The sequence below is a fragment of the Rhinolophus sinicus genome, chromosome 2, assembly GCF_057876585.1.
Source record: "Rhinolophus sinicus isolate RSI-liver-muscle chromosome 2, RSI-T2T, whole genome shotgun sequence".
Classification (NCBI taxonomy): Eukaryota; Metazoa; Chordata; class Mammalia; order Chiroptera; family Rhinolophidae; genus Rhinolophus; species Rhinolophus sinicus.
In genome coordinates this window covers 178,818,396-179,106,753 of record NC_142502.1, presented here as the reverse complement: position 1 = coordinate 179,106,753, position 288,358 = coordinate 178,818,396, and the positions used below count along the sequence as shown (strand labels likewise).

Here is a 288,358-nt window from a genome sequence, read left to right as displayed (position 1 = left end):
TACCTAGGCACCAAGCCTCAGACCTCATTGTGGAAAAAGTGACTAGAATGTAATGAGGGTGCCTGACCATCAAAGGCAGTCAGTCGTCTGAACCCTCTCCTATTGGGGTTTTATGGAGGCTACATTATATAGGCTTCTTTTTAAATCCTTAGCCATTGGTGATTGATCCAACCTCCAGCCCCTCTCCCCTCCCTCCCCCTGTCCATTCTCTCTCTCTCTCTCTCTCTCTCTCTCTCTCTCTCTCTCTCTCTCTCTATATATATATATATATATATATATATATATATATATATATATACCCCCTGCTTTGTTCAGTGTCCAAGGCCCCCCCCACAAGATCCTGATAAGACTGCATGATAGGCTAAGGTCCACTGGCCTGAAGATTGAAATGGTTGAAACCTACGTCATGAGCAGGACTGATTGGGGTCCTGAGTACTCGTAAACCCCCTGGAGGTTCAGAGGATTGAGGCCTAATAATCTGAAGAAGGAAGCAAACTGAAGGGTGAAAGATTTCCTGAATCAGCATTCTGGAGAGTCATCAATCCCAGATCTTTTCCATGGAGGATCTCCCAGAAAGAGAATGACATTCTGCAAGCAGAAGGTGAGCAAAACACAGCCTGTGAAGGAGCTAGTATGAAAGGAACTACATGAGGCCACCTGCCAACTGGAATGAGAGGATCAGTCTCAGCTACAGTGCACTGTTTCCCCAAAAATAAGACCTAGCCGGACAATCAGCTCTGATGTGTTTTTTGGAGCAAAAATTAATATAAGACCCGGTATTATATTGTATTGTATTATATTATATTATATTATATTATATTATATTATATTATATTATATTATATTATATTATATTATAAAGACTGGGTCTTATATTATAGTAAAATAAGACCAGGTCTTGCATTAATTTTCGCTCCAAAAGACGCATTAGAGCTGATTGTCCGGCTAGGTCTTGTTTTTGGGGACACGTGGTAGGTGGTCAGGTGGGACCAGTCGGCTCCTCATCAGAAAGGATCTAGATTGTCCACAGGTTTTGACAGTCTGAGTCCAAACAACCTCCCTACACACTACACTGAAGCATGTCCCTGAAAGTGACCCCAGAAACAACCCCAGAAAACTCCTCCCGTCCTACATTAAGGGAAAGCCACAGTGGTTCTTTCTTGTGTTTCCTCCTTCAACCTGCTCCAACCACTTTGCTCTCCCCAGTAACTCTCAAATCAGAACCTATAGGTTTTCACCTCGGGCTTTTACCCAAAGCCTTCTCTTTATTGAAATGCCCTCTCTCCTCTCTAGTCACTATACTCCTGTCGGGACTGTGAACTAATGCCCACCTATCTCCCTATCGTGACTATTTTAGCTTGCAGTGAGTTTTTCCTGGCTCTAGTATTTGAATGATGAAGTAATCATTATTTAGTAGAGCTTCCTAGATAAAGCCCATGAATAAAAGTCGTATTCACATTAAACTACAGATTAAAGAGTAGAAAGAGCCCCTATAAACCACAATTTCTCCATTTGGATGAGCAGCCAGAGGCTCAGGAGGGAGAAGCGATTTCCTCAGTCACAGGAGAATCAAGAGCAGAGGAAGGAAAACTGCGTATCTCCTGACTCCCAACCCAGGATGTCTTCCATGACTTTTTCTTGATGAAGCTGTTCAACGGGAGATCCAAACCCAGCAAAAAACTTTGCAGAGAGTGTGTAAGGGCTGGGTCGGGGCTCTCTCCTGATGTTCTGGCAGCTACGAGTCTTGCTGAAGGTCCCTGATTGTGCAGCTCTGGATGAATCATAAGGTTTCTGAAGAAGCAGGAATAAGCCAGGGCTGGGTGAAGCTACCTCTAAGGCACTCCAAGCCTTCCCAGAGGGATGAGAAGGAGATGCATTACGTTAACCTTGACATTTCCTCCATGTTCCCTTTCTGGCCTCCGTCACTTCATGTGAGTTCTGGGATGTGAACGTGCTCAGGGGTAGGGAAGGCTGCAATCCCCAGGGCCTTACCCTAGAAACTTCATTTCCTCCCTTTATTGCAGTTAACTGCCCATGAACTCTATTAATATTTTGCAAATTGAGATCCCTAAAACACATGTTACAGTTAATTTTAACCTCATGCTAACTAGGATGTGGTCAAATTTTCACAACAAATTCCAAGGATATTTTGATATGCCTTGGAAAAATGCATTTAAAGGTGGCTCTGGGATATATGTATTTTTTTCTAAATCCACACATTTCCTTTCAACTCCTGTTGTTAAGTAGCAGGCAGAAGTAGACGGTTTTAGGAGAAGAGGAGCCAACACACAACGTGACTCAGTTATGCTGCAGAAGCAGCAAAAGGAAGCATCTACCAGACCGAGAGAGAGAGCATTCCATATTTCTGAACTTGTCATAGTGAAAACCTGAGGTCCTCTTGATCAACAAAACAAGTGCTTGCTTTTGCACATGGGGTCATTTTTCTTAGAAACATCACCATTCCATAAACACAGTTCTTCCCTTAAGGTAAATGCCTTGGGTTTTATAAGTTTAGTGGAAAAATAGTTTTTTTTTTCTATCTCCAGTTAAGCCAAATGCATTTTCATGAAATAGCATAAGTGTAACCTCTAAGGCTGATCAGCCAGAAAGAAGAAACTCCATTCCTTCTTTCCTTCCTTCCTTCCTTCCTTCCTTTTTTCCTTCCCTCCCTTCTTCCTTCTTTCCTCCTTTCTTTCCTTCTTTTCACTCAATAAGTATTTTCTTAGTAACTACATGTATCAGGAATTACTCTAGGCTTTGCAGATATAGTAGTGTGTATATATATATATATATATATATATATATATATATATATATATCACATGATCCCACATTTAATCATTTATTAATAATTATAAGTATGCAATCACTGAGGTGGGTACTCTTCCCCAAAACATCAATATATTCAAGGTATTCATCTCAACAAAAAGATCTGAGAAAATGTTCAGCTATAGAAAATAAGACAGATTTTTTGGGTAGATACCCAGGAGAGGGATTGCTGGGTCATATGGTAATTCTATTCGTAATTTTTTGAGGAACCTCCACACTGCCTTCCATAGTGGCTGCACCAATCTGCATTGCCACCAACAGTGTATGAGGGTTCCTTTTTCTCCACAGCCTCTCCAACACTTGTTACTATTTGTCTTGTTGATGATAGCCATTCTGACTGGGGTGAGGTGATATCTCATTGTGGTTTTTATTTGCATTTCTCTGATGATTAGTGATGTTGGGCATTTTTTCATATGTCTATTTGCCATTTGTATGTCCTCTTTGGAGAAATGTCTCTGCAGGTCCTCTGCCCATTTTTCAATTGGGTTGTTTGTTTGTTTGTTGTTGTTGAGTTTCATGAGTTCCTTGTATATTTTGGATATTAGCCCCTTATCGGAGGCACTGTTTGCAAAAATCTTCTCCCATTCAGTTGGTTGCCTCTTTATTTTGTCGATAGTTTCTTTTGCTGTGCAGAAGCTTTTAAGTTTCATATAGTCCCATTCGTTTATTTTAGCTTTTACTTCCATTGCCTTTGGAGTCAAATTCATAAAATGCTCTTTGAACCCAAGGTCCATAAGTTTAGTACCTATGTTTTCTTCTATGCAGTTTATTGTGTCAGGTCTTATGCTTAAGTCTTTGATCCATTTTGAATGAATTTTGGTACATGGTGACAGATAGCAGTCCAGTTTCATTCTTTTGCATGTGGCTATCCAATTCTCCCAGCACCATTTATTGAAGAGGCTGTCTTTCCTCCATTGTATGTTTTTAGCTTCTTTGTCAAAAACTATCTGTCCATATTTATGTGTTTTTATTTCTGGGTTCTCAATTCCATTTCACTGGTCTACGTGTCTGTTTTTCTGCCAATTCCATGCTGTTTTGATTATTGTAGCCTTGTAGTACAAGTTAAAGTCAGGGAGTGTGATACCTCCATTATTGTTCTTTTTTCTTAGGAGTGCTTTGGCTATTCGGGGTCTTTTGTGGTTCCAAACAAATCTGATGATTTTTTGTTCTATTTCTTTAAAAAATGCCATTGGGGTTTTGATAGGGATTGTGTTACATCTGTATATTGCTTTGGGTAATATGGCCATTTTAACTATGTTGATTCTTCTAATCCATGAGCACGGAATGTCTTTCCATTTCTTTGTGTCTTCTTCAATTTCCTTCAAAAATGTCTTATAGTTTTCAGCATATAGGTCCTTCACATCCTTGGTTAAGTATCTACCCAAAAAATCTGAAAACATTTATCCATAAAGACATGTGTGCTCCAATGTTCATTGCAGCTTTGTTTACGGTGGCCAAGACATAGAAACAACCAAAATGTCCTTCGATAGATGAATGGATGAAGAAGTTGTGGTATATATACACAATGGAATACTATTCGGTGGTAAGAAAAGATGATATAGGAACATTTGTGACAACATGGATGGATCTTGAGAGTATAATGCTAAGGGAAATAAGTCAGACAGAAAAAGCAGAGAACCATGTGATATCACTGATATGTGGTATATAAACCAAAAACAACAAAAGAACAAGACAAACAAATGAGAAACAAAAACTCATAGACACAGACAATAGTTTAGTGGTTACCAGAGGGTAAGGGGGGTGGGGGGTGGGAGGTGAGGGTAAGGGGGATCAAATATATGGTGATGGAAGGAGAACTGACTCTGAGTGGTGAACAAACAATGGGATTTATAGAGGATGTAATACAGAATTGTACACCTGAAATCTATGTAATTTTACTAACAATTGTCACCCCAATAAATTAAATAAATAAATAAATAAAATAGGGAAAAAAAAGAAAATAAGACAAAATCCCTTCTATCGTGTTTCCCTGAAAATAAGACTGGGTTTTATATTAATTTTTGCTTCAAAAGACACATTAAGGCTTATGTTCAGGGGATGTCATCCTGAAAAACCATGCTAGGGCTGATACTTGGGGAAACACAGTATTAATCTTTCACTCACATCACTTTTTTGTTTTTAAGGGTTTTTGTTTCCCCAAATGAGTCCCCATTGTCTCTCGATCATGACCTTGAGTTGAGATTCACCTAAATCTTGGTTACTCCAAATGAGGAGACATTGTGCTGTAGTTACAGCATTTTTTTCTCTCTCACAACCAATTCTAAGGGGAGCAGGGTCATTCAAGAGAAGAATGTCCAACTGTCCTTGCTTCCGGCCCTTCCACTGTGGCCAAGGTGACACCTGGGCCTCGAGGAGGGGCCCTCATCTCTCCTACGTGTCCTGTGGAACTCATTCTCCCTCCTGCACTATTCTCACTCCTACTTCCCTGACCCACTAGTTCCAGTACACAGGGAGGTAGCATCCTCAATATGTAAGCGCCAGCTTCTTGCAATAGCTTCAATAAGTATCTAGTTATTTAGGGAGGATGGCATCTCCATGGGGGAAAGAAAATATTCTTCCTGAAGGATCAGTGGCAAGCGAGCTAATTAATAATCAGGACAAAACTGGATACATTTGATCAGGTTACCGGAGAACATGCCACAGGTTTTATTTATCAAATTGTGTTTTGCCAAGACGAGAGGGTGGGTGGTATTCTAGATTAAAGGATAGAATAAATTAAGGGTTCTCAAACTTCTTGGTTTCAGAGCCCCTTTACAGTTAGAAATTATAGAGGACCTCCAAGTTTTATGTAGCTCGTATGTGTCAGTATTTAACATATCAGAAAGTAAAACTGAGAACAATTTTTAAATGTTTATTTATTAGGTTATTTTAAAATGATAGTAAACTTATGACATTTTCACATAAGTGACATATTAATATGTTTTATGAAAATAAGCATAATATTTTTAAAAGCATTTAATGAGAAAAAATGCAGTGTTCCTTTTAATAGAAGAAGGCTGATGCTTATATCTTCTTCTGCATTCAGTCTGTTGTGATATCACACATCACATAGCCTCTGTAAAACTCTATATTCATGAACGACCATTCGCCAAACCTATCTGTGCCTCAGTATCTTCATTGTTAAAATGGATATAATAATAGTATCTACTTACCTGATAGTCTTAAGAATTGAATGAGTCAGTAACATAAACTGCTTGGGAAGTAACTGGTACACAGTAAGAACTGTTATTATCACCCAACTGTTCTTAGCGTTTCCTCTGCTGAACCACTCCCTGAATGAGGAAGGGCCACCGTGGCCCTCCACATCTAGATGGAGGAAAACGTGACACCTGCGTTGTACTCAAGGTGAGGTCAGCATCCCTCCCTCCATGCCTGTGATGATTTCCATCTGAAACAGCCTTTCTTTTGTAAATGTTGGCCTAGGTTGGAGCCAGTGGTTCTGTAGTTACTCAGACTCAAGGCTGTCAGAGTCACCCATATGTGATTAAGCAATATAGACACAGGCATAGAATCCTCCTCATGATCTTCTAGGTATTGGGTTGGATGGGACTTCACGGGTCATTTTGTTTCACTTCCTCCAGCTGTGGGAATTTTCCATGCTCCATCTCTGGTGTTTATTTTCCAGCCTTGGTTTGGGTGCTTTTGGGGATTAGGATGTTACCTAATTAAGATGTTCTCTTAATTGATACCATGTCATGGGTTTATAGACTGTAGTCTTGCCTCTTGAGCCTCTCCAGAGCTTTTCCTTTTCTAAATCTTCTCAATTTCCTTTTCCAGACTATTTCCTCAGTAATAGGGTTTATTACTATTTCTATAGTAGTATACGAGTACTATACTTACTAGTCCTGTTTCTTCTGCTAGAATGAATAAGGGTGAATGTCAGGGGCTTTGGAGATGGATGGACTCAGACTTGAATATGAGCTGTGCAACCTTGAGCAAGATAGTTAACTACTCTGAGCCTTTGTTTCTCAGCTTACTAATAAAGATCAACGGGACTATTATCTCACAGTTTAACTGAAGATCATGTGAAATAATACACATAAAGGGCCTCACATGAGCCTAGCTTGGCAAGTTTGGGCTTGACTTAAGGCTGGTGCCTAAAAATAAAGCATGGAAAGGGGATTAGAGAGCTTTTAGGAGAAAAGGAATGAGGGGGAGAGGATTTGACAGGAGAGGAGCTAAGCAAGGCTGTGGTCTCAACTGGTGTCTACCTTCATCCTAATCCCACAGTTAACTCTGCAGCCTGAATCCCACCACTGGTCCCACCTTAAGACATGTGGCTTGATGCTTTTGTAATTCTGAACCCGTGAGTCATTGGCTGAGGTATGAGTAATGCAGGAGGCAGGTGGTGGTGAATAAAGGAGGTGCCTAACCTCCTTGCTGGCATGGCTCCCAGGCAACAGCACATAATTCTCTAGAGACGAAAGAAGCTGTGAGAAATGGGTGCGCTGGCCTATGAAAGAGGTCCCTGGTGGATAGGAACAGCTTCTGTCACCTTCACCCTGTAGCTTCCTCAGAGCCCCTGGATTCTCACATTAAGGTCAGTTCATCCAGACACAGCTTCTTGGAGACTCTAGTTGATCACAGCTCCTGAGAACAAACTAGAGCAGATGGGTGGGACGAAGCCCCATTCTTGTCATGCAATTGGCTTGGACAGGAATTGAGACTCGTCATCTCACTGGCCCACCAGGCTCACAGGCCCAGCCCCTCCCCTCCCTTCGTAGCACTTCCGCCTATCGGGGTGGCTTGCCTGGTGTGTGAACACAGCTCTGAGAGTCTGCCTCCTGGGTCACCATGCCTTTCAGCTTGTACGTTCCAGACGTGCTGGGTGCGGCAGAACCAAGAGTGGCTGACAGGTGACCTCACTTCCCCTTTGTGAAACAGCAGCCATTATTCCTTAAGAGCAGAGTTGATTACAACAGACAGTGTGGTAACTTTTTTCTTTGCCTGATGGTCTAGTGGTACAGTGAGCCCAAAGTGACCCGGCAGCAGCCATAACTTTAAGTTAACAGGATGGAGTCCACTGTTTCCCAGTAGAAACAGTGCCTAGAATCTCGTCTCCAGGACAAGAAGCATAAATTCCAGATGTAGGTCACTCAGAATCATAGTGAGTGGGCACCCAAATAATTTACCACGAGGCTTAATAATAATAGTTCCTTTCTCTTCTGAGAGAGCCAAGAGCCCACCTTGCACCCGCAGTCCAGTGATTTCCCAGGGCGTGCAGAAGCCCTGGGGAAGGGCTGCTCCAAGGGCCAGCCCCAAGGTACAGGGGGCTCTACTCCCAGTTAAGAGAGCTTCTTGATAGCCCGCTGCTATGCAGGGATCTGGACCCCAGGCCCCCTCAGATGAAGTCAGCAACCCCCAGAGTGTCTCAAAGCTGCTGCTGGCCTCAAAGCTCAACTTGCTTGGCCCAGGCCCCACATCACTGTAGGACACCCAGGGCTTCAAAGGAGGGCCCCTCAGAGCAGCCTCCTCCTCCCAAACATTCTGCCAAAGCACAGCTGAGGCAGGCTTGAAGCTAAATATTTGGATTGAATGGGAGGGAGTGTCCAGTCCCTCTGAGGGGTATGTTACCCAGGCCATCGGGAGAGAACCGCACTTAGTGCAGGCCTGCTGGGCCCCATGGCAAAGGGTTGCTGTGCAGTCAGTCAGCTGGACGATGTGCCTGCGAACGTGGCAGAAGGAGCAGCCCTGCCATGAGCACAGCACTTCCCAGCCTGCCCCGCTCACCTCATTTCTGCTCCTTCACAAGCTGAACCTGCAGGGTACACTGGCTCTCCCCTGGTGCACGCAGAATTGAGCACCTCTGGACAGGAAATGGCCTGGTCCTGATTTGCACACCAGAGAGGGGCTTGAGACTGGACTCTAGCTCAGGCCTCCTGCAGGGGGTTTCTGTCCCTTTCCTTAGCAATTAGGGTTTCTGTTTCATAATGATAGTGTCCAGTGAGCACACAGGGCTGTCTGGAGGTAGTAAAGGACATGGGTTTTGCCCACAAAAGAGTTCACCCATTGTCAGTTCTGTGACCCCAGCCTCAGTGTCGTCTGGAAAATGCAGGCACTAACGGCATCCCTCCCCACCCCCACACTGGGCTGCACTGACCACTGACTGAGTCAGTGTGCATTTAAAAGCCCTGTCCACACTACACACATGTACCCTATTCCAGGCAAAGATGGTGATGGTGGTTATGCTGAAGAAAATGACCATCATGGCCGGAAAGAAATGGGAGATGGAAGTTATCGTAGATAGCACTTTGTAAACGTAAAATCTATTGTAGTTTGCTTAAGTCGACCTGGTAAAATAGTAGCAAAGCCAAGCGTAGATCTCCCAGGCCTAGGCTGTTCCATTACCGTTCTCTTTCTCTTCATGTTCCCAAACACTTAAAAAACACATTTGCTCTCTGTGAAGCAGATAGCACAGAAGATATGTCCCAAGTTCATGGGTGTGAAAATGTGACCAGGGGAACAAGAATTACCTCGCATGGCATGGTGAGTAAGCAATGATCTGGGGTCTCACTATTCATTTGCCCAAAGTAATTTCATTTTTAAATTTAAAGAAAAAAAAAATGTGCACCCAATATTTGTCCTCCAAACGTTAGAATGTCTCTCTTTGTACTAATCTCCCATTGCATGGCTTCCCCTTTATAACATCCCTGTCTGGGGGGTAGCCCTCCTCTGCCTAATGAACTCCTTTGTAACCCTCCTCAGGCATGTAGTTCCACTGTCAAACATTCCTGGCTTCAGCTAATCTTTGCAAACAGCCTACTGTGTGTGGGGGCCTATATGTACTGCTTGTTAGAGAGTTCCCCTGTATATTGGAGCGCAATCTGCCTCCTGTGGCTGGCAGCCATCTTGCAGGCAGACTTAATAACAGGCCAGTGTGGCTTTTCGCTGTGCAACGGGCAGAGTTAACTACACGCTTCTTCTTCTCTGTCTTCCTCATCTCCTGGTACTCAGGCTCCAGGTTCTCCTACGCCGCTTCGGGCTGATACTTTTCAGTCTCTCTCACTGGCTCCTCTTCTTCTCTCCGACCCCTACAATACGAGTGTTCAGTATACTGCCAATTCACAACCTCAGAGGCATGACCCCCAAATGTAAATCACCCAGGCCTCTCCACTGAGCTTCAGACCCGTACATCAAACAGCTCAGGACATCTCCAGTTGGACGTCCCACCGGCATCTCAAATTTGGCGTTTGTAGAGCTGAACCTCTTTCCTCTCATCCCGTGGAAACCTCCTCTCTATCCTCTATACTTTGTTATATCCCATCCAGGCCATAAACTTGAGCATCATCTTTACCCCGTCCTTTCCTTTGTATATTTTCTAACTCCTCGGTTGTACACTCACACAGCCTCTTGAACCTGCCCTTCCCTCCATCCCCACGCCCACTGGTTTCGTTCTGACCCCATTTTAGTTCCTGTAAGGTACTTAACAGCCTTCCAGCTTCCACCCTGGCCTGCCCGTAATTAACTCAACACTGTACCACAGGAACGGTCTTTCTATAATGTGATATGCTTGGTCAGTCTTTCCTTGCTAAAAACCAGTCAATGATTTGCCATCATCAAAGAGTAGGTCCAAATTTGGTATCATGAGCTAGGGAGCCCTGTGACCTGGTCCCAGTTCTCTTTCCAGACTCATTGCCATGTGCTCCTGCCAACTCCTCTGAGGTCCTTTCACGCTAACATCTGGTCATTTCTTAGACATGCTATGCTTCCTCTGGCCTCTGGTCCTTATCAAAGACCATTTTGCTCCCTGGGATGTTCTTCCTTGCAAAGGATACGTTTGATTATCTCCTGCTTCCTGAACAAACATGTCCTATGTGGAGATGTTCCCATCTTCTCTAGCTAGAGCTCGTTTCCTCCATGACATACCTCAGCCACGCCCCATCTTATGTAACATGGCTGGTCACCATGTATCTCCTCTAGCTCATGGTGACATCCTCCTGGCCTGTGGTGTTTTTTATTTCTCTCTCTGCATTCTGTTGCGTCACACAGACCTGGAACAGTTTAGATGCTCAAACATTATTTGCTAAATGAATTAGGAAATGAATAAATGAATGATTGTGTCTCGTGTCTCTATAGAGTTCAGCCTCCCCAGGCGTACCCCAAAATGCTTAGCCATGGTATTGTTCATGGCTACCCAGCCAACAAAACCAGCTCTTTACCATTTAAATCTAACTCGAATCATCTTTGCATTTATGTCAAGACATGAGTGACATGGAGAAAAGTAAACATGACAAAATTTTAAAATAGAGTTGCATCTCCTCTTCACTGATCCCCCAACTCCCCAACATGCCATGTGCAAAAGGGGTTGCTGCCCCTGCTCTTTCCATCCATGCTGCAAACCTAATGTTGGTGGCAGCATTTTTGCCATTTCTTCCTTTCGGCCTCCTGATAGTTCCTTTTCTTTGTGTTGCCTAATTCATCATTAGCGGATACGCAGGCTTGCTTGAGCTGTTTTTGTCCTTTATTGGTATTCAGAGCTTCAGATTTAGTCCTAAACTAGACAGGGATCACCTTGACATTGAGAGAAGGTGCCTTTCTATATCATTCTGGCCACCAGCAATTTTCAGAAGGCACACGAAGGAAAGAAAAAGAAAAAGTTTGAATTAGAGTTGATTTTGTTTTGACTGATTTTCTATATGTATTGTTTTTCTGTTGCCTCTGTTGCACCTGCTGACCTACTGTGTGGTTTAGTTTCATAATGTAAGGTAGTCACCAACATGTTTTTTCTCTTCCAATCCCCTCCCCCACCCAGGGTGGACATTTGCCACAATTAAGGCCGTTTGCCACAGAGATGATCTGTGAGAGTAGTTTCAGAGAATAGAGCAGCTAATCCAATGAAATTTAACAATCTTGTTGTTATAGGTAAGAGAAAGGTATAGAAAGCAAATGTTTATAAGGATTGAGACCTCCTGTCTTCTCTACCTAACCTCAAACAATCTAGGAACCCACCAAGTGGGAGTGGACAGGAGAATTATGGGAAGTCATTAGTTCAGATATTGGTGTGTGATGGAGTCCTGTCCACTCCCTATCCTGGGTCAGCTCCGAAGGGAGGGGGAATTAGGGAAACCAGGACTCGTCACTCGAGTCTCAGCATTGAGAGGCATCTTCACCTTCCTCCCAGAGCAAACAGCACATAACTGAGAAGAAAGCAAGGCTCAGCTAGAAGAAGCTGTGGACAGCATGTGGTGTCTGCATGGGGGGCACAAGAACCCCCTGAGTCTCCCCTCAGATGGAACAAACAGGCCTGTGAAGGCAGCATGAGAAGAGGTAGGGACTGGATCTCCTGTGCTCCAAGAGGGAGAGAAAGCATGGGGCCAAAGGTCCAGGACTCTAGGGAGGGAGTGTCACACAGGAGAGACATGGCTGGGCCTTGCTGCCAGACGGGGGCCCAGGCCACCTCTCAGTGGGCCTCCAGTGGGAAAGTCATGCCCTTTGTACCAGTAATGCTTTTATACATTGGAAAAAATCCTGGGGATATTTATTGTTTTAAGTAATCCATGAAAAAGTAAAGGAGAGAAATTTTTGAGAAATAGATAGAGAGGAAGGGAGAGAGACAGAGAAATAACTAAGAAACGGAAGAGCTGGAAAGACAGAAAGAGACATGGGGGCAAGAGGAGGAAAAGTCTCCTGAATTCAATTTCAACAGACACATCGTGAGCAGGATTCCTGGGTGAGTGATTTAATAAGGACGTGCTCCTAGGGGGAAGAGGAAAAAAGAAGGGGGAGGTTTTTATATTTACAAAAAAATGGTGTAAAGGACATCTGAAGGGATCTACATGTAGAGTTTCCAGATTTAGCAACTAAAATACAGAACACCCAGCTAAATCTGATTTTTGGATAAACAAGGAATATTTTTTTAATGTGTCTCCTGTAATATTTGTTGTTTCTCTAAACTTTGAATTTAACTGGGTGTCCTGTATTTTATCTGACAACCCTAAATGGGTGGAGCCCTGACACTGTCTACTACAAGACTGAAGGAGATGGAATACAGAGGGGACAGGCCACAGCTGCCACAGCTGCTCTGATTCCCTGGCCTCTAAGTTCTGAAATGCATCTGGAAGTTCAAAGCAATCTGGGGCCAAAATATTGCGATATACGTGGATGGTAGAAGCACTCCGTTTCAATGCTATTTGCCCATCTCCCCAATCTTCAAGTCTAACTTCAGTTAGAGGTGAGAACTGGACATATTTGATCTTTAAACACACACACACGCACACACACACACACACACACACACGCAAACATACACACACACAATGAGAATACATTCGCTCTGATTTCAAAAGTAATGAATGCCTACTTTAGAAAATTTGAAAAATATACAGGGTATTTAGAAGAACACATATAAGATAATCCATTATTAGTAGAATGGTACATTTCTTTCTGTTCTTTTTCTAGGTATATGTGTTTGTGAGGATTTTTTTCTTTTTAATTTTTTTCAAAATTGAGACAATATCCTAAACATTGTTTTAAATCCCACTTTTAAAAATGAATACTATGACAAGAACTTCCTGTTCTTAGTTATTATTTGAAAACATCAATATTTTACATTAAATGTATTGGTCTAACATTACTTAATAACATTATATAAGTTTCAGGTGTACAATTCAATAATGCATCGTCTGTATATCGCATTGTGTGTGCACCACCCAGAATCTAGTCTCCTTCTGTCACCATGTGTTTGACCCCCTTTATCCTCTTCATCTTCCCCCAGCCCTTATCCCCTCTGGTAACCACCATACTGTTGCCTGTGTCCATGTTTGTTCATTTATTGTTTTCTGTTTTATATTCCACGTATGAGTGAAATCATATGGTTCTTATCTTTTTCCATCTGACTTATTTCACTTAGCATGCTACTCTCAAGATCCAACCCTGTTGTCACAAATGGCAATATTTCATCCTTTTTTATGGCTGAGTAACATGCCATTGTATATATGTACCACTTTTTCTTTATCCAATCATCCATTGAAGGATATTTAGGTTCTTTCCATGTCTTGGCTATTGTGAATAACATTACACTGAACATAGGGGTATATATACCTTTACAAATAAGCATTTTCAATTTTTTCAGGTAGATATCCAGAAGAGGAATTGCTGGGTCATATGGTAGCTCTATTCTTAATTTTTTGAGGAACCTCCATACTGTTTTCCACAGTGCCTGCACCAATTTATATTCCCACCAGCATTATTCAAGGGTTTTTTGAAAACATTCGTTTTAATGAGTGCATTTTATGTTACATGGTTAGATTATGCTTTATTAATTGTATTATTTTGGACACTTCACATTATTTCTAATTTGTGGATAATATAAATGATACTATGAATAACTACATAAATATTTATCAGCATATGTTACTGTTTCATTGAGATCATTCCTGATGTGCTTTATAGCCAACTTTAGACTTAATCATATGCTGCCAACCGGAGTCCACCTAGAGAGGTGGAGAGTTGTTTAATTATTCAGTGCTACAGTTTTTCTTTTACCAGTAACCACAAGGGTAATGTTCAGGTGCAATTGATAGGATCAGTTGACATCTTCAAATCTCTGCAGGCTGTTTAACAGGAAAGAAAGAAAGCAAACCATGTTCTGGATGGCTCCGGAGGTAGAATGAAGACTAAGGTAGGAACTGGCAGATTTAGCTCAACGTGAAGAAAAGTATCCTGAATGTTCTGTGAGGCAACAGAAATAGCTCCGTTGAATAGCAGGGAACCCTGAATTGCTGAAGACATTTATGGGGAGCAGGAGGGTAGCCTGTCCTGGGAGAAGTGGCAGAGCACAGCGACTAAAAGCAGGAGCTATAGAGACAGAGAGTTGGGGTCTTAATCCCAGCTTTGTCATTTTCTGGTTACATGATCAGGGGCAAGTGGTACAACCTCTCTGTGCTTCAGTATCCTCGTGTGTAGACTAGGATACCTACGTCCTAATGGTTATGGTGAGAGTTGGATTCCTAATTCACGTAGAGTTCACCCTTGAACAATACGAGTCCACTTATATGCTGATTGTTTTCCATGAATACTATAATGTATTTTCTCTTCCTTATGATTTTCTCAACATCATCTTTTCTGTAACTTACTTTAGTATAAGAATACAGTATATAATACATGTAACATACAAGATCGGCATTAATCGGCTGTGTATGTTATCGATGAGGCTTCCAGTTGACAGCAGGCTACAAGTAGTTCAGTTTGGGTGGAGTCAGAAGTTATAAACAGATTTTCAACTGTGTGAGATGATCGGCGCCCCAACCCCTGCATTGTTCACGAGTCAACCATATAGCACTAGAACTGTATGAAACACCTACTAAATGCTCGATGGATACATGTCAGTACTTGTTTCAGGTGTTTGGTATAGACAGGCTTGAGTGGGCAGTACCATTGTCTGACGTCGCTCAGAAACTAGAAGTGTCTCCTGGGTCTCCCAGTGTCAGCGTTCCACCACAGTGACACCAGGCCAGGGGACCCTACCAGCATTCTACAGGGTATACTTTGGTTCTATTTGTTTTCAGATCTGTGTGTCACTGTTTACCTTTTTGTGAGCCAAACCAACTTTAGGTCTCTGTCGCTTTGCAGCCGTGACAGAGGCCAACTGTAGCTCTCTTATCCATTTGGAATCAAATAGCTGCCTTGTAAAAGCAGTGTTGCAATCTTTAAATGCCCATAAATAAGGATTTGAACATTTATCTCCCATCATGTGATCTGGTGAAAGTAAACAGAAAGTCTCTCAGTTGAAGAGTGGAAGTGACGACTGAATGAAATGATATAAAACAGGAGAGTGAGGTTGAGAATGTATGTGACCTGTGAATATATGAAGGAGCAAAGTCAGAGTTTTGTGTGGCAGGCAAGGCCACTTCCCGGGGCTGGGGACAAGTAGATGCTGCCAGCAGAGGACGGCCCCTCTCCCTCCCACCCCCCCACCCCCCCACCCACCCCCACCACCGGCAGAGTCTTAGGACCCTTTTCCCTATTTTTGTCCCTCCTGGAAACCTCATTTCTTGTCTGTGGCCTCCCTCCCATAATAGCCAGGAGGATATACTAAAACAAGCAGGTATCTTGTACTTGGAAAACCAAAACTTCATCGGAGCCAGGATTCAAGTCTGTGAAACACTAGATTGCCTGCTAACTTACTAAGCCAGGGCTGGGGAACGCCAAACACGAGAAACAGTCACTCCCTTAAACCTGCCCAAGATGAAAGGCAAATGGAGGACCCGCTTCATATAGTAGAAAGGGAATACTATGAGGAAGCCATTTTAAAAAGCTAATTATTAGAAATGAAAATGAGATTAAAAGCTGAGAGAATGCGTTGAAAAGTAAATTACACTGTGGGGGGAGGGAAGATGGGAAGTGAGAGACTAAGGTGTGGTAGAGACAGATGGAAGACACAGTGGTGTGACCCGTGAACCTCTGAGAACTCTCTTGCTCCATCTCTGTGTACCATGTACCCCGATAGTGCTTAGAATCAAGAAAACGGGGTCTAACTTGTTTCCAATGATCCACAAACCTACCCATGCTTCTGAAATTCAGACCCCTTTTGTCCAAAATCCTAGAAACATCCAATCCTATAATATGACATGTTCACAAGGAAACTGTGGTCTCTCACTTTATTAGTGTTTTAAATGTTGAAGTCGCTAACGATATACAACTGATTTTTTTCCCCCTAAATGTGCACCATGGGAAATTTGGCATGACAGCTGGAGAGGGGATGCCAGAACTGGCCACTTAGACTATCAGCTCCCCGGACCGGGCACCAAGTCCTGATAAAGACTCTAAAACTTGATTTCATCCTGTATTTTGGTCACAGATATTTTATTATTTGAAAAAGCTTATAAATTTTTAAAAACGTGAGTTCTGGAACATCATGTGAATTTCAAGTTTAAAATCCAAGCCGCACTGAGAGAATGTCTCCTGGAGGAGACCTAAAGGCTCGACCATGGAAACTAACGTACCTTCAGTTAAGGAGTCCTCAGTTCCCAGGGGGTGTGGGGGAGGGTAGGAAGCCAAGTGAGCACAGATGCGCGTGGCAGGACTGAGAGGTGACAAGAGGTGACCACGCAGCGTTGGTCATGGGGGAGTAGACCAGATCAATGGAGTGGGTTTTCCTGGGGTTGGTATAAACCTAGGGAAGATGCAGGTGGTGTTGTGGGTGATCTGTGAATGATCCGAGGGAAAAGGAGGAAAAGATGGCTGGAGTAGGCGGTGTTTGTTGGTAGTGGTAGCGGTTCGTTTCCGTAGCGGTTCATTTCCGATCCCCAGCCTGCTGAGCCACGTTTGTCTAAACCATGTCGATACTGCAGTCACTCTTTCCTCTTGTTGAGGCTGATTTTACACCACTGACAGGCTCTAGGTAGCCTCCCTCTTACCCTCAAAACTACCAGGGAGATTTTTAGTGGATTCCCTCCTGCAGAAGTGACTCTGGGAACTTCACCCGCCAGCTGGAGGTTGCTGGAAATACATTTTAGAGGGGACAGAGAAGGTTCCTAAATAAATTGTGGGTGGTGATATTAGGCTTAGACTGTGGCCCGGGTATAAACTCCATTCAATTTAATTCCACCCACCCTCGGTGCAGACCTGCCAGTATCCCCAGACCGGGCCAGCCTTAAGATGAGCCTGACATGAATAACGAGAGCAACAATTATTTCAGGGCCTCCACGCTCTGAAAGTTCCTGGGTCATCTGTCCTTCGAAGTAGCCTCTCTTTTGAGAGGCAGGAAGGCCCTGGGCTTCAGAGGCAAATCCAGATTCTGCGGCTACTTAGCAGCAGGCCTGAAAGCAAGTCACCGCACCACTCTGAGACTCCGTGTTCTCGTTCGCACAATGAGGGTTGTATCTATTTCAGGTCCTACTTGTGAAGGTTAACTATGATGCTTATAAAGCACCTGGCGACTTGCCAGGTTCGGAGTGGGTGCTCAATCAATGGCAGCTATTATAGTGGTGAGGTTCCCCGTGGGCCCCTCGCCCAGCAGCTGCTGTTGTGCTGCTTTACCATGATTCTTATTGCTTTTGCCACCACTCCAAGGTCCCCCCATTATAGCAATAGATTCCTCGGTAATTACAGTTTGTTCACTAGACTTTTTTTAAAGTTAATCTGGACTTTAGAGTCTTGTCATCCTGCAGCAGAAAAATTTGAAACGCGTTACTAGGAAGCAACTTCATGGCTAGTCAAGTAAAATTGCTTTGTTTCATCTCAAGCCCCTTCCTTCTCTAAAACACCAATGTCCCAAAAGACGATCCTGAACCTTAACTCGCTTCTGGTTCAAACCCCACTTATCAATTACTCAGAATTTTCCTAGACACCAAAGCAGACTATCTCTTTTTTGTTTCAAGGTTGCAAACCCAGTGACCTGGGGTCCCAACCTTCAATTCTCAGATCTTTCCATTTCTTCCAGAGGGCTTAAATCTTAATAAAGACTCCAGTGGTGCACGTTGTGCCCCAGTGTCCCTCAGGTTTAAACACAGAACGTTCCCTATTCCCTGCCACTGTGCCCCTCGGTACCTGTGTGAGGTTCTAAAGATAGGAACACACTCACACTGGATCTCTGTCCCTCAGCTCGCTATTCAGTGGGTGCATCAAATACTCACCAAATTATACCACAGGTAGTTACAGGTACCAGGAAGGGAAAGGAAAATCATATATCAGAAAAGACCTTGTAGAATAGGAGCCTTGAGGTGAGATTTTGATTGGCCAATGAGGTCTGAAGATACTTTCAGGCTTAGGGATCAGCGTGTGCAGAGCCGTGATGTGGAATCGCATGGTATATTCTAGAAAATGGCAAGTGGTCCTATAATAAAGAACACATGTCTGTAGAGGAGTTATTGGGATGAGCCTATCACAATGGTTGAAAACAGACTGAAGAGGTCTTAACTGTCTTTAATGCTGTAATGTGAGGTCAAAGCTTTTTCTTCTAGGCAGTAGGGACTTAGTGAAGAGGTTCCAAGCAAGACAGTGGACATAAGGAATATATAGTTTAGAAGGTCACTTTATAGAATAGCAATGGTTGTCAAGAATGAAGTGAGAGAGCAATTGGGTGGGACAAATAGGAGAAAACTTAGACAATGCAGTTTTGAGCTTGAAGGAAGATATAACTTTGAATTCAAGAAAGGGTGGGGATTGGGGCAGGAAAAGCTTTCTGTGGCAGGAATAATAATCACAGCTAGCATTTTTAACTGCCTTCTCTGTGCCAGCACTCTGCAATCTCTATATATGCCCTGTGCAAGCCTAGGGAATGGGAGTGACCACTCTCTCTTTCCAGTTCTCAGTTTTCATAATTGGCTTTTGGAGAAGGATGATAAACATTATTGACTGGGACGAGGAAACTGTTATTTCTTTATGGGAAATAATGTGAGCTCTGAAGCTCTGTGAGGGTGGATGGGAGCCCAGAGGATTCAATGTGGCCAAGACTTTGAGACAATGAGAGCGTCGGCTTGGGGGAAGCTGGAGAAAGGGAGTGAAGCTAAAGGCCAATAGGAGCAAAACTCTGTGTCTGCATGGAAGCCGAAAGAAAAGAAAGCAGGTTCTACAAGAATGGTACTTCCTACTGTGAGCCCCTTTAGAGTAGGGACTCTTTCTGGTTTATCCAAGAGCCCCTGTGTCTGCCCCTCAGGCACAAGAGCCAATAATTATTACTCCAAAAATAAATTAAAACGGTGAGGAACAACTATTAGCTTTATCTTAAACAAACAGACACTAAAATAGTGGCAGGAGTTCAGTCTAACTTGTAACTATAGGAGGCTGTATAATTATCACTAGAAAGTTACCAAAGCAAAACTCTTCCAGAATTGTAGGAGAAATCATCTCTAAAACCATCTTAGGAACCACCCAAGAGAGCCCACAGCCGTCACTCCTGGCTTTTGAACACAACAGGGTATCTTTCTGTATCTTGACTGTGGTGATAGATACACAAATCTAAGCATGTGATAAAATTGCAGAGAACTAAACACACACACACACACACACACACACACAAGTAAAACTGAGAAGTAGTAATACGCCCAGTGGATTTACACCAATGTCGATATCCCACTTGTGGCATTGTACTTGTACTATGCTTCTGTAAGACACTGACACGGGGGGGAAACTGAGTTAAGGGTGCACGAGATCTCTGTGTCCTTTCTTACACCTGAATGTGAGTCTACAGTGACCTCAAAATAAGTTTAATTTTAAGAAAAATGGGTCATGATTGAAAAATGTTTAAATGCTATCTTTCTGATATGCTTTCTTGTATTGCAGGGACTGGAGAATTAACAACATATTCCTTTAAGACGAGGCCATCAAATATGATTGATGTTTTAGATGTACTCCCAGGATGTTGAGAAGGTAGAAAGCAGTGAACATGCTCATGGAGGCACAGGGTCATGCCCTCTGACCCCAGCCCACCACCCCAGCCCTAATTTGAGCAGGCACACCGCTGTCCAGTCACTAGCTTTGTGGGTATCAAGAGGTAGTTCATGGCATCCACTTGGTTTTGTTGTTTGTTTGTTTTTTGTCGGTGCAGATGTAGCAGACATGATATAGCTCTAAATTTCTTAACGCAGTTTCTAGATTCCAGGATTATGGTTAAGACAGTGTGTTCCAAGGGCGGTGTTTCAGTGGTATTTTGCCAAGTCTCCATTTTCCTAATGGGGGCAGAGGTGGCAGCTACCCTGAAGGACCAGTTCAGTGGCATTGCTTTGGAAGTCATTCATAGAGGCCAACCTAAAGCCTTTCAGCGTTCTTCTAAGCATGTAATTCTCTGTGTTCTGTCTCTTTTGTTTACAAGAGCTGAAGTGGTATTGTTGTAGTTAACTTCAACTGAACTCTGCTGCTGATGCCCTGGGACTTTACGGGCCCATCATTTACCACTGGATTTCCTCTCATATGACATGTCCTCAGTCCAATAGTCTAAACAGGTCCAGAGATAGTTACCTAAAGTCATAGGATGGTCAGTGTGGCTCTCTATCGGCTAGAATTCTCTGGGTGGAATCTGAAAGTGAAAAGAAAGAGGAGGAAACAATGCAGTTTTGATTATGGGGAATTGTTGCTGTCTTCACCTGTATAGATAGTGGATTATTGTTGATTACAGCACAGGTAAAAAGTCCCGTAGAGACAGTGGAATACTATTTCAACAAAGTTGCGGTTGTGTAGGATGAATTTGTCTGGAGATCTACTGTACAGCCTGGTGACTATGGTTAATAAAACTATACCGTATACTGGACATTTGCGAAGAAAGTAGTTTTCAGGTGTGCTCACCACAAAACCAAAATGTGAAGATGAGTTTAACTATAGTAATTATTTCACTACATATATGTATATCAAAACATTATGTTTTACTCTTTATATAATTGTTATTAAAAAACATAAATTTATGTTTTTCTGATACATCTAAATTCTTCAGTTTACATAGATTCGCTTGTTCTTAGTGAAAAATCTTGGTGAGCTTGTGCTGTGCATCCCACAGGAAATTAAAAGCAGCGGAGAGATTTTTTTTTTTCTAAGCTCCTAGCTATGCCGCTTGTGATATTCCTTCTCTCCATCCCTGAAAATTTTAAGAATCTCACCTTCACAGTTAATAAAACAAAATGGAAGTGTCCTTGAAGCCAGGGTGACTAGATCGGCGGGATTGACATGGCCCTGCGCTAGAATAGGGCAACCGTGGCTTTCAGGTTTAGGAAGGGGAGGCTGTGTGTGCCTGCGCCCTGGAGGAGCGCCCCCTTCTCTGTGGCCTTAGTTACCCCGTGTTCTGCCTCCTTTGCCCTTTCTCCCACCTACCTTTCATCGTCCTCAGAGGCCCATGTGTGTGAAAAGCAACAGAGGAATGTGGGTGGGTTGACTTGTATAATTAAATCCATGTTGCATCGTGTTCTTTAGAATTAATAAGGAATTCATCCCATTGAAACTCACCATGACATCTTCCCTCTGACTCAGATTTCTTTTGCTTTTCTCTCCTTTCCTTGGCTAAAAGCATTAGACATGGGGCTATGGTTCAAATTAGTATCCTACATTTTTCCTCTTTTTTTTTTCAATTGAACTTTTCTGTTCAGTGAAGGATTTAGTTTGTTTATATTTCATTTTTCTTCTATTCCATTTATCCTCCATTGTCTTTTTCCTAACTTCTCCTTGAAAACTTAGTACAGGAGAAAGCCAGAGAGCTCTTCATCTTGCTTATGACTGCAGAGTTAGAGAAAGTACACTGCTGACCGATCCTTGACAAGCCATACATTGTTCTTTGAGGCTCTTCTGTGTCTGGATCTTCATATGCTGCCGCCATGCAAACCGTGCTCTCACACATGTCCACTGAGGCCAGAGGAAGCTGTGTACGTGAGACTGTGAGACAGGGAGAACCAGTGAACAAATGGTGCTTCTAGATTCCTGGGTCATGTTGCGAAACACCTTTTTATTGGGGGCAATAATTTGACTTCATTTCCTTATAAAAGTGGATTTATGTGATGGATATGTAATATATATTTTTCTGCCACTGTTCTTATGGGAGAGTGGTTGTATCAGTTCTGATTAGATTCAACTGTGAGTAACATAAACCCGAAATAACAACGGCTTAAACATGATAAAAATTTTTCCTTACTCGTGTTCAAGACCAGCTGTAGCAGTCCCGGCTGCTGTGAAGTCTCCCTCAGAAATCCAGTCCTGGTACACAGCTTGGGGTGTGGCCCTCCGCTTCAAGGTCCACGTAGATAGTTACATTGTCATTTTAAGGAACTTCTTATGAACAATCCAAAAGAATCCATCTCCTTCCTTCATGCTCCTGACGTCACCAAACAGGGTGCGTCAGATTAGCTTCACCCAGGAGATTTGGGGATGAGGAGTGAGACCAACACAGGCTTGATTCTGAAGTATGCTGCTTTATCAGGTGTGCAGATCCGAGTGAATCCCTTAACCTCTACCAGGCTATATTTATCTCACATGTAAATTGGAAATTATATAATCTCTTGCAGCAATATAAGAATAAAAGGCTATGGCATATGAAAAAGAATTGACCTATTGATTCGCACGATAGCACATACCAGTTTACTCTTGCTGAGTGGTTTTTCTATTTTCAAAGCAAACCAAGCCCGTTTAGAGACTGGTGATTTTCTCTGAGAACCATCCTGAAAGTGGGCTGTAAGTTCTTTACAAGCCCTTTTCCCAATTAGAAAAAGAAACAAACAAACAAAAAAAAAAACTAATGTGAAGAGGGCAACCTCATGGTTGTTCCACCTGCGATGAAGCAGGTTTCACTCTTCTATTGTTGCTCTCATCTGTCGGGATACAGTCGATTGATGGCAAATATCCACTTCCTACTCCCTTCTATTCCAGTGGTTTTTAAACTGCAAGTTGAGAGACCCATTGGTGAGTTGTGAAATCAGTTTACTAGGTCATGATCAGAACTTTATAATGAAAGAATAGAATAGGTTAGAAAAAAATCAGGTGTATCACAAATAATCAGTATATCTTTTTTCATTAAATAGGTTTCATATGTGTTTGTGTCATGTATGTGTATTCTGTGTTATAAAGTAAAATATATGTCTTAAAATAGGTCATGAATCTTGAAAAAACTAAAGTGGGAGGAATCACTCTAGCTGACATTAAAGCTTACTATGTAGGTATAGTAATTAATACAATGTGGCATTTGCAGAAAGCTATTCTGTTCCATTCAGGTGCATAGATCAATGGAACAGAATCGAAAACCCATAAACAGACCTCCACAAATGTGTCCAACTGATTTTTGACGAGAGTGGAAAAGCAATTCAAATGGAGGGAAATTCAATTGGTCTTTTCAATTCAAATGGCCTTTTAAAAAAAAATGGCCCAAGGAGACTGTCATTCTAAGTAGCAGGAAGAAGACAAGAGAAGCCACCAGGTGTGCCATCTGTCTTATAAGAAAAATATCTAGGCGCCACCTCTGGGTCTTTAGCTGTGTCCCATTGGCAGGAAATTAGCCACACGGCCGTGCTAACTGTAAGGAAACCTGAGATGTGTCATCTTTATTCTGAGCAGTCACATGCCCCGTTAAAATTTCTATTATTACATTTAAGTAGAGAAAAATAGGTATTGGGTGACAATTGACTCTGTGCGACACAGAGATCTTGGGAAAGTGCAGAAGTCTCTCTCTCCTGGACATCAAAATGATATTTCTGCAGCACCTATTTGACCCCGGATTAAAAACCTCTGTCCCCTAAATGCACGTAAGGTGAAGTCCAAACTCCTTCATAAGGTTATTTACGTTCTTGCACATCTGGCCGAAGCCTAGAATACTAGACGTCCCCAGCCCATTGCATGCTGTGAATGCTAAGACTTCCCACCTGCTCACGGCCCTCCTTCCCCAGGATTGCTCTCCCACACCCGCCCCACTCCAGTGTCCAACAAATGATGCCTCATCCTTACAGGCTTAGAGAAATTGTCGCTTTTTCTCTCTGGTGCCCTTCCTGACTTCATAAACCCAGCAGAAATATCCCTTCTCTAGGCTTGCATTAATTCGTATGGATATTGATTATGGCACTTACCTCATGTTTTACTGTGACTTATTTATCCAGGTTTTGTTGTTGTTGTTGTTTTGGTTTGGTTTTGTTTTTGCTGGGGACTAAATGCTCCTTCAATACAGGGACAATCTTCCTGAATCCTATTTCCACACATCTTTGACTCTCTCCGTACCCTTATATTTATTTGTTGAATTATTTAGAGGTGTCTCAGGGTCAAAAATTAGAAAGAAAAAAAAAGAAAAAGTATCTATTTACAACAGGTGTGCTTTGAATGGACAAAGCTGTTATTTCACAGGTTTAGTGGTGAGGAAATAATCTGTGTTTAGAGCCGCTTATAAAAGCTGAGGTGAAAAGGATGATTCTTTGACATCTTGAGAGTCCTATTTCACTGTCGTGAGCAAGTTGGATTCAAAGCAAAGCACAAGAAAGTCCCCTTGGACCTCATGTTCCCGTAGTGAAACATGTGGGAGTCTGCTTGAGGGAAGGAGAAATCTTCCGATTCCAGCATATAAAGACAGAGAACCAAGGGCAGCTTCAAAAATATCATTCCTCTAGTTATATATTTGGAAGAAAATCTTCCCCTCTCTAAGGAAAAACATAAGTTTTATTCTTGGAAGCCATGATTTTTTTTTTTACATAAAGAGTATTTATATTTTATTATTTGTAAGTTTGTGCTTGGCATCATGTACATCAATAAATTATTTTATTGGGGGGGTTAAATGGGTAAACTTTATACCTGTTGAATAACACCTCCCAATTTCTTCCACCCGAATTCCAGGCAATTACCATTCTACTCGATTCTTCTAGGAGTTTGCTATTTCAGATTCCTCATATAAGTGGAATCACGCAGTATTTGTCCTTCTGTAACTGGCTGGTTTCACTCATCATGTTCTCCAGTTTCCTCCATGTAGTCGTATATGGCAAGGTTTTCTTACAATATCCACTGTACGTATATACCACATTTTCTTTATTTATTCGTCCATTGATGGACATTTAGGTCGTTTCCACATCTTGGCTATTGTGAATAAGGCATGACTCCTTGTCTGCATGACAGACCAGGTGACATTTTCGTTAGTGACATTCTTCATGTGCCATTATTCTGTTCATTGGCCTTCGTAAGCCTCAGTTTCTTAAAGCTGTAAAATGTAGATCCCCTACGAGGGCAGAAACAGCTTTGTTTATTAGATCTGCATTTGCCCCTTTTTATTTCCTAGTCTTCCAGTTCGATCAGGGCCATGTGGCATATTTTAAGCAATAGGCTGTGAAGACAAGTGCCATGAGTCACTTCCCATTGTATGTAAGATCCAATGTCCCCTATCTTTGTCTTCCCATGAAAGACACATGTTCCAGATGGCATAGTTACAAGATGAAAGAAGATTTTACATGAGTGAAACGCAAGATATCAGTGTGTAAAAGCCACTGAGATTGAGGAGTTTGTTGTCGCAGGTAGGATTAATAATTATGACTAACATGCTGACAGTGCATGGTTCTTAGGAGGATGAAGCAGGTCATTTACATACAAGCTTGGGCACCGTGTCTAAGAGACATACACATCAGCTATATGGTGAAGTAAGGCTGCCATTACGTAATACATTGAAAGAAAAATGTCTAGAGGACCAGAAAGCTTCTTTCTAGAGGTGTACAACTTTAGACCTAGACTTTGAAGTTATTTAATCCAGTGTTTTCCAAACTCGTCTCGTGAAAAAACTCGGGTTCTGAGCAGAAAATACAGATTTCTCGGCTTTGGTCCAATGATAATGAATCCGAATCCCTAGGGAAGGGTTTGATCCCAATTGATGTGTTGGTTTTTATGTGGAAGGGAAGTGAGTCACAAGAGGTTAAAGACTTTCCTAAGGCCATCGAGCTGTTTATTGAGCATGTTGTGACTAGAACCCAGCTTCCACGAAGTCTAACAGTTTGCTTCTGGGCTCACATAATACGTTCTCATAGAGTGAGGCCAAGACTGACCCTTTGTCCCCCTTTCTCTGATAAATCATGTCAAGACCTGCAAATGATTTTACCCCTTAACAATGAAAAGAAGATGTAATTTTAAAATTACCTTGGATGTACAGTAAAAGCAGCATTCCCATAATCAATCATCCAAAATCATGGGGTTATTTGGAGCTATTTGAAGGAAAGTAAATTGAAAACATGTTGTTAAACAATGCACCAAAGAGTTATCAAATCATAAACATCTAGATTACTTTAACATGTTGATTATTCCACATTTAGGGTCTCCTTACAAAGTAACTCTGGCCATGAAGAGACCTGGGAAATTCAATGAATCCCTTCCTAAGTTGTTAACTGTATTGGGTTCAATCACTTGGCCACGTGGGAGCATATGTTAAAGTTAAAAAAATCATATATATATATATATATATATATATATATATATATATATATATACACACACACATATATGCACATATATATGTATATATATACATATATATATACATATATTCTCCTTTTTGGAGCTATTATTCACACTTTTCGCTAAGCAGAAGACATGGAGGCCTGTTATTAGGGCATGTCTCTAAGGATATAGAAGTAGCTTGGGGAATGTAGTGGTATAACATTGAACACATTAAACTCTATCTGGAGCTTTGGAAATCAAATATACAGACATTCCATAATGACCCTTGGGTTTTAACATAATTCCTGAACCTGAAAATTCATAACTAAATAATGGCAGCACATTTATGACATAAAATGCCTTTAAACCATTTGTTTATTATTATATGTGGATTTTAAGTTTTATGGTAAAGAAAATTGAAAGCCTACCCTTTCCCCCCCTTGGAGAGGTGATATACCAATTACCTTGGAGAGTCTTTGTTTTTCTCACTCGAAGAAAGCTAAACCAGGACCGAAATTTACATTAAGGCATCTATTTGGTTATTAAATCTATGATCATACACTTGTTAAACTAAACCAAATTAAATTAATCTTTGTTGAAAAATAAATGATGTAATTCCTGGAGGATCCTGTTTTACTCCAGGATAGTGGCCTGGCTCTTCTAAGTAGCTTGTAAGCAGGCAAAGTCTGAAATAGTTCTTGAAGCTGGAAAGAGGAAATTGCCTTGAGTGTGGCAGGTGTCTAGAAGGAACCACTACCCATGAGTGATCTGTGATCTAAGGGGTCATCATTATAAGACTAAATTATATATGCATTCTTCCTGAGACCGGATTCAAAGACTGAACTCTAAAATTAATCTAGATGTTATTTCTTCTTTGAGTTCTAAAACGAGCCCAGGCAAGATTAGAAGTCATTCATCTGACTGAGAATCACAGTGCATCCTCTGACTTTTCTTGGAATCGATTCCTTATGTGGACATGATGTGATTTGAATTGCATCTGGTTATTGTTTTTAGAGAATCTTGCTGAAATTCAAACTGAGCCTGTTACCGTGGGCTGATTTATCAGTGCCTGCTCATGTGAGAACCAGAATGGAACTGGGAGGTGTGACAACTAAGGGGTTGCCCTCCGGGCCTCTGTCCAGGTACATATTAATGTGCTGTGGCCCAGGGGCCAGGAGAAGCACATGCAATGTCCTCCTGGACCGAGAAGCCTTTCTTAGGACTCTAATAATAGTCAAGAGAGACAAGGAATGACAGCAGCGTGGTGGAAAGAAGGTAGAATTTGAAATCAGATAGAGCCGAATCTTAAGCCTGGCTCCACCATGTAGGAGATACATGATTTTTGAGGAAGTGCTATACGCTCCCTGAGCCTGTTTCACATTGGTAAAATAGTACTAATAGTGAATGCCTTATGGAGTTGTGAGAATTAACGGGAGACTTTATGCATTGTGCCTGGCATTTGGTAGGTCTCAAAATGTGGAAAAATGGAAATCCGTCAATAAAATTATTGATGAATAATCAGTAACTCCCATAGGTTGAACGTGTATTATGCGTCAAGCACTTTACCTCCTAATGATGTCTAGCACGCACCTAGTGTTAGTGGGTACTCAATAAGTCAGTCATGGAATGACAAAATGATGCTGAATCTCTTTTGATATTGACTGTCTTTGGCCATTAAAGGAGAGACTAGCAAAACCAGAGGGAAAATGCCCATGTGCCAGTGCTGTGGGTCCCCGGTGCACACAGCGCTGTGGGTTTTAGGAAGAAGGTTCTCTCATTGCCTCAGTGCCCTGCTCTCCTGTGGATGCTTGTACCCCCTCCGCAGGTGTGGTAGGCCTCATTGAGTGTTTTGTGGTATTGCTTCTTCTGAGTCCACAGGGTAAAAACTGAAACACAAACTAAAAATGTCAAGTTCTATTCTGCTCCAAGAGCTCCCGAGGGCTGGGCAGAGGTTTTGCAGTTTCACCACAAACATTTACAAGGGCCGCACACTTTGGCAGGACTGAGTCTCCAGATAGCCTAACCTCTGCAGACCCGGAATGCAGCTGAATTTCAGGGGTCATGAAAGGGGGAGGTTCTGGGGGGTCCTGGAAAAGACTAATTCAACCTTGGTTCATCACCATGCTATGCTCAAACCCCCATGTAGCCAGGGCTTGCTCGGTTTCTGGTTTCAAAATGAAATTTTCACACGGCCCAAATCCCAACCCACCCTATTTTAAAGAAACAGGCACTTGGCATGTGATCCAGACAGATCAGCAGTTGCTCACATACAGCTGTGCACATCTGGCACACAGGTATGTGATTTTGCATGAAGATAAATTGTGTGGGGACCAAATGCACAGTTGTGAAACTAAAAATGAATAGCTTCTTGGAAACAATCTTCCTGCACAGCGGGGCCTCCGCATGAGCTTGATCTTTTTCATTAGGCCTTTTGCAGAAAGCACAGCTTTCTCCAGAAGGTCTGTGGGTGAAGGAAGGGGCATGCCCACACCTGCAGTGGGCTCTCTGCTGCGCCCTTCAGATCAGAATTAGGACACCATTTCTGACAGCCAGCGTCAGGCAGCCTTCCCAGGGGAGTTACTCGGAGCCCAGGGTCAAGAAAGAAGCCAGGTCCTTCCTTGGTATTGTTTCAATTTCCGTAAATTATGTTTCATCCAGGGGCTTATTCTCCAGGGAGAGTCCTTCTGTGGGCAGCTGCTAAATGGTTAGGGCCCTTCCCCAATCCTGGTGGACCAAGAAGTCCACCTCCCTTGGGAGCCTCGTGGAGTCAATGTTGCCCACCTTGTGGGAGCTCCTTTCCCATAGTTCATGCGCTTGAACTCAGCCAAGAACCTCACGCTCATACGCTCTTCAGATCAGAGGGTTCCACTTCAGGATGCCTGACTGGTTAGGGGAAAACAAAAACAAGGATCCTGAGCTAGGCCGTCTCCTGGATTCCAGGAAGAACTGTTCAGTGGGCTCAATGGCAAGGCTTGATATAGAATGTTCCATTCCAGGCTCAATTTCACAATGTCAGCAATACGAAGTTACTAGGTATTGGCACAGATGAATCGATAATTTTGAAGGATATTCTATCTACCTTTTTGCTATGTGATTATAATACAAGCAGTGGTCTATCAAACTGATCTTCATTCTCTCTCTCTCTCTCTCTCTCTCTCTCTCTCTCTCTCTCTCTCTCTCTCTCTCTCTCTCCCCTTCATATCTATCTATGTATCTCTCAAAACAAACAAATCCAAAGTGAAAGGGGAATTGCAGTGATTTTAGAGGGAAATAAAATCTACATCTAGTCCTTCTTGAATTAGAGTAGTAGAGTAGCCATAATACTAATTTCCGCCATGTTGTATGTGCTGTTTTTTGTCTGAAGTTTTTACCCCTTCCCCAGCTTGATGAAACTGGGGTCATTCTTTATAGTCCAGTTCAGGTCTCACCTGCTTTATTACTCCTTCTCATACAAGAGATGACTTTATTCTCTATCCTAGCATTAAACTTCATGCATACCTGTCTGTCTATTAACACCACACCAATTTTGTGATTATCTGTGTACATGTCTGTTTTCCCACCATACTGTAGGCCTCTTCACAGCAAGGACTATCTAGTTCTTTTTTATTTCCAACACCTATCCCTACGTCAATTTAAAAAAAAAAGTTGGTGAACGAATATTGATACTGTTCCTTCATCTCTTGACATAACTGTTAGGACCCAGGTATTCCCAGTTTGTGAACTCCACGATAGCCCAGTGTGAGAATGCAAAAGGTGACCTGGACGTGACCCAGAAAACAGTCATATTCTGAGGTAACCTGCAATTGCCAGAATTATCTGGGGGTCCTGGCAAGGGATGCTATAAGTAGCGTGTGAGTGAGAACAGGACAGATTTTCTTTGTTCTTATGTAAGAGACTCCTAGAAAATGCAAGTATTTTTAGGCTTTGCTGCTGGGACCAGGGTGAGTGCAGAAATACAAGTCACAGTGGGAATCACTGAAGATGTTGAAGACCAGACACTGCAAAAGCTCCCTGAAGGACTTCCAATCCAAGAACCATTAACAGCAGCGTCTCCCAATGGATTGTCCCTATTAACAAGCTCCATTTTGTCCATTTGTCCAACCTTTGTCTTGCATGGGTAGTTTTTAACTCTTTAAAACTCATAGTGAACCAAAGCCTTGAGAGGGAAGTGTCTGTCTTTTGCAGAACCCAACATAAATTTTATACTCATGTGGGAACAGAAAGTTGAGAACTGACAACATATATAAGTCTGCTGATAAATATATTCATATGTGTCTATAACTATATACATATACATACACCTACACATATACAAATACATACACAAACACATATACATATAAATACGAGATCTAGCAATTACATTCACAAACTCATCCTAGAAAAAGTGCTACATACCTCATTGCTGACTATCACTATGGTCACCTGTGAAGTACTCCCCTAGGGAAGCTATGCACTGATGCCAGCACCTAGTCCACCCTTCAAAGTAATTTTGGAACTCTTTTCTTAGAATGGCTATCAGAGCTGTTGTCGTATTATCCTTGATGTCCTGAATGTCATCAAAATGTCTTCCTTTCAGTATTTCCTTTGTCTTCAGGTAAAGAAAGTAGTCATTGGGGGCCAGATCAGGTGAGTAGGGACGGTATTCAAATACAGTTATTTGTTTACTGGCTAAAAACTCCCTCACAAACAGTGCCATGTGAGCTGGTGCATTGCTGTGAGGCAAGTACCATGAATTATTGGCAAAAAGTTCTGGTCGTTTTTGTCTAACTTTTTCATGAAGGCCTTTTCAGCACTTCCAAATAGTAAACTTGGTTAACTGTTTTTCCAGTTGGTACAAATTCATAATGAATAATCCCTCTGATAGCAAACAAGGTTAGCAACTTTGTTTTGACTCTTGATTTGGACTGACGGAAATTTTTTGGTTGTGGAGAATTGGCTGACTTCCATTGTGCACTTTGACGCTTTCTTTCAGGGTCATATTGGTACACCCGTGTTTCATCCCCAGTGATAACATGGTCCAAAACGTTGTCTTGCCTCTCCAAAAAGTATTGGCAAACTTTAACTCTCCTTTGTATTTTTGTTCATTGGTGAGCTTCTTCAGGACCCTTTTTGCACACACCTTTCTCATGCCAAGATTTTCAGTTACGATTTTCTTTTCTGTTTTTCTATCGATGTTTACTTGGTTTGCTATACTTCTCACAGTCAGCCAATGACTTTGATGCACAATTCAATGAATTTCTGCAATGTTTTCATCAGTTCTGCTCGTTACTGGCCACCCTGACCTCTCTTCATCAGTGACGTGTTCTCTCCCCTCAGAAAAACGTTTAATCCATTTGTACACTGCCGTTTTCTTCACGGCATTATCCCCATAAACTTGGACTAACATTTCCCTGATTTCACTTCCACTCTTGCCAAGTTTAACGAGAAATTTAATGTTTGTTTATTGCTCTAATTCAAGCTCAGACATTCTCACAATGGCATACAAAAACACGCAACAACAATAATGAATGCCACTCAACAAGACACCGCCACCCGTCGACACGAACACAGCTGTGAGACACTGATATATCAAGGTTATGAAACCTCACCGAGCTGTTTGTACAGTGCTGCCAATGTAAGCATATGATGGCAAGTTCATGAAATTAATTGTCAGACCCCATATACGTGTGTGTGTGTGTTGTGTGTGTGTGTAGGAGCCCACCTACAGCTGTTTTTCCACTCAATTTTTAGGAATAAAATGCAAAAGTACTCACTAAAATTAACGACTGATAAAATTGTCACTCCCTCTCTTCCTGGTAGAAGAGTTTTAGCTCGGGGTCCAATGTGATAATATCCCATGACTGTGATAGCTCAATAAAAGAGGGTTTCTACCAGGGGTTTCCTATGATTTCTTACCTCGACATTGAAAACCCTGGCACTGACCCAGGCTGCTCTTTTATCCCTGACCTTCACCTTAGACTTCCTGTTCTCTCCTGCTGAGCCACTATCCCAGAGTTCCCTAAAGCAGCATGGCTTCTCTCTCCATGTGGTCCACACGGGGGCCAGGTACCAGCACGTCAGAGGGACTGCCCTGTTCCTTACAATGTAGGGGAAGAGACAAGGCCACCTGGAGTGGAGGGAGGAGAAGATCAATCCACAGCTCTATTAGTGTTTTTAGGGAAAAATACATGTTAAAAACGTAAACCTCTGGGGAGGTAACCAGATTTGACTAAAAATTTTTAGTCTTCTAGAAACTTTCTGTGCTTGCTGTCATAGCATGCCCCCCAATCAAAAACAGCTCACGTCTCTAAGGGGGGGAGTAAGAAGCCCAGTTGCCCATGTGCAGCCAAGTGATGACTTCCTGTATACTTTATCCTGGTCTCTTCAGATCAACTAAAAGCTGTTACGGGAATCTCAGGAAGGCAATAGGAAGAAAGTAAAGGTTGGAGGGGAGCAGAGAAGGGAAGCAGCTCTGGAATTGCAATTAAGAAGTCAGGGTCTCACCTACTTCTTTACTCTGCTACTTTAGAAAAGGCCCTTTGCCTTCTCTGAGCCTAGTTTCTTTCATTACAAAATCAGGCAAGTCAACCATACAAATTCACTTTGTTTTATTTTTTAAATTTTCTCACCTCCTATGATCTTCACAAAAACTATCTCTTTATAGAACCGAAAACTTTTGTTTCCATTGCTATTATTCTGGCTTATTTTCTTTCTTTTCAGGGATCTTGTTCAGAAAGATACTTGTTGTGCCCAATTTCCTTTCAATCCAATTACCACTTTGCTCTCTAAAAGTCTTCTGAGTCTGGGTGGGCCTAGCCCACAAAGCTGAGTCTGTTTTCATATTTGGGTTACTGGTTCATTTAGAGAAGGTATTCATTAAGTACTTGCTAACTAAAATAATCACCCATTTTTGAAAGGCAACATTAATAGACGTTCTCTCTAAAAATTCAGTCTATACTGAAAAATCCTCCACATCCTGTGGTTAAAAGCAACTGGTCCACTATGAACTGTTTTCTGAATTAGTTCCAGGAAGACCTCTCCCGTAGATAAGGAGACACCAGTTATCAACCAGCTATGCTGAGCTAGGAGAGCTTTAGGACATCTGTAAAACTCTCATCTCCCAGATTTTCCTGATGTTTATGACATTCTTCAATCATATCTTTTCATTCAAGCTACATCATTCCAAGCCTCCAAAACCAGTCTCTTTCTTAGGAAATTAGTAAAGTGTGAAAGCTTCTTCCCTCAGTTTCTAGAAATGTAACAATCCCAAGAGCATATCACGTACACAGCATATTTGAAATCAAGGTATTATGAAATCTTGCCTTAGATGGGAGTGGAGTCAGCTGTTGTTTGTTCCCTAATGCCTTTGATTAGCAGCTAAAAGAGCAAGACATCTTAACAGAAATCCCCGAGATGTGAAGTGCCATTGATGTAATGCCAGTTGAACCATAACTTTCACACGTGGAACTCAACGCCCAACAAGCAGACAGGGACTTCTTCCTGCAAACTTTAAAGTCGGCTGATGCAGAGAGATTTCTTCTGCATTTTCCATTGTTTTCCCTCATTTTGGTTGTATAATCTTCTCTACCTTCTCATCTGCACTCAAGAAACCCATGATTATAATCAAAATACCCATGATTATGCCCCACACATCACTGTCAAAACTATTTTCTTGGGGGAAAAAAGTGTAAACCAATTTATACCAAGGGATGGATAATCTGAAAGAATCGTAAATTGAGATACGAAGGTGTATGGCGTCATAACAGAGGGGGAAAGCTTTAAACGAAAGGGACAGTGAAGTTACAGATGACGGCCATTGGTAGAGGGCAGGGCAGAGAACACTGGAACCTACAGTAACTCTGGGAGGATGTGAAACATTGGGGAGTCAGGCCCTGCCAAGCGTGGGTGACGGGAAAGTCTGCAGTGTTTGAGTCACTCAGTTCTGTTAATGAACCCTCACAAGACCTGAATGTATTTCTCTAGTAACTACTTCCTTATAACAGAGAGCACCAAAGAGTTACTCGCTGGCCCTTTGGTCCCTGCTGGCACTCACTTTCCAAAGGGCACACATCCTTTCAGCAACCCCACAGCCTTCATGGGGAGATGTAGTTGTGCCTCCTAGAGAAGGACCAGGGCCACTGATCCGTCTGCTCCTGAGATACTCAGGCAGAAGGAGGTCTCTGAGCTCTGAATGGGGTCCCTGCCGGTAGATGTCTAAACCAGCAACAATGAGTGGAAATAGGGGGTGGGGAGTGGGGCAGAGGAGTTTCTTTAAAAATCTGGCAACTGTGAAGGCACAATCTATCTCCTAAAGCACAGTTTAAAGTAGAGTCTGTGATCCTATCCTTTTGGGACTTTCTTGGTCTAGAATATAATTAAGGTCTTTAGGGGGAACACTAGGCTGTGAAACAACTGGTGTGTCCCAAAGAATATGCTTTAAATGTTCATGACTGTACATTCCACAAGTTAGTTTTTATTTATGAAGAGCCTCAATGGGAATAAACTAAGCAGAGAACATAATAAATAGCATTTTCATTAGAAGTAAACGAGGCAGATTGCATCGGCCATTTGTTTCCTTCTGGGGCCTTGGATGAGGACAGTATGTCTGTCACTCAGTTGGCAGTGAATGACCCAGTTGACCCACGCCACCTTCCTATCAGAGTGTGTAGCTGTACCAATTATTCCCCACTTTCCATGAAGATACTCTAACCCTAATTGATCTGCCCAATAATGAGGCCAATATCCCTAGAAATGATAGTTACTAGAACCTATCATCCTAAAAGTCAGAAACCCACATGCTTCTTCTACATGGCAGCAGCCTCAGTGACCTTGAAGATACCTGGCAGAATCGGGGACCCCCATTGTAGGATGGGCTGCCTTTACTTGAGAAATATCAATATCTGACCTTGATTTGGGGAATAGAGAAAGCACTTGAAATAATAGTTTTATTAAGAACATATCAATTTGAACTTAGTGAATTTCTCAGGATTCCCAAACCAGGGTAATATAATAGACACACTTCAATGATTCATATTTCTGCAAGTGTGTGGGCTCCTTATGGCATCAAAATATTTCAAAGCTTATATCCCCAATTATAGTTGTTTTACTTTTTGTGCTTTGTTTTGAATAAATTAATTTTAAAATCACTTGTCATTTTAGCATGCTCATACATGTATGGAAAACATATAACTTATTTGGTCCACAGATAGTATTTTGTTGTTGTAAGTATATGCAGATCCTTTGGGTTAATTCTACAATTCCCAGTGGCCACTGGGAATCATGAAGATCTGACGTTAGTTAGCTCTGGCATCCAACTAGACATAATAGAGTTTCTCATGATATATTGTGAAGACTGGAGAAATATAGGTGGATGTTGCCATAAGTGAAAATTAGGTGAAGCAATTTCCAAAGGTGCTGGTAATTGGGGCAAATGGGACAGGGTCTCCAGTGAGTAACTATGAGCTCCATCCTTGGTTCCCTTCTGTTTCATCCTTGATCTGCCACATGACTCTGTGCATGATCTGGGAAATGTCATTTTTGCTCTCTGAGCCTCAGGTTCTTCATATGGAACGTGGTAGGTGGGATATGAAATAGAACAGCAGTTCTGAATCCTTTTTGAGTTACAAATGTCATCGAAATTTTTATGAATGCTAAGAGCCATCTTTCTGGAAAATACTTATATGCACAACATTTACCTACATCGCAGGGGTCTCATGGATCTTCTGAAGCCATGGTAAGAGCCCTTCTGGGCGATGACCAATGAGGTTCTTCCCAGCACGGACATTGTGGTTCTGGAGAGTCACAGTTACGTGGCCATGGAGTTGTGGTGATTTCACTGTTGTTTCAAGTACCTCCTTTGCAGAGATATAATAGGAACCGGTTCCAGGGAGGCATCTGGAAAGCATGTAGCGTGACCTCCAGCTGTGTTCGGTTTCAGTTTGTTCCAACTGGTGACCCTGCAGTGCTCTTTTTCTTCCCCGACCCAGACATGCTCCTTCTCCCCTGCTGCCCTGTACCTTCCCGGGCCTTATGGAAATAATTGTGCCAAAGACAAGATGATTCCACCCAGGAAAGAGGCCTTGGGACATTGTCTCGTACTAGAATGGCTTCTTCAGCCAATTCTAAGCAGTTCATTCTCTCCTCCTAATTTGATCTCCTTCCCAAAGACCACTTCATACTTTAGAGAGAGGATTTGGTTTACAGGCACCCACCACACAGAATGTGTTACCACTCAGAAGTGGAGGCAAGTCAGAGAGAGAATGCATAGCTTATGGATGCTGGTCTCTTCAAGCTTCCAAGCTGGCTGTGGGACCACAGGACCAACATTGTGTAAGAAAATGCAACGATTGGTCAAGATGTACTTCCTCATTCCAAATCTCACTCTTTCGGATTGATAGCAGTCCTCTGGTCATGGCTCCTGAGTACCGTTTCTTTAGAATCACTTTTGGTCATTCTCCCATTATTATGTATATTTGTCCTATTCAATGTGGCAGCCATTAGTCACATTACCTACTTAAATCAATTGCAATAAAAAATAAAGTTCCCCAGCTGAACTAGCCACATTTCAAGTGCTCAATTGCTACATATGGTCTGTAGCTATTGGATTGGACAACACAGATACAGAACATTCCCATCATCACATACGTTCTATTGGACACCAATGATCTCTCCATACATTCAGTAAATACCTACTTTGTACCCGCACCTGATGGAGTTTTGAAAATATGGAAACGAGCGAGACAAGTTGCTGCTCTCAAGAGGCTTATGGGTGGTGGAGGAGGCAGGTATAGGATTATACCCTCACAATACTCACCTCCTGAGGTAGAGACAGGAGGAGGGTGCTAACCCAAGCAGAGACAACAGCGTGTAAAAATGTACAAAGGCCCCCCCAAAAAATTGCATGTTCAGAGAAGGGAGACATTCCAAGTTCAAATGCAGAGTAAATGTGTCTAGTGGGTAAAAGTGACGGAATGACTGGTAAACTAAGGTGAGATGACAGGCCAGTTGTAGGTTTAATGGAATCTTGCATGCCAGGCATTGTTCTATAAAGGATAATTCTTCTGTAGCTTGATCTTTAACTGGTTTGGATTTCCTCAAATTTGGTTTCTTGAAATCAAATACCATTTGCCCCATCTCTGTCAGAACCTTATTAATAGAGCCTTTTTACAGAATTTAGAATCCTGAGCTCCAGTCTTCTCTGTAGCTCAGCTTCTCATTCTTCCAGGCGCTTCCCCTTGGGTTAACCACTCCCATTGTCATGTTGTGTGATTGCTGGAAGATAATGGTGTATGTTTGTGCTTAAACACTTGGAAGTTCAGAGATGTATCTTACATTGACAATGCGGATGATGATTACAAGGAAAAGGAAACATGTCAGTGTCCAAAGAGAAACCCTTAGCTGGTCACAGTGAAAACATCAAGGAAAGCCAGTGGAAACAAGACAAGGATAGGGCCCTATAGGAGGTATTCAAGCAACTCTTCATCTCAAAGACTAGGCATTTCCTTTCAAACTCCACAAATTCCCCCATCTGTGGTTGACATTCATTTCTGTGTGCCTGTCCTAAATGCATCATGATGACCATTTAAAGATGCACACCATGAAATCATGGCTGTATTCCAGGAAATATTTATTAAGCATCTCGTAAGAGATGCATTCAACGGAGACCAACCTCATGGACTGGTGGTGAGAAGACTCATGTTGTTATCGTGATCCTGACCTCTGGAATATTCATTACAGATTCCAAAACCCTTCCACTGCTGTCATCTCCTATGGTCTCAAAATATCCCTGCTAGGTAGATAAGATCAGGTTTGTTATCCCAGTTTTACAGATGACAAAACTAAGATCCAGAGATATGAAGTCACTTCCTAATATCACATTAAACTAGGGAGCTAAAGCCAGGCCTCTTATTTTCAAATCTTAGCCTTGAAATGTGTTCTCAGAAGGCAAGTTATGTAATTACAGCAAATTCCCCTAAAATCAAATTTTCCTTGCACATTGGGATGAAACATCCAAGCTGAGGGGAAAAAAAACAACAAAAAAACTCAAAAACATGAGATCCTTGATGATTGCATGTAGTTAAAAACAGACACAATATTCCCAGCAGCTCAAAGCCCTGAACACTCCTCTTAATGATCACCAGAAACTGGAAACTGATTACTTCTGAAAGTCACCAAGGTCAAAATGTTCAGGTGGCCAAAGCCGTCAATGACCTTCCTGTTACCCAAGAATAAGGAAGAGCTTGATGAGTTTAAATTTTTTGTTTAAAAGGATGGAAATAAAAGTGTGTCTGTATATTTTCTCACATTTCAGTGGACACAAAAAGTTTGTGACAAAAATCTGCATGGCCCACCTTGAGCTGGTACTGCAGAGCAAACACTAAGACGTCTGTTTTGAGCCTTCATCGAATCGCAACTGCGTAATTGCAAATAAATCCCAGCACATGTTGTTTTAATTAATGGAAAATAATAAGATAACAGTCATAATCATGAGGCTTAACCAACCAACCAGTTAAGCCTACATTTGTTTTCAATTATAGTTAAAATGTATTCAACTGAATACAGTTTAAGTGGTAATTACATTCTTTACAAGTTGCTAATAATCTCTGGAATGGCCAGTCTAATAAAAATTTGCCTCTAATGGGTACATGTCCTGCTTCCTCACATGTCAAGGCCAGTGAAGTCACTAAGGACACCAGCAGTCCCATAGGCCATCTGAAGATTTGGACTTCTGTTCAAAGCCCACACATGAGCCACTCGCTGTGTACTTAACGTGGGAAGAAGTGTGGTCATTTGATTGTGGTTTTATGCTCTTTCCCAGGAATGCTTCCCAGGGGCGATTCTGCTATTGGAGACTGGCTATTTATCATTTCCTATCATATGATGCCTTCTATGGACTCTACAATAGGATATTCTGCCATCCTGGCTACAGGGACTTACCTTCATTTTGAGAATCACTGATTTCCACCCAAATTTCCAAGGCATCCATCTCCGTATAAAGGGTGGGTGGCTGTTGGACTGGACTGGCCACAGCATTCCAGCCCAAGAAAATATGTCTGGATGTGCACACAGTGTGATAAACTGCTTTTAATGTTCAGAGTCAGGGAAAAAATTTTAGGCCTGTCATTATATGCTCCCTTTCTTTCTCATCTCCCAACACTCTTATTTGCTGTGTTTCTTTTCCTCAATTTCTCCTTTGTGGTCCTGCTCTTTTTTTTTTTTTTTTCCTCCTTTTCTCTCTGTCATCCCTATGGAAGAATTTCAGGGCAAATACCAGACAGACCTTGTCTTAGAAGTAGAGTGCCTATGTGGGGTGGCTCTGAGCTGTGCCATTTCCTCAACTGCCATCGCAACTGTTTGTCACTCTAGTGATTCAGCTCTGCCTCTCTGGGCCTGGAAAGCTATTAGAATTCAAGTGCTTAGAAGATTATTATTTCCAACATCCACTTAAAACTGAGAGGAAGACCAAGGGAGATTTGCCCATAGAGAGGAAAGTAGGCTTGATAGAGGAGGAGGGACGGCACCTCCCAATTTTAACCGAGTCCAACCCTAGAAGGAAATTTGAGCCTGTTGCTTTTCTAAATGGAAAGGTACAAAGTTATGCAATGAACACATATTAAACAAACAAATGGGAGTGGAAGTAGTCAAGAAGAACAGATGGCAGAGAGATGACTGTACTCACAACAAATGAGGTACTCTGTAGTAGCCATGGCAATGCTTGGGCAATTACTGAGTTTGTACATAAATTCAGAAGGCGAACTCAGCCACTTTTCATTCCGAATAGTCAACATCTTTAAAGGCATCCTTCCTCCTCTATTTGTCAGTCCCCTACCTGAGATGCTGGTGGTAGAAGAGGTGCAGGTTATACCTGGTCTATCCTGGTGTGACTCAGGGAGCTTGAGCAATTACCTTCCCCTTTTGGGGTCTTCATGTTCTCATCTTTTAAACTGATCATTGTAAAGGTACTTTCTTTTATCTCTGACAATTGTGATTCCATGAAATTATAGCTCAAATTAAGAACATCTTCTTATAATTGATGAGAACTAACAATCCGGTCTCTCCATAGTAGTGAATGACCTGTTAGTAGAATTACTCAAGAGAACATTTATTAGAAATGTTGTGGAGAAGAGTCACGCATTAAAGAGAGGGTTAGGAGAGATGCGTTAAGGCATCTACCCACCTCCTACTTTTAAGATTCCATGACATTTTTGCCTAGCCACAATTCACTCTTTCTTTCTGCCTTCTACTAGCACTTACATGGGCTTTAATAACGTCAGAGGGAGTGAAGTAGCCCCATATAAAATCATCCCAATGGGTGCAAACTGGTAGTTCCCATGCCAGGCAATGGTAGGTAGTGTGGGGCTGATTGACACATACTTCTGTATACTTACTCCTCCATTTACTCCCCAAATCACACCACTGTCATTAGCACAGAACATGGCAGCTCACAGCCTGTACCTCAACATTGTCCCTCCCACTGGAATTTCATTTCGTTCTAATTTGAACGGGATACCATTCATTACATAGATGCTAATTGGACAAAACTAAATTGTCTCCTCCCAAATCATATTTTCAGCCTTATCTCCCAGGGACCCCCAATATGTACTCAGAGCTTCAGCCAGACATGATAGCTTGCAGCTTTCATTTTCTATTACTGTGTAACAAATTACCACAAACTTAGTGGCTTAAAAAACATCGCTTTATTATCTTGCTGTTTCTGTCAGTCTGGAGTTCAGGCACACCTTAGCTAGATCTCTGCCCAGGGTCTCATCAGACTACGATCTGGGTTTTCCCTGTGCTGATTTCCTTTTTGGAGGTTAGGGTCCTTTTCCAAGCTCACCTGCTTAGTGGTAGAATGCAGTCCTTTTGCAGTTGTAAGACAGAGGCCCTCCTTTCTAGTTGGATGTTGGCTGGGACATGCCCTGCGTAACCAGAAGCCCCATCGTTCCTTGCCAAGTGGAACTCGCACAAATAGTAACACACTTCCTTAAAGCCAGCAGGAGAATCTCTCTTCAGTGTGCTAAGGTGGAGTCTTATAAAAGGGAACACAATCACAGTCATAAGTATCACCCTACCTTTGCCATATAACGCAATCTAATCATGGGAGTGGCATCGACCACCTCTGATGTAGTCTAAGGCTAGAAGCAAGTCACAAGTCCCACCTGCACTCAGGAGAGGAAGTTAGACAAGTGTTTGATTCATGGAGAATTAGCTTAGAATTCTGCCTGTCGTGCTTATCATTCCCAGAGCATTTTTCTTAGACATGAGATTTTCTCTGCCTAGTAATTGCCTTCACCTTTCTCTCCCTGTCCCTAAAACCATTGCCTTCATACATGACTTTAAGTTTGCCCACTCTACCTTCTGGGCTTCCATTGTATGTATAATACTCTAAAATCACTTATTCATTCTGGGTTGTTTTATAATTTGCAAGGTCTTCTCCACAGTATACACAGATCTTCTTCAGAGTAGGGAACTAGAATGCATTCGATCTCATATCCCCTTCCCACTCCCCAGCCTCCCTGCATAGTGTTTTCTGCATAGGTGGTAGTTGGCAAATAAATACTAATGAAATTCAATAATATGAACCAACGAGTAGAGTTACCGAATCTGCAAAGTTGGAACAGAGCTTTGAGGTCGTCTACACCAAACTCTTTCCCTTATTGCTCTTGGCTAGAGGCTATTGGCATCTCTTCATGTTTCTAGGTCCCATCTGCTATCAAACATTTTTATGACATTTATTTCCTCATTATAGTCTTTATTGTGCTTTATTTTTATATCTGTGAGGCACACAAAAGTTGGAAAGTCTCCCTTTCCTTGCAATCTTTTCTTCCCCAAAGCCCCAGCCAACCCAGACTCCCTATGCCCGTGATGGGTCTCCAGGGCTCCTGTGACAACACTACTCCCCACTTCCTATGTCTCCTCTGTCTCCTCCGTTCTGCCATCGTCAATTTCAAACTTCCTGCCTTGACATTCAAGGCCTCCTTACACTTTGAGTCTGTCTTTATCACCTCCCTTATTTTCTCTGTGTCTCCCTCCCTAGCTCCCACTCCAAATTCTGGGCATTCCTCCAAGTTTCTCAATATTCCTGGAACCGTCACCCCCTACTCTCCCCTCCCCCATTTTCCCCATCATCTGTCAAGCTTTCTCCCATTACTCTTATCTTCTCTAACCCTAAAAAAAAAAAAAAAGGAGCTCTCCTTTGACATAATAAATAGATGTATATTTAATGTTCTATTAGCAAACGTTGGCCCGTGGCTCTTTGTCCATATGCACAGGACAGATGTGATAATTCCGTGATCTTTGCCACAACAAAAATTATAGGTGGCTTCCAATATAGGACATGGTGATGTGGGAAGGAAGCCTACAATGGAACAAGTGTTTTTGATTTGCCCATGTGACTGACTAACTCTAAAAGGGTAAGAATTATTTGGGGCTAAATATATCACCCTAATAGGTCTTCCATCATTTCAGGTAAAGGGCAGGCTAGGCAATAGAGATATGCTTAAGGTGAGGTCTCATAGTTACCAGCTGGTATGATTTGAAATAATTAATATAAACCCTCTGCCATTGTTTCTTTACTTTCACAGAGATGACCTAATGATTATATCTAATAATGTCAGTTAAATAAGCGAACATATAAGACAATGCAACAAATTATGAAATGCATGTAAACGACACAGCCCTTCATAGCAGCAGTTCTGACTGTGGCTTGTGTCAGATCGGCACTTGTGATTAACTATGGGAGAGCCGCTTGGTTCCCTCAGGATCTTGATGTCTTCATCTGTAAAACTGGGGTAAATGAATTCCTGCCTTGTATATCTCAGCAAGCTGTTTTGAAGATACCGTAAGAGATACGAACATTTAACTGTGAAATGTGTGAAACTATAAGGTCTCATTTCCATTGTACTTGGCACTTTGCCATCCCAGAACAAAGGGATGGGTGGTGTCTCCATTTTATCTGTGTTCTCTACCTGGAATGGCTTTTTCCTTTCCACTTCTCCATCTCACCTGACTCACTACTGTTTGTATTTCGGGTCCCAGGTAGTCTTCTTATCACCTCCCTGAGCCACCAGCCCATGTCAGCAATCTCCTGAACTCCGAGGTATACCCCAGTGAACTGACACGGGACTGCCACGGCCCTCACCTGGGGACATCCAATCAGAGATTTATTTTAGGCCGCGTTTAGAAACAGTTACAACTTGACTTTGCCCAATAATAGCAGGGACATTGGGGAAATTGCTTGACACAATCATTAATGTCTTTCACAAGAGATTTTCAGGTCCCTGGTTTCATAGATGGCTTCTACTATTCTTTATGCTTGCTATGCATGAGCCACAAATGTTGCAAGATTGGTACATTATTAAATGGTTACTTCTATAAAAGTACATTTGTTTACGTAATGACAGTTTTTGATATGCAAGTGATATGCCATTCTAAGCTGGATCTATAGAAATGAAAACACTAAAGTAAAAATCTATAAATTGGTAAGTTTAAGACCTGCATTCTTTAGACTTATTTTTCTTTAGACTTCTTTTTCACTAAAGATACATCCGGAATTGAATACTTCCAACTTTATTCATAAACAAGGCAATTTTATCAATTTTATTGATTTTTTGCATTTTTTATTAATCTTTATTAAATTTGTTGGGGTGACATTGGTTAGTAAAATTATATAGGTTTCAAGTGTACATTTCTATAATACATCATCAATATATATCATTGTGTGTTCACCACCCAGAGTCTGTTCTCCTTCCATCACCATATATATTTGATCCCCTTTGCCCTTGTGTTGATTTTTAAGGTCAAAATTTTTTTGAGAGTTTCAAAGGTTCAGAGCAATTTGACGTGGAAAACTTTTACAGAAAACTTTCTTTTATATTTAATCTTGTTCTTCTGTTAATGTGTGTTTAATATTCACAGGTTCAAATTATCAGAGTAAAAATACAATTTATCTCTTCAGTTTTCTAGTTTTTTCTTCACTTTGTGGTGGGGCAGAAAGAAAAGATATAACATTGTATGTTGCCTAAAATCTGCCTAAATGTGTAGATATTTTTTTTCTCTCTCTCCAATCTAATCTTCTTTACCTCTAAAGGTAGTGGCTATTTTGTAAGTAGTTTGAATCAAATTCTCAAAATTTATCCATCAACTTGTTTATTTCTGATTCCATTTTAGTCTAGTCCCTTTTTAGCCTGGTAAATTGTTCTTACTCTTCATTTACTTTTAAAATTGCATTAAAAGAGAAATTTTTTTTTCATATAATTGGTCCAACATTATTCACACCCACTTTCCAGACACACCTCCATCCTCCAATAAATGAGTTTAGGGCATAATTTGCTAGTTTGAAGATTTCAGCTACTGGTAACTGAGTAGGGGAAACTGTGCCAGGCTATCCCTAGTTCTCTTCAAATAAAGCAATATTGCAATTCTAAATTAGAATTATTTAAAAGGTTAATTGGAAGCTTCTCCTAACCTCAGTATTTGGAAGATCGTGTGAGTGGAAAGGACTTTAGCTCAATGAACCCAAAGATTCCACTTCTATAGGTTCAGAGGTAGGAAAACAAAATCACCAAAGCAGCACACTAGCTGCGAATATTAGCTTTCTATTGTTGTGTAACAAATTACCACACACTTACCAGCTTAAAACAACACTAATGTATCATATCAGTTTCAGTAGGTCAGACGCCTGGCCACAGTGTATTGGGGTGCCCTGCTTAGGGTCCCACAGAACAAGCTCAAGGTGGGGCCAGGTGGGGCTGTCGTTTGCAGGCTCTCTGCTTCCAAACTCATTCAGTCATTGGCCAGATTTAGTCACTTGTGATTGGTGGTCATTGGACAAAGGTCCCCATTTCCTTATTGGCTGTTGCCCAGGGGTTGCTTTCTGCTCCTGTGGCCACACACAGTCTTCCTCTTGCTTCCCACGTAGCCCTTGCATCGTCATCGCACCAAAGGCACAGCTAGTCTTCATACTTCAAATCTCTTGGACTCCCCGTCTGCTTTTAAGGACATGTGTTACTGTATCAAGTCCACCTGGGTTAGCTCCCTATTTTAAAGGCAATGGCACCATATGCCATGATACAGAATCACAGCCATGATATATCATCATATTCACAAATTTGGAGAATTAGGTCAGGATATCTTGGGGAAGAGGAGGTCATTTTAGAAGTTCTGCCTTCCTACCACCCTGGGTGTGTCTCATTCCAGGTTACAAGGAAGCTTCAGAAATCAAAAAGTTTTTTTTTTTTTTTTTTTTAAATTTTATTAAATTTATTGAGGTGACAATTGTTAGTAAAATTACATAGATTTCAGGTGTACAATTCTGTATTACATCATCTATAAATCCCATTGTGTGTTCATCACCCAGAGTCAGTTCTTCCATCACCATATGTTCGATCCCCCTTACCCTCATCTCCCACCCCCCACCCCCCACCCCCCTTACCCTCTGGCAACCACCAAACCATTGTCTGTGTCTATGAGTTTCTGTTTCTCATTTGTTTGTCTTGTTCTTTTGTTGTTTTGGTTTATATACCACATATCAGTGAAATCACATGGTTCTCTGCTTTTTCTGTCTGACTTATTTCGCTCAGCATTACACTCTCAAGATCCATCCATGTTGTCACAAATGTTCCTATATCATCTTTTCTTACCGCCGAATAGTATTCTACTGTGTATATATACCACAACTTCTTAAAAAAAAAAAAAGTTTCACACAGATGACACCTCCTGAGGATAAGAAGACCGTGAGTGAGAAGGAAGTTTCCCATAAACAAACAGAAAGATTTTAAACTGCAATGATCAATTCTCTGCAGTGTCGCTGGAATGGAACTGCAAGAAAGGCACAGATGATCGAACAAGGAGAGAAAGAAGAAAGGAAAAAATAAAGTTTCATTAGAAAATGTCCAGAAATACCAGGCCTGCTATTAAATATACTGACATGAACAACATGAAACAAACGAAGGACATCAGCCTTGAAGGGAAACCATGTAAGTGAGTAATCAGCTCAGAGGCCAAGTGCACAGCGACCAGGGAGCCGATGAACACAGAACACAGAGTCCCGAAGGAGAATTCCCAGATGATGGAAAACACCAAGTAAACAAATACCCAGCTCAGAGCCAACAAGCTGCTGCAGGACAGAAAAGTTCCAAGATTTAGAAAATGGGGGTGGGGGTAGTAGGGTGGACCAAGGACATTTCGCTGTAGGTCTGTCTAGAAAATTGTGAGGAGAAAACCATATATTAGCTACGACTACAGCACACAATCCCATTAAAAGGAGATATAGGCGGCAAGGCTGGAAATTAGACAGCCTATACTAGGGATCTTTCACTGTCCAGCGTCTCCTCGACCGTTACTACAAGTCTATGTCTTTGCCTTCTACCCAATTCTAGGAGAATGAATTATAAAACATTGAAGATGATATGAATCCTTAGTGATTCTCTAGTCTAATCTCTGCATAACCTGGTCAATCAAGGACCAGAGAAGGAAACGAAAATGTCTGGGTCAAGCAAGGAAGCTCAAGAATAGTCAGTCAGTTGTAAGGATAGCAGTGTTCTACTTCCCAGCCCAGTGATCTTCCCGGGGGCGCTGTGTTCTTCTCTTTTAACACAGAAGCTGGCCATCAGAGGTAAATCTTGTGCTATTTAGTAAACAGCAATTAAAAAGCAGGTTTTGCCCAAGGTTGGATACTCTGTAAAACATCATTGTAAGTCTTCTTTTAGGATTTTTTGAAAAGCCTAGACTACTATGTTTCATGCTAGCCTCACTTTTCCTTAGAAATAGCATTTATTTTTTCATGCAAAAGATTTTGGAATAAAATTTTTATTTTACTTCAACCATCAATGGTTTTTACATTATAAAGCTTTCTGTGTTGGTCAGGGTAGGTCTTATTTTATAAAATAGAAAACATTTTTAAATAATGTTATACATTAAATAAAAGTTTATCTCCCATCAAATGCTATTAACATGAAATGTGGATAATAGTGAGGAGACATGGGGTCTATGCTGACCTGTGGATATCTACTTGATAAATAGCTGGCTGTATGAAAATGCATAAGCCACTCGCTTACTGGGCCTCAGTTCCGCATATGTGAAAAGTAGAAATGGGAATGGATCATATGTATTCTCCCTTTTAGTGCTGATCAACAACGTGTCTAAGACTATAAGTGCCACATGGATGGCTGTTGAGCTGTGCACCGCAAACTTGAGGCAGTGCCATTCTCATTGCCATTTATATGAATGGGCACCCTTGTGGAGTAAGAAACCTGCGATGATATATATGCTGTTATACAAGAAAAATGCATCACAAAAGGGAACATTTTTAAAAATGAAAGATGGTATTAAATCATCCATCCCAATAAAGAATCATATCACGTTTGGCTATAATTTTCCAGAAATCTCCCTTGTTGGCTGAGGAGAATAAAACATGCTCCGTTCATTCTGGCTGAAAAGAACCCTTTTGCTATTGAGATACCATCTTGATTTAGTGATAATCCTGCTGAGTAACTGTCCAGCTTGCAGTCAGGGGTATGGGAAAGGGCCCAACAACAGTTGGAGAATGAAGAGTGTAGTGATGAGCTCAGATGTCTAAACATAGATAGAAGAGAAGCCAAAAATTGAGGAGATTACACAGGGAGCAGCCCAGTGCAAAGGCTGTATATCCTGTAGGCATGGTGACAGAAAACAGAAATTAAAAATGCTCAAAATTAATCCAGCCAATTTTATGTAGACTAACATGGTCGAACAGAAAAGAACTCATGTTAAAGGCATATCCCCACATGTGTGTGCCCTTCAGTATTGATTCTTATAATGACTAACACTGTTTTGAGTTATATCTCTGAGGAAGATTCTTTTCAGATTTTGAACTTCCCTTGGGCAATCAAAGTACTGGTGACAGATATTTGAGGCCCCTACTCCAAGGCAGACAGGAGCATTAACAGAGAGAGTTATGGATTAAGAGAGAGAAAGAGGGAAAGACAGTAAGAGAGATCTAGAACAAACTTTTCAAGAATCTTTTTGCAGATTTATTTTTTTTTAATATTATTTGGTTTTAGAAAAAAATAATCAAATAGGAAAGTCCAATGATTTTAAATTTAGGGAATCAGCTTTAACTTGCCTTACACCCCAAGATGATTCATACGCTTCAGCCCCTATAGCTCCACAAATGCCAAATAGCTCCTCAGACAGATCTAGCCTGGGCCCCTGGAAGGGCAGGTGTCATTTGCTAATCTAGAACAAATGATCACAGCAACAAAAATGGCCGCCTTTGCACTCTGGTACCTGGGAGTAAAGGAGCAACAGAGTAGGGCATCCACATCTAAAAAGGAGGGCCTTGCTTGATTTGGGGAAAGCATCTTTTCTATGGCTCATTGACGGAGACCATAGAACAATTATCAGAAATTGAAGTGAATGCATACATTTTTCTTTTATGTTTCTCAGAATCAAGCTTTAGAGAGAGTGAGCCCTTCATTCATTATTATGTCTTTATTCATTCAAAAGTGTATGTCATTAAAAATGTACATATGATGAACTGGGTGCTGGCAATGGACGTAACATTAGAAACTAGAGCCTCTCTGCTCATAGAAATATTGAAGCAAAGGATGAAATTTAATGAATCCTCAGGAAGCTTTGAGAATGAGAAATGATACAAGATCTTGGAACCTATGCATGCCTGCCTACTGCAATGGGAGTGATGTGTTTGAATGTTCTTCCGATAGCTGACATGTAGCCACATGAGGATTGAATGAAATGAGATAAGAGCTGTAAGACGCATAGCATGGTGGCTCCCGTTATCAAATGGACGTGCTTTGGCATAGCACAAGGGCTCAATAATGTTAGTTCACTAATTCATGGACTTACATATTTTCAGTTGCCCAATTCCTTTCATTTATGTTAAGTCCCCCTTTCTTACATGAATCATATTTGTTCATGAAGATGCTAAGCTGTATATTTTAGGTACATACATGAAACAGATCCATTTCTGTGGGGCTACCCACTCCCTGTTTCAACCATCAGGATCTAAATCCAGAAGATGATGCCTGAAGTCCCAACGCAGGGACTGGACAAACAGCATTAGCATCCAAGGAGAAAATGTCTGCTGTCGTTAGTGTCTGCTGTTGTTTTCCCATCCAGTTATCTTGCCTGTGCCACCCCATACAAATCCTCCCCCAACGCACCTACCCTGTTGAAAATGTCAGTGTTTGGGGGCATATTTACTTAGCCATCTACTTCCTGGCTCTGGGATTCTGTTTTGTTAGATCCTGTCGTCACCACCAGGCTGGAAGCCAATGTTTGTACTGGGTGGGAGTTAGAGGCAGGCATAAACAGAATCAACCCTCTTGTGCTTTAAAAAAATCAGGCTGGAATTATATACATATTTCATGTCAGAAAAATAAAATGTGTCTTGGCGGTGGATGGGAAGTTGGAGCGGTTGGAGGGGGAGTGGAGAATTGGCAGAATTGCTCCCCTTTTCCTTGGCCCCCCGCCTGACAATCATTCAACCCTTTACTCTTGGACTCAGCATCTTCCCCCTCTTCTGAGGCTTCCAAGTGCTACAACTTCCTTGCCGTCAGCCGGGGCATCTTGTTAGAACCCAAAATGGCTTGAAAATGCCATTTACAAAATGGCGTACGTTCCTAAAGTTATGTAAGGCTTGTATTTAAGTCACTGGAGTAAATCTTAACTTTGCTTTGAGGGGAAAGCAAGATGGCAAGACCAATTCACAGGATTAGAGGATCTAAATGAGGACATATTTAGGAATCTACCTCTTGCCTAGAATGGAAATCCCATTTCCCATGTCTGTAGATTACTAAGATTATCATTTGCTAAAAAACAAAAAATAAAATCTGTTTGCTAAATTTGCTCAATTTCTCTAAACTCCATTGTTTCCCTCCAGCTTGAGTGGTTCAGTTTCTCTAATTGCTGGTGGTTTCTAGGACCACACAGAGTTACAGTCTTTCTGAATTGTTATCTGCACAAGACTTGGCCCTTATCCTAGCCTTTTAGACCCACCCTTTCACTAATCAGCTCCAAAGCTTCCCATTGTGTTCCCAAGATGGGCCTCTCGGTTTTTACTGTGCTCCCCCTCCATCCTCACAAAGTGCTCTTCCTACCCCCCAGGTTCTTGCAAACCCTGAAGACCTCAGGTGATGAGGCCGCTTGTGTTCATGTGACCCCTAGATACTGGTTCGAGGAGGTAGAAATAAATTTTTACAGACCTGCATGACAGCTTCTAGACCGTGGCTTTCCCAGACTCCTTGAGAAAACCCTCCGCACTTGAGACTCCAGACAGCAGCATACTCTCCTCATCTGTGTGTCTGTCATCTGCCAGCCTCTCTGTAGATAATTTCCTCATATTGAGCACATCTTTGTAACCTGGAAGGATGTCTTACTCTCCACTTTAATCCTAAAATGCAGTGGTGACCTCACCAACCACAATCCTACGGTAGAACCTTGCTAATATGAATGCTTTCAGACTGTCCTCCCCTTGTAAGCAATTCACTCCAAACACCACAATCCAGATCCTGGAGCTCTTCATCTCTTAAAGTGCCCTGACCTCCACCAATATATCCCCTTTGGAACCTCACCCTTTTAGCTTTGTTTAAACAGTGCAACAATATAATTTAATAGAGAACGAGATCTTCCAAATTCAGGTGGCGCATCCAAGTATCCAAATGGAAACAAACACTGCAATTAGCTCCCAAACAAAATGTTTTGTTTGGAAAGAAGGAAAAGAAGGGAAGAACAGGGGATTTACAAAATAATTATATATATATATATATATATATATATATATATATATATATATATATATATATATATATATATATATATATATATCTGAGTGTTGATGACCTTTCTTCCTGTAAGAAATGCCTACACCCTCTGCACTGGAAAACAAATTTTGTACTTAAAAGTAAATAAATTGGATGCATTTCATTTCTTTTCAGGAGAAGACAGCATTTGTGCTGAGTCTCTCTAAAACTGGGCTCTTCCTATGTCATGATTTCTTGGGTTGCTTGTGGTGAAGAACTTACCTTTTGCCAGACAGAGTGCCAGTGACTGGTCCACTCGGCCCCTGCTCCATGGCCAGTCCACTGAAGGAAACTAAAGGTCAGGTGTTCCATCCCATGAAAAGTGTGTGTGCACTGCTCCAGATTGCTGCGCTTTCCTTCTGACGTGACTAAACTAGGAGGCTGGGAAACTTGCCTTATCTAGAGTTGAATCCCAGATCTTGGCATTGTCCAAAGCAATCCAGGAATTCAAGTTACACTCATGTAATCTTCCTTCCTGTGCCAAAAACAACTTTTGATGGGTCTTCTACACTTACTTTGTAGGTCATACATTCTCCCCCAAATGTGAGTGTTGATGAGCTAGGATAGACTAATTTCCGAGAATTTTCAGGACAAGGGAATAGCCCCAAACACTTCTGAATTTTGCTGCCTTTTTGTTGAATGCCTATGCCTCCCTCAGCTGTGTGTTGTCAGCGCAATTAACTAGTCTGTATCATTTTTTATAGATTGTGAACAGGGCGGACCTCACGTCTGACCCCCGTCGGGCCCCAGTAAATCTCACAGCACACAATTAAAGACACTCTTCTGGGCTTTGTTTTTCTACCAGTCCATCATCTGCTCCTATGCACTTTGGATACTAGCAAAACTTCTTTTCGTCTGAGGTTCACAGTAGGATTTTTTTTTTTTTAACATCTGCTGAAGATCCAAATAGGTTATTACATAGGATCCAATTTGTCATGTGACCTCCAGGAATACATCACTGCATTAAAAGAGGGTTCTTCTCTTTCTCGAAAGATACTGCATTTCCTTCCTGCAGACACCCGATGGCGTCTTCCTATGGGACTGCTTCTCCTAGGCTACTCTTTTCTATTTAAAGTGTGCACACTTCACTTTTTCTTTTACTTTATTTGGGAATAAAGTTGTTCAAGGTAGGAAATAAAACAATTGTCAGCCCTACCTCAATGTATCTGAAGACCACTGCATTTTGTTAGCAGTTGGGTTGAGAGACTCTCGAAATATTAACTTGGAAATCTCTTCAGATCTTTGTTTCTTAGAATGGATTTCTCCCAGGGTGCACACACAGTATTATTCTTATATTAAGACCAATACTTTATTGTATAGACTAGAATGAGAAGGAAATCCACATGCTTTGCAGATAGACCCAGATTTTCAAGATAATTTCCTATATGTAGCGGCCTACCTGAGCCTGGAGCTCTATGTTCTGTCTTCTCCTCTGGAGGGAAAGCAGACGTGTACCTTTCAAAGTCCCTCACAGCAAAGATGGAGAAGACAGTGAGGCAGAAGGGGCCTTGCCAATAACCGTCAGCTCGCTGGGGACCCCGTGGCCTTGAGCTCTTCTTTTAGTCCTTCTCTGTAGAACACAAAACAAAGTGGGAAATGTTGGAAAATATAAAGAAAAGGATAATGGTAAGTCACAATCCACAGCCATGGATAACCATTGTTCATGTTTTGGTGAATGGCATGTTTTATTACAAAACAATTATTTTATATAATTTGGATTATAGCTATATATGATTTGCTATTGGCTTCTTGTTTACACATAGTAATATAACACAAGTATTTTCCAACATAAATAAAATCTCTAACATATTTTGATGATTATCTAGTGCTTTATTAACAAATGCATCGCAATTCAACTCATTACCTTGATTTTCTCAAGTTTTTACTATTTTAAACATAAATATCATTGACATAATAGTAGCCGTGAGTAATACTGCTATAATATTATCTATCACGTGGTACTATATTCAGATTGTCCTGATACTATTCTTTCTGTTTTCTGATATAGAGTCCAACCCAGGATGATGTATTGAGTTTCATTGTCATGTTTGTTTTTAGTCTCTAATCTGGAACAGTTCCTCAGTCTTTATTTTTCACGACATTGACATAGTTGAAGAGTGCAGGCAGGTTGTTTTGTAAGATGTCCCTCCATCTGGGTGTTGTTTGTTTTTTTCTGAGTTTCCTCATAGTTAGATTCAGGTTATGCATTTGGGGCAAGAATGCCACCGAGGTGATGCTGCGTCCTTCCCAGGGCATCACATCATGATGCCTGTTTGTCCTACTGGGGTGATGTTGCCTTTAATCACTTGGTTAAAGTGATTCTGCTGTAAAGGTAGCTTTTCCCTTTTCTCATAATAAATAATCTATGGGGAGATAGTTGAGACTGCAAATACCCTGTCCCTCAGCCAGCTCATCTATGGGGTTCAGCATCCATTTTGATGTGTCTGAAATAATTATTACTCTAATTATTGTAAAATAATGATTTTTCTAACTCTAGAATTCCTTGTGCATTTATTACTCGCCATTGTACTGTAACAGAAAGCTTTCATTCTTTCTTGCCATTTTGTATGTAGTCAGTCATCCATTTGTTTGTTTATTTTTTTTAGCATCAGGATGGGTACATGGATTCTTTTTCTATTCAATATGTTATAATCCACTACAATCATTATTCATTTTGCTACTGAAATTGTCCCTGGTTTGGTTAATAGAAGCCCTTGAAGTCTTATTTCTAAGTTCGTTCGACAAATCCTCATCATTATTACTTTTTTAGCCTTTATTTCCTGGCCTCCCTGCCAAAAAACATTCCAAACTTCTTCTCATAGTTGCCCTGCTGTCATTCTGGGATTGACTGTTTCTCTAAGGAGCCCTGATATCTTTCAGTGGGAAATAGAATTAAAAATTCATTCTAACTTTTTGAAATGAAAAATGTTTTTAATTTCTTTAGTTATTAATGAAGTTAATTTTTTCTAATATTTATTCCTAGCTTACACTTCCTTTATTAGTCTTTTTAATTTGCATAGTGTTTCCTTTAGAATACACACTTAAGATTGACATGTATTTTTACATTTAGATTAAAACATCTGTCTCTAAGGGAAAAATAAGTCTGTAATTTCATTGCTCTAAGTGGTGGTTAAATCCCCTAAAACACTTTTCATAAAACTATGATACACATGTTACAGAACTCAGTCACATTTTCAAATGCCATCTCGATAGTCAAATTCAGAAATTCAGCCTATGGGAGCTGAAACCATTCCCCTGTGCTTTCTGCATTACCGTGGCCAGAGCAAGTTTTCTTATAAGGTGAGATATGTAAAATCTTTAGGGGTGCAAACAGCAATGGAGTTTGGGGGGAGGAAAAGATACATTTGAGACAAAGGAATCTGTGAGAGAGCCATCTAGGGAAGGAAAAGGGAAGGGTTATTTCAGAAGCAGTTGTATGCAGAAAGAAAGTGTTCTTTCTCCAGAAGTACCAGTTTAAAAAGAAATCACAACATAGAGTGGCAATTTATAAAGAACTTTACTTCTATGAAGAACTACCATGCGTTGAAACATTCTATAAACACATATGGATGGGAGAGATTATCCCTCTGCTTGCCTAGAAATATCTAAATTACACAGTAATCATTGTTAAAATGAAATTACAGTGAGAACATTAAATAGCAGATTCTATTTTAGGGCATGTATATCAACCGTAAACTCACATGTTGAACTTCAGATGTCATATCTGAGATGTTTTTGGTGTCAGAAGTGCTTTCATCTCACCCACAAGCATTGATGACCTCGGAGGATGCCACTGCTTGCCCCGAGATGCAGCAGTGACTAAGGAAACTCTACACCCACCTCAGTTGCCCTGTCATCTGGGCTCCACACCACCACTGATCCTTCAGTAGCAGCTCGACTTTCCATTTCCTGTGAAATCACAGAATTTATTGTCCACTCAGGAGACTCTTAGCCAGAGACACACATGCCATCAAAACACTCACCAAAGTTTTCAGAGGGGAAGGAAATGAATTGATTTTGTCCCTGTCACTACCTTGCTTCTCTTCTTGTCTCCATTGCTTTTCCTTTCTTCACTCAAGTCACTTCCCATTGCTCACGGGATCCCATGATGGCCTTTCTTCTCACCAAATCATCACAGCCCTCCCCCTCCTTCACATTTCCATGCTACTGACTCTTTTTAAAAAATAATAAAACTATTTTGTTTATTTTTTAGAATACAGTTGTTTTAGAAAATCTGGAAATGCCATATATATATATATATATATACACACACAAACACTCACACACACACACACACACACACACACACACACGAGGTCTGACAATTAAGTTCATTAACTTGTCCTAGAAAAGGGACTATATATCTCATTGCTGAATATCACCACGGTCACCTTTAAAGTACTCCCCTTGAAGCTATGCACCAACTCCAGCACCTAGTCCACCCTTCAAAGCAATTTTGGAACTCTTTCTGGAATGGCCATCAGAGCTGTCATCATATTACCCTTGATGTCCTGAATGTCATCAGAATGTCTTCCTTTCAATATTTCCTTTATTTTCTGGTAAACAAAGAAGTCATTGGGGGCCAGATCAGGTGAGTAGGGAGGGTGTTCCAATACAGTTATTTGTTTACTGGCTAAAAACTCCCTCACAGACAGTGCCGTGTGAGCTGATGCATTGTCCTGATGCAAGAGCCATGAGTTGTTGGTAAAAATTTCAGGTTGTCTAACTTTCTCACACAGCCTTTTCAGCACTTCCAAATAGTAAACTTGGTTAACTTTTTCTCCAGTTGGTACAAATTCATAATGAATAATCCCTCTGATACCAAAAAAGGTTAGCAACTTCATTGCGACAAGTTCGCGAATGTAATTGTTAGAACTCGTGTGTGTGTGCGTAAGAAAATAAAAACTACCTATAATTCTAGCATCCAGAATTAACCTTTTAATGTGTATCATTCAATTCACTCTCTCTCATTTATGAGTCTGCTCTATGTGTCTTTATATAATTCTGTCTCTCTATTTCTTTCGCTGTCTATATGTACTCGTATATATGTACACAGGGAGAGAGACAGACGGAGATAGTATACACACACACGCACACACAGGTGAGAAATAAACTTCTGATTTGTTAAGGCACTGAGATTCCAGATTTATTTGTAACAACAGATAGAGATACCCTAAACCAATGCAGTTCTTCTAGATAAGGTAGTTGACAGACAGGCGCATGCAACCAGAAATGGAGGGATAGGGGGTGAAGGAGAAAACAAAAGATGTAATTAAATAAGAAGGGGATATGAACATACCTGTGATAATTAGGCAACCCATTTATGCGTGCTTCAGATCCAAATATATTTTAAATAATTAAGCGAGGATTGAGAAATCAATAAGTCATTTCATTCGCATATTCTTTCAAAAAGCATTTGTTAATTGCCTGAAAAGTGTTAAACCATAGAATAGGCACCAGAGATATATTAAGGATTAATGTGGTCCTTTCAGTATGCTTATGGATTGTCAGGAGAAAGATCAGCTTCTTTATAACTCAGCAAAAACCGCTGTTTTCTACATACACCCCCGAGGAGAAAGAAGAATTAAATGATGAACTTTAATAGTCTCACATTTCATTAAAGCCTGTTCTGGTTGTTTCTATCTTTCCCTCATAAACTACTAAGATTTAAAATGGATTGTCCTTAAACTTTTGCCATCTTTTTGCTCCTAACTTCTAAGAAAATTCTAAAATCTGTAAAAATGATCAAAGTTATCAGAGAGGTAGAGAAAAAAAGTCAAAGTTAAGAGCCCAGACACAAAACAGTGGTCGGAAAATCCACACCCTTTTTCAACTCATCTTGGCTAACTGTATTTAATTAGACAATATTCTTTAGAATTTGGAGGAAATTGGAATTTTAATCTCAGAAGCTCCGTATCTTTGACTGTTTGACTTGCCTCAGTTTGCCTCCTTGAGCTGCTGTGCCAGGCTGGTGTATGTGGCACAAAGAAAGACGGACCTCTCCCAAGGGAGCACACTGTCTAGTGAGAGCCAAGACTGAAGACGCTTGTTCCCTGTGCTGAGTCAGAGGGACCCCTTTCAGGCCCACCTGCATACACGAGAGGAGCCATGTTTACTGCACAGTTTACCAACAGAATAGTGTTTTACCGATAAGGCTTTCTCTCCACGTTTTCTGGAAATGTCTCTTCTATATGATGGAGATGACTTTTCTGCATGAATTCAAGCATCTGGAACCAGAAAGCTGCACGTGCCATTCCAGAAGGCCCAATGGACACATCCCTGACAATATCATCACCCAGAAAGCCTGACACTGATGTCACTTTTTGCAGCTTGTACCTCTTTGCCCTGGAAACTCCTATTGCAAAGGAGAGCTTCCTAACTGTATCTGTGTCATCTTACGACTCAGCTTTGTTCAATATTGGGAAGTAAGGGAAGAAAAGGGTCAGAAAAGCATTGTGTATATGATTCAAATCTAGGAAACATTTAGATGGCCGTATCCTCAAAGGGTGATATTTTAGAAAGAGGCTGAAATTCTGGTCATATTAGATGGTGTTCTCTTGGTGGCAGGGGACCAGGGACATTTGAGTCCTTCCCTGATCTCACAGCTCCTTCTTATGAAGTCTCTAAAGGCTTTATAAAAACAAAGGACTATAGCAAATGGGAAATTAAAGTACACTTTATTATTAGTCTGGTTAGTGCCAACCAAACAAATACAGAACTTTCTGGTAATGCATCTAGGAGACATGGCAAACACTCAGATCCCCAGACTCTAAATGGAATATCTTATCTTAGAATCTTAATATCCTTGGGCCGCTCGCACGGAACAGGAAAAGCAAGGTATCGGTAAAGGATGGACTGCATGGAAAAAGAGATAAAATCAACCTGGAGAAATTTCAGAGACAGACAGAATTTGTTATTAACCCAAACAACTGACAAGTACCATAAAAAACAGCTCTGTCATAAAAAGTAATCTCTCCTCATCAGGCCTAATTCCTAAGTGATACATGCAGAGGGATTGTGGGTTCCAACATCAACCCTGAGAACAAGAAAAAGAGATCAGTGACCTCAGGGCCTTTCACTGATCTGCCCATATGACTGGAGCAGAAAGAAATTTTAACATGCTAGGAACTGCCCACTGGTGAATATGGCCCAAACAGCAGCCGGCCCTCTGGCACAGCTAGTTTAGTACCTTATTCTCTTAGAAAGAAGTGAAAAGTGGGACAAGAGGTTGAAGCCACTTTGCCGAGCCCACACACATCGGGCGTTGGTTGGGGAAGAAAACAAGGCATTTGTTTATTTTGAGGTGGCTGTTTTGTTGCCATGGTCAGTACTGCGATAGTGACCCTCTTGCACGTTGCAGAGGTATTTTGTAGGAACTTCTGCAAGCATCACAATCACCTACTGAGTTAGAGCTTCCAATCCTCACTGCGTAGATCAGGAAAAATGCATCCCCCAAAAGTTATTTTGACCAAGATCTCATAGCTATGAAATGTTACCTTGAGTTATCTGAATCCAGAGCCTATTCCATTTTGTTTGTTTGTTTTTAAATCTGAGGTTATTATACTGGAATTGCACTATTAATTAAAACAGGTTTTGGAAATCACTTGATTTTTTTTTTCTTATGAGTCATTGCAATTTGGTCTGTATGGAAATATTCAGGTACTGAGTTACATTTTCTGTACACAAGTGACACAAAGCAAGCATTGTTCGCCATGCCCTTTGCAGAATTCTCTAAAAGCCGGCCTGATACTGTCAAGAACAGAAGCTTCTTCACACGAGAACTCCTACATCCTTCCAAAGAAAACATTCTTTGCTATAAGTGTTCATAATCACCTTTATTCATATGCTCATTCACCCAAGTATCTTAGTATCTGAGTTAAAACAAGTATTAGTATTCAATGGAAACAATTGTAGGAATATGTACATATATTTTGCATTAAATATATAATATATTTACTTCCCATTAAGGAAGGCATAATTGACCTCATTAACAGGTTCCAGAGAAATGAGGTTTTCCTGATTCATGCATAAATGTACATAAATGTGCTTTCTAGATTTTACATAATTTCACCGTCTAAATATTTATATATATATATGCATATACATACATCCACATTCATATACCACCTACTATACGAATATTACTTATTATTATTGAGAAACAGGTAGATAACTGGTTTCTGCTTGGGATGAAAAGAGCTGGAAGGAGTCACTGCCTGACAGCAACAAAAAAAGCCAGAGGAACTGCAAATTCACAATTTTTCTGGACTGTATCAGAGAGCTGAGGTTGCAGAGAGAGATGGGACAGGAACCATGGCTTACTTGGGACAGACACGGTCAAACATGAGTTAGGAAGTGGCATCTAGCATAGTCGAGGGATTAGTGGCCGTCAACTGTGAGCTGGAAAGAGTGTGGTGCTCCTTAGCTCTGCAGATACAGGGGGAGTTTGAACCTTCTTGCTCCACAGACCCTTCTTGGTACTGGCAAAAGTGGTTGGTCAACAGCTTGAGACAGTGTCCCTCATGGTGTAGGTCTGGACCTTTTTATCTTCCCGTGACAAAGGAACACAGTCCTTAATCTGTGAGGGCCGGGGGACAGATGTGGAACAAACACTGTCCCATCAAGGCATTGGTGAAACCCCACTGCATCTGGGCAAAAGCAATAAGAAGAAAACTGCTGTTCCTAGGCAGGAGCAGAAACACTTTCAGGGCGCAGAGCTACGGCTGAGGGAGAGGTGGGGGCACTCACATACAAAGTTTGACTGAAAGAATTTGAGGCTGTGGTGCATTAGGGCAACCAAAGCAATAATAAAGCTCGGACCCAGCTGCACTTTTGACCAGATTAACTCAAATCCCACATTAAAAACACCCCTGAAACTAAATATATATACATACATACACATATGTGTATACACATATATATAAACATACATATATATACATAAATATATATAAACATATATATAAACATAAATATATATATTAACATATATATAAACATATATATATAAACATATATATACATAAATATATATACATAAATACACATATGTATATACACATATATATGTGTGTATGTATGTGTGTGTATATATGTGTGTGTGTGTATATATATATATGTGTGTGTGTGTGTGTGTGTGTGTGTATATATATATATCATATATGTGTGTATATATATATATATGTGTGTATATATATATATGTGTGTGTGTGTGTGTGTATATATATATATATATATATATATATATATATCAGAAAGAAATGTATGTTCATTCCTGTGCATAAAGAAATGATTTACCTCAGGCTCTACTGTGCTATACATGATGTTTGGCTTTAAACAAAAGTTTCAAAGTATTTGAAAATGTAAGGAAAAACAACATAATGCCAAGAGATAAATCAATCAATAGAAGCAGACTCTGATATGACACCAATGTTGAGACTATCCAAAAGGGAATTTAAGAAATAGTTAGTGGTCACTACTGATGATTTCCAAGCTGCCAAGTGTGATGTGTGTATGGGATATGGCAGTCAGTAAAACTAGGAAAGTCCAAGTCAAACAAAAGCATCCTTTACTCAATACATTTGGTTCCTAAAGACTCTGTTATGGGTCTTCCAAGAACAGGGCTATCCATTCATTGCACACATATTTACTCACTATTTATCGAATATGGAACCCAATCCCAGGTTGTTTTTCTTAAATGGAGGGATTGTCCTCTTAAAATGAGCACAATTATATGTTAGACCCCACCCACACTCCAAATCCTTTTGAACCTCAGAATTATACTGGTTTATTTCATAGCTCTTCTTGGCTTCATAGCATCATCTGACGGCTATTCTTGGCCATCTGCTCATGCACCTTGGTTCCATTTAGTTATGTGCAGTAGGACATTCTCTCACCATAGCTTCATTTGCACACTTAGGAATGTGCAACTGAATCCACAGATGTCTCCTAATGAAACAACTCCCTTATCTGAGACCAGTACAAGGTGAAAACTATCGTTGTCTGCTGACATTTAATTTGGCCTAGAGTTTAGTTGCTGAGTTATCCTCTGTTCTGCTCATAATTCTGGTTAAGCAAGATTTGGGTCCTTCACACATTCATTCAATAAACCAGTCACCAGAGCAATAAATGAATGATGCCCATGTGATCAAATGAGCAAACAGTGCTTTGCCAACATCCAATATTATCAGGAACTGCTCCATGCATTTTTCCCAGGGATTCTGTGTTTCTCACAACAATGCTTTGATGTAAGTATTATTAAACTCATTTTACATTCTCGGAAACTAGACATAGAGAGTTTGAATAGCATTGCCCAAGGATACACACTTAATGACAGAGCTGCCTTTTTTAATAGTCTGTTCAAGTTGGTGTCCCATGGGCCACAGCTGAGTTTATGCTGTTTGTCAACAGATCTCCATGGAGAGACTTTTCATATGGGATGACTTATGTGGATGGTAATCTTACTCCTTTTGTCTCTTCTGTTGTACTTTTAGAGAACTGAAATGGATCATAAGACAGTGCTAAAAAAAAAAAAAAAAAAAATAGGACGTTTAGGATATCTAGTCTCACCAGCAGCTTCCATCTGTGACAAGTTTTTGAACTTTAGAAAGCTCCTGAATTTGAGACACTTTAGTTTTTAGGTTATCATTATAGGCAGGCATCCTGGCTCATGGAACACTATCTTGTCTATTAAATGAGCACAAAAATCTCATGAGAGACTGTGTAAGGCCAGTGGGAACACGTTGGTGCAGAATCACAGCTTCACAACCTATGAAATGAAACAATGGACAGAAACTCTCCCTCCTTGACACCCTCACTGGTACCTTCCTAATGATACTTACATCATTTCACTGTGTACTATTATCATCTTGTTAATTCAGGAAATGTTATACATCTCTCTCCTTCCTTTCAAGTGCTTTCCCTTACTCCTTTACCCTTACACGTCAACCGTTCATTTTCTTCACAGCACTAATCACATTCCCTGATGTGTTTACTTTGTTTCCTCATGGTTTTCCTTCCCCCATAAAACATAAGCTCCACAAGAGCAGAAAGTTTGTCTATCTTGTCCATTGTTGACAGCATCCAATAAATATTAGATGAGTGACTGAATTATATCTAATATGTGGTTCAGTATTCTTACTGCAATGCTTGTCAGTCATGTTCTGCAGCACAGGACCTTCTGGAGCACCATTCCTCTGGGCTGCTCCGTGTATATCTTCCATCTATCTTAAATTTTCTCCCCATCAGCCAGACATCTCATTCTCACACACTTTCCCTTCTCCTCACCTGTCCCAGGCTGTTTCAAAGCTGATTTCACAATGTGGGGCAGTATTCGTTCTCTGGGACTGCTGTAATCAAGTACTACAAACTGGGTGGCTTAAGCAACAGAAATTTACTGTCTCACAGTTATGGAGGCTGGAAGTCTGAAATAAAGATGTCAGCACATTTGGTCCCTTTTGAGGGCTCTAAGATTCTGTCCCTTGCCTCTCCACTAGCTTCTGGTGATTGCTAGAAATCTTTGGCATTCCTTAGTTTGTAGACGCATCACCCCATCTCTGCCTTCATGTCCACATGGCATTCTTCCTGTGTGCATATCTCTGTTTCCAGTTCTTTCCTTTTTAGGACGCAGTCATGTTAGATTAGGGCCCAACCTAATGACTTCATTTTGATCATCTGCAAAGACTCTATTTCCCAACACAGTCACATCCACAGGTACTGGAGGTTAGAACTAATATATCTTTTGGAGGGGTACAACTCAGTCCATGACAGGTGGGGTGAGGGGAACGAGGGGGTTGGGCAGAAGGTTATGCCTGAAGGTGCTTCTCCCCCTTTCCACCACACTTATAATGGTTTTCCAAGTGAATTTCCCAGGCTACTGGTCATGTCTGAGACTTGATCTTTCCTTTTCAAACTTCAAAACCCAGAATTCTAACCCTGTTGATAAAACACCCCAGATAATCTAAGTTTGAGTTTTCTCTGAAAGAGAAATCAATCTTCTTTCAATAAAGATTTCACCATTAGAAAATCTGGGTGAGTTTACCTCTGTCAAAAAAAATATCAAAGCAAGGCAGTGTTAAAGCACAGATGAAATAATAAGATGGGAAGACATTTTGTTTTCCATGCTGTTGCTTTGTTTTTCCTTTTACCAATTATTCCCATCTTTATAAGATTTATAATCAATTGTCTCATTCACCTTCAACCACCATCCTTGTAAATCCTGCCCCAGCCACAAAGAGCTACTAAGCAATTCTCCAGCCAGGGTGTGATTCTGGTTGTCTTTTCACCAGCTATTTCTTCTCTCTGGAGTAACAGCCTCACTTATTCATCTGGGAAGCTCCACCCAACCTCCAACACGTAAATTAAATGTCATCGTCCCTACCTGCCTCAGGGATTTGAACTCTACTTGCCTCTCCTCTTCTCCATGAATTATACAAGCTTCTATCATCATAGTGGCTACCGGCCATTTTTCACTGCAATTTGTCAACAACACCGTCCTTCCTCCTCATACCTAGTATGAGGAGGTATCCACTTTCCATTGGACCTGGACCCTGGCTGGCACTTCATAAATGTTTGAGAGACATGTAGAGAGAAGGGACATACAAGTCACAGAAGAGTTCTTTCCAGCTCTCCGTCGGCCTTGTGTGCAAGGACAACGTGTTGATTCTCTGCAACTTGCCACTGATACATTCAGTCTTGATAGGAATGACCTCTAGGACAAAGGATGACAGGACAGTTCAATAAAGTAAATGCTGAAGACTCACAAAAGCTAATGTTTTAATGTGTTTGAATTCAGAGAGGAGTCGGGGAAAACTGTTGAGGATATTGGCTAACCTCAAAAGATTCTGGCCTTTTGTTCACACGATCCAAGCTCTAAGCAGCAATTCAATAGTCAACACCCAAACAAAGTTACGTTAGACAAGAAAAGCACTCAGAAAAGCAAGGACTCCAGCTTGTTTATTCATTTGGCCCTTTGCTATAATGCTCTATTGTTGCTTGTCATGTGACAAAAGTGCAGGAAGCCTCAGCTGATCTATCGTCTGAGACTTGAAACAGAATAGGAGTCAGTGGTGCCCATTCACTGGGCTCAGATTCGCCTAGAATGGCTGGATAAGGGCTTCGTGCTTTCCCCATACCCAGTCTGGGTGGCTGCTACCTCTTGCCTCAAACACTGACATCTAAACAATCAGCAACTTCTACCAATAACACTTTAATAAACTCCTTCACATTCTAAATGTAGCATCTGAAACTCCATAAACAGGAGTGAACTAGTAGCAGTCTGAAGTTGTCATCATTGACAGCTTATGATTTATCTTAACTCTCCCTCGCCATTTGGCCACGACTTTAAGTAAACACTTTCCGTCTTCCTCATGTTCTCGTTACTGCCACCTCCCACTAATAAGAGAGACTGCCAAGAAAAGCATCCAGACAGTTCATTTACCTCCCAAACTTGCCTGAGAGTAGCCGCCCCAGTTTAGACAAGGGGCGAAGCAACTACTGCACATTTTCACCAGATGGAACAATGCTTCCCAAATTATTTACATTAACATTATTTGCTTTCAGGACATGTGTAACGAATGGGTAGTTGAATGAAGTATTATGGTGCAGATTGAAGACACCAGCCGTTCAGGCAGGCCATTTATGGTGACAGATGGAGATGGGCCATTTTGCTTTCTAAGAAGCTGAGGAGTTTAGGGCAGTCTGTCCTTGCTAAGTTCTTGGTACCACCTTGTTCTGTCAGGTGGTTGAGGCTTGGTCCAAATTCATAGGGAGGTTCCTCACTTTAAAGTCTTGTAGCCAAAGGACCCCAATACTATCTCCTTCTCACCCATCAGCCAGTGGATAAGATTGGTCAACACAATTGATTGCTGTGCTATGTAGCTGACCACACGAATGACAGGTGTTCCTGGATTTCCTGTGAGTATCATGAAGCCATCCTGACAGAAGGTAACAAACCTCCTCTCATGATTCAGCCTTCCTGATATTTTTAATGGCCTGCCCACACAAATCCAAGATGGCGCTGGGTATCATAGAGCAGAATGTCATGAGGACCAGTTGTAGTCCAGTCTAGTTGTAATCCTTCTGTACCTTTTAACCCCAAGCAGGAGTAGAGTGGAATGATCCCTAGCAGATGACCGGCTACATTACGGGAAAAGGGTGAGCAGAGTCTTGCTGTTTCTTCAAGTGCCCATTCCTTTCACACATAACCTGAGGTTTACACCATGTGCATCGGGAAGAGTCAGAAGGATGCCAGGGTGAGCCCCATCAAGGCCAAAGTCAGTCTCGTGGCAGGAGTTTCTAAATTCTATTTGGGGATTCACGTGACAATTCCCCATGTGGAATGACTTAAATGGTCATGTATTCATTAAGTGTTTATTGAGTACATTCAATATCCAAGGCTCTGTGTCTATCTGGTTCCATGGGGAAATGCCTTAAAAATGCCTCTCCAGAAGTTCCCTCTGCAGTGGAGAGATAAAACGCCATCAAAATGCTAAGTGGTAGACCTAGAGGGCATTTCTCAAATATCCTTGAAGTAGCAGCTAAACTACATAGATACTCACCTTGTCCTTGGTGTTGGTCAGAGTCCAACAGAGCGTGCACTGGGGGTGGGGCTGACGTTGCTCCGTGACTGCATCCACCATTACCAAGCTGGGTGTTGTGTAGAGGGGTGGGACGCCACAGGCTGTGAGCAGAGTTTGTTAAGTAGCCTACAACGCAATGTGGGGAGTGGGAGGTAGCTCCAAGCATTGTCTACAGATTTGTCATCAGAATATTATCTGGTGTTTTGTTCTGTCTCCCTCCCTCTTCCCTCTCTCTCTATCCTTCCCTTTCTTTCCCTCTTTTTCTCTTTAAGGAGTCCTCACAAGCATCTCATTTTGTCCTCTAACCTTCTGTTAAATCCCCAAACACTCCCAGACTCAGAGTTCTGAGTGTCTCATTCACTGGTGAGTTGCTTCCTCTTCGATGGTATCCCCCCTTTTGCAGAGCAGTGATGGTTGAGCCCAAATGGAAGGGCTCCCTCCTGTCACTCTCCTGCATGATTCTATTGTACCTTAGTCTAAGCAGCCCAATCAGACACCAGCAGGCATCACCACGTGGGATGGAGGAGACCCCAGGGTGGGCCATGATGACCAAATGCCGGACTTCCATCCCTGGGCTGGCAGTCTGTATAGTTTTGTTTTGTTTCATTTTTATGGTGGGATGGGGGGGTGACATTTTGCCCTTATCACTTGACACATTTTTCAAATATTTTGAGTTTTGATATAATGAAAGGATGACACAAAGTTTCTATATTTACAAAGGGTTTAATGCTTAAAGAAGACAGCAAAACCTTGCCACTCAACTGCCCCATCTGACTGCCTACCTGCCCCAGGCCGACTGCCCAGGCCACCAGACTGCAGTCACCACCTCTCCTGTATGTCTCATCCTGGACCCTGCACAAACACCCTTGGGCAGTAAGAGTTCTGTTCTCATAGGAAAATATGTGACCCACGCCGACTTTCCACTCCCTGAGTTTAAAGGCTGGTTCTTTTCGGTGTCCTACATCCCTCGGCCCATAGCACAAGGCCCCTGACACATAGAAGTTCTTAAACTCCCAAGGACTTCTGCTCTTTGACCAACCCAATTTTACAACAAAGTCAATTATGTTTTTATTTTCCAGGGAACACATACCCAGACACATGAGTCGACCATACATACCAGTATGAACACGGACATGTACCTAGATGCCCAGAACATGCATGGAGACACAGGGACACACACAGAAGGGCAGCGGGTCACACTCAGAGGTGGGAGCACATGCGTCCTGGGCTGTGCACACTCTCAGCTCCACCATCACTGACATCACGGCCCTTGCTCAGAGCTCCTGGCTCTGCAGTTTGGGCTTAATTCCTTTGGGCTGGGATCCAGCAAGGCCTGGCCTGGCCTGGCTGGGGTGAGCTGTGCTGGCCAAGGCAGGGCAGGACCAGCCAGGGCAAAACCGCAGATGGGTTCAGGTGTCAGTCTCCACCCGAGCGGGAGCTCCCCAAATCCAGAGTGACTCAGGCCCTGCTGTACTCGGGTTACTCCAGCTTAACTGCCCTGAAATGGCCTTGCGCCCCCACTGACCACATCAGCCCTCCCATCTCCTCACCAGCCAGATGTGTGGTATTCATTTCAGCCTCAGCTCAAACATACCGGCCTGCCCCCACCAGAAGGAGCAGAATCTGTGCTTCCCTCAGTGTTTCAGAGAAGGGGCCTCAATGCCCCTGCCTTGGCCAGAGGCTCCTAGGAAGACGCATTAAGGTTCTGTCAGGCCTGACCCTGCAGGCTGGGCCCCATCGGCTTAACTTTCAGGAACCCAGGAGCTGGGGCTGCTCCTGAGTGGGTGCTCAGAGGACAATTGTAGGTGAGGGTTATTCTAGAACCTTTAGTCTCCTCAGCTTCTGCCTCTGTAAATGCAGTAAAGCCCTCAGGCATCCACGTTTTGGCCCAGGCAGGTAATATTCATCGATGGTGTAAGCTGTTTCCATGAGTTCATGTGAAAGCACGTATAGGCCACTTGCCATGTGGCTGACTCTGTACTGGGTGCTGGTGACAAGAGAAGACGCAAACCGGGCCTTATTCCTGGGAATTAAAGCTCTGCTTGGGGAGTCTACAGGTCACAACAGTAAAGCGGCAAAAATAACAATGCCTGAACTTCAAACAGCCTAGAAATTAACTCCTGTCTCCATTTCTGACCTCACTCGTGACTTTGGAAAGTTACCCTATGGCTCACTGAGCCTCTATGTTTTTCTCAGCTATAAAATAGGAAAATTTATTCACAGGTACTTTGAGGACTACATAAGATTCTGTATAACATAATAATAGTAATACCGTGTTTCCCTGAAAATAATACCTCGCCAGGCAATCAGCTCTAATGCGTCTTTTGGAGCAAAAATTAATAAGACCCCATATTATATTGTATTGTATCGTATCGTATCGTATCGTATCGTATCGTATCGTATCGTATCGTATCGTATCATATCATATCATATCATATTATATTATATTATATTATATTATATTATATTATAGACCAGGTCTTATATTATAGTAAAATAAGACCGGGTCTTATATAAATTTTTGCTCCAAAAGACGCAGTAGAGCTGATTGTCCGGCTAGGTCTTATTTTCGGGTAAACAACAGTAATGACAAAAATAATTGTTATTTATTAAGTGCTTTCCAATGTAAAGAAACTGAATCAAGCTTTAATCTCATTTTGTCCTCACAATAGCTAAATTATAAAATTGGACAATAAAGTGTGGGAAGATAAAGACAGAACCCCCATGAGGTATTTAAATTTTAACAGGGACTCTTAAATGTGAAAATGTTTATAAACCCCAAGGACTGAATCTCAAATGGTAGAATTTTACAACATGGCAGGCAGCAGGGTAGACAATTTTTGATAAGAGATCTTCCTGGTTCCCGTTACAGCGTGGAGGCAAACACTTTCCTCTAATACTTTAACTCAGTCCAAGACCAAAGGATTAGACAATGTGATGGTTAATTTTACGTGTGTGACTTAGGGGTTTCATAACCATTACTGCACGGCTAACATCACCTCCTCTGTCACCTTCATGATCACCATCAACAACTCCACCACCCCCACCATCACTACCACGTCGTCCATCTCTACCATTGCCACCACTACCAGAACCACCAGCACCACCCACTCTATTACCTATAACATCTCCATCTCCACCTCCACCCTACCCCCATTATTTTCTCCACCATCTCCACCATCACCAGTAGCACCACTTACACCAACAACTCCACCATAACCACTACAGCCGGAACTATAGCAGCGCCTACAATAAGCAAGGCACCTGACACAACCCTTCACCTTCATTAGAACAATGAAGAAGACATTTTATTGTGTTTTGCTTGTGGGGAACAAAAACTTCAGAAAAGTTAACCTCTCCAAAGTCTCACAGCTTCTAAATAGTCGAACAAGCATTTGACACCAAAATTTCTTGGATTGGAAAACTGTTATCTTTTCACTTTCGTAGTCTTTCCTTCTCCCATGTGTTTGTCTCTGTTCTAGAAGGTCAGACTCTATTTTCTTCTCTGGACTACAAATGGGATTTCCTTTGTCAGCCTTTGTTAACTGCAGACATGGTGAAGTAATCTTGCCTGGGAGCGATTGTCTTAATTACTGAAACGATAACAGGAAGTGAGAATCGCTACCGAAAGGTAGAGAAGAGAAACTTGAAAGCAGGGTTAGTAAATGTGTAAGAATCTCATGCGAGATTTAAAATGTCACAACCATAGGCCCTGACTATTTTCTGAAAGACAACAAAGTCTTTCCAGCTGGTGGGGAAAGTCCAGCTGAGGTGGGGGAGGAAGAGAGGCCTGGCACTGAGGCCATCTTCCTGTCAAGATGGGGGTGTAGGATTGCTGTCACATCGGAAATGAGGGCAGCCTAAAGGCTGGGGTTAGCATTCAATGGGAGGATTGAAAGGATACTTTGAAGTTTAGATAACATTTCTGAAGAATGCCTGACAAGAATTCCAGACTTTTATAGAGGGATATGGAGATTGGATATGTTTTGCTTTTGAACACTTTTTATTTGCAACTTTATAGTTCTTTCTGCCATAAATTTGAACCGAAATGGATATTAAATTGCAAAAACAACACCATCCATGCCTATTTTTCACACACACAGAAAAGACTCTTAGCGTAAACTTGGTCTTGCCTAGCACATAGAATGGAACTTGGATAATGCCTTTACCCAGGTTTTACTGCTCCATCAGAACTAGTGTCTCCTGTGTCCCACTAAAGAGAACATTGGTTTATTAACTATTGATGTTTGCACTTGGGAATACATCAGGCCCCTTGATCATTAGAACTAGGAATCCTGAACAGTGCTTCTGTAATACAAGGAGAGAAGTTACCAATACGTTGCAGGTGATATAGTTAAGTAAGAGGGTTTCTGTGCTTGAAATGTTAACACATTTACCTTGCTTGTACGTCATGGATAGTGTCTTATTTTCAAAGCTCAATCTCCAAAACCACTAAGGACTATAAGCCATATATTGCCACTTTTGTTGTGGCTCCTATAGGATTGTTTTGCAAATGCCCTGCAAACTTACCACCGGGAAGAGACATGCTGCACAGGCAAATTTGACTTCCTGTCCTTACATGATCCACCATAGAAAGGGACTCATATTCTCTGTCACGTCCAAGTTCTGCATGAGGACTCCTGATTAGCTGCCTCATTTTATCCACTATGATAAATTCTGGGAATGATGCGATTTGCACACATTTTAAACTCTTCCAAGCATTTTGTTCTTCTTTATATTTATTAAAGTAAGTAAATAGAGAGCCTCATCAGAGAGCTCATAGGTGTCTTCGAACCTGTCATACAAATGTATCCTCTACAAGAGCTTACGTATGACTATATTTAACATTTAACGTTTATATAGCGAGATAGAGCTCACAAACTAATCCCCATGAAATAGCCCTCAGGGCACCCATAGCTGCTAAGATTGATGTTTTAGGAACCACATTCTGTTGGTGAACGAGATAAATTGTCTTCTGCGAATACTGGGAATGCCACACAGTGCTGAGAGGACGCCTCCCGGCTGGGTCAGGACTGCTGTGAAGGGAGGAGGCGGGCCCTTCCTCCAAGGAGCTCAAGCCCCCACTGCAGCCTGAGCTACACAGTCGGCACTTGTGGCTGTATTGGCTGCCTTTTGAATCCTTCTGTGTAATAATCTGAAGGTTGCATTCATAGTATTACTGACCAGTAAGTCCAGTGCCCATGGTTGGCACTAAAAATGGCCTGGCGATAATTACCTTTGGTCTTACAGGATAAGTAGCACAGGATGCCTGTATCCCACTCTACATGAGGCCTCCTCTCCCCTGCAGAGCACACTGGCATCTTTCTTTGGCTTCTTTTTTAGAGAATGATTTCCAAGCCAGGCATGAGCAGTCTCTGGAGCGTTTTCTGAGCCAGCTTCTGGTGGGGTATTGGGCTCTGGTGTATTCTGAAGAGAGCAGTTGGCATACTTAAAGAATGAGTATATTTGTAAACCATAATCACATAAATGTGAAGGAAAGCACAATGTCTGCCAGCAATGTCTCCAGCCTATATGTGGAATAGACTAGCAAGGAGTGGAGTAGACTAGCGCCATGGGTGTCAAGGCTGAAGGGGACTTCAGCATTATGAGGGCCAAGTCCACACTGGTGACAGAGAGTAAGCAACTTTCCCAAGGCCACTCAACTACTGAGTGGCAGATCTGGGAATAGGGACCTGGTCTACTAGCTCCAGCCCGGGGTCCACTATTGCACCTAGGCCCCCGGGTTCTCTCATTTATAAAAGAGGAACAACAATACTTGTCTGGCAGGATACCTGTAATGACTAAATGGGTTAACATCCAGGTGTGTTCCTCACACAGAGATTGGCCCCCAATAAATGTTTAATCGTTTTTTTATCACTATGTGATTAGCCCTTGGAGCCCCCGTCTCTAATTATTATCCATTGTAGCCATGCTCAGTGCTAATGGTACATGTATTCCCATACACGTGTAACCTGCTGTGATGCTGGGGCATCGGGGCACACCAGGTATGAGTTTCTGCCACAAAACTCACCTCTGGGCAAATCAAAAGATGAATTAACCCAGATAGAAAATGGTCTCTTTAAAAAAAATAACTATACAGACTCTTCCATTTCGACAATATACCAGCATGAAGGACAACCCAGGCAGGGCAAGCCAAGGGCTTTTTTATTTAAGGGTTCCTTCAGATTTAGAGCCTGTCTTCTCAGATCAAACACACATACATTCCTATTCTTAGGAGTACACTGGTGTTGTTTCTTTAGTTTAAAAGAAAAACAACTTCCACACTCAAGGATTTCATTTCAGCACCCAGGACAAGAAATCATTAATAGCATTGGTAACTATAATAAAGTAGCCAAAGCTTTATCATGCAGATTTAGTTCTTAAGCTGTCCCCTAGAGTTTATCATTACAACTGTGAGAAAGTAACATTTGCCTGTGACAGTTCTATGTTCTGTGTCCTCATAAGAGTCTACAGGTAATTTAAGTAATAATAGCACACCAGTGATGGTGTATGGAATATGCAGGCAATTTTCTTGAACCTAGTTTCCTCTGATTCTATGTTTTAGGCTTGGGTAGACTATTGCCATTAATTATTTAGTATTTTGCTCCAAAAGAGAAAAATCTCTGTTGGTAACAGGGTATTCGTTGACGTAAATCAGCCATAGACGTCTATCATAGAATCCCTATCACACAGAAATCCCAAACCACGCATTACAGTATTTCATATTTTCAGCATTTAAATTTCGTCTCAGAAAGTTACAAAAACGTTGAAAGATCAAACTCCAAAACCAAATTCCCAACTGCTTTGCAAAGAGCTCTATACTGAGCCCATTCTGGTAGTCTGGCTGGGCTATGGAAGGCCATGATTAAAAGTATTAAAATAAGAGCTACTGATTAGAGAGGTGAGAGTAGGACAGGGAGAAGTTGTAAATTTGAAATCCCCTATATTAGAAAATATCCTACTGAGAAGAAGAAATCTCATCCTTCTGAAGCAAAATCACTGAAAGAACCAATGCACAGAAACTGTCTTTTGTGTGCTCAGTGAGATGGGAGATAACATTGCTTCTGAAATGAGACACTACTCTGATGGCGAGAGTATGACATGACGAGACAGAGACAAGAAGAAATGGCCTGCACGGGTTTTCTGTTTGGGGCTTTTTTTTTTAATGTGATGACCATATTAAACACAACAACACATTGTAAGCAAAATTGATTTAATGGCGTGAAAGATAGAAATGAAAAGCAACATCACGTGGAAGAGAAGAGGAAGGAATGTAAATAATAAGCATGATGACAGGTATGGAGAAAAGAGACTAAAATAGCAATGTATGAATTCAAGTTCAGAAAAGCAGTGAAGAGAACTACCATTGAGTGTCTACCATGTGTTGATCTGTCTGCTAGGCTTTCTGCTTTTGTTTAAGAAGTCAAAAGCTGATAGAATTTAGGGCAAGAAAATATTTGAAATACAAACAGCAAGGACGCTTTTAAGAATTTGCCTGTCATGCTTTTTTTTCTGTTGCATTATTAATGCAGACTTATGATTTATTAATGCGGCACAAAGCTAGACTCCTTGCATAGTTTGTCATGAGTAATTCTCAGAACAATCCTGCGAGATAAGTATGTTTCCCATTTGATAGATGAGAAAACAGGCTTACAGAAATTAAGAGGGAAATACAGCAAATGGGCGGTGTCTTAGTCAGCTCAGGTTGCTATCACAAATTATCATAGGCTGGGTGATATAAACAAAGATTTATTTCTCACAGTTCTGTAGGCCGGGAAGTCCAAGATCAAGGAGCTGGCAGATCCTGAGTGTGGTGAGGACCCACTTCCTGGTTTGAAGATGGTCGCCTTGTCTTCGCCTGGTGTCCTCACAAGGCAGAGAGTAGAGAGGAAGCCAGCTCTCTCATGTCTTTTCTTATAAAGGCTCTAGTCCCATCCACAAGCGCTCCATCATCATGCTTGAATCACCTCCATTTCCAGATACCATCACACTGGGGATTAGATTTCAAGATATGAATTTTGGGGATAGGGAACACACACATTCTGTCCAAAGCAGACAGACGTGATAGTCAAAGGTATAACAAAAAGAAAACTTTCCTTTTTTGAAAAGGACCTAAGACAAGAGAATATGAAATGTGAATAAGGAAAATTTGTGACAAGAAATCCTTACCTAGACATATCCTTTTATTGGGACAAGGAAAGTATTCTATAAGTATTGAAAAAATAGTAAATAAACACAAAAAAAAGTTATGTGACCTCCCAAAGAATAAAAATCACCCATTTTAAAAGCTGACAGGAAATAATGCAAAGGTTTCTGAAGAGAATAAGGGGACTGGTGTGAGCCGCCAAATCTGTACCCACTCTAATTTTTGTCCTATGCAGTGGAAAATCAGTATAATTTATCACACCCAAAGTATCTGAGAAGTGGTTTACAGATATTAATGTTTTCATCATGACAACACCTCCTTCTGGAAGAATCATCTCTCTTTTACAAATGAGCAAACTGAGGCACACAGAGGGTAATGACTTATCCATGCTTTCATAGCCCTTAAACAGAAATCGGGATTTCATCCAGGCAATCCGAAATCTGCGTCCCTGTTCTTCACCAACACCTAAGAGGAATTCACCTGACAAAACAAGTGGGGTAGTCACACCCAAATGGACTTTTTGAAATCATGATGTTTGTAATTCTAGAAAAGATAAAACAAGAAATAGAATGCCTGAGAGAAAAACTGGATGTTTTTTGGGGGGGTAAATCGGCAGGATTGAAAATGAACCAATATAAATTCAAATTTAAAAATTATACTCAGTCACTGTATTAAAAAAAAAATCCCTCAATTAACAGGTGTAATGGTGTACTAGAAAAAAAAACTAATTTTACACTGCATTTGAATTTAAACCTTGAATGTAGATCTGAAAAAATCTCCCAGAATGAAGCAAAGAGAGATTAAAAAGATGGAGGAAAACAAAGGGAAAGCGAATGGATAATACAAAATAAATGCCAATATACAACTAATGACTATTCAAGAAGTAAAGAAGAAACAAATGAAATGAAGCAAAAATGTTAGATGTAATTTTGACATTTGTACTTTCATTGTCATTTAGTTTCTGCACTTAATTTCCTTTGCGGTTTGTACTCAAATTCAAAAGATGATTGCAGTCGACTTTTTCAGACATAGGAGTTTTGAAAGTCATCTATTTATTATCAATTAATTTTTGATTGCTAAATTTGCCACATTTTGTTACTTGTTTGCTATTCGTGATAAAAACATTTTGTTCTGTTATTGGTTTAATTTGTTTTTCCCCAAAAAGTCCTGAGATGAGCCCTCAGAATAAAAATCATATTGCATCTCAACATGGTTAAAAAACAAATCTAAATTACACAATGCCAAAGATTAAAACTCAAAAACTTACAAGGGATGAAAAAAGAGGTTACTTACAAATGAATGACAACCCAACTAGCAGCAGACCGACCACGTCAGTGGCAATGGGTGTCAAAAGACAATGAAAAAATGACCTCAAAGTGCTGAAGGAATAAAACTCAACCTGGAATTCTAAACCTGCTAAACCGTCATTCAAGAGGAACAGCAAAATAAAGACATGTTCAGAGCATTGCCCATGGATCGTGGCTAAAAGACATCTACTACAATTTATATTTCATCAAGAAAGTTGAGCCTACAGCCAAGCAGTGAGACGCTAGAAGCGAAGGTGAGAGAAAAAAAATTAGAAAAATGGTTCTCTCAACACTGTGTAGCCAGAATTACATTAATGATCAATGGATAGCATTAGTGCATTCATTATCTAAAATAAATAAATTCAAGAGTTTAAAAACAATGACAAACTGTTCTAAGAATGGTAGGATGAACAACAAAGTTAACCATAAGATAGTACACACTAGAAACAAAAAAGAATTAATAATTCAATAAAGGGCTATTTGAAAATATCCAATAAATTGGATAAACTTTTAGACTATTAGGCAAATGTGAGAACACTAGAACAAAGATGGGAAAACAAAAGACTAAGTTATAAAGAATATTAACTATATATGTGAGATCTTGATGAAATCAACTAAAACCGCTATTCATTAACAAAATAAACTCAACTTGGAATAGAAAGCCTAAATAGAAAATAACCAAGGAGAAAAAAAACTAACCTGCCCCAAAGCATACACATGAACAATAACAACAAACTCTTTAGTTTGAATGATTTTATCAGGAAAGTATTTCACATATTTATAGAGAAAGATTCTTTCTTGTGCCACATAAGCTGCTCGTATTACAACAACACACACCCTGGCTTTATTATAAAATAATATTTTCCCTCCATCATACTTCATATACTAGGAAAAGACCCTGAGGTCCTCAACTTGTGGGGAAATGTATGTGTATCTTACAGGAGCCATGTGCCCAGGACCTGGGCGGGAGGACACCTCTCCTTTTCCAAGCAGATTCGGGAAAACTAAACAGACTTTCTTTGCTGCAGCTTCAATATTGGTTTGTCCTTGAAAGATCTTTTCCTGGTGTGACCCCATTCCTCCGGCCCTATCAGTGCGCCAGTCCAACCCGACTCTGCGAACACCTTTTCCCTCCTTCCACATGGGATAATCTATGTTCTTATGAGCTGTGTGACCACAAGTGGGAGATAATGGAAGTTTCACCAGAATGATCATTCAAAACAAAATCTGGGCTTCTGGTTCAAATGAAAAAACAAATTCACATCTGACCCTGTTCCGTCTTCCCAACACACCCTTCCTCCCCACCGTTCCCCAGACCTTCTGTCTGACAGACACCTTTGCTAAAATTACAGCAAAGCATAGTAGGCAAAATAACTACAGCACACTTAATTCAGCAGGGAGAAGGATGTACATCTAGAAGAGACAATTTCTATTGATACTACCTAGATGAAAGAGTTTGGAGAGAACTTTTTAAAAACGAATACTATAAACGTCAGTCAGAGACCAATAAAAGGCTTTTTGGAGCTGGAAAAGATACGATTTCAAAATTTTAGTAGATGCACTAAAAAGGGTATAGGCACAGCTTTGTGCGCATTTAGATCTGAAAGATTCGATGGAAGAATTAGTTCACAATACAGAGCAAAACACACAGAGATTGAAGTTCCTAACTCAATGTGCCAATCCTCTTTTTTATTGTTGCTTGTAAAAGCGAAGCAACTATGACTGAAACTCACAACCCCAGTTTATGGCTCAAAGGATGTGAAAGCCCAATCAAATTCCTGAGGTACATCCCAGCTTCAGATATCTAGTGAGGCATTCACAAATAAAATGTTTTAGTCAGATATTTTATTTTAAAACCCCTTATTGAGATACAAACGGATCGAAAATGAACACTAAATTTGAGTTAGTAGTTTGTTGGTGGTGAGAGTGTGTGTGTGTGTGTGTGTGTGTGTGTGTGTGTGTGTGTGTTCCCCTATTTTGGAGTCCTCCTCTTTCACAGAAATGACAACTGTCTTCCCTAAAGGCTTTTCAAGCACAGAGAGGACTTTCTGCCACTTCTCTGTTGTTTGTCATAGAACAGAGATGCTTTGGGGTTTTATACAATTGGATTTTTAAGGCTGAATGTCCTTTTAAATAAAAATCTGACTCATGCAAGTGAACAGCTCCATGCCGTAAGCAGGTTGAACAACTGTTTACAAAATTTCTGGCCAGCAGAGAAGGGAAGCTTCGAGGTGAGTCTAAAGAGATGATGTAGGAATGCTCAGGGCCGACCCCACTGAGAAGAACATGGCGGACGATGGCAGATGAGGCAGCAGTGACACTGGGAGTCAGTCTTTTTTGCTACATCAGAGTGCATCCCACTTCTCTCCAGAATGGCTGTGATGCAAGCTGGTCAGAGGCCCAAGAAGACCACGTGAAGAAAGTAGAGAAACAGAAACAGAAAACTGCATCCAAACAAAGAAGGAGAAACAAATGAGGGAACCACGACTAGTATCTATTGCATTTGGCTCAGCGATGTTTGGCAACCCAAGTGAAAAGTGAAACGTGATGAATGACGTGATTCTCATTATCAGAAAGGAGGATGTGGATCTATGTTTTTCTTGGTATTTAACTAAATTTCTCAGATGAGTCCGTATACAGGGGGCAATGAACAACAAACATATCAGCCTACAGAAATAAATTATTTAAGTGATACCTTTGAAGAGCTGGAATTGCGGTCCTCACCCGGGCTTTGCAGATTCTTTCTTTCTTGGGTTTTTAAAGAAAATTGAATTTACAGTAGCTACTTTGCCTCCTGGTTTGGAAATCAGGTTGTTACTTGTTGAATTGTGCCTCCACCCCCAAATTCATATATTGACGTGCTAATCCTCAGGGCCTCAGAATGACTTTATTTGGAGACAAAGTTTTTACAGAGTTAATCAAATTACAATAAAGTCATTAGTGTTGGTCTTAATCCAATATGTTGGTGTCTTTCTAAGAAGGAGAAATTTGGACATAGACCTGCATAGGGAGAATCAATTTGTGTTGTCTAAGCCAGTCAGGTATGGTACTTTGGAAAATTAATACACATGCCATTATGTGATTTTAGGCCAAGAGGCCCTCCAGTTCAGATTTGCCCAGGAGTGAACATTTCCGATCAGGGCTAAATAGAAGGTCCTAGTGATTCAATTAAGAACAAAATAATTGCGAGAAGAACACAGTCAGGATAATTCCAAGAACAGTCCAGGACTAGGAGCATTTTCCCAGTCTCCTACTGGGAATGATGTGGTCACATCAGACCTGATTCTACCATAAATAGTTCACGTTTGTACCATAAAAAGCTCACATGTTTTCTTTGGTCTTGTCCTACTTTATATTGGTTCCTCTTTATGACAAGAGTCCAGAGACCAGAAAGAACTGGCCCAGGACCAAACGTCCATAAGCCCTGAAATCTCTGTCACTTACCTGACCCCTAATTAGGAGTGGAGGAACCCTGCACCCAAGCTCGTGCCAACACAGGTAATGCGGCTGCATGGTCCCAGTAACTCCTTTTATGACTTGGCTGAATTTTGCCAACTATTTGCTTGGTGTCATATTTATGAGCTTACTTAAGAATCTTTTGTGCAAACTTTTTGAAGGCTTACTTTATGGACTGGCTCCAGAACTAGATTCCTGGGGCCCATTGCACACTATTTTAACGAGGCCAAAAGGTAAGCTTTGCCTTCTGGTTATTTTCTCCTCTCTTCTTTCCTGCCCCTCCTCCTCCTGCTGAGATGTCTCCTTTCCTCCAGGGGTTCCTGCTCTTCTAACAAAAAAGTCAGCTACTTACCTCCAGGCAAAATTCTCTTGAGAAGCCAGCAGTGAACTGCACGGCCAAGGGGCAGGGATCTTCAGAGAGACCTGCGGGGAGGTTGGTAGTTTTAGAACACCTATGACTGAATGCTCCTGTGTGTGATGGTGCATGTGTGTTCTTCAGAGAGAGTAACTTCGTTGGCCACTATTTATAGCATCCAAATATCTCAGCATTGCAAGCAGCCATCTAAAATGTATGATCCATCCTCTACCCCACCAACCTCTATCCCAATGAAACCTTGCTCTAACACCTTTGTTAGCCAGTCACATAGTTCAGATAGACCTCTTCCAGTATTAAAGTGATCCCCACCTTTCACTGTTGGAAGTTCTTTAACCTATCAAGATAAACCTTCTTTCTTGTGTCCGTCGCACTGTATCTCCTCCTCTTCTGGACGCTGTCGCTCACATGGGCATGCACTAAAAACAAAGCGAAATGGAGGGCCGACAAACTCTTAGTAATTAGACATAAAACACTCCTGATTCTTTTCTCAGTAGCAAAGGGCCATCTTGAGCAAAGGACCCTAAAATATCTGTATAAGTTTTGGCAGGATTCCATCTCCTCCTTTACTCTCCAGATGTTGAAATCCCCTCTTGCTGACTTCCCATACGGGCAGCACAGGGTTGGGTTGGGCAGGGCAGCTTCTCCCAAGTCATATGGTTGTGAATGGCAAAGACAGAGGGAACAAGAGTCTTATCATCTTCATGATGCAAGTTACAAACATGGCATGTGGATCCCTGAAGTTCTAGAGCTGGTGCCCACTGGGGAGGCTTTCCAAGGCAGGAGTCAGGATCAGCAGGAATGAAGGCATGCCAGCCACGCGGGAAGAGGGATAACCTATGCAAGGAGACTGACTCCTGTGTCAGCCCTGGAATCGGGAAACGGGCCCTCAGAGACGGGCGTTTTCGTGCATCAGGGACATGTCTGCGACCTAGTGTGATCTGTTGACTATAAAATTATTATATTTTGTTTTCTGTTATTTAAACGTATGCTCCTAGATTATTCTGAGACAATTCCTGGTGAGAGGTTGTCTGTTGCTTAAACATGTCAGATGTGGCATGGATGCCTGGGAGAGGAGCTAGGGGTGGGGTTATGACAGCAAAGGTAGTTCTTTGTGATGCCAACTCCGGAGGAATTGCTGGACAGCTCTGCTGACCCAGAGAGACATTATATAGACATCTGGGCTGTAGTCTGAGGATGTGCTGCCAAGCCCTGGCCAGTACCAAGTACTTCATTGTTTTACATATTCCCGTGACTTTGCAAAGTGTTTCATTGCGTCCTTACACTTTATAGAATCCTTTTATGTGAACAACTCAGAAGAAATTAATATGAGGGGGTCCTCAGCTTTTTGATAAATGAGAGAATTGAGAAGTGAAACGATTTCTTCCACCCAAGCCACAAATGGAACTAATAGTAGAAGAATTTCACCCTTGGACCCTTGATCTTTCTGTTCTTGCTTATACAGGTGAAGAAGGAGAGGTATTTTAACCTCCTGAGTTATCCTGGCAATTGTCCCACTTACTTCCTTAGCTCAGTATCGTGTGGCTGTGACCAAGGAGACCACATCCAGGAGGAGGTGACCTGCCGCCCTCGTCCACGGTGCTTTAATTTCCCCAACTTCACCCTAGGCCTTTTGAAAAATTAAACTAGAGTTCCATTCATTGAATAATTTGGTTCGGATATTATTGTATTCTCCTCCTAAGAGTGAATATAGACTTTCGGTGGCAGAGCAGAAAATAAATCAAACTTTAGACATTAGAAAATAGCATCAAGTACTCATGCAAGGGGAAAGGCAGTGTCCAGAATGAGAGCTGAATCTTCCTTGTTCTATTTATACGTGTAAATTACTTAACCACACAGGTTACATTACCAGTTGGGAATGTCTCCACCTGACTAAATATATATTAGTACGCGTTGGCATCCATCTCCATTAACATAATATTCACCATTATGGGAACATTACAACATCATCCTACTCACCAATGTGACACAGAGCAGAGTGTCACAGACACCTCAATGCTCCGGGCCCTTAAGTCAAAATGGAAAGTTAAAAACACCTTCTGCAGGCAGCCACCGGCATTACTTCATATTTACATTGGTTTTGCTAATCTAGTTGAGTGAACGTTTTCCCTGAGAAAATGTAATGGGAATATTTTATTTGAAAATTTTATGTGGTAAGCAGCTGTCTAAATTCTTAATTCCTGTTTTCAGTAGGGTAAGTGGCAAATGCAACCAGAAAGAAAAAAACAGCAGTTTTCCAAGTGCCGGTGAGGGCAGCAGGCAGTGGAAAATGTGTGCAAAGTCTTTCCAGGAACACGTTCCTACAGATCCCTGTGTAAGTGCTTCAATGTTGGTGTAGAAAAATATGTCCACACATTTCTTAATGAGATTGAGCAAAAGTGCCGGAAAACCCCCTGGCAACCAGAAAACAGAGGCAAAGAGTGGGAAAGCTGCTTGAGAAAGTCACACGGCGGGACAGCGGTCAAGCTGGAGGAGCCGAGCCCTGGTCCAGGCGGCTCTCCGCATCCATCTCTGGGGGCCGATGCAAGGACAAGGACAGCAGGGATGGTCCATCGCACCCCTGCCATTGCTCTGGCCCAGACAGGAGGGACATCCTGCCGCAGACTGGTTTTGTGTTTTGCAGGACGGCTTTTGTGTTCATTTTTAAATATAAGCATACGTTGATCTCTTGGGAGGAGAAACATATGCTCTCGGAAGGAGAGAAGTAAGAGATGTCTGATATTTGGGGGTGTTTTGCGTTCTTTTGGAGACGGTCGGTCAGGTACAGCCACAAGAGGTGACACAGGAGAGGTGCAGGATAACAAATCTTATTATACTCACAGGTCCTGGAGAGGAGCCACAGGAGGGGAGCCTCAAGGGAGGGGGCTCAACCAAGCAGGTGGGGAGGGAGGGAGGGAGGGAGGGAGGGAGAGAGAGAGAGAGAGAGAGAGAGAGAGATAGAGAGAGAGAGAGAGAACCTGTGGGCAAGTACGTTTATTGGGAGTTGGAGTGCAGCACACAGGGAAAGGCATGAGGGGGATTCACTGGTGTGTATGATTGTCACTATGTCACTGTCAGGGGAGGGCAAGAATGGGAACCAGTGTTAGGGACCAGCCTTGTCATACTGGTGCAGCTGGTCACCTGGCTGGGCTGGGCACAGCCGGTTTGTGGAGATGTTAAGGCAGCAGGGAAATAAGACATTTTAACACTTACAACATGGACGATTACTTGTTTCATCTATGATGATTCCAGTAGCAAAAAACAGTGTGCATATCCTCTGTTGATAGATACATCCAAGTTAATAGACAGAAGAGGTGAGCCTGACAGTAAAAGCCATTCCCAGGTTAAAATGCGTAGAGGACAGATTATGGGAATGTGGTAGAGAAATTGGGGACCAAAGATATCCTTAGGAAATGTTTTTCCCTTACATCTTTAGTCCAAGAAGCATCAAAACTGAGAATTTCTGTGTTTGAATTACAGTAATGATATAGTTCATACAGACCCCTCCATACACGTGTGCTCATACACACTCCCAAAACGCACATCACATCCCACATACCCAACACTGGGTCATTGGTTTACTGATGATGAGTCCCCAAGGGACTGCTTGCTGCTGCCTTGCTACAGAATATGTGCTCAATAAATACTTATGGAATGCTTGTGGAATAAGTTAGTGATGAATGAATGAATGAATGAACGACAAAGAGGGAAAGACAGAAATGTTAATCACTGACTCCAGAACGAGGATTCAGGAGCCAAGCTTCCCATTCAAGGGGCCTTTAGTACAGCTCAAGGGGAAACTCTTCAATTCTTTGGGAAAAGGGTGGTGTGTGTATGTGAAAGAGCAACCTAGAGTCAGCACAACCTTAAACGAGCAAGTCCAAGTAAAATGAAAGGACTGCAGAGCAAAAATGTCTGCAGTATCTATGTGATGCATTCAATTTTCCTAAAAAAAAAAAAGACTCCCTTTTGCAAAACCTACATGTAACAAATGTTCCCAAAAATCTGCCTGTGGAGCAATGGAATGTTGCTTGCGGTTTTAAGCAGGTCATTTTATGTCCCTCTGACACAATTTAGCCATCTGTAAAATAAAATAAAATCATCCGCACGTATGCCTTACACTTGAAATGTTGAAATGCAAATGCTAACTTACCCTTGCGATATTGAGAAGCACAGGCAGTAGCTCTGAAGATAATGTGCGTTGGTCAGGAGAAACCTAAAGGACTGTCACGAGGCCACTACAGTGATCCCCTGGGGACACAAGGGACTTTCTAAATAGTCCAGCTATTCCAATGGGTGGGCTGAGCCCATCCCTCCTTGCAGGAATATTTTAATGAGATAAATACAAAATATTTAGCCCGTCATTAGATCAGGGGCCCCACTCATTACCCTACATGAAGTAATTGCCTGTTTATTGAGGGGAGTGGACCATGGCCCATGTAGCTCGTTGAAAAAGCCTGTGAGTGTGTGTCCAAAGGATCGGGCTGAAGTCCAGGTCGTGTCACTTAGAGCTGTATGATCCTGGTCAGGTGACTTCATCTCCACTCCCAATTAATATTGCAAGCCGAGGGCCTACCCAGCATGGGCCGTTAATGAGTGAGAGAATGGAGGGTGCTGTGCAGACCGCACAGGATACAGCACATGCCTGTTCTCTGTGACACGTGAAGCACTACACAAATGTACAAATACTGTTATTATGAATGATAGGTATTCTATAACTCGTGCTGAATCCTTGAAAATAGGTTGAGAATTTTCATAGCTCCGTGTGGGCAGAGTGTGTACTGTTAACTTGGGGTGCCAGTTAGGTTTTCCTCTTAGGCAGATTTGCACAGCTAGGGGCTCCAGCAATGGAAGCCAAAGAGACAGTGTCTTGGAACCCTTGTGTTGTATATGTATGTGGATGCCTGTAGGTATGTGATGAATGGGATGGGGGCTTATCAATAGGACCGTAAGGTTAGCACAACTTCTCGCATTGCTCCAGTCCATTAAAAAATGAAAACTTTTTTCTTATTCCCTGTTCAGTTTTAATATTTTCCCCCAACCAACTCACTTGAGCCAAAAGAAAGGCAAGAATTTTCCACCTTGATGCTTAATTGGCAGTCTGACATTTGGCCTCTTGCACATCTCAGAAGTCTGGCCTCAGTGACTAGCGTTCTTCACGCCAACCGGCATTTATCGCTCTGTTAACGCTAGACAGCAGCGCAAGCAAGAAGTTTCCTTGTGGTTACAATGTGCCTTCATTTAGCTGACTTCTGAGCAGACAAAGCACCAAAGACGTCTGGGCAGTGACTTTACGAGCAAACAGGAAGCAGAAAGAAAGCTATGGCATGGTCTAGTTTGAGAAGGACTTGGTGAATCACAGTGGATGCCTTGCTGATAGAATTTGCAGAGACAAAGGGATGTACACAAGTTTAAATATCAGCAGAGCAAGTCTCAGAGGGGACCTGGGTTCTTGGTTGATGGGGGAAGGAATGCACCACTCCCAGTATATTGCACAGTGTTGCTTCCCCCAGCTTTCTGATATCTTTTTAGGATAGCCTTATAAACAATTGTCATGTCAAGCCCTTGTTGAAAACCTTTGACTACGCTCCACTTTGGCAGAATTTGCCTGGGGAAATGGCTGCTCTCCGTGCGTGCCCATTGTTACTACCTGAGAGCTGGAATCTGTCTGTCATCCACAAACCCAGAAGGCGAGGGTCCAGCTACTTCCTGTGGGTTAGGAATTTCACGCACCAGTGACTGGGTAATACTGATAATCACGTTTGCCATGAGGACAGAAAACCCAATTACTTGGGGGAAGCAGTTTAGGATGCCCATTTTCCTCCATGGAAACTGCCCGAGTCCCACTGGGGCTGCTGCAAGCTCTTCACCTGGGTCTTGCCTTCTATATTCTCCAGGGGAACCACCTCTTTCCATGCTCCTCTTTTCACCAACCTGAAAAAGGTCTGGGGATGTTCTATTTTGTTTCATTTCATTCTCTCTGAGGTTCTAACACAAAAAAATTTTTAAATCATGAACCCATGCTTTTCCAGCATAGACGCAAGGCTAACCCTCCGCAAAATGAGAAGGTGTTTTTCACTGTGTCCCTCTCTGCAATTATGGCTTCCTCATTGGTCACACGAGGCCAGATGTCCCATGCTGCTTCTATTGTCCGCCTATGGTCAGCCTCTCAGATCTCTTGTTTACACCAAGAACAGGTGTCTCCACCTCGCACTGCTGACATCAGCTGGGTAATTCTTTGTCATGGGGAGGCTGTCCTGTGCATGCAGGACACTGAGCAGTATTCTTGGCCTCCGCTCATTACACGCTAATAGCACCTTCTCTCTCCAACTGTAACAACTGAAATTATCTTCAGACCTTGATCATTTTCCCCTCGGGGACACCATCAGCCCAGGTTGATAACTACTGCAGTAAGAGACAGCAGCAATGGTTCCTCCCCCAGGGAATTGGCAGTGCACTATGGAGACTGTCTTAGCATGATAGAATTTCCAGCCTCTGCCAGCTTATGACCTTCTTGGGGACACTGAAGTCACTTAATGAAGGCAGCCCCTTCCTCGGGTTAAGGAAGCTCAGACAGTCATTAGCTGGTTTATCAGAACTATAGAATTGATATTTGTAATAAGCCAATCGCAGGCGTTTGGCCCACTGCAGTAGCAATTTCAGGTGTAAAAACCCCCTCTTCCCTGGACCTCGGGGCCAGTCCACTCCCTTAAGATCCTAGAATGACTCTGAGCTCGGCAGAAGGGAAGCTGTCCCATTCCTCAAGTGATGACTTTTCAAGCTCAGAGTATCCAGCTCTAAGATCCAGCACTTAGGAACCAGTGTCTGTATGCCTGGCCTCACACAATTTACAGCCCTAACCAGAAGGTGATGTCATCAAACGAGGCACATATTCCACACCTCGTTTTCCCGTGGTAGGATTTACACTTTCTTGGAGAATGTTGAGTTGGCAAAGAGTGTTGAAAGTGAGCAACAAAGACCGAGGGCAGGCACAAGCTACGCTTTAAGAGTAAAGCCCTATTCCTGTGTGGTTTGTAATCAGCCACACTGTGAATGCTTCAGCACATTTTGTGCAGTGTAAAATCATTCACCACAGTATGAGGGAGGCTTGCTTTAAATAGAACGAGAGAAAATGACTATTGCAGTAAGGAAGCTGGCTAATGAGCACTAACTTGTGGCAGGGTCCTTTCAGGGATGTGGCAAACACGGGCAACCAACTGAAACTCAATAGTAGGCCTACTAGTTGGCTTGGACGATACCAGTCACAGAAAACAAGAAATCTGGGTGGAGATCTGAGTCTAGGAACTCTTGCGAAATTAAGACAAAGATTTTACCTTTGTCGTTTCTCCCTGAAAATCGTCTTCTAAGGAAAATGAAAAGGCCTTTACCCCCGAAATTTTAAAGAGAGTTAAATTTATATATTTGACCAATTAGTTGTGTTGCTAAAACATTTAAAATCTATTCATATGGGCTGTTTAAGTTTTCAAGTCTGTTGAACTTATATAGCAAATCAGATACCATATTGATTCCATTGCTATGGATGAAATTTAAAATGTTGCGTAATATATCCTAAATCTTCAGAGGTTATTAATTTCCAATACAAATTTAATTTGTATTGTTGAATTTAATTCAATTGCAATAATATTCACCACTTATTAATACCTGTAAAAACTGATTATTTTTTTCTGCCACTTTGAGGACAGCTCATCCAATTACAAAGCTTAGACCTGGCACTTTGACAACTCTAACGCACTTCATTCTTCTGGCAATATGATCTTCCTGCTAAAAAAACAATTAACTTGTGGTATGATTTCTGCAAACCTATGGCTTTGGGAGCCTGTGCAACTGAGTTGGAGGCGGCGCATTCTTTCTTGGCCATGAAAGCTGCATATTAATCATGCAGACTGGGGTTTATGCAAGACCAAAACATGAAACCAAAACCCAACACTTCCTACCAAGAAGGAGAGAAGTGCATCATGGAAGACGTAACATCATATGCTGTTGCTTGAATTAAAAAAAAAATAAAAAGTGTTATGTCTGAGCGGAAATGGGCAGTCGGCTCAAGTCTTTGAGGCATGGCCATCAGACAGTCCTGCGTGTACCCAGCATATGGCACCGTGGCTCCAGCCCATTCCTTCTTCTTTCAACTCCCCCATCAGTGTTAATGAATGCAAATGAAAGGTTTAGTCCATCAGACCCCCTCTCGAAATTTAAAAAAGTCATGTGTTTAGGGCATTTTTTTCTTTCAGAGTGTAATAACTAGTCTTGGCTTCTTAACTGGTTTGTCAATGAGGTAATCTAATCAACGGTTCTCTACCCCTCAAATGTTCTCTGTTGTCCAAACACATCTTCCACTCTCATTCACAGCTATGCCATTAGTATGCTCTTCTCTCTATCAATAATCTCTTTCCATCCTCAACTCCTTGAGAGATTTATGTCAGGACTGGACTCGAACATCAAGTCCACTGAAATCCATGCCATCAGCCTCCTAGACAGTGATCATGGTTTTTACCTTCCCTTTTCCCACCGTTTTGGACGTGTCTCTGTGACATTGCTTCCCGTGTTGTGCTGTGATTATCCGTGGGCATTTCTGTCTCCTCTTTTGATTCATAAGCACAGTGTTTTATCCTTCTCTGTGTCTGCAGGGCCAGGAACACAGTGATATCCTGTACGTGTCTAATGAAAGGACAGATGAATGAGTGACAAAATGAATGGGAGTAAGAATCTCACCGGTTACTTTCTGTCTGACGGTCACATGAATTCCAGGAACAGTCATACGATTTTCCACCTGTTAGACCGAAGAAGATAACGGAAAACACCCTGGTCTTATGGAGAAAGAAGCACAGTAAGAAGAAGGCGCTCAATCAGGTAAGACATGTAAGGTCTTGGGTAGGACCTTGTGTTCACAACCCCTCTAGTTTTAAGAGGTGATTTATGTCTGCTGATTTTCCAGGGAAAAGTTGAATCAAGTATCACGTATCAGCGAAACTATTAGTATTTAACTAGGGACACAGAGCAAAGTTACCAAACAGCTCAAAGCAGTTGCTGAACATAACTCCTCTTGGTTTAAGCAACCTGTGGAATGACACTTTGAAACTCATAATTGTCCTTGACCATTTAATAGATGTCATAGAAAGAGTACTAATTAAATTACAGTGGTTTTTGGTTTTTTTTCGTGTTTTTTTTTTTGGTTTTTTTTGCTGTTGTTTGGTTTCTTTGTTTGTTTGTTTGTTTGTTTTTTGGAGGGTGTCTCAGGAAGATGATTTTGTATCAGACATGCTTTTGATTTATTTTTCTTGAAGTCACAGTGAATCACATAACCAGCCAACTTTTCTTCTGCCACTGGCTCCTGGCTGGTCTACAATCCAACAAATGACTCATCTGGAGCAAGTGTTTCAGACTTACGATTTACACTTTTGTGTTGGTCTCTTTCCTGCCCAAATTCATCTTTCTATCCTTGTATTTCTTCCTTCTTTTTGACCCACTTAATAGATGTGATCTTATTAGTGTGCGGTATTTTTTATAAAGTGCCATAAATCCTTTCTGAAGTAAAGTAATGTAGTAGAAAAATTAAATATTTATGTAAAAACAGAAGCAACAATCACAATATTTAATAACTATGATGGCATGGTCATTGACCAGTCAGAACAAAATTGTCAAACTGGTGCACACTGGCAGACCACCATCCTTGCTGATAAATCAATGACCTAGTCTCAGGGAGCATGGACAGCACTCAACTCGGATTCAGGGGACAAGGCAAAGCATTATCAACAAGGATAAGAAGTACTGACCCAAGAGTCAAAAATATCCAAGTTAGAAAGCTAGGCTCTGCCTCTTACTTACTTTCTGAGTTTCAGATTTCTCATATGCAAAAAAAGAAAAGAAATACTTGCCTCCTTCACAGGCAAATATAAAGAAAAGAAGGTCTATGAGTTTTTTTACAAAAAAAAAAAAAAATACATTACTGTACTGATGTAGAAATGCCATCCCCCATATGATTATTTGGGTCTTTCTGTGAAATTTCTCAGTGAGTCACACAGTTTTCTCTCATTTTTTTTTTTCATAACAGGGAAACGTGGTCACACATTATACATGGCTCTACCTTGGTGTCCTTGGATAATCTTGCAGATTGCTACTGAAATTGGTGAGTTCCTCCAATGAGCAGAGTAGATGCACAGGGCTGCCAGCAGCTACCACCCGTTGCACAGAAGCCTACTCTGCAGCAGCCTTGGGACTGGGCCACATGGCCCCAGGAGCAGCCAGAAAGGAGGGAAGGGCAGGTGAAGCCAAAATGCAAGCCAGGCATTTCAACTTCAGCCCTTAGCCAGTGAGCTCATTTTCCATGTAGTCTCTGTTTCCACTAGATTCAATGTCTCTTTAATGTTGAACATACAAAATGTGAATTCATATGATGAGCCATCCAGGTCAAGGCAATGGCGCTTGCCATGGTGGGGCTGTCACCTGGAGCTGGAATTATTGTGAGTCCAAGAATCGAGCCTGAACGGGAGGCTATACTTTGTTCTCTACACCCATGGGCTGCGTGCGTGTCCTCAGAGAGAATGGCCCCAGTCTCTGAGGTCTCTCCATCCTATCTCTGAGCCGCAGACGGTTATGGTAATTCAGAGACCGGGCTAGAATCCCAGCTCTGACATGGACTATCTGCATTGCTTTGGGCTTCCATTTTCTCATATATCAGATGGAAATAATAAGAGTACCTAACTCATAGTGGTAGAAAGATTTAATGAGATCATTCATGTAAAGAACTTAGTTAGTGCTCCTAGAAGCATTCTGTACATGTAAAGTAAAATTATTATCCATGCCTCCACATGGAATAATACAATTTCAAACTTGTCAACATTTCAAGGCTGCTACTGATTGTCCAGGCTTATTCCCACCCCCTCACAAAAATTGTTTGTTATGGCCACACCTACCACCTACAACCTGCTCTGCTTTAGTTGTTCTGTTCCCTCTGCATGGAATGCTGTGATTTTGTGATATCATGAAAACAATATGTATCTGGCCTTCCTTCCCAGTTCCTGGCACAGAGCTCCGAAAACCCTTGGAATTTGCTGAGTAACAGGGGTGAGAGGAGCGTCTTTTGTTATTGCTAAGTCCCTGTCAACCATACCTGAACTTACACAAAAGAGGTGACTTTTGGAAAGCCACTAAGGATGGGAACCAGCCCCACCTGCCTCAACCTCCTTGGGGAGGGGAGAGGGGCTAGAAATTGAGTTCTGTCACCAATGGCCAATGACTTAATCAATTATGACTAGGTAGTAAAGTAATAAAACCCCTAACCAGTGGGGCTTGGAGGACTCTGGGTTGGTGAACACATCAAGGTGCTGGGAGGCTGGGAGGAGCAGAGAGGCCACGGAAGCTTCCTGCCCCTTCCTACCTTGCTCTGTGCATCTGTTCCTGAGTTGTATCCTTCTGTAATAAACTGATAATCTAGTAAGTAAACTCTTTTCCTTAGTTCTGTGAGCTGTTCTAGCAAATTATTTAACCTGAAGAGGGTTTGTGGGAACCCTCCATTTATAGCCAGTCAGTCAGAAGGTTAGGTGACAACCTAGGAATCGCAGTAGGTATCTGAAGGGAGGGACAGACTTGTGGGACTGAACCCTTCATCTGTGGGGTCTGTGCTAACTCTAGGTTGCTGGTGTCAGAACTGAGCAAAATTGTAGGACACTTAATAGGTGTCTGCTAAGAACTGGAGAATGGTTTCATGTGGAAAAACTCACACATCTGGTATAAGAAGTGCTGGTATGAATGTACAAAAAAAAAAAAAAGAGTGTTGTTTTTTTTAATGTCTTTACCAACTTTTACTTCTTGCTGCATCCTTCAAGTAGCAATTCAAGGCCATCTCATCTAGGCAGTCTTTTCATATATACCTCTCCGGATGAGATAGGTGTCCACTCCTTTCTGCCTTGTTTCATGCATGAAAATGAAGTCTGTCTCCCACCTAGATCGCGAGCATTTTGCAGACAGGGCCTGAGTTCCTTCATTTTGCTATCGCTCCCTGTATCACCCAACAGAGAGTTGATGCTCAGTAAATGATGACTTAGATTATAAATGAACAAATACATTCAACATATTGAGATACTGGCATTGTGCACAGACTTATGAGGTGTCTGCTGACATAGATTTCACAGATTTCATAGCTTCAAGGAAAAAAATGTCTGGCGTCCTCAAATGTTCTTCCGCCGGTGGATGAATTTCTCACATCTCCATTCATTCATTTGTCCATGCATGGGCCCAACACTACACTGGGTGCCAGGATTACAAAACATAATCAGACCTGGCCCCCACACTGAGGCTGACGGTTTTGAGGCCCTGTTGATTTCAGACAGCATGTACACAGGGGGTCATTCTCCAAATGTCCTTTACACCTTCATAACATGAATGAAGGATCGCAAACACATTTTGGCTGGGGTGCTGAGGGAGAAAAGAGAAGCACCGGAGGTCCCTGGGCATCCTGGGGGGCGGGAGGGAGGGCAGTTAGGGAAAGGATGAGCGTCACCAAGAAGTTAAGGAAACAGCTAGAGGAGGTGAAGTCAGAATAAGTCTTCCCAAGACACAGCTCGCAAAGAGCTGACCAAAGGATAAGGCTTATGAATAATTGGCCTTAGTGGGAAATAGACCTGAAAATAAGCATGCTCTACAAGAAAGAGTCTATCTTAGAGTTAAATTGACCTGGGTTTGAATCTCATCTCTCCACTTAGTAGCTGTAAAAATGTATGCGAATCCTCAAAATCTCTCTTCTTCAGTTTCTTCCATCTGTACAACGGAGACAGATGGCCTTATAGTATTTTCCTGATAGTTAAATAAAACACAGTAGCAGATAACCAGTTAAATTGTATGTGCTTGAAAAACTTTGTCACTCTTTTCTGCTCTCCCACTAGGCACAAAGCACTCCCTGTGTGTGGATGCATTTGCAATCCATGTGGCCCCGTAGGTGTCAGAGAACCCACCAGTCATTGTCCAGAAAGCTGCTCACATATGAGTCAGAAGAGCATGAGCTGCGGGCGAAGCAGAGTCAGTCTGGGCAGGATGTGGCTGGAGTGCTTGAGTCTACACCAGGTAAGATGGCGTCTCCCATGGATACCCTTTCTAGAACCAGGCTGAGGAGGAGACTAGGATGGATTCTCTACAACAGGAGCCCAGGCCCTCCTGCATTGTCCTTGGCAGCTCCCAGCAGCAGGAGGAATTGAATGGTCGGGCAGTGCTGGCCCCCTGACTCCAGCTCCTAGCCCTTGGCAGCCAGCAGCTGGTCCCACTGCTCCCCGAGAGCCCAGACTGACACTATGGGCTGGCATGTAGGGTGAGAGGTGTCGGTGGGACCGTGCTTCCTTCAAACGTGCAATTTCAAAGTCTATGAGGATGTCGTTGGCATGGAAGAGAGTCAGGGGCAACTGGAACTGTGGAATTTCCAATTATAAAAGGTCCCATTCAGCGCTGCATGCCCTGTTGCACAACAAGGGAACAAGGAGATATTTGATGGCATTTAAAAGCCTTGAGCTCAAAACAAAGGGACACAACTTTCTCTGCTTTGTCTTCTGAGCTTTCAGGCCTGTCCTGGGTGATGGTAGGTCATGAAAACAAGCGACAGCTTATCCCACCTGCCTTGGCAGAAAGCTTGCTTGTCAGCATGGACCTGGAGGCAGTGCTCTGTGACATGGGTTTCAAAGCTCCAGCATCCATTTCATCTGGATAGGAAGGATCTGGATTAAAGACCCAGTCGTCCAATGCAGTAATATTAGCTCTCTGAGACTCATCTCTTTCCCTGATTCCAGTATCCAATCCATTGCCAAATCCTAATGAGTTCTTGTACCACTCCCATCTCCAACCCCACTGCGCTGTCAGTGTATCCCATGGATGCTGAAGTGACCCGAGAAGCACAATCACTGAGACCATGTCTGGAAAAATTTCAGAACAGTCAAAAATCGCAGTGTCACCCTGACCTGAACTTACGTTTAACAAGTTATTCCAATAAGCTGGATGAGCAAAAGCGTGTTCAATACACATTTTTTTATTTATTTCTCAGAGCAAACTTACCCAGATGAGGGAACAGAAACTCGGAAAGTTTGTCTAAGATCTAGCACCATTAAGAGGCAGAGTTAATTTTCACCCGTCAGCACTCTCCTGCTGCTCTGCCCCTACGGCCCCTCACATACATTGTTCGCCTCTGTAATAGGTTTTCCACCTTACCCTCCCCCCACGCACCGTGTTATCATGTGGAGGGCAGGAAGCATGGCGGTATTGGTAGTTACTGCTGGAATCCCTGGAGTGCCTTCAAAGCTCTTAGCACAGAGCTTTTGAAAAACTGACTCTAAAAATAATTCAGTTATTTCTACCAAATATATACATATCGATCCGTATCTGAATTTGTTAGTCTCTCCACGTAGCAGTTGCTCATATCCCATTTCTAATTGAGAAGTTTCATACAGCACAGTAAATGTGCACCTTCACAAGTATAATTGTCTATTTGGAAGCGTGACACCTTTCTGTTTCACCAACGTAGTATTCTGTGCAGAGAGAAAAGGTAATAACTTACATGCCAACTCACCACTGGAAAAACGAGGACGCCCAAGAAAACTTTACAATGGAAATCTTGTGTTTCTGGTGCACATGTTCAGTCAGAGACATGAGATGTGAAAGAATCTTCGTCTGCAGGAACGATGCCAGCTCCTCTCTCCTGCATATCCTCTCTGTGGATTAATCACCAGGCCCTGGAACCACCATGTGACCACTGTGTGGGGCGCCTTCTTCCCTGAAACAATGAAGTTCTGTCTGATTGTCTTTGGGAGGCATTTACAGCTCCGGGACATCGCTCTGTTTTATTGAAAGTACTCAACCCTGGCTTCTTGGGACATGGCTGGAAGGGCTGTGGGGCTGGATTGGGCAATAACAAATGTTCCAGTAGGACACTGAGACATTCTTAGCGTGGGGGGCGCCCAGCAGGGACACAGCTGGAAAGGTGAGGAAGGCGAGAGGGTATCCACAAAACCCAGTGTGAGCGTGCTGTCCCATCACGCAGATAAAGCCTCGAGTGGCCTGAGCTCAAGTCCTGAGTGGGGTCTTCCCCACTTAAAGGTGACGTGATGGGGAGGAGGAAAACAACTGCTGGAGCCTCCCCTCTTTTACTCAGAAAGGGATGAGATGAAATCCTTGCTATTCATCTGGCTGGGGAGAGCTCTGGAATGCGGTAGCTCTGCCCGAGGGGCTTTGTGGAGTATACACAGCAACACTGTCATTCCCAGAAGGACGTGGCAGCCGCCTTGCACAGTAGGCTGGCCCCCTCCACCCCCATGTCTAAGAGCAGCAACCGAGAGTTCTTAAAACAATAAACAGCTGGCTGTGGGCTCCCTACGCAAACCCCAGAATTCTAGTAAAATTCTACTTGACTAAAGAGGTTTTAGTCCACAGCACAGGAAACTTCAGAGGCCTCCCACCCCCACCCACTGTGCCTGGGCACCCATTACAATATTGTCCCAAAGCTTCGTGTCTGGGAGACTATCTCCTATGAAGCAGCCAAGTGCAGGGGGATTAAAAGGTCTTCAGTTAAGCAATCTTGTTCTCCATCTTTGCAATACACAAACACAAAGGTGACAGGGACTCTGAGTCACGTGTGGACATGACTTCACACCAACCTCACTACCTCAGAGCTGGCAGCAGGGAGGGCATGGGGTGAAAGATGGGGAAGGGCAAGACTCTCGTTTAGGTTCGTAACAAATATTTCTTCAGCAACTCTGCTCTGAATGTCCAGAGCGATGTTGGGGCGAGGATGACAATAGTAACTTGATAGTATCTGGATAAATGACTTAACTTTTCTGGGCCTCAGTTTTCCTATCTATAAAATGGGGATAATAGCCCTAACATGAAAGTCTGAGACTTTAGGTACAAGAGTCCATTTGGCCCCTTCATTACAGATCGCTGAGAGTGAGGCCCTCTCTTTTCATGCTCCTGGTTCTTCTTCAGTAAAAAACAGAGGTATTAGGTTGGGGCCCTTTGAGCTCAGCATTCCAGAACCAGGGCAGGGCTGAGGGAGAATATGTCTCCTAACAGTGATTTTGAGATAAGTTTTGCTTTCTGTTTTTGTAGGTCAGAAGGAAACCAAGGAGATTAACTCTCTGGCTAACTCCTGAGAAAAAAGTGTCTCCATCCACACAGGTCTAAGATGCTATCAGTATAGAACGTTCCACCTTTACTAACATTTCTTATCTTCTGTCATCTGCATGGTGACTGTGAAAAATGCTCTCCGTGGGTGTTTCTGATTCATTTTTGTGATGGTCCCATGATGTCTGAAGAAGTTAAAGTTTAAACTCTCTCCCTTCCCCTTGGCCTTTCCAGCTCTGTGGATCCTGCCAGTGACAGGCTGATTCCTAAGGCCTGAGTTTTCTAAAAATGCTGATGGCCTGACCAGGGCAAGTGGCTCTCTGTTTGCCGAGGAGAACACTGTCCTGCTTTTAAATGGGTCTCTTATGCAGCAGCAATAAATGCGACCCAGCCCTCAGTGCCGCCGTTTTCGTTTTTCAGTGGTGTTATGAAGATCTCTATCTAGGAATAAACTTCCTCAGAGATAAAACAACAAGCTTGAGCTCTGCATACAATAGTAACATTGTCTTGGGAGTTGAGACACTGCTCCTACGGGCTCTCACAGAACTCAGTGTCCTCTTCCCATTGGTGCTGGCAATTTGTGTATTGTTCGGGAACCAGCCCTGAGCAGTGAGAGAAGCGTCAGTCTTGGGGGTCCTCGAAAACATTAAAGTTGACCTGCAGTCTCCAGGGAACAGGGAGAAATTTTTTTTCATGTGATGTGTTGTGACTGCCACACAGGCCGGGATGCAGTCTGCTGCCTGTCCCTCCGTTTCAGCCTCGAGTGCATGCAGGTCAGGTGTGCGAGTGTATGCAGCCCACACGTGTACAGGTGCTGGCCTGTAGTGGTTCACGTGTGTTTACGCCGGTGTGTGTCTGTGTGAAGAGTGTGTCTGGCTGTGAGCACGGATGTGGGGGAGGGTTGCCCGTTTGGGGTGCAGAGGAGGTGAATGTCAGCACTCGAGGGCACACTCATGCCCAGGGATGAGTGTGCAGGTGCATATGTGCACACTCACCCGTGTCAAGTGTGTTTTGTGATTGGGGAAATGGGGTTTTATAGTGACGTGTGACTGTGGACAGGCCCGAAGGACGATCGGTCGTCACCCTTGGTTCAGTGAAGACACCACTGGCCCAGCCCAACCCCAGTGATCAGACTTGTCCATTGATTGCAGAGGTTTCTCCCAAATACCTACTATGTTCAAAGTCCTACGTCAGACACTGTCAAAAAAGTAGGGAAAAAAGGGAAGAGGCAAAGTTTGCGTTTTCAAAGTGGCCAGCACATAGTTTGAACACTGCGGTCTATGTACTTGGAAGGTGGAACGTACCCCAGCAGCCAGGAGCCGGTGAAGGCGGCCGTCGTGATGCTAAGATACCCACCTGCGACCTCACTTGAGGATGTCTCTAACTATAAAATGTACGGCAGCAACAAAAAGGAACATTTCCAACATTCTGAGTGAATTCTCTGAAATGTAAGTGATGTTCTTTCTGTCTATAATTAATTTAGCCTTTGTCTTGTAAGACCAGCTTATGTAATTAAATGACTAGTTGTAAGTGTGAGACTGGCTTTTGGTTTCTCCTCATTAAGGAACCGGCAAGGACGGTGCAAGGACAAACTAAGATGATGATGATGATGATCATAGTACTAGATCAGTAATAGATTTGTACGTATTAAATCCTTAAATATTTGGGCTCTGAAGGAAGTGATTTACATAGTATTGCATAATGAGTTTGGATTGCGTCTCCGTGCAGTGGGGAACTCTAAAAAGAGACCTGATGAAGGAGAGATCTGAAGGGAGACCCGGGGGAGAATTGGCAGAGAACGCCATGGGCATGGGCACCTGGCTCATTTCCCACAGGTCTTTGCTTTCCAAGAAGGCCTCCCTCCAGAGACTCTAGGCTTTGCCGTTCGCCCCAGCAGTCTGTTCATCATTGTGGGAGACTGAAGAGGAGGTCACTCCTTAGGGACGGCTTGTGCATGAGTGATGGTCGTCCCTGTAGTTGAGACAGTTATTCAACCCCCAGCCCATTCTACCTCCAGATAGTCTACTCCCAGCTTACTGCTTTAGAAAAACCTGTCCTGAAATACAGACCCCGCTATATGTTATGCTTCCACAGGGGGTAGGCTTTCACAGTAAGCGCGGATTTTACGTTGGTCCCAGCAGCTCCATAAGTATCCATAGAAATAACCATATCTCCTCAAATTTGTAGAGTTCTCTGTTATTTATTTATGTGAAGCACTTTCACATTGACGATTTGATGAATCAAAACAACAGTTGCCCTTTGAGGTAGGTAGAATTTGGTCAGCCCAAGAATATTCCAAGGTAGATCAACCAATGCGAAAAGAGTAACAGACTATTAATTGCCAAAAACATCTACCCATTAGAAGGCATCTACTGTTTGCAACTGTGCAATAATCAATACATTATAACACATTCTACTGCGTTATGGGGAAGCCCAGTCAGTCCCGTGATGGCAGAACGTGTGGCCCCTGGAGGAAACCATCACGCGGAACTGCCTTGCTCAGGTGGACAAGAATCAAAGCCAAGGGTGGGCCTCTTCTAATATTCAAGCAAGGCTGAGATTACTAAGGACCAAACGGTAATAACAGTAACATCAGTGACTTTCATCCAGGAATTTACATGCTGTCAATATTCCAAAATTACTATGCTTATTTTTATGTCACTTCCGGTTAAAATGAACCCAAAAGAGTTTTTGTAAAAAAAAACAAAACAAAAAACCAACATCACAATTCAAGTTTTTCCTGTATGCTAGGGACATGTTTCTGAGTATGAGTGTGAATGCTCCCTGACCTCAACTTTTGACCTAGAAAGGAATGCAAGATGAATCCACAGTGTCTCAGGTAAATTAAGCTGCTTTTATGAGGTTGTTGGCAATGCTGTGTGAGCCTCTGCACTGAAAGTGTTGCCAGTGAGGATTGGAAACAATGTCTAGTTGGTTTCTTGTTAATTAAAAGTGTGCTATACAAATAAATTAAATCAAGTCGATGCTCATTTCGTTGACTAGATACTTTCTTTTTAAATGTAATCCTGGATGATTCCTTAGGGGAATTTCATATAGGGAAAGATAATTTGTAAGCAATTTTTATTTCCACCCACTAAATATTAATATATTTCCCTTCCTCCAGGGGTCATAGCTGGATCTAGTTCTATGATTTTCTTGCCATTTTCTTGGCACAAGGCCAAAATCACCCTGAGCTTCAAAATCTAAATTTCTATAGTAGTTTAACCTTGATCTCCTCTGCAGTGGAAGGCCATGGGTCTTCCTGAGCAAGGGCATGGCACATAGGAAGAGATATTTAACTCCATTACTCCTTGCATGGAAAGAATATTATCGATAGAAAAGACCTCTAAATAATAGCTGTGTGGGAGGGAGAGTGGTATGTAGAAAGAACTTTGGCTAGGAGTCAGCAGATGAAGAAAATCTGATCTTCTAATAATTTCTCTGGCACTGATTCACTGTGTTACTTTGGGCAGGTTACAACCTCTCTCTGGGCCTCTAATTTTTCCTCTATAAAATAAAGCTTTCTAAATATCCATCCAGGCTTGGCATACTATGGGGTTTCCATTCTAGTCCCAATGTGTAGCTTATGATAAAATGACTTTTCTTTCTCCTAGTTTTTTCAACTGTCTAGTGTCAAAGAAGAGACAAGGTGTTGTGAGAGGCCCCACAAAGCTTGCGGGAACTCCTTGCTAAAGAAGAAGCAACACCTGGCACAAAGAGAGACCTGCGTCTTCGGATCTTTCACAGTAAAGGGGATGAGAGAACCTGACCAAAGTAGGATGGGAAATCACTGAGCCCACGGCCAGAAGGAAAACCCTGAAGCAGCTACAAACACATCCATTCTCTACCCCAAATCAATCACTGAACTAAAGCAATATACATGCGACTTTTAAAACTTAGATGTCATAAATGATGCCCCTAACGTAAAAAGATATATATTCCATTGGGGACACTGGAAAATGTTAAGATAAATGTTCTCTTTATTTTGTAGGGTTTTGAATATCCTTCAGGGAAGCGTTTCTGTTTGCCTTGATGAAACACGGCTGGGGCTTATTCACGGCTCAGAGATGAGGAAGGATGTCTCCATCTCACCCAGTGATTTATGAGGCTGACTTGAACATTTCCAAATGAGATTTTTTTTTTTTTAAGAAATTTTGCCAGCTTATTTTTTTTCATCTCCTTCTTGGTAGCAATTGAGATTTTGAATTCAGTGAATATATGTTAGACACTGTTTACTTGAACTTTCTAAAACAAACTGATCATCTTGGGTGTAACAGAAATGCTCTCTTTTTACGTTACTGTTCCCATGCCTCTCTGCAGAGACTCGCCAACACAAACACCTACTTACAGGCCTGCACTCCACCACTGGAAGCTCTTTGGTGACTCTGCCATTGGATTTCAGTCGATAAATTTGCATTTAGCGCTTAATTTGTTCAGTATGCCTTACTAATTTGGCAATATTTATTTTGGCCCAGAAAGCATAAGGCAGCTAAGTTCTTTTGTTTGGTTTGGTGTATTTTTTTTTTCATTTTCATAAAAGGATTTGAGATATGAAAACGTTACAATGTCATGGACAGGACTGGTTTCCTGTTTATGAGTCACCATAAATATGAAAGGTGCTGGGTGACATTTCTCAGCTGAGAGAGTCCATACAGCCCTGTGTGGAGAGCAAATCCTCAAGCAGGGTGGTCTTGAGGTGACATGCTGACCTTGTATAATGTCAAGAGGAATTATTGTTAAAGTACAGTAGCCAGATACCGCACACACACACACACACACTCACACACAACTGTAACGTTTTCTCTCATCCTCACTATTATAGAGATGAGAGTTTTACTGTCATATCTTTGTGTTCTTAAAATCAACCTTCGTCTTCATCTTTCAGGAAAAAATGGGGCAAAATTGATTCATGTCCGTCGCTTTTTTGTTTGGTTGGTTTGTGTTTCCTTTCACAAGACTCCTCCACAGAAACAAATCCTCCCCACAACACAGTACCCAGAAAGTTCTCTCATTAGATATGGGGTTGCAGCCCTGTGGCCCCTTTTCTTTCCCTACAAGGAACGCTGCAGCTCGCTGGGCCCAGCACAGGCCGTAAAGAATCAGTATTAATTGCTGAGAACACAGTCGTTACCAGACTCAGCTTTGTGTGTTCAGGGAAGAGTGGCCCCCAGTTTCTGAGTTTTACACTGTTTGCTGGAACATAGTGGGCAAATAGAATGCTCCCTCGAGAGGAGGCTGTTCTCGCTCACAGACAAGTGGCTTTGATGCCTGACATCTTGTGAAAGTCTCAGAAGAATTGAGCTTATGGCATCAGACTACATCCATCCGTCTTAGCTCTGGTCTCTTCCAACTCCCAACCCACCAGCACTCAGAAGTTGGTCTGACATATGAAGACCGCATTTTGTTTTCTTTTTTCTTTTTTTGCAAAATGAATCATGAACAGCAGTGCTATCGAGGCTGTTATTTCTCCTCACACAAGTAGAACTCGGCCCATGAAATTCTGAAGGCCCTTTTCAGATCACTAAACTCCTACCCACTCCTGAACATGCCATGGCTTTTGTTTTTAGTCCAGCTCCATAAAATTGCCAACTATTCCATCTGCCCACAATGCCCTTCTCCAGGCTTCTCCACTGAGCAAACTCGTACGGGCCCTCCAGTAGCCACTTCAATGTAACCACTTCTGTGAGGCGTTTGCCAACTTCCCAGCCAGAGAAGTCCTTTCCCTTGATCTTTCTACTTTCATTTGTCCTTTTTCCCATGCATGCCTCATTTCATTTATTCAAAGGGTACATATTTTAATACCATCTGTGTGCCAAACATCATGCAGGCCACTTTTCTGAGACTACTGCCATGTTTATCTATGAATATTGTCGTTTATACCAAACAGTAGGTCTTAGGAAGTCAGGAGCTTTATCATTTATATGTTAAAATCCCAGGTTTGCACAGCAAGGTTCATGGTGCTCAGAAATTGTATTTACAGTAAACAAAATAATGCCGTGCACTCTGTTGGTTCAATCCAAACTAATCATTGTTTATCTGATAATCGTTCACCTACCACTAGATGACAAGCCATATTTAAGCCTAAGTAGTTATGCTTCCAAGTACTAGCCTTGAACACAGGAAGCACTAGATGTTTCATGATTTATACTTGGGAAAAGTAAGGTCTCAATTTCTTTGTCTGTAAATACAGAAAAAAAATGCTTACATTTTTAATGTGAGAATAAAATAAAATAACATGTAAAATGCATTCTGCACTTATACCAATGTTCTATGAGTGACGGCCTTTCGTCTTAATGATCAATATGTTTGGGAATCTTGTCAAAAATAACAACATGAAGTTTTAAAATGACACGTAGTGGAAATTAGAAGACCATCACCAGGGCTGGACTGAATGGCTCAAATGCAATGAATGCTGTCCACCTTTTGTGTTAGCAAGACTACTCTGGGGTCATGTCAAACAATCAAGACGCTGTCATTATCATTCAGTTACTTAGATAAAGTCTCTTGCAGATGTAAGTTTGAAAAATGACCAAGATACGCAAAAGGAGTTCTAGAGCATGCAACTAATCGACAGGAATTCACTCCCATCGGTAACAAGCCCCTGTGCAATGGCCAAGGCCTTGCAGTCTTTAAGCCACTGTTTCAGAAGAGCTTCGAGGACTGTACATTTTCCCCAAGGGCGTGAACTGGCACCTCGGCAGAAAGGGTGCGATTTGCGCTGGGACAATAGGCATAAGTAGAACCATCCTAGGCCCATTGGGCTGTGTGATTGCCCTCTTATTAATTCATTTAAAGAATACAGATTTTATTTCTTAAAAAGGTTTTAGGTGTCATCATGAAATGATGTGATTCATGCTTCTAAGAGCTTACTCTGACGGGTGTATGGAGCAAGCCTGGGAGGTGAATGAACCAGGATGCAGGCAGGTAAGTAGGGAAGCTGTGGCAGTAGATGAGGCCAGAAATGGTGATGTAGACTAGGATGAGGGCATCAGGTGAGAGAGTCTACAGACTAGCGGGGAAAACGGAGATGGAAGCTGACACTTTAATTTAAGGAAAGCTTTGCCTCATAGCAGACATTTTATACATGTTTGTCCATTCATCCATTGCCATATTCAACCAATACTGGAGCAGCACTCTAGACTGGCAACTGAATACTAAAACACACGTTCTTCCCCAATCTTCATACCCAACCATGGGCACTATAGCATAATACAGATCAGTTCTCTGTAAATTAACCGATTGATTCAATACAGTTTCTTTAACACATTGCGTACAGATCATGAGAATCTTCACGAGGGATTTAAACCCCGCCATACGCAACGTGTTAATACTTTCAACAAGATTTTTGTGAAAAAAGCAATTTGGCCCTAATAGTCTTACAACTAATGGAATGCAAATTAAAAGTTACAAGATGCAATCTATCAATTTAGCCAACAAGGAAAATGTTTCAAAATATCCACTTGGAAAATATATGGAGAAATATATTCATAAAAATCTGATGAGCAATTTTAATAACTACTGTAATTTAAAGTGGCATAATTTTTAATACAGCAGGTCAACTTCTAGAAATGTATATTATTTAATATGTGAGAAATTTTTCCATGATGTTACCCTCATTTTCTATATTTTCATAGTCTTTTTTGCCTGCTTATTCTTTTAGGTAACTTAAAAAAACATTTTCTCCTAATTTACTTAGAATTATTTTATTTTATTATCCTATATTTGAATTCTTCAATTCACATTTAAATTATCATTTTTATTAATAATAAAAATTAAACCTATGTATTTGTCTTTGAGTATAGATTTTGATATACAATATTCTAAAATGTTTGTTTTCCAGTAGTATTTTAGAATAAATTATTACCTAAGAAGAGTTTTATTTTTGTTTTAATTGAAAAAATTATTTTTTTATTAAAGAATTGTAGAAAAATACATTTTTATTGCACAGTCTTAGAATTGCCCCAATAAAATTACTTTTGTATGTTTTGGAATTTATTGAGATTTTCTTTGTGATCTAGCTTATGATTACTTAAGTGTCCATTGGACATTCCCATTTTTCTTTGTATCTCTAGTTGATTTTCCTTTATATATCTAACATGATATTAAATAAAGATTGATATCTGTTACTACATATATTATGGATTTAGGGTTTGATTTTTTTTTTAAGGATAATGTTGTATTAGTTATGTTTTGTTTGTTTTTTCCTGTATATTATGGTATTTTAACATCTTAAAAAATCTTTCTGGCTGGATCAGACTGCCGCTCCCAGGGACTGACCAATGCTTAGTGATAGCAGAGGACTCAGCACGAAACACGCCTTTTTAAAATTATTTTTTCATTTTAGCTTTATTGAGGTATAATTAACATAAAATGTAAGGTATTTAAAGTGTGCGTCGTGATGATTTCATGTACCTGTACATTGAGAAAGGATTCCCACCATCTAGTTAAGTAACACATTCATCACCTCACATTTAACTTTTTTTGGGGGGGGCTGAGAACGTTTAAATCCTACTCTCTTAGCAAATTTCACTTATTCAGCACAGTGTTATCAAGCATAGTCACCATGCTTTACATTAGATTCTCAGAACTTATTGATCTTATAGCTGAAAGTTTGTACACTTTTACCAACCTCTCCCTATTTCTTCACCTCCAGCCCCTGGGTGCTAATTTCACTTAGTATAATGTCTTCCAGGTTCATCCATATTGTTGCAAGTGGCAGGATTTCCTTCTTTATCAAAGCTGAATAATATTTCAGTACACACACACACACACACACACACACGCACACCACATCTTCAGGAATATGCCTTTGATATACAAACTGACAAATCCAGAGAGAACCAAATAGGAGTACCCTCTATTTGGCCCCTTCACCCCAGGAAGCATTATTTCTCTGCTTTACTCATCCCAGGGCTAAGTACCAGGCAACTAGCAATTACCCCTGTAGTTTAAAGCTACCAAAATTATTCAAACTAGCCAATCCTAAACTGTTTACCCTTCCCTGTCCCATCATTAAGGTTTTGACCTAAACGTATCACTTACTTCTATGACCTGTTGTCCGTACTGTGGCCCTGTGTGTCAAGCCAAGCCTTTCACTTCTAAGGGGAACTGTAACATTAAACTTTTCTTTCAATGGCATTGACCTCTCTATGTCGTCACTGAGTCACCTTTATACATTAAGTCCCAGGCACAGACCACATATCTGCCCAGTCAACACTTTTGCTGAAATTACTCTTTGCCTAAAATTGATTATTCCTATCTATATATTTTTCAGGGTTCAATCAGGAAACAGAACCTCTCTAAGTATCACAGAGTCAAGAGTTCGTGACAGGAATAAGCCTTTACCTCATTATGGAAGAACCTGGGAAAGTAAAGTTCTGGATAGAGGAATAGAGGAGCAGAGAAAACCCACTCACCAACTCACCAGAAGCACTGCCTCGGGTGGAAAAGTTGCAGTTCGCAGGGAAATCCAGGAACGTGGAGCTGCCAGAGTGGGACCATGAAGGGAAGCGCGTGGAAAAGTGTATGGAAAATTAAATCCTCTGCTTAACTAGTATTTATTCTGTAAATCTACCGCCGAGCTTCCGGTGATGGGCCTAGAGAGGCTATTGGTCCACTGGGCCAGGAAAAACAGATGGCTGGAGGGATGAGAACAAGCCGGAACCTCTAATGCCTCTCCGTCTTCCTGCTTGCCCATGTAACCACAACGACCTTCAGAGAGCAGCAGCTCAGTTCTGCCCGGCAAATGTCCAGTGAATTCCTGTTTTGTCCTACTCTCACTTGGGAACAGAGAGAAGGGGATTCTCAGAAACAATTCTAGAGTAACCAAAACACAGCACCAACCTCTAAATCTCTCTGCTTTCATTATATTTGCATTTATCAAACCAATCTTTGCCCATCTTACTATTCTGATCTTGTCTCTGTTATTTTGGTCCAAGCTTGTCCCTTCTAAAAAGCAGACATTTGTTCTAAAAATGTTATTTTTGTTGCCCAAAGAAAGTAGAATCTTTTAATAAGAATGTTAAAACCATTTGCCTTTATTTTCAAAATGAATTAGTGTTATTTTTTTCCTGTCACCTTTTTTGTGCTTTGTATTTGTCATTTATATTTTATATTTCTTGTGTTTTTCAACTTTGAGGTCTTTGCTTTTATCTCTTCTTGCACTTTAATTGGTTCACATCTGGTTTTTATTATTTTAATGATTAGTTTTAAGATTTTAAAAAATATTCTTAAACATATATCTATCAGTCTAACAAGATCAAGACAAAAGATGGAGGTATAATTGAAAGAGCATTAACTAGGAGAATAATCAGATGCCAATTTAAATCCAGCCCCTGCTGCAGGTAGCCATGTAAAGTCTCCATGTCTATTTCTTCTGCTGACCTTGAAGGATTGTTTGTGGTCCAGTAGTGAGTGATGCAAGAATAGGGCCTCAAATATTATTATTACCGCTACCAATTTTAAATGCCCACTATGTGCTAGGCTGTGCATACTCCTTGTGTTACCTCATTTAATTCTCACAACATCCCTCCAAAATAGTCATTACCATTCTCATTTTACATTAGGTTGGTACAAAAGTAATTGTGGTTTAAAGGTTAAAAAAAAAAAATTTGCAAAAACCACGATTACTTTTGCACCAACCTTAATAGTTCAGTAAACTGCGATTCATGAAAGGTAAATGACTTGTCAAGGTTGCAATGCTAGCAAGGATCAGAATAAGATTCAAATCCAATTCTCTCTTACCTCAAACAAATCCTCTTAACCACTAATAAAAATATAGATGTACTCTTTTCCTAAGTTTTCTAAGCTCTGAGTCATACCAACTTAACGAGCATATTTTAGGAAAGGAATCATTTTGCATGTATACTCAATACTGAGGGTGCCAAAAAATGTATACAAGTGGACACTTTGGTCAACGTTGCTCAAGTAGTAGTTCACCGTAATCAGAAGTGTCTGGACGCTAATGGTAACCACTTTGAGCACCTCTTGTAACTGCAGAAGTCAAACGTGACTTGTATTCATCTTTTGTTATCAGTGTATATTATTACAATTTTAATACTGTTTTCCTTTCTTAAAATGTGTATACATTTTTTTTGGCACCCTCTGTATATTGCAATTATTGTATAACTGTCATCTTCGATTCTCCCCACATGTAAAATGTTTAACGTACTTTTACTTACCCCTCCTACTCCCCCACCTTGCCCTCCTTCATCACCTCATCCATTCTCATCCAGGCCACAGCCCCACCCACAGTACCCTGTCACCTCAGACACTAACCCCTGTAAAGCAGAGGGGCCTTGAGTCCTGCTAAAGATTGGATAATTCTGAATTGATTGGCAGATAGTGGAAGAAGGAAATCATCTTTCTTCTTGCTTTAGTGGAAGCAGGTTTTCACTGTTCTCTGCAACATCACATGAGCAGGCCTTAGATGATGTTTTTCCATACCGACTCCAGGTCCTGCAGTTATAGATGTAACTCCAGGTTCTGGATAAAGTGTAGGTGTTACTCCTAAGTGTTAGTGGAGGTGTGAGTTTTCATCTTCTCCTGGGTCTCCATGGGAATTTTAGAGGGACTTTGAAAGTTCCAATTGGATCTTGAGTTTCAGATGCTTGTCATTAAAATAATAATAACAATAAAATTCTAACCAAACCCATTGAGTCAAATCTAGGCTCTTCAGCCTCAGAACTGAAAAGGTTAAAATTGTGTGGGTCGCTTTTTTAGAGACAGAATGTTGGTAGAGTAATAACAAGAGCAAGGCTATTGGCATCAAACATACTTGGAGTTTGAATGCTGGCTTCAACTACTGTTAGGTGGGAGGCCTTGGGCAAATCACTGAACCTTTCTGTACCTCACTTAACTCATCTGTAAAATGCCTAGCTGGCCAAGTATAATAAGGACAATAAAAAGTTACTAGCACAAAGAAAATATTCAATGGATGGTAGTTGCTACTGGGGTGAGGTATGGTTTCTGTTATCACTCTCACATGAATTGTTTTTTTTTATTCTGGGTAATTTTGTGGTGATTGCCCAGCAAAAGCAAAGTCCTATCAAGTCCCGTGGCATTGGTCCACATGAGCTTTCTTAACTGTATACATAGATTACAAACTACTTAGTTGATTTACACATTTCTGCAGCTGAAGAAAAATATTTACTGGACAGATTAAATTGAATTAAAACAAACAGATTAAAAGGAGTCTGTAGGCTGCCCCTCAACTCAACAAGGGACAAGTTGCCTTGTTCCGAGTAGCAAGCTCATGCCAACAGCTTGACTAATTTAGCAGTAACATGAGGAGGTGTGACTAGAACTGCAAAAGGGACTGAAATGCTTGAGGAGGGTTTTTCTCTTCACATTGTATTCACATCACAACTCTGGGGATAGGCTTACCTCACTAATTCAGACCACCATAGACAAGGGAAGCAAAGTTTGCATGAGAAAACCTTGCCTTAAACACCTATGATGTAGGACAGCTAAGTTTCCATTACAGGTGGTACCATCTTATAAATAAGTTATTTTATTTCAAAGGTGAAATGTTAAGTTAGCCCTTTATAATTCAGACCAGATTTTCTTATAAATGGAAATTTATATTTGGCGATCAGGTGATCAGCTCCCAGGTTGGCCACACAAGTATTTCTAATCCAAAGAGCACGATGGGATAAGTGCCACACCCAGACATTTAGCCCAATGAAGCAGTGTTCAGTAACCAGATTGTTTGTTTGCTCTCTTGCTTTTTTTAAACAGTCCATATAAAGTTTAATTCTCTTCAGGTACTGTTTACTGTTGTTAAAACAGTACTTAATGGCCATGAAGAATATTGTTAAAATAACACAGATGCTTCTATGGGTTTTCTAGCAACTTCTAGTCTAAATTATATTCTCTGCATTAGCTTAGTTATGTCACAGGAAGTACTGCTTAACCCCAAATTTACCAAACGGCATTCCCTAGCTCAGTATTCCAGGAGATGTGACTACTTCTAGGGGGGAGAAAAAGTTAGTTTGTAAAATGAAGTTGAGAAATGCAACACGCAAAACCCCGTCTAGGAGATTCACAATGCACACTCAGTTATTAAAGACTCCTAGGTAAAGAAAACTTTCAAACTTCCCCTGAGCAGCTGTCATTAAAATTAATTTTAATCCATAACAAGTTTTTGTTTCCTATAACCCTAATTAAAATTCTGAGAATAATGCTCAGGGAGACACTAGATTGGAAAGTGACAGTCTACTTATTTCCACCCAGTATGTGTATGTTGCCTAATAGCCACAGTAGAACAACAGCCCAATGCATAACCTTTCAGCTGCATTCAGTACTATAATACAGAAACAATTTTCTATAGCTGTGTCACAGGTAACTTGAATTTTTACAGACTGTCCTGAGAAGGTAATGATTGTGTCTTCCATAGAATTCAGGGGAAAATGAAATGTAAATTCTGTGGGAAGGTACAATAATTTCTCTTACTTCTATCTCTGGAGTTTCATCCATGACTTTGGAACAGCATCTTCCCCAAGAGAATTTGTTCAGAGAAGCTTGGTTCAGTGTTCGCTCATAAGCAGGGGACTATCAATATATACTGGCACTCCTACTGCTGAAAATACTCTTTGCAAGATAGATAGGTGCTAGATAGATAGATGATAGATAGATAGATGATAGATAGATAGATAGATGATAGATAGACAGATAGATATACAGATAGATATACAGATATATTGGCTGCTTCTAGTGTTTTCAATATTATTTTCATTCTTCTTTTCTCAAGGAAATAGCCTACTCTTCCTGCAGTCATTATTATTCTGAAAATGTATGTAAAAACCCTGTCCCCAAATGGTAGTGGAAAAGTAAACTTGAGTTAGGGTCTCAAGCTCCGAAGGAGAGGGTCATAAATTAAAGAGAATTTATGCTGTGCTGATGGTCCAACAGTTAGGCAGTGACGAGTCCTATCTCTTCTTGTACGGGAAGTATGCATGCTGGCTAGGCAAGGCCAGGAACTTTGGGGGCGGGGGCGGGATTCTCTATGCAACCTGGATTCTCAGCGTGCACTAGTGATCTGACCCAGAAAGGCCCAGGCCCAGCGTTCATCTGTGGTTCTGGCAGGCCTGCTGGAGACCAGCAGCTTGGCTTATTTAATTACGTCCCTAGCTGGTGGAGTTCTTGCTGCTTTCCATGGCACTTGAGAACTGCCGACACCAAAGGGTTTGGTTTCATGTACTTGAACTTGGGTGACACAAATATTTCAGTGGTGAATCAGTTCTGGAAAGGGGAGATGGGTAAGGTAGGGAGTGTTTATAGAAGACATTTCATCACCACTAGTCAAACACGTCTCATTGTTGGTTCAGGAGGCGCTGGTATTTTCCTCTTTGAAGGGGATGCTCAGGGAGCTGAGAGCTTCCAGGCTGGAGCTCAGCTCCAGGGAAGGCAATGGTCATTTGCACACAGGAAACCCGCAGGACTAGTTGCTTTGGAATGTGGACAATCTTAGGGAAATAGTTTCGTGTCTTTCCTCAGGGGAGAAAAAAAACGTTGGTAGATCTATGTAAAGAAAGCCTGAGGCTGTCTTCGGGTTATTGTGGAAAACTTGTCCTTCTGCCTGGCTTCCTTTTAAAAGACTTCCCTAGTTACCGAAGCCCAAAGATGAGGTCAAGAAACGTGTAATTTCAGAAAATCAGCACTGCTGATATCAATGGTTAAAAAGCTTGGTTGGAACATGAGAATATGGGATTTCTTTGGCTTGGGTAGAACACTTGGACCATGAATGAGGGAGACCCAGACCTCACAGAGCAGTGTCCCCCAAAAGCCTTCATCCTTCAGGTGAAGAGGAAGCAGCACCATGGTTCCGAGTGCCCTCCAAAGCCTCGGGAAGTGGAAGTCTTCTAAATGGCTTGCCCTCACCAGGAGGTGTGGCCTTATGAATGGCAAGGGGGTCCGAAGAAGATTGCATTTAGAAAAACCATAGCTGGGGCATGCCAAGAAACACAAACCAAAAGGAAATATTTTAAGAAAATAAACAAAGCTACTGAGTCAAACATACAAAGCAGGAAAGCGGAACAAAGGATTATTTGAGGCCTGAGGTTTGAACATTTTGAAGCCACACATGTGATGGGCCGGCCCAGGAACACGAGGAGCTTTACAGCTGTGTAAGCGTTGCGGCAGCCGGCTCCCACCAGGCGCCCCAGCCTACAAGGCTCTGAGCAAGCCCACTGAGCTGGCTGGGGGCTGGCTTGAGCTCAGCCTTGAGCTATGCAGCAATCGGGCTCCTCCATTGGTTGGCCACACAAATAGGGCTGAGAGGACTGCTCCCACCAACTGAGTAGCTCCTATTGTATGCATTTAAGTATCCTCCCGTCCAAAGTTTGTCCTTCAGGAACCCAGAAGGATATCAGTGTTATATAACGGTGTTAGAATTGTGTATGTTTATTGGGTTTTACAAGTATGGCTATCAAAACTTCCAATCAAGAACCTGTCACATCAATATTATGCTGTCTTCAGAATCCCAGAATTTTGGAACTGACTTTGTTGGGCTGAATCACTTAAGTTTCCAGAAGTTTAAACTCTAGGAAATCGGATACGAGTTGGATACACTTCAGGGTCAAGCAAATGTTCCAGTAAATAGAGTGAGGTTCCAGTGCCCAACCGCTTTTATCAGAGAGTCACATCTCAGTAGTACTGAATTCTGAATCCATTTTCACCTTGTTTGGTGTAAGCAGAGGGATTTTGGAGCTAATTACCTAGGCTGCAACGGAGTCCTTTTCACCAAGACGTTCTACTATGAAGCCATGCCTTTGGCTTCTATGAGGGGTCAGTAGAGCACATGAGGATGAACGCAGCTCTAAATTTGTTGTAAAACTATCGTCAAAAATATGACCATATCCGATTTTGTTTATGTAATATACGGCCAGAAAATGTGGGTCTCTTGAGGAATGAGTATATTTCCTCTGTTCTGGTGATGAAGCTCATTAGGATTTCCTTGCTGTGACTGCCAGGAAACTCATCTCTAAGTGTCATAATCATAACTTCTCATGATTGGTACAGTTTTAGACTCTTCCTTTCTTTAGTTCTGCTTTTCTTTCATGTGTGTGTGTGTGTGTGTGTGTGTACACACATATACACACCAGGATGCCAAAAAAATGTATATACATTTTAAGAGACGTTACCACTTTGATCAACGTTGCTCAAGCAGTAGTTCGCGGTAATCAGAAATGTCTGGACGTTGATGGTAACCACTTTGAGCACCTCTTGTAATTGCAGAAGTCAAATGTGACTCATATTCATCTTTTGTTATCAGTATATATTGAGTATTACACTTTTAATACAGTTTTCCTTTCTTAAAATGTGTGTACATTTTTCTTGGCATGCTCTGTATGTGTATTTTCTTGAAATTAAGACATAAAGATCAGAGTGTTACTCTAATTAGTGAAACAAGAACTCTCATAAATATTAATATATGGTCCTGGTCTGCAGATACTATTCCAAAAGGAAAATCCACTATGCACTCATCTCCCAGTTTGGGAGAAATAACTTCTTTGTGTGAAGGAGGGGAGGCATAATTCATATCATGGAGGTAATAATCCTTTGCCCTGGTCCTTGCTCCTGGGAGACGTGGGTTGGGGAGGGAGAAAAAGTATAACTCTCACTGTTGTTTAGCTGAGTACATGAATGTGTTTTGGGATAAGCCCAGAGAGCTCAGGAACCTAGTCTACGTCTGGGGCAGGACAATACTGAATGGGCTCTTCATGATAAAGTGGGAAGTGTTGTGGAGAAGTTGCTACTGTTGTGATGTTGAAAAGGGACAGAAAAATGTAGCAGGGAGTGTACGTCTTAGCTGGCAAAAATGACCAAGGGAATTTTGGGGGATTAGAACTTTTATATTGAAATTATCTAAACAGCCGAGCTGTAAAGTAATCTGGTTCATCATTATAGATAGATAGAAAGAAAGAAAGAAAGAAAGAAAGAAAGAAAGAAAGAAAGAAAGAAAGAAAGAAAGAAAGAAAGAAAGAAAGAAAGATAGATGACAGATAGATAGATAGATAGATAGATAGATAGATAGATAGATAGATAGATAGATGACAGATAGATAGATAGATAGATAGATAGATAGATAGATAGATCACAAATTGAATCTTTTGATTTGTATTTCGGGGAGAGGGCAGAGAGGTAATAGGACGTAGGGAATGTTATCAGGGAGAAAGGATTGTGTGGGTCTCCAATTTAGTTGAATATTAAAATGAAAAGAAAAAAACAGGGACAAGGTAAAGTGTGGGAAAAGAGAATTCAGTATAAGCAAGTAATTAGAGTGAGATCTCACTGGTAGAAATGTGAGGCCTTAAGAATCTTCAGACCCATGTGGAGAGGCCACTGTAGCCCATGGCACTTGGATTGTGGAGAAGGGGTGATAGCGTCTGAAGCTCAGGGACAGGAGGGAAACATTGCTAGTCTACATTTGCAAATATATTTCTATTGCAGGTCTCTCAAGGAGGCATCAGCCTAAAATGCTCAAGCTTTCTTTTCAGATCTAGGTGGATCACAGCACAATCACATGGAAATTGCCTAATAACACAGGTGAGGGCTTAAGACAGGTGTGCTCAGTGACAAGGAGACAGTTCAGGGATTCAAAATAGAGATTGCTATAAGCTAGAATGAGCAGAACAGGCTTCCTGTAGGATGTAGATTAGGGGCAGACCTGATGGATAACAATTTCTCTACCTTTATTTTGTTGACCAGTGAACGGATGAGTGCGTGAATAGTTAGACTGATAGTACTCTAAAAATGTACTTTTTATATATTCTAATAGAAGCTATGACACCGTGAGAAATATAATCTGAAGTACTAAATAACTTGGGCCCAGATGTAGAAACAGAGTAGAATAAATAGAAAGATTTTTAATTTTACTCTACATATGTGATTTATTTTTTTAGTTACTGTCATGGAAACAAATTACATGTATATTACTATTTTGGAAATGGTAATATCTAAACTACGCAGGCATAAGTACACGTCTCACTTTGGAGAGGATGACTTCTAAGCATCAAAAGGGACTGATTAGCTATCATAATTTTGATCACCCGTATGAGAGGAGTTCAGTTTTAAGACACTTTATCACTAGAACATTGAATTTAAAAAGCAAAGATAATAGTTTTATGTCAGTAAATTTGAAAATAATGTTAGAGAAAATTATCAATACTGATCAAAGGAGAAATAGATAAACTGGATATCTATTAAACAAATTAAATTGAGAGTTTTAAAAAAAAAATCTGTTTCACTACCCCCTCCTTTTGCCTTCCCACATATCAATACCACCAGGCAGTTTTATAGACAACTTTTACTGAAACTTCAAGGAACACAAAAGACCTGTCTTACACAAACTGTTCCAGAAAATAATAAAAAAAGGAATTCTCCCAAACTTGTTTTATGAGGCTAGGATGACCTTGATTCCAATACATGACAACCAAGGAAAATTATAGACAGATTTCACTTATTAACAGAGATGCTAATATCCCCCACCTAGAAGAAAAAAAATCTTTCCACCTTCTTCATCTTACAATTGTCAGAGACCAAGAAGAGATCCCCATGTAAACCAGACTTTCCAGTCATTCTTTATCATCACTCACAAATGTGGAGTCCTGGCTACTCTCCCCCAAAGACATCAAGTGGGCTTCTCTCACTGGGACTATAGCCATGCCCTCCATCCCCAGGCCTTCAACTTCTTCTTTCATGATCGGAAATCAAGAGAGGGCTTACCAGCACTGAAGAAGGACTCCAAGCAAAACTAAGTCTAAGCTCCTCGGACCTCCTGGCCTCTTTTTACAGGGTCAAAATAGAGCCCACAGGGTTCTACATGTAATGAGCTCAGAAGTCACCACACATCGTAACAACAAGTAAAAAGCTGAACAGACTGAAAAATCAACAATGCTTGTTGGGTCCATAAGAGAGGAGAGGACAAAGGGCAAACCACAGCTTCCAAGATTGGAGAGACTGAAGGAAAATGAAGGGAGTCGTTTCTTACCAGAATAGTGACTCATGAGTAGAAACTGCAGTGGGAACCAATGCCGGGGTAGGGAAACTTGAACTGTAATTGATGAACTGCTGGAGGAGCAACGTTGACAACTATGAGAGTTAAGAACTTAAGGAAGATCCAGTCATAGGGGTCACCACAGTTTTTTGATGTTTACATCCAGAAGCTCAACCGGGTTTTCAAGTAAATATCAAAGAAAAAACCCCACATGCTTCTGGCAGGAGAAGAGAAAAGAAACCATTTTGAAATATACCAGATCACTCTGTTCTTAACAAAACCTGTCCTCAAGAGAAGCTAGTTAACTGGAGACTAAACTGCTGGGGTATTCTCTCAGAGCCTCACTAACCTGGGGGAAGGGTAATACCCAGCTCCATCCCACTCTAGCCATCCCACTCTGTCTCATTCAAAGGAGAGGGGAAAACCTGAGAAATACTTGCAAAGTTAACAATTCAGAGGCACAGGCTCACTGAAAGACTGAGACCTAATCATAGGACTACAAAACACGTCCCCTTGCCCCACACCTACCACCACATTACAGCAGTTTCTTTTATCCTGCACATCATGTCCAGCTATCAGAAAAAGAAAAAAAAAAGACATCATACCAAAAGGCAAAAAAACACCATTTGAAGACACAGAATAAATATCAGAAACGCACATGGTAGGAATGTTGGAATTAGACTGGGAATTTAAAATGACTGTGATTAATATGCTAATGCTCTAATGGATAAACTAGACAACTCACAGAAGCAGATGTGTAACGTAAACAGAGAGATGGAAATTCTAATAAAGAAACAAACAAGCAAAAAGACATGGTAGAGATCAAAAGCATTGTATCAGAAATGAATAATGACTTCGATGGACATTGGTAGACAGGACCAGGCTGAGGAAGAAATTTCTAAACTAGTGGATATAATCAACAGAAACCTCCTACCGAAAATGCAAAGAAAACGAAGACGTAAGAACAGCAAAGAATATCTAAGGACTGTGGGACCACTACAAAGGGGTAATATACACATAACAAGAATACCAAAAAAAGGAAAGAAAGAGAGAGAGGAATAGAGGATATGTTGGAAATAATAAAGACTAGGAATTTCTCCCAAATTAATATCAGACACCAAATCACATATCCAGGAATCTCAGAGAGCACCAAACAGAATAAATGCTGAAATAAATACAAAAAAAAAAAAAAATTCCCTACACCTAGGCATAACATTTTCAAACAACAAAAAAGCAAAGATAAAGAAAAAACGCTGAAAGAAGCCAGAGGAGACAAACATCTTACCTATAAAGGTACAAAGAATTACATCTGACCTCTGCTCAGAAACCATGCCAGCAAGAAGATAGTGGAGTGACATATTTAGAGTGCTGGGGGGGGGGGGGGGGGAACACAAAAAAAACCACCAACCTAGAATTCTGTGCCCTGAGGAATTATCTTTTAAAAGTGAGAAGAAATAAAGACTTTCTCAGACAAGCAAGAATTGAGGGAATTTGTTGTCAGTAGACTTGCCTTGCAAGAAATGTTAAAAGAAGTTATTTAGAGAGAATAAAAATAATATAGATAAAATATTCAGATCTACATAAAGAAAGGAAAAGCATCAAAGGAGGAATAAGTGAAGATAAAATGAAAATGTTTATTTTTCCTATTATTAATTGATCTAATATATGACAAATACTATTTGTTCCGAATAATAATAGCAAAAATATATTCAATGATGTATGCTTATGCACATATACATACAAGTATATGTATGTATGCAAATATAACATATATGTGCTTAAGTATGCATATATATGTGTATAGATATAGATATCAGATATAGACATGTAAAATAAATGACAGCAATGATATAAGGAATAGGAGAGAAGAATTAAGATTAGTTTTTTATTATAAGGCACTCACACTGCCCATGAAATAATATACTGAAAATGGAGGTGGACTTGGATTCATTGTAAATGTAATCTGTAAACACTAAGGCAACCACTAAAATAAGTAATAAAAGAAATAAAACTTATTGCTAAGAAAGGAGAGAAAATGAAATCATGCAAAATGGTAAAATAAAGCCGCAAAAGACAAAAAAAGTATGGAAGACAAAAATAAGTACATAAAACAATGGCAACAAAAAGAAAACACTAACAAATATAGTAGATATTACTACAACTCCATTAATAATCACTTTAAATGTCAATCTTCTAAATGCACCAATTAAAAGACAGAGATTGTCAGAGTAGATTGAAAAATAAGACCCAAATGTAGGTTGTTAACAAGAAAACCATTTCATATTAAACAGAAAAAACATACAGATTAAAAGTAATGAATAGGGAAAAGTATACCATGCTAACACTAATGAAAATAAAGCAGAAGTAGCTATGTTAATTTCAGACAGAGCATACTTCACAGCAAGGAAGGTAGGGATGAAGAAGGGCATTACATGATGATAAAGGGGTCAATTCTCCAAGAAGACATAAGAATCTTTAACATGTATGCATCTAACAACAGAGTATAAAATGATGTGAGGTGAAAATTAATAGAATGACAAGGAGAAGTAGATGAATCCACTATCACAGTTATAGACTTGAACACCTCTCTATCAGAAGTAGACAGGTAAAGCAAGGAGAAAATCAGTGAGCACATGGTTGGACTCAAGAACACCATCAATTGGGTGTAATTGACATCTATAGACTACTTTACCCAACAACAGCAGAATAGACATTCTTCTCAAGCTCACATAAATCACTTCCAAGATAGATTACACTCTCGGCCATAAAACACACCTTAACACATTTCAAAGAATAGAAATCACACAACGTCTAATCTTAAACTACAACAGAATTAAACTAGAAATCAATAACAGAAAGCTAAGTAGAAAGTCCCAAAATAAGTGGCGACTAAACAACACACTGCTAAAGAACACATGAGGCAGAGAAGAAATATTAAGAGATATTTAAAATATTTTAAATGAAAATGAAAACACAAATCACAATGTGTAGGATATAGCAAACGTAGTATTTAGAAGATAGTTTATAACACTGAGTGCATATATTAGAAAAGAAGAAAAATTTAAAGTCAATAATCTAAGTTGTTGACTTGGGAAACTAGAAAAAGAAGAACAAATTGAATCCAAAGTAAGTAGGTAGAGAAAAAAAAGAAATAAGAATTAGAGCAGAAATTAATAAAGTTGAAAACGGGAAATCAATGGAGAAAATTAAAGAAATCAAAAGACGTGTCTTTGAAAAGATCGGTAAAATGGCTAAGCCTCTAAATAGGCTAAATAAGAAAACAAGACTAGGACACAAATTACTAATATCATAAATAAAGGGACACATCACAGATACCAAGCACATTGAAATAATAATAAACACTATGAACAACTCTACGTCCAAAAATTTGGAAACCAAGATGAAATGGACCAATTCCTTGAAAGACACAATTTCCCAAAACTCACGGAGAAATGTGAATAGGCCTATGTCTATTAAAAAAATTGAATCAATAGCTAATAACCTTTCAAAACAGAAAGTCCCAGGCCCAGATGGGTTCACTGGTGAATTCTACCTATCATTTAAGAAAGAAATTATAATAAATTTCTACATGTCTTCCAGAGGACATAAACAGAAAGAATATTTCTTATTATATGAAGTCAGTATTACCATTATACCAAAACCAGGCAAAGATATTACCAAAAAGTACAGGCCGCTATCTCTCATGAACATAGATAGAAAAATTCTCAACAAAGTATTAGCAAATCCAATCTAACAATGTATAAAAATAATTATATACCATGATCAAGTGGGATTTTATCCCAGGTGTGTAAGGCTGGTTCAACACTTGAAAACCAATTATTGTAAATCATCACATCAACAAGCTAAAAAAAAGAATCCACATGATTATATTAATACACAGAGAAAAGTACATTTGACAAAATCCAACACCCATTCATGATAAAAGCTCTCAGTAAACTAAGAATTGAGGGGACTCATCAACTTGATAAAGAATATCTACAAAAAAACTACAGCTAACGTCCTACATTATGTTGAGAAACTGGAAGCTTTTTCAGTAAAATCAGACACAGGGCAAGGATGTCCCTCCCCTCTTGCGACTCCTTTTTAACATCATACTGGAATTACTAGCTAATGTAAGATAAGAGAAGGAAGTAAAAGATATACAAATTGGAAAGGAAGAAATAAAAGTGTCTACTCACAGATGACAAGATTGTCCAATGTATAAAATCTGAAAGAAATGACAGAAAAACTCCTGGAACTAATATGCAATTATAGCATGGTTGTAGGATATCAGGTTAATACACAAAAACTAGTTGCTTTCCTACATTTCAGCAATGAACAAGGGGGATTTGACATTAAAAATATAGTACCATTTACATTAGTACCCTCAGAAATGAAATACTTAGATGTAAACCTAACAAAATATATACAAGATCTATATGAGGAAAACTACAAAACTCTGATGAATGAAATTAAAGAACTAATTAGATGGAGAGAGATTTCATGTTCATGGATAAGAAGACTCGATATTGTCAAGATGTCAGTTCTTCCCAACTTGACCTATAGATTCAATACAATCAAAATCAAAATCTCAGCATGTTATTTGGTGGATATTGAGAAACTGATCCTAGGGTTTATATGGAGAGGCACCAAAAATAGCCAAAACAATATTGAAAGGACAAGAATAAAGTTGGAGACTGCCACTACCTGACTTCAAGACTTACTATAAAGCTACAGTAATCAAGACAGTGTGTTGGCAAAATAATGGACAAATAGGTCAACGGAACAGAATACAGAGCCCAGAAACAGACCTCCATAAATATAGTCAATTGATCTCCGACAAAGGAGCAAAGGCAAGGCAATGGAACAGAGATAATAATTTCAACAAATGGTGCTGGAAGAACTGGACATTCACATGCACAATAAACAAATTTAGATGCCGACCTAACACACTTCATAAAAATTAACTCACAATGGACTATCGATCTAAATGTAAAACACAAAACTATAAAACTCCTAGAAGATAACATAGGAGAAAACAGATGACATTGACTATGGCAATGCCTTTTAGATACAACACCAAGTCACAATCCATGAAAGAAATAATAGATAACCTGAACTTCATTAAAAATAGAAATTTCTCCTCTGCAAAGACAATGTCAAGAGAATGAGAAGACAAGCCACAGACAGGGCGAAAACATTTGCAAAAGATACAGCTGATAAAAGACTCTTATCCAAAATATACAAAGAACTCTTAACATTCAACAATAACAAACAACCCAATTTAAAAAACGAGCTTAAGACCTTAGCAGACACCTCACCAAAGAAGATGTACAGATGGCAGATAAGCACATGAAAAGATGCTTCACACAATATGTCATCAGGGAAATGCAAATTAAAAAAAAAAAAAAAAACAGTGAAATATCACAATGCATCTAGCATTAGCATGGCCAAAATCCAGAACACAAGGAACACCAAATACTGTAGAGGGTGTGGAACAACAAACAATAAACTCTTGTTTATTACTTGTAAAAATGCAAAATGGCACAGCCACTTTGCAAGACAGTGTGGCAGTTTCTTACAAAAATAAGCATACTTTTACCGTACTATTCATCAATCACATTCCTCAGTGTTTATCCAAAAGAGTTGAAAACTTAATTTATTTGATCCCTACAGCCCTGTGAAGTAGGATGGAACTTCTACTGTTTTGGGGGGCTTGAGTTTTTTGTTTTGTTTTTGACATGCAAATTTCTACTATCCCATATTCACAATTGAGAATTGAAGTGACTTGCCTAAGGCTATATAAGCATTAAGTGATAAAGGAGCCCTAGTCTCCTGACACAAAACAAGGTACCTCTTGCCTTCCTTGCATAAATGCTTGAGTTATTGTGGCTAAACCCAAATCCTGTCTGTGGATGTGGTCAGGCCAGATTAGAGAGGTTAGGTTAGAGAGCGAGTCTGTTCTTAAAGAAGGTTTGGGGCAACCTAATTTGCATCATCCTTCCGTGTCAAAACAAAAGGCATTGTGACACAGTGGGAAATGAGATAAATGTGAGTTCTGAATCCAGGTTGGCTAGCTTTAAAAATGTTGTCTTCTGAATCGATTTGTTCCCCTAAAATATTTGAGATAAATAGTCTCTCACTCATTAGATATGTATTTCTTAATAACATCTGATCATCGGTGTCCTGCTAATAATATGAGTTAAAGTTTCTTGAGCACTTGTGCTTCATGAACTGTGTAATCCATTTTATTTGCTGCATTTAAAGCTCAAAACTTGTCTGTGAGTTAGATAATCGCATCCCAATTTATCAGAAAATGAAACAGAAATTATATTTTTCCTGAGCCCCCACAGATCATATGTTGGGGATCTAAGGTTGTCTGACTCCAAACCCATGTTCGCAGGTGCCTAATTTATATTGTGTCTCATATGTAAAATGGGCACATTATTTCTTGCTGCATAAAGCTGCCTTGCAAATTTGACACAGTTCATGTTCAAGTAGATTGTAAATGCTTGTGTTTATCAAATTTCCTCTCCTCGGAATATGGAAGGATTAGAGTTCCCAACCCAGCTTGTAGTTGGGTGGGGTCTTACAATGAATTCTTACCAGTGGCTTATGGACAGAACAGACTTGTGCCACTTCTGGGCTAAGACATTTATTTGTCAGTGCGTACCATGCAGTTCTCCTGCTGCCTGGGAGATTATGGGAAGTGTGTGTTGACATGGAAGTGCCATAAGATTCAAGTACCCTGGAACGTTGAGCCAACACGTGGAGGACAGCTGCCTTGGAAAGTTTTGCAAAGTGAACTTTGTATGTGAGGTAAGTAACATTTTTCTTGTCTTAAACCACTGAGATTTGGGAGTTGTTGGTTACCATAGCAAATGTTAGCTCATCCTCACCTGGGTGGTACTGATGGGGGTCATATTTTAGTGGTAGTTGGTCTTCACGTTATTGTCCATAAAGACCATCAGGCCATTTCCCAAAGGAACTCCTTTTTGGTCCTCAACCCCTCTCCCATAAACAGGCAAAATAACATTGTCACAATTAAAGTAGCAAAATTAAGAAGATGTATATATAACACATAATTCAATGACACGGACAAGGAATGTGTATCTTGTCTGGAGTGTGCAGCAGAAATCTAAGCATCAGATAAACAGTCTTTTCCTTTCAGTTGATTTTGAGTCGGTCTACTTACAAGTAATTATAAAGGCATTACACTCACAAGCCTGAATGGATTACAAACCATTCCACCACTAAGTAAATTTAAGCAGCCTTCTTGATCTCTATCAGGAAGGCCTCCCCCCTTTAACAAGTTCCACATTGCAGACAAACCTTTCTGCCATCTGCTCGAATGGAAACATGTGGCAAGATCCTGCAATTGAACACTTGCCCTTGGTAAGGAAAGAGACCTTGGGGAATTTTTTTGGAAAACCACCCTCTTGGCACACAATTTGTGGCTGTTTTGCCTTTTGTCCCTTGTGTGAAATATTCTATTTTGATATGAATGTCACTTTGGATGAATGTATATGAGATCATATTTACATATGCTAACCACCAGTGTGGTTTCCAGTGGTGATGGTGATGGTGGTAGGATCCCCATACTGCCATACCATTTTAATTGGGTGATGATATCAATGCCTTCCAAGCCACAGAAGGAAATAAGCCATCTTTTAAAGCTCCATAGACTTTCTTCACTGTAGTTGCCACATGTTGTACTGTCTTCCTCCTCTTTCTTCTTCGTCAAGCTAACTCTTACTGACCCTTTAAAATTCATCTCTTCCGCAATGTTTTCTTTGACTACCTCATGTGGGTTAGCTAACCCTTCTTCTTGTCCATTTACGCTATGCGTACACCATCCCCGTATAATACAAAGGATATTTGGATATGATGTGGTTGCACAGAATGCTAGAGCATGTTTGCTGGCTGGAGCAAATTTAATGATGTTTCAAAGTTGTATCCTCATGTGTGTTTTTTACCATGCCTTGGGCACTAATTTTCATATCGAACTTAAAGCAAAAAATGGAACATCGTATTATAGGTGATTTAAAGCATTCTCTTCCCCCAGACAGTGCACTTGAGATCAATTCTGCAAAAGCCACCAAAGAGATCTCAATTAATTTTGAGAACTCTGAGGTTAGAGAGGAGAAAATATAGGGCATCGTAGTCATTTTACTAAGAAAGAAGGCAACTTGCATTTTGCAGAGCATACTTGATGAAATGAACCCATCCATAGATATCAACGGATAACTGACTGCATACTCAGAAGAAACACTTAGGTCAAGTGCATTGGCAAAAGCTAAGGATTCAGTGTAAATAGGTAAACGAGGTAAAAAATAGTCTAATCAGATACATATTTAACTGAATGAGAGCAAACATGGCATATACCAAAGACCATCGTAATCGATTGCAGCTTTATAATTCAAATGTTCACACTAGAATCTTAGTGGAGGAAGGGTGACGGGATTTTCAAAGTCACCAAAACTTAGGTACATCAAATTTGTTTTATAATCAGCTGTATATGACCCATTCTTAACAAATTCTTGTATTTTCTTCAAATATTTTTAGAGATAAATGATTGGACTATATGCTCCCACCTGTATCAGTCAAGTTTTAGGAGATGTGAGCAAAACGACATAAGTTGTCCACCTTACAGAATCCTGGCTTAAGGAAGTATATTTCTGCCCACATGTACTCTGCATGTATCATGTTCTACATTATCTGTTCATGGGCTTTTCTCCCCAGCAGGCTGATTGTTTCTTAAGGACAGCATCTCACGCGTTTTCCATGGCTCACATGGTGCAACATGGCACCAGATCAGCCAATGGTGTAAGCCCTAGTCCGAGGGGACAAGAGGAGACAAATGTTCCTGTCAAGACAAATTCTTCCCTCCTCCACCTTTTTTTCTATCCAGGCCTTCAACAGCTTGGACGATGCCCATCCAAGGGAGGGCAATCTGCTTTACTCAGTCCTCTGATTGAAAAGTTAATCCCACAGACACACCCCAAAATAATATCTGGGCACCCTGGGATCCAGTCCAGCTGGCAAGTGAAATTCACCGTTCCACCCTTTTTACCAATACCGAGGTTCCAGCTTTCTGTAACAAATTTAGAGGCTGAAAATCATTGAAAGGCATTTTCTACAAAATGGGAATTTTTGATTTTTGTCTTTCACTTGTTCCCCCACCGATAAAATGAGGTTGGCAATAAATTTGCTCTGCTGAATATTTTATTTCGGCTTGTTATATGTAAGGTGAAAGTGCACATATATTAAAACAGGTTGATAAAGCTACCGGTCATTTTCTTAGTGCTCCTTTATAGCATATATTTGAAAGCTCTCTAATACAGTATGCCATTTTTTTCTTACAAAAGCAAATGCACGTATTTCATATTACTTTTGTGATTACTTTTCTTTTCAGTAACTGGTGATCTGATGAAAGTCAGAATGTTTTAAAGAAATCAGAGTAGTTGGTTGCTGGTAGATTTTTGCCTCAATAGCTAAAGTAGCTGCTCGTTTTCTTCAGTAACCAAAATAGCTTAGTTTATAGTAGTAATTCTTCCTTTACTAACCTAAATCTCAGGTAGTTCTCCAAAGGTGAATATGAGAAGGGCTTTTAGGAGTTGAAAACTTGACAAATGCTTACTGGTTAAGTTGGTGAAATTTACATTTCATTCTAGGTCATCAGCCACGAAGACAACAAATATAGAAAAGTTCTATTAACAATTGTAACAAAATAATGGTTGATCGATTTCCCATATCCAAGTTGTTATGACCTTTACTAAGAAGTGTTTATGCGCTAGTAATGTACCAATCACCGTTTCCTGATTTGATTACTCATCATAGGGGGGCAAACAAGAACCCATGTTCTGTCTCTCAAAACTGGCATCGTGTCACTGTGAGCAGCACAAATGGGAAGATGACTACAGGTATAACTGATACTTTATCACAGTAAAAGACAACGATAAGGGAAGAGCAGTCATGCAAAATGAAACTGGCACAGGAAGGGCAGATAGTAGAGTCTAAAATGTGTGGCCCCACCTGCAGGGGGCCGTGTGAAGAACCCAGAGTCCTGGGTCTGACCCCTGTGTGCTCCTGACTTGCGACCGAAGTGGATAGGTGTCCTCCAGGACTAACATTATGAACTCAGTCATCCATTCTGTTTTTATAGAGCCAAAGGGACAAACACATGTTAGAGTATTGTAAATCATACAATCATTTACTGACTTTTCCAGGAATGGTGTCAGGTTGCCATACATCTTCTCCGCTGTGGTATGAATGTTTGTGCCCCCTCAAAAAACTTTATGTGTTGAAATTCCAAACCCCAAGGTGACGGTATTAAGAGGTGGGGCTTTTGGGAGGCGACGAGGTCAAGAGGGCAGAGCCCTCACATCTGGAATTAGCGCCCTAATAAGAGAGACCTGAGGAACCTCCCTTGCCCCTTCCATCATGTGAGGACAGAAAAACGACAGCCATCTAAGAAGCTGGCCTGCACAAGACGCCCAATCTCATGTTTTGGACTCCGCATTCTCCAGAATCGTGAGAAATAAATTTCTGTAGTTTATAAGCCACCCAGTCTATGGTATTTTATTATAGCAACCCAAACAGACTAAGACACACTCTATGCCCTTCCTCTAACTCCCCAATCACTTTTCCCACCACTTCTGGAAATACCTGAATATGGAGCAGGAACTCTGGGATCAAAAATGTATCGAGAGCTTTAAATGACAGAAAGCACACATACAAGGCTTCTGTTTAGACCTAGTTTGCAAAACTTAACCTCACTCACAGCTGTCAATACATTCTCTCTGTCAGGAGGGCATGTATTGCTCATGCTTCTCTCTCTGCTTCCTAACATCTCACTTCTCCACTGTGTGTGCTGAATTTCAAAGGGACTGCAAATCCCATTCTGCTCCACAGCTATGCCATCTCTATTCACCTCCTACGAAGCCTGATGGTAAATGTGCCATTTGACATGCTGTCCATCAAAGGAGTCAAAGTCATAGAGAAGGGCAGACACCGAACATTCACTGACGGGGCTTATTAGAGGAGCACTGTCTCTTCTTGCTGCCAGTTACCATCTCGCTGTCCCTTTGCCACCCACAATCTTTTGTCATAGAGCACCCCCAAAGACTCCTCTGCTTCTCAGTTCTCGATGGCCCTCAACTGCATGGCCCTACATCCAAGCCTAACAGCATTTAGTACAAAAGCACAGAGCTACATGAAAACATATCCCTGTGTAAAATATCAATAGAGAATGGCTCACTCCAGTAACTTGTTTGTAAAGAAAATAAGTTAAGCTGGTTAGTAATTATATCAAATAGCCAAACTCTCCATCCACCATCCTCACACATCCACCCACCCATAAACACCAAATGAGTATTAGTTTGGGTATTAGTTATGGACCCAAAAGAAACACGGCAGGGCGTGGAAGACAGACCTTGTTTTCGAGATATTGATAGTCTCTTAAGACACCTTTTTTTTCATTGAAATATTCACTGATTTGCCAGATCCTCGGTGAGCACTGATAATATGCCAGGCACTATGCAAAATTCTGGAAATAAGCTATGAACAAGACAGATGTGGATCCTAGAAAACAGTTGACATAGCACTTAATAGAGCAGCTAAGGACAAACCAGGGGACTCAAATGCTGCAGCAATTTGGTGAGGTTAGAGCGCATGTCCTGCTGACATGGTCAGAGACATGCAAGGAAAGAGTAAAATATGAACACAATGGCAGTAAGTACAAGGAATTCAAAAACATAGGACCTTCTGAGAGGTCAAGTGGTGCCTAGGGGCCAGAGTAACTTGAGAGATATTTCTAATGAAGAACCTGGGCTGACTGAAAAAGAAGGTTTCTGTTGCATATTTTTTCTTAACCTCAGGAATATTTACCCTTAGGAGAGCTTGGTGGGGTGCCAGAGGTATAAGAATCCATGGTCAAATCGTGAAACATCTCCTTAGGGTAACAGTTTTACTGAATGGTGATTTAAGGGTGTGTGTGTGTGTGTGTGTGTGTGTGTGTGTGTGTGTGTGCACATGGATGGAATAGGATGCAAAATTCACATGAATATTTAATACATAACAGGAAGCGTCAGAGACATGCCTTGTTTGCAGCAGATCACTTTGGCCTGTAGAGCCACACAATTTCCATGACTACCACCACACCACGTTCTCTTTTCTGTTAAAAAATATGTTTGTGGGAAGCAAAAACCTCGGCTCTGCTGAGAAAATGAGATAGGCATCAGGAACGCTGTTGATTTGAGTCATTATATGAAAGATTAAATGCCAGACTCAGGCTGTCAGATTTCACTGATGATGCTGGAAGGAACAGGGTGGGACTAAGTATTTGTGAGCTGAGCAGGGACTCATGGAAGCAGGCAGACAGCTCCATTTCTGAATCTTATGGGTTGTGGATGAGGGGATGTGGATAGCAGATGGGTCTTTATGTGAAGGCCTGGGGTAACTATGACAACGTGACAAAGTCAGAACGGAATGGGACAAGCAAGATCTATGCATAGGGGCAAGTAAGAGCAACCAGGAACAAGTAAGAGCTCCCAGGTATAGGCACTTTGGGTACTGCCCAGCAGAGGTGCCTGGCAAAGGACGTCAGAGTCCCAGGAGCAGTGGGGACAAGGTAGGACCTACGCTGGATTCTTCCTGTTGGGGGAGGGTTTCCTCCCCTCACTGCTGTCTGTCTTGCTTCAAGAGGACGTGGCAGTCACTCATCCGCTTTTATCTTGCTACCAAATCACAGGGAGGTGTGAGATGGGAGATGCAGCCACCTGGGTCAGGCCCAGATTTACATGGCTAATCACTGCCCGAAGGCAGAGAAAGAAAGCTATCAGGGATGTGCTCTGCTCTTAGAGGAGTACTGGCCTTTTCATAGGTATGTGGTGGATTCCAGATGGGGGTATTATAGGCTCGATCTCCCAGGTTACAACCTTAGGAAGGTGGTAAAATGACTCATGGGGGACCTGGGTTGTCACCCTTGAATCTTGCCTGACTCTTCAGTCTTCTTCCATCACACAGACAACCTGGAATGGGGTGAGCTCTGCGAAGGCAGAGTCTGTTCATTCTCTAGGCCAAGGTTAGATAGTTCTAAACACAAAGCACATGGTAAAGCTCAAGACTATCACCATCCAATAGAAATGTAATGGAAGCCACACCCGTGATCCACGTTCTTAATTTTAAATTTTCTAGTAGCCACACTAAAAATGTAAAGTCAAACAGGTGAAATTCAAATATGTAATCACTATAAAATTAACAGGAGATATTTTACATTCTTTTTTCTGTCTTTTTTTGTACTAAGTTTTACACATACAGCACATGTCAGTTTGGACTGGCCAGACTTCTAGTGTGGAATAGCCCTGGGAGGTTAATGGCTAGCCTACAGACAGCACGCTCCCAGACTCTTCCATCTTGAGCCTGTAAGGTCTCCAGGGCTTTACATCACAGTAAGGCCTCCAGGGCTTTACATCACAGTAAGGCCTCCAGGGCTTTACATCACAGTAAGGCCTCCAGGGCTTTACATCACAGTTAGGTCTCCAGGGCTTGACATCACAGTTAGGTCTCCAGGGCTTTACATCACAGTAAGGCCTCCAGGGCTTTACATCACAGTTAGGTCTCCAGGGCTTGACATCACAGTAAGGCCTCCAGGCTATTCCTGCAGTAATCAAGGTCCAGAAATATCGGAACCTACCAGAGCTCACACAACACGTCAGGGTCAGAGCCAAGACTAGATCAGAATTCTCCCAAATCTAATCAAGAGGTCTTTCCAAAACAGTGGATGCGGACTTCTCTCTTTACCGTCCCAGCGAAACCATCATAGGCTGTTTTAATTCTTCCTTCAGACCCTCTCACATTGTTCTTGCTCTCTGTCCTGGCTGCACCGCCCCACTCAGGCCCTGATTGCCTAAATCCCAGACGATCGCAATACCTCCGAATTGATGAGATCGCTTCTAATCTACCCTTCCAGCCCTTCTGATTAAAATAACTACACTGCTGTAGACAATGATTCCCTATTTTGTTTTTAAATAAAATTTATTTTTAGAGCAGTTTTAAGTTTGCGGAAAAAACGAGAAGAGCAGAGAGAGTTCCCATATACCCTCTCCACCTGCCTCCCAGCTTTCCCAATTGACATCTCACAGTGGTGTCATACATTTGCTACAATTATGACCGATACTGGTACGTTATTATTAACAGAAGTCCATAGTTTCCACTGGGGCTCACTTTGCTCTGTATTACTACCACTGCAGTACCCACCATCATAGTATTATTGGGAACATTTTCACTGCCCTGAAGTCCCCGGTGCTCTGCCATATATTCCAACCACATTCCAACCTCTTTCTCCCCCACAAACCCCTGGCAACCACTGATCTTTTTACTGTCTCTATAGTTCTGCCCTTTCCAGAATGTCATATGCCATGTTTCCCCCAAAATAAGACCTAGCCGAGTAATATAATAAATATAATATAATATAATATAATATAATATAATATAATATCAGGTCTTATATTAATTTTTGCTCCAAAAGACGCATTAGAGCTGATTGTCCAGCTAGGTCTTATTTTCGGAGAAACAGGGTAGTTGGAATCACACGGTATGTAGTCTTTTCAGAATGGTTTCATTCACTTAATAATATGCACTTAAGCTTCCTCCATGCATTGTAGAGGCTTGATAGCCAATTTCTTATCATTAAATAGTATTCTGTTGTATGGATATTCCTATGTGTTGATCCAGTCACCTACTGAAGGACATCTTGGCAGCTTCCAAGTTTTGACATTAAGTTGGTGCAAATGTAATTGCAGTTTTTGCAACTTTTAGCATTTTAAACCACAATTACTTTTTCACCAACCTAATAATTATGAATAGAGCTGCTGAAAACAGTTGTGTGCAAAATTTTGTGTGATTATATAAATGATTTTTTAAATGATTAAATGATGTAAATATATAAAATATAATTGAAGACTCCCCGTGGTCTAGTATTAACAAATATCTCCATAATTTTTCTACACAAATTCTTTCTTTTTTTTTTTTTTTAAACCTGTTTTGGCTGTTTGAAGTCCTTTACATTATCATATAAATTTTAAAATCAGCTTATCAATTTCTTCAAAAACATATTCTGCTATTTCAACTGAGATTGCATTAAATCAGTAGATCCACTCACAGATCATTGATATCTTGACAATACTGAGTCTTCTAACCTATGAACACATTTCTCTCCATTTATTTAGGTCTTTCTTAACTTTTTTCCAGCAGTTTTGTAGTTTTCAGTGTACAGGTCTTACTCATCTTTTGTCAGATTTATCCCTGTGCATTTCATATTTTTATGCTTTTATGAATGGTATTGTTTTTATTTAAACTTCTGATTGTTTGCTCCTTGTATATAGAAATACAGTTGATTTTTTAATGTTAATCTTTCTCCTGCAATTTTGGTAAACTCAATTAAACTTCTACTAGCCTTTTTTATAGATTACATCACGTTTTCTACATAGATGATTATGTCATCTGAGAGCGACAGAATTGCTTTTTCTTTTCTAATCTGATGATTTACTTGTTTATTCTTGCATGTATTTATTTATGCCTTATTACACTGGCTAGAATCTCTTGTACAGAGTTTAATAGAAGTTGTTAGAGCAGTTGTCCTTATCTTCATCCTGATTTTAAAGAGAAAGCATTCAGTCTTTCACCAATAAGCACTATGTTAGCTGTAGGTTACTTCATTAATGCCCTTTATCAAACTGAAGCAGTTCCCTTGTGTTCCTAGTTTACTGAGAGTTTTTATCAATAATGGATGCTGGATAGTAGTCCATTGTGTATATATACCACAACTTCTTTATCCGTTCATCTATTCGGCGGTAAGAAAAGATGATATAGGAACATTTGTGACAACATGGATGGATCTTGAGAGTGTAATGCTGAGCGAAATAAGTCAGACAGAGAAAGCAGAGAACCATGTGATTTCACTGATATGTGGTATATAAACCAAAAATAACAAAAGAACAAGACAAACAAATGAGAAACAGAAACTCATAGACACAGACAATAGTTTAGTGGTAAGAGGGTAAGGGGGTAAGGGGGGTGGGGGGTGGGAGATGAGGGTAAGGGGGATCAAATATATGGTGATGGAAGGAGAACTGACTCTGGGTGGTGAACACACAATGGGATTTATAGATGATGTAATGCAGAATTGTACATCTGAAATCTATGTAATTTTACTAACAATTGTCACCCCAATAAATTAAAAAAATTAAAAAAAAAGAAAAAGAAAGAGGACACCAAAAAAAAAAAAAAAAAAAAAGAATGGATGCTGGGTTTTTTTTTTAATGCTTTTTCTGTTTTTACTGAGAACTTTTTTTCTCTTTTTCAGGTTGCTAATATGATGAATGACATTGATTGTTTTTAATGCTAAGCCAACCCTACATTCCTTCAATAAATTAATATAGTTATGATGTATTCAATCTACTATATTTTGTTTATAATTTTTACATATATGTTCATAAAAATTATCTATAATTTTTTCTCTTGTAATGTTTCTGTCTAGCTGTGATATCAAAATAATGCTGGCCTCATAAAATGAGTTGCCCATCTTTTCAATTTTCTAAAACTATATGCAGAATTGGTAATATCTCTTTCTTAAATGTTTGGTAGAATTCACCAGTGAAACCAACTTGTCCTAGAGTTTTCTCTGAGGGAAGGGTTTTAAGTTTAATTTTTTAAATAGATATGGGGCTATTTAGGTTATCTAATCTTTCTTGACTGAGCTTTGGTAGTTTGCGTCTTTATAAGAATTTGTTCATTTCATCAAATTGCTGAATTTATTGACATCAAGCCATTCTTATTATTCCCTAATTACCTTTTTAATGTTGATAGAGTCCATAGTGATGACACCTCCTCATTCTTTATATTTTTAATTAGTATCTTCTTGTTTTTCTCCCTCACCAGTTTGACTAGACATTTACTGACTTCATTAATCTCAAAAAATAAGTTTTTGGTCTCATTGATTTTCCCCGTTGCTTTTCTAATATTAATTTCATTGACTCCTGCTCTGATCTTTACTATTTCCTTTGTTCTACTTACTTATGTTTAATTTCTTCTTCTTTTTCTAGTTTCGTAGGGTGGAAACTGAGGTCATTGATTTTGGACCCTTTTTCTCTTTTGATATAGGCATTTAATGCTATAAATTTCCCTCTAATTACTGCCTCCCACAAATTTTAATATGTTGTACATATGCTTTGGTTCAGTTCAAAATACTTCCTCTTCCCTTTTGATTGCTTCTTTGATTCACAAGTTATTCATAAATCTGTTATGTAACTTCTAAATATTTAGGGGTATTCCTGAGATCTTTTCATTATTGATGTTTAATTTACTTCCACTGTGGAATCTTGTACTCTTGCTTTTTATTCCCTAATCTGCTATTTCTAAAAAAAAAAAAAAAAAAAAAAAAAAAAAATTGTCATTTCTTCCTTGTGACTTTACTTAGATACGATGCCCTACTCACATAAAATGTCCTCTGTACAGCTCTCCCAAACTCTGCCAGATGAAGTGTATAACTTTCTCTTTTGTGCCTGCAAAGCCCTTTCCACACACTCATCTAATTATTATCGTCACATTGGACTGCAATTATGAATTAATAAGGTTTTTTTCCCCCTTAGACTCAGGTCCTCAATTGCAGCAGTGAAGTTTTATGGAGGTTTGTCTCCACAGAGCCTGGCACACAATAGTTTCCTGAATGAATGAATGAATGAATGAAGTCAGTGACAGCCACTTAATTCTGAGTCGTCCTAAGCTCATCTCTCTAGTTCTTAGAGTGACTCAGCTACTGCAATCAAAGAGAAGATATGAATATCAAGAAAGAGAAGGGGAGGCATAAATAAGGTTCTTTGTATGAAAGGACCAGGGACACGAAGCAGGCCCTCTCAGGTATGGCAGGATGCCTGCTTTCTGTCCGTGTTAACACAGTGCCTGTAGGAGCGGGGCTGGTGGTTATAGGCCAGGCCCAGGCCTTACCTATGCAGATGGGAACCAGGCCTGCCTGTGAGTGAGTGCAGCAGACACAAAGCAGAGCCACACAGGTGCTCCCCACTGCAGCTGTGGGAAACCTCTGGGCTGAACACAGGGAAATGATGTCTGCCCCAGGCTCAGGCCTGAGTGTGCACAGCAGTGTGTGTGCACATGTGTGTGTGGGGTGGGGGGAGAGGAAGGGGAACCAAAGGAGGGGGAAAGGATGGAGATGAATGACTACTATGTACTCACCAGAAAAAAGAACCAAAAGATTCCTTCTTTCCGTCCCTGGCCATATTCAAATTATACACTTTTTTAGTGATTTCATATAAAAAGATCTCATCTTCCCTAAAATCAGTCCGGGCCTCTCCGTGACTAGTGCTATCATAGAAATTTGCACTTTTATAGAATGCCACGGCAGAAAACAAAGCTCCTCTGTGATAGTATATGCCTTCTAAGAAATTCTCTTTATAAAAAGAGAGCAGAATATTGAGCTTCAGTGGGGGCTTTAAGATATCACCCAGCAAATCAGGCAGGTATATAATAGTCTCCCCAGGTCAGCTAGTCCACCTTACGTCCGTATCCCTTACAAATTACTGAAATCGGCAGCTTCTATTACTCATATAATGTGCACTGTTCTAAATATAGAAACCACTAGGAGATCATAAACAGAGAGAACATCTCGCTAGCACACTGGGATCCATCATCGAGATGTACACTCAGGACAGCCCAGAAAGATGCCCACCGAAACAAATGATTTGACTGGAGAGGGTTAGACCTTTACACACCTCTCTCTGCAGCTTTGTCTCCCGTTGTTTCTGCACAAGCCCCCTACACTCCTAAAATACTAGACCTCTTAGCAATCTGTGGATAAAACAAAAATACTCTGTGTACTCCCAAGTCTTTGATCACTAGGTAAGACATTCAGGCAGCATCCTGTAAAAAAAGCTGCTTACTTGGTTTGGCTCCTCTGATAAACTGATGGACTCGATCCAGTCCAGATCTGGAAAAGCTTTTAGCTCTTTAATTCAAGGCTCAGTGGAGAATAATTGGGCCCACACTCTCACATGAGAACTTAATAGAGTTTGCCCCGGGCCCTTATGGACGAGAGAGAGTGAAAAACATGCTGTATATACTGGCCTCAGTCCCTAGTGGTTCCTCTCTAAGGAGCTGGTGAGAACCCCTCACCAGTGTAGCTGGGGATCCAGGTGTGTGTGAATCCTTCTTTGTGTGGTCCATGCTGGAGGTCCACACAGTCAGCCTGGAGCTCTCTGCTCCCTCCTCTGAGCTCCGTGTTTGAAAACTCAGATTGATTCCATAGGAATATAGCTTTCCTTCAACGTGTTCTGCAAAGTGATGGCTGTATTTCTAAGTGAGAACTCAGAGATATGATCTGTTGTCTGGTAGTCTCTCAGAAAGAACGCAATGTAGGTTTGGAAGCCGCCCTAATGTAGCTGAGGGGCAGCTGCCTTACCCTGGAAGGAGGCTGTTGGTTTGCATTGAAACAGCTCACTGTAGGTTCTGAAATGTGAGAGAGACGAGCCTTTTGGAGTTTGATCCTAGCAGACTGACTATCTGTTCTTTAAGATCCTTAACTTTGAACTTGCAGCCTTCTTCGGCATCATGCATTCCCGAAGAGAACCTTTTATTTCCTTCCGCTGATTCTTTTATCTCTTGGCTGTTTTAGTCAGAAAACTGATTTGGCATCTACATCTAAAAATAAATCCAAATCTTATCATGTGACATGATTTTCCATACAGGGGCAGAGATTAGCGGTGAAGTAACAATAAAGGGTCTTTAACAAACAGCTCCTTACCGAATGTTTGTTTCATTTACTTATGCATCCATTCATCATACATCTCCTGTGTTCTCACTTTGCAGCACATACCACGTGAAGCACTGGAGAGAGAGAGAGATGAACAGACTCCTACTTTCAAGGAGTTCATAGCCCAGTGGGGTGACAGACATCTAAGCGAGGGAGTATATTACACTGTTGTAGGAGCAATGCTAACCATCTGTGGAGGGTACAGTGGGATTCTGGGGGAGTGGTCGGCATTAGAGTTGGGAGTGGAAGGATGGAAGGACTGTGAAGAGCAGGCGTTGTCCTCAGACACAACTAAGCTTGAGTCATAGCCCTGGCCCTGCCCCTTACTAGCTGTGAGATGTTAGGAAAATTACTTAACCTATCAGCTTTAGCTTTATTATCTTCGAAATCAAAATAATTATAATGGACTTTTTCAGAAGATTAGATAATATTTATAAAACACTTAGCACAATTGCTGGAACCCGGTAAGTGTTCAGTAAATGTGACCTCTCCATTAATTTTATCATTATTATTTTCTATGCAGTCTGGGTTGACGTCTGACTACAAGAAGAGGATCTATGCTACAGACAAGATATGGGGGGGCAGACAGCGGCTTCCTATCCAGATTACACAGAAGACCTATGTTCTGTTTATTGGGAGCTGTCAGCCTGCCTCAATTTGCTGTAAAACCCATTCTTCTCCAGTTGCTGGTTGGGGAATTCTACCCTTAGTTATCAGTTTACAAGGTATATGGCAGAGGCAGGACTGGAATGGTCGCGCCACCTTATCTGGCTCTCCACCTTGACAATGCCCCATTCCTCAATTCCCTTTTCATTGTGCACTTAGAGTTTAAAGCAGAGAAGACTGCATTTCCGCTTGTCACTGGCATGACTGTGTCTGTCTCCTGGACAAGAGCCAGTTGTAAATGGTTCCTACTTTCTTCCTGTTAATACTGCATTTGCACGTATGCCTATCTTGGACTTTGTTTAAATATTAAGAAGGAGCGTGTCCAGACAGTAAGTGCACAGAAATGTAGACACATGGCCAAGAAAAAGAGTGTGGCTGATATAAAATACAGTGGTGACTAAATATTCAGAATCTGAGAAATGATAAAGATGGATTCATTTTTTTTTTTTTTTTAATCTGTAGGTTTACTCAATGTAATGGTGGGGGGGGGGGTGCAGGTGCAGGAAGGCATGAGATGTCCAGACAGATAGAACTAGTAAGAGTATTTTGCATATAATCTGCTTATAAATTCATTCAACATGCAACTTTGCCATCAGCCTTTCTTTTCCTCCACTAATCCTAGCAAGAATGGAGAAAATGGGAACACAGGTTCCCCAGAAATCTGCTCCGGACCACCTGGGATGCTGGGACTCACTTGCAGTAATAGTCCCATAAGCATGCCCTCCATCATCCCTAGATCCTGAGCCAAAGTACCAAGGCTACAAAGGAAAATGTTCATTCATTCATTCATTCATTCATTCATGCATTCTTTAATTCCTTTTTACAGCATTACCGGCATTCCCATTGCCTATGAAACCCGTGTAAGGTTCTATAAGAAATAAAGAACTTAATAAAATCAAACCTTGTCTCTAGGGAATTCATGATCTAAAGGAGGATACATATTATTTTATCAGATAAAAGGGATGAAAAAAAGGAGGGACAAAGATGAATCAGGGTTATTAAAAGAGCCCAATGTTTGTCACGTTATCTATATTAATGCATTATCAATGGTTCATTTTAAAAGAGTAGACAGAGTATTTATTATATGACTTTACCAATTAGACACAACTGGCAACTTGAATGAAAAGTTGGAAGCTTAAACCAGATATTTTGCCTGATGTTCAGTAGAAATATTGCCATGTGACCATATATACTCAGATCATCCTAACTAATATTTCTAGAACTTTTTGTAAGAAACAAAGTACTTTTTGTGTTGGCTTCTGTGTACAGAGCTAGCAGTCAACATATACATCCTATACATTCACATATATATTTAGATTTGGAGATGTATTAAATAGTAGGGCCACGGCAACTTCCAGATTATTAGGCTATTGAAGAGTCAGTAGAACCCACTGTTGTAAAAATCAAACTTCTAAATGCTTCTCTTTTCCTCAGAGTAAAGCTACAACATATCTGAAGCATAGTGTATCAAAAGAATGGACTAACAGATGAAGAAAATACAGATTCCTAATGAAAAAAAAAAATATTTTTGTAATGGCTGAGTTGTTAGTTTAAATTTAGAAAAATACTAAAATCCTAGTTTATCGGCCGCTTATACCACATATCAAATCTGATACTGAAAGTGAAGGACCCCAGTGTCTGTCTCCAGAGTCAACAGGGAAACACGGCTTCAAATAATTTGAAAGAACCAATCAAAGTGTATATTAGTTGCACATCATTCTTCTTAATTGTGTTAAATCCTGAGGCTTCCACTAGCATGTATTTGATGCTACACCAGGAGTGACAAGAGATGGGATGGGAACCTGACCGGTAAGACAATGACATCTCTTTCCTAAACGTAATATAATTCCAGTAGACTTGTCCCTAGTTACTTGGGATTTTCGAAGTTTGACACTGATTGAGTGGATGTAAGACAATTACACATTGTCTTGAAAGCTAACTTGCCGCACTACGTTCTGTGGGATAAAAGTGGTTTTAAAAGGGAAATCGTGTACAAATGTGAAATGCCACTCACTCCTCCGGAAGTCAATGTTGTAATCTTGTTTGATATGAGATATTTAAAACAGCTGGTACAAAATCACTGGAGGAGAAAGAAAGGACAAAATTTTTGATAAATTTAGATTAGCATTAACTGTTAAAAATACTACTACTACTAAGGATGACGAGGATGATGAGGACAATCTACTTGAGGGAGTTTAAAACCAAAGTAGAGTAAATAACTAAATACCAATAAAAACAAAGATATTCAGAGGGAAGATAAGGATATTGATAAAATTTGGACTGTGTTAACTGAAGTGTGAATGGTAATAATGTTAGAGAAATCACAAAAGTATCGCAATAAAATGTATAATTTCCAACCTACTGGAGGAAGAAATAGAAAAGGGGAAATAACCTATCCAATAAAGCGAGGAAAGGAGAAAAAGAAAAGAAAACACCATGCCAAACTGAAGATATCAAAATAGAAATTTAAATATTTAAAACTGAATTACAAAATAAAAGCAATATATAGCCACACATTATAGGTACAGTTGTAGTCATGGTTACATTTTTATTGGACAGCTGGCATCCAAGAAGTTCTCAGAGGAAATTTTAAAGTCTTCCATTTATACATTAGAAAAAATTAAAGATTGAAAATTAATAAAATAGGTTTAAGCTTTTAAAAAGTAGTAAATCCAGAGATAGTGAGAAGTCAACAACAGAGGTGAGAGGAAAAGAATAAAATGAAACAAAGAAAATTATAGAGATTATCAACAAACCTTGAAGATAACTAGTTGAAGTAATAGAATGAAGGGAAAAGGAAGGGGAAAAGGAAGGCAAGAAGGAAGGAAGGAAGGAGGGGAGGAACCCTGGGTAAGGATAAGAGTGCTCCAGGAAGGTTGAAAGTAGAGGAAGGGCAGGATCTTGTACCTCAGACAGGGCTGTTGCACGCCAACCCTGCATTGTCCTGCCACGTGAGAGAAGAGACACCTGCCACCAGGACCAGCATCCTTCCAGCCCTGGATTCTTCCTCTCACTGGGATGCCAGGAGGTCCATTGGAGGAGAACTGGACTAAGAGTGGACACCTGAACATAACAGGTTCCTTCCTAACACATAATGGATGTATCGCCTCTGAATTGATTCAAAACTCTTTTGGGCTCATTTCTATAACATCAGACTTTTAAAATTTACTCCCCCTTATGCGAAGCATGTGAAGTTTACATCAAACCTCTTTTGCTAATATACAGCATAGGGAATAGTCAATAATATTGTGCTAGTATGACATGGTGTCAAATGGTGGCTGGGCTTATCGTGGTGATCACTTACTTCCTTAGGTATATAAATGTTGAAGAACTATGGCATATACCTGAAGCTAATATAATACTGTATGTCAGCTATATGCTTAATAAAAATCTTTTAAAGAATAAACGCACACGTGCTCGCTTCGGCAGCACATACACTAAAAGAATAAATGCACAATACCACACTGGAAAAGAACAAAAACAAAAACCTCTTTTTCTGCCACGAGAATCTCTTTAACCTTTATGTGTCAAGATTTTCAAGCTCCAGGATGTGAAAACTACATTAAATGCAGGGCACCCAGCTTCTGATTATTTGATCATCTCTTCCCACCTGCAGCCTGGTCTCCAAGTTGTAGCAGGTTCTAGGCCTAGGAAACCCCCCATCGTTCTCGCCTACCTGCCTGACATGGCAGAGCATCCAAACTGTGGATGAGCACCTGCTTATGCAAGTAAAGGTAAGAGGTAAGGCTCACTCTGCGATCTGGACAGGGTGAGACACAGGGCCGCGGTTACTTCAGTTGGAAAAACTTCATCAAGAAGGGGAGGGTTGGTAGCGACCTTGACCGAAGCCAGGATCAAAGCGTATAGTTCAGGATTTCGTGCAGGTGTGTTTGATTGCTTTGTGCCTATAGTCAGGAACTGTGAAATACCACTACCAAGTTGTTTTCATTCTTTGTTTGGTTGTGTCTAACGATGTCAAAACAACCTGTTAGTTCAACACAGAGATATTAGCTGGTTCATCGAAGATACTCACTGTTTGACATTATGGAGACAGAAATACGGGGAGCTGAATCACCCTCTCCCCTCCCTGGCCTCTCTCCAGCCATGTCTAGTGCATTTGCTGCCTGTGTTACTTGTTTGCAAGTGCAAGAGAGGTAGCTAAATCTGCGATCTAGTGAGTAAGCAGAGGGGCTTTCCCGTTCATGGTTATTTGATTGGCATTGTCACTCACAGTAAACCCTACAGCTGAGGAGTGTGCACTGCTTTATGAAACTTGATGTATTTGAATGTATCTAATGCTAATCTATGGTTGGATGAGGATAATTCTTACAGTCATTATCAGATCATTTGCAATAATAGGAATTTGCTGATCTTCACCTTTATCTTCAAAGCATTAGATAAACACAGACGTGATCCTTCAAACATCCTCTGCTTGGCCTAGTCACCTTGGTCAACTGCTACCACATTAATCTTAGAACATAGTGAGGGAAATGCCCCTTCCTGTAGCTATGTTCAGTAATGACAATCTTCAGAGGTGGTGGCCGCTCTTAACCAGCAGGCGTTCAGTTGACTGAATACCTACTTATACCACTGCTGGCTGGTGAGAGCTGCTCAAGAGCTCAATGCACAGAACTGAACAAACCATCTTCCAATACACATTTTGCAAGTAAAAGTGGCCTTCTGAGTGTGTATGGTTTCATTTGGAACTCTGAATTACAGCGATTAGGGAGAAAGTGGTCACATGGATGGGGAACCAGCCATAGAGCTTCAGAAATTAAAGAGGTCCCAGTGCATAAAGGCAGGCCAGTTGGAACAGAGAGAAAATCTAATGTCATTTTCATCCGCAGTGTGTTTGCTATGGCTGTAGAGACCAAAAGTATTTATTTCTTAGCTAGCTTTAAGTAATCAAAAGGAGGAAAAATAGCTCCCTTCACATTGTAGTTAAAAATCTTGATTTATAGACTTTTAAGTAATAAAATAGTTTAGTCTGATTGCCCTTCATCACATAGCTATGCAATATTATGAGGAATGGATCAGGTGACGGTATCCAGCAAGCAGGTTTTAAAAATTGTTTTCCCACAATACACATACCACATGGAACTTTTTTTTTTCCTGAAGCTGAGTGACATTTTTCAACTGACAATTGTATTAGATTTATTTGTACAACATACAATAAAATGTTTGCCTATTTCAAGTTGGAAGTCAATTTTCTTCCTTTATCTCCCCTTTATAAGGGAGCCCTCAAAGGGAAAATAGTGTTTCTAGAGCTTCAGTTGTTGTGGTGAATGCAAAGGTCATTGGCTTCCTGTGGCACCTCACACTGTGGGGTGACGTGCTTCACTCAGACTGTGACAGCTTGCTGAAAGAAAGGTGTTTGAGGCAGACATGAATTTGGCAGTGATGAAATCTGTTAAACATCTTCTCCACCTTATCGAGAAACATCAGGTGCTTCTCCCCAGCAGCTGTCTCTGCCTCCTGCTTCATTCCTGCAAGAAAGCAGGAAGCAGCTCAGTGCTGAGTCGGTTTCTGAGCATCTGGGGACAGTGAAAATTCCCAGGGCTTAGAGTCAGGACACCTGAGTGTCTGCTCAGGTCCTGGTACAAGTTTCCTGTAAGGCCCTAGATGGGGCATTTCCCCTTTCTGAGCCTCCGTTCTCCATTTATAAAATGAGAAGAAGAGTTCTGGCAAAGATGACATATTAGGTTTATGCCCAGTACACTTTGTCAGCTTTAAACACATAGCAATGATAAATTAAATATAAAAAGAGAAATCTAAAAGACAGAGCTTGGCTCAAAAATATAACAAACACCACCATGGTCTGAAATAGAACTTAAATGCAAAGCAGTGAGCAGAGCTGAAGCCTCGAGCCTTCTAGATCACGATCCAAAGCAAAGCACTGGTAGCCAGGAACTCAGTTCCTATGGGGCAAAATGGACCACAAGGGCTCCATGCAAACCGGGAGATTAAAGCAGGTCCAGTATCTGACGTAAAGTACTATAGAGACATTTCCAACCATGACACAAAAGAAGCTATTGTGGATTCAACCTAGGGTGTGTGCTGATAGGAAACTGTGGTCAGAGGGATGCAGGAGAGCACAAAGGCCAGAAATAGAATCAAGTTACCTGCTGCTTCAGTGATCAGATTTGTCATTTCTACAAAGTACCACAGGGAAGGAGTTCTACAACGTCATTAGAATATGTGGAGCTGGTCTGCAGGTTCAGGAGAGCTACAAGGTGACATCTACAAACTTGGTAGAATAAGAAGGATACACACAGGTGGGAAAATGAGGAAAATATACTTTCAAATCCATCTGAGATTAAAATTTAAAGTGCATAAATAAGTCTTAGGATACGAAAGGCAGCTAAAAATTATTAACACATTGAAAAGCTGCTTTCCTCAGATGACATTAACTTTACATGATACTCTGAGAAAAATTATAAATTTGTGTAAGAACATAAGAGAAATAAAGGAATAATTTCTATAAAAATGAATAAGAAAATAAAATAGAAAATGAAAATTGGCAGAAATTGAACAAGCACAGGAATTTAAAAATAGAGTCATTAAAATGAGAAAAATCTAACAAAATCTAGAATGGACACAATAAAAGAGGAATTGGTGAATTGGAAAATAGTGCAGAGGAATTTAACTAGAATGTCAGTTAAGAGATATAAAAGCTAGAGTTAAGCAAAATCATCAAATATATATTTTAAATAAAGACAATGGAGCAGTAAGAAAACAGAAAGAACTGAACATTTTATACAACTGGAGGAAGACATACGTTCACAGGCTAAAACTACACTTACTGAATAGTATTTTCAGGAATAAAATAAAACCAAGAAAATTTAGAGGATCCAAGTCAAACAGAAGAAAAATGAAAGTGATGAAAGTAAGTGGAAACTCAGATCTTCGGGAAGAAATGACTATCATTGAAAACGGTAAATATCATGGCATACATAAAAAGACAATGCTTTCATCTTAATTATTTTAAGATACACAGGTTTGGTTAAAGCAAAATTATAACATTGTCATGTGGTATGTGTAATATATTTAGATGTAATACATACAAAATATATTAAAATTAATCTAAAATCTAATTAGGTTGTGATAATTTAAAGGTGTATATTTTAAACCCTAAAGCCACTAACAGATAATACAACAAATATAGCTAAAAAGTCAATTGATAAGTTAAAATCAAAATTTTTTTTCATATTCAAATAATCCAAAAGAATCAGAAAGCAGTAACAAAATTTTTAAAAAGTAGGCAATGATATATTTTTAAATGAAGTTACATGGTTTTCTTTATAACTGTTTTATTTTTCAATTACAGTTGACATACAGTATTATTTTAGTTTTAGGTGTACCACATAGTGATTAGACATTTATATAACTTACAAAGTGGTCACCCCAATAACTCTAATACCCACCTGACAATAAACATAGTTATTACAATATTATTGACTACCATGTTTCCCCCAAAATAAGACCTAGCCAGACAATCAGCTCTAATGAGTCTTTTGGAGCAAAAATTAATAAAAGACCCGGTCTTATATTAAAATATATAGTATAATATAATATAATACTGGGTCTTTTATAATATGATATAATAAGACTGTGTCTTACATTAATTTTTGCTCCAAGAGATGCATTACAGCTGATTGTCCGGCTATGTCTTATTTTTGGGGAAACATGGTATACTCCTTATGCTGTACTTTAAATCCCCATGACTATTGTAACTTGTACTTCTTAATCCTTTTCTACCCACCCCCAGACCCCCTCCCAGCTGGCAACCATCATAATGACTATAGTTAACACTGCTATATGGTATGTATGAAAATTGTTAAAAGAGTAAATCCTAAGAGTTCTGATTAAAAGGAAAAAAGTTGGGGGGGGGTTTCTTTTTGGTTTTTTTTTCATCTATATGAGATAATAGGTAACTAAACTTATTGTGGTAATCACTTCATGATATATGTAAGTCAAATCATTATGCTTTATACCTTAAACTTATATAGGATTGTATGTCAATTACATCTCAATAAAACTGGGGGGAAAAATAGGGGATTAGCAGAAAATAAATAATACAATGCTAGACTTACATAAAACATATCAACATTGTATTAAATTTTAATGGAAGAAACACTGTAAGCAAAGGGCAGGAAATTGCCAAAATGGATTTTTTAAAAATCACCATATATTCGATCCCCCTTACCCTCATCTCCCACCCCCCACCCCCCACCCCCATTACCCTCTGGCAACCACCAAACCATTGTCTGTGTCTATGAGTTTCTGTTTCTCATTTGTTTGTCTTGTTCTTTTGTTGCTTTTGGTTTATATATCACATATCAGTGAAATCACATGGTTCTCTGCTTTTTCTGTCTGACTTATTTCGCTCAGCATTACACTCTCAAGATCCATCCATGTTGTCACAAATGTTCCTATATCATCTTTTCTTACCGCCGAATAGTATTCCATTGTGTATATATACCACAACTTCTTCATCCATTCATCTATCGAAGGAGAACTGACTCTGGGTGATGAACACACAATGGGATTTATAGATGATGTAATACAGAATTGTACACCTGAAATCCATGTAATTTTACTAACAATTGTCACCCCAATAAATTTAATAAAATTAAATTAAAAAAAAATTTTAAACATGAAAGTAAGATATAAGACTCATATCAAATATAAAGACAAACTTTGAAATGAAGGGATGGGAAAATATGTACTTTGAAAACAGTATGCATAAGAAGACAAAGATGTCTGTACTATTACCAAATACAATAGAGCTTTTCAGGAATTCATGACAACTACAAATATGCATATGTCTAATAGAAGAGTTTCAAAATACGTAAAGGAAAAACTGGCATAATTAAAAAGAGAAATAGACAACTTGACAAGAATAGTTTAAAACACCCTCTTTCAAAAAATAATACAATAATGATACAAAAATAATGTGTTGCTCAGATCATTGATGTAATTATTGTTTGTAGGATATTACTGCCAACAACAGCAGAATACATATCCTTTTCAAATGTATATGGGATATTCACCTAGATAGATCATATGCTGGGCCAAATAAGACCCTACATATTCAAAAGGATAGAAATATAACAGGTATGTTTTCTGACCATGTGGAATTAAATTAATATTCATTATGACTAAAATATCTTTTAAAAGCCCCAACTGTTTGGAAAGTAAACATATGTTTATATAATATGTTGGTCAAAAAAGATATGACAATGGAAATAACAAACATTTTAAAATTCAATGATAATAAGAAGGCAACATGTCAAAATTTGTGGGATTCAGCTAAATCAGTGCTTAGAGAAAAACATATCGCGTTGATGCTGATAGGCAATTCTAAAGAAAAAAATCAATGACCTAAGGTTCCACTTTAAGAAGTTAGAAATATAAAAGTAAAGTAAATACAGAGTAGGTAGAAGGAAGAAATAAATACAGGTAAAAGCAAAAAAATCCATTTAAAACAGGAAAAAGATTAGTAAACTATGAAAGCCAAAGTTTGAATCTTTGAAGAAAAAAATTCAACAAAATTAAGAAACACTTAGACTGATGACATAGAAAAGAATGAAGGGGAATAAAATTAACAAGACTGAGAATGAAAGATGTTATATCTATCAACCCTAAAAACATCAAATGTATAATAAATATTATGCAACACTTGATGTATGCCAACAAATTAAATACCTTTGGTGAAATGGATGCATTTCTTTAAAATATAACTTACTAAAATGGCACAAGATAAAATGAAGTCTGAATAGTACTTTATAAAGAAACTGTTTTTTATCAAAAATGTCCCCCTAATAAAATACCAGAACCCAGTGATTTTACTGGTTAATTCTATAAAGCATTTAAGGAAGAAATAACACTAATTTTACACAAAGTTTAACAGAACACACTTCCCATGCCACTTTATAATTCCAGCATAATCCTAATACCAAAACTTACAAAGACTTCCCAAATAATACAATTATAAATCGATATTCCTCAAGAAAATTGATGAAAAATATGTAATGTAATATAAGCACATTAACCCCAGCATTTGTATACAGCAATATAGTGTAATTATTGTTTCCAACCCTGACATTTCTCTCCAAGAATAGACTGGAAGACTCAACAATCTATGAGATACCCCAACTTTCACAGTCCTGGAAAGACTTATGTTAGAACTTGAATTTTCTGAGGGAAAAGAAATTAACCTAGTCCCTCTATGAGGACATCAAGGACCAATTTTTGTTGTTGTTGTTTCGTTTTCATCACTACTCTATTTTCCATAGATTCAGCTTTATCCTAAGGCTGGGTCCCTTTTCTATCACAGGATGTCTACCAATAGCAATACTTCCTCATTTTTGCCAACAGGAGTGAGAGACTAACTCTTTCTGAGGTTTTCCTTGTGAGCAAGGAAAACTTCATCTAAAGCTGCTTAAAAAATATCTTTTTATACCTCATCGCTATAAGTATGATTCCTGTTCATGAATGAACAAATTCTTGCCAACAGGAGATGTCACATGATAATGAGCTTGGGCCTGAGTTCTCACCCGCATCCTTCTTTGGCAAGAGAAGTAGGAATGACTGATTGATTTAATGTACGTGAGGGTCCAAACCTGGAGCTGGGAAGCCGCCAAGAGAGAAAGGCTAGAATGATTGCTGGAGAGACCAATAGGGTACCTACACAACAGGCAATCCCATCCAGCATTTGTGGGGCTGGTGAGATTTTTGATATATCCCTCCATCTTATATTTGGTATTCAGTTAGTCTCTTGCAAGGATTCGTTAGTAACAAAACTAACTGAAAGCTGAAGCACTAGCCTATTCTGCCCTTGCAGGGAAGACAATGTAGCTGGAACAATTGGTTGGGAAGGTGAATAAATGAAGTCTGCTGAGAGCCTGAGAGGGAAATTCAAATCAAGGTCTTGCTAGGGTAACAAGATGCCTCAGACTCAGAATCTGTCAGGTTCCCTGAGAGATTGGGGAAATCCTGGCAACTTTTGTGCCCTCGTTGCTCTTGGCAAGTACCAAGAACTGGGAGGATCCAAGTGTTTGGAGAGTTGGGGAGGCAGATTTCATGGCAGCGACTGACTCAGCAGAGTGACTTCTAAGAAAACGGGTTCAGCTTTTTACTCTCAGAGTCCACGATACATAGCACTTTAAAAGCTCCTGCCTCTGTGGCCTGATTAGATGGGAAATACATTTTTTGTTTCAGATATTTATTTAAAAGTTTCATTTTCACTTAATAAATCCATAGCCATGGCATACATGGAAGGTTTCCCCAAGTGGTAATTTATGCTTATTGAAGAATTACTTTTGAAAAGGCATGGGCTGCCTGTCACTGAGGGAAATTGTGGCCACTCAGTTTCTAGACTTATTGGCTGTTACAGATCTGGGAGTTGATATATATTTGAAATGTTTATGCCTTCTCTTTCTTGTTAATTATCGATCTAAACCTTTATGGAGTCTGAGACATTTGTGAACAAGGCTTTCATTAATCCCCAAGGCTGCTGAGGGGTCTGGGCAATGGAATTCCCCATTTAAGATATGCAGGAAACTTGGGAACTAACAGGCTAATTTCCGGGGTCAGACATTGGGTCAGTGATGGCCAAGCTGACCGAGTTTATAACAAGCGCACAAGACATCCAGTTTGCTCACCGAAGATGGCCCTTGAGCTGTACCTAGAGTACACAATCAAGGTTGGCCCCGGAAAAACAATGGGATGTACAGGTCTGACAATTAAGTTCCCAAACTTGTTGCAATGATGTTGCTAACCATTTTTGATATCAGAGGGATTATTCATTATGAATTTGTACCAAGTGGACAAACAGTTAACCAAGTTTACTATTTGGAAGTGCTGAAAAGGCTGCATGAAAAAGTTAGATGACTTGAACTTTTCACCAACAATTCATGGCTTTTGCATCACGACAATGCACCAGCTCACACAGCACTGTCTGTGAGGGAGTTTTTAGCCAGTAAACAAATAACTGTATTGGAACACCCTCCCTACTCACCTGATCTGGCCCCCAATGACTTCTTTCTTTACCCAAAGATAAAGGAAATATTGAAAGAAAGACATTTTGATGACATTCAGGACATCAAGGGTAATATGACGAGCTCTGATGGCCATTCCAGGAAAAGAGTTCTAAAATTGCTGTGAAGGGTGGACTAGGTGCCCATGTCAGTGCATAGCTTCCCAAAGGGAGTACATCGAAGGTGACCGTAGTGATATTCAGCAGTGAGGTGTGTAGCGCTATTTCTAGGATGAGTTCACAAACTTAATTGTCTGACCTCGTAGACACCTCCCTTCACAACCCTCCTGGAAGAGACACCTAACTGGTGTCGTTTCAACCCCTGCCTGAGTGCATTGCATCTTCTGGTGGATTTATCCCCTTATTGTGAAGCAGGTATGGAAGACTTCCAGACCACTAAATATTATCATATACCACGCCTCTTCTTCCCCTCTCTCCTACCTCCCACCTAGTCAGCACTCTAAGGCAATGAAGGTTCTTAAAAATAGAAACACTAGTGTGGAGGGTATCAGGACCAGCCACAAGCCCTGCCACGGGTACGGCTGGTGTGGGAGCTGCACCTGCCCACAGAGAACCCCTACCTCCCAGGGCCCACAGAAGGAAGATGGGAGGGGGTGGTGCTTTCGTTCTATATTCCCATTTTGTGTCCTTAAGGGACTTGAGAGGAGCCTCCAACTCTTGTCTCTTCCCAATAATTTCCTAAGAGGATTCCTTGCTAAAGAGAAAAATTGGAACTTTTTTCCTTCTACATGCAAGACTGCCTTCATCTGTCAAGCCTTCCAGAAATATTCTAGTGACTCTGAATTCTGGCTTTTGCCTCCCTGGCACTTTTCTTCCCTCTTGTTTCCTTGGAGGTCATGACTATAAAGTAAACATGATGGGAAAGCAGACATCAGAGCCTGGAGGCCTGAAATGCTAACATAAAGAGTCCGGTGTTGCCCTGGGGACTATACAGTCTTTTTCCACCGTGGCTGCTTCACTCTTGGGAAGCCTGGAGAAGACCCAGTCTCCCTCCTCCGTGGGCCAGAACCACGCTGAGTCCTACAGCATTCCGATTCTATGCCTGGTGAGAGGACTGGAGGGTTCTCGGCTCTAGACCAGCCAATCTGTCCCTGCAGGACACAGGACATCAGCAGAACAAAGGCCCTGAGAACTCTTCTTGCCCAAGCCCCTCATCTGTAAGAACTGGCAATGCCGCAGCCCACCGACGAGATGTAAAGGCTTCAGCTCTTCAATCACATGCTCCTTATTATGGATTCAAGAATGAGGGGGCCCAATAGGGTGCTCGCCTCCAGGAGGCCTGTGGTTTTATGTGTGTGAGCAAACACATTTTGTTTAAATAGACCTTCCTCCTGCCCCCACCCCGGCCCCACCTCCACCACCCCATCTTTATTCATTGCTAACAGATGCGGCCGCGGCTGCAGCAGCAACACACAGGCTCCCACGCGAGGAGAAGCGGGAAAACTGATGAGCTGCCATAGAGCTGGGTGTATGGGGGCCTTGGTCTTGAATTTTGATTCCCCCTCTCCTGTTCTCCCTCACCCCCCCACTAACCAGGCCTTTCGACCATTTCTGTTCTGTGTCCTTCACATCTGAGAACAGCCAGATGAAAGGAGGTCTGTGCAAGCTGCTATAGAGTTGGTGCTTCTAACAACGGCCTCAGGCCCAGGAACTGGCCGATGACCTCCTGCCGAGGAGCCAGCTAGGTATGAAGGAGAGAGAGGCTGAGAGCCCTACAGGAGAGGTTCCCTATCACGCTCGCTGTTTGGTTTGTCATGAGATTCCGGGCCATTTTCAGGGCTTCCTGGGAAAGCAAAGGAGGACAGGAAATAGCAGGGAGACACAGTAGGAGGAAATGGGCAGGAGACATAGAGCACAAGGCAGGCCCAGATGCCAGCTCAGTCCCAGGCCTGGATGGAAGAATCACGCTTCTAAGTCCAGATTCCTGAAAATGTGGCTGGAATGATGAGGAAGATTTCCTGACTGGGGCCGAAGGCATGAAGTGAGCAGCCAGCGCTGATGTTTCAGAGCAATGTTCTCCACACCAGAAACCAGAAATGGAGGGCATAGGCCCTTCTGCGTCTTTGGTTATCACCTCCTCACAGTGCTCATGAACTTTCCTGCTCTCATCACTTTGGCATCAGCATGGCCGTTTTGTCCCTCCATGTGTGGACGCAAGAGCAGAAGGCGGACATTAGGGAAGGGGTGGTCTTGGGGCTCTTTTTCCCGTGTGAGTCTCCCTGTAAACATTGTCTACAGTTACAGGGGTGCTTCCTGGTCCCAGTGCTGATGAGGTTTTCCTCAAGGCGACTATGGGGACACAACTGTGTGGGATAGCCCACAGGGGTGGCCTACTGTGAAAAACCTGGGGAGAGCTGGGAGTGCAGGCACACATTCTCAAAAAGTGCTGCTGTGGAGTCAGGGGAAAAAGAAGGTTGTGTTTCTGTCTTTGGGATGGAAACCCCCACCCACCCACCCCCAGAATTCCCAGCCTATGATGCTGTCTTTCCAGATTCTGGTGGCAGAATCGAGACTTTTCCATCACTTGTGATGGCCCGTGATGCTTCAAGGACACAAGTGTGTGTGGAAATTCTTTGGTATTCTCGAGAACTAAGAAACCTCTGTCCTTCCATATGCAATGCTGAGCTGTCCCTGGCAGGTGCCATCCCAAGCCCCCTTCCACCAGCCCCATCGCGGGGTGCCTGTCCCTACTCTGTGCTCCCACATCACCCATTTTGACCTCTGCCCTTGCGTTTCTTGCATGGTATTGAGATTATGTGTCTACTTTTCTGGTTCTCTCAGCAAATCATAAGCTGCTAGATGTCAGAGATCCGGCCTGTGTGGCCAGTTTTGGTGACCTAACCTGTCTTTGCGACCCATGGGCTTATCAAACTATCTGGCAGTTAGCAGGTACTTGGTAAATGTCTGTGGAATGAATGAAGGCATATCCAAACTCTTTAAGGAGCCAGGAAGTCACAACAGAGATGTAGAGGGGCCACTGGACCTTCAAAGTCCAAGAGGTTTCCAGCCGAGAAAATAATCAGTAATAACAAAACAAATGTATAGATAGAAGTATAGATGGACATAGAAAAATAGAGAGAGAGAGAGAGAGAGAGAGAGAGAGAGAGAGAGAGAGATTAGATAATAGTAATAACATTGCAGGGAATATATGAGCCATTAAATATGCATTAAGCATTTTGCAGACATTATCTCATTTAATCCCCCTACCCTATGAAGTTGGCAGCATAACCCAACTGCTTCACCGTAGAAATACAGTCCCGAGAAGGAAATCTTCACCAGAGACACCCTCTACAGATCTCCTGCCTCTGCCTGGAGTGATTCTTGGGGGCTGACAGATTTATGTATCTGCGCATTCGGAGAAAGGGGAGTAGGACAGGAGATGCTGCCCATTCATTGCATGCCCACCGTGTCCCAGGCAAAGGGCTGGGTGCACCACACAGACATTCTCATTTGAGCTCCCAGGAATCCTGAGGGAATTGTATTACCACCTATAAATTAACAAATGAAGAAACCAAGACTGGGAAAGGGGATGAGATAAGGTTGAAATGAGCCCAGGCTAAGGCAGGTCCACGGAACCTGTTATGTAATTGGCACTCAATAAATATGCATTGGATTAAATGGAATGGAATTAAATTGAATATTCTCTATTCACGAAGTCAAATTCTATTTGAGGGGTGCCTCATTTCAACAGACCTGGCAGACTGCCTCCCTCAATCTCTCTATAAAAAGCTGCAATGAGCCCCGGGAGCCTTTTGGAGAAGCGAGAGCAAGAAGTGGTACCTCCCACATTAATGAAAGTGTGTGGTGGTCATGGATTTGGGTTGAGGCTATGGCCTGCGGGCCACAAAATCTCACCAGCCTTGTAAAGGGAGATGTATTTATGCAGAAGGCTTGCCAATTGGACTGCACAGGGCTCTTTTCTCCCAGAACACCTTCGGAAGGCAGCTCTGGTGGTAGCAATAGTGGCTGTGAGCCAACTTAGAGCTGCGTGTGCCGCCCTCAGAACCTAATTCGAATGGTATTTATTATATTTGACATCGCTGCCTATGGCGCTTGGATGCCTGGGTCTCCAGCAGTGATCCAGAGAGGAACAGGGTAATCATTTCAAATAACTGAACATAATTTGCTTACAAAAAATGTATGTATTGGTTGTCTCCTACCAAGAAATATCTCTCAGTGAGGGAATGATCATTTTGGATTTCTGCAGCTAGCTTGGAAACCAGTACTTATAACATTTTCAGTTGGTGGCACCAAAAGTCTACATAGTTTAATATCACCAGAATGAATATTTTAATTGGAACGTGAGCTAGACATTCCAGTACGTGAGTCCTCCTGAGAACCCTGACATCCCCTCCTTCACCCAAGTGACGCTGTCATGGAGCTGGTTTATAATCAACAAGAAAGTCAACTGGAGGCCCCACCCTTTGGACTGTTTTTCTCGTCTCTTGACTGTGTCAAAATATTATAAATGTCAGTTATCCCCATCCTCATGGCTCAGACTGGCTCCATAATCAGGAACTTCCCAAGTTGCTGGGGGAGGTACATGCAGGAAAGAGAAGAGCTTAAGAACTTGAAAGAAATTACCGTCAAAACAGGTCACCCCTTTTGTTTCTGCAAAAACGTCCTTCCCTGCTACTGTTCCCCAGGCGCCAGAGTCTGCTTTCCCCCTTAGAAGCAAGCAACAGCTTGCAGCAAGCTTTTGTTGACACAAATTCCATGTTGCCTGGTGCTTTTGTTTGTTTCACACATAATTCACATTTTTCTATCCTACATGCATTTTTCATAGTCCATCCTGAAGCAATGTCCTGGCTTCCATCTGGGACTCCCCGTCTGGGGTCAAAGTCCCTGCAGATAACTGGGTTAAGGGTGTTGATGGAACACTCAGCAGGATGGAGTTGACATATTAGAAACTAAATTCCCGCAATGCAGAGATTAAAGTTCATCTCGGATCAGACCCTAAACCAATCACGAAAATGAGCAAAGCGCAGGTAGCCCGGTCTTAAGGACACAACAAAGAGTCAAACTGGCTTCTTTTCTATCTTTTCTAAAGTAGTTTTCACAAAAATTAGGGAGGAAAGTGTCAGTTTTGGATGAGTCTTGGGTGGGGCCTCAAGGCCAGAGAGCAGGAGTAGGGGACACATTGGGTGTCATCAGTGAGCATTTGTAAGATAAGCAACTTGTCACAACTCCTTAAATCTTCAAATGAAGTTCACTTTTTCTATCTCCCAGCTCCAGGATACTTGAAAGGACCTTCCAAACATGGCTTTTTCACTTATGGCGAATTCCATGGCAGGCACTGATTTCGTGCAAGTTTACAGAATGAAGACTTGAAGAAACCTCAGAAGCCACTTATTCCAACTTTCTACATAATGCAGGACTCTGCTCTCCAGCACCTCCAACAGCACGCATTCCCCTTTACTGGGGTGCTTGCTGTCTCACAGGATGCCCATTTGCTTATTTGACACACCTCTGTGACTAAGTTCCTCCTTCCATTGAGACCAAGCACGAGACCTCACGTCTTCCACTGATGAACGCAAATTCTGCCTCAGAGTCACCATGAACCCATCCCTTCCTTTAACCATGGCTGGACTATGGGGTGGTTGTCAGCATGGGTTTTGCACTCGTTCTGTCCTCAGTTCAAGTCTCGCCTCTGCCACCTACTCACTTTGGGCAAGTTACTTAAGTTCTCCAAACCTCAGTTCATCTGAAATATGAGCACCATAGCAGGGTCCATCCCATAAGTCAGGTTCGTCTTTAGGAGGTGTGATGGTGGCGGGACCACATGGCAGAGAAGGACTACTGAACCCTCAGTCAGGAGATGTGGTGCTTTGTCCTAGTTTTGCCATGGGGGAACATGCAAGTCACTTAACCTTCCTGCAACTCACTCCTCCCTTTTCTAAAATGTCACTCAAAACCCATGCTCTGCCTATTCGTGGTTAGGTCCTATATAGAGCTCAAATATAAACCTGTGATTTGCACATCTGGGCAGCTGTGGATCTATGGTGCAGCCCTCATGCAGGCCTAGGCAAACATTCAGTGCTCAATAAAAGCCTGTTGACTGAATTGCATCTGTGCTTTCTGACAAAAGATTCAGAATTGTGAGCTGAGAAGGGAAGAAAGTTATTAGATGAGGTTTACATTTTGGCAGGCGATCTGGAAGGATAAAGTCCACAGAAAGGAAGCCCAAGATGTGTGTTTGGGCTGCAAGAGAAAGATCTGGGATAGAAGGAAGGATTGAGGTGTCACCTGTTGTCAAAGAACCAGAGGAGCAGGAGTGATGAAAAGAGCAGATCCCTGGGCTCCGGAAGGTGCTTTGTGGTTGTCTCTGTGGTGCTGATCAAAGGATCTTCAAGAAGAGGTGAGTTAAAAAGGGCCTGAGGTGCTGAGGGGATCCTGGGCTGATACAGGCTGGGCTGGGGCAAGGGGCTAGAGGGTGAGGGGACAGGCACGCACCCAGCCTGGGAGGTTTCTCAGCTGAGAGAGTTGTCAACGGAAACTCAAGTGTTGCAGTGTTTAGGAAAAGCAGCAGGAGAGGGGATTGTCCGAGGATAGAATACAGTGCTTTGCAGTCAGCTTCTTTAATTCTCTCTCTAATTCTCCATGTCTCACTCCTCTTTCAAGACCAACCTCAAACTGAACCTTTCCCAGAAAGCCTTCCCTCAACTCTGGACCTCCAAAGAATGTACCCCGTTCTAAAATCTCTATAAAAATGTTGGCCTGTATGAATCACCTAGTAGTTACGAGTATAAAAATATGGTTTCTGGACAGCTTATCTATTACTATCTTAAAATAAAGTTATTTAACATTTTACAGGTAAAATATATCATGTTCTCCCATTCGGCCACCTAACATCCCCCTGGAACATACATCCAACATTATGCAAAAGGGATTTCTAATTCATTTTGTTCTTGACTTTGAACTCCTGAGCTTCACACTTGCTCCTCCACTCTTAGGTTTCCTTATGTGTCTGAAATAACAGCCATTATCCTTTTTCAGGCCATGACTTCACCTCTTCCCTTGTTCTTCCTCAGTTTCTTCCTTGGTGGTCCCTCTGCCCTTACACTACGTCATGGAAAGCTTTCCCACCAAGTTGGCTCAGAAAGGGGCCACGTATCTACAATGAGGTGACATGCTCCTGAGGAAGGAATCTAGGTCCAGCTCTGTGCCTCTCCTCTGTCTCCCACCATGCTTATAGCAGAGCCATCCCTGAGCTAGTCACTTAACAGTAAGGTCAGCAAGTTTAATTTGTCTTTAAAGAAAGTGACAAAACGGTCAGTGGTAGGGGCTGTGTGTGTAAGAATTGGTGCCAGAAATGAGCTGTCCACAAATTTCCTTCCGTCCCATCCATGGGTCTTGTACATAGAAGGTACTCAATAAATCAATAAGTATCTGTTGTATAAAACCTAAAACCCAAGGCAAAAGGAATAAATACTGAATCCCCCAAAAAGAAAAGTGTGTAGGGCAGAAAAGAAGCTCTACTGAACAATGGTGACTAAATGTAAGCAGGGCACCTGGCTTCTCAGAATGACTCTAGCTTTTGAGAGTGGAGTTTATCCACTGCGCTAGCTATCTGTCCTCTGGTCTTTATGGACTGTCCTCCATCCCAAGCCCCCTGACAATGGAAAAAAATGACATTAGCAGAGCACCTCCCTTAAACATTAGCCCACACACACAATGCAAAGCAAAACAGTGACTACTTCTCTCTGACCTCCTGGGCCTCAGTCCTACTGGACAAAGGTGCTCCTGGGGCTGCACTGGCCACAGCGGGTTAGGAAGTTTGCTAATAAGAGGCAAAGAAAAGTTACCATGGCTGACCATCCCGACACCACCTGTCCACCTTCCTTTTGCTTCCAAAATGATGGTTCCAACCCTATTAAAAAGTCATCTTGCTTGAGTTCAGTTAGGTGTCAGCTTTGGAAGACTGCTATCCAAAGAGGTGGGTGAATCATCTGTCCATCACACTGGGGGTTGGGATGGAGGACAGTCCGTAAGGACCAGAGGACAGACAGCGCAGTGGATAAACTCCCGTCTCAAAAGTTAGAGTCATTCTGAGAAGCCAGGTGCCCTGCTTACATTTAGTCACCATTGTTCCTACATTCCCAAGATTAATGTGTCTCTTTCAAATCTGCTCTTTTCCCATCTGTGTGTATGTAGCCTTTATGGACCTGACATGTAAATGCCAGGTCATGTTTGTGTTGCTTCTCACACAATTGTTTATGAAGTGCCTTCTACGTGCCTGGTATAGTGCTATATGCTTTCTCGTATTTAATATAATTTAGCCATCATATCAATGACTATGACTATTGTTATCTCCATTTCACTACTGAGGAAATTTATACTCACTTATCCAAGGTCATAGAGCTAATAATAAAGTTAGATTAGAATCCATGCTTTCTGAAGCTAAAACCTCCATCCTTTTCATTGTATGACAGTTGCCTTTAACGAGTGTATAATAATACTCATAAATTCCATGGTAGGGAAGACATATAACTTTATGGATTACATTTAATTCATTAATATATCTGTAATTATTTTAGTGTTTCATGTAAATGTGGAACTTTGTTGTTGTTTCCATTTTGTACTTTGCAGTCATCCGATTGTCCCAGCAGTAGCTCCAACATTACCTCTTTTAGACACTTACAGGAAGATATTTTTCATGGTTTCCACCCATTTTGCAACTCCTCCTCCCACAGCAGGTGTGAACCCTACTATTTCTTTCTCAAACTGCAGTCTACAGGGCAGGTTAGCAGGCTCAGTGGTAGCAATCTACACATAATAGGGGTTCAGTGGGACAGAGTATTTTTTAAGTTATAAATAACACAAATTCGGGACTTAGTCAAAATGGAGCCATGACTATAACCAACACTCACCATCTTGGGAAAGAGTAGAGGGTCTGGGGAGCTGAGAATAGAGATTATGCAGGTAGAATGTTTGGCTCTCGACTTCAATCAGTTTTGACATAAATCTGGGAGTAAGTGGCCATTCCCTGGCCCAATCATCTGGCCTGCAATCTAGTGGGTTTTGGATATGTGCAGTTTGGGCTGCAAAACCCAAAGTGTCCAATAAAAACAAGAGCTTAAAAATGGGAGACACTGACATAAAGTGGTATGAAAACATGCTCTGTTCCAACAAAGACAGATGCAAGCATCCCCCCTTTTGTAACACTGAGGAAGAGTGATGACATATATGGTCTCACACTGAATTCATGAAAACAAAGAATTTTTTGCAGAGGGTGAAAACCTATTACTTGGTGTTCTTTTCCAGTAACAAATGCTAGCATTTCACAATAGGTGAACTTTGGAAGCCAGAGAGGGCAGCGGGAGAGGGCAATCTTTCTAAGAAGAGAGCTTTGGGGTCCTTTTCCATATTCAATCCAGAAATGTCTGAAGGCCAGTTTATTCTACATTGTTTCTGCCTGTTGAGAATTAAGTTTGACATCCCTTCTCCTGACATGTGGCATTTCACCTTGGTGCTTTCTCCATAGAAAAGGCTTGCCCATCTGTTTTGAGGAAACTTGGCATCAGAATCTGATTTCTCTCGGAAATTTTAGGATAGGGCTGGTCATCCAAGCACATTAATCTCAACTAAACCTGCAATTGGACACATGCTTCAGGTGGTCGTTGCCTGGTGTGCAAGTGTTCCCGCCGTGCATGCTGCAATCTTAGAGTCTACTCCACTCCACTCTGCTCCACCGTGCTCCCATTGCCTGCATACCCAAGAGCCCATCCTGCTGCACGGATCGGGTCCCTTGGCTTGTTTGCATATTTCAGTCTGCATAGGCTCCTGTTTAGCATTTGTTTCTCTTGGCATTTCAAAGCATTATGTCCATTTTTATTATGCCCTTGACAGACCAAATCCTAGCGCCAGCAGACCACAATGAAAGAAACACAATTTATAGAAGAAATTCAGAATATATTTTCCATGGAGCCCATACGTTTCATCAACTGGTGAAATACTGCAGGCAGGACAATGGGCTTCTACTGCACTTATGTGACCTTCAGAACTGCCTCTAATGTTGAAATCTCTCTTTCCCCACCCCCATTCTCTCTCTCTACACACACACACACACACACACACACACACACACACACACACAACTATAATAGTTAAATAGTAAATCCTGGTATAGATGCCTGTTAACTTTCATAATGTATCCACAAACTAAGATGCTGAATGGTTTAGCATGGTAAACCAGATGTTTCTTTAAACAGTATGACAGACTCAAGAGTCCCAGTCATTTCAACTCTGTCTACACAAGATATTGCCTAGGCTGCCTACTCCCAGCTCTTCACTGATAGACAATTTTTCCCTAAAGACTAAAGGCTATGAGGGATGTTTGGGCTCAGCTGGACATATATTTTCTCACCAAAACATCCTACTTCCTGACAAATTCCAGCAAGCTTTGAGACAGTTCCCATTGCCCACTTGTCAAATAGTCAAAAGTGGGCATCATCATGGCACCGACCGTGTTTCCCCGAAAATAAAACCTAGCCAGACAATCAGCTCTAATGCTTATATTAATTTTTGGAGCAAAAAATTAATATAAGACGCGGTCTATAATATAATATAATAATATAATATAATACCGGGTCTTATATTAATGTTTGCTCCAAAAGACGCTTTATTGCTGATTGTCCGGCTAGGTCTTATTTTGAGGGAAACATGGTATGAGGTGATTGTTCCTATGCTCAAAGCTGACATCTCAAGCAGAACATGAGGCAAGACCCTTGCTCTTAAGACAATTACTCTAGATGAGAAGGAAAATCTTAATAAACCTAGATTGGTCAGTACATGTTCTGTGTTCCATTGATATTCATAATTATAAGTTTAGTTAACATTTTCCAAATTTCTTTGATTATAGAATATACAATAAAAACTCATGCAGGATATAAAGTTATATCAGGTGGGGCCACACAGGGATTTCTGGGATGCTAGAATTATGCTCTTTTATAATCTAGGTGGGCATCACATGGCTAGTTGCTTTCTAACAACTGGTTAAATTTACATGTAATTAAATTCCCAAGTGCTCAGAATCATTGACCATGACCTAAGAGCTGAGATAAAACTAACTATAACTGTCACCCAACACTGTCAGACTCATCTGCCCGAAACGCTGCTTCTTTCATACGACATCCTGCTGAAGAACGGAATGCTCTCTCTCTTGCCCAGGATACTGAGTTCCAACTTCTCTGAAAGGTGCCTTTACAATGTGGCTTCACATCTGTGATGGTTAATGTTATGTGTCAACTTAGAAGGTGTTTTTTGATGAGATTATCATTTAAATCAGTGAAATCTGAGTCAGTAGATTACCCTCCATAATGAGGGTGGGCCTCATCCAATCATTTGAAGCCCTGACCAGCCTCCCTGAGCAAGAGAGACTTTTCCAGAAGAGAGACTTTGGATTTCATCTGCACCATCAGTTCTCTTGGGTCTCCTTCCTAATCTCTCTCTCTCTCTCTCTCTCTCTCTCTCTCTCTCTCTCTCTCTATATATATATATATATATATATATATATATATATATATATATAGAGAGAGAGAGAGAGATATATATATATATATATATATATATATATATATATATATATATATATATATATATATATCCTATTGGTTCTGTTTCTCTGGGGAACTCTAATACAATATCCATTGCTAAAGAACAAGTTACACCCAAACCCAAACTCAAAGATTTATAACACATTTATTCTCTCACAGTTTCTGTGGGTCACAAATCTGAGAATGGTATATCTAGGGCCTTCTGTTTCAGAATCACTCACGGGCTGTAATTAAGGCGTCTGCTGAGACAGCAGTCTCATCTGAAGGCCTGTTGGGGAAGGATCTGCTTCCGAGCTCATTACATGGTTGTCAAGAGAATTCAGTTGCTCGTGTACTATTGTGATGAGGAACTCAGTCATTCACTGGCTGTTGGTCAGAGGCCACCCTCAGTTCCCAGCCATTTGAGCCTTTCATAGGGCAGGTCATGGTATGGCAGCTTGCTTCATCAGAACAATCTCATATGAGCCAGAGAGAGAGGGCTAGCAAAAGGAAGTCACAGTCTTTCATAACCTAATCATGAACGTGACATTTCAATACTTTTGCCATATTCTACTTGTTAAAAACAAGTCATCAGGTCCAGCCTACCCTCACGGGGTGGGGATTGCACTAGGGCACTAGTACCAGGGGGCAGGGATCACTGGGAGCCACGTCAGAAGCTGCCAACTCCACCCATCCAACCCACTTTCTCGGTTTTTCCACATGAATACTCAGTGCAGCCTTGAGAACTCTTAAATGGCACCCAATATAACTCCTATCTTTGCCAGGCTGTTGTCCTACCTACACAGTTCTTTCTTGTTTCTACTTCCCAGCAAATTCTACCCACAACTCTGGATATGTATTTCAAAAGTTGTCAGTTATCTCTTACATGTAGATACTTTGATACCATATACACAGAGGGTGCCAAAAAAATTATACACATTTTAAGAAAGGAAAGAGGTATTAAAATTGTAACACTCAATATATACAAGTCACGTTTGACTTCTGCAATTACAAGAGGTGCTGAAAGTGGTTCCCATCAGCGTCCAGACACTTCTGATTATGGCGAACTACTGCTTGAGCAACGTTCAAAAAGTGGCCACTTGTATACATTGTTTTGGCAACCCCGGAATATATGGAGTTACATATATATAACTCTACAGTTATATAACCTCAGAAGACAGAGGTGTGTAGGTTCAGCCTGAACAAGCCATCGTTAGTATCACCAAAAGAAATGCACCTCTTTTATTAGAGAATTGCTATTTAGGAACATGGGCCATTTGTTTGGGAAGCATCCAGATCTTCTGGACCATCTGGAAACAGAGAAATGGCCATCCTTGTTAAATTTCCATTTCTAAAACCATAATGGTAGAAACAAAAGTCTAACTTAATTTGAAGAGAAACATTTTCAACCCTCAAGAGAATGACTGGTTTTAGATTCTGGGTTCTGTTTCAGGGAGGCATTTTTGTTTTCTTATTGCCTTCCTTCTATTCCATGGAGGGCAGTTCCATTTCAAAGAGAATGGTAGTTAAGGTTGGTTTTCTGTATGGTAAGGGATTTGCATGCCACCTCATCACAAAGGTATTTATCTTTCTAAGTAAAAAATAAAATGATACCAAGGTATGCTTGCCAAAGAAAGCTTAAAATCCAAATGAAGGGTCAGACATATATGATTGCTGTAATCCACAGGTTTTGTGAGAGAGAGAGAGAGAGAGAGAGAGAGAGAGAGAGAGGGAGAGGGAGAGAGAGAGAGAGAGAGAGAGAGAGAGAGAGAGAGAGAGAGAGAGAGAGAGAGAGAATTTTCATATTCCCCATCATGGGCTTTTAAAATTAGTCCAGCAAATTATCAGTATGATATAGAAAAGTTAATTTTATTGCTGTTATTCGTAACATCCTCTTTCCCTTTGTTTTTCTCAGGTTTATGTATTGGTCGACTGTTACTTCATTTTTCCAGATGAACACTGTGACAAAAAATAGCATTAGCGATCACTTTAAATAACAAGCTTGGACACCAGATTCCAAATGAAAATGGGACTGAAAAGGCACATGTATGCACACACACTCACCGTTTTTCAACATGAAGGTGTAATGGTATGCATGGAGGAGTGGGAAGGATTCGTGAACACTGACAGCGTTAAGAATGCTGCTGAGGTGGTTTCTTTGGCTCCAGCAAAGTTTGAGATTAATTTTTTGGCAAGAGGTACATCTTTAGGGATGCTAACAAAACAACACGGTATCTACAGAAAGAATGAACTCTCCATTGCTCTGAAAGCCTTCTCTGAGTGGTGGACTAACATGGCACATCACAGAATAAAGAACAGAGGGGGGCCACAGAGGTGAGGGAACCAGTCCCGCAGTCAGGGTGGTGAAAGGCACTAAGTAAAGTCCCCAGTGTAAACAAGGCCCCGTGATGACCATTTGCAGCAATGACAAGCAGTGACATTTTTTGTCCATTCTCATTCTCTCTCTCTCTGTCTCTCTCTCTCTCTCCCTTCCCCCTCTCTCTCATGGAAAGCACTCAGATTTAGACTGGGGAAGCCAACTGGATGAAAAGAGCAGTGGGAAAAAAGTTGGTGACAGGCTATGATATAAATGGACTTGTTGAAAAATCATTTTGTCTTAGTTTTAAAGCTTTGTTATTTCTAGTATATTGAGATTTTTATAACTCCAATGTGCAACCAAGAAGCAGTTCTGCATATAATCTTGTCTTAGTAATAGCTGCTCAGGACCAGTTCGATGAAAATTATGAATAAAAAAAGTAGAGCTTCGAGGACAGCTCCCCCTGAAGCATTGCAACCCTTGACGAAGTGTCACTAGTCGGTAGTGAAGTATTAGGTTGGTGCAAAAGTCATTGCAGTTTAAAAGCTTAAAAACAATTGCAAAAACCTCAACTACTTTTGAACCAACCTAATAAAAACAAAAAAACAAGGACAATAAATTAGGCATATAAAACAAAAAAGATTGCAATTCCTTTACTCTGAGATTACATTCTTCCTATACTTTTTGGTGGTAAATCATCTTTTTTATACAGATAGAATAATGGAGGTAGAGGATGATTGGCATTTTGTTTAAAATGTTATTTATTACAATCAAAAATTGCCAAGTTTTGAATAGTTATGTACACTCCCCATACTATTTTATTTTATTTTTTACTTGTTCATGAAATCCAAAAGTCTTAGTATCACTGATTCATGGAGCACGTAGTGTTCTGAATAATGAGTTAAGCACTGTGGTAGATTGCAAAAAAGAAAAATGGCTAAAATTCTCCATTCATCTGTGCATCCATGCATGTTACCTTGACTGCACTCTGACTTTGCAACTCCTCCCTTAAAGGACAGATGCTATTTCCCCTCCCCGGTGTATCTACTTGGTTTTGTGACTTGGCAACACAATGCCGTGGAAATAACGTTGTGCCAGTCCCGAGTCTAGGCCTCAAGCAACATTGATCACTTCTACCCTGTTTCTTGGACTCTGCAACCACCATACAAACAAGTCCAGGCTACCCTGTAGGAGAAGAGAAACCACGTGTCCAGATACTGCCATCACCCCAACAATCAACGGCCACTTAAACCGTGAAGCAGAATCATCCAGCATACATATGAGTGAGCCGAGCCCAAATTGCCAACCCACAGAGTCAAGAGTTAAATAAAAAAAAAAATAAAAAAAGAAAGAGTTAAATAAATGGCTATTACTTTACGTTTTTAAATTTGGGGATGGCTTATTACACAGGAATACCTCACATCTATAGGCATCGGACAGAAATTGGAACTGATATTAGAGAATCTCTTCACTCATCAAAGCTCTGAAACCAGTCTTGGAATAATTCCTTAACGTACACTTTTATCTAAAAGGTAGCTTTGCAATCACCTTTTCTGATGTTATTTTAAAGTTGAAAATATGTAGGTGCGTAGCTGTTGTGAGAACCACGCAAGCTCACACAGCTAATTATTGGTAGAAATCAGCTAGAAACCTAAAATAATAGAACAATTTCTCTACATGCTCTGAGTACACCAAAATTGCCCTTGTTTACCTATTTCATAGGGATTAAATGGTGTTTTTATGACACCATGAGTTGCACCATCAATTACCTGTGTTGAATAAATGAGACTAGGAGATTTTTTTTGCGGATCCAATTAAAAGAACAGAAACCTCACTCCACACATGCCAAGTTGATCCCATTTTGAGTTAGCAATATTTTCAACGCTTGCCAATCCACTCCAATAGTTAGGATTTGGGAGACCTCTATTCAGGAAACATGGTTCCTAGTCCAGTCTGTGTTGGTTACTGGCCTTTGAATGAGTTCCTTTCCCATTCTGCTCTTCAGATTCCTCATCTGTGAAGTAAGGGGGCTGGACTCAGTGAACTTGACAGTCTTCACCATTCCAACAGCATCTCAAGCCCTTAATCTGGTCACTCAGTGCTTGGAAGCAAGGCCCAAAAGATACATGCATTAAAGCTCTCTGGAGACCGAAAACCTGGTATCTACGTTAGTAGAGTATACAGCCTGTTGCTTTTCCAAAATCCAAACAACAGAAAATTTGGTTTACAGGTGTTATTGTTATGGGTTCTTAAAGGTTATTCTTATAAAAACAAGAATTCTACTATATCTTTTTCCCCCCCTAAGGTCGCTTTTCTGCACACGAAGACTGTACTTTTCCATGGTCATTAAATGTATTCTGTGACTTGAGTTAAAGTGTATTCAAGGATCCACATGAAAATGAAAGCAGGCACATTGCAGCCTCTATTGTGATATTTATCACTGATGGCGCTCACATGACTGCAGACTCCATAAAACTCGGGAGGGGTTACCTTCCCTTAATGGCGTCCTTCCCTTTCACTCACCAGCCACTTCTTATTGCAAACAGCTGCTTGGAAACAAAAAAACATTTTCTATTTCCAAGGGACATTGTTGGCTCTCAAAGTACTTTGCTCATTTTATTTAACAAATGTTTAAGTTTAATCAAATTTCTAATTCCAAAAATGAGCCAATCTTGCATTTTGAATCACTAGCTCATGAGACCTGTGCATTTAAAATAGTATAAAAGGAATCGAATGCAAGAGCCAAAAAAAAAAAAAAAAAAAAAAGTGAAGTGTGTGGCTTCTCTGGCTTCAGCTTACTCCTGCGATGTTTCTGCCACCCCCTTGGCCCAGCTGGCTTCTGCCTACGCAGTGATTCTAAGGGGACGGACCAACTCAACCTATAATGAAGGCTTCTTTGAGTTCTGATAGAAAGCTTCTTCTAAATAACCTAGTAAAACTGCATCAGCACCAAAGTAAGGGAGGAAAACAAGCGTCATATAAACTTTATTAGCACTCTTTATTATGAAATAAACTAGGCTTACACTTCTTTTGGAGGGGAAAAATGATGAACACAAAACACATACCGTATTTTTACTTACTAACGTGCACTTGTAAAATGCATGGCATGCTGTTTTACAGGCAGTAGCATATAAAATACTTTTTCCAGATGTGGATTCATAATTCTCCAAAGACTATAATAGTTATCATAAGATTTATGGAGGATAATTTATTAATCACATTTTTTTCCTTTTAGAGATCTGTTTAGTAAGATGAAAGAGAACTTTAAAATGTCATTTTAACCAAATGTAGATGGCATAATATCAAGTTACTTCTTTTGTTCAAATTATTTTTAATGACTTTATTTGTTTTATTGCCTCCACAAGTCGGTACCAACTTGGTGGTAATGATCTATTCAGGAAATCTCTTAAGATTTTTAAAGTAAAATAGCATGGAGCTATTTTAAAAATTAAATGAAGTGAACTGTGTGAGTTGATTAGTGTTCCTTTATTTGAGGGACATGGGCGCTACCAAAGCTTATTTTTTTTTTTTTAATAAGATTTGGAGGAGACAAATCTTGTGAAAACTGCAGCTCACGGAATGTTCACCCAGCTTCCTCAACAGACATTTAGAAGTCCACATGTGTCTGAAGTGCTACAAGTAACACATTGTTAAATAAAACTCACATTTCAAACATGGATTCCTTTAATCTGGCTTAGATTATTAAAAACACAGCTGTGCTAAATCCATACCTGAGTACCTGAGTCACGTGACCAGTAAACAAGTTCAAATAACATTCTTTTTGTCATCACCTTATTTGCAGTAAGGTTTGTCTCAAGCTTCACACTGCCAAAGAATAAAAGATAATTCTTCAATTCAGGGGACTCGTCAGACGTAAAATCACCATCGCCTCACACATCAGCCCCTCCCCTCCCACTCCTGCTCCCTGGCAGAGGTGTTTGCACCAGACAATGGGAATAGATCACTGAATAAATAGCATCTAGATTCACCTTTGTTTTTCCACCAGACTCTTCCAACAGGTAGCAGAGTTTCCTCATCTCTACTATAAGTGTAATAATAGTTACTTTGCAAAGTTGTCACAAGGGTTAAAATAAAACGATGCATGAAAGTCATCTACAGCCCGGCACATGGACGACATTCAATAAATAGGAGCTATTATCATTATCACATGTACAAATGTGTGAGAAGTTTGTTAGGAAATAGAAACATACTGAATAACTACCATGCGTAATCCACTATTCTAGTGGATTTGTAAGAGACAACAAAATATATGAGAGGGGATCTATGTTCCAAAGCGTTTATAAGTTAGGAGAAAGCTCTGATGCAAGTGTTGAAACTTTCGGCAGCATTTTAAATGGCCGGCATATGGGACAATGACACCAGAGATAAGCCTGAAGTGTACGTGGCAGTTTCCACCTGAACGGCACGGGCAGTAACTCCTGAATGTCAAGAAAAGGTTGAGAACAGATGAGTAGGCTATGAAGGAAGATTTCTTGCAAGTTGGGCTTGAGTGCGTATAAGAAGGTGGGGACTCCAGGACAAAGAAAGTCAGGAGCACCTGATATTTGGATTAAAAGGAAATTCATGCTGCTGAACAACTTGAGGAGTGAGGCCATGATGTCAGAAGAATGGATCCGAGAAATTAAGAACTACGTTCAGTGTCTGTGTAGACACAGGTGCTCTCCAAAACTCCCTGCAAGTCTGAGGGAAGGCCAAGGTTTACATCAGTATCAATCCCTAAAGGAGAAGACAGTCTACCTCCAATGAAGACTAGTGTCCGGGTGGGACCTTCAGATGCAGCCCTGACTGTGGTTTTCCATGAGCAGGAAACCAGCCCTGGGAGAGACAGCACAAAGCTGCTTGTCAAGATCGCAGCCTTCCCACCCACACTTCATGCATCCTCCACCTGCGCGCTCCGCACACCTGGCAATTCTCTATCCCTCCTGTCTTCATAAGACTGTGAACTCCTTGAGGACAGGAATTATTTCCTCTGTTTCCCCATAATAGTGGACAGAGTCAGCAGTCTGGGAATGTCGCTGAATGGTCTGTCTTGGCTAAAAGGCCAGTGGTACTGGCAATTGTCAAAACAAGGTGTTTACAAGATTCTCGTCTATATGGAAAGTGCCACATGCGAAGAGGAAAAGAAGGAGTGTGGAAAAGGGAGTCCTAACGTCTACGTGCAACGCTGAATTGACGCAGTCCCCCCATGCCTCCTAAGTAAACCTAAGAACGCAACCTAGAAATGCTCTCTGTAGGGACACTTTTAAACCAGCAGCCGACTGGCCACGGTGACCTATTCAAAATCAAACCAAACTCCATCTGAATCCTCTCTCCTCCAAAAGAGGGAAGGGACAGGACCAGGTCATGAGCAAAAGGCCAAGTGTCTGGAGCACCCCAACCAGGAGCCCTGAGCCAAGAGTGTGCAGACGCCTGAGCGATGCCTGAGCCTTACAGCTCACGAAGCAGGAGACAAAGTAGTACCCTGGGACCCTGGGGAAATATGCTCTCCTACTGGGTCAGCTGTGCCCAGTCTGGAAAGCAAATGAGGCTCTATCCACATGAGACAACAGAGCCTCCCTTGCCAGTGTGGGGAAGCTCTCCCCAGGTCTACTGTTTCATTTGCCTGGTCAGTGCTTTACTCACCTGGAAAGTACTCCAAAGTCTGGGAGAGCTACCCCAGAATAAACTCAACATTTCTTCCAAGCCACGGCTACTCTTTTCTCAATAAATCCTTCTCAGCTGGGACCCTGAACACAAACCAGTGGTTGACACATGTGCACAAAAATAGAGACGCCATGTGGGTAGCAGCAAAACGAGCCTTGTAGGATAAGTCAAAACTCCACCACCTTTGTAGTCAGTCCAATCCCAGGACCAAATTTTATGGCCCAGAAAACATGCATTATAGAATTTTAGAGATAACAGAAAAAGCAGAGAGTTGTAGATCTTCTCTGAGGATGGAACATGCTGGTCTTTTCCAGAGTGAAATAGTCAAGGAAGCGAACAATGGAACATACGAGTATGGCTATCTCCTCTTGCTAAGCTTGGGCCAGATCACGGTGGGCCTGAGGAGTTTACACTAGGCGATGGGTATAGATAGTTATTGAATAAATCATCATCATAAAGACTCACCTCCCTTTTTCTAGACACTGTGTCTGTTTCCTCAGGGAAACAATAGCTCACACACTAATGATTTGTCTCAGGCAGTATTCTCAGGTCTTTGCATATAATAACTCAATTATTGCTCACAGCCACCCTAGGAGTTATATACCATTTTTATCCCCATTGTTCCTAGTTGAAGTTCTTTGAAGTTGACAGACACCGTGGTAGGGAAGTTGGAGTCTCAAAGGGTGTTTTATCTTCCAATGGGCAAATGTTTTCCAGGGCCCACGGTCTAAGTCTCAGCGCATCTCTGTTGAAATCCAGATAGTCTTGTTAAGTTTGAGAGAATAAGCGGCATTTAACTCATTAGTCTGCACATAACACCACTGTGTATTCTCTTCACCAGCTTAGAGAACAGGAGTCAGAGCAAAGGTGGAAGCTCAGGGCATAAATTCACCATCTGCGATGAAATGTAATCAGATCCGAGGAGTTTCCACTTTGAAGTCTTCCTGAATCTGTGTGGGTTACAGGTCTGAACATATCACCAGCTTTGACAGGTGGCTTTATTTTTCATTTCAAAGAGGGAGCAAGAAAGGCAAAGAAACCAAGGGAACACATGCACAGTGGTGCTTTGAACATTGCCCCCTGAGTGCTCACAGAGGTTCTGCTCCGAGCTCAGGTCACACGTTCAGAAGAGCAAAAGCAGTTGGGCTCCGGTGCATCCCAGACTTTGTCCTTTCTGGTCATGGCACTGGGGACATTTCCTTTCTCCAGCCCAGGGCACCCAGCCTTCTTCTCAGCTCCTAGACCACAAATGCGACCAGTGCTTTTGCCAGTGCTCCTGGGCCAGTCAACTGTCTACCAGGGAATGACAGCAGACAAGCGAGAGCTCAACTAGAGGAGTAGCACTTGACACCTCATTGTGGAAGGACAGCTTCTCTAAAGGCTGAAACCCAGTGGCCCTTCAGAATCATGCAGCCCCACAGCCTGCTTGTTACAACACTGAGCCTGTCTAACCAACACCTGTAACATTCTGAGCAAGGCAGGACATAGAGAAGTGAGTATGGCCAACAGCTCAGCCTGGGTATGTGGCCATTGCCATGTGATTCAAAGCCTACCTACTTCCAAAAGGGTTACCTGCTATGTATTCAAAAAGCGCAGCACAGCAGAGCCCTGGTGCACCCAGTGCAAATTCAGACAAGTGCAAGCATGTCCTAGTCTGTGGGAGCCTCCTGCATGAGGTCCTGAGGAAGCCCAGGAAAGGCCAATGCTGACAATCGCCACATTCCACAGCATGTTCATGCCCTCAGCCAGTGGGCAACAAGGGACACCCCTCCGGGAGGCAGTGCTCTGGGTAGGGGAGGAACTTTCTTCAGGAGGAATGGTCCAGTATGTGAGATCAGATCACATGCTCGACCTTGCGGGGAAGAGTAACTACTTGTACCCTGGCAAAGTGACACTCCAATTGTGTTCCAGCCCAGGTCCATGTGGGCTGGTATTAGAGCCCTCAGGAGATGGACTTAGACAGTGGGTGTCTAAATCGCTGGATGGTCAGAGCTCGGTATGAGACTGAGGGCACTGAGCAGCATAACTCATGGATAACCTGGGCTGCATGCTAGAGGTCAGTATTTGGCTTATTTTTAATAAATGACATGTATTTGACTAATTGCAAAAGTAAAACATGCTCATTGTAGAAAGTCTGGAAAAAAGGGAGAAGCATAAAGAGGAAAACAAAAGTGACCTGTAGTCCTGTCACACTGGGAACATTTTACTTACCCAAGTGTTTTTTTTCACAACAGTGAATATGCTTTTTAAAACTAAAAATAAATACTGTTTCGTAACCCGCCTTTTCCCTTAGCAATACTGCAAGAAAGCTTTCCCCGCTCAGTATATATTCTTCCACAATGAGGGGTTAGTGGCTGAGGTCCCACTGTGTGTATGTGTCATAACGTACTCAAACTTCTTGCTGACTATTGGTTCAGGTCCATCTATTTTCATATTGTAAATAACACTGAAGTGAACATCTTCTGTGTACAACTGTGTACATCTCTGAGTATATCCCTAGAATAATTTTTTCAGTATAATCATTAGAACAAAGCACTTCCATTTCTTAAAGATTGTTGTTATATATTCTAATTTTGAAATGACTGAAAAATCCATTCAGAACTGCTCAGTTGATGCCCGAGACTTCATGGGGACTGGAGGTGACTATTTTCCGTATTCCAATGTCAGCACTTCAGGTTGCTCTTGGAGTCCATTTGCTGTGGTGAAGTTATATTTAATGAAGTATGATGTCATCACTCAGGGCAGTCCCTTATCACATAAGTGACCTTCACAAATGTTCTTCTCCACTTGGTAACATTGCAAAGGGTTTCAGAGCATGGATTTGGGGGTCAGGAGGCCTGAGTTTGGATCTCAGCTTCTCTTCTTAGTATTTCATGACCTTGCGCAGATTACTTAATCTCTTTCAGTTTCCTTTTAGGCTTATTGTTATTATTATGCCTACCTGCTCAACACAACCATCTCCAACCCTGCCCTGAGTTTATAGTTAATGATGATTGTCTTATGTTATGATTGAGTTAAAAGATACGAGGAAAATTTACTATATCAGAATTTGCTGGATGTCAACAAGGGAGAAGCAATAAAGAATCAACGAGAATTATATAAAGTGCCTTAGGAATCAACTAGCCCCACTCTCCTGTGTGGTTTTGCAATTAGGGAGGGAAGGGAGAAGAGGTGAGGACCAGCCCTGTTTTCCAGTTTCCATTAGAAGTCCTTGTACTCCAGCCTTTTTCTCACTGCCTCCCTCACCAATATTATGTAGCTTTCTGAAGCAACAGAGGGAAACAGGGAAAGTAAATTGCATTTCCAGCAGAACGTTAAGCGTGGAAGAATTTGAGGTATTTGACCTGCCAAAGGTCTTATGGGGGAGAATGTGAACTCTCCCCACGGCAGAGGGGATATAGTCTGAGCCCCGCCATTGGCTGACACTGGCATTTTGTGGACCCTAGCCTTGAACCACAACAGGGATGGGGAAGGGAGCTGGGGTTCTTGAACTCTGTGAACAATCATAATTCCTCTGAGGAAAAATCTATGTCCTCTCTACCCAGAAACTGAAATACCAATTGTTGCAAATATATAATAGTTTCATTAAAAACCATCCTGTGAGCCCAAGATAAAGACATGATATAAAGTTAAAACAAGGATGGAATTATCAGGCACTGAGGTAGGTTTAGCACAACAGTTGGGCTCTAATTGAAGTTTTAACTACCTGATTGCTAAAAACAAAGTGGGGGATCCACATTGGTTTAATAGTAGTTATTAGTACAAATCCAAAGCATTTAAATCTCTCTTTAGAGACACATTTATCTCTAAACTCAAGGAAAAAATTATGACATGGACCTTGACAGCACACAACCCAAAGTCTTCAACTTTGATGCCCTTTGAGCATCAAAATGTACTCTGTGAAGACATAGAGGAAAAACTGAGGGTTGCTAGATGGGAGGGAGGGTGGGGATAAGGGGGAAGGTGAGGGGATTAGAAAGCACAGTCGGTAACCACAAGATTGCCATGGGGAAACGAAAGTCAATTTGGGGAATATAATCAATAATGTTGTAAAGATTTTGTAGGGTATCGAATGGACACTTATCTCATTAAGGAGACCACCTCAGGGATGATGTAGATGCCTGATCACTGTACTGTACACCTGGTCAGGCATGAACAATAATGAATGTCAACTTTATATATGTATATATAGTTACAAGAAGCGGAGTACAGCATTAGGAATAGAGACAGTGGAAATGTAATGGCTGTGTGCGATGTCAGAGGGGTAGTGGATGGGGGAGGGGGATTGTCACTGTGTGAGGGGTATAAATGATAAATGCTTAACTATTACATTGTTTTGTGCACCTGAAACTAATTTTAAAAAAAAGAAAAAATGTCCTATGTGAAACTGAGAAAACATCCCTCCAATGACCTAATTAATTACTTTTCAATGATAAGTAAAGATCCATGGTGCCCACAACGCCTTCTTCCTGGTGCAGGAGCACCCTGTGGCTCATTATCATTAAGAATCCCTTTCTTATATGTAGTCACAAGAAGTGGAGTACAGCATTAGGAATAGAGACAGTGGAAATTGTCAGAGGGGGGCTGTCACTGTGTGAGGGATATAAATGATAAGTGTCTATTACATTGTTTTGTGCACCTGAGACTAATTTAAAAAAACGTTAAAAAAAAAAAAAAAAAGAAATCTAAGCAGAAATGCCCATTAGCAGGGTAGACAGAAGTCTACGATGGCCTCCGTGACCTTCCCCCTATGGTGTTACTGCCATCATATGTCATCATATGGTAAAAGGATTTTGCAGATGCAATTAGTTACTAATCTAAATAGTGACATTATCTGAGTGGGTCTAACCTAATTACTCAAGCCCTTTAAAAGTGGAGGAATTTTCTTGGCTGATAGTAGAAGGGGAAGTCGGAAATTCAAAGTATGACAGGGATTCACCACAAAGGAGGTTCTATTGCTGAGATAGAAGGGTGCACAGGGAAGGACCAGAGAACAATCCTCAGCCAGTAGTTAGTAAGAAGACAGGGACCTCAGTCCTACAACCATAAAGAACTGAATTCTGCCAACAAGGGTCATCTTGGAAGTGGATTCTTTCTAGGACCTTCAGATAGGAGCCCAGCCTGGCCAGAATCAAGCCTAGCTCATCCAGACTTCTGATCTCAAGAACTGTGAGGTAATACAACTGTGAGGTTAAACATTTGTAGGTGACAGAGCTAGAATTAAAATTCAAGTCTGTTTGAGTCAATCGCTCAGAATCTTTCTACATGTAACCACTGTGTTATATTTAATTACTGCCTCTTACGAAGTATAGAGCCACATCGTTAAGGTTTCTATATTCCATTTTCCAATATAATGTGTTGAACTTACCACAAAGAATGTTTTGGTTATGGCTGTTACTGATGTCACTGTGATTAATGAAAAGACCATAAACCATTATTATTATTATTATTATTATTATTAAAACCAATACGTATTTATATGTCATTTATAGTTTATAACGCACTTTTGCAAAGATTATATTATTAATTTTTCAACAACTCTCTGAGGGGGACATGTCCCTGTTTTACAGATGGCAAACTGAACCTCAGAGAGTTTCAATGACTTGTACAAAGTCTGTCAAGCAGTCAGTGTTAGGCAGACCCCCTACTAGTGCCACCCTGACCATAACACCTCCATAAATTTTGTGCCCTAGGTGCTCACTTGCCTCACCCTAGGCTGAGCCCTGAGGCCGAGTCTCTACCTAATTCAGTCTTCATGGTTATGCAAGTTGTATATCCATTTCCATCATCTTACTAATAGAAGCTACTGATGCTCCCAGTTCATCAGAAAAGATCAGGGTGCTACATCAGCGATCAGTAAGGACACCCAATACAAGTGCAACCAGAATTTCAAGACGCTTTGTCCGATGCAGCTTCTTCTTCGGCCCTTAGAAGGGAGCTGTTTGGAGACAACGGTGAATCATTTAACTCTGTACCTCCAGCCTTGACCTTGGGTTAGATGCGCCGTGAATACATAATACTTTCTGAATGATGAATGGATGAACCAATCAGCAAACACTTCTGAGCATGGAGCTCTTCAGGACCTTCCTATCTAGTGCTTCCTCTTTCGACTTGTTCTTTCCATTTGAAGAAGACAGAAGGAAGGTCGGGAGCTTTGCCAAGCCCCAGGCCAGGTCGGATGTAAGTGCAAGGAGCCATGCAGTGCAAGCTTCCTTTCCCAAGCTCTGTCTGCCCGGCCCTACAGCCCTGCTGCTTGCTGACTCGGATCCCCGACCCCCAGGTGCCTCCCTCTGTCCTCTTGAAGGTAACTGGGGAGAAGGTCTTGCACTTACAGGAGGACATTCACCCCTACTTCCCTGTCCCAGATTATCCCCGGAGAAAATGGACCTTTTCATCTGCAATCCAGGGGCTGCCACCCCTTTGGAGAATAAGATCCAATTGTATATAAAGAAGGGCTTCTTTTATTTCTTCTTTCTATTTTAGAGAGAAAGAGGAGCAAGATTGATCCCAGCTTGAACATGGACTGAAAATGGAGTTTTGCCAGTTTTCTACATCTTACCCTGCCGGCGGAGGCAGGAGAGGAACAAGCAGCCTGTGTCCGTGGATCATTTTTCTGAGAACAGGAAAATGTCAGTGATTTGGATAATTGAATGTCTGGGTTAAAATTTACCTATGCCATCATATCTTTGAATAAAAAGGGTTTTGATTAAATAATAGCCACAAAGCAAACAGGATGATAAAGTAGAATTTCTGATTTAATGAAATAACTATCTGTATTGATTGTGTGTGTGTGTGTGTGTGTGTGTGTGCATATGTAAAATGTTAATTGTGATTCAATTCAATCTCCTTATTAAGAACATATCTTATAAGGCCCTCTATTAATAAATAAACATTTATTAGTCTTCTTTGTGTATTTAACTGGCTTCCTTGGTTTTGGTGATTTTTCGCACTTCAGATTTTAGTCTCCCTCTTGCAAGAGATTGTTCCGATCCATGAGGTTCCACCAGGGTTTCACCTGGGAAAATGACTCATAGGAAGAACTGGAGACAGTTATTCTGCAGGAAGAGTTACTTGTCAGGACCAACTGTGGCCTAAGAAGGTGATGAAACTGCCTGGCTGCTCCGGTGGAAGCGGCAGGTACCCTGTGGCTGGAAAGGAAATGGAATGTACACAGAAAGGTCTTTAGACAAAATTCTAAGAGCAGGTGAAGCTCCTCTTTGGTTTTGCAATCTTCGGTAGCATTGAGATCTTTCAGCACGCTGCTTTATATGATAAAACGTTTCAAAGAGGTGAGGAAATTGGCCTGTGATGCAATAATTCCATCTGTGCCCAGATATCTTGTAAACAAGGGAAGATTTGGGGTGTAGAGTGACTCTTTGCTCTCAGGGGCTCCCAGAGTAAGATGGTGCTGAAGGAAGAAGTTGACAAAGAGCAGAGGGAGTCTGATGGGGGCCCTTTTCCTTCCTGGCCCAGAAAATCCTGCCAACCATTTGTGGACACCCTGACTCCCCTTAGAAGACCAGCCTCAGAGCTGAAAGGATCTCCAGATGTTACCTGAGCAACAGCATTACAATTGGCTTAAATATAAGTATCTTCTCAACAAAACACCCCAGTTCACTGATGAGACCATCTGAAAGTTAGAGATACTGGGAAGGTGAGAACTCAGGTTTTCTGCCACTTCAGCAGAAGGAAATCGCGCAATTCCACTCTGCTTTCCAAAATGGTCTGGCCCAAAATGTTTGTGGAGGAAACATCAGCAGATAACATCAGAATCAATCACGCATTTTCATGCATCACAAATAGGGCTGTACCATGATTTACCAAATACCTAGCTTCTGAGTGCCTTGTGGACTCTTCTCTCCTCTCTGCCCCCCTTACACACACACACACACACACACACACACACACACACACACACACACGTATTGTCCAAGCTCTCCTTCAAAACCTTCCTGGGCCATGCCCACCACAGTTGTCTCTTCCATCAACAGAATTCCCGAGGAACTCACTAGTCTCTCTGCCAGAGATTTCTTGTCACTCCCAATAGAATTGGAAGTTCTCAATCAAACCCTGGACTCTTTCCCAATGCCTGGAACTTAGGTAGTACTTAGTTAAGACTTTCTGGTTGACTGAATAATTTCAGGGTAGCAAAGGAGCACACAGCAGTTACCCTTCCTCCCTCGCGCCTCTATGTGTATCCCCAGCCCATATCCTGTCAGACCCTGGCTGGTCCCAGGGCTGCCCCATCAGATATTTCATTCAGAATAAGTGCTGTTCTGTATCAGTTTCCTCAGTGTCAACTAATGGGGTTGGGCTCACAGGCTGTATGAAGCTTTTCTGATTTAACCATATGGATTTATGTGATATTAGACCTTTCAAATCATCATTCAGTTAGTTCCTCAGGCAACATTTTCATAATTTCTTTTTCAACCTTTTATTAAAGATTTAAAATTAAGCTGTTTGGTCTCATTCGTCCTCTTGGCTTCCTGTTTTCATCTCAACTATCCCAGCTCCTTTCTGCCCTTGCAAAAGTGTAAAACATGTCCTCAGCACTGTCCTCTGACCCACTAAGAACCAGCCTGCCACTGCTCACCCCTGCCCTGACCCTTTCTGCAGCGATTCATGCAGACCACGCTCTTCCCTGGCCTGGTTTGGACTGTCCCCCCCACCCAAGCCCTCTGCTCCTTTGTCTTCTCCTGCCCTTCTCTTGGGCGGCCCCACCTGCCCACCACGCTGACACCTGAAAGGTAAAGGCTCTGAGCAAGCAGGCCTTTGCCTGCCAAGCAGGCCCTGCGGCCCAAACCCCTCTGGACCTCCACCTTTCATTTGAAAGTTTATTGTTACTGCTATTTGTTTTTGTTTGTTTGTTTTGTTTGCTATTTGTAGGCCTGTCTCACTTTCCTCTCCACACATTACCTACCCACCCCCTGCTTTCCCAGCTATGCCCTGCAGGGTCCCTTCTCCTCCAGATCTTGGAAGACCCTCAGGTGGAGATGACCACAGCTGCTTTCCAGGCTTCTGCTTTCCACTCACCTACAACCCCAAACAACCAAACAATTAGCAATTAGAACTGCATCCTCCCTCCCCAATATGACTTCTTTCCAACTGAGAGCTGGAAAACCAGCTGGTGTACCAGCTAGAACCCCATCCACCTACAGAAGAAGTCCTGGTATCCTCCAAAGGGGAGGCACACCTGCCCAGAGACACCTGCTCCGCCCCTACCCCAGGCCACTGAAACACTCCCATGAGCTCTCACAGCCATCTATGTCACTACATCCAGAGCATTACAATTACATGCCAAGGCTTCCTAGACTGTAACTCTCAGAAAACCGAAAACATACCTGTCACGTAGCAATCCCCACACATTCAGGACAAGCACATAGCTATGATCAGGAAATTTTGTTAAATGAGTGAGTAGCCTTTTGGGCCATGCTCCTTCCTCCACACACAGATTTCTCATTTCCTCTACCTTACAAGCCCATCAAATCCATGCTCTGCACCCCATGATTGGCTTCTTGTCCTTCCTGCCCCCCCCCATTCTGCTCTCCCTGCCTATTGTAATAATATGTGGAAACTACAAGTTACCCCTCTAGGATTTAAACGAAGCAGTACCAATTCTGTTGCTTTTCTTCACAAAACTTGCCTTTTCACTGTTATCTCCCGTCTATTTGGACTCTTTCCAAATGGTCCGCCTCCCTTCTGAGTTATAAAACTGAGAAAGAGGTTAGGTTTATAAGGCCCAACCATCGGGCTTTATCCACTCAGATGGGGGCCACTGCGAGTTTGGCTTCTTGCTCCCAGAGGGTATCAGAAGTTCTAGTTAGCGCGAATGACGAAATTACACCAAGGGCAGCCACTTCTATGCACTGGTGGCAATTGCAGTGGCTCTGAACCCTGCTCGTCATTTTAGGAGCATATCCTAGGAGGTCTGTGCCGCAGTGAGGGCTCTGTCTTTACAACCAAGGTGGGGATGAATCGGTAAGAGCGTGATGATACAGGATAGTCTTGTGGTCTCTGCACTTCCACTGGGAGGCTTATCATTCTCTTCTGTTTACCAAGGCCTTTTAAAAATTATTGTTATTAAACACCTAGGATTGTAGGGTTCATGAGCTGTATGATAGGAAAGCTTAAGCTCAAGTTGTCTGAGTTGCTCTTGGAAGAGGATCAAACCCCAGGCTGAAGCCCCTTCCCGCCTGACTCACAAGGCCATTGTTATTGTATTTAGCTTTGGATAAACTTTCCTATGGAAGGTGATTGCTCACAGCAGTTCATTTTAAACGTGCAGGCTTAGATCTGGCTTCATGTGTGAGCGCAGGCCTGTCATCGTGCATTCCAGGTCACTCTCCGAAATGAATTTGTCTTTCCTCAATGTTTCTGAGAGCCGGGGAGCAGACATTCCTTCGGCTCTGCATTAATCCAATTACTAAACACCTGCAGACATGCAATAACAGTTTGGGTGCCAAGAGCCTTAGAAATGGTTTTATAGCCGAATGTAATCGGCTGTCCTGCTATCAGGAGTCACGTTACACACCTGCCAAGATCCAAGCCAAAAAAATAACATTCACGGTCGGTTCTCACTCCAGGCAGGAATGTTCAGTGCACATTAGAGAGACAAAGTGACAGGCATTTTAGCTGGACTGCCACGGAGCCCATTAAACATTTTGAACTTCTTAGCAATTGTATTCAAAGTCATTTTCGTACTAAAATATTACAAGAAAAGGATGACAAAACAGGGTTTCTTTTTCTTCCAGGGACAGTTAAGGCAAACCCCTCCCCTACGGAAAATAACTTGATGAGCAGTATGACTCAGGCCGATCCCCTGTGCTTCAGAGCATGTGAGAGGTGGCTTCTGAGGGGATAGGCTCCAGGATGCCCCGTGGCCGCAAGGATGTTTGAAGGGAGAAAATCATCCCATCCCACCTACGCGCTCGACCTTACTGCAGAGCTCCTCAGAAACCGCAGAGACTTGGTTTCCCTAAAGATCTTGAGCTGGAGCCTAACCCAGGGACGCTTGGAGGGCCATGCTGACCCCTTCCTCCAAACACAGCCACCTCTAAACCAAAGAAGACTTGGAGAGCACTTTTTGAGAGTTTGTCAGAACAACCCAAATCAAGCCTTGATTGAGATGTGTTCTTCTTTTTTTTTTTTTTTTTCTGAACTGGCTTTGAAAAACTTCTATTGCTGTCTATGGTGAGAGGTAAAGATGTCATTAGCAGAAATCCCTTAGTTCAATGTTTTTCACAGGAAACAAGTCACTCTACAACATGTTAATTTCCACCAACCTGAGCTCTTAAAGGGTGGACATGGTATCTGCTCCTTTCTATGTACCCAGGACCTTGTGGAAACCTGGCCTGGAATACAGCAGGGCCTTAGGAAACGTTAGGAGAAGGGAATCCTGGGTGAGGGGTCATTTCCCATGATGCACCACCCTGGGCTGAGCACATGTCCAAGTAAATAGAGAATGCCCTTCCCCTCTCTCTGGTCACTTAGTTGGCCTAAAGAAACCACTGGGAATGTTAGTGACCAGGACATAAGAGAGTAACAAGTGTCATGGGGAAGAAGGCAGAAAAGAGGGTTACCCTCTACACGGCCTCCTTTGAGTTAACCACTGTCACCTCTCAACAAACCTCACTTTGAACCGAGATTCCCAAACTCCCTCAGACAGCCGGCTACTTTCCACATCAGAGCACTTAGAGTCTGTACCCCTCGTTTGCCACTTCAGCAGCAATAAAATATGACATGTGATTGATCGCTGCATGTGTGCGAGTCTTGTCTCCCCAACCCGGGCACGAGCTCCCCAAGGGCAGGAAGTGGCATTATGTTTCTCACCTCTCAGGTTTTGTCCCACGTAGCGCCAACAGTCCAGGCACTCAGCAAAGAGAGGGCCCTTTAGAGTTTACTCTCCTTGGATTTTCTTTCTAAAGAAACACACAGCTTAGAGGCCTCATCTAACTTGGTTTCTAGCTGTTAGTATGTTCTCAGTGCTTGCTAATGAAAGGGGGCATTGCCATCACCTGGGAGCTGGTTTAGAAATAGAGTCATAAGCCCCATACTCAACAGTATGAATCAGTCCCTGAATTTTACCAAGATTCCCCGGGACATTCGAATGCACAGTGAAGGCTGGGGAGCCTAGTAAAGCTATGACCCCAGCTCCCCCTCAGGATGGAACCCTGCAGAGGATTCACAGGCTCCGGCAGAGATCGCAAGGCAGAGTGGTACGTCTGATCCACAGCTCAACCCAGCTGCCTATAATGGACAACCCAAAAGATCTGAGCCGGAAGAGAAGACGAGGCAAGCAGCAGCCTCACCACCACGTGCTGAAGGACCATCCGGTGTCCGGAGCCAGTGAGCGCCCAGCCAGGGGCAAGGCAGGGAAGCTGGCTGCCTGGGAGCAGGAGCTCGGCTCGGAGGCTGCGGCTCTATCTGCCAGCCCCGCCCACGCGGCCCAGCGTTCCCAGCCCACATGTAACCTTCAGCCCCAGCCCAGCGCAGTCAGTCTGACAGTAATAATAGTAGTCACAAGAAAATGAAACCGCGATCATGCTAACAACTTTTGAAAAGTAAAATGCTGGGGATATGATTTCAATTAAAACTCACATTGTGTGACTAGTCTCTCTGCATCGCAAAACTTCACCTCCTCTGGCCCTCTTAGCTCCTCTTCTCAAAACTAAGGCAGACAGGAAGAACTGTATCAATGCCTGCTCCCACCTTGACGTGCAGGGGTCTGTGAGCCTGGCATCACTTCCAATGCCGGAGCCTGCTGAGTCCCACAGCAAAAAATGGCCTTCGTGCTAACCTCACCCCAGATACATCCCAAGGATTGTGGGCAGAATCTGAATCTGAATCTCTCTCTCTCTCTCTCTCTCCCCCCCTCCTCAGGCCCCAGTCTTGGTTTATGAATAAACAATTCAGAACTTAAAAGGAAACTGCTTTTGCACAAATGGAAAGAGCCTAAATTCCTTGCCAGGGCTTGTCTCCTGCAGACAGGCTCAGTGATCTACCTCATTTGTGCTGAAGGTGGCTTTCCCTACATTAATTTTGATCACCTAACAGGTGAGTGCCAGGTAGCCAGGTGGGGGTGGGGAATCACGGGCCTAGTCAGAATCCCCGTGTATAATTTCCCCCAAGGGGACAGAATTGCTGTCATCCTGGAGATCTCTAATGCTCCCTTTCAACCAGCTGCTAAACAGAATACAACAAACAAGGTCAGCATCAAAGCCATTTGATTGTGTGTAAAAAAAATCAAACTTATGCTTCTTAAGAAATTCATGAACCAATGCAACAAATGTTTGTTGGTGTTTAACCCTCTTTCTGAATCTTCTTCCCATCTTTTCTTACCCAGGTAATGCCTATTTACTCCTTACAATTAGCGCAAACGTTATCGACACCAAATTTTTTCCAAATCTTTCCCGATTTCCCAAATGCTCCCCCGTTCTGCTTGGGGCTAGTATCCACCTTTGATGCGGCTTTTCAGGAAACACAAAATTTGTAATTATTGTTCAGATGGCATCTGCCTATTACTGTGAGGGGAATTAACTGTGGCTTTGAAATTCAAATGAAGCACTTTCTGTTATAATGTCATATATACATTCCTGATAAACCTCACATTCTGTAAAACCACACATTAAAAGCAGCAGGGCTTTGGGAAAAATAAGGGTAAGGCCAGACCACTCAAAACACATGAAATTCTAACCACAGCATCAACAAAAATAGTAACAATTAGTAATACAAATAATAGAGTAGTAAAATCATCAGGTATTTGCTCCTGGCATCAAAGCATTCCATCCTTTGCATCTTTAATTCAATTTTTAATTTGAGTTCTTTAATTTCTGCCTTTGAGACATGGTCCCAAAGAGCATTTGCATCTAATACAGATCAGTTTCATCAAAATGAAATATATGATCCAAGGGGTAAATCCTCTCCATCAGTTAACTTTTTTTTAACACTAGGGGAAATTTATTTACAGCTTCTTTATTTGCACTTAGTTTCCCGGAATAGCTTAAAACACAAGAAGACAGGCTGGTACTGAAAGCCCTCGTATCAGTCACTTTTTGCTCTACAATAAAGCATTGCATGGGATTTTCAGCTTTTTAATTAAGGTCTTCATATATCGCAGAAGCTTTCTCTTTACTTGAGAACAAGCTTGCCCCTTTTTAAAATCATTAAAATGTTGAGTTAAAAAAATCACCATTACACTGATACCATTTTTCCTATCAAAAGAAACATGCGATAGCTGAACAGACTGTATAAACATTTGCAACTAACACTATATGAATGTTTTAAATATCAGTCGTGTGGTAGACAGAATAACGTCCCTTAAATAGCAAGAGACTTGACTTTGCAGATGTTATTAAGTTAAGGACTTATTATACAAGGGGAAGATTCTTGGGTTATCTTGGGCCCAATGTAATCACAAGGGTCTCTATAAGCGGGAGATGTGATGACAGCGTCAGAAGTTGGAGTGCTGTGGAGCCACAAACCAAGGAATGCAGGCAGGCTCTATGAGCTGGGAAATTCAAAGCAATGGATTCTTCTCTAGGGTATCCATAGGAATGCAGCCCTGCTGACACACTTTAGACTTCTGATCTCCAGAATTGTAAAAGAATAAATTTGTGCTGTTTTAAGCCACTCAATTAATGGTAATTTGTTACAGCAGCAAAAGGAAATGAATACAAATAGTAAAACCACCACAGCCTAGTCAACATCGGTCGGTATTACTTCATCTATCTTATTTACCGTCCTCACCTCCCCAATTTTTCAACTGGGGAACCACAAAAATTTTTACTACGGTCATATCACCTTAAGAGTTCTGCAAGTATTGTTTCATAGTAGATGCTCATGTCCTCAAAGATTGAGACAATAAAGTGATTAAATAATAATCAAAAATTCCATTGTGAAATAGTCAATATAAACTAAATAAGTTTGTGTACTTACTTTATAAAGCCCCAAGTTAAATAATTCCTTAAGGTAATGCACTGAGTAATATTTAAACCAAAAGAGTCCATCTAGCTATTGGTGACTTCAAAGTCTTAGAATCAATTACGTAAATAACAGGTGCAATGGGGCCTGAACTAGGTGTTATCCAGTCTGGGAGAACTATGGATTGTGCTGGCAAAACTGCATTGCTACTGCCCAAGAAGACAGCAAGGCAGGACTAGGCTGGCGCCTCCTCCTCAGACTGGGTAAACAGGGAGGCCCCATGCCCACAGCCACCACCCAGGGGGCAGTGCCTCAGCCTCCCCTCCTTACTCCAAGCTAAGCCCACATCTTCAGATGCCTTTTTTTTTTCTAAGACCAGAAGGAAGCAGCTTCCAAAAGTATGTAAAATGCAGTGCACACCACAAAATACCTTTCTCAAACCAACTCCATCAGCTTTCTACTGAACCTCTTTGCAATGAACAAAGAGAAAAGAGAAATGGCCAGAGACCTTTAGCACCTCCTCGAGGAAGCTCCTAGGCCATTGGGACGGATCTCAGATTTCACAGCAGTCACAGACGGTGCTGCCCCAGGGGCGTTTTAGATGAAGTTTCCTTTCCCACCTTCCTACCACCCTTTCCAGGTAAAGGATCATGTTCATATTATCACCTTTCGGTGTGGGACAGAAAAGCCTCAGTGCCTCACTTTTTGTGCTTATTCAACACATTTCCAGATCAAAAATAGAGTTAGTGAGATAAGGTAACCAATAGTCACTCAACAAACATAAAAACACTCCTGTGGGTTTTATGCAAAGTCCAAGTAGAAACATGAACTTGGCTTATTTGATAGATCTGAGATGTGTCTGGCAGAGCTCAAACTAAACATCCTTTCTCTAGTTCACCTCAATTTCTCACCATCACTGTACCCCTCTCACTCCCTGCTATTTTCAGATTAGTCTAAGAGGGAACTTGAATTCTTTCCTCACACATAGGAAAAGTGAGTTCTTTCTCCTGAGGTCAGAGGCCCTAACCATGCTGCCAATCCATGGGGTCACTCATTGTCGCAGGGGCCCAGTTGCAGCTCTCTGCACAACAATGGAGTGTGGTGGATTGTCTGCAAAGATGGTGCCAAACATCCCCCCCCCCATGGCTGCAACTTCATGCCACTCCTCCCACCAAAAGATGGAGTCTGCTCCTCCTCTAAATGCCTGGTTGCCCTAGAACTTGCTTTGAACAATAGAACGTGGTGGAAGCCAGTTCTGGGCCAGGCCTTATGGGGCCAAGCAGCTTCTGCTTTCTGTCTCTCCGAAACCAGCCTCCATGTGAAGATGTCCAGGTTGACAAGTGAATGGTGAGCGACCACATGGAGCGAGAATGGCCACACCTGGCCATTCTCACACCACGCCTAACCCACCTGGCCCAGAAAGCAACATCTCACCACATCCCACCCACATCACAGAATCATGAGTCAATAAACGGTGGTGGTTGTTTAGCAAATACATTTTGGAGAGATTTGTTATGTGGCGATAGAAACCTGAAACAGGGAGTGTGGAATGGGTGATCGCTAAGATCCCTTCTTCTACAATCCTTTGCTTTTCATTATTTCTCAACACACAGTGATCATCTGAAAGTACCCAAACTAAGATGTAATAAGATGAGAGGACATTATTTCAAGAGACATCCTGCTACATCCACCGCAGAGGGGCTCTGCAATTACCCCACCCAGTCACGCTGAGTTCAGAGGCTGAGCTAGCTTCCGTTCCACCAAGCTTTGGTCCCTTCTATCTGACCAGGAAGAGGGAGGCAGGAGATGGATTGGGATACCCAAGCCTTGAGGCCCAAAGTCCCTGACAGTTTCTGAAAGGAAGGAAGAACTGAAACTTATTACAGAGAATTTGGGCGGATAACTGAAAGAGGATTATGCTATAATAACAATGAGGATTGGATTTCATAAAAACCTCAGTTCAGAAGTTCAGGACTGGAAACAAGGTCTCCCAAAGCAGTTAGTTCAGCAGTCTTGAAAGGCCAGTGCAACCTTCACATCTCTGCTTCCTCCGCTCTGTTAACAAGACCTGGTCTCCACTGCCATCCAGCCGGACAACAAGTGAGAAAACACAACTTGGACGGGTGATGTGGAAAAACATTTGCCTACCGAGAAATGCCATCCAAAGAGAGGAGACCGAGGGTGTGTCCCATCCTTGGTGCTTGTGATGGAGGAAATAAAGGGGGGGTGGGGAGGTAGGGAACTAGTCAAATCCTGAGGAAAAATGAAAACAAAATGAGCCTCGACAAAAAAGAGATCACAGGAGTAGTCCAGGAAACACCCCCCAACACACGTTTACAGTTTAGTGATTTCTGCATTTAATGGTGTCAGAGGTTGTTTCACAGGTTACCTGGCAGAGGTGGAAAGCCTGTGATTTGGGTAATAACAACCACATTGCTCAGGCTCTCCTCACCAGAGGAGTCCCCTGGGAACCGCCAGCCTCAGCTCTGCCAGATGAGCGAGCAAGCCACGGTCACTCCAAGTTGGAACCGAGCCCACCATCCACACATGTAATGTAGCCCTCGTCCTTGCTTCAAGATAAACTTGTAGAGCAGTGGAAAGGCACAGAGCCGTGACCCTATCAGGGGACTTGGGCACCAGCCAGATTTTGTTTGCTACACGACCTGGGACAAATCCACAGGAATTCTTACTGTATGGAGTTTGGTCTCCAAGATCTATTTCCCTACTCTCCATTCCCTCCTCTGTAAGATGAGATAGTTGGGCAGAATGATGACTTAAGAATCTTTCTAACTCCATAGTTCTTTTTCTTTTTTTAATCATTTGATTTATTTCTTTCTTTCTAAAAACTAACATGAAGTTGCCTGCAGTAAATTTCTCTGCTCCCCTGCTGGGGTATATTATTTCATATTGTTTCCCTTGTTGTGAAAATTCTAAGAGCGCAGAATACAAAATGCCTGTCTCCCAAGGCAAGGCCGTGATGGTCTGAGCAGAGGGGCTGGGAGGTCACATAGGGCCCCATCTAACGAAGGAATGCTTTATTAGTTATTTTTTATTAAAGCTTTTTGGTCAGACATTGTGGTCAGTACACTTTCTGTTGGGGCCTGGGAGGGGTTTCTTATTGAGATGTTCTTCATTGCCTGGAATACGAATAACTCCCTGTTATAAGGGTCCCAAAGACACTTGAAAAGAAGGAATTTATCCGTATGGACATAACACGGATCACTAACGTAGAAATCCAACCTTGTTACTTAACCCAGACCTCTTGGTCCTTATTCATGTTTTCCTGCTCCATTTTTTTACTATTGCCTACTTAAACTATTGGACATTGATAACGCTCTGTTTAAATCTAGCACAATAGTCTTATTGTTTCCTCAGATTTATAAGTATTAGTGCTACCTGTCCTATGCTATTCATGACATAGAAATGTGTGATTGCATATTTTCATTATGAATCCATTCTTTGATCAACATAGAATAACCCTTTGGGACCCCATTAAATGTATTTTGCCTTAATTTCTATTTTATCTGATATTAATGTCAGCTACCGGATTTCTTTTGGTTTGTTTCCCTGACACATTGTTGCTTTTCATTGTATTTTTAATCCTTTTGTTGTTGTTGTTATTTTGCCTTGACCTGTCTCTTATTAACATTCAATTTAATTTACAGCAATCTGAGTGATGTTTTTTTTCCCCTTGTAATATAAATCGGTTATATGTGTTCTCGTTTCTGTCACCCTATTTTACATATTTTTTTCCTCTTTCTCTTGTCATCTCTTTCAATCAGGGAATGTCTTCAATGATTTATTTATTTTTCTCCCTGCTACATCTTTACTGTTTTATCCCTTAGGAATTCTTACTGTGCACAGCTTGGTCTCTGAGATCTATTTCCCACATCTCATCAATCTCTTATCATTTTTCTTTGAATTTTTTTCTTGGAGTTCCTGAAGACTTTTTCAAGCTCTTGTCTTCTTATTGTTTTCTACATATCAAGCCAGCCATTCACTGTTTCCAACATTGTTTTACATTTTTGATAAAGTACTTCATCCAGATAAGGCACACACTCACCTTCATCTGCTCCCTTTTACTGATGTAGTCCACAGCCCCTGCTCCCTACTGAGTTTAAGAGTATTCATCAAATACTTTCTCGAATGTGCTTGTCTCCTTCTAGCGAAGTTATTGCAGAGCAAAAGTTCTGAATTGTCAGCGACTTTGGCAGTCACCTCCTGATACACAGAAAGCTCTCAAAACTCTCAAAAGTGTTGTCTGGTCTCGTCACCTCACAGAAATCTCCCATTTTTCCTTATGACTAGTGCTCACTTCTCCACCTGAAGGATTCATGGAGGGCTTCCAGCGTCTCCTCCTACTTTCTCCTCAGTCAAGACTTCTTGGTTGAAAGTAGAAAGTGGCCAAAAATTGAGCTTGAACTAGATTAAGGAGGGTTGTGGGGAATGCAGGAGAATGGATGAGGTTAGAAGGGAGGCTTCAGCGATAACTAAGCTCCAGAGTCTCAGGGCTCCATCAGAACCACTGTCTAGTCCTTTGTTCATAGTATGGCACACAGGTAAGAGTCAGATTACCTGCATTCAAATTATGCTCCACCATTCGTTAGATCTGTGACCGCTTCTCACCTCAGTTTCTGTAGCCATAAAATAGTTGGAAAACAAGTGCCTACCTCATAAATTTGTTGTATGAATTCAGTGAGACAACATAAGCATATTATAGTGTCTCACACACAATAAGCATAATTATGCCACCTAACGTTGGCTCAAATTCACGTGGGATTGAAGTTGTGAGAACCTGGTCTGCACCCTCCTGGTGGAAACTTTAACAGAAAAAACTCCATACAAGAAACCAAAATAGGAAAAAGCTCAACCCAACAATGGATTGCCAATTCAGAGAACTAGCATCCTGAGAAGATGGAGTCAGGAAGTAGAAAGAGTCACACCTGAGTGACAGCTGGGAGCTTCATCTCAGCACAGATGGGGAAGATAGGATTCCCTGGCCAGTTCTCAGGAAGGTGTAACCACTTCCACCAGGAACGAAATAAGCTCTGTGTCTCCTTCTACTGTTGATGGGGAACCAACTCTGCCTCTCCGTGGAGGGTCGCTTCCAGTGCCCCCTCTCTACCTGGAGTATTCACGGGGCTCTACCAGGATTAGCTCTCATTTACTTCCTGTCCTCATCAATACTCTTTAGTTGAAAGTAACAATAATCTAAATCACACTCTATCAAGGGGATGGTAAACAGCAAGGATGGGGATAGATGGGAAGCTTCATAAACAATTACACCCAGGGACTCAACAGCCTGAGGACTTCCATGGGATCTCTAGCTCTGCTCCCCCGTGTCTGGACTTTTTTTCTCTTACACAAGCTCCCCCATGCAGCAGGTGCATTGTTGTAGAGCCTTTCAAAATCCTCTACTTTGTAACCTAAGAGTGGTAACTCCCGTTCAAACATGATAAACAAACCAATGCCCTGATTGACCTGGCTTGACTGACCTGTTCATCCCTGGATCAATCACCACTGCCAAGGTGCTCTTTGTCATCCCCCATCAGAACCACATGTTGGGTGTAGGAAAGCAGCAGGTCCCACAAAGAAAAGGATGCTATTTTGAGAAGATAAACACTAAATGACAACAATACCTCCCTCGTACACCATCTCAGCTGGCAAATCAATAGCACTGACATCCAAAATATTTAACAAGTAATACAGCATGGGCTATCGCAATGGCCACTGATGGGGGATTCTGAAGACCTTCCTATTGTACCAAGCATTCTCCTATTATTTGCTGAATTGTGGGGAGACTGAAGCGTTCCTAGGAGGGAACCATCTGGATGGCAAGGACAGCATGAGAGCATTCATGGTGCTCCAGGAAGTAGCTGTCTACCAATCAATCTGAAAGTGTTTCAACATTTTCACAGTTGGTTTGGTCATTCCATCATATACGGACTGCATTTGGTCCCACGGACATGGCCTCTCACCAAATTCCCCAAGTGTCTAGCATGTGGATGATACCCTTTACTGTTCATCATGTCGACAAAGATTTCTGTTTCATTTTTAACATATTCTGCTGATTGTTTCAAGGTGAATTTGAGAGGGAATAGTTAAACGTCAGTTCTCATGTTAACAGCTTGCCTAGAAATCTCTGGAATTTTTAAGATAACCTTTTTCACTAAAATCCAAATCTCACAGAAGCCTGGAAACTCAGAAAGCAGGTCTGGTCCCTGCAACTGAATGAGTCTCTGCTCCCAGGATGCCCAGGGACACCAGGGAGAAATAAGAATTCAATATTTGAGAGCAAGTGTTCTTTGCATCATGAGCCAGAGAAGTGAGTCCCAAATATTTAATGCTGCAGCCTCCAAAATCTGGTAGAAACACAGATATGGGCCTTTAAGCTTTGCTTGTATTTATCTTGTCATTGTTATTTTATTATTTTCCTTAAGATTTACCAAAACGAAAAACCAGAACTAAATATTTCCCACAACCCACTAATTGTTCTATAGACAAACCTTTCTGTTCCTTCCTAATCTCAATTGGACTCAGCCCAGCTGGACTCAAGTCATGAGCTTTATCAAGCTGATTAAACCCTCTCGCCACACACATATGTTCCCTCATCATTCCCCAAATGACCACATACTTTAAAGAAAAAAGACCACAACTGATATCGCTAAGATATTTCAACTTGTTTATAAAATATAATATCCTCTCCTGGAGTTATTATGTTTTTCTGTTTCTCTGTCTCTTTCAGAGCTATCAGAATTCTCAGAATTTTTCCCATAAAGACACCTTCAGCATGAATAGGAAATTTTTCCCCCACTGTGGTACAAACTGTAGAATCAGTCATTTTTTAAAGTAAAAACAAGTATTCTTTGTTAGTAAAACATTGAGGTGCTTGTAGGTTATTTCAGGCATATGTGGAATTCCTATTTAAAACTCAAGGAAGTCCAGATGCTTTAGAAAGCATGTGGATTAAAATGGGAAAGAACACCACATCTTCTGAGAAAGCGTCACCCAGCTCTTCTTTTGTCCTCGATGCCTGGCCATCCTTTGTTAATGGTGTCTTCTGGGCCCACACCAAATTCCTCTTTCCTAGAGCCATCAAAAGACCAGGTTCAAGAACTTTCCTTCATAAAGCTCAGGAGAAAGTTTTGCTGCAGACCATGCAATTCCAGGAGTGTTTTCCAGGGTTTTTGAAGGCCAGACGCACACACCACCAGCCGGCCCTGGTATCCACAGAGTTCTAGGTATGACTTATAGGGTATTTGGAGGTCTTTCCTGACCTGGTCCCTATCCCTCTTCCAATCTTATCTCGTACTGCAACTTTCCATGTACCCCGTACCTCGAACAAACCAAATGACTATTTTACACACACCAACACACAACATGTTTCTTCTCAGGCTCTTTTGTCATCTGAAATCCCCTCCTTCCACTTTACTTATTGAAACATTAACAGAATCTGTTCAGCAAATAATGTAGAGCCAGGTGAATCACTGTCATTCAATGATTGTCAAATGCTTTCTTCTTCATCATCCTCCTCCTCATCATCATCATCATCACCACCACAACCATCTACCGTCATGCTTACAATTATTACCTCGAAGGTGTAGCTCAAATACAACTGCTTATGAGAAAACATTTCCTATCCTCTTTTCAGAATTAAACCACCCCTTCATACTCAGCGCTTCTTTGTCTTAGCTCACCACCTATTTCATTTTGCTTTGCACTAGTCAGCCTATTGTTGTCATTGCTATTGTTGTTATTTTTATAACTAAGCTCACCCATCAGTGTCTACTCTCCCTGAGAACAGGAGTCGTGTCCGATGTTTTAGACTACCCACCCATGTCCTGGTCATGCTTTATGCTTTCCCTTCATAGACACTTGGCAAACATTAGTTGAAATGGATTGTTTGTCAGTAAGATTATCTTATTTTGCTGATGTTTTAATACTTGATCTGGGTTCTTGGTTTTGCTGTACTGGATCCCATGCTCTGTAACTTCTTTTTCAAGGTTAAACATGCTTATCTTTTCAAATATTTATTTCAGAATTTGATTCTGAGATTGATACATTAACGTTCTCACTCAACAAAATAATTTGGATACTCTGAAATGAGCTTCATGCTGTGCACATGTGCTTTCCTTTTGGATCCACATAGAAATGAAAGTCTAAGTTGCTCTTGATATTTTCACAGGATATCCTGTGACCCCTAAATTAATTTTAGCGTACTGTAGGAAGCAGTGAAAGGTTTGTTTGGGTTTCAAATCCCCAAACCTGACCCCCTAACTCTCAGCCCCAAACTACACAGGAAATTTCTAACAGTAAATCAAGAGGCAAAAGTGCATTCATGACAGAGACAAAGAAAAGAAAAGCAAAGATTGAGAATGACCGATAGGATCATTTTTATTATAATTTAAAGATAACCTGTCAGCAATGCAGAAATCCAGTCATTGGCTGCACAGTGTGATGGCATAATTCTTTACAAGAAAATTCAGTTGTCCCATCTTTATCCTCAGCCACTTCAGCGAGGGCGTGTACTGCCTGGAACCACAGAGAAGTTACAGGAGGTACAGAGAATACACAGACAACACATGCCACTTCCTAACCATAGATCCATCACCCGAGATCCAGACATCATTTCTTTGCTTTTATCCACTCTACCTCTATTCAGTCCCCACATTTACATCTTACCTCTACGCAGTTAACTCTCACATTTGTAATTTAAATCCAGCTTCATCAAACTTAAGACCATATACCAACTCAGCACCTCTAACAGCATAACCCACAAGTACTCACAATCAAATATCCAAAGCTCAGTCTTCAAAGTAGCCCCCCTACACCAGATGGGCCCTACTAACATCATGCCACGTCGCCCAGCATGGATGTGTTTCAGCTCCTTCGGGGACCCTTTCTCTTCTTTACATCCAATTAACTACCATGGTTTATAATTCTTGGGCTACACGTCTCCTTCAAACTATGCTACAGTTCCCTAACTACCTCTTCACATTACCACATGTGTGGCTGCCGTTAAAACATAGCTCTGGCCATGGTATTCCCTGGTCAAAAACTTCCCATGGCTTCTCATTCTCTCTTACTGTAGCATCCAAGGCTGTCCAATCATCCTAGTCTCCATTCTGAACTCCCATTGTTACCACGCACACCAAGAACAGATGCCTTATATTACATGTTGCCACATAGACTCTCTAGAGAGGCATGTTTGATTCAGCTCTGCTCCCTTCACAGCCTCGCACTGAGCATATAGTATGTGTCATTAAATATTTATGAACTGAATCTCATATGCTTATCTCGATTGCAGAGCCCTGTGTCTGGCCTCCACGCAAATAAAACCTTTCTTTCTGCATATACCATTTCGCACCTGATCCAGATTTCCCTAATTGGAATGTCTGATAATTTGGGCAGAAGCCAGGCTAGACTTTATCTTTGCAATAGCTACTTGAAAAGTATATTAATAGTGTAAATTAGCTGGTATGGCATATGTTTTACCTACTAAAAAATAAACATTTTATAGCATTGAGAAGGACATTTTTATACTCAATTAGTATATTTTAACATATATTTTGTTATGCCTATCTAACCCTGAATACATCTTAAATTTATCAAGAGGCATTTCTTGTTAAATATTTTATAATCAGACCGATCTCCCTCCACTGACTCAAATTAGTGAGACTTCGCTGTGTGTATAATGACTACACAATTGTCACTCTTCCTTGATCTCCTGCTTTTCTGTAATAAATGCAAAGGGAGTCTCCTCTACATGACATTAAAATTGACTATCCTGTCCTACTTTAAAGTCATGTCAAACAATCACTGCAAGACTGAGTTGTCCTCATAGAGGCCAGAGCCTCAGCTGCAGGATGTTGAGCCTGTGCTTTGGACAACGGGTGCAACCTGCTTTTACCTTGTGGGTTCCTCAACTGAAAAGGATAATAACTGGTGCTCTGGGGTCTAGGCTCCAGCATTGAGTGGCCATGTCAACCCAGAAGCATCCCCTTTTGCTCAAGCCTTGAGGACTGGTTAGTGGAGTTGCAAACAATAAATTCTTACTCCCTGATTACTGCCAGGTAGACATAACTGGCTCTGGAACCAGCCTGGAATCAGATTTTACCTTTCACCTTTTTTTACCCCAATCTGCTGTCCACGCTCCTCCACTGACAGATGAGGTTTCTATTATCCCAACTGTCCTCAGCAAACTGTACTCAATCATAGCTGCATCTAGCACAACACGGGAGTAATTTGGAGACTTCTAGGCTGCAATGCCCACAGACATCATCGAACTGGGGGGAAATGCTGTGGTTGGATGCTTCGTGTGGCATTAATTAACAACACCCTGCATTTTTACAATGCAGCTCTCCTGCCCACTTACACTTCTCTACAGTTTCCAGTTAGCAACCACAGAAAACAGTCTCTGTCCCTTTAACTTCACAGAAACCACCCATAATTCATTCCAAGGCACAGAATTCCAAAGGATCGGTTCTTAATTAATCTGTGCAGGGGAGACATTTTCCCATGCAAGTTACCATGTGAGTGATAACCCAATGTTGCAATATCCCACTCCATTTGCCTTCATATTTGCACAAGCAAGGAACTTGAGACCTAAGGAAACCAGCAACTCCTTGGAAGACTGCCATCTACTATCAAGTTACTTCAGCCCAGAGGCTGCCCTTCAGGATATATCACATTAGGAAGGACTTCTCTGGGAATGGGGAGGTTCAGGACAAATTGTTCCATGTAGGCTCATGTCTACATACACGGATATTTAGGCAAGACCTTGACGTGTTAATTTAACTCTCTAGGCCTTTGTTTTCTCATCTGTTCAATGGGGACAACCATTTCTACTCACTTTTCAAGGTTGTTTTAAAATAAATGGACATCACTAGTCAATAGCAACACAGCATGCAATGCAAGTCAAGGAAAGCAAGCATAACGCCTTCTTTGCAAAAATGAACATCTCACTGACCATGTCTACCACCAGCCCAGAAGTCTCCTTCCTCCCTTTCTCAGACACAAGCATGCAACATAAAATAACAGGTGAATGCCACCAGATACTTTCATAAAAAGAAAAAGGAAAGGAACAATTTAAAGTGATTGTTTTCCATGTACCTAACCCCAATGTTCAGCAAATTTTAAGAGAGGGATAAAAAGGGTCAGACCATGGAGAGCAAGCACATTGTGCTTTCTAAATCATACCATCAACAGGGAAATGGTAATATACTTGAACAAACACAGTTCAACGTTGCCAAGAAAAAGAGATGGAGAGATAGTAGGACATGGGCACACACAGTGGAAAATGGTATTTACAAGGTAAAAATTGGTTACAGCGAACATTAAGGATAGCCTTGGAAGGTAAAACAATCAGAAAATGGCAACCTGAAGGCTAGGCACAGAAGAGCATGGAGCAGCTCAACCTTTATGGTTTGTGATGGGAGTTATTAGCTTCCAGGATTATTGTAGGGATAGAGTTTATGTTATTTTCAGTACCTTAATTACAGGGCCACCTCTTTGGCTCACAATTAGAAGCATGTCTATGTCCCTGCCCTGACTGTCACTTTTGGTGGTTTGAGAATTAGTGGTCTCATGTTTTAAAATGATCCTTGACTAGTAGAATAGGGGAAAGAGAACATGACCAGCAAATTTATGTCTTGGGTAATTGTCTTGGGGTTTGGTGGTAAGAGATGTAAAGGTCCTCATAGAACCCATGGTCTAAATCTCTCATTCCTTGTTGTTAGGTGGAGGCATTAAAGCTTGAAGAGACCTACCCAAGGTCAAAACAAGTGAAAGAGGAAGCTGGGAGGCATCTATTGAGTAAGGCTGGCCTTATCTCACACATGAACAGAAAGAATCACCACTATTTTGCCAAGGATGGTGCTCAGGAGGCCTAAAGCCATTGTTACTCCATTGAGTAACTGCTAATTTAATTGCAAATAAATAGTTCAAAAGGAAAATTGGTAGAAAATAAAAATCCTTACCACTAATTTTTCGGTTCTAGAAATTCTGTTTCGTGATATGAACAATTTCTCAAATTTTCAGTTTTTTTTGTTTTTTAAATACAGTATCATATATTTCATGGAATTCTTGGTTGGAGTGATAAGGTTGTCCTACTTTTTCCTTTTATTTTCTAAATATTATTAGGCATTTATTCCTGCTCTTTTGCCTACCATTGTGTGTGTGTGTGTGTGTGTGTGTGTGTGTGTGTGTGTGTATTTTTTTAAATTTAGGTTCCATGTCCAAATGAATCATCTAAAACAAATTTATCAGAAATGAATGTTTGCAGTCACCACTTCACATTCATGAAATCTGCATACAGTCAAGAGTAATGTGTCGATTTCATCATAAATTTCTGGCAATTCTATTCACTCCCTCAGTAATTTTGTCTTTTTCCTAAATTTAAATTAGTTTCTGTCATAATTGCCTACTTTATAGCATTAGAGATTTTACCCCCTTTTCAATTGCAATATTGCTTTTATGCCTTAGACACTTTTGTATAACTCCTTGCAACATTATATTGCAGTCAATTAATGATGTACTGGTGTTTTTTATTTTCTAAAACTCGAGACCATAAGGACAAGCGTGTAAACCTAAGTAAAGATTTAGGGACCAGCTATGCCTGAGATTTTAGACACACTGGCATTAAAGGCACAAACAAGCGCAGGGGGGTGAGAGGTGACCAGCAAGGTGTTCTCTGAGTGAACAGCTGGGTACCCTACAGGTTCCCATTGCTGCCAGCCTGGGCGCAGAAATCTACATCAGACATTTGAGTATCAATCCTAATATATATTGCACACTCTGAAATAGCAGAGGTAAACTACATATATTATATGTTCAATGTAATAAAAATAGGCCTTTCAACACAAAAACCTGCACGCGGGTGTTTATAGCAGGTTTATGCATAATTGCCACAACTTAGAAGCGACTAACAAGCTTCCGTCAGTGAATAAATAAATAAATAAAAACCTGTGGTCCATCCAGATGATAAAATATGATTCAGGAATAAATAGGAATGACATATCAAACCATGAAAAGACCTGAAGGAAGCATAAATGCATATCACTGAGTGAAAGAAGCCAATATGCAAAGGCTATACACTGTATGATTCCAACCATATGACATTCTGGAAAAGACAAAACTTTGGAGACATTGAAAAGATCAGTGGTTGCCAGGGTTTAAGGGAGGGGAGGGACGAATCAGTGGAGAACAGAGGATTTTTAGGGCAGTGAGATGACTCTGCATGATATTATAATGGTGGATACATGTCTTTTTCATTTGCCCAAAGTCCTTTATATGTATCAATTCATTTAATCCTCAAAGGAGTCCTATAAAGTAAGTACTAGAAAGACCAGCATTTCACGGATGTCTCCATCGAAGACGCAGAACAGCGTAGTGACGTGTACAAGGTCATATAACAAGGGTTTTCACATGTACGGAGTCAGCGTCTGCGGCTGTCTGCTGAACCGCACATCTGAGTAGCGATTGTAATCTGAAGCAGAAGGAGGCAATGATTCCAAAGCTGGATTGTGAAGAGTCTTTCCAGAGTGAAGATGAGGAGACCCTCCCTTGTAGCTGCACCTTGGCCTGTGCTGAGGGGCCCCGAGCCCTCACCCCACACCAGCATGGCTATGGCACGAGGCCCACACAGGCGTCCTGCCCGTGGGCCTCTGTCTCGTAGCCCAGGGTGAACTCTGGGCGCGCTGTGCAGGTCCCCACCCCTACAGAGGAAGCTGCTCGAAGTCGGGCGTGCACGGGAAGTTCACGGCGATTTCATGGCCACCTCTTCTGACTTGGGCAAAGGGCACCAGTGTTTGTTTTCATGAGAACGGAGCTGGAGGAGCAGAAGGTGTTTCCAATGAAAGCCCACCTGCATCACGTTAAGGAACACACAGGAACCATGGCTTTGAACTTCAGCACTGATGCCTCTTTGTTTTTCATGCAAGTAATGGAAGAGCAGCCTGAGTCTCCACAAGGTCCACGGTGGACTAAAGGTCACTGCTCCCCCGCTGACACAGCAGGCACACCCATCGTGCTGGCTCTGGACTGACCTGGCCACGCTGGGGGGCTATCACTGCACTTCAGCCCATGAGTCTGCCCTAGTTCCAAAATCAAGAGTCCCATGATTGCTTTCCCCAAAGTTACCAGAAGATGCCGAGGCTGGATGCTCTCTCCTACCTACTTGACACCCCCCTCCCTTCTCTGGAAGAGCAACAGGAAGGAGGCCCTCATCCTGCTTTGCTGCCTCCTGGAGCAGCCCCAGAAACGTGGAGGTGATATCTGAGGGACGTCCTGAGGAGCAGTGGTCCAAGATCAGATGGATCTGAGCGCCTCCTAGCCAGGAGCACAGGACCCTGGAGGCAAAGCCTCTCTGTGCTCTCCCTGGCAGCCCCTTCACCTCCGGCCCACAGTGTGGCCCACAGTGTGGTCTAGCTCGGGTCACACAGTAGTCTCCGAAGTCTCCCTACAGCAAACAAGCAAACAAAACAAACTTACGTCACTTTAGGTCCTTTTCCCAGGTCCTCAGACGACAGTAATCGATAACCCAACTGACACTGCAACAATATGAATGCTGGCTTCTACCTTCTGCCTTCCTCTTGTACAGCATCTCTGGCTTAAACAGAAGACTGAGGCAGGTAACCCTTAACCCAACAGATGGCTTTGCTAACGGTGCGGTTCCTGGCGCTGTGATCCCAGACTGCAGTTTGGCACCACGGCATTCCCTTCCAGGGCTCTCTGGAGCCCCAGTGGGTGCCTTCCCCACCCACACTGGTGACTGTCCACTCAAACTGCAGAGAAGGCTAGCTCCCCTGAGACCACGGGCTGAGCTCCTGCGAATTTAAGTGGCCCTGCACCAAACCAGGGCCATGAGAGCCTCCGCATTCTCTGTGCTCCTTCAGTGCCATTTAGCAAGTCGCAGTGCGCAGAGCAGGTTTGAGTTCTAGGTGTTCCCACAGACAGCTCTGCTGTCTCGGTTTAAATGCCTAAGCTTCAGGTGTCTCTGCATTAGTGGCAAACAGTGAGACCAGCAAAGACGTCTGCCTCCCAAGTTCACTGTGAAGATGCAGTGACGCTCTGGGTAGTGTTTTGTGAACTATAAGTACTGCAGATGTAGACATTTCTAGGAAGTGAGGATGTTAAACAAAACATATTAAAAAGCCTATTAGAGGTGGAGCTTCGTGTGTAAATATTCATTCACAGCTCCCTTTGTATCCCTGCAGTCAGCAGCATTGTGTCCTGTGCCACAGGAAACGTGGAACAAATGTGACACACAGGTCCTGCCCTCCATGCATTTATAGCCGGAAGGCCAGGACACACATGTGAAGTAATGATATAAGCAATGTAGGACAGACATCTCATTGCTGGTACCTCGTTTACAAATACAGACGTGGAAACAGTTCATACGCAAGAGTCATTGCCCATCTGACCTCTTTCACCAGCACAGTTGTCCAAGACTCTTGGGTAGGATGTCCCCCGCCATTGTCTCACCCCCTGCAGGAGAGCCCCCCAGCTCCCATTTCTGCTCCCACTCTTCCTGCTCCCATGCCAGAGACCCTTCCACCCTGAGCCTGGAGCAGACATGTGGGTTTTGAATTATCCCAGACTGGGACCTGGAACATGTTCTTCCAGGGAAGCGGTGAGCCCAGTATTAAGAGGGTGGGCCCCTCCAGGCTGTTCTGGATGCCCCTGTCTGGGCTTCCAGGAGCCCGCCCTCCCCGCACGAGGCACACACACTTGTAACTCCCAGAGATGAGGATCTGTACCCAGTTCATCTCTGCATCCATAATAACAAGTGCAGGACCTGGCACAAAATATTTGTGGGAAAGACAAATAAAGAAATAAATCATATCATGGACTAAATGTGTTTGGGGAGGCCAGCCTGAGAACGAAACCCTGTATGCGACCCTGAAAATTGCAGTTAAACCAGAGGCACAAAAAATAGAGTTAAAAATGACACAAAAATGTAAAAATATATATATGTGTGTATATGTGCTTGTATATACAGAGGATGCCAAAAAAATATACACACATTTTAAGACAGGAAAAATCTATATTAAAATCATAATACTCAATATATACTGATAACAAAAGATGAATACAAGTCACATTTGACTTCTGCAATTACAAGAGATGCTCAAAGTGGTTACCATCAGCGTAATTTTAATAGTTTTTTTCTTTCTTAAAATGTGTGTACATTTTTGGGGGGCACCCTTTGTAAATACACAAGCAAGGAGAAAGAAAACAAAAAAATACACAAAACTGAGAAAGAAAACATGCTGGTTATTAACATAGGGGGCAAAGAATAAGGGGCAGGACAAAGAGAAGGAAAGAGAGAGCCAAGATAAAAAAAATTAAAAGAAAAAAGATCTCTAGATTTTATAATAGAACCATAGACATGTATCCATGTAAAATAAGGGAAATTATAATTCTCGAGTGGAGCCGAATAAGAAATCAGGACTAACCCAAGTGAGGAGATGAGATGAATGTTCCCAAACACACATGTGAAGAAATAAGAACTGAGGCCAGGAACCCAGAAGGCACCTTCATAGCAGCAATGTTTGGGCCAGAGGGCTCCCTGAAAAATTCGAGACCCCAGACTGTTGGCTGTGTAGGCTTCAGGCTTTCCCACTAGCATGTCCAACTCCAGCTGAGGACAGGTCCAAATAAAATGGTTCACATAGCTACACCTGCATCATACGAGCTGAACTAATATCAACAATTACATCAGGAAAAATGTGTTTACCTTGGTTTCCCGCCATTGAAAATGGGTCCAACATGATGTTGAACATACGCCTTTCATTCCTGCTTCTAATAGAAGGACAAATAATTTAACAGGTGGGCCTCAGAATTCCATGGTTCTTTTTTTCTCTTTTTTTATACTGTATTAAACATTCCATTTTTGGCCAATGGAATCTGGAACCCTTCTTAACAGACCTTGGCAAGCTCTATTTATTTTGCAAAAGCCCTCCTAATGCTCACGTGATCGGGGAGTTGGAAAGGCCTGGTAAGTCCAATCAGACTAGACTTTCACGTGTTATCAGTACAATATGTCGCTTCAATTGAGAGACCAAATTCTTTAACTCCTCCAAGAATTGATCCAGACAGCAAAAAGAGAGGAAATCCATTCTACTTTAATAAGGCAATCGGTCCAGACTTCATACAATATCATTTCAGTCTAGAATTTTCATCCTCACTGCCAAAAACATCAAACAGAAACATTACAGGACTTGCACTCAGTTTTCACTCTCCAAAGAATAGCCATCTTGTTCTAGGCCTGAGCAGCAAGGAAGGAATTAAAGGGAGATAGGATAGTGGTAGTCACGTGGAACATTTAACAGCTGCTCACTGCCTGATTTCTAAATGTCATAAATTTTCACAAAAGGTTAGTGAAATTTTGCAATGAAAGACAACCAGAAGAGTCCCCATATATCAAATGCTTCTCCTCTCAAAGACTTTCCAACCATATCCATCAGATTCTCTCACTCACCTTTTCTCTTTTATGTATTCATCTTAGGTGATCCTTTAATAAATTACTCAAAGAACTCTAACGTTTATGTTAGATGTCAGTTGGCGAAGATCCCAACAATCTATACAAACTAGAGTACAGTAGTTAAGGTAACTCTAACTACTATGCTGAACAAGCCCCAAAATACACAGTGTGTGAAAGACAACATGAATAAATAACTTGCTCACATAAAGTCCAAACGAGGCGGTAGAGATGGGGTCGGGCCATCCGGTAGGACTCAGGGGCCCATGATCTTTCCATCATATGTTCAGTTCTCTGCTGGAACCATGGAGTCCTCTGTGCTCAGCCAGCCGACAGGGGATCAGAGGAGTGGAAAAGCTAAATCCACTTTTTAAGAACCTCATCCAAGAATGACACACAGGACTCCCACTCACGATCCAATGGTCAGAATTTAATGACCTAACTGCAAAGAAAGTTGGAATGTTGTCTACCTATGTGCTCTGAGAGAAGGGGAAACACTTTTAATGAAAATCTACCTACTGTTTGCCATAGACAGCCAACTGGGATAATCCATACTTCAAATTCTCCTTGAGTTCTAATGATAGTTACCGTGGTAATTGAGGAATCGTATTTTGTCTTGGTGTGTATGGAGGGGGGCATGCACACGTGATCCGGATAGCTGGACTGTAATGACCTAGCTTCAGAATCACGCACAGAGCACAACACCTGACACATCTGTGGATAAACATTCAGGAGATCCTGAAGTGGTTCCCTGTTGTAAAATTGAAATCCAAAGTGACTCAGATACACTTATGACCATCACACTCTGAGGCAGAGTTTGTGTCTAAGGAATAATTTGGGGAGCGATACAAAAACTTGCCAAGCACTCTGCCCTCACCACAGACACTGGCCAGCAAGCTGGGTCCTCACGTGCTCTGCACCTGCTGTTCAGACCCCCCGAGGCTTTGCACGGGCAGGTACAACACCTATTGTGTTCTAGCTTCTTACAGGTCACAAAGCATAGCAATAATTCTCCTTTGAGCTTCAAAAAAAAACTTTGTGTAATAATCAAAGCAGGGATTATTGTCTTTTTTTTTTTTAAATTATCAACCTGGAAACTGAAAGACTAAGTGACCTAAAGGTAAAGTAGAGGTGGGACTTAAAACCCAAATTCTCCCCGCACATCAGCACCCATCAGCTCCCTAGAAAGACTGACTCCAGCCATCTCATCAGCTACAATTGGCTTCTTTTTTGACACAGATCACTTTCTTCAGATCACTTTTTTGTGCTTTTATCTGACAAAAGAAAAATCTACCACACATTGTTCCTTGAGCAGGATGGAATCCTGCCAAACAAAACGCATACGTGCTAAGAGTTTGTTACTCATAGTATTGTGTATGGGTCAGCAGCACTGGAAGCTCCTGGGAGTTTATTAGAAATGCAGATTCCTGGGCCCACTCCTTGACCCACTGAATCACGTTCTCTGTTCAAACAAGATGCCCAAGCGATGCTCAGGCACGTTAAGGTTTCAGAAACATTGCCCTAAGACACCTGTCAGAATAGTAACTTGAATGCTAATAGGGGAGCAAATGACATATATAAAAAGAGTTCTCGTAAGTCACAAGAATAAGAAAAACAGGTAGAAAATAGACAAAATATAAAAACAATTCACAGAAGAAATGCCAATGGATAACAAACATGAATTTAAAATGCTCATCTCCAACAATTTGGAAAATGCGAATTAAAACAACATGTTATTGTTTTTCACCAACTAGATTGGCAAAACTTTTAAACTTTGATAATCTCCAAATTGAAAATATGTTGGGAAAAGGACATTTTGTTATACTATGGAAGCTTAAATTGTTATAATCTCTTTGGAAGGCAATATATCAATGCCTATTTTTTTTCTTAAGCTTCTAAAAATTTGACCGAAAAAATTCCATTTCTAGGAATACAGTCTATAGAAATACCTGGTAAAGTGTCAAAGACAAATGCAGAAGAATCTTCATTACTCTATTTGAATGTTGGAATATGAAGGGAATCTAAATATCCTTCTATAAGGAAATAGTTCAATAAATTAATGGTATCCATACCAGGGAACTATGCAATAATTAAAAAGTTTAGTGTCATTAAAAAAAAAGCCCATGACACATTTCTAAATGTATAAACAAGTTACACAATAGTATATACATTTCAATCTCATTCCTACATTTTAAAATTATACAGAGGGTGCCAAGAAAATGTATACACATTTTAAGAGAGGAAAAAGCTGTATTAAAATTGTAATACTCAATATATACCGATAACAAAAGATGAACACAAGTCATGTGTATACATTTTTTGGAATTCCCGGTATAAGACAGAGGTGTATATAATTGTTACAACTCATCAAATATTAAATTTAAAATTGGTGTGTTTTATTTTGTGGCAATTATACCTCAATAAAATTGATTAAAAGGACTGAATTCACATATGTCAGTGTATGTTACATATGTATTTTCAGACCTACAAAAATGGTCTGTAAGGAGATATAATAAGCCTTTAAAAGTGGCAGAAGCCTAGAAGAGAAGAACGTAAGTGGGAATTTTCTGTAGTGTTGGTATCTTTTCAACAGTATGTACACTTCTTATATTTTAAAAAGCATGAGTTAAAAATCTAAATGCAATAAATGGAGTCATTTGCAGTGAGTCTGAGTTAACGTGGAAACCCAATCCAGCTTGACCTTATTAACTGCAGCCATTGGCTAAATTTAGTCGTTTCGTATCTGCTGTGAGGTCCACATTCATAAGTGTTGCCAACATCACAGACACCATTGCCAGACTGACCATCTGTAAACACCTGTTTATTGCTTCATACATAACTACTGAGCGTCCTTAAACATCAAGTGCTATGCTCAAAATTGTATGGAGCTTTGATATCAAAATGGAGACATAGCTCCAGTCCCAGCCTAATGTAGTCTGTACGAGACAGTATAACAAGTCTCAATTTAGCCTTAAAGGACTCCTTTCATTGTCTCACCCATGAAGCACTGGTTATCATTATTTTTCTTTATTTTCTGTCCACTCTGGTCAGACTGGCCTTTAGGCTGTCCTACAAATATCCCCGTCTTTTCTTCTACTGTTCCTCTCACCTGGAATTCCTTCTTCCCCCATTAGCGCATGCTTTCATCCACCCAACAAGCGCCATGCCCATCCTTCCAGGAAGTTGTTGCTAAGCCCAGAAACCCTCATTCACCTGCCCTCGCTACATCCTACCTTTATGCTGGATAGTCTTGTCTCTATAAGGAGAAAGGGGGCCATGTCTCTCTCTTCCCGATCCCTCCCATTGTCTTGTGCAATTCCAAGTACGTTAATTGATGCCTATCAATGATTTATCACTTTATAGTTTTTAAATGTTGGACAAAGAGAGCAAATTAATAAGAAATCAGTGCTTTCCCAAAAGCCTGAAGAGGTAAGTATTTTCCCATTTTATAGGTGGATAAACGGAGGCCTAGTGAGGTTAGGAAATTTGATTGGGCTCATACAGCTCATAAACAATAGGGCCAGTCTTCAAACCCACTTCTGAATGTCTCAGCCTTTTCTCTGAACCATACTGACTTCCTAACTTGTCACTTAGGTGAGCTCATTGAATTCTCACATTGCTGTCCCAAGAAATACTTGTTGATTGATTGGTGACATTTTCAGTAGCAATGTGGTCCAGTTAAAGGGTTTCCTGCAGCTGAATTTGATGAAAAGCCCCTGCTGTGTGCAGAGAGGTTTAACCTGCTTCCAACTCCGGTTTTCCCACAATATCATCAGTCTCAATACCAAGATCTGTGCAATATGTAGCATGAAGTTTTATACACTTGCAGAGCTTAAAAATAAAGTCTGAGGTGACAGAGTTCAAACTCAAGCTCTGGCATCCGAGGCAGGAGGTCAATGCTGGGGAGCCCCCATCACGCCACTGTCCCGAGGTTCGCTCCGGTAGTTGCTTGGCAATGTGAGGGTTGGGCTGTCTCAGAACAGCTTCTTTAACTTCTTCATCTCCTAAGAAGCAGACCGTTGGAACATCAGCACAGAACACTGGCGTCCACAGGAGCCTGGGGCACAGGGATGGCACAAGGCCATCATTGGACACCCCAGAGTCAACAAACTGGGCTCCAGGTGCTCCATTAACCAGCAGTGCGCTGTAGGGCAAAATACTATTTCTGAGCCTGCAAACTCAATATACTATGGGAATAATCGCACCTTTCCTGCCTACCATCCAGGAGATTAAGAAAATCAAAGAGATTCTACTGATGGAAAACTGTATAAACAATCAATTCCTGCCTGTATATTATATGGTAAAGAGTCACTGTCAGTAAAGGAGGTGACATGCTGCCATGGATAAAGCACTGGGCAAAACTATCAGGAGACCTGGGGTCCACTCCTGGCTGAGCTGCCAAATCTTTTCATGTCATAACAGCCAGGATGCTCTGGACTCACCAATTTGGGGTCAGAAAGATATATTTCCAAACCGTTGTTCTTTGAGTATTCCGAGAAGGGTACAGGTGAAGGAAAACATCAAGACCCTGTGAGGATAGCACAAGTAACCTGTTTGCTTGTTTGTGTTCAGGGAAGCTTCACCTGCCAGTGCAAACATCTCATGAGGAAAAGCATGACTGTGAAGATAACACGACTGAACCTTGTGGCAATGGCTAGCCTGCTTCTCAGCCATACTGACCACCCCCCACCCCCACACCATTGCATCTCTGCCTCTGCCCGAAACCTCATGGTAGACCCTGGAAAATCCCCAAGCCTCTGGGGTCCTCAGTTTCTCTATCTGTAAAAAGAGAAAGTGGTCTAAATGATATCTGTATTTCTTCCAGCTTAACTTTTTTCTCAATTATTTTACTTGCTACGCTTTCCCCGATGTGGAGAATTCCTAACTAATTGCTAGAGAAGCCTATGGGTAGCAACTGCAGGATGTTAAACAGTTTCTGCAAAACACCTGCGAATTACATTGAAATTTACTTAACAAAATGACAGATGCCCACTCTCAAAATCACACTCTCAAAATATGTGGGAAATGGAATCTTTAAAATTCAGTCAGTCCCTTGGAGCTGGTCAAGCCGGTCTGTCCGGGCCACAGGTGGGTTGAGAAACATTCCAGCCAGACTTCTTCCTTAGCTCTCCACTCTCCTAATTTCATGTCACAAAAATTGCTCACAGCTCCCAGTCGTGAGAACTGCAGCTCTGTCTCTGCAGGTCTCTACACATTACCAAAGACTGGCCCAATCAAGTGCAAACAAATCAGTCCTCAGACCGAGTCGGGTGTGGCCGGACTTCGGTCACTCACCAAAATAATGCAGACCTGGCCAAAGCTGCTGTATACAACGCTAAAGAAGTCCTCAAAGCTGGGGGCAGACCTTTTCAAAGAGCCCACAAGACTCCACATTATTTTTGTCAATAATCCAGAGTGGTACTATAGGGAAGTGCTCATTTAAAGAAAACCAGAAGGAAAACTCACCAGCACCAAATATACAGCCTCGCAATAGAAGGCATTTGATGTGTTTCTGGAATGAATACATGTTTATTTATATATTTAGGCTCTTCACTTGACAAAGGAGCTCACCACCACATTCCATGGAAGGGCCTTCTGTGTACACTCATGTTTGCATTCTGTGCTGGTTCTGCTCTGTTGGCCAGGCCCTACAGTAGTCTCCTGCCCCTCTCTCTGCTCTGTGCCCTGGAGTTTCTACTTTATTTTGGTCAATGGGAGACTCAAGCAGGAAAGCAAAGAGCTAGAAGAGAGAGAGGTTGGAATATGTGCGTTACCTCCCGTTGGATCCCTCACCCCATCTTATTTCTGGTTTTAGCTGTTTTTCTAATTCAGTTCTAGCTCCTGTGCTGCACCCCAGATAGAAGATCTCCAGGTTCCACCAGGAGATCAGAGTAACATTCCTGGTCCCTTGCCTTGCCCCTCAGGCCTACGGATGTCCCGTGGTTGGTAGTCCCTGGGTGCACAGTCCCCGTGGGTTCCCTTCCCCCTGCCCCTGCTCTGAATGGAATCTCTTCATTACACCTTTCTACTGGGACTCATCCACAGCCATCAACTTTTTGACCAGGTGAAAGGCTGAGGTCGAGTCAACAGCCTCCGCTAGCTGCCTTTAAGAGTCATTAGAGCCACAGAAAATGCATCTCTAGCATTGGAGTAAAAGTCTGTGGAAACGCTAAGATTCAATTAACAGGTTTTATAAAAATATGGTTGTTTCAAAAGGTAGGTGCAGTCAGACCCTCCGATGCTCTCAACATGAGTATGTGCAAACAACTTTGCAAGAGTCATGAAGATCCCAAATGCTATCACTCTTATCCTATTACTACCTGGATATCCTATTACTACCTTCTTTAGAAGGAGTGAGAGGACACAAAGCGGCCTTGTGGTTTCTTCAGAAAATCCCTCCTCAAAGGAAACATAAAAATGACAGTAGCAACTACTGTGAATGACGGTGGACATGAGCTGAGTTGGGGTGTATTTGATGAAGACGCATTAAACCAACACATCATGGGATCTGACAGTGTGCAAGAGTAACCAAGGGGTATCAAACTTAGAACAGACCAGGGGCTCCAAGCAGACATCCATCCTACACCAAGATCAGAAAGACTTCTGGGCCTGCGGCAGAAACATGGAGGCGATACAGCCCTTTGTCCTACTCCTGAGGTTTTCTGAGCTGACCACTGCCTCTTTCTGCCGCTCTTCTCTGCAGAAACCAGAGAGGTGTAGACCTTCATTACGTCATTTCCAAAAACATGGGGGACATGCTGCTTCCCAGCCTCAGAGGACTTTGCAGCAAAGAAGGTGAAGTCTTTCTTTCCCACCACCACAGATTCAGGGGAGTTGCCCATGTCACTTAGGGCCTGTCTTAAACAGTCTATGAGGCAATCTGCTGACAATTCTGTCTTTAGATGAGGAGAACCCTTCGCTATTTATTCATCCATTGCACAAATTTTTATTGTGTCTTCATAATGCCAACTACATGTATAAACACAGAGGACACATTAGTTAAGAACATGTTAAATTTACATTAAAAGTTAAATTTTAAAGCAGACAAATAATTTCCAGTTGTGAGAACTGCTCTGAAGAAAAGAAAGGAGAGACACGGGTTCGAGAGTGAATGAAGACTGGGGAACAGTGTTATTTCAGCAAAGCTGGTCAGGAAAGATGCCTCTGAGAAGAAGCTTGTCACATCCAAAGGGACATACCTCACTCAGCGATGTGAATCTTGTCAGCACACTCTCCCTTCTCACCCAGCCCCTGCCTCACATGCACACATCACATGCTTCAGCGACACCCACATGCCGCGTCATGAGCCCGTGGGTCGTCTCCAAACTTTCATGTCTTTGTTCGGCAGAACTGCCTCTTCCGATTGCCCATCCACATTTCCCTGACCAGTGGCCCTCAGCTTCCATCCTGCGTCAAATGTCTCTTCATATAAGTTTGTCCTGACCCATTCTCTGCCTCCACTGTACTTTTCTGTCAGCTCTCACTGAACCCGTGCACATGTATATACTTATTACATCTCACTGGACACTTAGTCACATCTGTCACAATTAGAATTACTGCTTCGATCGTCTGTCTGATTAGGCCGCAAGCCCCACTTCCCCTGGGGGGCATCTCTCACTGCACTCGGCCCCCAATGCAATGCAACACAACAAACCGTCAGCTTCACCTAGGTGCAGATGGCATTTGTCCTGATTTTATGCATGGGGAAACAGAGGCCCAGAGAGGTGAACTAACTCAAAGAAGGTCACACAGCCAGTAAATGGTTGAAGCTGGAATTGAACACTAAGTTTTCTACAGCCAGATCCTACAAGTAGAGGGTAAGCATCCAGCTAATTAGGGTAAGAGAAGGAAACCTGGGCCTGAAAAAACAGAATCACTGGCAGCCCCTGTACAGGTGTCATTTTGAGCCTCCCCAGATCTCTGTGTGAGCCCCTTTCCCCGCTGGCCAGAAACTGAAGCTTATCTGTGGTATTTAAAGGTCCAAGGAATTGGGCAAAGTTTCATGACGGGGATGGAAAATGTTGTCTGCTTCTGTCAAATTTCAAAATCTTGCAGTAGTTGTCTCATTTAAAAAAAAAAAAAAAAGTCCTTCATTCTAAAAATATTCTCCCCACTCCCCCTCCAAGAAATTCCGTTTTGTCATTTCCATGGTCAAAGAAAACCCTAAGAAATCAAAAAGTGGCATTTCAGGGTGAGCCGATCAGAGTGGCCCCTCTCTTCGATCCCTGAGAATTCCCTGAGCCCACAGAGGCAGAGCACCCAGCTGAAGCAGCCGACGTTCATTTTCAAAGCCATTCTTCTGCCACTGCAGGGAAGGGAGTCTTCAGGTGAACGCGCTCCCTGGAACTTCCAGGTGCCTGTGGGGGATTTCAGGTGAGAATCCCAGTCTGCTCCATGTGCCATCATCACCTATCCACACGAGAAGGTAGTACCCTCCTCTCTTGTGTCATATCTTTCCCACCACCAATCCCAGTTTTCCCCTGAACTCTTCCCCGACAACTGCTGTCTCCATTGATCCATCCCATCTTTTGCCACTTACATTGTGGTTCTCTTTTCCAGACTGACCCATTTGAGGGCAGGCCCATGCCTCAACACCCATGCATTGTGGGACACAATGTCTCACACATTGTTCTGTATGTATGTCAAGCCACTGGAGGGAAGCATGGCTGAGAAGTGTCCATCATCTATTACAGCCTCTAGACAGCCCAGCCCATGCTAAGTGAAGGCATATTCCACTGCCATGGACCACCTGGCACCCAGCCATGGATGGTAGAAGTGTATTGACGAGGAACGCATGCCACACCAACTTCTGATCTGTCTCCTGTCCCTTTCTCCAGGGCCAACACCCACCTGCATCTTTCTGCAAATCCCTAATATCTAGATCTATTCATTCTTTCCATCTCTCTCAGTTCAGTGCAGCCATTAGACCACAATCCTCTTGTCGCTTATCTTCCTGGAAAAATTGGACCTTCAGTGACTACTCCATCAACAAGAAAGACCAAATAAACATGTTTCATCTTTAAAATGCTGCTTTATTACACATTTTATAGAGGACCTTGGCAAGAAGCTGGTGTGGCTGAGTAATGTCATTTTCTCAACCCAAGATAGTTGCAAAAAATGTGAAGTCTTAAGAAAAATGATGCCCGAGGGCATGTCCACAACCCTGAGTAACATTCAGAAAAGCAGACACTGGAGACCTGCTTCATGGGTAGATTATTCTGTCCTCCATATAAAGGGCTCTAATTCACCCAGGATACCTAGGATGAGAGAACTAAACAATAACTAGCACCATATTCTGTAGAAGCGTGAACTACATCTGGCAGTATGAGTGCTAGGGCCTCTTATCTCAAGAAATGAAGGCAGAGTTAGGCCCTGGGGCCATATTTGCTCACCTTCACTGATGGAAGTTGCCAGTGGGCCTGGGTTCCATTTTGGTAGGTATCACTCTACAGTGCTTCCAAGGTTCACTTCACAAAAACTATGGCAACTAGATTGATAAAGTCAGTACAAAGTATGTGGAATTATTCCTTTGGAGAGGTGATTGGAGAAACCAAGTCCTCACGCCCTCCCCATGTCTTCTGAGGACTATACGTTGTACCTATGGTAGCTGGCATTAGGCTACAGCCACAGGCAAAGAAGAATCCCCTTTTTCTTTCCTGTGAAGGTGACTGATGTCTAATTGGAAATCAGAAATGCAGCTAAATGCATTCGCCCTAGACTCCCACCAACTGAGTTAATCTACCCCAGACCCATAGACAACCCTACCCCAGAATGAAGTAGAACCAGACTTAGTTCGTTTGATCTTGTCAAAAGAATGCTAGGATAAGTTATGTTGCCAGTGGCACAATCTGCAAAATTACAGTAAAATAAAAATCAATGTTTCTTGGTCCTAGACATAACCACAATAATTTTATAGATCCAAATTCTGAAAGCTATGATAGTGAACATCTTGTTCGTGTTGATTTTGGCAACTTCTAAAGATGTTGTGTATATCTTCCTGCCACCCACTAAATCTTCCACCCTTGCCACTTCATCAGTGACTCCAAATTTATAAAGAAAATCTGCATAAGAAAAATCCCCACTCCTCATAAAACCAAGATCTCTATACACAGGAATGTTTTATGGAAAAAGCACTTTAAACGAAAGTTCTAAAAAATATTTAAACAAGGATTGTCTCATTGTTTTGGTACCAAATAAAGAATAAATGTGCATTGTAGTGAATAATTTTCAAGTTCTGTGCTCCATATACAACAGTGAAAGAGCTCCAACTCCAACGTAAGCACCTCGAGGGAACCAGGATTTAATTAACCGTGTAGCCCCAGAGATTTATCAGAGTTCCTGAACCATGAGAGATAATAAATATTCATTGGAAGACTAAATGTTAGACTCAACCACATTGGGGGGCCACATAATAAATCCTGGGTACAAACTTTTGAATAGAATGAATACCACACTCCATTCTTTCCCTCCCATTCTCAATATTCACACACACACACACACACACACACAATCAGTTTTTCTAGGCTATTACATGCAAAGAAAAGGAAATAAAAGTTAGAGTCTTATATCTATTATTTCTGGAAATGACCATTTAGAAAGGTCAGGAAACATCCAAGGTTCTCCTGCTCTTCACTAATCCTGAGATGACACATTGGGAGAGGTGAATGTAAGGTGCACAGGCTAGGAGGCATCCTTCGGTTACAACTGAAAGCTTCAAATAAACTTTAACAATTGGGGCTTGGAAACATACATTCAATTCTCTGCTTTTGTTCTACCTGATTTTTGTTTGTGTATTTGTTGCTATTGTTTTTGTTTAGCATATTGAAACATAAAATAAACCTGTTTAAACTCTCATAAAGCATAGCAAAAGTCAAGATAGCCTCAGGATAAATCCCACTGACCGACAGACACCACACACTCTCAAGCCTAAAGCCCTAGTTGCTGATATTTATTTCCCAAACTGATTAGTGGACACTGGCTTGTGGAAGACGAAATCCAGAAATCATTTTATATATATATATATATATGTGTGTGTGTGTATATATATGTGTGTGTATATATATGTGTGTGTATATATACACATATATATATTTTATTATATTATAATTTATATATATATACATATATATATATTGCTTTTATGAGTTCTTGACCCTAAAGGTCTTGAATTCCTTTGCAAAGAGCAAAACCATATTTCCTCTTTGTGGGGTACCAAGAGTTCACATCAAAGGCTAGAGTGAGATGCTCTTGGTCTGGGCCTATGAGGAACCAAAGGTCACCACTCCTCTGACAAAGAAAATCAGGCATTAGTAAAAGTAGAGTTTCTCTTCTAAAGAGAAAGACACATGTGGTTTGAATATGGCTGATCTCAGAAGTACTGTTTGCTAATGAATTGTCTTGATGACCAAAAATGTGAATCCATATCCACTAAAGATTCAGCAAATTCATTTTAAAGGATAGAGATGTGATTTATATATTCATTCACCTTTTCTGATTTACATGATGTTAAGAATAATGCCCAACATTTCTGCAGGATGTTAGTTTGCAAAGCTTCTTTCCTTCCCTGACCTCTTTAAATTCACTACATCTCTCCAGCAAGGCAAATAAGGCAGGCTCGGATGTGATTGGTCTATACTTCAGATGGGAGGGTAACAGGAATTAAAATGAGATTCTTCCTAATAACACCTTATAAAGTGAGCAGCTAGCACGCAAATGCAGGATTTGCAATGGAAATGTTTCAGAAATCATATTTGCAACCCTTAGCCCTGCAATCACTCTGAAAACCTCTGAGGTTGATGAGATCTAGAAGAAAGGACTTGTTTGGCAAGAACGCTGAGCATTACCACCACCCCTACACACACTCCATGAGAAAAGAAAAGGGGATGCATCCCTGTTACCTGTGGGAGTCTTCAGGAGTACACTCTGGAGACCTTGATCTGAGGTCCAAAGGCACGGAGACCGAGGTTGGTTCCAACCTTGGAGAAATGCAGAAGATACAGACAGTGGGAGACAAAAGCAGAGGGAGGAGAGGTGGCTGCCCAGGAATGGCTTGGGTTTGGAGTTTCCTTCGGGTTCCATATGGACCCTGTAGAAAGTTATCAGAATATATCGTGTTATGAAAAATTCTGCCCAAGAATCCTTTTGGGAGCTGGGCAACAGGATTACCCCAAGAAAAGCTGGACACTGACATCTGGAGCAGCAAGTGGCCAATTTGAAGGGACATCATCTGTGTTAAGAGCACAGCAGTTGGTCCCCAGTATGAGTGTCAAGCTCCCCCCAAACCCAGAGGGCAACACACGTGATCATAATAGACCCCATCAAGCACCACCTTTCTCTCTCCCGAACTCTTCCCCACAAGCCCTTTCCATCCCTGGAAAATCCAGAGCAGACTAGGGGCAGGCACTGGGGGGAAAGAGTAACACGAAATAGGAGACAGAAAAGACCCCAACTCCAACTGCAGGCTTCCCTGTCTGAGGTATTATTAGTTAGTTGGGGGAGGCGAGAAGCTTCCATGTAAGATGGAATTCAAAGCATCAAAATCTCAAAATATCTAGCGGCTACCCTATAAAAGCTCAACTGCCCAGCAACCACTGATTACATTTCATGGCATAGCCTCTGGGATGCCTGAATCTGAGACTCTTAGGCTGGAGCTGGGCTACCCCACATGGAGAACCAAATCTGGGATGAACAGAAAATTGTCCCAGCTTTGCCCTTCAGAGCCCTTCCTAGTATGGAAAAGGAATGTACATGGATGTACATGGAACACTCCTGGGCCAGGACCCTTACCTAAAGGCCAATCACTCCTCAGAGGCTGGCCTGGGTTCAGTCACACTCCCTCTCCCAGATGGGGAAGTTGGGCCTGAATCTGTCTAGAAGTGACCAGGTAACCAGCTATTCAAAGCCCTGAGTGATGAGAGACCCCAAACCTCACAGTCATGTGTGAGTTTAGCAGATGGAGACAGGAAACTTGTACTGCATGCTTCCCTAAGGGACGCACCTTATAATGATCTGCAAAGTGAGCATATTGTAGACAAAGCCAAGAAGGTCAGGATGGCCTCACAATCGCCTTCTTTTGACACACTCCCTGACTCTCCCTGAATTTCATTGTTTCATAGCACTGAAGTTGTTTCATTTGAACTCAACCATTATTATGTGCCTTCTCTGTATGAGACATTGAAAAAAACACCTAAAGAAGTCAGATCCCCTAGTTCCAGCTTCAGTCCTGGCAGTTAACATGCCATGTTACTTTGTGGGCGAGTCCCTTTCTCTCTACCTCCCTCTTTCAGTTTCCTGGACATAAAATCAGAGTGCTAAGTGAGATAACCTCTAAGACACATTTTATTACGTACGGAGTCAAAGAATTTAAATGTGACTACATTACATAGAAATAAGTATCCCTTGAATTTGCATTGCTGTTTGTAATCTTGGCAAAACTCTGTCACATTCATTACCTCATTTGTGACCTCATTCTACCTCATTCATCACCTCATTCTATCTCATAGAATCCCCCACCTAGGATTCTAAGCATCGGTATTATTAGCCTTATTAAACAAATGAGGAACCAGACTCGAAGAAGTTCCTCATTTCTTCGAGGTCACACAAATAGCAGGAGAGCTTGGACCAGGGGCTGGGCATCTGAATTCCCAGCCTGGCCCCCTTTCCTTGACCCATACATTCTGCAGCTTGTCATTAATAATGACACAGGCAGCTCCTGGGAACCCTTCTCACTAATCAGGGTCCCTTCTCACTAATGTCAGGTAACGACATTACACTGGTTTTTCTCAAAGTCCCAGTGGCTGGTCTGATTAAGTGGGCTCTTCCCAAAGGGTCTTGTGAACCTCCAATAACCTTCTTTCTGTTTCTTTCAGTAACTCTGACCATTTGGAGAGAAAACAAATCCATACCCAGAGGAATGTAAGGTGTTATTTTAACTTTGTATACCATGCATAAAAAGTTGCCCTTTAACTTGAATTTAATCTAAGTTGGGAAAAAGAAAAGTTTGGGGCTCATATTCTCCAGGTGAATGCCCCAGGGCCTGAAGTTTAACTTAAGGACCCCCCCAAAAAACTCCAGAGTAACCTCTTTCTCTATCTCCTCCTCCTCTCCTATAAATTTCAGGTCCCCTCCCCTTCACCACTCTGGTCTCCTCATGTACCTGTTAGGTTCCAGGTCTTCTTCAGGCAGTAGGCACTTAAAGCAAGAACTTTGCTCCAACTCTGAATTTCTTCCTGTCTTGTTCTCTTTGTCTTGTTCACTGAGGAAAGAAAAAAAGAGAGAGAATTACTCCTGCGTTGTTTAAAGGGAAATAAAAATCAAGAACATGCTGTTATTGCAAGAGCCCAGAACATCCTCATGACACAAAATCCAAACACACACATGTACACACACACACACACACACACACACACACACACACAAATGGCCATAAACATAAATTACTCAATAGTTCTTCAGAATGTCAGAATGTTCACTTGTATTCAATATCTGCTGCTAAATTAGAGCGAGTTTTAAAGACTTCTACCAAAAATGATTAAGTATAAATAATTTTTGGTTCATTGAGAAATAATCATCCAAATGTATGAATAAATCACTTATGGGGAAGAGTTGACTCGTGCATATATCCTTACATTTCTTTTCTCACATACATAGATTCAACTCTGATTTTTGTTCATTAAACTTTTACATGGATAGTCCTACCTATTCCATTTGACATAAAATAACTAGCAATAACCACGCAAAGAGAGTGGAGAACTATACAGAAGCACTAATAAGATCATGTTTCCTAAACTGTTATTAAGAAAAACTCATTTGAGGATCCCAAAATGTGTAGTCACAATCAGACCCACTGGCTCTGTGCTCAGAATTCACTTCCACATTGTCTAGTCCCAGAACCTTAACTTCTGGGGTGGGGGTGGGGGGGGGAACATCAGCTAGCTACCTAGAAACCAATACAGGTCTTCTGGGAGCTTCAACCAGCAGCACGAGTCACCCTTGGATGGCCTGCAAATGGCACTGATAACATCTGATAATTCTATCTCTACTCAGTTCCCAAAATTTGCCCCGGCAGTAAGAGGGAGTGTTGCTGGCAAGTGAGCAGGGTCCCACAGGGCTGAGGGTGTGTCCTGCTCAATGTCAGCCTTTTCAGTGGAGTGGACAATCTGCTTTAACAACGGGATGCTGGGAGCAGGGACACTGGACGCCAAAGCTCTCCTGGTCCTGTTGGTAACTTCATTTCCCAAACGTTCATAATTAAACAGCTTTTATTGAAGTAATCAGCAGGAGCTCCTTAACTTTGTTTTTGCAACCGGTATCGTGTTTATGGAGCCAAATATGAGAGACTTTGATACTGAATACCTCCTCGGATGTGTTAACGTTGGCAGGGTCTCTAGATTCTGAAGATGCCGGGCTGCCTCAGCACAGCCTCCCCTCCCACCTCCAGCTCATCAGCCCCCCCAAACCACAAAGCAGCAGTTCTCCGGTAAGACTCACAGTATTTCTCCTGAAAGTCCCAGGGAATGGTGTGCAACTGAAACAGGGTGAAATATGATCTCAAAGTGTCTGTCGGACCAGAAGTTTGCAAAGAAAACATTTCTTAAATCTTGTGTTCACTGCTGTTTCAGCAGGCCAATTAGATTGGATGGGACTTGTCGCCAGTCACTGCAGCAGGAATAGCAAACAAGACTTAAAGCAAATAAACGAGCCCAAAACTGGCATCCCAGGGGCCCCTGGCCAATGACCTCCTTCATTCCCCAGGCGGGATGGCCAGCCCACCCTCTGGGACCGAGGGCCAAACTACAGGTTAATCAGATGAGACATTAGTTAGCAGCCTCGATTACTAGAAAGTAATTAATCAGGGAAAGTCTCCAAACAGGAGGAGAATAAATAAACAGGCAGGCACATGCAGTCCCATTTTGGCTTTAGATAAGGCTGCCATCCAGGTGTCCTGCTGGGGTAGAGCCTATCTGTCTTGTTCAGTTCCTCTTGAGAAATGTGGTGACATTTATCACATCTGCCTAGAAAATGCAGAGCAAAGAGGCCTCTGAATGTGAAGAAGACGAGGGACCTTAGAAAAACTATTTAAGAACCCAAGGAAAGCTTTGCCCTACCCTGAGTATCTTCTCGCATTGTCTGTAAACTCTGGCTCATTTTGACATTGCACAAAAAAGTTCTGTGTGGGTCTCCAAACTCTTAGATATTTGCAGACAACCAGGGGCTCAGGTAGTGGCCTGGGTCTGTGCATAAGGAGCCCATTGCTTCATTAGCCCTTGGAGACTCTATTCAGCTTCAGAGACTCTCAGTACAAACTACAAAGGATTCAGACCATCTGACATTACTGGTTTCTTCTTCAACATTGATTTGGGAGTAAAAAAGGTTGGAAAGGACGAGAAGAAAGTGCAGCTAACGCAAGTGGAAAGGATCAACCATTGGTCCAGCTTAACCTGACATATCACATCAAATAAGGTCATTTGTCTGTGTTGTCTTTTTCCTTCTGGAGCAAAAAAAAAAAATGTCAGCAGCTAGAGAATGTGTGTAATGTAAACACGGCTGTGTTAGCTCAGCGTCAGAGAAAGTACATCCACACGTAAGTCAGCGCAAGGCGTCCTCTGCTCAGAGGACGGGTACAATGATTTTAACCTAGTGACCCGCTCTTAAACAGCTCTACAGCAAATCACAATTAAATAAATACCACTTAATAGCAGAGATTTGTTTTACAGCCAGATTATTTGTGGGGAGAGAAAGAGAAGGTTGGATGAGTCACTTCATCTTTAATTACAAAATGAAGGTACATTCCAAGTATTGTTATGAATTTACCCCCAAGCTAAATTTACAAAATGCCACAAAAATGGGTTATAGGCATTCTGGATCAAAACAGAGAGGCGGGGCATGAGAGGTGTGGTGTTACACCAGAAACTGAGGTTGCTCTATTTTGTTGTCTGAAAGTTGAGTCTAGTGGCCTTTCTTTGGCCCAATAATTAGGAATATGTGACCAGAGCTGTACAGAATCACAGTACATACATCAGTGAATGAGTGAAAAATGCAGCCACACATGTCACTGTGGAAAACTCCAGGACTCAGGACTTAAGGTCAGAAGAGCTGGAGTCAACGCCTGGTTCTGCTCATCTCTGGGGTTCCAAGAAGGAATCCGCTGGAATGAAGGTGGGAGAGCTATTATAGCTTATAGCTGACACTGGGAAATCACAAAAGCACTTCCAGATCTAGTGGCATTAGGGCACAACTGACACCCCTTCACTGAAGAGCTAGTCTCCCTCCCTCCTTCCTCCCTTCTCCGGAAAGTCTCACTCGCCTCGTTTTTCTCCTGTCTCAGTGTTTAACTCTGACATTTCTGATGTGTCTGATTTTTCCACACAGGTACCCACATACATATCTTAGAGCAGGCAACCTGCTGAAGGCTTTGTGTCCTCCAAGAAAGTCCACCACACTTCATCTTGCCCTCCACAGACCTTTACAACCTCAAAACAAATGATGATTGTGTTCCCAGGAATCCTGGGGCTCAATCAAAAGACATGTCCTGTGAAACCTTTTCCTCTTAGTGCCTTGAATGATGACTGAAGCTCTAGACTTTCCAGAAACAGCGACAAGTCCATCTTCTCTGATTGAGTACCATTGTGGAGACCATCGAAGGCACTCACGCTGCTGGTAAGACCACAGCCCTTCACTGGACCAGAGCCAAGCCCAAGAAACGGTGAGCACCCCTCAGGAGCACTGCCTCCCCAAAACCAACTTCTCCAAATTCACTACTTAGTCATTTGCTGATTATGTCATGGGAAATCCATGTCCAAGTCTTTGTGGGAACAGGTGCCATGTTTCCTCCATTACACACTTCCACCCCTAAGCACCTGGAATGAGCTATGAATGTAGTAGTTGTCATTTGTTCCAGATTTGCCAAGCAACCCCCTTCCTTCCAGCTAATTCCTTCTTGGTGCTGTCTGTGAAGATGCATAAAAATAAAATGCAGCCCCTCCTATAAAGAGCTAATAAGGGAGACAATTACATGAGGGGGCAAGTATCATCCTGAATGGCACCTGTTATGTAGATGCAGCTGAACCCGTGTCAGATGGAGCCAAAGGGTGGCTATGTCTCCCTTAATCCATGTCAAGTGACCTCCAAGTCTTACTGATCTCTAGAAACCACTCACTAAAGCAAAACCTTAGCAAATGGCTCTTCCTGAGGGCTGGCTCCATTCACCGGAGTTCAAAGTCCAAGTTGGAGATGACAGCCCTAAACCACTCAGGTGTGGTCAGAGAGCACAGGGAGGCCCCCCACTTGCAGAAGGACCATGACAGGTGAGAACAGGCTCAGGCGGATGAGAACAAGATGGTGAGTAAACGCAAAGCCATGACTGAGGAGGAATCATTGAAAGAGAGCCAAAAAGCTTTAGCAGGCCAACGAAGACTCGGAAGCTCCCGGAGTAACCTGAGAGCCTCAAAGACACCAACAGTATCGTTTTCATGCAGGACGGCCCGGTAGGACAGCACAGGTGATGGTCTGTATGAGCAAAGCCCTTAGCGGGAGGCTGCACACGACACAAAGTCACACGCAGTCCATCGTCCTGCGCTTGTCTCTCCATCTCCTGCGCCCGGAAGAGCAGCTTCTTGATAAATTTTTGATGAATAAGACCCATGGCTGTGTTCAAATATATGGAAAACTGCTGTGTGAAAGACGGAGCGGGTGTTTATTGTTTTATTAGGTTGGTGCAAAAGTAATTGCAGTTTAAAAGGTTAAAAGTAATTGCAAAAACCGCAATTACTTTGGCACCCACCTAATAGTTGTTGCCCAAGATGGCAAAAGTCAGTCCAGGCGATGCAAAAGCAAGAGGGAAGTAAAACTGTTGTTTTTGTGTTTTTTTAAATTTTAAAGAAGTTTCCATAAAGCGAAGCAGTGTCATAATGAAAGGGGACGGCAGGAGGGCAGCGGTGAGCTCCCTCACACAGACAGCAGAGAGTCATGACTGGCTTCCAGGCTTTGGGGAGAATATTCCATTCTCAGAAGAGGAATTGGAGGTTGGGCTGAAGCCCAAGGCTGCCTTTGGGTCCTGAAAAGGAGGAAACTGCTGGCAAGGACTCAAAGCCAGGCCGGAGTTAGCACAAGTGGGGCCTGAAAGAGTTAAATTTCAATTCGGCTCCAGGATAGTTTTAAAGTTATTTCTTGTCAAATCAAACTGTTTCCCAACAACTCCTCAGGTTGGAAAATGCCAAGCATGACCACAGCAGGCAGAGGGGCCTGCAATGTGGTCCGACTGCATTCTGTACACAGTGGAAGAAGCTCCGTGTCATCCCTTCTAATCTGATGAATCCTTGTCATAAATTCTGCCCGGGCCGTCGGCAGGGCGGCTGCTGGCACAGGGCGAGGGTGTGGGGGTGCACTTTACAAGGGCCAGAGGAGACAGCAGGCTGCCAAGCCCTCTGCGAGAAGCTAGTAAATCAGCAGTCAGTGGACGCTCTGTGCAGGAAAGTCAGCCCCTGCCTCCAGGGTCTCACATCCCCCCACTCCCCGCCCCAAGCACAGGTGAACAGGGCAGACATGGGTGCTGTGGGATCCTGCTGTGAGGTAGTGAGGGTGCAGGGCAGCACGATTCCACAGACTTCCCAGGACTCCACTGCACGCCACACTTTCAATAAGCCTCAAGTTGGGTGTTGGGAACACAGGGCCAGTGACAGACAGGATCCCTGCCAGTTAGTAGTGCACATTCCAGAAAAGGAGACCCAATCGTGGAAGACAGAGCTTCCATTAGTTGGCTTGATCTGCCGTAACCAAATGCCATAGACTGGATGGCTTAAGCAACAGAAATGTATTTTCTCACAGTTCCGGAGGCTGGAAGTATCAGATCAAGATCAAAGAGTCAGTTTCTGATAAGGGCTCTTGTGGAGAGTTAAACTAAGCTGCTCCCTGTACTGCTGCCTCGCCTCCATGTTGTTCGGCCCAGCAGCCTGCAGGGACCTGACGCTCACACTAGGCCCCCTCATGCAAGCACAAGCCCTGGATACCAGCGCAGAGTCACAAGCAAATGTCAGCTCCTGACAGGACTTCCCTAACAGCCTTTGTGATCACCAGTCCCCCCTCCCTCCCAGTACCCGTTTGCGTTAGGCACCCCTTAGATAAAGCCCCCATGGGGCTTACTGAAACCCAGCTCTTTTGGTTTGAATTGAACCATCTGGCCTGGGAACCCCAAAGCACTTCACCCACAGACCCTAATGAAGGCATGAGCACGAGGTCTTCCCTCTCCCTCCACCTGCACTCTGCCTTCACCTCCCCAACTGGCTCCTCAAGGCATGCTGGGTACTTCCTCGAGGACCCGTGAGTAATAAACGTCTCTATTTCAATTTCTCTTACGGACCACCATTGAACTGGACTCACCGTACTCACCTTGTGCTCCACTTAAGAAATGTTCATTTGAAACTGTGGTAACAGTATTCTTCCTGGCTTGTAGATGGCTACCGTCTAGCTGTGTCCTCACTCGGCACAGAGAGAGAGTGAGTTCTCTGTTGTCTCTTCTTATAGTGACACTAATCCTATTGGAACCAGGCCCAAACCTGATGATCTCATTTAACCTTCATCACCTCCATGAAGGCCTTAGCTCCACATACAACCACAGTGAGAACTGGGGCTTCAACATAGGAATTTAGGGAGGGATCGAAATATTCAGTCCACAGCAGAGCTCTAGAAAACAACTCTAATATGAGGTGATAAACGCCATTACAGAATGGAACAAACCCTTGTGGACTGACTCATCTGACAGATAGGCTTGGAGATGAGGAAGTCATCAAGGAAAATGCCATGGACGAGGCATCTGACAGGGCCATGTAGAATAAGAAAGCGCTCACCCAGTGAAACAAATAAAGGGAGCTCACTTACGATGGTGGTGACAAGGACAGCCTTAGAGTCAAGCTGTCTGGGTTAAAATCCTGCCTCTGATCTTATTCGTTCTGTGACCCTGGACAAGCATTTTTAACCTCTCTGAACTTCAGCTTAACCATCTGTAAAATGGAAACAAAGAGTCTGCTTGACTGAGTTGTTATGGAAGCTAACAAATGAATTCCTGTGAAGGGGCTTAACCAACACGGCTGGCTGTTATATTCCCGCAGAATGGGGTGAGAGCCTGTCAGTCACCTAGATTCTTAAAAATGGACGGCCTATTTAAGGAAGGGTGAGCGGTTTGATGTGGCAGCCTCAGGAACAGCAAGGAGAAGACCAGGACGTGAGATGAGTACAGATGGAAAGCTTATTTAATGCCGCACTAAGGAGTTTTAACTTTGCTCTGAGAATGCTAGAGAGCTATTGGAGGACTTGAAGCAAAAGGGTGACATAAAGAGGCCTAGGTTTTAGGAAGATCACCCTGGTGTCCATGTGAAGTGGGGGGGAGAAAGGGGCGCTGGGCTGGGGAACAAGTCTTGGGTATCCAAGATGGCAGTCAAGAAAATGTCCCCCAAACCATTCTCCCTGGCAGTTAAATCCCTTTTCACTTCAAAAAGCGTCTGCTGAATTTTCACAACATGCAAGGCCCAGTGCCCAGGGCTGTCACGGAGACTCTGGTCCCAACCCCAAACCACTCGGTATCCAGCATCCTCCGCAGTTTGTTCCCAACACATCTTTCCAGCCGTTCCCCCAACAGTCCTCCGTAGGCATGTGGGCTCCAGCCAAACACACTGGAGGCCTTTCCAGATGGAAAGGGCTCAAACTATTTCTTCCCTTTATGCCCTTGTTCTTGTGTGAACCTTCATCACTGCGTCTGAATCACTCCTTTCCCGCTTACTAGCATCATGTGGCTTGGGTAAACCCCTTAACCTTTCGGAGCGTCCATTCCTTCAAATGCGTAATTTAGATAGTGGCAGTACTTACTTCATGGGCTTGTAGTAAGGAATAATGAAAGCACTTAGCACTAAATCTGGCATATTTGCAGCTACTTGCCTGTAAAACTTCCCCCGATCTCTTTGCCCTGAGCCTGGTCCATATGCACAAGCTCTGGGGGCCCACCACTGACCTCTACAGCCTGTCCCCTCTGCTGTCAGAAGCCAACACACATTGCAGTCTTCTGGGCACTTTGTTCTCTTTACCTCCAATCCACCTCCCGATGGAGAGGTCTCACAAGGAAGGACCATATAGTTCTCACCTGTGACCTCTCAGCACTGAGCACATGAGATGGAGTATAGATCAGAACTGGCAGGTATCTGTACAAAGTTAAACCCTGAGGGGTAAACGGCACAGCACCAAGCCCTGCCATCCAACATGCCTTGTCCACGCTTTCTTCTAAATATGTTATTTTTCTGGCCTATAGTCCCTGATGATTGGATCGTAAAAAGACACAGACCCAATGGGAAGCCTGCTAATAAAATAGCTAGTCACGTATAACACAGCCCAATCAGAAAACGTGAGCTAAGAAAAGCAGACTCTAAAAAACACTGTTAGAAACAAGAAGAAAAGCAGGCAAGGGCAACAAGAGGTGAAACGGAAAGGAGTTCGAAAGCCAAAGTCAAGACAAAGACATAGAGGAGAACTGAGTTGGAATCACATATGCCCACAGCAAGTAAAAGTTATAAGAAACCAGAAATTGCTAATATCAATAGAAACTACATACATTGAAGACCTGTGTTCCACCCACTGAACTAAGTGAGGCATGGATTGTCTCATTGATTTTCTTACAAATCCCAACGAGTGGGCACTATTATTAGTCCCATTAGGAGAAATTGAGTCACAGAATGGGAATGACCCTGAGGTCCCCCATGGCCCTTACTGCACCTTCAGTTCCTTACACTAAACCCCCGTGCTACCCCCTAAACCCATTACTCATGACATAAAGTAACATGGGGAAATCTCTTCTCCTTGTAAGTAGCAGGAGAAAGTGCTGTGGAGACACGGAAACTGCGCAAGAAGGAGAGGACATGAAGACGTGTCCCATGAAACATGGCCTAGATGAGTCCTAGTGTCTTCCCAGATGCCCAGCCTGGAGGAATCACTCATTCTCCCGGGTCCTGTTCCGTGCTGAGCATGACTATATGCTGTCACTGTCATAATGACCTTGTCCATATATCATGCCTTCTCTTCCAAGCCAGCTCGTGAGCTCCTTGAAAACAGAGATCCTGCCTTCTCAGGTTGTTTGTCCTTTGGCCAATGAGGGAGCCCTGGCCGTTTACATATATCATCCCCCTGGCTCTGTGCATCCCACCCCTGTACACAGAATCCTTCAGGGCACTCCAAAGGCATCAGAGCCCTTGGGTGTAATCTGAGAACCACCAGTAGAATAAATAAATCCCTGCCCTAGTGGCAAATACTTCCCTTCACTTCTTCCCCCATAAAAGCAAATTCTCCAACCCAATCTCACAAGTGCTCTCTAATGGGTTCTTTGTTTTGTTTATTCCACTTAGTGCACGCCAGAAGCAAATAAGAGAAAATGCACAGGGAACCACCTAGCACAATGCATGGCATAGAGTCAGGAATTCTGTGTTTCCTCCAATACTGCCTTAATTGCACAGTGCAAACGTTTGTGTTTTAAATGGCCCCAGAAATGGCGGGGCAGTGGGCGGTAGTTGCCAATACGGAGCAGCCTGTCTCAGCACATGTGCAGACTTGCCACGTGTGAGCAACAATACAGACTTCAGGTGCTGAGGGGCTCGTCTCTGGGACTTTCAGATGCCCCCTCAGATGGCAATCAACAGAGAGTTAGAGGAGTCCACACCTCCAAGTGGGGATCCAGCTCAGGGCTTGCGTGCAGGCTCAGCCTCAGAAGTTACCACCGCAGAGCTGTGCTAGAGAGGTCAGTCCCGACCTCGGAAAATGGCAGATGCTGGGACTTGCACAGCTGAAAACCTCATGCAAGTTTCAAAATAGCAAGAAGACAGTTCAAGAAATCCCCAGTCCAGGGGTCAAAGCCCAACTATAAGGACTGGAGCTCAAGCAAGTGGGTGTGGGGGGGGTCTACAAAGGTGGTGGCAGGGAAAGAGAGGTGCAAACAAAGGCTTTCGGAGCCATTGTTCACACAGCATTTTTCAAACAGCTGTCGTAGATGAATTCTCTTTATAAATGAAAGATATGCAACCCAACACATGAACAGATTTTCAAAAATCAGTTATTAGTAAGTTAGTACACTTAATAATTATAAAGACAATTGATAAGAACAATACAGTTAATTTTATTGAGATGAAAATTTGAAGTGGAGGATGACAGCTGCGGTTTCCTGTCACCCTCAGCATTCAGTGTATTTCAGTTATTCGTCTTGGTTTTATAGTTTCAAAAGAAAAAAAAAATTCCTGGTTACGGAGACAAATTGTTGCAAATGGTAACAGTTCATGTCCACCAACTGTTTTGCAATGAAGATAATCTTTCATTAGATAGCGATACTAGGAAAAGCTTTGTTCTGAAATCTGTAAAAAGAAAAAGAGCAAATGTGTTGATGAACAAATCAAATTTGCACAATCACTGAAAGGATGGCTTCCTTTGGTTTAAAAATCCCCAGCCAAGAAGATCTATTAACATTTGCCACTTGATTTCATAGATTGGCCTGGGCTGGAAGCATGGGCCGGTTGGCCTGCCTGCAAAGCTTCTTTCTGTGTGGAGTGGACACAAGAGCCAAAGAGGCCCCTGGTGGGGAACTGGTGAACAACCCAAGAATTCAAGTGAAGAAGAAAGAAACGACCTAATCCATATCATCCAACAGTTTCAAAGGGTAATAAAAAGAAGCAAAAAATGTCGTCTGACAGACTCAAGACAAAACCCCAGATCTATCATTTATTAGCTGCGTGACCTTGGGCAAATTATTTAAAATTTCTGAGCCTGGCTATAAAATTGGATTAGTCATTTGTTTTACTGAATTGTTACAAGTATTAAATGAGATGCAATATGCACAGGTCTGGTCATCCAGTAACTAAGAACAAGGATGGAGCAAAAGTGAGCTGAGAGAAGGAAACAGAAGCCTGCTGGTTATCGCTGGGGAACCTGATCCAGACCTGGAGGCTTGGGGGGCGGGGGGGGGGGGGGACGCAGGAACAGGCCCTCATCAGGTGGAGAGGGGAGGGAGGGAACAGTGGGGCTCACGTGGTTCTTCCTGACTCCACGGGGATTCACACAGGAACAGATAGAGCCCAAACGAAATGCAGGAGAAGGGAGAGGCTGGGGGCCACAAAGACAGGGAGATGCTAGCAATAGACACTGCAGCTCCAAGGAGGACCAGGACCCCTGTGCCCCAGGCGTCACTCTTCTGGGATTGTTCTGCCTGCAGATCTCTGCAGGCATCCTCTATTCACCTTCCTCTAAAAGCCTGCACAGGAGCGATGGCAGCACACATGCCAGACTCTACAGCACAGCAAGCAGAAAGGGCCACACAGGGCAATACTGCTTGGCGGTGTCAAGCCCAACCCTGGGTCCTGAACACACACACACCATGAGGCCGCTACTTCATTAATGGAAATTCTGGGTCCCTCTCCATGTTCAAGATCAAAGTCCTATCTATGTTCTCTTTTCTCGTCTCAAATTAAACTGACCTGAGAGAAGGGCTGCCTGCCTGCCCCCAGTTGTGTGCATGATTCCTAGAGAACTTTCTTCCTATATTCAACCCTACGAGGATCGGTTCTTTAAACAGGATCCTAGGTTTTCCTTTGCCCTAGGCTATTTACCGCCACTACAGCTAGCGACTCACTTAGCTCGCCCTCCAGCTCTGCCAGGTCCAGCTAATCCCCGATTAGAGATAAGCCAAGGGGAGATGAAAAGGTAGATTCCTCAGGGAGAGGAAGAAAGCAAAGCCTCAGACACTGCAGCCTTTCCCACAAGGTGCAGGAAGGAAACACCCTTCAACTTAGTCTGATACCTTCTCTCAGGCAGAATTTGTGGAATCCCAGAGGTCCTCCTTACCCGCACACTGCCCATCTGTGACTCCAAGCGGCAAGCCCTGCGAGGGAAGGGGCCTCACAGGCATGTGGCTTCTTGTTGCAACAATGTATCAAAGGAGAAAAGTAGGCCACACCCCCTCCTAATGGATCTCTTAACAAGCCTTCGTAAAGATCCCCAATTTACAGAGATCATTGTCCCGGTGACAGGGAGCTATAATTGATTACTGCGCCTTAGATGCTTAGAAAGTGATTCATTTGGACCCCATCATCTCTGTCATTTTTAATGGGAAGGGTTGGGTGGTTCGTAAACACGGTTATGACAGGCAAGGAGAGGACAAACAGATCAGAGAGAAAGAGCAACAGAGGTCCCTGCAAGGCAAGGACCTGTCAGAGATGCTCTTCCAGCCATTGTCCTGACCCAGGGCTGCCGCAGGACAGAAAGTTCAAGACCACACGTTCCTTTCCCAGGCATCCCAGAACATTCAGCCCAGAGCTCCGCGACAGACACAAGTAAATGAATGACTGGGGGAATTAGCGTTGTACTATTTCTGGAGGATGTGCACAGTGGATTGATGGCCACGCGAATGATCTTTATGGAGGGTGCCCTCCAGGTCAATAATCCAGGCACTACCTGCCGTCCTTGTCCGTCCTTGTCCTCGTGTCACAAATAAGATCACAATGAGCCCCACAGAGCTTCAGTCCTTGTTATGTAGAAAAGATCATTTCACTGTGATCTCCAGGAGAAAGTTATGTCTGAGTCATCTTGAATCCATCTCATTTTGCAGCATGGGCACTCCAAACTGTTTACTCAAGCACTAGAGTTGGGTTGTGTAACCGGTATCAGCCACTTCACCAGAACGTTGTCACGTTGCTTTTTAATATTCAAATTGACCACTTACGTCTCTATCTTATCCAAATTATCAGGATATCCAGTTTCTCTTTCTTGGGACTTCCTTTGCCTAGAATTGTCAATGAATCCAATGCTTATTCAAATCAAAGGAGCTACTCCAACTTTCAAACTCCAAGCAAAGTGAGAACGAGAGAATCAAATTTGTCCAAAACCCCAGTTTTCATCTGCTATGGCTTTTGCCATTGCCACATAGATCACTGTCAAAAATAGATGTATCTTCGTGCACTGCAGCTTTTAGGCATTTTCTCAGTTGAAAACATTGTTCATATCCTTGACGCATTTATCCACTGGGGTTCCTCTCTTCCACATTGATTTGTAAGCGTTCTATTTATGTCCTAGATATCAATATCTTGTTCACATTAGACATCGCAATAATATTATCCCAATTGTTAAACTGCTATTAACTTCATTCATAATGACCTTAAATTTGACACGATCAAATTCACCGATGTTTCTGCCTCACACATTGTGTTGTAATAGTTTTATTGAAGACTTTCTTCCTCCCTCCAACACCTTTATTGTCCGTTATTCTCTTCAATTAACATTATAGTGTTTCCTCCTACCTCTAAGTCTTTAATCCATTTGAAATTTACTTTTATATATTATCACGTTTATTTTTCTTTATAATGTGAGCCAGTTTTCCCAAATCCAACTATTAAACTACTTATTTTCCCCAACCCCTTCACTGAGGTGTTGTGCCAGTTTTCTTGAATATTAAATTCCCATATATAGATATAAATATACATATAGATATACATCTAACACACACATATAGGTGATTGATGTGCACATAATAAATATAGATGGCACAGACAGATGTAGGTGATACAGATTTATGGAGCTAGAGAGACATAGGTACCTGACTGTCTCTGAGCTCTCCTGCATGCATTTAGATTACCTGTCCCTTTTACATGAATATTATTCTTTGTAACATGTCTTAATATCTGGCAAAAAAAAAAAAAGATTCCCTCTTTTCTCTATTTTTTTAAATGTTCACTTACCTATGCATGGACCTTAATTCTTCTATATAATTTTCAGAATATATTTATCAAGCCTTGCAACATATCCCACTGGAATTTTAAATAAAATTGTACTGAATTTAGACATTAATTTGGGAAGAACACAGCTTGATAATATTGACTCATTCCATACAAGAACAAGGAATGTCTCTCCATTTAAATAAATCATCTTTTATGTGTTTTATATGCCACTGAGTCGGCTCCGATGTCTGGAGACCTTATGAATGAGTGACGACCACAGTGCCCTGTCCTCACAGCCCTGCCCAGCTCGTGTAGACTCATGACCGTGGCTTCTTTTATGGAGTCAGTCCATGTCTCTTTGGTCTTTTCCAGCTGCCTTCTATTTTTCCCAGTATTATTGTCCCTTCCAAAGAATCCTGCCTTCTCACGATGTCCCTGAAGTAGGTTGTTCTCTAATAAAACTTAACATTTTTCTATAGAAATCTTGTGTACTCTTGATTAAGCTAATTCCTCAGTACTTCACAGTTCTTATTGATATTATGAAGGTTACCTTCCTATTTTACTGTTAGTTGATGGTTGATTATTTCTGATGAAAAATAATATTAAATATATTTAAGCTGATCTGGAACCCAACAAACTTACTGAACTTCCTTATTACTTCTAATAGTTTGTCTCCTTTTGTTTTGTTTTTATTCAAGTTTCTTTTAATTTTATCTTACCAATTACCTCAGAGTTACAGCAAATACCCTTGCAATCTTTTTTTTTTCTTTTTGCTATATAAAGATTATAGATTCAAAAGGTGAATAAGTCATTTTAAAAATAACTACATGGTGGTGACTAATGGGAATCAAGAAGAAATATTTAGCTATATCTTGATGCGGGACAGGTTCTAAACAGAATCTAAAACTGAGAGTAGATGCGCCTCTGGGCCCTTAGAAGATAAGTAACTACCCTTTAGGGAACTTGTGTTGTTTTACAGTTGTATAGACAATGTTCAAATTAATGTTCAATGCCGATGTTCAATGTTCAATGCCGATGATCAAATTAAGACATAAAGTTTATACCAGAGCTTGTAAAAACAAGTCTTTCAGCAGCCTGTGTTAAGAGCAGTGTGAAAAAGAAGCAGAAGAACATTTGTTACACAGTAACACTGACACTTGTAAGCACAAGAACATCCCTCGGCCTGAGGCATCAGAGCAGGACACTAACTCCAGCATGTGGTCCTCCCAAGATATGCCTGATGCCGCGCCGTTTCCTCTTCCCAGGACCACAATTCTACATCCTTTATCCTCCGACCTCTTGACTCCTTTGGCTACAGTACACACAGGTTAAAGTTATCCCAACTGGAAACATTTGTGAAAAATGTTCCCAGTTCACTGAACTTTTGTCAGTTTTGCTGTGTACATTTCAAGCAGTGGCAGATGTTTCCCCTGTGCTATTCATAGCCTTCCTCATGTTTCCACAAGCAGGAAGAGCCCTGAAGCAAATGAGAGCTATCTCTAGTTAAAAGCAGGAATATTATATGCTAAAAGCAAATTCAGTTTGGAAGAAACATGTCCCAAGTTTCAAAATACTTCCGTGGATTTTCAAATAGCAGTAGTGATCCTGATCGCACAGAGGCCATTTGGAATAATCCTGTTCTTTCACACCCCTGAAGCCTTTTCCTGATTCTTTTCTTACAGCCTATCAAAGAGCAGCTGGAAGGCCTCCATGCTCCACCCAACGGCAAACATGAGATTCCATTCCCATCTTGCATGAGGGGCTGAGAGTGAGCAGAAAGGTGCACCATCACCGAAGCTAGCTCCCCGAGGAACGAGCTGGGTCAGGAGGAAAGAAGGGACTGGGACTCAGACATGAAGCTTGCTCAGCTCTTTTAAAACAGACACATGCTGCCACCTGGTTCCCATTACAGCCGCGATACAGTGAGACTCGCCCACTGAGGCATCCAGGTGGAAGAATGAGGCTGAGGCCTTGTGTGCTTGGAGCCCCGAGAATGTTCCCAGCATATCACAATTACAGAAACATCTGTGCCCAACAGCTTTCTGTTGAACTGCTGTGAAAATTTACAGTGTTCGATTGCTTTCAGAATTTCTCACTTCTCAGCCCGAGGCAGGGTGGTCTCAAGTCTGCCCGTGAGCTGCAGCAGGAAGTGAGAAAGATCACGATTTCCAGGGTTTGGATGAAATGTGCCATAAGGGCGTAAGCGGTGAGCCTGGAGCTGAGTGGTGTGGACTTCCATTAACCGATCACTTTTTCCTTCTTTGTTACTCAATCAACATATACATCCTGAGCATGGTTTAAACTGACTTTATTATGGATCAAAATCTAAGTAAGAGTTGGTCCTCAAAGAACCAAAAACTTAATGAGAAATAACCAATAGTTAAAAATAAGTCAAATAATATAAAATATTGTTTTGAAACCACAGACAACAATGAAAACGCTATCGTGTATTATACTAAATGTAAATAAATTTGAAAGAGCAGCACTACTCTAATTAAGGTCCCCAAACAAGTGACAATAGCATCCTCTGATATCATGTTAGAAATGTAATTCTCTGACCCCCCAACCCACACCTAGTCTCTAGGAATAGGGCCCAGGAATCTCTGTATTAGTAAGAAGCTCTTCAGGTGATATTCACCAAACCTTCAGAAGCAATGATCTGGAATACAGACAAAATCAAAAACGAATCCTAGGCAAATAAATTACCTAGAACAACCCAACTTGATTTTTCCAGGAGACCAGGAGAGACAGGCAAGAAAGACAGACTGACCAGTGCAGCGTAGCAAAGGACCGTGGCATTCAGCAGTGGCAGTGGATTAGGATTTACGGGAGTAGGAGGAGAGCTAGCAAAGGGAGAAATTGAGAAAGTCTTGGGAAAACAGAGAGGTTATGCACGGGGGTATTTTCTTAACACACTTAGACACTGTTAATATATGATGACACACAAAGACTTCTCGACAATCAGACGATCGACTCTGGCTGTCCATGATGGAGAAATCTGGCTAACAAAGCCTCTGTCTCAACACCCCCACAACCACTACCACCTTCCTGTGAACCAAGGAGTTTCACGTTTTCCTCCTTTTAAATGTTGAAACCCTTTGGTGATGGCTAATTTTATTCTTTATGTTGACATGCAATATTATATTAGTTTCAGGTGTACAACACAGTGATTCAACATGTATCTACCTTCCAATGGGATCACCGCAGTAAGTCTAGTGGTGTGATGGTTAATGTTATATGCCAACTTGACTGGGCCACAGGGTGGCCAGAAATTTCATTAAACATTATTTTAGGTGTGTCCGTGAGGGTACTTCTGGATGCAATTAACATTTGAATCTGTAGAATGAATAAAGCAGATTGCCCTCCCCAATGTGGGGGAGTCTCATTCAATCCACTGGAGACCTGAATAAAACAAAAAGACAGAGTAAGAGAGAATTCTCTCTGCCTGTCTTTGAGCTGGGACGTCAGTGCCTTCTGCTGCTTTCAGACTCAGACTCAGATAAGAACTGAAACCATCACCTCTCCTGTTTCTCCAGATTCCTGACTGAGCCAATTCCTTTATATATGTATATATATGTCTTTCTGGAAAACCCAGGCACACCTTACCTGGATTCAAAATGCATATTAGACAGGTAAACCAGCTGCCCTAGTTTAGAAGTACACTGGGTCTCCACACCCTTCTAGTTCCAGCTTTGAAAAAAATTCAACAAAATTCCCAGGGATTTTACACCGTGAGGTAAAAGAAACCTGTATGTGCTCTTCAAATATTCTAATTCATCTCTTCAACAAGCCCACATATACCCCCTGCCCACCCAGCTCCATCCTAGTCAGCCCTGTGTAAATAAAACAGAAGCCACTGATTCCACAGTCATTTTAACCAGCTCTTATAACCTCCCTATGAAAGCCAACTGCTGCCACTTTCAGTATATTCACATGCCTCCTTGGAGACACAGTTCAATAATCGAGTCTTTGGAAGATCAGATTCGATTTCCCAATCTGATCCTGAGCTGTGTTCCAAGGCCTGCAGGAGGCAGAGGCAACACTGCACACCATTGACCTCTTTGAGGCAGGATGGAGACTCAGTGAAGGCAATGTGCTTTTCAGAGACTTCTACAACCACCATCACCACCCCCATTAGCCATACTCACTACCTATGATGCAGAAGTTCTCAGCACAGCCACTTGACGATTTTATACTGAATTGAGCCTCTGACAACATAAGAGTATTGCTGGATAGTTAGCTGCCAAACTTTGAACATTCTGACTTCCCAATGCATCACATTTTTTCATTGTTGTTTCTTTTTTTTCCAGCTTTATTGAGGTATAAAATAAAAATTGTACATATTTAAGGTATTCAATGTGGTGTTTGATATATGTATACATTGTGAAATGATGGCCACAAATAATCTAATTAACACATCTATCACTTCACATAGTTACCACATTTTGTTTGTGGAGAGAACACTTAAGATCTACTCTCTTAACAAATTTCAAATATACAATAGAATATTATTAGCTATAGTCACCATGCTCATTTAAAATGACTTGTCTTCTCACCATGAAAGCAGTGCTAAGAGGGAAATTCATAGCAATGCAGGCCTACCTCCAGAAACAAGAAAAATCTCAAATAAACAATTTAACTTTACACCTAAGAAAACTGGAGGGAAAAAAAAAAAAAACGAAAAAAAAAAACAAGCAAACAAAGCCCAAAGTGAATAGGAGGAAGGAAATAATAAAGAGCAGAAGAGAAATAAATGAAATGGAGGCTAAAAAAAATTTTAAAGATCAATGAAACCAAGAACTGGTTTTTGAAAAGATAAAACAGATTGATAAAACTTTAACCAGACTCATCAAGAAAATAAAGAGAGAGGACCCAAGTAACTAAAATCAGAAATGAAAGAGGAGAAGGGACAACAGACACCAAAGAAATACAAAAATTTTTAAGAAAATACTATGCCACCAACAAATTAGACAATCAGGAAGAAAGGGATAAATTCCTAGAAACATTCAATCTTCCAAGGCTGAGTCAAGAAGAAACAGAAAATGTGAACCGATCAGTTACTACTAATGAAATCGAAGAAAATTATAAGACACTGAAGAGAGAAATTCAGTAATCAACAGGCTCCCAACACATAAAAGCCCTGGACCGGGTGGCTTCATAGGTGAATTTTACCAAACAGTCAAAGAAGAATTAACACCTAGTCTTCTCAAAAAGTTCCAAAAAATTCAAGAGGAAGGGAGGCTCCCAAGCTTATTCTATGAGACCACCATTACCCTAATTCCAAAACCAGACAAAGACATTACAAAAAAAGAAAATTATAAGCTGATATCCCTAATGAACACAGAAGCAACAATCTTCAACAAAATATTCACAAACTGAATTCAGCAGTACATTAAAAAGATCATACACCACGATAAAGGGGGATTTATTCCTGGGATTCAAGGTTGGTTCAATATCCATAAATTAATTAATGTGATACAGCACATAAACAAAATGAAAATAAAAATCATATGATCATATCAATAGATGCAGAAAAAGCATTTGAAAAAAGCCAGCGTCCTTTTATGATAAAAACTCTCAGCAAAGTGGGACTAGAGAGAACTTATCTCAATAAAATAAAGGTGATATATGATAAACCCACAGCTAACATCATACTAAATGGGAAACACTAAAAGCATTCCCCCTTAAGATCAGGAACAAGACAAGCATGTCCACTTTCACTACTTTTATTCAACATAGTGTTGGAAGTCCTAGCCACAGCAATCAGACAAGAAGAAGAAATAAAAGGCATCCAAATTGGAAAGGAAGAAGTAAAACTGTCATTGTTTGCAGATGATACTATATATAAATAACCCCAAAGATTTTACCAAAAAACTATTAGAATTGATAAATGAATTTAGTAAAGTAGCAGGATACAAAATTAATATTCAGAAATTGGTTGTATTTTTATATACCAATAACAAACTATCAGAAAGAGAAATTAAGAAAACAATCCCATTTACAATTGCACCAAAAAATAAAATAAAATGCATCGGCATAAATTTAACTAAGTAAAAGAGCTGTATTCAGAAAATTATAAGACACTGAAGAGAGAAATTTAAAAAGATAACAAATAAATGGAAGTATATACCATCCTCATGGATAGGAAGAATTAATATAGTTCAAATGTCCATAGTACCCAAAGCAATCTATAGATTCATTGCAATCCTTATCAAAATACCAATGGCATTTTTCACAGAACTAGAACAAATAATCCTAACACTTACATGGAACCATAAAAGACCCTGAATTGCCATGGTGATCTTGAGAAAGAAGAACAAAGCTGGAGGTACGCTACCTGATGTCAAAGTATGCAAGTCCACAGTAATCAACACAGCATGGTACTGGCACAAAACCAGACACGTAGATCAATGGAACAGAATAGAGAGCCCAGAAATAAATCCATGCCTGTATGGTCATTTAATGTATGACAAAGGAAGATGGTCTATTCAATAAATGGTGCTGGAAAAAATTGGATACATGCAAAAAATAAAAATAAAACTGTATCACCTTCTTACTCTATATATAAGAATAAATTCAAAATGGATTAAAGACTTAAATGTAAGACCCAAAACCATGAAACTCCTAGAAGAAAACATAGGCAGTAAACTCTCGACATTATCCTTAGTAATATTTTTACTAATACTTCTCCATGGGCAAGGGAAACAAAAGAAAAAATTAAAAAATGGGCCTACATTAAACTTAGAAGTTTTTGCACAGCAAAGGAAACCATCAACAAAATGAAAAGACATCCTACTGAATAGGAGAAGATATTCACCTGATATCAGGTTAATATCCAAAATCTATATATACTTTAAAAAAAAAAAAACTCATACAGCTCAACACCAAAAAACAATCCAATTAACAAGAGAAACTGAACCGACATTTCTCCAAAGAGGACATACAGCTGGCCAATACACATATGAAAAAATGCTCAATGTCATTAATCATCAGAGAAATACAGATTAAAACCACAATGACACATCACCTCACACCTGTCAGAATGGCTATCATCAGTAAATCAACAAACAAGTGTTGATGAGGATGTGGAGAAAAGGGGACGCTTGTACACTGCTGGTGGGATTGCAAATTGGTGCAGCCACTATGGAAAATAGTATGGAGTGTCCTAAAAAAATTAAAAATAGAGCTACCTTATGACCCAGCAATTCCAATCCTGGTATTTATCCAAAGAAATCCAAAACACTAATTCGAAAAGATATATGCACCTCTATGTTTGCTGCAGCACTATTTACAATAGCCAAGATATGGAAACAACTGAAATGCCCATCGACAGACAATTGGATAAAGAAATTGTGATACATACATACAATGGAATATACTCAACCATAAAAAAAGAATGAAACACCTATAGGGTATTATGAGATAAGTCAGGTGAAATAAGTCAGACTGAGAAAGACAAAATACCGCATGATTTCACTTATATGTGGGATCTAAAGAACAAAATAAACGAACAAACAAAACAGAAACAGACCCATAGATACATAATACAAACTGATGGTTACTAGATGGGAGTGGGGTTGGAGGGCTGGGTGAGAGAGGTGAATGGATTAAAAAGCACAAATCGGTAGTTGCAAAAGAGTCACAGGAGTGTACAGTACATTATGGGGAATATAGTCAATAATATTGTAAAAACTATGGATAGTGTCAGATGGGTACTAGACTTACTGGGGGGATCACTTCATAAATTATATAAATGTCTAACCACTACACTACACACCTGAAACTAATATAAAATAATATTGAATGTCAACTATAATTTAAAAAAATAGTCAGGATATATAGTACAGCATAGGGAATATAGTCAATAATATTCTAATAACTATATACAGTGTCAGATGGGTAATAGACTCATTGGGGTTATCACTTCGTGAGTGATATAAATGTCTAATCATTATGTTGTTCTGTACACCTGAAACTAATAAAAAAATTACCTGTCTTCTTTCTTCTACACAATCAAGCCTGTGGTTGAAGCTCTCTATTGAGTTTTTTCAGTTCAGTCACTGTATTCTTCAGCTTCAGAATTTCTGTGGTTCTTTTTTAGGGTTTGTATTTATTAAAATTCTCATTTTGTTCACATACTGTTGATTTTCTTTAGCCGTCTGTGTTCTCTTGCATCTTGTTAACCTTCTTTAAGATGATTGTTTTGAATTCTTTGTCAGGCAATTTTCAGGTTTCCATTTACTTGGGGTTGGTTACTGGAGCTTTCTTTTGATTGTATCGTGTTTACCTGATTTTTCAAGATCCATGTAGCCTTGCACAAGTTCTTTGACTGCATTTGAAGGATCAAACACCTCTTTCAGGCTTTATAGACCTGCTTTTGGCAGGTAAAGATTTTCTCCTGTCAGATCACCAGGTAATGGGATTTTCTCTGGTATTACAGTTGAGCAAGATTGAAGCCCAGTGACATGGCTTGTGCTGGGTCCACAGTGGGGTCTATAGTTGGCAGGCCTGGTACCAGGTGTGGATCCTGCCTAGCTCCTAGGAAGACGGGACTGCCTCCATGACCTTGGTCAGTAGGGCTGGTTCTGGGACATGAGTCCACTTCAGGGTCTCCAGTTAGGTACGATGATGGCGGGCCTGTTTGAAAAGATGTGGTTCCCACCATGTCCCTGGGACAGCTCCTACTGCATCACTGGGAAGGTCTCTGGGTAGGAAGCACTGGTCCCAGACCATGGTTGGGTAAGGCTTAAACCAATCACAGAGCTGCTTCAGGGTCCACAGCCAAGACCAAGGTCAGTTGGCCTCTTACGCAAGGCACGGTCAGGTGCGGGTCCTCCCATATCCCCTGGCAGATGATGCCAGCAGATTGCCTTGGCAGGACGAAGGACAACTGAGGCTGTAGTCAAGTCTCCTGGGAGACAGAGCTGTTTCCGTGTCTGTAACCAGGACCACAGCTAGTGAGCTTGCCATGTGGGTGCGCGACTGGCCTCTCTAAATGGCTGTCCTCAGTCTTGGACTCCATTGGGGTTTCACAACCTCCTACCGGGATTCCAAACTCCCACAAAGGCACTTTTGTCCATCGATGGCTGCCAAATTGTGGCTCGGGTGGGACATGAGTGGGGACATTCCTATTACATCACCTTGCTGACATCCCACCTTCCTGCTTTGGTTCAAGGATCTCTGATCTGATAAAAGAAAAGGTGCGGTAGGAACAGACACTGGCAATTTTGCAAGCAATTTTAACCGCTTCTGTTTAGTTCCTGCTCCCAATCTAAGGACAATATTAGATTTGATAATGCTTGTTGAGGTTCTTTTGTGCTGGTTTGGGTTTGGGCTTTTGTTGGTTAGTTGGTTCATTGGTTTCAGGGAATTTTGTTTTGTTTTCATTTGTTGTTGCTTTTGAAATCATTGATCTGAAGGAAAACATGAGTTAGAAGGAAAGCAATGAAGAGACATGTAATAAATTACCCTAAAAATAAACTACAATCATGTATCTAACTCTGGAGAAACAGGAAGAATTTCTCTCCTCGGCTTTCATTTTTTTCTTGATTCTACCACCAGTGAGCAACAGCAGAAAAACAGAAGAGGTACCCCCATTATGTCTTTGACAGAATATAAACAGGAAAAAAGAGATCTCATATTTAACGGCCAATGGGAATGTTTAAATAATCAATGAAAACCAGAAAATTGTTTTTCTCTACTGTCCTGGATCTAGGAGATGAGGCCATGACCTGGCGTCAGGACCTACGACATAACAAGCACATTTCAAAGAGAGGAACACACATGTGAAAGCACAGAGTTAGCTGCTTCAAAATGTCAGTCTTTGAATCACAGAGCACAGAGCCGTAAGGGCCATTAGAAAGCTTCCAGAACAGTCTCCCATTTAATAAATGGGGAATACGAGACTGTCAGAGGAGAAGTGGGCAAAAAATAAACATAAAGAGGTACTTTACATAAGAGAAAATGCAAATAACTATAAGCATATGTAAAGTAGCTCAGTTTCATTGGAAATGAAAGCTTGTAGTTAAAACAACAAGATATATTTTGCACTCATCATATTGGCAAAAGATTTAAAACCTGACAATACCAAGTGTTGGTGAAGAAGTAAAGAAATGGGAATTCTCTACTCTAGCATTCAGAGAATAAATGGGTTACAACAAATTTAGAGAGCAGCTGGGCATAAATCTGAACATACATATAACTATGACCATCCCTTTCTTAGATATATACCCTAGAGAAACTTCAGCAGATGTGCCCCAGGCAAAAAGTCTAATAATGTGCATAACAGTATTGTTTTTAATATCAAAAAACTGCAACAACCCAAATGTCCATTGAAGAGACTAAATGAATTTAGATAAAGTCATATAATGGCATTCTGTTTAGCACTGAAATAAATGAACTCTAATTACATGACTTGCTATAGTTATAGTTTAAAAAACAAGTCAAAGAAAAATACATTACAGTATTTCTCAATTTAATAAAGTTTAAAAAAACAAAGCAATACTCATCAATATATTGTTTAGGAATGGTGTGTGTGTGTGTGTGTGTGTGTGTTACATGTATAGAAAACCAAACCAAAAAAAGAAACATAAAACCAAAATGCAAGGTAATGGTTAACTCTGGGGGGTTAACGAGGATGAGGGTTGACCCAGAAGAGGAACACATACAAGATTCTAAAAGTATGGGCGATGTTCTATTTCTTAATCTGGTTGAAAGGTATCCAGGTACTTGTTTTATTAAACTATGTATATGTCCTTTTGTATGTATAATTATCATCATTTAAAAATAGATACTTGCAATTTTAAGACAATCAACATAGACCAGTGTTCAAAAGGTGAAGTGATTTTCCCAGGTCATCCACAAATAACTGGTCAGACCTGAACTTGAACCCAGGTGGTCCAGTTTCAGTATCCAAGCTTGTAATGACTGTTATTCAGCGTATCAACCCACTACACAGCTTATACTGTACTCCTTGCTTCACCTTGCTAAGTTTCCTCATCTGTACAATGGAAGCTAAATATATGTTTGTAGAGCTGCAAGCACATTGCTTAGCCCCCGTTATGTGCTCGAAGATAATCCTAAGGAGGAGGAGAAGGAGCAGAAGGAAGGGAGGGAGGAAAAGGAAGGTGGAGAGAAAGGGAGAAAAGGAACATGAGAAAGAGAGAAACACCAATGGAGAATGGCATCCTTAAAGGAACTACACATGGTCAATTTAGAAAACGCACGAAGGGGAAGTGTAAACTAGAAAATCTGTTTTCTCTTCATTGCTGCAAGCCCCAGAGCATCTGGTCTCATTAAAGGTGCAAAAGTCGAATATCCTATTGAAAATTCTCTTTGGTGTCGGAAATTAAGTTAAATTAAAAACATGACCTTTCTCTCAAACTGGCAAAAGTGATCTCGTTCTGTAAGCATGATCATATCCATCAGCAATACATCAAAACCAGACGTCGCTGTGGGACTTCTATGGCTGAGCTATCAACCTCCTCTGAGACTCCCGTTTATTTGGCTGCATTCAGGCAAAGAGGATCAGGTTCTTTATAAAATCCAAAGGAAGAAGGTGATATCCACCCAGGGAGGAGGGTTGCAGGTCTTCTCTAACATTTCACAGGCCGTTCACTCAAAGACAGAGCTGCTAACAGCCTGGAGGGTTGCTGCCCTACTCTTCACTTGGGATGCAACGTTGGTGGGAGGCGGGAGGAGGTTACATACAGAATTGCTCTCTCTGGCAGAGACTGAGCTGTGAATTCAACTGTAATCCTATAAGGCCCAGCTGGGGAGAACCCAGGGGACCCCAGCAGGAACAGGCACCTAGAGACCTGACATGCCCTCCCTTCTCTGCTTTGCCCATCATCTGTCCCCAGGCAAAACCTGTTCTTTCCCTATATCGGGATCCCCCAGAGCAAAGAGGCATTATTGGTCCAGCTCACCATCCAAAAAACAACCACAAAGCCATTCCTCTTGCAACCCCACTCTCGCCCAGGCCTTTCTGGAGGTCCTTCTGGAATTCAGAGAGAATGCTCCAGAGAGCAGAGCAGCAGCACTAACAAAACAGGAGCCCAGAACAATGGCAGCTCTTCGAGAAAGAAACTGGCCTTCTGGAGCCAAACTCTAGAATGAAGATAAATTATCTATGCGTGAGCATGCCAACTGCAGTGTTCTTTATAGGCCCAAATACTCTGAAACTATTTAAATTGCCCAATTTAGAAGATGGTTACATAAACGGTGGTCTAACTGTATCTTATCACTTAAAATAGGCTGTCTAATGTGAAAAAAGTCTAGTCCGCAACAGGATTTTTTTCAAATTAAATTATTATTACTATTATAATTTACATATTAATATTAAACAGAACATTATAATTTATAGTGAGCTTTTCTTCTATCAAATTTATCCCATTTAATCAGCACAAATATATATAAGCTAGATATTATTATCCCTATTTTATAGATAACGAAACATAGAAAGATTAAATAATTTGCCCAAGATCAAACACCTAGTAAGTGGCAGAGAAGAGATTCAAATGCAGGGTCTCAAATTCTACCCCCAGAGTTCCTTTTATAAAACGCACGTTCCATCAGTAGGAGTTGAGGAGAGTAGAGACGTACACAAAAATGGTAAGCCTTACCTGAAGGGGCTTTAGGTAATTGTTAAATCCCCTGGAAAGTGTTTGATTAGTATCAAGGGCCAAAATGGACTTTTGACATGACTGGGCTGAAAGAGCAAAGACTTGTACACCTATGGAGAGTCTTTCATGCAAGACCACTTACACTGAGGATCTGCTAAATATATCCAAAAGGAGGGGGGTAGCTGTATCTAAAACAAATAAATTAATAATAATAATAATAATAATGAGAAGGAGGAAGAAAAGGAAAAAAGAAAAATGGAGAAAGGAAGGAAAAGGAGAAAATAGTGGTACTAAAATATCTATTTCACAATTTTCATAACAAGCATCTTACAACTCCTGAAAATCCTTAAGGATTACATAATGGGAAACCAGAAACACACAGAGCTTATTTATTTCTTTGATGCTTGTCATTGTTTTGATCCCCAGAAATGTTTCAGAGTAAAAGTAAGTACAGAAAACCCTCCTTAAATATTTTAGTTATTTCCTCGTCTTGTTCCTACTCAGTTAGTAGGGGATATGAAGTCCAAGGCAGCCATTTGGAAGAGTGTTTAAAAAACACACAATAACATTATTCAATATATACATATATAATAGCCAAGATATGGAAACAAGTGTCTATCAGTGGATGAATGGATAAAGAGAATTTGGCATACATACATAATGGAATACTATTCAGCAATGAAAAAGGAGGGAATCTTTTCATTTGAACAGCATGGGTGAAACTAGAGGACATCATACTAAGTGAGATAAGCCAGACACAGAAAGACAAATACTGTCTGATTTCACTTACATGTGGAAGTTAAAAAAGTCAAATTCATAGAACCGGAGAGTAGAATGGTGGTTGCCAGGAGCTGGGAAGTGGCGGAATATGGAGATGTTGGTCAAAGGGTACAGACTTCCAGGCAGAAATGAATACATTCTGGGGATCTAATATATGAGGACAGCATGGTGATCACAGTGACTGCATACTTGAAATCTGCTAGGAGTGAATCTTAACTGTTCTTACTACACACACACAACAAACGGTAACTAAGTGAGACGATGGATGTGGTAATTAGCTTGACTGTGGTACTCATTTCACGATGCTTGTGTATATCAAATCATCACTTGGTACACCTTAATTATATATACTTTATTTCTCGATTATACTTCAATAAAGCTGGGGGGAACACACAGTACCTACAGATTCATTCCCATTCCAATAATAATAACAACAACAATAACAACTGTGGGATAAAGACAAGCAAACAAAAACATGCATTGAAATATGAGTAAAGAGAAAATTATACTATGGGAATTGAACATTAATTTCTGTCAGTGTATGTGTGTGTACATGTAAAGGAGAAAATAGTAGTAGGAAAGGAAAAAAGGAGCATTTAATTCCATCCAGGGAGAAAAAGATGAAAGCTACTATACAAAATGCTGTTACACTAACAGGTTTCAAACAGACCCTTAATTTCTGGAGGTCATGGTCAATTCATATTTGTTCATCCAGCCTTTTCAATGGATCCATCTGCTATTCATGGAAACCTACAATTGTTGTTAATGAATCCAATATTCTCTAAGTTTTCCATAAAAAAGCTCTTTTAAATAAATGGAACTTGAGAAGCTAAACTGTTTTTAAAAGAATAGACTATAGACTGTGCAGTGTTACTTTCCCCACACTCCACCACGCACTGGAGTCTTAATTAGAGCCGTCGCTATCTGAACTATTTTGGCCTGTGACTTTATAGCACAACATGTAATTCCTATTGGTATAGTAAACCAGTAACTTCGGTATTTGTTAAAACTAAATAAAGTTTATAAGCCTATCAAAATACCTCTTGTTTCTTGTAAATGTTTAGGAAACATTTCTGAAATGTTTCTGAGAGTTAAAGTCTTAAGAGTTAGCAGGAACCACTGACCTCACTTTGCACTTTGCTTCCTTCTGAATGAAGCGAGTCCTTCACTCCACAAGGGGCAAGCAGAGCCATAGGCACTGAAGAGGAGAGTCGGACCACAAGAAGGACAGGCCTCTTCCACAACCACACGAGGCACCTGAAGATAGCACGCTTTGTCTATTAAGAGCCTAGCAGAATCCATTAAAAATGGCACCTGTTGGGGGCAGCCGGATGGCTCAGTTGGTTGGAGTGCGAGCTCTTAACAACAGGGTTGCCAGTTCAATTCCCACATGGGCCAGTGAGCTGCACCGTCCACAACTACACTGAAGACAATGAGCTGCTGCCAGTGGGGTGGCCAGATGGCTCAGTTGGTTAGAGCGAGAGCTCTTAGCAACAAGGTTGCCAGTTCAATTCCCACATGGGATGGTGGGCTGTGCCCCCTGCAACTAAGATTGAGGACGGCAGCTAGGCTGTGCCCTCCATAGCTAGATTGAAGGACATCGACTGATGGGTCCTAGAAAAAACACACTGTTCCCCAATATTCCCCAATAAAAAAATTTTTTTAAATAGCACCTGTATTCCTAAAGAGATCTGAGAAATGAAGTAGAAAGAGTGACGTCTCAATCCCAATAATAACCCTTGAGGAAAACAGCCTTTACTTATGCCCTACATCACCTCTGACAAGTCATTTCATGTCATTGTTCTTCGGCAGGGTCTTGAAATCATGCCCATATGGAAAAGTAATCAAACTCAGGGTCTTCCCAGATATTCTAAAGGACGACACCTCTGCCTATACGCTACTAAGGGTGTGAGATGAAAGACCACCCACCTCACTGGGATGTGAGCATTAAATGGGATAGTCCATGTCACACACTTAGCACACTGCTTAGCACAGAGTGAAAACTCTAATGGACTATAATTAGTGGTTGCTATTATTATTGTTGCTGCTGTTATTTAATATATCTTATTTTGTTTCAAGAGGCTCTGTATGAAAAGCCTTGAGTTACTTTTAGAGAGGCTATAGGTGGTGCAGCCTTTCGCTGACTCAACGCCTTCCTAGCCAATTGTGAGAGATACTCACACCTGTTGCCTATCTCGCTTAAAGCCAACGCTGTATGTGGAAACGTTAGCTCCACACAGCAATACCAAAGCTATTCCTGGTATACTCATGTGCAGCCCTTTGAAAATCACGAGATTCCTTGACATATTTCAAGTTACTTTAAAAGAGCAGTTATTACTCTGTCTCATTGCTTCTTTCTTATTCTCTTTTGAACACAGTTTAGCCAGGCTTTTGACTCCACTATTCCACCAAAACAACTCTTATCAAGACCTCCTGTGACTTCCAGAAGTCAATTTTTAGCCCTCATCCTACCCTCCTTATTGAAATATATGTTTCCCTTGATATAACTCACTTGGGTGACTTCCAAATTCTTCACCTTTCCCTATTTGGTCTGCTTCCTGAGTCTCTCCCTATCTTCCCAATGTCTAAATAATGAGTGCTCCAGGACCCAGGCCTGAGAACTTCTATTTTTTTCTAGATGGGCAGTTTCATGCAGACTTGTGGCTTTAGATACACGTTAATGCTAACAACTCCAAATGTGTATCTCCAGCCGTATCTTCAGACTTGTATATCCAGCTACATGTTCAGCATCTCTATTTAAATGCCAAATAGGTATCTCAAACTCGTTGTGTCCCAAACAAGAGTTGGCATTTTCACTTCCAAATCTGCTCTTGTCCTTCTCCACCAAATCGGTAAATGGCAACTCTATCTTTCCAGTAGCTAATAACAAATTCCTTAGAGATGCTATTAATACTTGTCTTTCTCTCACACCCAATGTGTGATCTGTCAGTGAGTCCTACAGGCTATAACATCAAAATACACAGAGAGAACACAAATTCTTCTCATCACCTCCATGACTACCCACTGACTCAATGAGATAGAAAGATATTCGGAGACCAGGAGAACACCAACGACATGACATGACTTAGGTTTAAAAGGACCTCTGGCTGTATTGATAATGAACTGTAGAAAGTCAGTGGCAACAGTAGGGAACCAATCAGCCTATTTCAGTAATCTAGGCACTAGATAGCAGTAATTCGTGCTGTACCCCCACCACCTGGAACAGTATCTGCCTTACAGTAAGTCCTTAATGAATGTTGTTGAATGAAGGAATGGCACCAGCAGATTCTGGAGCACTGGGTCAAAGGTCAGGGTTTGTCATGATAGCAGGTAGATTAGACAGGCTATTTTTTTGGGATTGGTGTAAAACAGAACACCAGAGAATATAATATGCAGTAAATGCTCAATAATTGCACACTTGGTAATTGGCTAGTTGGTAGATGGATGGACGGAAGAGTGGAAAGGAGGGAGGGAGGGAGGGAAGGAGGGAGGGAGGGAAGAAGGGAGGGAGTAGGTGGGAGGATTAAATAATGGGCAGACATTACAATGCAGGATAGCCAAGCTGCTCCAGAAGCTTGGGTCTTTGTGAGAATAAGAATGACTCAGTAAATAATATGCCCAGAATCATCACAAGAACACTCAACAAAAGGAATGTGAGGGAGACACTTGCCCTTCAAAACTTCTGACTCTCCAAAACAACTTACATTCAGAAGTGTGCTTAAATTTTCAATATTACATGAAATTGAACACATACATTATAAAGTAATAATTTTATTTGTTTTGTGATATTGTGAAAATTACATATATTTTATTAAACCAAAAATTTTAAGTATCTATTAAAATGTTGTTTTAACCCAACTGATAATGATACCTCACTGAACCAATCTCTACCCCTCTAGGGTTCTGCTAAGTTCGCAGACTTCGTATTCACATTAATGCTGGTCCAGTTCTCCATCACACCACACAGGTCTTACTTTCTCAGCCATGTCAGCCATGTCAGTTTGGATTTATTCTTTGGTAACGTAAATATCTGAGACTGAGCTGTCTCCTTTTCTCTCCATAGAAATTTCTCAGTGATTTACCTAAAAGCCGCTGTTAGTTTGCTTCTCTGCCATCTTGGTCTCTTCATTCAGAATGTGTGGCTCACAGTTCCTGGGAGAGACTGAGCAGCCATCAACGGTGGCCCAGGATTAGGAGCGACAGCCATGCCCTATACAATGACAGTTCAGCACTATGGACAGCAATGTTCATGTTTGTGTGTCCCCCAAAAAGATTTTCAGAGTGCTCCACTCAACCTAGAACATGTGCCCAAAGTACACCAGCTTGTGCAAAACAAACAAAAAATACAGCGATAATAACCGGTGAGATGGATGGAATACCTAATATGTGCTAAGTATTGTACTAATTTATTTCATTTGTTACTATGGTTAGCCCTCTCAAGGTAGGTATTATTATTTCCATTTAAGAATGGAGAATCTAAGGTTCAGAGAAATTAAGTACTTTGCCAAATGTCAACAACTAATACGCCTCCCCTGCTCCCTTTGCTATACCATCTGTACCCCCACATATATACGTAAGTTTTCCTCCCAAGGTTCTGATGAAGCCCAAGCTTAGTGGGCCACCAGTTCATTTCCTGATAACAACCAGAGAGAGGAAGGTCTTACCTCAGGAAGGTGCCATCCAAAGAAAGCCAACAGTGTGCAAAGAAGATAGAAGGAGCCTCCAAAGACATGTTGTCCCTGGCCATAGCTACAGGTCGCTCACAGGGTCTCCTGGGCACGCCAACCACAATGACAGGCATGGTCCATTTACAACTGCTTGCATGGTTTCATTTTCATGTCTCTGATGTCTACATGTGTTCCCCAAGCATTGCAGTTTTCTAATCAGTCCTGCATGTCTAGTTTCAACCATGTTGTTGAAAACCAACTAGACAAACTACAAAGTCCTCGGCTGCCGAAGCACCTGGTTCACCAAGGATGTGTCCCCCATTGTCTTAAATCTAGCGATGGCCCGCTGATCTCCCTGCTTAGACAAGATTACAGCCAGGCCTTTTTACAGCGTCCTTCCAAACCCAGCGTTCTCTCTTCTCTCTGCTCTCTCCCTTTTCTACTCACTGACGCTAACCTCTCCCTCCCCTTCCTCATCTCCCATATCTCTAGCAGCCATACCTCCCCGTTGGGCCCTCCTCTTGCCTCTATGACACACCTCATAGAGCTGCACTCTCTTTGATCAAAGGATATGCACATGACTACCTCTCTGACTACACTGTGAACTTATTGAAGACAAGAGCTACCTCTCAGGGTTGCTGCTAGGACCAGCCCAACTTGAAGCATCCATCATCCCTTTGACTTTCTGTGGACCTATGTTCTTATCAGTCCATAAATCCTAATTCTGACATACGAAACGTAGTCACCACACTCACAACTGAGGAGCTCTCACGTGTTTCCCTTACTCTAGGACACTACTTCCTAAAATACACACACACATAAGCACATATGTGCATGCATGCATGAGTATGTGTGTGTGTGTATCTGTGTGTGTCTGTATATACTTTCTCTGCTACTTGTTGACTTTCTAAGAGTAGGAGATGTGTCTAATTCTTCCCTGAATTTCTAACCTGTGGTGCTGTGCCAGGCATATAAAATGTGACCAGGTATTTGAAAGGTGGATTTAAAAGCAGAACATGGATATTAGCCTGTAAGTTTCTTTTTTTGTAGTATCTTTACTTGGTTTGGGTGTCAGGCTTGTGCTGACCTCCTTATCGTGGTGATTACTTTGTAAACTATGTGACTGTCAAATCACTATGTTGTACACCTAAAAGTAATATAATCTTGTATGTCAACTCTAAGAAATAAAATAAAAGCAGAGCATGTGCATTAAATAGCTTAAATATGGAAACGAGAGTAATTCTCTCACGAGCCTCACCTGGAAAGAGCCTAACCAGCTAAGTCTAACCTATGGAGCTGTGTGTGCTGCTCAAAAGCTGGGAGACAGTGCCCAGTCCCCACACCCACACCGCACTGCTGCCAACAAGGAAACACCTTTGTACCCAGCACCACAAACAACTCATCCTAAAACTCCCACCGACCACTTTCTATAGGCCAGACCCTCCAGCTAGGAATAAGAAAGCAATGTGGTGTAACTTTTAACTGCTTTTTAAAAATACTGAAGAAAGTTGAATTCATACAGCAGGAGATAAAAAAGGAGAGTAAACTATTTTTGCTGAATACTTATGGTGTGTCAGGTTTATTGCACATAATACCTCATTTAAGCATCACAACCGACCCGAGAGAGAGAAATCATTCTTTCCATCTCAGGGAGCTCTAGAAAGATCTGAGCCCTGAGCTACAGGCCTGATATGCATGCTGCAGGCCTATAACCCTTGTGGGATGCAAGATTGATCATGCAAGCTTCCCTGTGCCACCAACGATGTTTCCATTTCTTCTGTAGGTCATCAGAGATGATAAGTCAATTTGAGCACAGAGCACAGTGTATTCTAGTAATATTTCCTTATGATGGTAAAGATTTCCTGTCATAACACTAAATGCCACTTAAAGGAGTACAGATGGTGAATCTGAGATTAGCCAAATTATGGTATAAACTCCAACTCTCTGAGTTGTATCCCCAAGGCAAAGTAAAATGCCCGGCAGTGGTTACCCCACCCCTCAACTAAAAGCAACTTCTAAAATGTGATCCATATAAAATAGTGCATTTTTAAACTGTGTGGCTTGCGCTGGTTGCTTGTTTTCTATTGGAGTTAATACCACATATAGAGGTGTAAGAACTTAAGACAAGCATCTAGAACAGTGAGCCAGTTAGGCAAACCAAAATTGAAAACAACAATGCACCCCACACAATGTAAGTCATGGCATATCCTTTGGGTCCTCACTGACTCTTTGCACTGTGGAATCCTTCGTCTCTGGCCTCAGCTCTGAACAACCAGAGCAGAGAGCCATGTACATTGGATGAGTAGATGAACTTGGTAGGTGTCCTTAGGCCCTGCCACTGCCCTCATGACCCCACCATATTTGTGTTTCAATCCCAGACCTGGAAAAGGCATGTCTCCAAGACTTCTACTTTCCCCTGGTGTATTCAGTATGCCCTTGCCATGTCGGAGAATTGCAGTGTCAAACAGTCATATACTTTTCTACTCCCACTTTATAAATAGTGAAACTGGTGCAATTCTAGAAGACACACACACATGAGGACTTTATCTTATGCTGCTGTAACTCCAGGGCCTAGAACAGTGCCTGGCATATAAGTGCTCAAGAAATAACCATTGAGAAGAGTGACATCATCAACAGAGTGGAAAAAGTTTGCTACCATTTTCCCCTCAAAGAATACCATTTAGACAATCACTCATGAATGACAGTGCCTTTGTGGAAGTCCAAAAGTCCAGTGGAGAAGTTGCAACACACCAATTGTAACCAAATAAAATCTGAGATTGGATGCGTTAAAGAGGGTAAGAGGAACAGTTTCACTTACCCGCCCCAAAGGTGCCACAGCTCGGTGCTCAGAGAAATCTTGGGCTGTGATTTCTTCCCACAAGGGAACGTGAGAGTGAGTGATGGCCCAGGTTTCCCAGCTGTGTGGGAATGCCACCAGAGAGCCCCAGTTCTTTTTCATCCCATCAGAATGCTGAAGTCTGCTGTATGACTGGGGGGAGAGAACAGTAGCCAGGGCTCCCAAGGGACATCAAAGGGAGCAGAGGGCATCAAAGGGACACGGATTCTCCTAACTGGGTTAGACTCCATCAGGAAGCCCACCAATGAGCCCCTGGGAACGCCTCGCCTACAAGTCCTCCCAAGTGGCCTACAGGGACACCTGGTGCTCTGAAACCTCAGCCCCCTGCAGCAGCAAGTCCAAGCCTTTGCAGACAGCTAGTGAGCACATGCAGAAAGCCAGCCAACTGTGCAGGATTGTGAGAAAGCACCGAAATCTGAACATTCAGCACAGTCCTAGGGACAGCAAGTGGGAAGCTGTTAACACCTAGCCTGGCTGGGCAGGACTGAGAGAAGGCATACGATCTTAAGAATTCTCCCTTAGGGAAAACGGAACGCTCATGCATTGCCAGTGGGAATGTAGATTGGTACAGCCAGTAAGGAGCTTCCTTAAAAACTTAAGAATAGAATTACCATTTGAGCCAGCAATCCCTTGTCTGGGTGTCTACCCAAAAAATCTGAAAACATTTGTCCATAAAGATATATGTACCCCAATGTTCACTGCAGCATTATTCTCAGTGGCCAAGCCATGGAAACAACCAAAGTGTCTTTCGATAGATGATTCGATAAAGAAGATGTGGTACATATATACCATGGACTATTACTCAGCCATAAGAAAAGATGAAATACTGCCATTTGCAACAACACGGATGGATTTTGAGATTATCATGCTAAGCAAAATAAATCAGTCAGAAAAAATCAAGAATCATGATTTCACTCATGTAAAACTGAAAACAACAAATGAACAAGACAAAAACCCATAGACACAGACAACAGTTTAGTAGTTAGGGAAATGCAAGGGGTGGAGGGAAGAGGTAGGAAAAGGAAAAGGGGGCTAAATAAACAGTAACAAAAGAAGATTTGACTTTAAGTAGTAAACACACAATGCAATACACAGATAATGCATTATAGAATCAGACACTTGAAACCTATATAATTTTACTAACCAATGTCACCCCAATAAATTAAAAAAATAGAATTCCTCCTCAAGAGAGAGCAAGAAGTGTGGAGCAGAAGTCCCAATGGAAAAGGTCTGAGGAAGCCTCAGAATCCCTAACAAGGATGATGGAAGGTATTTTTCTCCCGAAGTCAGTAAGGATTGGAGGAGGTAACTGCTTCTTCAAAGGTGAAGACAGCAACACAAAACTTGAAGAAAAATGAAACAATCAAGGATAGTACCAAAGGAACACAATAATTTCCCAGTAACCAACCTCAAAGAAATGGAGATCTGAGATTTGCTCCCCAAAAAATACAAAATAGTTACTTTAAGGAAGCTCAGTGAACTATAAGAAAACACAGAAAAACAATTCAACAAAATCATGAACGAAATAATAAAACGAGAAGTTTAACAGAGAGCTAGAAATAATTAAAAATAACAAAGAGAAATTCTGGAGCTGAAGAATTGAAGGAATAAAATGAAAAATGCAATAAAGAGCATCAACAGCAGACTGGAACAAGCAGCAGAAATATTCTGTGAGGTAGAATACAGACCTTTTGAAATTATACCGTAAGAGGAAAACAAAGAAAGAAGAGGGGGAAAAAATGAAGAAAGCCTGCAGGAATTGTGGAATACCATTAAGAGAAACCATCGTGCAATATTGGCGTCCCAAGAGGAGAGGCCGAAAAGTACAAAAAGCTTAAAGAAAAAATGGCTAAACACTTCCCAAAACTGAGGAAAGCTTTGGACATCTAAGTTCAGGAAGAGGGGATGGGGGAATAATTAAGGGGGACCATAAACTGTGAAATCACTCTCCTAACTAAAAAGAACTGCAAATGTCAGTCAACAGAACAGCAATTATCCTCACAGCACCGAAAGACTGAGAGGGGGTGAGATTTTCCAGCATTATACACAGTCATCGCTTCATGACCACTTACCGGAGAAGCCTCAGCTCTGCCTGCCCTTTGTCGGCAGTACCAGCTCGTTAAGCCTTGCTTGGGGCCAGTAGCCGAAGCTCACACCAAGGACTTTGTGTCAGGAAATTTCAGGCATGGCCTGAACACCAGGATGTTCGTGTCACGTCCTCCTGTCTGCAGGAGCTGAGAGTCAAACCGGCCACAATACCCCGCTCTTCCCCACCTCGGCACGCTACCCCGCAGCCCAGCCAGATTTCCCAATTGTGCTGAAATAACTACACCTCTATCACCTGCTTTGGTTCAAGGCCTATGACCAAGAGATACTATTCAGGTGGGCCTGATCTTATCACATGAGCCCTTCAAAAGCAGGGAATTTTCTCCAGCTGACCACAGAAGAAGCCAGAGATTCAAAAGACACTAAGGGTTCAATGCACCACTGCTAGTTTGCAGATCAAGGGGGCCATGTGTCGGGGGGGATGGGCAGCCTCTAGCTTCGAAGGGTAGTGCCCAGCTCACAGCCAGCAAAGAGAAGAGGACCTCAGCCTTACTATCTAGAAAAACCGAATTCTGCCAACAAGGATGAGCTTGGATGTGATTCTTCCCAGAGCCCCCGAGAATAACTGAGCCCAGCTGACACTTTGAGGTTGGCTTTGAGTTGAGTCCTGAGCAGAGACCCCAACCACCCCAGAAGCCATGCAAGACTTCTGACCCAAAGAACTGTGAGCTAACGAATGGGTCTTGTTTTAAGTTGCCAGGTTTAAAGTAATTTGTTAAACATCAATAGAAAACTAACGCAAATTTATGAACACAAAATATTTCATAGATGTTTTCCTTAAAAGTGCAAGAAAATCGGAAAATGTTTATGATGTAATATTTGTTTTTTTTAAAAAGGAAACAGAATCAAATACAATCATAACTTTGTCTAATGTGTATGCGCAGAAGAAAGACTGCATGAAAATACATCAAAATGCCATCAGAGGTAATATCTGGTAAAAGGATTATTTTAAATTTCTCCCTTATACTTTTCTGATCCAATATTTCCAAAACGAGGGTCTATTACTTTAACAAGCAGAAATAAAATCAGTAATATTCCAACAAATGCCAGGAACAGAGCATCTGGCTTTCAGGGGCTGCTGAAGTGTTTCAGCTAGTTTATCAATAAGATGGAAAAGAACACTTAGAACGCATCTTTGTACTAACATTATAAATTAAGCTCTGTTGTGGAATAAAAATACATAAACACAAGCCAAACACAATGGGACTGTTGTGCCTCTGACCACTTCAGGGCCAGTCCCAGATGTGACATTAATTCTGAAGCCCGCGCCTGCCCAATTTGGCAGCTGAGCAGCCCGGTCTCAGAGGCTGTGAATGAACTCTGGAAACGCTGCAATATTCGCCTTTCCTGCTAATCCTGCTAATGCACTCACAATCTATTTGACAGGCTGCCCATCACATCCCCTCTGTCAGGGCGAGCAGCCTTCCGAGGTGGCTGTGACAAGGGGATTACTCAAAGGACGCCCTGGAGGACAAACGGGCCCCCCCTCCATTGCATTCTGACCAGCTTTGTAGATAGGCCGCATACCACAGAGGGCACCGGCCAGAAGTGTGTCTTCAGTAGGGACCCCATGGCACAGAGGTACCAGAGAGAGATGTTCACCAACCCAGAGGGGTGAGTGTTCCTGACAGCCGTGTCATTCCTCGGGTCTCATCATGGGGAGAGAAAACAAGGCAAGGGGACAGGAAAACTCACAGGGCTGAGGTTTCTGGAGCACTCCTTAACAGAAGCGCTCCCCTCCCCTCCAGAGACCCCAGGTGCTATAGCAAACCAGAAAAAGTTCTGGCCTCTGGGGTTGAGTCAGAGCCCCCCCTTGCCCTCCTGCTCTTTCCCTGCTGGGCTCCTCAGTGAGTGGTTGACACTCCATAAAAGCCACATTCACAACTTCGTCTTCATTAAATTAGCAGGATTGCTTTATTTGCCTTCTACATTTTCTGTGGGTTCATTTTCAATGTTTCATTTTACATGCAAGGTAAAGGGAAAATGAAACGTACAGCCTTCGTGCTAGCAGATTATAATTGTTTGGGGGGTGGGAGGGAAATAGCAATATAGGATTTGTCCCAGAGCAAGGCCGCTACTCCTTTTTCTAAAAAAGTCCCCTCTAACCAGCCCCACTCACTCTGGCTGGAGCCAGGCACACGCAGCAGTAGACAGTTCCTTCCGCTCCACTTTACATACATTTCTCATTCGCAGCCCAAGTGACCAGAAGGAGACTTGCTTGCCCCAGAAACACAGTTAACTAGTTACCTTCTTTTCCCCACTTCCCATGACGTTTTCCTCGTTCCTGTAATTGGGCCAAGGCTGTTCTCTGGGTTGCAGATTAGCTAGGAATAGCTCCTCAGGCTCAGGTGTCACAAAAGACACTGGGACCAGCAGAACTGGCACATGTCCTCAAGGAGCCTGCAATCTGTCAGTAAACAGACAATGTAATAATTAAACGTGTAATGATTGAGGCTTCTGTAGAAGCACATGGGAGAGATGCTCGGACCAGACTGTGAGGGTGAGAGAGTCTGAAGCCATCTCCCAAGAGTCTGCTCTGGGTGACCTTACTCTGACAGCCTTCCCCAGCTGGGGTTCATTGGCACCGCGACAGCAAGACGAACCTCTGAAGGGCAGTGGAAAAGCTCAGCCACGTCACATCAGGAGAGCACCCAGAAACCCCTGCGGCTTCACTCTCCATGCTGCCCTCATCCCTGACGTGCCCCGTTGAGGTGCTCCCACCTAATTCGGGCTCACAAGCTGATACTCTAGCTAGTGACATGAACTTCTTACACCCGTCTTACACTCCCAAAGGAGCTGCACCCTCTCTGATGGAAGAGGCACAAGAGCCCTAGTGCAGGCAGGGTCAGCCACACGCCCCTGCTCCCCTACTCCCAGAAGGGGCTCCATCCTGAATGACATGCCTCGGTAGGTCATAGGTCGCCACGGAGCAGAAGGCCTCTGCCTTGCTGTGCTTAGAGGTCAAGGCTAGCACTCCAGACTTCATCATCGGGGCCTGCACTCAGCACACCTTGGGAGGCCCAAAGCTTTCTTAGCCCACCTGACTTAGCCGCTCCCTCCCTCCCCAGGAGTTCAAGCCCCGCACTCCTTATCCTTCTGGGCAGAGCCTCCCCTTGGCGCTCCCAGTTACAGGGAGGCAATAACGGGCCCTGTGAGTCAGAGACTTGGGAGTCGGAAGAATCTGGATTTGAAGGCTGTTTCTACGACACACTTTGTCACCTTGTGTAAATGTATACTTCTGAGCCTCCATTCCTCAACTAAAAAAAAAAAAATGAGAATCACATCCATGGATGTCGATCTCTTGGTACAGTGTTTTGTATCTGGTTAGGAATCAATAAATGGTAGCGTATAGAATATCTATAGAGTATCTCCTCTTCCTAGATCTGCATTCTAAACATCAGCTCTCACTGAGGAATGAAGGGTTCTCATGAGACAGTGAGGGATTCCAGGCCCCTGGGGAGCAGGTAAGGAGAGCAGGTGGGAGGTTGTTTGTTTTCTAAAGGAGGGAGACTCCCATAGGTGTCTCTGAAATCACCCTGCCAACAGGAGTACTTTCAAGCAAAGCAAATTCTGTTCCGGACCTGGAGGCGTGCCTCCCAGGCCAGAGGGGAGCGTGCCCTGAGGGCCCTGTGAGCCACAAAGCCAGCTTTGCACCCACCTTTCTGGCTGCACATTTATGTGGGGGTTTTCTGGGCACCTCAAAGGACCTGGTGCCAACCAAGCAGGCTGAGGACAATCGCTCCATTGTGGAAAACAATGACACCAACAAGCTGGAAAGGGCAGAATGCATTTCACCTGATTTCCTCAGAGGCGAGGCTCACAGATCCTAAATGAGGCCCACACTCCATGCCCTCCTGGCTCATACCTACTGCACTGCTTTATATGACAGGGAAGGAAACCAATACTAGACATACAAGGAAAACTCTGAACATCACTTTACATTCGTCCTGCCAGCCAAAAGTGTGTTTTGCAGCCAATTGTGAAATGACCTTAACATCCCATCCACAGCTGAAGTCCATGTAATACCTAGCTTTGGCTCACTCCCTAATTTCAGATTGTGAAGACTATGAATAGAAGATAAAATCTGCAGGGATTCTTTGTTAGCTCCTTGCCACATCTAAGAACCAGTCCAAAGATGGAGGGATAGACCCTGCCCACCATGGGAGTGAGCAGGGAGGGTTTCTTGTCTCCTACAGATGGCCTTACACAGGAATTCCCATTTTAACACAGCAAAATGATTGGTGTGGTCTATCCACCGAGCCCCCTCCCCCTGAAATTTGAAATGAGTTTGCCGTAATTGGTTCTCTAGAAATAAATATTTACAGTTCAAACCTTTGTGTTCATTACTTCAAATTTTGTGTTTTTAGAATCGTTCTTACTTTGAGAGCAGTTGGTTTGCTTTGATTGTGCTTCTGGGACCAATCAGAATATCCAAATGCTTCCGCATATTTCCTAAACATGAGATTGATTTTCTAATTACAGCTATTTCGATCCCATGTATGTCTGCTACATAGGGCTGTAAACCATGCTCAGGGCTTCTACGGGTGACATAACGAGCTGCCTGACGACTAAGGAATCAGCGCATTCCAAGGAGAAACACAAATCTGGTTCTCACTCTGAACAAAAAGGAAGGTAGCCAACCCTGTCCATGAAGCCTGAAAACCTTTTTTACAGCTATCTCAGGCAGTTTCTTATGCTCTTTATTCTAAGACATTTCTTTTTTTTTTTTTTTTTTTTTTTAAATTTATTGGGGTGACAATTGTTAGTAAAATTACATAGATTTCAGGTGTACAATTCTGTATTACATTTCTGAGACCAAAAGCAGCTGAAAAGCTGGGAGTCTTTGCAGACACTTTTTAAAGACTAAATAAAAAGCGGTGGACAGTCTTTAGCAAGTTTATTTACATTTATGGCACAAATCTAAATTTTTAATTTAAAAAGCTGTAGAAGTTAGAATAGATAAGAATTTTTAGTCTAATTGGCAGGTAAAGAAATTGAGGCCCTGAGATGCTACAGGTCTTGATGAAGGTGACCCAGCAAAGTTTAGCAATAAAACCTGTGCTGAGACAAATGTCTTCTGCTTCCTAGTTCCTTTTACCCAGGTTGTTTACTTAAGTCTGAAGTAAATGCTATGTTGTAAAGTACATATCTGGAAAAAGCAAGAACTGTTCCTCTCAATTTGTATGATGTCCATATTTAGCCTATATTCCAGCACCAGTCTAGGTCATAATAAATAATATTAACTGAAGAGAAGTTTTTGCTTTAATAGTTATTTCTCTTCCTGACCAAAGCAGCACTAAGGAATCTATAAGGTACAATTTTAGAAGAGAAAAAAAAAAAATCCTATCCCTTTAGGAAATACTTTGACAGTGAAGGAAACGAACCTAATATTTTATGAAATTTTGGATAGATTCCTGAAATTCCATTGCCAAAAATTTAATGAGGCTTAAAATTCTATGGACAAATTTATATTAAAAATTATAATCTGAAAACCAGACAAGGGAATAGGGTGAAAAAGAAAACCATGCACCCAGCCACCAGATACATCCAATTTTTTGCTTTTCATAAACAAAATAATAAGACTCAATGTTACTGGGTCAAAACTCAAGAGGTTACAGCTAGTCTAAAAATATCAGCTGTTCTTTTTTATCCACAGGGACCCTACATACCAACTTCTGAGAGTAGATAAAAGTTTTGTAACTTTATAGTAAAAGACCACTGCAGAACATTTTATGTCAAAACATAAAGTGACAATTTTGCACTATGAAATTCAAACCACCAGAGTGCATTAGAGTGGCAACCCAGGATCACCTTAGAATAATAAGAGAAGTGATCCCAGGAAGTGGGAATTTGTGAAGAAATCTGTCACACAGTGCATATTTCTGTAAGGTCAATACTGATTCACTTACACAACAAGACAGAGATTCCATAAGCCATGGATTACCAGTCAGCAAAGACCGAATGGAGAGGCTGGACTTCTGTCTTTGTCTGGCTTTTGAAAGCTGCGCCTCTCTGCCCTACCAGGTGTATCTAAGAAGACTGAGTAGGGAGCCAAACTTGTACCTTCACCCGGGGTAACAAGGCCATCCATCCACCCGCCAGTAAAAGCTGTATAGGAGCAACAAAAAGGGACCTCTCCCTGTCCCAGGCCTGCGAGGTGTCAGTGGAGGCCTAGTGGGAAGCCTGAATTCTCACCTCCACCAAGTAGTACTGCAGAACTCCTCTCCTCCCAGGGTGCTCAGGGAGGTGAAGTGGGGAGCCTGGACCTTCAGCCCCACATGGCAGTAGCAAAGCAGCACCTCCTTCTTCCTCGACCACAACAGCAAGTCAGAGGAGACTTCCTTAAACAGATTTAAATAAGATCCAGTCTCATAATACCAAAAATTTCAAAGGTACTAGTGGAAATCATATGTCAGACCAAGGACTGGGAAAATCTTAACTTGAAAGAGAAAAGACAATGAACAGACATCAACATCAAAATAACACGGATGTTGGAATTTTCAACAAGAATTTTAAAGCAGCCATCAAAAAAGTGTTTCAATACCAATTAGGAAAACTTGAACAACCAAAAGTAGAAAATCTCAGCAAGGAAAATGGAATATATGAAGAAAAGCCATATGGAAATATTAGAATTTTTAAAATACAATCACTGAAGTTTTTAAATATCTCACCAGCAGAATAGAAGGGACACATAGGAAAGAATCAGTGAACTGGAGGATAGAACAATAGAAATTACCTGAACTGAACTATAGAGAGAAAACAAACTGAAAAAAGAAAAATGAACAGAACCTCAAAAACTTGTGGGACTATAACAAAAGTTATAATATTTATGTCACTGGAGTCAAAAACTATAGGAGAGGGTGGGAAAACATATTTGGAAAAATTACAGCTGAACTTTTGTAAAATATGGAAAACAAATAATGGCAGAAAATTTTTCAATTATGGAAGAAATAAACCTATAAACCTATGGAAATCTATAAACCTATAGATTTAAAAATCTGAGAAAATCCCTAAAAGGGTAAACCCAAAGAAATCAATACCAAGAATCATCATAATCAAATCTTTGAAAATTAAAGAATTAAAGACAAAGAAAATGTCTTGATAGAAACAAGAGAAATCACAACGTACATGTAGAGGGAGAACAATTCAAATGACAGCAGATTTCTCATAAGAAACCATGGAAGTCAAAGGAAATAACATTTTTCAAGTGCTGAAAAGAAAGAACTGTCAACCCAAAATTCTGTACCTGGTGAAATTATCCTTCAGAAATGAAGGAGAAATAAAGACATTCCCAGATGAAGGAAAATTAAGAGAATTTTTCACCACCAGACCTACCCTAAAATAATGACTATTTTAAAAAGTTCTCCAAACAGAAAGGAAATGATAAAAGAAACTTGGAACATGAGGAAAGAAAGAATAATGGGAAAAGATGGGTCTTATGATACATAGATCCCTGTAACAGTTAACGATTCTTCTAGCTGCCCTACCCATGTTAGAGTGTCTCTGCTCATTATTTCAGGGCTGGCATCTCTCCACTGACAAAGCCATGCAGACTGTTCCTGATAGCTTAAGCACCACACCTGCACCAGTTCTTGGCCTCCTGCAGACCTACAGCTGTGTATGCTGTGAAATACTGAAGATCTCAACTTGAACTGCACAAAGATGCTCGACTCTTGACCCAGGTTAATAGGACATAAACCAACCTCCTAAGTAGATTTCATTATTTAAGGCAAGGCCCAAATTCTCTGGGAGCTCACATTCCCTCTCCAGTCCTTTGAGAGGTAAAAGATCTAGCCATTCCTTCCCCATCTCCTCTAGCTTTCTTCCATGTCCTGGGTTAAGTTCCTCATCCCATGCCACCATCTACCTACAGGCTCCAAGTTGGACCCAACTCCTGCGAATCACAAAAAGCAATCCATCCTTGCCACTGTCACGACAAAACTTATATCACTAGCAAGGGAGTTCAATCAAACCAAACATTGAAAATAAATTGTTTTATACCTCCCCAGAGATGGTTGAGCTGCTAAGAGCCAGCTCAGTGTTTGGAAAAGAGAAACAAAACTCTCAACCCATTCATCCATCCATCCTACTTTTCTGGATTAGTCCTTCTATATCATTATCACTGGAACTGGAACAAGCATTGGCCAGGAAAAATGGCCAAGAATGTCAGCAGATAGCCAGGGCTGGGGTAGCTGGCTTGAGAGGAACATTCCTGCAATGTATCCATGTAATAGCACTGTTGGAGCTGTTTTTCTTTAGACTAGGACACCCTAGCGAAAGTCAAAGAAAGCACAATTCAAAGGAGATTATAGTAGGGAGATCCTTCTCTCTTCAGGCTGGTGTTTGCAGAATGAACCCCCACCCCCACCTCTGCAGTGGGGGTTGGGGGGGACTAACGTAAGGCCCCTGCTCCTGCTGTACACCTGCACCAGGCTGTTTTTGTTTTTTTCTCCCTAGACATATGGCACAAAGGAGTAGTAAGTAAAGCACTTACATTTTGTCACCCGATTTCCTCTCTCAACCAAACATAATAATTTGTGAACGGATTAATCCGTCCAAAGGGAGTTTTTTAAAAAAGGCTTCTTTCAAGTTTTCCCAGAGGTTTCAAGAAGACCACCAGTCCAGGTGATACCCTGCTCCCATCCATTTCAAGATCCCTGGGTTATGTTAAAGGGAAGGTGAGGGGGAAGATTCTCCTAGGAATAAGGCTGTTTGGGAGCCAGGCGATTTCAGGATGCTGAGCGAGCATTTCTAATAATACTTTTTACGTGTCGCTTCATAAATGCCAAGGTTGTTCCGCAACACATTAGGGCGCAGTTTTTGGTTAAAGTAGTGAATGTGACTGAGAAAATATGTATGACTTTGACCTCTACATCAACTGAATGAGGTAGGTGGGAAGAGTATTATCCCCATCCCTGGAAGAAAACTGAGGCTCAGAAGAGCGCAGACTTGCCCAAAGCTTGTTACGTGGCAGGAAAAGCTAAAACGGGGTCTTCTGGGCCCTCCCCTCAAAGGAAACACCGCTTCTAATTCTTCCTCTGCCGCTGACATGAGGTTTGACCCCTACCTACTACTTCACGTCCGTAGTGAATTTTTCATCTGGAACATGTGCAAACTGGGCCCAATATCAGACTGACTCTAGCCGGGGCCCAGAAAACCGGGCTGAACCGGCGGGCGGTGTGGACGACCCAGCCCCGTGCCTGTAAGAGCTCCGCCCGGCTGGGGGCGGAGACCTCGGCCTCGGAGACCCGGCCTGAAAACACGCGGGCCGCACTGGCCTTTCTAACCTAAGGCAGGGCCGACCGCACACCCCTGCCAGCTCCAATTCCAGGGACCTCCGTCGGGCCACGGCTGCGCTGGATTTAAGATGGTATAGGGTCGCCAACCCTCCTTAACCCAGAGCTGCCCTCTTCCTCGTCCTCATCTTTAGTGCTCACATACGCCGATGGCTGCATGCGCCCGCCGAGCCAGTGTTACCCTGAGTTTGTGACCCCTGAGAGCCGGACACAAAAACCGGCGGGCTCCGGGACACCGCCGCGGAACCGTGCGCTCCAGCGCCCGCTCCTCTGGGCCGGGAGTTCCTTCTGCGCCTGCGTGCGGAGCTTGCGCAGTGGGCGGGAAGGCTCCGGGTACAGCAGGGCCAGGTGGGCGGGGAGAGTGTTCCCAGGCAGCTGATGCCCTAAAAGCCTGCGGGCAGGGACATCGGTCTCAGCCTCTAGATTCCGGAGGGCGACGCTGCCGGGCATCCTCCCTCACTCCGGGCTACTGCCAACGCTTCGGGTCTGCGGATCCTGTCCGTGGAAACAGGACATAGAGTCTTGGCGCCTCTATGGAGAGGATTCGAGGGGCGGGGCCGGGAAATGTGGGAGCCGTGGTGTCACTTCTCCAGATGGGGCCCTTCTGTGACTTAATAGAACTACATAAATGAGGAACTGCTGTAGACACAGCCAATCTCTGACTCTTGCCAGAGGCCTGTGTAACGTCACTGTGCCCGCGGGAGGATGTCGTGACGTCACAACGCCATGGTGCTCTGGGAAGTGGGGTGGGACGCCTTTGAGCCAAGTCCCGGAACATGAAGATTCCGTCCGGGGAGGAGGTGTTTTATGTATATCACAGCTCCCACGGTCTCCGAGCTAAGATGTCTGTCCTCAAGGAGCCCTGGACCATCCCACTGCTTTCTCCCTCCTCCTCCCCAAGGCCCTATTCCAGCGTTAAATCCCTCGTCAACGAGGGGCGCAGGAAAACGTCGCTTCGTGCCCCCCAAACCCCTAGCTACATTGCGGAAGCAGAGGTGGCACCTGAACCTTTTCCTCCTAAGGCGAAGCCCCTGCGGGCGATTCTTTCCCCGGGGCGCTCCTGCTCTCCGCCCCGAGCGGGCAGCCGGAAGCTCCAGGCTGCACTGGGGGTCTCTCGCGCCTTCTGTCCAGCAGAGAAGTCCAGCCAGTAGCTCCTCTGCCCCCACATGAACCGCAGGCCTAGCCCCTTTAGGAAGGGCTCCCGCTGAACTCCCGCGGGCCAGCGCCATCAGCCTCCTTTGCTCCCAAAAACCCGCTCAACACAGAAGTGGGGGATTACTTTCTAAGGGGTGTAGTGGGGGAAAGGTAGCACCTACAGAGTGGGCAGGCAAGAAAACCCATCCAATTTTTCTGACCCTCCGACTGCCTTTTTCGTGCGACCAGATGAGCAGGAAAAGGCCCCCATCTGCTAGGCCCCCTATAAGCACGTCGGCCGGGAATGATAGCCTGTGTGGGGTCTGGTGGCCCGCGGCCCCCCTGCCCCTTCCACTTGCCATTGCTGCTTCTGCACAATCTATGAAAGCACTGTCAGGAGTGTAGACCATAGAGAGCTATGCTGAGAAGTGGTTTCTGGATCCACCAGGATGAGAAATCGTCGGCAGAGGAGGCCAAGGCAGAGGCATTGCAAGTGGGCAGGAGGCCTCTGGGCAGCACCCTGCCCCACTCCCTACCGCCCCCTAAAAAACTGCGCTGGAAATCCACTCTTCCAAGAATGCACATTTGATATTGAAAGTCTCTTGGTTCCAGTGCCTCAGGGTGGATGGGTGGGGATTCCTAGCACCAGAAGTGCGGTGGGCCAGCAAGGAAAAACCTCCCCCCATTTCACAGTCTTAGGATCTTTGAGGCCTTGGCAAACCGAGCTATATGTCCGGAGGGAGTGGGAGGTGGAGGAATGTGAGGGAGGAGGGGGCAACAGCAGTAGTCAATCCCCGTGAAAGATGGAACCCCAGAAAGAGCAACGGCGTGGGGCGGGTCTCTATCTGGCCCTCAGAGGTGCCCAAAGCTCTCCATAGGGACTGTGTGTGTGTGTGTGTGTGTGTGTGTGTGTACCCACGCACTCTCCTCGTTTTGGAGCAACCACGTTCCGAAACCTCACAGGACTAGTAAAGGAAACGAGGTGGCTCCGGCCGTCAGCCTTATGACAAGCCATGGCCAAGGGCAGGCAGTACCACGGCCTGCGCTGACTGGCCCCAAGCTATCGAAGCCCAAACCCACTGACTAACCCTCCGTCCATGCACTCGGAGGTCACAGTTCTCTGGGACCCGGGCTCCATTCTCTCCTGGGGAGCGTCCTTATGGACTGCGGTAGAAGAGGGATTGCTGTCTCGCCTGATTAGCCTAGATCCTACAGGCCGATGCAGACCTGACAGTGCCTTGCCCCGTCATTCGCAGTGGGCCTTGGGATCAGTCAAGGAGATCTAGATGAGTGGCCTACAGGGGCTTCAGCGGAGATACTCGGGGTTATGGGCCGGACACTGTGAGATGCCCTCAGTCGCTGGCCAGTTCTCCATGCCTGTCCAGCAGGGGGCAGTGCGGTTCCGAACACTGAGGGCAGGGCTCATCCGCGCTGGCCCAGCTGAGGCCACAGGGACAAGTTGGGTTCCGGAACCGCAGTTCTAGCCCGCACAGCGCCAGGAGGCGATCCCAGAGGCAGGGTTCGCGCAGTGGAAAGCTAGAGCATTTTAACTCCGACAGCCCCGGCCCGCTTTCTCAGGCCACCGGACCCTACCTGAGGCTGGGCTTTGGGGTCCCTGTTGCTGGGAAGCTCGGCCCGGCTGAGCGCTGGGCACCGAAGCCGGGGAGACTGCGCTCAGTCTGGGAAAGGCCGCGGGCGTCCCCGCCTACGCCGCCCCGCGGTCAGGGAGCTGAAGCTAGGGGAGCCCCGCCCCGTTCCAGCAGGGGAGCCCCCGACGGCCTGGCCTCTAATTGTGGGAAAACTAGACGCCCCGGGGAAGGTTCAACTTGAGGAGGGAGGACTCAGATTTCTCCTAAACTTCCCGGGCCTCCCAGGGCGCCCGCCCCCGCCATTCCAGACAAGGCTTGAAAACTGTAGGGAATCTTCGCGGGCGTGGAGCAGTGCTGCGGGCAGTGGACAAGTCCCCATCCTGAGAATTCTTTCTGGGGAATCCTAAGGGAGGATGGGATATAGTTCTGGGGCTTTGGGGAGGCAGAGGTGATTAGGTATTTGCAGCCGGGTATTGGGGTCCCGAGGGACGGGCAACAGTACTAGTCTGAGGCTGTCTGTGAGGGTGCGTCCTTCCTACCCCGAAGCGTAACCAAGACGCCAGTGGGGGGAGGGGGCTATAGTTGGGGAGGTAGGTGATATTCTGTTCTCTTAAAAGACCCTAAGCGACACTGGCATCCGGAGATGTTGGGATTTCTCATGACCGCTCTACCCGCCCGATGCTCGGCTTCTTTGTAAACTGGAAGCCCTTTGGAGGCGAGGAGTGGGAAGATTGAGACCCTAAGACCGAAGTGGAAGAGAAAAGTCACAAAACAAATATGGATGGAGTCCGAGGTAGACCAACACCAGGAGAAAGGGCTTTCTCCACCTATCCCAACCCTATCACCCCAATAAGGCGGAGGTTCGGGAGTGCGACAGACTGGAGTCAGCAGAGAAAACCTGCTCCTCTCAAAGAAAGGAGCCGCCCAGTTTCCTACGTTTGGGAGGGAAATTACCCATCTTGCAATGCCTGTAAAATAACCGTTTATTTCATATTTTAAAAAACTCCAGTGATAAATGTCCGTTACCGATGGTCAGCATAAAGTGCCAATCGCAATACAACGCCCTGCTCCTAGCCGGCTGCTCGTTCACGGTGACAGGCGACGGAGCGGGGGGCCGGAGGCCGGGCCCCCTCCAGCCTCAGGGCCCGCGGCCCCCGCCCCGCCGACCGAGTCGGGGAGCCCACGGCCGGCTGCGCGACCGGAGCTGGGAGCCGGAGCTGCCGAGCCCCGCACTCGGTCCCGGGGCCGGGTGGCTGAAGCAGATACAAGGGATTACACTTTTGCAGGCTCCCGCGGGTGGAGATGGGCGGGAGGAGGGGCTGGAAGCTGTGAGCTCAGAACTTCTTTTCCTCTCCCCACTCTCTCCGCAGTCAGAGTTACAAGCTTATATGGTCAAAGAAAAAAAAATAATAAAGAGGACGTATAAAATAACAATAGAAAAAGTAATACTTCTGGGAGAGGCGCCGCTGCGACTCCTCGGAGCTTTCGTTCTTTTTTTTTCTTTTTTAAATGCAGTTTCCCTTCCGCCACGTGAGTACCGCCTTTTGGCCAAGAGTTTAGCCGCGTCCTGGGGGAACCGCCCGGGCGGCCCGGGTCACAGCTCCGGGTGGGGCTCTGGAGTTCCGCGTGCGTCCGGGACCCAGGGGACATTGTTTGGGATGGGGGAAAGTCCGGGAGCCCCTCCCGCTGCCCGCTAGAGTCGCCTTCCGGCTTCTGATCCCTCTGGAGGAGGGAACGGCGCGACCCAGGGTCCCGGTGACCTGCAGGCTCTATTTAGCATTTGATCTTGGAGGTTTTGAGCTCCTTCACCTGTGAGTGTAGTGTCTTGTGGACAGCGAGAGTCCTGGACTGGCAGAATCCTTTCCCGCACTCTTGACACTTGAAAGGCTTTTCTTTGGAGTGAATATATCTGAAGGCAAAAACAGAGAATTAATCCTTGCAAAATGATGCAGAGTTATAACAGTTGCCCAAGATCCCCTACTCAGGAGGGGCCAGCACGGTGCTTGCCCTCAAAAGAAAGGGTTTTGTGGGGTACCTAGTGTGGAGCAGGCAAAATGCCAAATTTGTGGATGGCTAGGTAGGTGAAGGAGGAGCTTGGGCGATCTCTGATCTATAAATCTCTGCTCCAACCATCTGCCTTCCTCGGGAGGGGCCAGCACGGCCTTTTTTTAAGGCCTGGGTCAACACTGACGGGGAATTAGGGGACATGGGGTAGGGCAATTTGCTGGAGCTGCACTGTCCAAGATGGTACCACTAACCACCTGCGGTTAAAATTAAATACAACTAAAAAGTGAGTTTGTCAGTCACACTCCTTTCACATTTCAAGTGCTGAATGTATCACGTGTCACTCCCCATCATCGCAGAAACTTCTATTGGACAGTGCTGAGGATGGAGGAAGGGGTGCGGAAGCTAGGCGTGCTCCTGTGGAGTTCATGGAGACCTGACTTAGTCTTAGGTCCTATTCATCCCTTGTTCTCTCCACCTATGCTCCAAGATCTCATCCCGGAGCATTATATGGTTTCCTTCTCGATTTTAGGGAATTTCCGGAAGCTGGGGAGGCTTGGAGCTGGTAGGGGGTCTCAGGGACTTCCTTACTAGGGAGGAGGATGGTGAGGACAGAAGCAGACTGCCAACTCCTTCTAGGGCCACCTGCAGTGCCGCACCTGTGGTCTCGTAGGTGGTCTTGCCTCCGGAAGGCTTTGTGGCAGATGTCACAGGTGTAGGGCCGCTCGTCGGTGTGCGTCCGCTCATGGATAAGTAGGTTGTAGGACTTTGTGAAGTGGCGGCCACAGAACTTGCAGACGAACTCCTTCTTGGTCTTGGAAGGTAGGCGTCCTCTCGTGGGTTTCTTTTCTGGGGATAGCTTGGTCACATCCAGGAGGGCTCCCAGTCCACCAGCTGGGGAGCCGGGGCCCTCCCCCCGACCAAGCTTGGACGGATCTTCTTGCGTGGCGGCCAAGGCCAGGTTGGCAAAATCAAAGCGTGGCTTGGTCTTGAGAGCTGCTGGGCCGCTGCCCCCAGCGGTGATCTCGGGCTTGGGCTGAATGACATGGGGGAACCAGGGAAAGGCAGGCAGCTGGAAGCGCGCGTCCACTAGGTTGGACATGGCTCCCGGCACTTTGGAGAAAGAGGATCGTGGCAAGTGCATGGCCGGGTAGCCCAGCGTCCACTGGTGCAGGTGCACAGCGTGCAGCGCACTGAAACCATACAGGTTGGGCAGGTGGTCCGAGGGCACCGTGGGCAGGCCGTTCACTGCCTGAAGGAAGGAGTAGTTGGTGAGCTGCAGGGATGGATGGATGGGCACTGGTGCTGGCAAGGTTTTGCTGCCCATTGTGGTAGTTGTGGGTTCTCAATCTGGATCTGTGAAGAAACGAAGGGAATGTGGAGAGGAAAACAGAAGTTCAGGGGAGATCATCCTTCTGAATTCCAGCCCAGCCACACCCTTTCTGTCCCCCAGGGCAGGACTTGGGAGCCCTAAGACACCACTGCGGGAATACAACGACCTCAAAGAAAAGACAGGAACCCTCCTCTCTGACCTGAAGGCTTCCTCCAAGTGGTCTCTGGCAGATACAGAAACCAGCCAGTAACTAAATCCAATGCAATGCAACCAACTTAAATGATGGACTATGGTGTACTTAACACAGAAAGGCAGAAGCACAGGGAAACTTTCATCCATGTAAGCCTGAGTCAACACAGAATTACACTCTCCTGCAAAGATAACAGGAACTCAGAAGCACACTTACATCTTCATCAGCAGAGAAACAAACACAGAAATGCACATTGACAGATTCACACATTCTGAAGCGGAGTTGATAACAGGGTGCAAAGATAAAGTGGGAAATCCAGTGCTCTACTGCAAAACAAAGGGAAAAATATACACACATATATTTACATGGGGTCACATAGCACCCACGAAGAGCCTCACAGACAGACAGTACACAAACTCACACAAATCCGCTCCTAGCTCCTGGCATTAAGATCTACTACCTGACCTTCCACTTGGCCTCTAGAAGCCTGTCATCTTTCTCCTCAACTTTGACCACAGATTTGCTTTTCTGCCTCACTACTAATGAGCCCTATTGACACTGCCTTCTCTGCAGCTGCTTGTGGACTGACTTGCTACCATAGTGCTTGGGGATCACCTTGTTTCAGCAAGGACACTGACACCCCTGTTCCTTAACTCAGTGAAACATCTGCAGTTGCATGCAAGGGGGCTTCAGTACCCTCCATGCCCCATACAAAAGGGGGCAGGGTCTTTGGGCTCTCAGGGTGTGTGTGTGTGTGTGTGTGTGTGTGTGTGTGTGTGTGTGTGGTGAGCCTTGGGCAGGTGGGTATGCCTATAGGTGAGAAAGAGCACTGAGGCCGCCTCAGCTGCTATGATCTAGGCATCCTCCAACTGCAAGGCCAGTGAGCTTAAGCAAGGCTGGAGGGAAGCTGTGCTGAAGTGACCAACAGGCTGTCATCTCTTGGCCTTCTTGGTCAGTCTCCAGCCTCCATGGACAGGTCTGTGCTCTGCAGGGAAGCCTTTATCTCTGTCCCTCCAGACACTTAGGTCTGTCTAGTGGAGGCAAAAAAACGGAGAATGAACGCGGAAAGTACACAGGGGCTTTGGGCTACGTAAGTGCTGAACTCCCTCTTCTCTAGGCTCTGAACTGAGGGCTACTCAAAAAGTCATTGTGGGAGTAGGGTGCTTGGGACACCCTGCTCCTTTGCCCCTCTCAATCCTCTGCCGCCTACTTCTTCCTTTACCCCTTCTTCCGCCTCTTCTCTTCCTCAGATCTCTCCTCCAACCGGCAGTAAGTCCCCTTCGGTGGGATGTCAGGACACTGCGCTGCTCTCGTTCACACAACACACTGACACCTACCCAGGCAGCTTCCCCAGCCTAGCTTACCCTCAGCCCAGGCCAGCAATGCTGTGGCCTAGACTCAGCTGCCTTTCCGTACAGCGAAGCCTTTAATGAGAGGAAAGTGTCGCACTCGTTGTCGCGAGGAGTGAGCACAATCTTGACCCAGGAACCCTTTCCCCTGGAGGTCACTCGCTGTGTGTAGGGCCATTCTGCTGGGGGTGGGGAGGAGGGCAAAACACCCAGAGCCGGCAAAGATTTGCTTGCGCCGGTTAAATTAGCAATCGAATGAAAACCTAGTCTGCCTGCAGCAATTAATTCAGCCGTAGGGTTGGGGGAGGCATGAATCTGTGGTGCTCGTGCCTCTGGAGCGTGAGCGCTGGCCGCGCGGGCAGAGCTAAGGCCTCCGCACCAATCTGCTCTGCTGCTAGGAGCACGGGTCGCGCCGAGGACAAACCAAGATCATCCTATAGGGCTGAGACACGGCGAAGCAAAATAGGAATTGGACCAGAAACAAAGCAGGGGCCGGTTGAGATTGGGGAGGTGGGAAGGAGGAAGAAGACTCGCCAACTTCAAAGGTCCGCCCGGACTTAGGCGAGGTGAGCGCTCTTTGATTTGCTCTCACCTCTTCTCCCTCTCCAGGCGCTGGAAATCAGATCCTTATCTCCGGCTCCCCAGGGCCCGCCGGGCGCCGCCGGGGCCTCCGCTCCCTTCCCTTGGTGCTTGGCCTACCCTCGGCCAGGCGAGCGGTGGTGGTGGTAGGACTCTGCACGCGGGCCCGAGCCCGCTCCGTGCCGGTGTGGGAGAACCCATCAGCCTGGCGTACTAAGCTGGCCTTTCCTCGCCTACCTGCTCCCAGGAGCGAAGACCTGGGGTTTGGTGGGAGGAGGGGGTGCGCTCGCAGCCACCACAGCTCTGGAGAGCCAACCTCTCCCGGCTATCTGCCGGATCTTGTTTTCCCCAACACTCAATTTATTTTCCTCAGCGGCGCAGCCAATTTCTTATTTTCTGCCGCATTCCGAGGCCAGGGCTCCTCAGACTCTCGCCAACGACTTTCCCGGGGACGAAATTCGTTCGAAACGTGGCTCTTTACACTAGTACCAAGAATGGGCCGAATGCACGATCCGGGTTCAAGCGGTCAGCTAAGAGAAAAACACAGCCTCACACTCGCTCACCGCCGGGAAGGATGAGCTCGGGTAGCCCTGACCCCGAAACCTCAGTGTGAACGCTTTAGGTATTTAAATGCGAGAGGGAACACCTCTTCCCAAGCGAGGCAACCACTCTGCGAGGAGTTTGGGCCTCCGGACCTGGGAGGTGCGGCAAAGGGTCCCCACTATGCGCAGCAAATGCAGTTCGCGCTTGGAAGCCCGAGTCCCTCGCGCGGTGGAGCGCCATTCCCGGGTCTGCAGCCAGACCAATACCGGGCATTAATGAAGTGTGCCGAGTCTATTAAAGTGGTTTATTCGGGGCTAATTGAGCGTGAGCGAGTTAACTGCTTGCATTAATGAGGACGGAGCGAGCTCCACGAGCTTGTGCCTGGAGGAACCCAGCAGTAGCCTCAGAAAAACCATCCTTGACATCGAATCCCCAACACAAGTGACAGGCGACCGAACTCCAGGCGAAGAATTGACCAGCACAAGCTACTTCTGTTGAATTTCCCCAACGAACGAGATCGAACGAACCCTTTAGCTAGGCGGCCATCCCTCTGCATTTTAACGCCCTTTGCATCCTTAGCGATCTGCTCCCCAATCTTAATGAAACCGCAAGTACCTCCAGAAGCCTCAGATAGAACAACTACCCACTAATCTCCCCCCACCCTTACCCTCCCGTCCCTACCAACCCTCCTCTTTTCTAGGAGGCTGTAAACCTGGGGAACTAACTAGCCTTGCACGTGGTTTCTGTTCCCAAGGGTCAGCCCGCAGCTTAGACCCTGTGAAATTTACCAAATTGTGGCAACAAAGAAACCCTCGTAGCTACTTTACTCTCTGAGAGCTTACCCCGCTACTGCCCAGAGCTGCTGAAAAAGTACTGGATGTGGGTTTCCATCCTTCTTATCAGGGACATTTCTGGGGAGAAATTAGCTCAGGAGGCAACACCTCACCTCTTTCCCTCTCTCCTCTGGCTTCCACCTCTCCTGAAGGCTAGGTTAGGGGACAGTCAAAGGATCAAAGGAATCCTTCCCTTCCAAGCCCTAACCTGGAGACACCCGCGGCTCCACAGTGTTTCAGCTAATGTGACGTGCGGGTCTCGAATTGGAAAGTAGTGCTCGCGCCCCTGCATGCACCCGGACAGTGGCGGGTTACCCTCCAGGCCTTGATCACACAGAGCAATCATCCCATAGAGAACACACCAAGTCAGCGCAAGTGCGAGGCGGGGTCAGTCTCCCGGCCCCGCGCTCCCGGGTCCAGCCCGCATCATACCTGAACGCAACTCTGCAAAAGATAAATTCGCATTAAAGCGCGACCCGGGAGGGGCATGCACCTGTCCCAGGCGCAGTCGGCTGCAGCCTTGGCCATCCATCCACTCTCTCTTCCTTCTTCATCAGCTAAGGTAGGTCACGCTGAGCTAGGCGCGCATCTCGGGAAAGTTTGTGCCCGCTGAAGTTGCTTCGGTTTCGTAGAGGGGGCCCACAGGCTGACTCCCTAAGTTTGTGGCACCTCGCCCCAGATTCCGCGGAGCCTGGCCCCCGAGTGGGGTGTGGGGAGCAGTAATGGAAGCCCGCCCTCTCATTCCCCGGAGGTCAGAGGCCGAGGACCCCGCGCGGGAAGTCCCTGAGCCAGACCCCCTCCCCCCCAACCACTCTGGGCTACAGCGGTTCTAACTTTCACAAAGGTCCTGCAGCTTTTCGTTTGGCAAGAGAAGTTTCCTTCTGGGACACTGATAGAGAAGGGACACTCGCCACGCTGTGACAGGGAGCCCGGGAGTCCTGCCTGCATTCCCCTGGTCGTGCCGGGGTTCCCAGGGTTGCAGTTACCTTGTTCCACGGCGGTCCCGGGGCTGAGCGCGTCTCTGAGGCTCCCTCTGCGGGGGACCCGGGAAGCCAGAGGCGCTGGATTCCACAGGCACCCCCGGAGCTCTAGAGTCCTGGCCCCTCTCCGGCTGCGGGGACTCCCAGCGCGCGACAGGCGGGAAGCGCTCAGCAGCCCCGGAGTCCTGCCCGCCCCGGATGGCGAACCTTGCTCGCGGCTCCCTGGTTGGGTCTGAACCCAGAGCGGCTGAGAACGTGCTGGGGAGAGACCGAGCTTCGACTCACTCATCCCTTTGCACCGAGCCGCCTACTTATTTTAATCCACCACCCTCCCTCCTCCTCCCTCCCTCCTCCCCTTGCCTCGGGATTCCACTCCTCCTCCCCCTGCCCCCCAACCGTTTTTTTGCCCTGCGCCTGCGCACTGAGAAAGAAAGTTTTGCTGACCCCGGCAGCCGACTTTGGCAGCTGCGCACGCTTAGCCCTGGCCTCCCAGGACTTGCGTCCCTAGCTCTTCAGTGCCGTTCGACCCCGTCTGTGCTGCTAGGCCCACCAGGGCACCCTTAGCGCGCTAAAAGAAACAGCCCCTAGCCGAAGAGAGGAGGGTCTCCTCGCGTTTCGATCCTGTTCCTGCGCGCCTAGGACACAGCCTGTGCGGAGTGGAGATGGGGTGGGTGGTGGGTGGGGGGCGGTCGCACTGGGATCTGCGCGCCACAGCTTGGGCTCCTGTATACTTTGGCCCTGGCAGAGTCGCCTCTTCTCCCAGAATCTCTTCCTGGAGGCAACGGGCCCTGGGTGTGGAGCAGGTCCCGGACGTTCACGAGTACTCAGTGCGAGGGCGGTAACACACCCGCATGCCCATGGCTGACCCCAGACCCTGGGGTACGGAGTTTAGTAGAAAGATCAGAGGCAGAGGGTGGGGAAAGGAGGTAAAGAAAGTTATTTTCCTGGGACCCAGAACCTTCTGGGATTCCACCCTAATGAGCAGTTGCACCCTCTAATCACATATTCATTTGTTTTGGAAGGATGGATGGGAGTTTGGAGAGCCGCTCAGGCATGTGAGGCGAGCTGCAAAGTTCGTTGGCTCCGGAACCTCTAAGTCCAAGGAGCTGGTTCAGGTAGAATTCGGGACCTAAGAGGGGTCAGGGTCCTGGCTGCGAGAAATTGTCTTCACTGCCTTAGGGAGAGTGCCAGTACTAGCCACCTGACTGCTCAATTCTCCGCGCTGACCTTCAGCTGACCCCAGCCCCGACCCCTCCCTGCTACACCTCTGGAACACCCAGTCCAGAGTTCAGAAACGGACGCTGGTTGCAGGGGGTGCGGGGGTCGGTGGGGGGATGTTGGGTGAATCCACATGCACACACTGCACTCCTCGTTTGCACGGAGATTGCTGCTGAGTGGCCCTTCCTGGCATTAGTGGGTCTCCAACATATTAGCATATTGGAATTGTGTCTCTGGAGACGAGCTGCCACTATGTTGAGCTTTGGTTTACCTGTCCGCTCTGAGACGTTTCTTTAGGGTGCTGTTCCCAGACCTAGGCAAATGATAGTGGAAATGCCCCCAAAGGCGAAGTTGGAGGAGACCCTAGTCTTACCTGTAGGCCTTCAGAACAGAACCTGCCATCCAGCCCCTAGTAATTTTGCCTTGGGCAGGAGAAGGAGGAAGTCTTTGCACCAAGGGATTGCAACTCACCCCTGCTACAGGTTAATGCCGGAGCAGAGGGGCCCACATAAGTTTGCAGCTGGAATCCTAGCAGCTGCCAATAAGGAGCGACATTCTGGCCAAGATGAGGCCCCTTGGGAGCAGAAGGGAGCTGAGATCACCCCCTTCCTTGAGATTGCAAGGCAGCCAGTTCCAAGACCAAAGGAAGGCCTGGAGGGAAAGTCCAGCAGGGCATTTCTGGATTGTGCTGGCTTCCACCTGGAGCAGGGGAATTTGGGTGTACCAGTCTCAGGCTCTCCTGGGAGACAAAGCTCAGGTAACTTCCCTTACCAGCAGCAAAAGAATCCAAGAGACATCTCCACCATGGGGCACCTGACTGTCCAGACTGATTAAGAGATGTCCCCTAGGGAGAAGACATTCAGGCCAGATGGAGCCTCCTGGGGTATACAAATCCCACCTCCTGCTCAAAATTCCACACGAGGGAACTGTGCTTCCTTTACCTTTCCACTTGGCTTTTTCTTCTGTATCAGGGCCTGTGGTCAACATGCCTCAAGGATGTCTAGAAAACTGCAAGTAGTAGGATACCTAAAGAACTATTGGAAAGAGAGTCTTTAGGGATCCTAAAGAAAAGACCATGCAACCTGGTTATTTAATATGGTTCTTGCCAGATTATCTTGGAAAATTGATCCTGACTCAGGCCAAATCCTGGAACTTAGCTCGCGTGGGACAGGATGGGGAAGCAATGTTGGAGCTGGCCCCTCACTGGCCAGCATCTCAGGCTTTGCTTCCCAGAGGAGTCCTGGCTCCCTTGTCCGGAGCTGGTCATTGGGGTAGGTAGGACACCACAAGGTGAGCCTGTTTCTGACACCCGACTTTCACGTGGCTCCTCTTAGGTCTCCTGACAATGCAGAATCCCAGAAATCCTGGATAACGAAATTCAAGGTTTGCTAGTTGTGAAAGAGCTCTCCATCCCAATCCAAGCTACCTAAGGGGTGACCCCAAAACCATGGCCTCAGTGTCCACTGGAGGCCAACCAGATTCTGGTTCCTGGGGTGGCCAGGAAGAAGCCAGGAAACTGAGAACCCCTCTGCGGCTCTATTTAAGAGGGAACAACAGTGGGGAAACCTCCCCCACCTATTTAAGAGAAATTAATCAGATGCTAAGCAAGGTCTAGATCGCAGGCAGCACAGCTCCTGGACCGCAGCTTGGATAGATTGAACAGGAGGGGACCCTGAATGCCTAAAGTCTACCAGAATAATTTTTAGTGAAGTCCTTTTGGTTTAGGATTCTCAAGGACGTCAGGTTTCGAATTTGATAAATGTCCTCCGTAGCCCGGACCCAACAGTCCTATGGCCACGGAGCCCAGTGTAGGTGGCGAAACTTCTGTCTGGACGCCCATCTGATTCTTGAGCGGCCGGCGCACTCCGCCACACGCGGCTACAGCCACTACTGAAGCTGTGCCTGCGGGCTCCAGCCCACGACTAGATTTGGCGCAAACTCTGCCAGGCTCCTTTTAGCTCTCCTGCCCACCGCCTGCGGGGCGCAACGGTCGCGCCGGAGGGGTCCCAGCCTCGGCTAGGATGGAACAGCCGAGCAGCCGAACAGCCTTTGGGGAAGGGTCCTCACCAGGCCTCCGGTTACGCCTCCCCACCCCCAGTGAGGGTGATGTCCGGCAGCGAGCGATGCCCCGCGGGCGTGAGCCTCCCGGTCACTCACCACTCTGCATCCAGTCCCAAAGCAAGCCCTCACTACTGCGTTTTCCTGGGCACACTTTGGGTGGTGACAGCTTCTGCTGGTCTCCCCGCCCCAACCCCAGCCCCTCTACCGACTTCTGCTGGCTGGGAAGCAAAAGTGTCCCAGCCTGTCTTCGGAGTGAAAATTGAGCAGCTTCCAGAAAATTAACTAGAACGTGGCCTATATTTCTTTGGGGTCTTGTGGACTGAAAATGAACTCACCTCTCCTCACTCTCTAGTCACACAAAAATGACTTTTTCTTTTTTTTTTTTTTTTTAAAAAAAAGGAGTTTACTTAGCATTTGCAAGTTTTTACCTCCAACGCAAGCTTTCCTGCAACTGCATTGCGGACAATTGGGGGTCTGCTCATTAGAAACCCCCCCCCCCCTTAGGCATGTACAGAGGTTTCAAATAACCGGGAGATTTAGGTATCCCTCTGTAATCATTTAGATGATGGATTGTAATGGCTCAATAGTTCCTCTGGAACCATTACGATCAATCAGGTCAAAATCCAGCTTTGGGGAAAAGTTTTTAAGCACGGGAGGTAGGTAACACCATATGCACACGCACACTTGTGCAGATAACACTCTCTGATAACGTACAAGCAACTCCAGGGTCTTAGGAGAATAAATCCCAGGTAAACGCAAGAGCGGGTGTTTATTGTGACAGCGAGAGACAAGTTACAGTATCAAAACTGAAAGGGAAAGTGAACTGTTTTTCCAGGCAGTTCCCGTTTCGTAAGTTCTTTATGAGCACATAAGTATCTTGAAACTATTTGTCACCTTACTAAATGTAACCATACACACGTACACGCTCGCCTCTACGCTTGGTTTATAAGAACTGTATGAAGCACGAATATTCATGTCGGACTGCGTGAACTCTGGGCATACTATCATCGGTAAAATGAAATGTTAATGTCTTATGTCGTGAGGATCAAATGTAAAATGTGTGTAAAAGGAATTTTTACTTTTTGTACAAATATGACTTGTCAGAATTATTTTCGACACATAGCAGATCTGTGTTCTAAGATTATTGAACTTTACCTCTATCCAAAGATGAAAATAAATGTATTAGAAACGACGCAGTGTTTAATCAAATTGAGAACGATGAAGAAAAGTCATTTTAACTGAGTTGTGCATAGTTAGGGTGAAACTCTGCGGATAGAACCTTACCACATCCGCGGCATTCTGTTCTTGAAAGGGCTACATCGGCGGCAGTCAGCGCTGGAAAAATGAACGTTCGCGGTAATTAAACATTTCCAGACACTGGAGGGTTATTATCTGCACAGCGATTTCCGGCGAGAGGATTCTGGAGCAAGTCTGGCTGCGAAGTGTGATAGAGAAAATCGAGGACGCAATCCTAAAGAAAACGCGCCACCTGCTGGTGAGCAAGTGACATCTCCCGGTGCCCCTTCCTCGAAAAGTCTCAAATCCAGTTACCCTATTTCATTTTACCTGAGTGTTTTTTTTTAAAAAAAACTTCCTTTTCTAAGTTACGCAATTCGCCTTTACTTGTGTAAAACGACGCACACTCTTACCCTTCCAAAGAGCAAACAAAAAAGGAATTCCGTTTTGCCTTGGGGTTTCTGTTTTCCCTGCTCCAAACGAGATTTGTGAGTTTTTTCCTTTTTTTTTCTTTTTCTTTTTTAAACCCGATATTCTTAGCAACGATCTACCATCATTAGTTTCTGGTCCTGGGAATAAGAATGAGCCAGGATCTAATGTGAAACTTTCCTGCATTCTCTGAGCTGAATTGGAGCTGCCTTCCAGGTTTCTAACTCCCGAGGTGAAGGGACCAAGCTCTTGGGCGTACTCCCTCCCTCCCTCCCTCCCAGTTTTGCGCTAATCTGTACCTGGCCCCTCGACGGATTCCGATTTGGCTTTCTGAAGAACTGCAGGAATGGAGGGAGTTTTTCCCTCTGAATAGGTTTCCCTGAAACACGTGATACTTCCTACCCTCCTTTCTCCCAGGCCTTTAGATTTCAGGTCCTTTGCTGCTTGCTTTCCTCTAAGTCCCAACCCCGACCGACATTTTAGCTGGACGCTCTCTTCTCCTTGGCTTCCAAGCTGCATATTTTTAAATTTATTTTTTATGGAGATGTAATTCACCTATAACATTGTGTAAGTTCAAGGTGTACAACGAGCTAGTTTGATACATTTATGTATTGCAATATGATTACCGCCATAACGCAAACACCTTCACTTCTTATAAGTATAGTTTCTTTCTTCGTGGTGAGAGCACTAAACTTTAGTCTCCTCACAACCTTGAAGTTTTTGACACAGTTGTTGACTCTGATCACCCTGCTGTGCCTTAGAGCTCCAGGACTTATCTGCTTATCTGTTAGTTGCAAGTTTTACCCTTAACCAACATCTGCCCAATCTCCCCACCCCAGCTCCTGGCAACCACAATTTTACTCTCTGTTTTGATGGGTTGGGCAAAGCTGTATCTCTGATGTTCTCTTTCCCTTATTATCAAAGCTCTGGTTTTCTGGATAGGAACTGGAAGAGAGATGCCCTAGGAGTACACCTGTTATAACTGCTCTTTGTTCTGTCCTCTGCCTGCAGAAGACAACAGGGTATAGGAGATCCTCAGGAGTTTCAGCTGGGCTGCTCTCACAGGCCTCTATCCACCTTCTTTACAACACTGCTTGCAGGCACTCGGAAAGTGTAGAGCTGAAATTGCACAATTTCTAATAAGGAAGAAAACAGAGGCTGAGATTGCTTCCAGCCACAGTGTACTGACCAAGTGCCTGGGCAAAGTGTCATTTTTCTCAGGTTTTCCAAGAGCAATGGTTAGCTCTTACACCAGTCTTTGGTGCAAAGGCCTGAGACACAGGCAGAGAAAAGCAGTGAGGGACCCAGGGAAAGACAGGCTCCATGTGCCCCTGGTCCAGGCTGGTAGAGGAAGCTCTGCTCACCAGACACCCATCACTCTCTTTGCTCCAGGAAGAGGTAGGGTCTCCTCGTTACTATCCTGAGCTTGCAAAGAAGGGTGGAAAGGGAAGGGGCCTGACCTAGACATTCCTGAGGACCACTAAGGATCCCTAAGTGATGTGAGCTGCGAGGTACCTCACCTTGAGGCATGAATAATGATACTGACTGCCTACATGGAAGGAGATCAGGGGTGTCTGCATCTTTAGTTTATAGCAGGGGGGCTTCCTGAGTTCAGACTGTCACACTGAGGAAGTTCTGGGTCCCCAAAGTGGTGGCTCATCTCAGAAAGAAGCGACTGCCCCTGAGAACTTGGAAGACATCCTGATACGGCTCAGATATATGGTTTTCCTCCACCAGGTGCCACTGAAACCCAAGCCCTGACTTTGGGGAGGTGTGGGGCAGAGTGAGAGATTGGAATGGAGAATGTTCCATAATATTTGCCCCTTGGGCAAATCCAGGGTGACCCGCCCAGCCGGTGGAGGACCACCCCCTCTGCTAGAACAACCCTGCATTCTGATTTCTGCGAAGCTAGGCTCTGGAGAAGGAGTGGTATTTGTGGATCTGAGGCCCATCATAAAGCAATGGCATATTTGCACAGAGCAGGAAGCCACACTTCCTGTCTTGTCCACTGTAAGGGCCAAGCACCCTTCTGCCACGGTCCAGGCGGATGTGGTGTGTGCACTTAGACGCCAGCTCCTACCATAGCTCCCTTTATTCCCAGGTGACTCCAGGCAAATCTGTTTGCCCATCATGCCTCCAGTTCTGTACACAAGAACCTTTCCTCTGCGAAGCACTTGCTGAAACACTTTCAGCAAGTCCAAATTACGAAAAAGGGAAATATATTAGCATATGATTTTTCACTTCAAAACGACTAATGGTTGGGTTCTTTCAGTATATTTAGGTATTAGTTTGCATATCACATGTCAACAATAAGGAAATGAAGAGAAAACGTAAAACTAAAGTGTTAGTATTGATGTATTTCAGATAAAGAATTTCTAGAATTGTGACTTGATTTGCCAAAACATGTAGTCTGTACAAACACATCAGAAGATTTATCTAACAAAGGATAAGCCATGTATTGCCGTGGGGCTTGCTCTTTCTTAAATTTCTGAGAAGATAGCCAGCGGGCACTGCAAAAGGCCGCGAGGTCCCTAGGAATGGAAAATGCTGGGCTCTCAATGCACACGGCCCTGCACAGGCTGCAGCAGGAGGCCCAGCACAGAGCATTTCAGACTTCACCAACTTGGTGCAGGGCCGCCCCCTGAGGAAAGAAAGGGAGCACCAGACAGATATCACCCAGCTCAGCCTAACAGCTGGCCAGGCAGCCAGTTCTTGCTGCGGTGGTAACCAGGTGGTAACCAACCGTTCATGTGCTAATGGTTTAAGAAAAGGCACTTTTCAAAAGCCCTGGGCCACAGAGTCACTCTGAAAGTTTGTCACAATGCAGATTCTTAGGCCCCATCCTCAGAGTTTCTGATTATTTAGGAGCCTGCAGTGGGCCCTGCGTGTCTGTATGTTTTAAAAGCTCCATGGATCATTCTGAGTCCCATGGTCTTTTAGACACTGGCATATTGAACACCATTGGTAAAGTACAACTCTGCCCTGTGGTATTGGGTCTTGCTAAGGAGAACTCCGAGAACTGAAATGTGATCCAGAGTCAAAGCAATCGCTCTTGATTAAGGCATTTCATACACTTGAGCGGGTGCTTTCTTCTTTAGCCTCCCCTCTCCTTATCTGTAAGAGAAGAGGATTGTACCTGGTGATCACTTCCTAAACGTTACAATCCCACCGTGTGCTGTGGGTCTGGGAAAACATGCCCACAGAAGAAAAAGTCATTTCTGCAGGAGGGCTCCCTTGGGAAGCCAGAAGCCAGGGAGGGAACCAAGGAGCAAAGCTGCCCCCTAAAATCAGGTCAGACAGAGGCCAAGGGGGTGTGTAGCTTCAGGAAAGTGGAAATTAGCTTTGGCGTGTGGAAGCTGATCACATTTGGGGTAAATGGAGGGAAAAAAGGCCTCTAAAGTCACTGGTGGGCCTTTCTTCCATCCATGGTTTGTCCTATGTGTGTATCAGGAGCTGCTAGAAGGAAAGTGCTGTGGGCTAAATGAGGGGTCCTTGGTTTGCCGGTTCACCTTGCACAGAGGACTGACGGTTTCTCTTCACGTAGAAGCACTGTAGACAGCTGACAGAATAGACAGTAGGATAGCTGATTATTCCCCTGTGTCATATGGGGGTCAACACCTTAGGGGATGGACCATAGGTTTTTTTTAATGCTTTTATTTTGACAGTACTTTCCAATTTTGTTGTGGTAAAAACTCACTTTCAAAGCTGTGTACACCTTTCCGAGTACTATCAAGTTTAGCCACTTGTCATATGTCTAGATCAGATAATGCACATATCCAAGAGCCTATATCGATTTACTTAAGTTAGGGACATACAGGGCCCCTGGTGTGATGGGAAGGATACTTTCCATCCTGAACACCATCAGAGTGACTTCCGTAAACAAGGAGCAAAGTCCACTGGGCAAACATGGGTCTGTCGTGGGGTGCCTCCAGGAGGAGGCTTCATTCCCGTTACCCCTGTTTTATGAACAGAGCAGTGAGGCTAGCGGCCTTGCTGTGGCCAGGCTGAGGCTCATGAGGGCAATCCTGGAAGCAAGCGGGATGAAGCCCCCAAGGGCATAGCTGGACACCGTGCTTCTCAGGCCTTCTCCTCTCCTGAGCTTGTGGGCCCTGCACGCTGCATAGGATCTGCCTGAATCCTCATGGCCAACTGAAGAGGTGGGCACAGTGAGGATTCTCACTTTCTGTCTAAGGAGATTTGGCTTAGAAATGCCACAGACCTTGTCCCACAGTCACCTAGCTGGGTAGGTCTGGAGTCAGGACTTAAACCCACATGCTTTTGATCCCAAAGCCCGAGTTCATAATGAAGGTCCCCTTGGTCCTCAAGTGTGGTCTGCTGGTGGCATCAGCATCACCTGGGAACTTGTTAGCAACACAGAAGCTCAGCTGTGCCTCAGACCTGCGGACGCTTAGTAAGGCCTGCGCTCCCGGATGTGTGCACCTGAGTGACCCCCAAGCCCAGCCTCTAGCCCTGCTCGGGGTATTTGCCCTGAACACAGGATTTCACCTCAGCTTCTAGACTAGAGAGAAAAAGCTGCTAGATGTACAAAGTCAAATCAAAGGCCCATAGACTAAAGCTTAGAAAAACTGTAACACCGAACCACAGGTACCCTATGGACCCACAAACCCTCCTTTGACACGAGAGTAAGCAGTGTGGGCTGGCTGGAAAACTGGCCTTTCCACGTGGTCACTTTCCTCTGTTGGCACCACAGGTTAGGGTGTCTGAGCAGAGAATCCACTGAGAAGGGTGAGCAGGGCACAGCTTCTCTGTAAGAAAAGGTGGGCTTCAGAGCTTGCTCAAGGAGTTGGGGGACAAGGGATGTACCAGAGTCCAATGGTACCTGCCTGTACCTCCAACTTCCTAGTTGGAGAGAAAGTAAGAGAAGGCTCATAGGATCTTCTTTGATGAGACGTGAACTTGCATAGTAACATACATATTATTGATGAGATTCCCACATTAACTGTTCATGTGTCATTTTGCCAGAAGTAACACTTTTAAATTCAGCCGGCATTCATAATTAGTGACAGCATGTTAAAATAATGCAAAGGGTTGCTCTTTCACAAATCACAAAGTTCTTAAATATGCACTCTTATTTAATTATCCCAATCTCTGCCAAAGTCAGTGTAGTTATGATATCATTCTCACTGACACTCTGCTAACAAAAAGGAACCCAGTTTCAGCAAGTGTGCTTTGTCTTCTCTTGAACTCCCCATCTTTAAAATCAAATGCGGGAGACGCCACAGTCAAGTGCAGTGGCCACATCCAGCTTGGCTGAGAGCACAGCGACATTGGGGCTGTGTTTCGGCGGCAGCGTCTCCCTCTCTAGATGTTGTCTTCTCCTCCAGGAACCCATGGCTTTCCAGCTGGCCTGGTTGGACTCCCTTCCTTATCCTGAGTTGGAGGGGTTGCGAGAATCGCCACATCAAGGGAGATGTGCATTTTAAGAGCAGGGTCTGGAAAGAATCATGTGTAACCTACGAGATTGGCATAGAAATGGTGGAATTGCTTCTATTCCAAAAAGCACAAAGACTAAACTCTTGGAGGAACCTTCAACATATCATCTTTGACACCTCCATTTCACAGATGAGAAACTTGAACCTTGAAATATGCTTTTCCCGGTACCGCGACTGCAACTCAGGGCTGGCTTCCCTGACATCTGGCGGGTGCTTGTTACATTTTGCTCCCTGCTCCCCATTTTTGGGATTGGGTCTTAAAAGGAGGGATCTAAGGAGGGCCTCCTTTTGTTCTACGTCTTCAGAGGACAAAGCCTGAATTTGGCCCGGATGCCCTGCTCAGAGGGCCCCTGCACACCATGCAGCCATGCCGTGGTGTAGGTACCAACACACTGACGCCTGCGTCTGAGCTATGGATGATGGCTGCTCAGTGTAGCAGCTTTATGAAAACATTAAATGTCATTACTTATTTCTTCATGTCCAAAATGTATACTTCAACATTTTTTCTCTGTAGACAAGTGTCACTTTTACTGCAATCTTCAGGCCAGATGTTCCTGGTATAAGTGGTAACAGCTGCCATGCTGGCAGGCGTGTGACTCCAGCTAAGTCACTTTCCAAAAGAGCTTGAAAGCGGTCTCTGAAAAAACACTGGCACGACAGAAGAAACCCATACCTGGCCCTCCGAGCTGCTCGGGAAACCACGGTGAAGGCTGGATCCGGGGCATTTAGGCGGGCAGGTTGCCAAACCGCGGCTGTGTTTCCCTCATCCTCCGTGATGAGCTGGAGTCCCTGGGTAGGGGAGCTGACTCTGCCTCCTTCCCTTCGGGCTTCCTTTCAAAGCAGCGTTTGTAGTGCCATCACCCATTATCCACATCCTCATTTGTCTCGGAACCAAGTCATTTTCCTTGCTTTCTGTCACCCTTGCCATAGTCTTCTATGATCTTAAGTTGACATTCTATTGTTTTTGAATTTTGCTCAAGTTGCAGCCGCCTGGTAGCATTTATCTCCTCAGTTCCCTTGGGTCGTGGTGAATTCCTCAATAAGGTCCCATCTCAGTGTTTCCAGAAAATACAGGCATAATTTGCTTCCATCTTCATCTAAGACTGGAGACGTGATTCAGCCAAAAAATAACTCTCACCTTCACAATTTTTGGCCCGTTGGATGAAGAGCCTATTATCCAAGAATGTCATCCTGTTGAGTAAGGTTGAATTTATAAGACACACAAATGCATGGACAGACAAATAGATACACTCTCTTGACATTACACCACATAGCTACAGGTGGCTGCAGCACGATGCTTCCTCCAAGAGGTGGCGAGCTCATTCAAAGTTCTGGCTCCTTCGGATGGGAGTGAGGCCAGCATGGGCAGGAGTAAATCACTTTGGTGCTGCTAGAATCTGGCTAGACATGAACTTCAAGGATGGAAGTCCTCTAGGCCTGAGCTTTCAAAAGGCCAGTGGTGGCCAAGGTCATTTGGCCCAAGGTCTCCAGGAGTGGTCCGGCCACTGGATTCCATCCATGATCATGATCCTCAGCCCTGGGAAGAAGCAGCTTCCCCATAGAAAAGCCAAGAAGTGGTAGAAAGAGCTGGGCTTTGGGACCACACAGAACAAGTTTCTAGTCCTGACCTTGCCTCTTACGTCTTGCTACTGGGTCTTGGGAAAACTGCTGAACAGCTTGAGACTTCTCTGTTCTCCTCTGCAAAATGGGACAAACGTTTGTTCGATGGGATTATTGGGATTAACGAACCATTTGTAAAGCTCCTGGCACAAAGGGAATACTGATAAATGTTATTTCTTTGTTCTGCCAGGACCAGAGGATAGTTTTATCCGTTCTTGAGCTGAGTGGTCTTTTAGGAGAATTCCTTGTCAATCAGGACAATTTTCAAACCCGACGCGGCAAGGAGAGTCAGATGACGCCGGTTATTACGCTGTGTTGCTCAGTTCCAAACTCACCTTTCTATGCTTTGCTCTGTGGTGTTGGGGCTGGGACCCTGCAAACCACATTTTTCCTCTCCCAGCTGTCTTTCTGTTAGACTGCAAACAGGGGGCATCCGGGGGAGACTGGAAGGCAGTTTGCTCCGTGTTTCTGCCAGTGTTTCCCTAGGACTGCCTTTCTCTCAGTGTCACCAAGCGGTTCCAGCCTCCGGCTTCTTTCAGCACTCCCAGTATCAGCTTCACATCCTAGGAAGGTGCCATCGCCAGCTGGCAGCACCCTCTCCTCAGAGGATGGAGCTCTGTCCTGTGGACTTCCTCTTCTGCCCTTCCCACACCTTCCAGAAGCAGAAGGGAAGTCATCCCTCCCCAAAGGGCTGAGCCCCAGCTCTTCAGGGTTTGTCCTCTGAGTTTCTAGGTTCTGATAACCCCAACCTTTGCCTTTGGTTTTCCACCCCTATGACCTTTGTGTCACCAAGGTGCTCCCACCGTGCTTTCTTAGACTTCCCCGCCCATTTAACTCCTTTTCTCTAGTAAATGGTCTCGGTTGAAATGCTTAGCATGCTTTCTGTTTTCCTGACTGGACTCCCACTGATAAAGGGACCCCGTGTTCCAGTTTACCTAGACTATCCTTATTTACACTGTTTTTTGCCATCTTATCTTCTTTAGCATTTGTCCCAAACAAAACTGTCTCAGTTTCCATGACAAATTGTAAGGTCACTTTAGACATAATTGTCCCTCTTAATAGAGCACAGGGGAAGGACTTTAAATACCTGCATATATTAGGGTTCTTGCTGAAGATTACTTTAACTTCTCTTTGATCCAGAGACATATTAGTATTTTCTACTTTGCAACAGCGTATCCTCATCAAGTGTTTAAAAACAATTAGTATTGGATTGCAAAAGCGTTGCCCATACCATCTTTTCCTTGTAATTCTACAAATTAACTACGAGTGACTATCTTCATGCCTCCTTTGCAGCCCTATCTGCTAGGGAAGTGATTCCTCCCGCTTAGAGTGCTTTATATACAAAGACCCTATTTTTCCTTTTTTCTTGTTTGTTTGTTTTTTTTCTTTTTTAAAGCCATGGTCTCACTTCCTGAAGGGACTGGAATCAACACAAACTCCAAGTCTTTGACCAAAGTTCTCTTCTCCTGGCCTGACTCTCCTCCCTTTCAAACTGCTCATTGATTCTTTTCTTGCTCAAGTCTCACCATCTCCTTAAATCCTTCCTCCCAGCTAGTGCCCTTTCCCTCTTACAAACCCATTCCATGTCATTCTCTAAGTCACTTTTGGCGCTTTACCGCTTCTTATTGGGCTTGGTATCTTTTATAATGGGGTCTTATATTACTATAATTTAAAATGCATCTATAACTTGTCAATTTGACCAACTGACAAGTTCCTTGATAAAACAGTCTATACTTCATTTTTGAATCCCTCACAGCACTTACCAATCTTTTTTTCACTAGTAACATCAAACTTCTTCTATTTAGTCCCCTTCTGTCCAACCCTCTCGTCTTCCCCACATGTACCAGGCACTTCCATAATTTTGTTTATGTTGTGTCTTCTGCTTGGAACTCGCCTGCCCCTTCGCCCAACTCATCCTTCTGGAGTCCTCTTGCAGAAGCTTCCTCTGATCCTCTAGGCTGAACTAAGTACCCTTTCTTTGTGCTACCTTCATACCCTGTCACAACCCCTCTCGTTGCACTTACCACATTATACTAAAATCACCTCTTATACATCTGTGTCTTCTGTTGGACTTCTCCATAAACCCCAAGGATAAATGATGTGTCTTGTGTACCTCTGTGCTCACAGGACGTAACACAATGCCTGTCCACATACGAGGCACTTGATAAATGTGCATTGACCTAAACTTAATACATTTTTGCTGAATGATTGAATGACATCGAGGCAGCAAATCCATGAGCTGCCATTTTTCTCCCCTAGACACATATTTATCTCCTTCTTCCCCTGCCAAAACCCCAACGATTGCTTCACTATGTTGTATAATCTTTCTGTCAGGTCTCTGACACACAAAACACATGTAATCATTCCATTATGAGGGCTGGCACTAAGTTTAAGCTGAGTGTGCAGATTTATTAGATCTTGTACCAGGAAACCAGTGAGGCAGAGAGTGTAGGGGGATTTCCAAAGGGGATGTAAAATGTTCCTGCGCCCTTGTGTTTCGAGGCAATTCTACGCTCCTCTGGGGAGCCCGACTGTCCCTGCACATTGTGTTTCTCCATCTTCCTTTGAGCTATGCAGGCAGACTGCTGTGGACCGACATGCAGAGGAAAGCAAGGGTCAAGGGCAACAAGCAACCTGCACGTGCAACACTCATTACAGCCCCGCTTAATGACTAGAGCGCCCTGAACTATTGGGTTACTGTTTCTGTGCAAAGCCAGGTTGTGCACGGTGTAGACATCCGGGCACCTGAAAGTGCACTTTGCACACTGGCTAGTCTGCGGTGCTGATATGATTGTTTGCATTCCTCTTCTTGAAAGGAAAGGTAGGGGGTGCAAATGACGAGAATGCCCAGTGAGTGTTCTAACGTCCCCTGAGCAATTGCTTTCCCCGTTGTCCCCACAAGGTGTCCATTCCAAATCCTCTCCGAACTCTACCGGCTCAGCTGAAATCTCACCTCCTCTAAAGAGCTTCATCACCATTTGGGCTTCTCAGACTCTCTCTTACGTCTCTGAAAATGAATGGATCCTAGCGTAGTGCTTTACTGCATTGTCTTAAAAGGACAGTTTCATACAAAGAGCCCTCTGGACTGGGATTTACAAAGCTCGCATACTGGTTTCAGGTCCCTTTGTGGTTTTGGTTACACCATTTCAAATCCCCACCATCTTCCTCCTTCTTCTCCTCTTTCTTTTCTCCTCCTTCTTCTCCAGCTTCTCCCTTGTCTATAACATGGAATAGAACATCCTCACCATGCTTCCCAGTTTTACGGGAAAGATCTAATGACACGTATGTGAAAATACTGTGATGACTACAGAGTGTCCAAGAGTGAAGGGTAGTGATCAGAAAGGTAGGGTTGTAGATGTTGTTATTTCATGGACCCTGGCTGCTGCCTTCAGGAAGGAGGTGGCAGCAGGAGACAGGGGCTGGTTGTGAAAGGCCAAACCCATTTGGGAAGCCTGATCCAGCGATGGATGTCAAGCTTGAATTGTATGAGTAATCACCAACAAAGCGTTCATCAATGGGGTGTGAAACCAAAGGATGGCTCATCAGTAGGATGGCCAAATCCTAGGACAGACCAGAGAAACTGCTGATTCTTTCATTTGCTCAACGGGCAGTTCACAAGCATCCCTGAGTACCAGATACTGTGAGGGGCACTGGAGGCGTAGTGGTGAAGCGAGCACAGTTCCTGTCCTTACCAGACTTTCTAACCCACTGGGGGAGAAAGACTAGTGGACAGAGGTGGCAATGCAGTGCGGTGGGAGTCACAAAGAGGGAAGCACAGGGTGGTGCCCTTGGAGGACACACGTGAGCATCTAATTTGTTCTTGGAAATTCAAAGCAGGTCTTTCTTGACAGGGTGACATGAAACTCCAGGATGTGGATTGCTGATAAGAAATGTGGGACGAAAAGCCTGAGAGCAGGGCTCTGAGGCCTCAGTTCACGGGACTGTCCAGAAAGAGGTTCATCATGAAACTGACTAAGCTGAAGCTTCAGTTCCTGTCACTTGTCCAGGCCTTGAGCAATGTGCTGTATCTTCCTATGTTTTTGTAAATTTTGAAAAAGTACAATATTTAACTGAGATCAGTTAAACCTGCTGTCTCTTTCCTCTCTGACTTTCCCTTCGTAACACTTTCCTTCACGTAGAGCTGGCTTTCAGGAAGACGCCTGTACCCACCTTGCAGAATGAGCAGTGAGTGTGACACAAAGGTGAGGACCAGAGGTTCTATCGGCATCTGAGGACAGACAATTAAGTTTACGAACTCACCCTAGGAAAAGTGCCACATACCTCATTGCTGAATGTCACTAGGGTCACCTTCGAAGTACTCCCCTTGGGAAGCTATGCACTGATGCCAGCACCTAGTCCACCCTTCAAAGCATTTGTGGGACTCTTTTTCTGGAATGGCCATCAGAGCTGTCATCGTATTACCCTTGACGTCCTGAGTGTCACCAAAATATCTTTCTTTCAATATTTCCTTTATCTTCGGGTAAAGAAAGAAGTCATTTGGGGCCAGATCAGGTGAGTAGGGAGGGTGTTCCAATAGTTATTTGTTTACTGGCTAAAAACTCCCCCACAGACAGTGCTGTGTGAGCTGGTGTATTGTCGTGATGCAAGAGTCATGAATTGTTGGCGAAAAGTTCAGGTCGTCTAAGTTTTTCACGCAGCCTTTTCAGCACTTCCAAATAGTAAACTTGGTTAACTGCTTGTCCAGTTGATATAAATTCATAATGAATAATCGCTCTGATAGCAAAAAAAGATTGGCAACATCGTTGCAACAAGTTCGTGAACTTTATTGTCAGACATTTGTACGCATCTGTTCTGGGAAAAAGAATGGCATGGATGGAGCTAGAAGCTAGTTTAGCGGAAATTCTTTCAAATCTTACTCATTCTTATATGAGACACTTGATAGAGGTTTTCCTAAATCTTAAAAATTTATAATATTACCAATAGCAAGTTGTAAAACTGAAGTAAAGTTGTCTAAACTATAAATGATAAAAAGTACATTTTGATCAATCATGCTAGAAAAAAGATTAAATTATCTTTTTATTCTCTCTATACCAAAAATTATCTTATATGAAAAGGTCATCAAAGCGTATGTAGCAAAAAATGTAGGGACAATCCATTATGGAGGCAATTAATTATTAAAAAGATTAAGGTTTTGTTCTCCCCATTTATAACAATTGAGATGAGACTTCTATTCCATTTCTTCTAGATATTATAAATAAATAAAAAAATATTGAAGCCAGTCTATAGGTAACTCTGCTCTATATTTAGCAGAAGAAACAATCTTTGGGAAAATTAAGTTGCGGGCCACAGCATGGAAAATGTGACCAATTCAAATCCTTATGTTTGTCTTCAAAAAAGAAAATCAAAGACTTTGGATTCTGTGTGAAGTCTGAGTTTCAGAGTAGCTAAGTGCCTCCAAGATCACATCTGGGCACTTAAATTTTAAGAGCACAAAAAGAAGTTATGTGGAAAGTCTTCTCAATGGAATACGAGATACTTGGTTTCCAAAGAGCGATCTTTGTCCAGTGCAGGTAGACACTTACTCAGAGCTTGGAATGATGAGGTGTAAACATCATGTTCTGACCCCCTCTGGGAGCTCACTCATGTCTCCACTCTGCCACTGGGGCCAACAGAAGGAGCTGCATGGGAGGAAAGGGACTGTGGCTCCAAATGGCCACGATCCGGAAGTGCGCCTCTGCTCTGAGCTGCGCTGTTGCCTGACCAGAGTCCCTGTCTGCTCTCCGCTCTTGGCTGCCCTGTTCGCCCAGAGCTGACCTCAGTGAGTCTGTCCTGAAGCTGGCCCTCATGCACTCATCTCACTGGACTGTCCACTCTTACGGGCTGGCATGAACCAGTCTTCCTGACAATGCAGTGCCCCCTCGTATAAGGGAATCTGTAGTGTTGTTTTGTCAATAAAATCTGAATTCTAGACCTTCCTTGTTTCCTGATTTTTCCTACGTAACAACACGAATAGTGTCCCACAGCAGCCTGAAATTGCCCAAGTCAGAGAACTTGGGCACTTCCTGAAGTGGCCAAGTCTGGGGTCCCAGGGAAACAAAGAGGAGTAAACAAAAGAACCATCCGTGTTCTGCACACATGGTTCCCTTCTCACTGCTGCTCGCCTCTGGAGAGCTTTGCTACATGAAAACTCCCAGAACATCAGGCCTTGACAAGACCCTTGAGATTTTATTAACCCCCTAATTTTATAGTTAGAGACCAAGAGAGATAAATTTTCTAAAGTTAGAGGGCAAGAGACCTACTGAGCAGGCACTGGCATCCTGGTCTGGGTGGCTCCCTGCCCAGACCTGTCAGGCTGCACTTGAAAGAGTTGTTACCTTAAGAACATCATCAAGTCAGCCTTGAACACTCACATTACTAATGAGTAAGGTACTGGCTAAAATGTTACTTTGTCCAAGGACTGAGTGCTCTTTTGTGGTCTCTCCACTAGGTCATTTTCTCAGATGGGTGCTCGGGCTTCAAACCGATGGAGAGATGGGTGACTGACGTCCAGGTTGGGGGAGAAGCACCTAGGGGCATTGCTGCTGTAAGACCACAGTAGGCAGGAGCCTTTAGCTTAGTTTTCACCGCCTCTCCTTTCTAAATAACTATATTTGCATTTCTAATATGTGAAATGGTTAATTCTGTAGCAGGAGAGTCAGAGACGGTACCTAATCCCAGCTTGATGCAATTACTTTAACATGAATTTAAAATAAAATTAAAGTTAACAGTTTAAACTGATGTTTGAGGGTTTTAAAAAGATTTAGTTTCCTTTGGAACCACTGTGTTATTTGATCCAGGACAATCTTTTTGAGCTCCATGCATAACATCTGTACCAAGTACCATTGCTACCAGATTATGCCCATAGGTTGAGTTACAA

The 288,358-nt window shown here is 42.7% G+C and overlaps 2 protein-coding genes and 1 long non-coding RNA gene across 5 annotated transcripts; 1 reads left to right on the top strand and 2 right to left on the bottom strand.

The window, feature by feature from the left end:
• The first annotated feature begins 87,965 nt into the window (after nucleotides 1-87,965).
• On the top strand, nucleotides 87,966-92,783 carry LOC141571508 (uncharacterized). Its single transcript, XR_012496256.2, has 3 exons — nucleotides 87,966-88,163; nucleotides 89,365-89,439; nucleotides 92,195-92,783. It is a non-coding gene; the product is annotated as an uncharacterized LOC141571508 (long non-coding RNA).
• Nucleotides 92,784-92,813: 30 nt separating this feature from the next.
• LOC141571772 (uncharacterized) lies at nucleotides 92,814-259,807 on the bottom strand. Of its 3 annotated transcripts, none has more exons than XM_088796279.1 (4): nucleotides 259,112-259,807; nucleotides 213,029-213,127; nucleotides 210,771-210,958; nucleotides 92,814-94,062 (listed from the first exon to the last, which is right to left on the bottom strand). In XM_088796279.1, exons 1-4 carry the CDS (start codon nucleotides 259,378-259,380, stop codon nucleotides 93,929-93,931), a joined length of 690 nt encoding a protein of 229 aa, XP_088652405.1. In that variant the 5' UTR covers nucleotides 259,381-259,807; the 3' UTR covers nucleotides 92,814-93,928. The 3 variants fall into 3 exon arrangements, with proteins under 3 accessions (XP_088652405.1, XP_088652406.1, XP_088652407.1); XM_088796280.1 differs by lacking the exon at nucleotides 92,814-94,062 and adding an exon at nucleotides 195,333-195,849; XM_088796281.1 differs by lacking the exon at nucleotides 92,814-94,062 and adding an exon at nucleotides 195,333-195,849 and having other exon boundaries at nucleotides 210,771-210,848.
• A 2,811-nt stretch (nucleotides 259,808-262,618) lies between these two features.
• OSR1 (odd-skipped related transcription factor 1) lies at nucleotides 262,619-269,763 on the bottom strand. Its single transcript, XM_019754812.3, has 3 exons — nucleotides 269,471-269,763; nucleotides 264,317-265,013; nucleotides 262,619-263,562 (listed from the first exon to the last, which is right to left on the bottom strand). The coding sequence occupies exons 2-3, from the start codon at nucleotides 264,982-264,984 to the stop codon at nucleotides 263,427-263,429; spliced, it is 804 nt and encodes a 267-aa protein (XP_019610371.1). The 5' UTR covers nucleotides 264,985-265,013; nucleotides 269,471-269,763; the 3' UTR covers nucleotides 262,619-263,426.
• Between the last annotated feature and the right edge of the window lie 18,595 nt (nucleotides 269,764-288,358).

What these genes read in the sequence shown, in the direction of transcription:
- LOC141571772 (XM_088796279.1), bottom strand. Translation starts at nt 259,380, where the DNA reads ATGCCCGGCAGCGTCGCCCTCCGGAATCTAGAGGCTGAGACCGATGTC. An exon ending in TCAGGGGTCACAAACTCAGG is followed by an intron (nt 213,128 to 259,111) that starts GTAACACTGGCT and finishes TTCTTTCCTCAG; the next exon opens with TGAACAAGACAAAGAGAACA. An exon ending in GAAGACCTGGAACCTAACAG is followed by an intron (nt 210,959 to 213,028) that starts GTACATGAGGAG and finishes AACTTTCTACAG; the next exon opens with GGTCCATATGGAACCCGAAG.
- OSR1 (XM_019754812.3), bottom strand. Translation starts at nt 264,984, where the DNA reads ATGGGCAGCAAAACCTTGCCAGCACCAGTGCCCATCCATCCATCCCTG. An exon ending in GACCACCTACGAGACCACAG is followed by an intron (nt 263,563 to 264,316) that starts GTGCGGCACTGC and finishes TTTTGCCTTCAG; the next exon opens with ATATATTCACTCCAAAGAAA.